The sequence below is a fragment of the Pristiophorus japonicus genome, chromosome 5 (assembly GCF_044704955.1).
Source record: "Pristiophorus japonicus isolate sPriJap1 chromosome 5, sPriJap1.hap1, whole genome shotgun sequence".
Lineage (NCBI taxonomy): Eukaryota > Metazoa > Chordata > Chondrichthyes > Pristiophoridae > Pristiophorus > Pristiophorus japonicus.
In genome coordinates, this window is record NC_091981.1 from 44,642,600 (window position 1) to 44,930,957 (window position 288,358).

General features: G+C 45.7%; 3 protein-coding genes and 1 long non-coding RNA gene across 9 annotated transcripts; 2 read left to right on the plus strand and 2 right to left on the minus strand.

The window, feature by feature from the left end:
• Positions 1 to 24,466: 24,466 nt before the first annotated feature.
• On the minus strand, positions 24,467 to 218,780 carry LOC139263792 (uncharacterized protein C7orf57-like). Of its 5 annotated transcripts, none has more exons than XM_070879845.1 (10): positions 218,381 to 218,780; positions 191,094 to 191,146; positions 137,377 to 137,571; positions 118,951 to 119,050; positions 113,324 to 113,474; positions 106,527 to 106,624; positions 84,066 to 84,199; positions 78,191 to 78,356; positions 25,909 to 25,962; positions 25,741 to 25,795 (listed from the first exon to the last, which is right to left on the minus strand). In XM_070879845.1, the coding sequence occupies exons 1-9, from the start codon at positions 218,488 to 218,490 to the stop codon at positions 25,914 to 25,916; spliced, it is 1,056 nt and encodes a 351-aa protein (XP_070735946.1). In that variant the 5' UTR covers positions 218,491 to 218,780; the 3' UTR covers positions 25,741 to 25,795; positions 25,909 to 25,913. The 5 variants fall into 5 exon arrangements, with proteins under 5 accessions (XP_070735947.1, XP_070735949.1, XP_070735946.1 ...); XM_070879844.1 differs by having other exon boundaries at positions 113,318 to 113,474; XM_070879847.1 differs by having other exon boundaries at positions 25,748 to 25,795; positions 113,318 to 113,474; positions 218,334 to 218,385.
• Positions 40,683 to 166,558, plus strand: LOC139263793 (uncharacterized). Of its 2 annotated transcripts, none has more exons than XR_011593208.1 (3): positions 40,683 to 40,786; positions 40,936 to 41,162; positions 166,214 to 166,558. It is a non-coding gene; the product is annotated as an uncharacterized lncRNA (long non-coding RNA). The 2 variants fall into 2 exon arrangements; XR_011593207.1 differs by having other exon boundaries at positions 40,683 to 40,782.
• A 9,668-nt stretch (positions 218,781 to 228,448) lies between the features above and the next one.
• On the minus strand, positions 228,449 to 255,211 carry LOC139263794 (proteasome subunit alpha type-2). Its single transcript, XM_070879849.1, has 8 exons — positions 255,124 to 255,211; positions 249,579 to 249,655; positions 248,219 to 248,351; positions 244,615 to 244,737; positions 234,877 to 234,958; positions 230,450 to 230,523; positions 229,844 to 229,901; positions 228,449 to 229,731 (listed from the first exon to the last, which is right to left on the minus strand). Exons 1-8 carry the CDS (start codon positions 255,162 to 255,164, stop codon positions 229,615 to 229,617), a joined length of 705 nt encoding a protein of 234 aa, XP_070735950.1. The 5' UTR covers positions 255,165 to 255,211; the 3' UTR covers positions 228,449 to 229,614.
• Positions 255,212 to 255,446: 235 nt separating this feature from the next.
• Positions 255,447 to 278,517, plus strand: mrpl32 (mitochondrial ribosomal protein L32). The gene is made up of 3 exons (XM_070879850.1): positions 255,447 to 255,622; positions 276,729 to 276,916; positions 278,059 to 278,517. The coding sequence occupies exons 1-3, from the start codon at positions 255,538 to 255,540 to the stop codon at positions 278,314 to 278,316; spliced, it is 531 nt and encodes a 176-aa protein (XP_070735951.1). The 5' UTR covers positions 255,447 to 255,537; the 3' UTR covers positions 278,317 to 278,517.
• The last annotated feature ends 9,841 nt before the right edge of the window (positions 278,518 to 288,358 follow it).

Consider the following 288,358-nt stretch of genomic DNA (forward strand, 5'->3'; position numbering starts at 1 on the left):
CCTTAAATTCGTCTTGTAGGACCTCATCCCTTTTTTTACCTATATCGTTGGTACCAATGTGCACCACGACAACTGGCTGTTCACCCTCCCTTTTCAGAATGTCCTGCACCCGCTCCGAGGCATCCTTGACCCTTGCACCAGGGAGGCAACATACCATCCTGGAGTCTCGGTTGCGGCCGCAGAAACGCCTATCTATTCCCCTTACAATTGAATCTCCTATCACTATCGCTCTCCCACTCTTTTTCCTGTCCTCCTTTGCAGCAGAGCCAGCCACGGTGCCATGAACTTGGCTGCTGCTACCCTCCCTTGATGACTCATCCCCCTCAACAGTACTCAAAGCGGTGTATCTGTTTTGCAGGGGGATGACCACAGGGGACCCCTGCACTACCTTCCTTGCACTGCTCTTCCTGCTGGCCTTCCATTCCCTATCTGGCTGTGGACCCTTTACCTGCGGTAAGACCAACTCGCTACACATGCTACTCACGTCATTCTCAGCATCATGGATGCTCCAGAGTGAATCCATCCTCAGCTCCAATTCCACAACGCGGACGGTCAGGAGGAGCATATCACGTGTCCGAGCTCTCCTGCCATGACTTAACCCTTAGATACATTTAAATTGGCAACAATGCTACAAGTTACTCACTGATATAGAAGAGAAAAAAGAAAAACTACTCACCAATCACCAGCCAATCACTTACCCCCTTGGCTGTGATGTCACCTTTCTATTTCTTTCTACTTCTTTCTTGCCTTCCCCCTGTAGCTGCACAAGCTGGGCCTCTCGCCGAACTCGCGCTGCTCCTGGTCTCACTGGCCTTTTGTAGGCCTCTCCGATCCCCGGAACTTCCGCCTCTCGCCGAACTCGCGCTGCTCCTGGTCTCACTGGCCTTTTGTAGGCCTCTCCGATCCCCGGAACTCCCGCCTCTCGCCGAACTCGCACTGCTCCTGGTCTCACTGGCCTTTTGTAGGCCTCTCCGATCCCCGGAACTCCCGCCTCTCGCCGAACTCGCGCTGCTCCTGGTCTCACTGGCCTTTTGTAGGCCTCTCCGATCCCCGGAACTCCCGCCTCTCGCCGAACTCACGCTGCTCCTGGTCTCTGCCCATCAGATATTGCCCGTCAGCCTGCTTGCACGCCAGCTTAACCTGGTGTTCTTCGGACCAGTGCTGACTTGAGCGCTAAGTCTGAAGTTTGCATCGGTGACATTAAGTCGGCGTTGCACACCAACTGACTTAACCACACCGCCATTTTCTTTCAGGGCACTGCAGTTACCGGCAGCAGAAATGGGGCAGCCAATATGGCGGCCACCGCCACGACCGCCTCCAGCTGGCGCAAGAGTGGCGGCCGCCATTTCTTCATGCATTGCTGGCGCTACCAGGTGGCAGTAAGGACATCAATTTCTTGCCCTTGTAGACATCACACTTGCAAAACCTGTCCGGGTCTCCTGCACTTGTTCTTGCAGCTCCAGGATTGCCTTCTTTGTGGATGGCCCCCGAGGCTCAGCGTTTGCATGCAGCTGAGCGGAGCTAGGAGCGTCTCCACTGCTGTCCCTGTCTCCACCATTTGCTCGTGCCCACTTGTGACATGTGATGGACCATGTGACAATACTACTCTATCTCGCGAGGGACCCACCGAGCTGTGCAGGGTGTGCTTCTATCTCGTGATGGTGCGCCCTCAGAGACCGGAGGTTCCTCTGAGGAGTCATCTTCCTCTTGCTCCTGGACAATGGGGTGGGCTCTTGATGGACCTGTTGGAGAGTAAAGAGATGAGTTAGATATGTTATATGTAGATTGTGTACAGATACCATTATGCACACGATGACCATTCAACAACTGCTGACATCAGTCCCCATGTGAGTGACTTATGTATGCCATGTAGCTGTAAGATATGTCATTCAGTCACCTGGTTGCTGAGACTCATCTCCCACCTCTCTCCATCTCCCACCATCTCCCAGTCTGTCCCTTGAGCAGCTAAACTATGTTATAGTTACCAGTTCCTCAGTTTCCCTGCGTGCTCATGATCGTCCCGGTGATCTAACGGGTTTGGAGAGCACATTTCTGATGACCTTCCTCTCACAATTGCAGCCTGCTGTCCCTCATCGTCTGTGTCTTTTATCACTGCCTTTTCTCAGGTGGTGTTTCCATGGCTACCTGTCACTCATCGAAATCCTTCCTTTATCGATCGATGATCTTTCTTCTTTGTGAGCACACATTTTGCACCTCAGAACCTGGCTTATTGTCTAGTCAAGCTCTCCCTTGGACCTCACTGTGTTCAGTATTGATCTTTACATACCCACAAAGCTTTAGTATTGTTTGAGTATTGTTCCCATTGTGTTTGGGTTTCTCTATCGATTAACGTTATTCATTTTAAACAGGAGTCTCCAATGTTCATACATCTTACAGCTTTTGTGTTTTAAGCATTTTATACAGAATGTTTAAAAAGGTTAATCACAGAGTTCAATTCCGTGGGCCTTACTCCCAACAGCTCTATCACAGCCTCCTCTGCTGTTGTGAGGATAGCCATTGATGGGATTCCACCTCCAGTTCTCTCCCTCTCCATCTCACTGTGGGCTCTCTTTTCCTGCAAGGAGGGTGTATTGTATGCACCAGTGAGTATGCTGAGTTGAGTTGTGAGTGGCTTAGCCAGTCATCAGAAGACTCAATAAACCCCAGCCAGTTGGGTTCCAGGGATTCACAATGAGGCAGGTGGTTGTGAGCCTGGTGGATGAACTGATAATGTGCAGTGTGATTGATAACCTTTGCTATTAAACCAACTAGTCCTTAACAGCAATGTGTTGCTATGAATTCTTAAGCAAAGAACCCATAATGCAAACACATTACAAAATGGCAACGAGGATGGGAGTTTCTTCATGAAGAAATTTTTGGTGGAATTTCCTTTTATGAGAAGGCAAATGCAAATCGAGCATCGCAAGGAGATATACTGCCCGCGTGATTCCCGAATGAGAGTCTGGTAGTACCATTTTTTTTTTGTGAGTACTGAACAGTGTTGAACTGATAAAAAGAGCTTGTGGAAAGCCATTTTGAGTCATTGAAAAGCAATTAAATATTATTGAAAGTGATTAACGGCTATTAAGCTAAGAAGGCAATATGGATGTGACAACGAGTTATGTCAATAATTTGGGAGCCTTCGACAAGAATAAGAACATAAGAATTAGGAGCAGGAGTAGGCCATTCGGCCCCTCGAGCCTGCTCCGCCATTCAATGAGATCATGCCTGAGCTTCTACCTCAACTCCACTTTCCTGCACTATTGTCATATCCTTTGATTCCCTTAATATCCAAAAATCTAGCGATCTCTGTCTTGAATATACTTAAAGACTGAGCCTCCACAACCCTCTGGGACAGAGAATTCCAAAGAGTCACCACCCTCTGAGTAACGAAGTTTCTCCTCATCTCAGTCCTAAATAGCCGACCCCTTATTCTGAGACTGTGACCCCTGGTTCTAGATTCCTCAGCCAGAGGAAACATCCTTCCTACATCTACCCTGTCAAGCCCTGTAAGAATTTTGTATGTTTCAATGAATTCACCTCTCATTCTTCTAAACTCTAGCGATTATATAGGGCTCAAGTTTCAGCCTGAGATGCTCCTTTTTTTTGGAGCAACTAGTTTAGAATGGAGCATCTTAGAAATTGCAATTCTCGGCATTTAGTTTGCTTCAGTTTCAGTGAGTTAGAATAATTTCATTTTAGAACAGTTTTTTTTTCAAAAGGGGGCGTGTCCAGCCACTTACACCTGTTTTGCAAGTTTAGGCAGTGAAAACTTACTCCAAACTAACTAAGAATGGAGTAAGTGTAGATTTTTGTAAGCTTAGAAAAACCTTTCCGACACTTTATAAATTAGGCGTAGGGAACGAGAGATGGGGCGGGGGAGGGAAGTTTACAAGCATTAAACACTTCACTTTTACAAATAAAGGGCCATCATCAATAATAAATGATAAATAAATCAATAAATCAACCAATAAATCAATTTTTAAAAGTTTTAAATAAAAAATTATTTAAAAAATCAAACAAAAATAATTAAAAATATAAAAAAAGAATAAAAAAAATCAATCAATAAATAAAAAATTATATTTCTACTCACCTACTGCAGCACTGGGAGCCTTCCAACAGCCTGCTGGGACGGGCCCCCCGCAGGAGATGCCGGTCAGGCGGGCCCCGCCGCCCAGGACTTCGGGTGAGCCCCACCGCCGCCGCCGCCGCCACTTCGGGCGGGGCCCACACTCAGCAGATGATCGCCGCCGCCGAGGACTTCGAGCGGGGCCCGCCCCCAGGAGATACCGGCCCGCCCCCAGCGAGATGCCGGGCGAGCGGGTCCCGCTGCCGATGAGGTAAAAGGCTGTCAGGCCACTTGGCCCGGGATAGGGGCGACGTCCCTTCGGCCAGGGATAGGGTCGTTGCCCGGAGACAGGACGCGTTGGGAGGGCCAGGAGCTACTGCGCACGCATGCAGCTGCCGGCACTGTTTTTGGCGCAAGCTGTAGCTCCGCCCCCAGCAGCTCCTGCTGCGCCACGCCGAGCTGGAAACAGGCCTACAGATATCGGAGAATCGCGAGGCAAGTATTCGACACAATTTCTGTTCTACAAATTTGGCGGGCCTCTCCGGTGTGCGCCGTTCTAGCGGGAGTCTGAAACTTGAGCCCTATAGGCCGAGTCTACTCAATCTATTCTCATAGAACAATTCCACCATCCCAGGAATCAATCTGGTGAACCTTCGTTGCACTCTCTCAATAGCAAGTATATCCTTTCTTGGGTAAGCAGATCAAAACTGTACACAATATTCCAGGTACGGTCTCACCAGGGTCCTATTTAATTGCAGTAAGACATCTTTACTCTTATCCTCAAATCCTCTTGTAATAAAGGCCAACATTTGCTTTATTAATTGCTTGCTGTACTTGCATGTTAACTTTCAGCAATTCATGTACAAGGACACCCAGGTCCCTCTTTCCCAATCTCTCAACATTTGAAAAATACTCTGCTTTTCTATTTTTCCTACCAAAGTGGATAACTTCCCTAAAGGCCCCTTTATTAACTCTTTCTCATTGCACAATACTAGATCTAAAATAGCCTGCTCTCTCATTGGCTCCTGAACATACTGATCTAGAAAACCATCTTCTATATAATCCATGAATTTGTCGTCCACAGTATTACTGCAAATTTGGTTTGCCCAGTCTATATGTAGATTAAAGTACCCCATGATTATTATATTACCTTTGTTGCATGCACTTCTGTGCCCTACATTACCACTACTGTTTGGGAGACTCTAAACAAATCCCACCAATGTTCTCTGCCCCTTGCTGTTTCTTAGCTGCACCCAAACGGAGTCCACTTCTTGATTTTCCGAGCCAAGATCTTTTCTCTTTAATGTCTTTATCCCATCCTTTATTATCGGGCTACCCCGCCTCCTTTTTCATTTTGCCTATCTCTTCTAAAAGTTAAGTATCCTGGAATATTTAGTTCCCAACTGTGGTCACTTTGCAACCACGTATCCGTAATGGCTATTAGATCAAACCTATTAATTTCTATCTGCACTATTAATTCAACTGTTTTGTTATGAATGCTTCAATATTCTGATATATTGGGGCCGAAATTGGTGAGGGTCCCTGGTCACCCAAGTGCCGCCCGAAGGACCGCCGAGGTACCGGATGGTACTTTGGGTGGGGTTTTCATCGAAAAAGTCCTTTAAAGGTCAGCGGGCAGCAAAAGAGGGACTTACGCCGCCAATCTGGGCGGCAGCCGGCGGGAGCTCCCAATTTCAGCGGCAAAGGCACTTACAGCCCAGGTGTCGCCAAGGATCGAGTCGGGCCCATGGAGATTCAAAGACCTGAAAAGGAAAAGCATAAAAAAAAACATCGGATGACATTTAGGGGACCCCATCCAGGTAAGTCCCTGTAAAGAAAAAAATTATAAAATGTTTACTTACCTTTTTTTCAGATCTTCATACTCACCGTTGGGGACAGACCAGCCTCCAGCCAGTGGTCCACCCCCGTTCTGGCGCCGACTACCGCCCACATCAATATGGCATCTCAGCAGGCGAGAGCCCACTTTCGCCACTCGGCCATCCATTGATGTGTCTCCCCTCCCGCCCGTTCCAGCCCAAATCGAAAGTGCCACTAGGCGCAACTCGAGAAGGAATGTCGGCAGCAGTGGGCGGTAAGGCCATCAATTACGGGCCCAGTGCCTTTTGCTTTGACTTTTTTCTATTTTTCCCTGATGTCACCTTAGTCGGACCTTAGTCCTTAGTCGGACGTTCTGCACCTGGGCAGGACCGGAACCAATGTCCTAGGGGGAGTGTTTGCTAGTGCTGTTGGGGAGGGGTTAAACTAATATGGCAGGGAGATGGGAACCTATGCAGGGAGACAGAGGAAAGTAGAATGGTGGCAGAAGAAAAAGATAGAAAGAGGAAAAGTAAAAGTGGAGGGCAGAGAAACCCAAGGCAAAAAGCAAAAGGAGCCACATTACAGCAAAATTCTAAAGGGGCAAAGGGTGTTAAAAAGATAAGCCTGAAGGCTCTGTGCCTCAATGTGAGGAGTATTCGCAATAAGGTGGACGAATTAACTGTGCAGATAGCAGTTAACAGATATGATGTAATTGGCATCACGGAGACATGGCTCCAGGGTGACCAAGGCTAGAAACTCAACATCCAGGGGTATTCAACATTTAGGAAGGATAGATAGAAAGGAAAAGGAGATGGGTTGGCATTGCTGATTAAAGAGGCAATTAATGCAATATTAAGGAAGGACATTAGCTTGGATGATGTGGAATCGGTATGGGTGGAGCTACGGAATACCAAAGGGCAGAAAACGCTAGTGTGTACAAACCACCAAACTGTAGTAGTGAGGTTGGGGACAGCATCAAACAAGAAATTAGGGTTGCGTGCAATAAAGGTACAGCAGTTATTATGGGCGACTTTAATCTACATATTGATTGGGCTAACCAAACTGGTAGCAATGCGGTGGAGGAGGATTTCCTGGAGTGTATTAGGAATGGTTTTCTAGACCAGTATGTCGAGGAGCCAACTAGAGGGCTGGCCATCCTAGACTGGGTGATGTGTAATGAGAAAGGACTAATTAGCAAGCTTGTTGTGTGAGGCCCCTTGGAGAAGAGTGACCAAAATATGGCAGATTTCTTTATTAAGATGGAGAGTGACACAGTTAATTCAGAGACGAGGGTCCTGAACTTAAGGAAAGGTAACTTCGATGGTGTGAGACATGAATTGGCTAGAATAGACTGGCGAGTGATACTTAAAGAGTTGATGGTGGATAGGCAATGGCAAACATTTAAAGATCACATGGATGAACTTCAACAATTGTACATCCCTAAAATAAAACAGGGAAGGTGGCTCAACCGTGGCTAACAAGGGAAATTAAGGATAATGTTAAATCCAAGGAAGAGGCATATAAATTGGCCAGAAAAAGTAGCAAACCTGAGGACTGGGAGAAATTTAGAATTCAGCAGAGGAGGACAAAGGGTTTAATTAGGAGGGGGAAATAGAGTATGAGAGGAAGCTTGCTGGGAACATAAAAACTGACTGCAAAAGCTTCTATAAATATGTGAAGAGAAAAAGATTTGCAAAGACAAACGTAGGTCCCTTGCAGTCAGATTCAGGTGAATTTATAATGGGGAACAAAGAAATGGCGGACCAGTTAAACAAATATTTTGGTTCTGTCTTCACGAAGGAAGACATAAATAGCCTTCCGGAAATACTAAGGGACTGAGGGTCTAGTGAGAAAGAGGAACTGAAGGAAATCCTTATTAGGCGGGAAATTGTGTTAGGGAAATTAATGGGATTGAAGGCCGATAAATCCCCGGGGCCTGATAGTCTGCATCCCAGAGTACTTAAGGAAGTAGCCCTAGAAATAATGGATGCATTGGTGATCATTTTCCAACAGTCTATCGACTCTGGATCGGTTCCTATGGACTGGAGGGTAGCTAATGTAACACCATTTTTAAGAAGGGAGGGAGAAGGGAGAGTAATTATAGACCAGTTAGCCTGACATCAGTAGTGGGGAAAATGTTAGAATCAATTATTAAAGATGAAATAGCAGCACATTTGGAAAGCAGTGACGGGATCGGTCTAAGTCAGCATGGATTTATGAAAGGGAAATCCTGCTTGACAAATCTTCTAGAATTTTTTGAGGATGTATGGTAGAGTGGACAAGGGAGAACCGGTGGATGTGGTATATTTGGACTTTCAAAAGGCTTTTGACAAGGTCCCACACAAGAGACTGGTGTGCAAAATTAAAGCACATGGTATTGGGGATAATGTACTTTCGTGGATAGAGAACTGGTTGGCAGACAGAAAGCAGAGAGTCGGGATAAACGGGTCCTTTTCAGAATGGCAGGCAGTGACTAGTGGAGCGCCGCAGGGCTCAGTGCTGGGACCCCAGCTATTTACAATATACATTAATGATTTGGATGAGGGAATTGAGTGTAATATCTCCAAGTTTGCAGATGACACTAAGCTGGGGTGGTGGTGTGAGCTGTGAGGAGGACACTAAAAGGCTACAGGGTGACTTGGACAGGTTAGTTGAGTGGGCAAACGAGTGGCAGATGCAGTATAATGTGGATAAAAGTGAGGTTATCCACTTTGGTGGCAAAAACACGAAGGTAGAATATTATCTGAATAGCGGCAGATTAGGAAAAGGGGAGGTGCAACGAGATCTGGGTGTCATGGTACATCAGTCATTGAAAGTTGGCATGCAGGTACAGCAAACGGTGAAGAAGGCAAATGGTATGTTGGCCTTCATAGCAAGGGGATTTGAGTATAGGAGCAGGGAAGTCTGACTGCAGTTGTACAGGGCCTTAGTGAGGCCTCACCTGGAATATTGTGTTCCGTTTTGGTCTTCTAATCTGAGGAAGGATGTTCTTGCTATTGAGGGAGTGCAGCGAAGGTTCACCAGATTGATTCCCGTGATGACAGGACTGATAGATGAGGAGAGACTGGATCGACTGGGCCTATATTCACTGGAGTTTAGAAGGATGAGAGGGGATCTCATAGAAACATATAAAATTCTGACGGGACTGGACAGGTTAGATGCAGAAAGTATGTTCCCGATGTTGGGGAAGTCCAGAACCAGGGGACATAGTCTAAGGATAAGGGGTAAGCCATTTAGGACTGAGATGAGGAGAAACCTCTTCACTCAGAGAGTTGTTAATCTGTGGAATCCCTACTGCAGAGAGTTGTTGATGCCAGTTCATTGGATATATTCAAGAGGGAGTTAGATATGGCCCTTACGGCTGAAGGGATCAAGGGGTATGGAGAGAAAGCAGGAAAGGGGTACTGAGGTGAATGATCAGCCATGATATTGAATGGTGGTGCAGGCTCGAAGGGCCAAATGGTCTACTCCTGCACCTATTTTCTATGTTTTCTATATTTCTAATGCCCTATGACCTTTGTTACTCTCTCTGTCCTTTCCTGACCCACACTGTTTATTTTTATCCAAAACTCTGCTCTGCTCTAGAGCCTTGACATTTCTCTTGCTGCTTTTAAATGTACTCTTTCCAAAATCCTCTCACATACCCTTCATTAGTTTAAAGCCCTGTCTACTGGCCTAGTTCGATTCGCCAGGACACTGGTCCTAACGGAACAGCTCATCTTTACCCAGTACTGGTGCCAGTGCCCCATGAAGCAAAAGCCCTGCCTCCCACACCACTCTTTGAGCCACGCATTTGACTTTCTAATTTGCTTATCCCTATACCAATTAGCACGTGGCTCAGTTTACAATCCAGAGATTATTACTTTTGAAGTTCTGCTTTTTAATTTGGACCCCAGCTGCTTAAACTCTTTCAGCAGTTTAGATCCTACAGTGAAAGACTGTAAATGTTTTTTAGAGCTAATGATGTCGATGAAGTCCCAGCAAGTGTGGCAAATTCACAAATAAGGAATCAAGCAGTGCATGAGAAGATGAAAGCTATTCGGTCAGTCATGATTGCTGCAGAGAATTATGGTATCTTCATGAATTTGTTAACCACGAGAAAGGTTAAAGATGCTTCATTCTCGGACATACTACAGATATTGGAGAATCATTTTGATCCACAGCTTTTAGAAATAGCGGAGAGCTATAAGTTCGCAATGAGAAACCAAAGACCTGATGAAATCATCAGTGAAAAAGAAAATTATCTGTACACTGGAATTTTGGAGGATTCCTAGATAGGGTTCTTTGAGATAAATTTGTATGTGGATTAATGGATGAACGCATCCAATCAAAATTGTTAGATAAGTATGATCTCTCTTTTGAGAAAGCTTGCAAGATAGCCACCTCCATGGAGATGGCAGAGAAAAATATTAAGGAATTTCACCCATTACCGGGCTGTAGAAACACAGAAGTGAGTAAACCCTTGTCAAAGGGAGAGTTATGAAACCAACGAGAATAGATGTCATAGGTGTAATGGCAACCATACCGCACAACCGTGTCGCTTCAAGCGGACAAGATGCTACCGGTGCCAAGTAAGGGGACACATTGCAGCCGCATGTAAATCCAAGGACGGGCCCAACAATAACCAAAGACTTCACTGGGAAAGCGATCAAAACATGTAGCTTTTGGTGTATGTGCAGTGAACGGCAAGGCAGTACATTCCTTGTCAGGATTTCCGAATGTTACTACTGATTAATAATCGATGGATTGATATGGCAATAGATATGGCATTATTGAACTGATTGCTCAATAATGAGTCAGGATGTGTATTACAAGAATTTCAGGGGCATACCATTAAAGGCGAACTCAGCAGAGCTGAAAACATATTCAGGGGAAAAACTGTAGACGCTTGGACTAATGGAGTGTATGGTACAATACCAGGTGAAACAAGCAAGATTACCTATTATTTTAGTGAAATATGTCAATCGGCTGACAATTATGGGCAAAGATTGGCTAAAAGTGCTTTGTTTGGATTGGTATAGCATCTGTAGTACTGAAATGGTTAAGTCTCGGCTAGGCACTCTGCTGGGGAAATATGCTAAGATGTTTGAGGACTCATACAAAGGCATCAAGGGATACAATGCACATATTCGGATTAGGTCGGATGTCAAATCTATTTTTTGTAGACCAAGGCTGGTACCATATGCATTAAAATCACAGGTTGAGCATGAGCTCGATAAGTTGGAGCAAAACTTATAGTTTTGGTGAAAACTGATGGGAGTGACTGGGTCACCCTGTTAGTTGTAATTCCGAAGGCAAACAAAATGGTATGGCTCAGTGGGGATTATAAACTTATCCTGAAATGAGCAGTTGATGATGAACTGTACCCTTTACAGACATCACAGGACCTGTATGCAGAACTGGCGGGAGCCAAATTCTTCACAAAACTGGATCTCTCCCACGCTGTTGCTCAACTCAACATTGATAGGATAGTCAGCAGTATCTAACAGTCAACACTCACAAAGGTTTATATTCATACACTAAGTTGCCCTATGGTATCAAGTCCTCACCAAAGATATTTCAGGCTACCAGGGATCAGATCTTACAGGGAATGAATCACTGTTTGTGCAATCAAGATGATGTGTTGATAGACACCAGCATAGAGAGGCAAAATCTGGAAATCTTAGATGGTTCAGATAGTTCAATTACCATAATTTGAAGCTGAAGAGAAGTAAATGTGCATTCATATAGTGTGAGGTGGTTTATCTAGGATTGAAATCAAGATGATTAAAATGGTCTGTTTGGGATGCCAATTCACACTATTAACCGGTCACAAACCGTTACTAGCTATCCTAGGCCCAAAGGCAGAAATTCCATCTGTGGTGGCTTCCAGGATGCAAAGATGGGCTATTTTATTGTCTTAGTACAATAACAAAATTGAGCATCACATGTCGAAGCAGAATGCTATGGTGGATGCCCTTTCAAGATTGCCTAATGAAGATTCTGAAATTGGCCGCGAACAGTAAATCGTCACTCTAGATGTCGTTGATAAGGACTTTCTGGTCACCGTCTCTGTTATTGCAGGATACATACAGAAAGATGCCACATTATAGCAGTCCTTTGAGCACACCCTGCAAGGGTAGTTTGAAGATCAGATGCATTTAGATGAGGGGATAAAGCCCTTTTATTATCATCGGCAAGAATTATTATGTGAGCAGGGATGTCTAAAATGGGGCCTGACGGTAGTCATTCCCAGTGCAGTATGGGCCAAAATCTTGACGGAACTTCACGGTGAGCATACTGGCATCGTAGGCATGAAAGCGATGGCCCGAAGTTTTGTTTATTGGTCTGGGTTGGATAAAGATTTAGAAGTATCAGTAACTAAGTGTACTATCTGTCAAGACTGCAGGGCCATGCCAACTAAAACACCACTATAAACATGAACTTGGCCAATGAGACCATTCCAAAGAATACATATTGATTTTTGCGAGCGGGGCAGTGATCATTTTCTAGTTCTAATCAATAGCCATTCGCAATGGCTGGAGGTACGGCATATGGGGTAATCTATGACTACAGAGTGTACATTGGATAAATTGCAGGACATTTTTGCATGCCATGGCCTGCCCAAAGAAATGGTGTCAGATAATGGGCCGCAATTTTGGTCTATGCAATTTGCGAACTTTGCCAGACACAACGGTATTAAACACATATTGGTAGCACCATATCATCTTGCTTCAAATGGTGCAGCTGAAAGGTCAGTCAGGATTGTCAAGGAATCTTTGCGGAAACAAATTCTACAGACTGAATCATTGGTAAGCATGAAGCATAGGTTAGTGAATTTTCTTTACAAGTACAGAACTACGCCTCATTCTAAACAGGGTACACACCTGCTGAATTATTGATGAAGCATAGGCTGAGGATGCGTCTCAGTTTATTGCAATCAAACTTGTCTGATAAGGTAGAGAAGGCACAATTGGTACAGAAACACCATTATTATTCTAGTACTAAAGAGCGGTGCCTTCAGAAGGATGATCAGGTCAGGGTTCTCAGTATATCGAAAAGGGCAAGTCCACACAAATGGGACACTTATACAATTATTCGAATATGTGGCACCAAGCAGTACTTGGTCAAAATTGGTGAATACTTCAGGAAGCTTCATGTGGATCAAATGTTTCTAGCGAGTGATACACCTTCGATACCACGAGTAGATAATTATGAGCCTGACTTGGATGATGAAAAGTGAGTACGCAGGTCCAAGTACTTCAACGGACACAATGGTCACAACGTCCATATCCGCACCAACTCAGATGCAGCCGGCTGCAGACTGGATCAGCGGGTATAGGACAATCTCGCACAGACTCTGCATCTTCCAGGAGGGAAGGTGGAGTTGAGGTTCAGTTGAGAACATCAACGAGGAAACGCAAACCAACTAGACAGAATATTGATAACTGGGAATATTAAGATCTTAGGAACAAAACTAACACTAAGACGGATGTAAGGGTACCAAGGAAACTCAAAAGGACACAAGCAGAGAGAGGTCAGGAATCCTGGGCTACACGCCCTGAAAACCAGAATTTCCCCAAGATGGTCTCCGGTGTCAAAGAAGGAGGTTGGAGCAGGAGGAAGCTAAAAGCTTACGGAAGGCACTCAGGCTCAGCAGTCGAATTTGTAAAGTTGTAATCAACTGCTAAAACAAAGGGAAGCAGTGTAATGTATGCAGCTGTGAGTATTCTCACAGGTTTGTTGAGTTGTGAGTGGCTTAGCCAGTCATGTGATGTTCACAAGACTAAATAAAACCTCAGCCAGTTGAGTTCAGAGGATCCACGATGAGGCAGGTGCTTCTGAGCCTGGTGTATGAACTGATGATATGTAGTGTGATTGTTAAACCTTTGCGAATAAACCAACTAGTTCTTAATAGCAATGTGTTGCTATGAATTCTTAAGCAAAGAACCCATGAAGCAAATACATTACAGAATGACAGAATAGGTTAAGTTAGAATGCTGGAATGAGTGTAAGGAATCTGTAGAGGGTGACTATGATGGAGTGGGATGGCAATTCCGAGTGGCCTCCTTTTGTGTTGTTAGTTGGTATGATTGCACTCGGATGAGGGTATGTGTGAGGGGTGGATACTAAGATGAGGATGTGATAATGTAGATAGAGAGGGATGGGTGGAGGTACAAGGTATGTTGGTGTAAGGATGTGCGAGAGTAGGGTTGGGAAGGCAGAGTGATGGGGATATGGGGATGTGATGAGACACACAGCAGGATGAAGGTGAGTGTGGCTTTGTACTCACGTTTCCTGATCTAACAAGATCATTGATACGTTTGCAACACTGCACTGACCTCCTCTGCAAGTTGGAGCCATGGGTTCTGCTGGGGAGGTCTCTTCCAGCCATCAGCAGGGCCTGGCAGGGCGGCCCCAGCCAACACTTCTGGCCCAGCATGTTGTACTGAAATGACATGGTCTAATCCAATACTAACGTTTGTAGAATTATCTAATAAAGTTTTTGTCATTATTTTGTATTGTTATTATCACTGCTTCAGATGCTATTTGCTTACCCATTGGTGAAGAATGTACATAATACATACATAAGAGATATTAACTTAAAGGTCTGGTCCCAGTTCTTGTAGGTAGTAAGCTATCTGAGCACCAGAATAGGCGCTGGACATTAAGATCTTAAGAATCAGCGAAGTTCTATTCAATATCTGTCGATTCAATGCTAGATGTCACACATCAGATCAGCTGACATTTGTCGTCCGCTATGTTCTACTGACTGGTCCTGAGGAAAGGTTCTTAAAGTTCTTGCCGATAATTGATCATACTGGACAAGAAATAGCAGAAATAAAACTGGCTTTTCTGGGTGAAAACAGTATCGACATACAAAATTATCACGGAAAATCTTATGATAATGCTTCAAATATGAGTGGGAAATACATGGGTGTCCAAACTGTCATCAAAGAGCAATGCTCATATGTGACGTTTATACCATGTGCAGCGCACTCACTCAACCTTGTGGGGAAAAACAGTGCCGAATGCAGCCCAGTGATCATCAGTTTTTTGACATTGTGGAAAAGTTGTACACTTTTCTCTCTGCATCGACGTATCGCTGGCAACTGCTTTATGATAAACTAAAGCATTTAGGACTGTCTGTCATCAAACAGCTTTCTGCTACTCGATGGTCAGCAAGGTATGAAGCAGTGTCAGCCCTGCTCAAAGGTCTGCGAAGTGTTGGAATCCCTGGCAACTGATGTGGAACAGAAAGTTGAATGCTGAAATGAAGCTCAGTCGATCCTTGACAAACTGGGCGACCTGGATTCAGCTATTCTCATTGTTATTTGGAACACAGTCTTGAAGCGCTTTCACCTGACCAATCTCTCGCTTAAGAGACCGGTTTGAATCTGAACGTCATGGTGTCCATACTCGAGTCCCTTGTCGATTTTGTCAAGACCCAGTGGACAGAGTTTGAAGATCTAGGGATTAAATTGTGTGGCCACAACAAGTACAATTCAGCTCAGAGGCGCATCCGGGTATGCAACCGCCACTATGACGTTGGAGATGCTGAAAACACTGTGCTGTCACCCAAGGAGAAATTCAACACTCAAGTGTTCCTTGTCATCATTGATCAACTAATCAGTAGCTTGAAACATCGCCTTGAAGCGTACAATGAAATCAACGGTAAGTTTGGATTACTGTCCAAGCTAGCCACTCTCTCGACTCATGAGATCAAGTAAATCTTGCCTGCTCCTATCTTAAAGATCGAGAACTTATGATTGAAAGTGAATTCATCTAGTTTTCTAGCTTGGTGGCATCCTCAACAGAGCTTCAAACCTCAATTTGTATCAAACAAACTAAGTCAGCAGAACTGAGAATGTACCAATTCCTCCATACACATGCCCTCACCCAAACCTTTTCGAACATTGAAATAGCTCTTCGGAGATAACTATCAATGATGGTATCAAATTGCAGTGGTCAGCAGTCCTTCTCGAAACTAAAACACATCAAGGATGAGGTCAGGAACCGAATGGGACAAGATCGACGTAATAGTCTTTCAATCATGAGCATCAAGAGCAAAGATCTGAGAGGACCTGACTTCTTGAAAATCATTGAAGAGTTTAGCCAACAAAAATCTAGGAAAAGACCAATGTAATGTTATACTTGTGGTTGTCTCTGGAGAAAATGGAATGCAAATGGCAAATGATGGTCTTCCAAAAAAATTGCACTGTCTTGTTCTAAATTGTTGTAATTGTCGATTTAGTTTCAAAATGTAAGCATTTAAAAAATTTTAAGCATTGTTGTTTACTGTTTATACAGGGTTTCATCAAGGTATCAGTTTGATTGTTTGGAAACATAATAAAATATTAATGAGTGTCATCATAGTATCAATGAGAACATAACCTGAGATGTAGACCTGACCTGACCTTGACCTGATGCATACTCAGTTTAGTGCCCCCCAGTGACTTAGCTCACTAATGTAATTTACTACAGGATGTGAATGGGAGTAGGGGGCCCATGGCTGGGGTACCGCCCAGGTCCCGAGGCATCCTTAATCCGTCCCTGTCCCTGTGTACTCTGACTCTCTCTAAAAACATATGGAGGGAGTCATTGGAGAACCTGGGGACAGCCCTCTGCCTCAGTGCAGTCACTTTTGCTGGTCTGGGCAGCAGTGGAATTGTGCAGTGCAGTGACTGCACTCCTAGATGAACCTTCAAATGCAATGTGACCATGGCTCCTTTAAATATCCCGGCTGAAAACACGTCATCGATGATATCACCAGACCTCGCACCAGTTAATTGGGCCAGACAACGTGCAGGGCGAGCTTAATAGGCTCTATTAACTTAAGACATTTTGTGGAGCGGGATAGAACCAGTAACGGGCTCGCAATCTGCCATGGCAGCCACCCGCACCAGACCCGCCCAGGTAGGGAAAATTCTGGCCTAAGAATTTTGGAAACCTTGCCGATCACCTTTGTTTCAGGTCGAAGAATCATGTCATAATGACCCAAGCACAAACTAAGATTAGCGAATGGAATTTCTGCCAAAGTTTTCCTGATCTCCCACCATAACATCAGTGGAATATCAGCAGAAACGACACAAACAGAAGGTTTGGGAGAACCTTCTGCAGAAGTTCCACCCTGAGCTCCATATGAAAATCAAGGCAACAATTATTTTTGCTGCACACAAAAGGAAAGTTATGGAAAGAACTCTACTAATAAACAAGAAACTACCTAGTGAGCACAGAAATAAGAGGATAGAGCAGATGAATGCATGGCTGGAAAGTTGGTGCAGGAGGGAGGGCTTTAAATTCCTGAGGCATTGGGACCATTTCTGGGGGAGGTGAGACCTATACAAGCCAGACGGGTTGCACCTCAACAGAGCTCGGACCAATATCCTTGCGGGGGGTTTGCTAGTGCTTTGGGGTGGGTTTAAACTAGCTTGGCAGGGGGATGGGAACTTAAGAATAGAATCAGTAGGAAGGGAAGAAAAACTGGAATTGGAAAACAAAAGTATAGAAAGTAAAGTAAAAGGCCAGAGAAAACAAGGGCTAGACAGTAGTCGACAAGGAGGTTTACCTGTACTAAATGGTATATACTTCAATGCAAGGAGTATAGCGAACAAAGCAGATGAGCTGAGAGCACAGCTAGACACTTGGGACTATGATACTATAGCTATTACAGAGATATGGCTGAAAGAGGGGCAGGTATGGCAGCTCAACATTCCTGGTTACAGGATTTTTAGACGGGATAGAGAGGGGGATAAAAAGGGAGGAGGGGTGTCGTGGTATTGATTAAAGAAACTATTACGGCTGTGAGGAGGGATGATATGTTGGAGGGATCAGCAAACGAGGCCATATGGGTCGAATTGAAAAACAAAAAAGGGGTGATCACACTGCTGGGAGTGTGCTATAGACATCGAAACAGTGAGGGGAAGATAGAAGAGCAAATATGTAGGCAAATTTCTGAGAAGTGCAAAACTGTAGGGCAGTAACAGTAGGGGATTTCAACTACCCTAATATTAACTGGGATAAAATTAGTGTGAAGGGTATAGAGGGTGCGGAATTCCTAAAATGCATTCAGGAGAACTTTTTTAGGGGAAAAGCAAATTTTGCTAAGCTGAGACGGGATTTAGCCATAGTGGACTGGAAACAGCAACTTGAAGGTAAATCAGTGTCAGAGCAGTGGGAGACATTCAAGGAGGAGATCCGGAGGGTTCAGACCAAATATGTGCCCTTAAAGAAAAAGGGTAGGATTAACAAATCTAGAGCCCCCTGAATGTCTAGGGACATACAGGGTAGGATAAATAAAAAAGAGAGGCTTATTACAGATACCATGGGCTAAATACTGCAGAATCTCTAGAAAGTGCAGGGGTGCAATTAAAAAGGAAATTAGGAAAGCAAAGAGAAGCATGAAAAATTCTTGGCAAGCAAAATCAAGGAAAACCCAAAGATGTTTTATAAATATATTAAGAGTAAGAGGATAAATAAAGGGTAGGGCCTATTAGAGACCTTAAAGGTAATCTGTGTATGGAGGCGGGAGACATCGGTAGGGTTTTTAATGAGTACTTTGCAGAATGGCAGGCAGTGGAATAGTGGAGTACCGCAGGGCTCAGTGCTGGGACCTCAGCTCTTTACAATATACATTAATGATTTAGAAGAAGGAATTGAGTGTAATATCTCCAAGTTTGCAGATGACACTAAACTGGGTGGTGGTGTGAGCTGTGAGGAGGACGCTAAAAGGCTGCAGAGTGACTTGGATAGGTTAGGTGAGTGGGCAAATGCATGGCAGATGCAGTATAATGTGGATAAATGTGAGGTTATCCACTTTGGGGGCAAAAAAGAATACTATCTGAATGGCGGCAGATTAGGAAAGGGGGAGGTGCAACGAGACCTGGGGGTCATGGTTCATCGGTCATTGAAAGTTGGCATGCAGGTACAGCAGGCGGTGAAGAAGGCAAATGGTATGTTGGCCTTCATAGCTAGGGGATTTCAGTACAGGAGCAGGGAGGTCTTACTGCAGTTGTACAGGGCCTTGATGAGGCCTCACCTGGAATATTGTGTTCAGTTTTGGTCTCCTAATCTGAGGAAAGACATTCTTGCTATTGAGGGAGTGCAGCGAAGGTTCACCAAACTAATTCCCGGGATGGCGGGACTGACATATGAGGAGAGACTGGATCAACTGGGCCTTTATACACTGGAGTTTAGAAGGATGCGAGAGGATCTCATAGAAACTTATAAGATTCTGACAGGACTGGACAGGTTAGATGCGGGAAGAATGTTCCCGATGATGTGGAAGTCCAGAACCAGGGGACACAGTCTTAGGATAAGGGGTAGGCCATTTAGGACTGAGATGAGGAGAAACTTCTTCACTCAGAGAGTTGTTAACCTGTGGAATTCCCTGCTGCAGAGAGTTGTTGATGCCAGTTCACTGGATATATTCAAGAGGGAGTTAGATATGGCCCTTACGGCTAAAGGGATCAAGGGGTATGGAGAGAAAGCAGGACAGAGGTACTGAGGTGAATGATCAGCCATGATCTTATTGTATGATGGTGCAGGCTCGAAGGGCCGAATGGCCTAATCCTGCACCTATTTTCTATGTTCTATGTTTCTATCTCTTTTCACAGAGGGGCGAAGCAGACACTGCTTTCCGGGAAGAGGTGTGTGAAATATTAGATGAAATAAACATGAGAGAGATAGTATTAAGAGGTTTAGCAGCTTTGAAAGTGGATAAATCCCCATGCCTGGATGAAATGTATCGCAGGCTGTTAAGCGAAGCAAAAGAGGAAATAGCAGAGGCCCTGACCATCATTTTCCAATCCTCTCTGGCTTCAGGTTGGTGCCGGAGGACTGGAGGACTGCTAATGTGGTACCTTTGTTTAAAAAGGGAGAAAGGGATAGACCGAGTAATTACAGGCCAGTCAGCCTAACCTCAGTGGTGGGAAAATTATTGGAAAGAATTCTAAGGGACAGGATAAATCTTCATTTCGAAAGACACAGATTAATCAAGGATATATTGAGGGAAGGTCGTGTCCAACAAACTTGATTGAATTTTTTGAGGAGATAACAAGGGAGGCAGATGAGGGGAATGCATTTGATATAGTGTATATGGATTTTAGCAATGCTTTTGATAGGGTTCCACATGGCAGACTGGTCACGAAAGTAAAAGCCCATGGGATCCAGGGCAAAGTGGCAAGTTGGATCCAAAATTGGCTCAGAGGCAGGAAGTAGAGGGTGATGGTTGATGGGTGCTTTTAAAAACATAGAAACATAGAAAATAGGTGCAGGATTAGGCCATTCGGCCCTTCGAGCCTGCACCACCATTCAATAAGATCATGGCTGATCATTCACCTCAGTATCCCTTTCCTGCTTTCTCTCCATACCTCTTGATCCCTTTAGCCGTAAGGGCCATATCTAACTCCCTCTTGAATATATCCAACGAACTGGCATCAACAACTCTCTGCGGTAGGGAATTCCACAGGTTAACAACTCTCTGAGTGAAGAAGTTTCTCCTCATCTCAGTCCTAAATGGCTTACCCCTTATCCTTAGACTATGTCCCCTGGTTCTGAACTTCCCCAACATCGGGAACATTGTTCCTACCTGTCCAGTCCCGTCAGAATTTTATATGTTTCTATGAGATCCCCTCTCATCCCTCTAAACTCCAGTGAATACAGGCCCAGTCGATCCAGTCTCTCTTCATATGTCAGTACTGCCATCCCGGGAATCAGTCTGGTGAACCTTGGCTGCACTCCCTCAATAGCAAGACCGTCTTTCCTCAGATTAGGAGACCAAAACTGAACACAATATTCCAGGTGAGGCCTCACTTAGGCCCTGTACAACTGCAGTAAGACCTCCCTGTTCCTATTTTGTGACTGGAAAACTGTTTCCAGTGAGGTTCTTCAGGGCTCAGTACTAGGTACCTTGCTTTTTGTGGTGTACACCAATGATTTAGACTTGAATATAGGGGGTATGATTAAGAAGTTTTCAGATGATACTAAAATTGGCCGTGTAGTGGATAATGAAGAAGAAAGCTGTAGACTGCAGGAAGATATCAATAAACTAGTCAGGTGGGCAGAACAGTGGCAAATGGAATTCAAATCGGAGAAGTGTGAGGTAATGCATTTGAGGAGGGCTAACAAGGAAAGGGAATACACATTAAATGAAAAGTGTAGAGGAACAAAGGGACCTTGGAGTACAGGTCCACAGATCCCTGAAGGTAGCAGGCCAGGTAGATAAGGTGGCTAAGAAGGCATACGGAATGCTTTCCTTTGTTAACCGAGGCATAGAATACAAAAGCAGTGGGGTTATGCTTGAACTGTATAAAACATTAGTTAGGCCACAGCTAGCGTACTGCATATTACAGGAAAGATGTGATTGCACGAGAGAGGGTACAGAGGATAATTACGAGGATGTAGTAGAATCTTAGCTATGAGGACAGATTGGACAGGCTGGGTTTGTTTTCCTTGCAACAGAGGAGGCTGAGGGGAGAACTTATTGAGGTGTACAAAATTATGGAGGAGCCTAGATAAAGTGGATAGAAAGAACCTATGTCCCTTAGCAGAGTGAACAAAAATCAGGGGGCATAGATTTAAAGTAATTGGTAGAATATTTAGAGGGGATTTGAGGGGAAGTTTCTTCACCCAGAGGGTTGTAGGGTCTGGAACTCACTGCCTAAAAGGGTGGTAGAAGCAGAAACACTTACTACATTTAAAAAGTACTTGGATGTGCACTTGAAGTGCCATAACCTACAGGGCTACAGACCAAGAGCTGGAAAGTAGGATTAGGCTGGATAGCTCTTTGTTGGCCGGCATGGACATGATGGGCCGAAATGTCCTCCTTCCGTGCTGTAACTTTCTAGGGGGCCAATTTTCAGCACCTCGCTGCTCGCTGTTGCTGACATTCCTCCTGAAGATCCGCTCAGTGCCAATTTTTTAGGGTGGCCTGGAGCGGGTGGGAGGAGAGAGCCGCCAGGAACCACCCACTGGAGTCAGCTGACGGCCGAGTGGCGCAACTGACCTCCCACCCGCCGAGCTCCCAGATTCCTGTGGGTGGGGGTCAGCGGCAGAACGGGGGTGGACCGCTGGCTAGGGGTTGGTCTGTTCCGGACGGTGAATATGAAGAAACTGAAAAAAAGGTAAGTGAACATTTTAATACTTTTTTTCAATAGTGACTTACTTGTATGGGATCCCCTGAAGGTCTTCGGATACTTAAAAAAATTTTTGCTGTTGGTTTTTTTATCATGTCTTCGACCCTCTGTGGGCCCCGACTCCATCCTCAGTGGCACTTGGGCGGCGAGCATCTCTGCCACCGAGAATGCGACCTCCCGCCCGCTGCTGCCCAGATTGGCAGCATTTGTCTTCTATTTTCTGCCCGCTGACCTTCCAAGGACCTTCTTCCTGAATATCCCACCCAAAGTACGTCTGGTACCACGGCGGCCAGCGGCGGCACTTTGGCCGGCACTTGGGCAGGCGGAGGCCTTGCTGAAAATCGGCCCCTAGGATTCCATTTAACACCTCATCTTACCAAAGGTAAATTTCTATTTGGTTCAAATATTTTAATCACGCTTCCTATAACTTATTGAGATAATAGAGAACATGGATGGAAAATATACAAACTACTGATGTAGAGTTAGACATTCAAGATTACCCAATAATATATTATGATCCATTATTACTACAAGTTTAGTGTGGTGCAAAGCATTGTTGACAAATCAGGTGCTAAGGCCCAAGCTAACTCTAAAGCAGAGTGAGAAGCTTCCTCCAAGGAGTCTTATTTCACTTCTCTCCAGTGTAGGGATGCGTCCTGACTCCAGATTCTGGCTGCAGTTACTTGTAATTGCAGCGTCAGTGAGAAGCTCAAGTCCTTCACACCAATGTTATAGTTGTACTGTAAATGCACCCTGAGATAGTTAGCAAAGCATAAACAAAAATGTCAAATTTAAACAAAGCATAAAAAGGCCCCAAAATTGCATAGCTGTTCCATTGAACCACCCCCATAGATACAGCGAGAGTCTAACAGAGTGGAATAAATTAGCCTTAAGTGTGAGTTTCCTGTAGGACCTTGTTGTGGTAGAGCCTCTGCCTACCCCAACTTGGTCATTGATGTAAGGCGGGGGGATGGGCAGTGTCTCCCTAAATCAGGAGTTGCTGCTACTCCGCCTTCAGTCGGGACCCAGTGTACCATTGGCATAGGTATGCCTAACCTCAGCAAGAATACCCGACCAATACTGGAAGAATTGGGGCTCACCTGGGGATTCAGGCCAGAATTGGAGCCTGGACCCCTGAAAATCAAGCAGGTGGAATTTATTTTTGACACTTTAATGTAGCCTCCTTGACCGGCCATCTTATGGCAGGGTTCTCAGCAGAGGTTGATGTAGATGCGCCTGAAATTGTCAAAGGCCTGCTCTTGGAGACCATTTTCCACTGACCCTGAAAACTTTGGTGGGATTAGCTACTGAGTCCACAGGTGGACATGATCTGTAACTGTTGAAATTGTGCCCCTCACGATTTTCTATGCTAAAGTGTAGTACAATTGTACACATCCAATTCCACATCTTGTGACAGACACATTTCATGCTCTATGATGGACACAGATTGCATAATGAATAGCAGAATATATGTGAGCTATTTTCAATGAAATTAATGTCCTTTATTCACTATAATTATGTATACAGTAATATGTGGGATTGGATGGTTACTAAGAATATTGTGGTACGTGCAGGCTTTCTTGCTGGCATGATTGCAATACTGACTATTGACATACAAGAGCAATGCACTGTATGAAACTGTTTGATTTTGCTTAGAAAAACAACACTAAGTCAACCACACTGACCATTTTCCACTTCCAATTACACCATTAAAACAACATTTAGAATGAAAATTATGTCACAAATTTCCGTGTAAAAATGTATCAACCTCAGTAGGTTTACATTATAGATTAAAAAAACAGGATAAAATGTGTTATTTATAATGGACCAAATTTACTGGTTAACAAAAAAATCCTCGAATCACAAGCAAGCTTTCCATAGAAATTAGTTCTTTATCTAGTCGGTGAAAATGTTATCTCACCGCATGCAGCGGGTTGGGGTCCGATCACTGGGGAGGTTAACAGGTTTGCTTGGTGGGCTGGAGGGAAACACTACTGCTCTTCCTGGCCTACAAGCAGTGCTGGAAAAGCACTTACTTATTCCAAACTGCAGTCGCCTCCTTCCCGAGACGTAGAAACCCAGCTGGTCAGGGTTAAAGCTGAAACAGAGAAAAAATCTGAGGCATGCAGCCTCATTAAAATATTTAAATGAGCACCCCATATCCTAGGGGCAGGTTGGTCGCCCATCCCGCCTCCGTTAAAACTGGAAGTGGGCTGGTTCGTGGGTTGTGTTCGGGTTTGAGAATTTTTCCATTTTACTTCTCACCACATCTGAACCCACCTGTTTCTAGGGGTTAAAATTCCCCCAATATTACAGAAAGAGTAAAATAGGTCACTACATGTCCTTGAAGAGTGTTTAAATGCAGGTATTGCAATTCACAAGTAGATTTTATATTAAGGTAAAACCCAACAGTCAGATAGGGAACAACATTTTATCTCATTAGTAAATAAAATGGGGTAAAAGATGATAGTAACAAGGCAACAGCCCTTTATTTTGTAACAGTTTTAAATACAGAATGGTAAATATTTTTATAATGTCAGGAGTCTAGTATAAGTGACATATTACAGAGTGTTTTATGTTTCTCTATTAATAATATTCAGCCTAATAAGCACACCACATGGATATGATATTTATATAGGTCTCAACATATAACATCTATATCAGTGAAAATCAACTAGGTAACACATGGCAGCAAAATTATGAGCATGTTAGATTGAGTGTGATTCACTTTCTATAAATATAGCTCAGAAAGAAATTTATGAAATAAATTATTTTAAAAAGGGCGTATATGGGGAAAATGATTGTGGAAGCTTCCTTGGTATTTTAATGTTTAGTTGTGCAGGTATATTGCAGCTGTATTATCTGAGTCACTTGCTATGCAGTCATTTTACATCAATATGGTAAGTGAGTAATGCAGAGATTGTTAAGGACAGCCCAGTGTAGATGTTTTTGTTCAGTTGCTGGCAGTTAGTTTTAATATGGTATGGTGTGTGTAGCATGAGGTATTATGTAATATTTTCTCATTAACTGGAGGAAAAGTGTGTGATGAAGATGGTTGGTTTCTATGTTTTCATTATTTTCTTTTCCCCTTTAAACTAAATCTGTGCGTTACCATGGTCTCTAAAACAGTAATTGTTGCAGTGTAAAATATGATCCAGTGGTTTACAAAGGTCAAAATAGTTCAGCGAAAAAGGAGCATTAGAGTTTTATAAATACCAGACCTGTGTAGATTATTGAGCGATTACTGTATACACACCAATGCTTTAAATTTGTCTTTTAATATAAAAGGAATATTACCTACAAAACTTTCATTGATTTTAAAGGACAGGGATTTCTGGTCTTTAACATGACTTTTCATTAAAATACAATGGAATACTAATATTTCTAATCAGCTGAATTGTGTAGGATACTCTAATCCTTGTAATAATGGTTCTTCCATACTGTGTAAATAGTCGATGATATTTGTACTCAAATCAATCTTTTACATATTACAGCTCAGTGGTGCTTAATTGCATATATAGCCAAATTAACAAAGGTCTAATCAATAAGAATTAAGTTGTCTCTTTTAGTGGTAAAGCAACTGAAATTAAGTTGTTGTAATGCAAGGGATAAATATTAATCATTATATAATTACATTTCATTCTTAGAGCTGAGAACTAGTCACTGTTTTCTTGCAGATGTCCACTTTTAATTAGGATGATTTTTTTAGTCCTGCGATGATTAATATCTTCATATTGTGTGAGCATTCACATCTTGACTGCAGGAGTCAATTCAAGCTGGCATGTCTCTGATCCTGAGATTATAAATGGAAAAGAGAGGGTATTACATTATTCTATGCAGCACATAGCATGGTAATATCGCAGTTAGAATCAGTGATTGGTTAAAACAAAGTTGCATCATTGTTACCCTTTTTATTTACACTTTTGGAAAACCCCATTTGTCATTTTTTCCTGGACTGTCCTGCATAAAATAACAACAACAATAAGCCAGGTTTGTTTCAACCGATAGGAAAATAATAGTTTTGGCAATGACCACAGCTCTGTAATGTTAACACATTTTTTTCATTGAAAAGTGTCTATTGACTAAACATTTTCCGTTAATTTTTGAAACAGAAACTGCCTACAGCATTGAAGAAAAACTGGTAGTCAATGAAAACCAATAGTTTATTTTACAAATCTTCAAATAAAATATATGCTCCTTTAACATATTAAAAGAACATTTTAGAATAATAGATTTCAAAAATGTTATAATGTTATATTGGGTTGATTTTCCTGTCCAATGCACCTGAGGAATGCTCAGTTTCCAGATGTAAAGGAGAGTAAAAGGGGACGGGGACTTGTGACGCCAAGTCTTCGCCCCATATGTTGCCTTGAGATGGAGTATGCAATCAACAGACATGGTAATGAGGTTGAAGGGGCATGACTAACCACCTGTCGTTAGAACAGGGCCAATTTTGAGGGCACTGAGAAAAAGTGGGCTTTATGCACTGCAACCTTTATAGTTGGAGATCAGAGAGTGACAGACAGCTAAGATCAGAGGACCAAAAAAAGATACGTCCCATTTTCTTTCAGGGGCAGTAGAACAGAAATTAGTGTTGGAAATTGTTATATATGCAAACTTGTATTTACCTTGTACAGCCACCAGATGGCTCATTCCCTGGAGTCCCAAGGGATCCCATAATCTCTTGGGAGCACAGGTACTTAAGGAGGCCTCACATGCTGGAGAGGCACTCTGGAGACCTGCAATAAAAGACTAAGGTCTCACTTTACTTTGAGCTCACAGTATCCAGTCAGACTCTTTATTCGTACATAACAACTGGCGAGATACAGATAATGAACCCAACGATGCAGAGAGTAGTGGGCATCCTGGAGAAATTCTCGGAGGGAGATGATTGAGAAACCTTCGTGGAGCGACTCGACCAATACTTCGTGGCGAACGAGCTGGAAGGAGAAGCGAACGATGCCAAACGAAGGGCCTCACCGTCTGCGGGGCACCAACGTATGGCTTCATGAAAAATCTGCTTGCTCCAGCGAAACCCACAGAGAGATCATACGATGATTTGTCCGAGAGCATTTGAACCCAAAGGAAAGCCTTCTGATGGTGAGGTACCGGTTCTACACCTACAAAAGGTCTGAAGGCCAGGAAGTGGCGAGTTATGTCATCGAGCTAAGACGCCTTGCAGGACATTGCAAATTTGAAGGACATTTGGAGCACATGCTCAGAGACTTTTTCGTACTTGGCATTGGCCATGAAATGATACTTCGCAAACTTTTGACTGTAGAGACCCCAACCTTGAGAAAGGCCATAGCGATAGCCCAGGCGTTCATTGCCACCAGTGACAATACTAAGCAAATCTCTCAGCACACGAGTGCTGCCACAAGTACTGTGAACAAAGTGATGTTGTTTTCAAATTGCAAAGTACAGGGCAGGCCCCACATGCCTGCAGCTGCACGTTCATAGATGTCTCAGAATCCACCATCAATGGTAATGAATGCAAGACCATTAACACCTTGTTGGCGCTGCGGGGGTGATCATCGTTTCCATTCATGCCGCTTCAAAGGGTACGTTTGCAAGGGCTGTGGAACAATGGGACGCTTCCAACGTATGTGCAGGCGAGCTGCTAATCCTGTTAATCCTGCAAAGCACCATGTTGCAGAGGAGGACAGATCCACGGCGGATCACGACGAACCAAAGCCTCAGACCGAGGAGGCAGAGGTATATGGGGTGCATACATTTACCACTAAGTGTCCCCTGATAATGCTGAAGGTTGAACTAAATAGACTCCCGGTGTCAATGGAGTTGGACACGGGCGCGAGCCAGTCCATTATGAGCAAAAAAACTTTCAAACAATTGTGGTGCAGCAAGGCCTCAAGGCTTGACTCCAATTCACACAATACTGAGAACTTACACAAAGGAACTGATTCCCGTAATCGGCAGTGCTACTGTAAACATCTCCTACGATGGAGCGGTGCACAAGCTACCACTCTGGGTGGTACCGGGCGATTGTCCCACGCTGCTTGGCAGGAGCTGACTGGGAAAGATACGCTGGAACTGGGACGATGTCCGAGCGCTCTCGACTGCTGACGACACTTCGTGTGCCCAAGTCTTAAACAAATTCCTTTTGCTGTTCGAACCAGGCATTGGGAAGTTCCAAGGAGCAAACGTGCAGATCCACCTAATTCCAGGGGTGCGACTCATCCATCACAAGGCGAGAGCGAGAGCATGAAGAGAAAAAGGATAGAGATCGAGCTAGACCGGCTGCAACGAGAGGGCATCATTTCACCAATCGAATTCAACGAATGGTCCAGTCTGATCGTTTCTGTCCTCAAGGGAGATGGCATCGTCAGAATCTGTGGTGATTACAAAGTAACTATCAATTGTTTCTTCCTGCAGGACCAATACTCATTACCAAAGGCCGACGACCTTTTTGCTACGCTGGCGGGAGGAAAGACGTTCATGAAGCTGGACGTGACCTCGGCGTACATGACGCAGGAGCTGGAGGAATCATCGAAGGCTCTCACCTGCATCAACACGCACAAAGGTCTCTTCATTTATAACAGATATCTGTTTGGAATTCGATCAGCAGCAGCGATATTCCAGAGAAACATGGAAACCTTACTGAAGTCGATCCCGCGCACAGTGGTCTTCCAGGTCAACATCTTGGTTACAGATCGGGACGCAAGTGAACATCTGCAGAACCTGGAGGAGGTTCTTAGTCGACTCAACCATGTGGGGCACAGGTTGAAATGCTCGAAGTGCGTTTTCCTGGCGCCTGAAGTGGAGTTCCTGGGGAGAAACATTGTGGCAGGCGGTATCAGTCCCACCGATTCGAAGACCGAGGCAATCGAGAACGCACCGAGGCCACATAACGTTCCAGAGCTGCGGTCGTTTCGAGGACTCGTGAACTATTTTGGTAACTTCTTACTGGGTCTCAGCACACGGTTAGAACCACTGCACACCTTACTGCGTAAAGGAGAGGAATGGGTATGGGGCAAAAGTCAAGAAAATGCCTTTGTAAAAGCGAGAAAATTGTTATGCTCAAACAAATTGCTTGTGTCATATGATCCATGTAAGACATTTGGTACTAGCATGTGATGCGTTATCATATGGTGTCGGGTGTGTATTGCAACAAGCTGCTGATTTTGGGAAATTGCAACTGGTTGTTTATGCATCCAGGAGTCTGTCTAAGGCTGAGAGAGCCTGCAGCATGATTGAAAAAGAAGCATTAGCATGTGTCTATGGGGTAAAGAAAATGCATCAATACCTGTTTGGGCTAAAATTTGAATTGGAAACTGACCATAAGCCACTGATAGCTCCATTTTCCGAGAGTAAGGGGATAAATACCAATGCATCGGCCCGCATCCAGAGATGGGCACTCACATTGTCTGCATACAACTACGCCATCCGCCACAAACCAGGCACAGAAAACTGTGCCGATGCTCTCAGTGGGCTGCCATTGCCCACCACGGGTGGAAATGGCACAGCCCGCAGATTTAGTCATGGTTATGGAAGCATTCAAGAGTGAGCAATCACCCGTCACAGCCCGACAGATTAGAACCTGGATGAGCCAGGACCCTTTACTGTCCCTAGTTAAAAACTGTCTGCTTCACGGGAGCTGGTCCAGTATCCCAGTGGAAATGCAGGATGAGATAAAGTCGTTCCAGCGGTGCAAAGATGAAATGTCTATACAGGCAGACTGCCTTCTGTGGGGAAATCGGGTAGTGGTTCCCAAGAAGAGTAGACACCTTCATCAGTGACCTCCACAGTACCCACCCAGGCATCGTAATGATGAAAGCGATAGCCAGTTCCCACATGTGGTGGCCCAGTATCGATGTGGACTTAGAGTCCTGCATGCACAGATGCAACACATGCTCGCAGTTAAATAATGCACCCACGGAGGTGCCTCTAAGTTTATGGTCTTGGCCCTCCAAACCGTGGTCTAGGGTCCATGTCAGCTATGCAGGCCCGTTCATGGGTAAAATGTTCTTTGTGGTTGTAGATGCATACTCCAAATGGATTGAATATGAGATAATGTCGGCAAGCATGTTTGCTGCCACCACTGAAAGCCTGCGGGCCATATTTGCCACGCACGGCCTGCCCGATGTCTTGGTGAGCGACAATGGGCCATGTTTTACCAGTGCCGAGTTCAAAGAATTCATGACCCGCAACGGGATCAAACATGTCACATCTGCCCCATTCAAACCAGTATCCAATGGTCAGGCAGAGAGAGCAGTGCAAAGTATCAAGCAGGGCTTGAAGAGGGTAACTGAAGGCTCACTGCAGACTCGCCTATGCCGAGTCTTGCTTAGTTACCGCACGAGACCCCACTCGCTCACTGGGATTCCACCTGCTGAACTGCTCATGAAAAGGGCACTTAAGACAAGGCTCTCGTTAGTTCACCCTGATCCACATGAACAGGTAGAGAGCAGGCGGCTTCAACAAAGTACATATCATGATAGCGCAAATGTATCACGTGAAATTGAAATCAATGATCCCGTATTTGTATTGAATTATGGACAAGGTCCCAAGTGGCTTCAGGCACTGATGTGGCCAAAGAGGGGAGCAGGGTGTTTCGGGTCAAACTTTCAAATGGACTAATTCACCGGAAACACTTGGACCAAATCAAACTCAGATTCATGGACTATTCTGAGCAACCCACCTTGGACCTTACCTTCTTTGACCCCCCAACATACACACCAGTGATAACCAACACCGCGGTTGGCCAAGAAGCAGAACCCATCATCCGCAGCAGCCCAGCAGGACTCACCACAGCGAGGGTCCAACAGACGGTTCACCAATACCACCATTTGCACCGAGACGATCAACCAGGGAAAGAAGCGCCTCAGATTGTCTCACCTTGTAAATAGTTACACTGTTGACTTTGGGGCGGGGGGGGGGGTGGTGGCGAGTGTTGTTGTATATGCAAACTTGTATTTACCTTGTACAGCCACCAAAGGGCTCATCCCCTGGAGTCCCTAAGGGATCCCATAATCTCTTGGGAGCACAGGTACTTAAAGAGGCGTCACAGGCTGGAGAGGCACACTGGAGACCTGCAATAAAAGACTAAGCTCGCAGTATCCAGTCAGACTCTTCATTCATGACAGAAACATTCTAGCTGCTGCGTTTAGACAGTAACCAGAAGAACATAAGAAATAGGAGCAGGAGTAGACCATTTGGCCCCTCGGGCCTGCTCCACCATTCAGTGTGATCATGGCTAATCTGATCCTGGCCTCAGCTCCACTTCCCCACCCGCTCTCCATAACCCTTGACTCCCTTATCTTTCAAGGCTCTGAAGCTGGCAGCCATTACTAAGCACAAGGCCATACCACGGAGCAGACCTATGTCTGCAGTTTATTAAGCCTAAGCTAATGACCTGAACCCAAAAATACAGGCAGATTTAGGTCAGATCATGAGAAATGCACTTCAGATTCAATCCATCTGACTGGTGTCCAGGTGTGGGGGAGGCAGGAAAATCGTCCCTTACATGTACACAGTTAACTTAATAATATTTAAGTGATCAGCAGCAGAAGAAATTAGCATATCAGTCATACTGATCTTTAGATTATCTGCTCAATCCCACCAATTGACTACCAGGTAAATAAATGGAGGTCTTTTTGGTGTTCTCTAGCTCCTCACTTGTGCAATCAACAGAATGGCTATAGAGCCAACCTGTCCAGTTAACTGTGCCCAACCATATTATTTGATTCAGTGTCCCTGAGGAGCTGCCATGATACTTCTCATTGACTGCTTTGATTTCAGTGTGCTGCGTCAATTCTAAATTGAGGGCTACAGAAAAGGCTGTCCTCGTCTTATGATTTCCGCAAGCTTGCTGTACCCGCGGAAGTGACCTCCACTCCTGATCCCACTGCAGTATTCGGAGACGGGGGGAAGGTAACCTCATTAGCATGCAAGTGGCAAGTGCTGGACCACTATAGGTCCATCATGGACATCCAACAGAGAAAGGAGAGGGGGGCGGGAAAAGTGATACAGGCCAGCCACCAGTGCAAGGCCAAGGAAATTACTGGTGTAGCAATTTATTCCTCCAGCTCTGCCCTCTCAGATCGCAGAGGTCATATTTGGAACAGACAGAAGCTCTGATCCAACCGGTTTCTGCGCAAATTAGCATCCCAGGCCAGCATCTTAAGTTCGATAATCCAATTAAGTTTACATAATTTCAGACCATTGTTTTCTCAATGCCTAACTGTTTTCTTTATGCATTGCGGTAAATTAGCTTCTGTTTAAAGAAAGCACTTTTTCTACACTGTTCCAATGTTGCCTTGTGTGCATTTACCCTTCCCTGTTTCATGTATGTATTTTCCCGGTTTTGTTCTCTGTAACCCAGCATCAAAAACAGCACAGGATGGTGGCCTGGACCATGCTACAGCCGACATCGTTGAGCTGACCCGAGAGTCGGCAGGCAAAAAAAGATGGCAGCCCGGGGCACTGGCACCTTCCCTTTTAAGGAGCACCCCGGAGCAGATGTTGGCTAGCTTCACGACCCACGAAGCTGGTGTTGACATCCACTCATGCCAGCCTCGCGGCAATTTTCCCCGCAGGGCTTTAAGGGGTCAGCGTGGGACAGTGAGGGGTTGCCATCGCCAGTTGCGCAGTGGCACGGCACTGCTTTTGCAGTGCCTCCGCAAACTCCCGGGGAATTTCCCGGGAAGCAGTAGCGCCTCCCCTCCCCCTGGGTGCTATAAAAAGTGGCAATTTCACTTCCAACAGTACTGCACTGGAATGTCAGTCTAGATTGTTGTGCTCAAGACTCTGGAGTGGGACTATGAACCCACAACCTTCTGATTCAGAGGTGTGGGTGCTACCAACTGAGCCACGGATGACACTGTATATAAGTTAGTCTTGCCCAAAGTTGGGAAATTTGATGAGGGACTAGATTAACATAATTATGCAATGTAAATTGTGTTCTTGTATGTTATGTATGGAGAAAGAGTCAGACTGAACATTGTGAGCTCAAAGTAAAGTGTGACCTTAGTCTTTTATAGCAAGTCTCCAGAGTGCCTTTCCAACCTGTGAGGCTGTGCTCCCAAGGGATTGTGGGATCCTTTCGGGCTCCAGGGGATGAGCCCTCTGGTGGTTGTACAGAGTAAATACAAGTTTACAGATATAACAACACTCTCCCCCAAAATCAATAGTGTAACTATTTACAATGTGAGTCGATCTGGTGCCCTTCTTGCCCTGGTTGATCATATCGGTGTGAAAGCTGGTATTGTTGGATCATTTGTTGGGCCCTCGCTGGGCTGCTGTGCAGCTGGCTTTGCTGGGCTGCCTGCTGTGTTGAGTCCTGCTGGGCTGCTGTGGATGATGGGTTCTGATTCGGGGTCAACCGTGGTGCCGGTTGCCACTGGTATGTATGTTGGGGGATCAAAGAAGGTAGGGTCCAAGGTGGGTTGCTCAGGATAGTCTGTGAATCTGAGTTTGATTTGGTCCAAGTGTTTCCGGTGAATGAGTCCATTTGAAAGTTTGACCCGAAACACCCTGTTCCCCTCTTTGGCCACGACAGTGCCGGGATGCCACTTGGGACCTTGTCCATAATTCAATACAAATACAGGATCATTGATTTCAATCTCACGTGACACAATTGCGCTATCATGGTAATGCACTTTGTTGAAGCCACCTGCTCTCTACCTGTTCATGTAGATCAGGGTGAACTAACGAGAGCCTTGTCTTAAGTGCTCTTTTCATGAGCAGTTCAGCAGGTGGGATCCCAGTGAGTGAGTGGGGTCTCGTGCGGTAGCTAAGCAGGACTCGGGATAGGCGGGTCTGCAATGAGCCTTCAGTTACCCTCTTCAAGCCTTGCTTGATGGTTTGCACTGCTCTCTCTGCCTGACCATTGGACGCTGGTTTAAACTGGCAAGATGTGACATGGTTGATCCCGTTACAGGATCATGTATTCTTTGAACTCAGCACTGGTAAAACATGGCCCATTGTCGCTCACCAGGATATCGGGTAGGCCGTGTGTGGCAAACATGGCCCGCAGGCTTTCAGTCATGGCAGCGGATGTGCTAGCTGACATTATCTCACATTCTATCCACTTGGAGTACGCGTCTACAAACACAAGGAACATTTAACCCAAGAACGGGCCTGCATAGTCAACGTGTACCCTAGACCACGGTTTGGAGGGCCAAGACCAATCAACTTAGTGACGCCTCCCTGGGTACATTGCTTAACTGCAAGCATGTATTACATCTGTGAACGCAGGACTCTAAGTCCGCATCGATACCGGGCCACCACACGTGGGATCTGGCTATCGCTTTCATCATTACGATGCCTGGGTGGGTACTGTAGAGGTCATTGATGAAGATGTCTCTGCCCTTCTTGGGAACCACTACATGATTGCCCCACAGAAGGCAGTCTACCTGTATAGACATTTCATCTTTGCGCCGCTGGAACGGCTTTATCTCTTCTTGCATTTCCACTGGGACATTGGACCAGCTCCCGTGAAGCACACAGCTTTTAACCAGGGATAATAAGGGGTCCTGACTTGTCCAGGTTTTGATCTGCCGGCAGTGATGGGTGATTGCTCACTCTCAAATGCTTCCATAACCATGGCTAGATCTGCGGGCTGTAATAAATAAAAAGACCTTTGTGCGTGTTAATGCATGTGAGGCCCTTCGATGATTCCTCCAGTTCCTGCATCATGTAGGCTGAAGTCAAACCCATCTTCGTGAACGTCTTTCCTCCTGCCAAAGAAGTCATCGGCCTTTGGTCGTGGGTCTTGGTCCTGCAGGGAGAAATGATTAATAGTTACTTTGTAATCGCCACAGATTCTGACGGTGCCGCCTCTCTTGAGGACAGGCATGATCAGGCTGGCCCACTCGTTGAACTTGATCGGTGAAATGGTGCCCTCTCCTTGGAGCCAGTCTAGTTCGAACTCTACCCTTTCTCTCATCATGTACGGAACTGCTCTCACCTTGTGATGGATGGGTCGTGCCCCCAGTATTAGGTGGATCTGCACTTTTGCTCCTTGGAATTTCCCGATGCCTGGTTCGAACAGCGAAGTAAATTTATTTAAGACCTGGGCACATGACGTGTCGTCAGCAGGCAATAGCGCTCGGATGTCGTCCCAGTTCCAGCGTATCTTTCCCAGCCAGCTCCTGCCGAGCAGCGTGGGACCATCGCCCGGTACCACCCAGAGTGGTAGCTTGTGCACCGCTCCATCGTAGGAGATTTTTACAGTAGCACTGCCGATTCTGGGAATCAGTTCTTTCGTGTAAGTTCTTAGTTTCCTACGAATTGGAGTTAAGACTGGCCTTGAGGCCTTGTTGCACCACAATATTTCGAAAGTCTTTTTGCCCATGATGGATTGGCTCGTGCCCATGTCCAGTTCCACTGACACCAGGAGTCCATTTAGTTCAACATTCAGCATTATCAGGGGATAATTTGTGGTGAATGTGTGCACCCCATGTACCTCTGTCTTCTCGGTCTGAGGCTCTGGTTCGTCGTGATCCTCCGTGGATCTGTACTCCTCTGCAATGTGGTGGTTTGCAGGTTTAACAGGATTAGCAGCTCGCCTGCACATACACTGGACATGACCCATTGTTCCACAGCCCTTGCAAACATACCCTTTGAATCGGCATGAATGGAAATGATATTCACCCCCGCAGCGCCAACAAGGTGTTAATGGCCTTGCATTCATCATCCTTGATGGTGGATTCTGAGACATCTACAGATGTGCAGCTGCAGGCATGTGGGGCCTGCCCTGTACTCTGCAATTCGAAAACAACATCACTTTGTTCACAGTACTTGTAACAGCACTTGTGTGCGGAGAGATTTGCTTAGTATTGTCGCCGGTGGCAATGAACGTCTGGGCTGTCGCTACGGCTTTACTCAAGGTTGGGGTCTCTACAGTCAAAAGTTTGCGAAGTATGGTTTTATGGCCAATGCCAAGTCGGAAAAAGTCTCTGAGCATGTGCTCCAAATGTCCTTCTAATTCGCAATGTCCTGCAAGGCGTCTTAACTCGGCGACATAACTCACCCCTTCCTAGCCTTCAGACCTTTTATAGGTGTAGAACCGGTACCTCGCCATCAGAACGCTTTCCTTTGGGTTCAAATGCTCTCGGACCAGTGTGCACAAATCATCATATGATTTCTCCATGGGTTTCGCTGGAGGGAACAGATTCTTCACGAGGCCATACGTTGGTGCCCCACAGACGGTGAGGAGGATCACCCTTCGTTTGGCAGCGTTCCCTTCCCTATCTAGCTCGTTGGCCACGAAGTATTGGTCGAGTCGCTCCACAAAAGTTTCCCAATCATCTCCCTCCAAGAATTTCTCCAGGATGCCCACTGTTCTCTGCATCTTTGGGTTCGCTATCTGTATCGCGTCACCAGTTTTGATGTATGGAGAAAGAGTCAGAGTGAACACTGTGAGCTTAAAGTAAAGTGTGACCGTAGTCTTTTATTACAGGTTTCCAGAGTGCCTCTCCAACCTGTGAGGCCTCCTTAAGTACCTGTGTTCCCAAGGGATTGTTGGATCCCTTGGGACTCCAGGGGATGAGCCCTCTGGTGGCTGTACAGAGTAAATAGAAGTTTACATATATAACATTGTACATCTGTGGTGTGGCCTTATTTCTTGCCCAAGTCTGAAAATGAGATGCACGATAAATCAACTGCACAAGGTACTGGGTCCAATTTTCTGCCCCACTTCTGCTATGAGAGACATCCCTTACTTCAAACTTAATCTCAGAAAATTGTGCTTCTATAGAATTAACATGCTTCGTGGCCCCTGCTTTCTTGTAATAAGTGTTATGTTATGTGGTATTATATTTTATGTTATATTTTATTATATATTTTCTATTAAATGTTGTTATGTCAAGGTGCAGTAGAGTTGGGGAGCATTATTCAGCGTCTGGGGTTTGTGCAGATTGCAGGCTTCTACTATCTGATGGATCAGCTGACTTTTCACCTGCCTGTCAAATTTTTATGTCCTACAGTCACCTATCTCTTAGTTCAGATCATTGAGAATGTTGAGGTGCAGGGGCAGGGGCCCCATGGCAGGGGCAGTCATGCAATGGACATGCAACATATTGTCTTCACTCAGGATGACAGCAGGTCCACATCATCAGCACTCCTTCAACCAATCCCTGCCCAGGTGCCAGAAATCCAGCTAGGCCAACCAACCCCAGAAACCTTTGAGGTGTTGCAGTCTTCATCTGGGCCCTCTCAGGTCTGAAGTCCTAGTGCTTACTGACTACAAGCATCTGAAGAGCCCTCATCTGAACCACAGCATCTCTACAACTCCAATGCTGAAGCTGCTGGAGGGGTACCTTGTAGAAGTGGTAGAGTAGCTGAGAGATCACTTTAAAAAGATACTATGGAATCACATCTGGGTGATAAATAGTTTATAGGTATTTGTATAAGCCGGTAAAATTCTAAACCATTTTGAAATCTGTGTGCGCAGAGTGTTCCTGTAGTAACTGGTGACCCTGCAATGTCAGATGACAAGTACATTGACATCGGTCTTTGGGTGGAATTAGCTTATTGGAAGATGGAGGACTGGGAGAGATTTTGGACATGAGTGTTAATACAGGGGAGCAACTGAAGTGCTGTGCTGTCAAAGAGCTCCGACTGCAGGTTGATGGTAATACCATACAGTTTCTTCGGCATCCTCAATGTCATCTGTGCTGCCTTCATCATCCTCTTCCATGTGTTGTCCCCATTGAAAAGCAAAGTTATGCGGCATGCTGCAAACCACTACAAAACAGGACACACTCCCTGAACTACATTGGAGGAAGCCACCAGACCTGTCCATTCAGCGGAATCATTGCATGAGTACTCCAATGGCCCTCTCAATGAGGGCTCTAGTCAACCTGTGGATCTAGTTGCAGTGGAGTTGAGCCAGTGACCATGAGTTTCTGAGAGGAGTCATGAGCAAAGTATGCAGAGTATAACTCTTGTCCCCAAACAGCCAGACACTCAGTTGCTGTGCAAAGTATAGTGAGATGGATGAATTGGCAGAATATAAAAGCATCATGGCAGCTGCACAAATGCAGGCTCAGATTTGCATGATGTGTTGCTAGTGATCACACACCAGTTGCACGTTAATGGAATGGAGCCCTTGCAATTCATGGTGGTGGCATGCTCGTCTGCAGGAGCCTGCATGGCGATACATGTGAGATCAATGGCACACTGGGATTAGTAGAAGCATGCAACCTGCACAAATCTCAGAGCTCCATCCTGCTATTTCCTTTTGTCCTTGGGGAACGTGATGAAATTATAGCATCAGTCACCCACTTAATGCAAGGATGAATTGAAGACGGATGGATCTTGCAACCTATAAAGAGCCAGAGGCAAAGAAGTTGAGGGCTGTAGTAATCTTGACTGTAACAGACAATACTACGCTGGCAATGGGTTGTAGGTTTCATTCTAGGCGGTAACGATAGAGAGATGGCAGAAATATTAAATAATTATTTTGCTTCAGTATTTACCAAGGAGATAGAATAGGTGGACATGACATTGGATGATGAGACTAGTAATGAGATAAGTGCATTTAAAATAAAAATAGGGGATATGTTAAGTAAACTAATCAAACTCAAAGAGGATAAAACCCCTGGTCTGGATGGATTGCATCCACACATTTTAAAAGAATCTAGGGTAGAGATAGCAGAAGCATTACTACACATATTTAATAATTCATTAGAAAAAGGTGTAGTGCCAGAGGACTAGCGGATAGCTAATGTAATACCTATATTTAAAAAGGAGGATAGAATATGTCCAAGGAATTATAGGCCAATCATAGAAACATAGAAAATAGGTGCAGGAGGAGGCCATTCGACCTTTCGAGCCTGCACCGCCATTCAATAAGATCATGGCTGATCATTCCCTCAGTACCCCTTTCCTGCTTTCTCTCCATACCCCTTGATCCCTTAACCCAATCAGCTTAACATCGGTGGTAGGAAAAATAATGGAATTCCTACTAAAGGAGAAAATAGAAGAACATCAAGGGCCTGAACTTGTTGGAAACCAAGGCCCATCCAAGTGTCGTCCAATCGACAGCCGATGGCCACCGAGAGACCGGGTGGTACTTTGCCAGAAAGATCCCTCTAAAAAAGATGGCAGTACCGCCTGGCAGCCAAATAACAGCTTACGCCAACAATCTGGATGGCAGTGGACGGGAGCTCCCAACGTCGGCGGCAAATGCGTTCGTCGCCAAAGTGCCGCCGAGGATTTAGTCGGGCCCAAGGAGGGGGGAAATGCTGAAAAATAAAAATATTCACAATAAAAAAAAATAACACCTTCAGTGGCCCCCATACAGGTAAAACCATGAAAGAAATAAAGTTAAAAAATGTTCAGTAACCTTTTTTTGCAGGTCTTCTTACTTACCGTCGGGGTTAGACCTGCCTCCACGCAACGGTCCTTCCCCCTGCTGTCGCCGACTCCCACCCGCACCAATATGGCAGCCCGGCGGGCGGGAGGTCACTTATGCAACTTGGCCACCAGAGGCCGTCAGTGGGCGGTTCTTGCCGGTACTCCGTCCCGCCAGATGCAGACCTGGAGGAATCTGTCACCGAGGGGAGAGCGGCTAAAAAAAACCTGGCGGCAGCCGGCGGTAATGCCACCAATTTCGGCCCACTAGAAACCAAAAATATAATAATAGTCAGCATGAATTTCAAAAGGGAAAGCCTTGCTTGACCAACCTCATTGCATTTTTTGAAGAGGTAACAGAGAGAGTAGACAATGGTAATGCAGTAAATGGAATTTATCTAGATTTTCAAAAGGCCTTCGATAAGGTACCCCATAATAGACTGATGAACAAGGTCAAAGAATGCGGAGTCAGGGGACAAGTAGCAGATTGAATAGCTAGCTGGCTTCAAGACAGAAAGCAGAGAGTAGGGGTAAAGGGTAGCTATTCACAGTGGCAGAAGGTGGGAAGTGGTGTTCCACAAGGATCAGTGCTGGGACCGCTGTTGTTCACAATTTATATTAACGATTTAGACTTTGGAATTAAAAACACAATTTCTAAATAGGGGGTATAGTCAATACTGAGGAGGACTGCAACAAATTACATGAGGACATTAATAAACTTGCAGAATGGGCATATAATTGGCAAATGAAGATCAACACAGATAAATGTGAGGTATTACATTTTGGAAGGAAGAATAGGAAGGTCACTTATTACTTGCAGGGTGCAAGTCTAGGTGGGGCAGAAGAACAAAGGGATCTCGGAGTACAAATACACAAATCACTCAAAGTTGCAACACAGGATAGCAAAGCCATAAAAAAAGAAAACAAAGTATTAGAGTTTATTTCTAGAGATATAGAATTGAAAAGTAGGGAAGTTAAAATAAACCTGTGTCGAACCTTGGTTCGACCACACTTACGAGTACTGCGTACAGTTCTTATTATAAAAAGTATATAGAGGCACAGGAGAAGGTGCAGAGAAGATTTACAAGGATGATACCAGAAAAGCGAGGGTATACATATCAGGAAAGGATGATCAGGCTGGGTCTGTTTTCTTTTGAAAAAAGAAGGCTGAAGGGTGAACTAATAGAAGTCTTTAAAATTATGAAAGGTTTTGATAGAGTGGATAGAGAGAGAATGTTTCCATTTGTGGGGAGGTGATGGACTGTGGTGCTTCTTGACAGATTGGAGCCACTGTAGCTGTCTTACCGTTTCCTGCCACTGGGTGGCGTTTTCCGATTAGATACAGACAGCCAGAAAGACAGGCAGAAGCACAGCATGGAGCTGCCTCCATTTTAGTTAGAACAATCTTTTTTTGTTAATCGGAAATGAAACTTCTGTGTTTGTGAACCTTCCTACAGTTATGCAAGTAACTTCTCCTTATCCAATTGTTTTGGAATTATTGCATTTTATCTTTGATGTACAGTAAGAGATGTAACTTCTCTTTATTGCTGCTTTATTTGATTGTTCCTGTTGTATTCCAAGAATTCTAGATTTATCTTTATTCTTTGCCAACAGCTTACACTGCATTTATTAAAGGATTTGGATTCTGAAGCTCTGACCTTTAGCCATATTTCTTGGTGTAGTATTGAAGCTAGCTGGAGAATCAGAGTTATCGCTTGCCATACGCTACATTCTGACAGAACCAGTACCAGAGGAAGAGCATAACTTGAAGCCATCAATATAAGATAGTCACCAAGAAATCTAATCTGGAATTCAGAAGAAACTTCTTTATCCAAAGAGTGGTGAGAATGTGAAACTCGTTACCACAGGGAGTGGTTGAAGCGAATAGTATAGATGCATTTAAGGGGAGGCTTGACAAGCATATGAGGGAGAAAGGAATAGAGGGTTATGCTCATTGATTTAGATGAGGAAAGACGGGAGGAGGCTCGAGCGGAGCATAAGCGCCGGCATGAACTCGTTGGGCCAAATGGCCTGTTTCTGTGTCATATATCTTATGTAATCCCATGCCAGATGTGAGAAGGTAGAAATTCTGATTGGCAAAATTCACATACAAATGCCGAACATCCACAGACTACAGTTTAGTGTGCACTATATTTACGCAGGCATTAAGTATAGCTTAATTTCTCCTTTAAAATATGAATGGAAAACACCAAAGGCAGTTTTAGCTTATTGTGTTTCTCCATTTGTAGTTACAATTTTAAGGATATAAGAATTAAATTTATACTTAGAGATCGGATATCCTCTTTTGCTCTCATTTTTTTAAATTGAAAGGTGAATGTAACTTAATTTGTAGATGGGTTATGGCAAGCAACCATGGCCAACAAATGAAGAAGAGAAAATATCAAGCACTAAGAAATGGCTTACAGATTCAAGGAAAAGCAGAAAGCCAGTGGATTGGAAGAGCTATAAAAAGCAACAAAGGGATACAAAGAAAGTAATAAGAGGTGCAAAAACAGAGTATGATAAAAAAAAACTTGCAAGCATTATCAAAGCTAATAGTAAAACATTTTTATAAATATATTAAGAGAAACAGAATGTGGAATGGGAAATGTGGGCCCATTAAAGACAGATGCAGGGGATACTAAGGAATGAATAAGAAGGAAATGGCAGACTGTTAAATGAATACTTTCTATCCATTTTCACAATAGAGGAAGAGGTCAAAATACCAACATAACAAAGGAACCTAAAAATAAGTCAAGAGGCGGAAATTATTATAAGTAAGAAAATGGTAATGAAGAAAATAGTGGAATTTAAAATAGACAAATATTCAGGATCGGATGATTTCAACTCTAGGTGGGGAGGTTGCATTTGCAATTTATCATCAGGGGCAATAACTGAGAATTTGAACAAGTATGAGCTGATCAAAGAGAGTCAGTATGGAAGTGTAGCTCATGTCTGATTAATCTAGTGAATTATTTTTGAAGAGATCAGTAACATAGTAGACAGGGGAGAGTCTATTGAAATTGTCTATGTGGACTTCACGAAGGCTTTTGATAAGGTTATGCACAAGAGATTATTCACAAAAATAAAAGCACACTGAATTGGAGCTAACCTAGTGATGTGAATTGGTAATTATTTGGGAGGTAGGAGACAGAGAGTTGGGGATAAAGCAAATGTATTCTGATTGGCTAGATGTGACAAGTGCTATTCCCTTGGGATCCGTACTGGTGTCTCAGCTTTTCACCATATATATCAATGACTTGGATGAAGGACTACAGAGTTATATGTCCAAATTTTAAGATGAAATTAAATTAGGAGGCACAGTGTGGATGGGGGTTGGAAGTTACAAAGGAACCTAGATAGATTAAGTGAGTAGGCAAAATTATGGCAGATAGAATTCAATTTGGGGAAGGTAATGTCATCCACTTTGGATTCAAAAAGCACAAAGTGGAATATGTTCTAAATGGCAGGAGATTAGTAACTGTGGAGGACTAAAGGGACTGTACAGGTGAAAAAAGTGATCAAAAGGCATAATTTTTCCAAGGAAGCTGGAATACACAGGGGTGGAAGTTATAGTACAAATGTACAGAGCCTTGGTCAGACCCTATCTGGAGTACTATGTTCTGTTTTGGGCACTGAATCTTATTGGCCATGGAGGGGATACAATGCAGATTCACCAGAATGATACCAGACCTTAAAGGCATTTGACAAGGTGCCACATAAAAGGTTACTGCACAAAATAAAAGTTCACGGGGTTGGGGGTAATATATTAGCATGGATAGAGGATTGGCTAACTGACAGAGAACAGAGAGTCGGGATAAATGGTTCATTCTCAGGTTGGCAATCAGTAACTAGTGGGGTGTCGCAGGGCTCAGTGCTGGGACCCGAACTATTTACAATCTATATTAACGACTTGGAAGAAGGGACTGAGTGTAACGTAGCCAAATTTGCTGACGATACAAAGCTGGGAGAAAAAGCAATGTGTGAGGAGGACACAAAAAATTTGCAAAAGAACATAGACAGGCTAAGTGAGTGGGCAAAAATTTGGCAGATGGAGTATAATGTTGGAAAGTGTGAGGTCATAATATTTGGCAGAAAAAAATCAAAGAGCAAGTTATTGTTTAAATGGAGAAAGATTGCAAAGTGCCGCAGTACAGCGGGACCTGGAGTTACTTGTGCCTGAAACACAAAAGGATAGTATGCAGGTACAGCAAGTGATCAGGAAGGCCAATGGTATCTTGGCCTTTATTGCAAAGGGATGGAGTATAAAAGCAGGGAAGTCTTGCCACAGTTATATAAGGTATTGGTGAAGCCACATGTGGAATACTGCGTGCAGTTTTGGTTTCCATATTTACGAAAGGATATACTTGCTTTGGAGGCAGTTCAGAGAAGGTTCACTAGGTTGATTCTGAGGATGAGGGGGTTGACTTATGAGGAAAGGTTGAGTAGGTTGGGATTCTACTCATTAGAATTCAGAAGAATGAGAGGTGATCTTATCGAAACGTTTAAGATTATGAGGGCGCTTGACAAGGTGGATGCAGAGAGGATGTTTCCACTGATGGGGGAGACTAGAACTAGAGGGCACAATCTTAGAATAAGGGGCTGCCCATTTAAAACAAAGATGAGGAGAAATTTCTTCTCTCAGAGGGTTGTAAATCTGTGGAATTCGCTGCCTCAGAGAGCTGTGGAAGTTGGGACAGTGAATAAATTTAAGGCAGAAATAGACTGTTTCTTAAACGATAAGGGGTTATGCGGAGTGGGCGGGGAAGTGGAGCTGAGTCCATGATCAGATCAGCCATGATCTTATTGAATGGCGGAGCAGGCTTGAGGGGCCTTATGGCCTACTCCTGTTCCTATTTCTTATGTTCTTATTAAAAGGTTAAATGATGAGGACAGGTTGCATAAACTTGGCTTGTATTCTCCTGAATTTAGAAGGTTGAGGGGTGATCTAATTGAGATGTTTAAAATGATAAAAGGTTTTGATAGGGTAACATACAGAGAAACTATTTCTTCTGGTGGGGAAATCCAGAACAAAGGGCACAATCTTAAAATTAGAGTTAGTCCATTTAAGAGTGAAATCAGGAATCAATTTTTCACACAAAGAGTAGTGGAAATTTGGAATTTCCTCCCCCAAAGACTGGATGTTGGATCAATTAAAATTTTCAAGACTGAGATCAACATATTCTTTATTAGGTAAGCGTATCAAGAGCTATGGAACAAAGGCGGATAAATAGATTTGAGGTACAGATCAGCCATGATCTATTTGAATAGCAGAATGGGTTTGATGGGTTCAATGGCCTACTCTTACTTCTATGTTCCTATGTTTTAGCTTAGATGCAATATTCCAGAAATCAATCTTAAAGTTCATTCCATTCTCATTAAAGGGAGATAGGGGGCTAAATTGGGTTGTGCAGCGCCCATTTTGTAGGCGCTACGCAGCCACCTAACACTCAAAAATGGGGTCCGAGATGCGCGCACATAATTCCAAAGGGAAGTGGGCAGGACGCCACCTTTGTAAAGGGGTTTGCGCAAGTGCACTTAACGACCACTGGCAGCTTGCAGAGCTGGCAGATCATGACATGATGCCAGCGCTGCCATTTTCCAACAACACACTCCAGCCAACCCTCTGTCATAACCTCGCACAGCTAAACACAAGGTTAAATGGAATGAAGGACCCCCTACCACTGCAATTTAAAGGGATCATGCACTACTTACAGTTTAGTTGCTGGATTATTTCTTCTGGCTGCTGGTGCAATTGTATGTGTTTTGGAGCTTTTCTAAAATTGGATAAAGTTTGAATAGTCTACAGGGAGTGGTCCGGCTGGTGCTGAAGTACTTTTTGTTCAATTAAAAACTTGTGCTGAAACAAGTTGCTTCCAGACATGGGTGGCCTGGTAGGGATTCCTGTGGGAATTGAACATAACTGGGAGAATGAAGAGAGGCCCCACAGTGCAGGACACACTGCGAGAAGAGGGAGGAGGAGGGGCAGAAGGGCTCTCATTTAGAAGGAGGAGGAGGGAGCAACTGTCTTACCACAACTTCAGCAAGGATCAATAACAATAATTTGTATTTATATAGTGCCTTTAATGTAGTAAAACGTCCCAAGGCACTACACAGGAGGACAAAAAAATGAACACCGTGCCACAAAAGGAGAAATTAGGTCAGATGACCAAAAGCTTGGTCAAAGAGATAGGTTTTAAGAAGCATCTTAAAGGAGGAAAGAGGTGGAGAGGTTTAGGCAGAGAATTCCAGAGCTTAGGGCCTAGGCAACAGAAGGCTCAACACCAATGGTTGAGAAATTATAATCAGGGATGCTCAAGAGGGCAGAATTAGAGGAGTGCTGATTTCTTGCGAGGGGGCGGTTGTGGGGCTGAAGGTGATTACAGAGATAGGAAGGGGCGAGGCCATGAAGGGATTTGAAAACAAGGATCAGAATTTTAAGGATGAGATTCTGAAGGAAAAGGTGTATTGGTTATGAAGTGAATAGTGACAGTGTTGTGACTTCCAGATTTCGTTGAGTCCAATGATGTCACTTGCCACACGTGCACCGAGGTACCCGAAAAATCAACCAGGTTTAGGGGAGGAGAGGGAAAATGTGGCGTGGGTGTAAAGGGGTAGGGTTGGAAGAACATGATCCGTCTTACTATCTGGATCACATTCTCGCTTTCATCTCCCCCGCTTTAGATGGATCACATTCTTCCACCATCCCCACTTCCGGCTTCCTCATATATCGTACTGCGCATGCGCAATCGAATCAAGCGCGCATGCACAAAAAGTGGCAAAAGGACACAAAAATGTTCATGCAGATAATCACATCAAATAATTCATCATCACTACCAGTAACCTCAACAACGCCTCCCCATTCACCAACAGTCCCACACTCCTTTTCCTCTATCACTGACCATCACATTGTCCTTTTTCCAACACAAAAATAAAAACCACCAGAAAATGCACATTCCAATCCAATTGGGCAGAGGAAACGTTTCAAGAATACCCTCAAAGCCCCCTTGATTAAGTGCAACATCCCCACCGACACTTGGGAGTCCCTGGCCAAAGACCGCCCTAAGTGGCGGAAGAGCATCCAGGGGGGGACGCTGAGCACTTCTCGTCTCATCGCCGAGAGCATGCAGAAAACAAGCGCAGGCAGCGCGGCAAACCAGACTCCCCATCCACCCTTTCCTCCAACGACTGTCTGTCCCACCTGTGACAGAGACTGTAGTTCCCGTATTGGACTGTTCAGTCACCTGAGAACTCACTTTTAGAGTGGAAGCAAATCTTCCTCGATTTCGAGAGACTGCCTATGATGATGATGATGATGATGATACTAATGGTGTAGTTATCAGAATATGCCATTTGTAGATCAATTCACACACCTTGCCAATTCATGTCAGATCACTAAACTTTCTGCACTGCATTGATGATCTTGGAGCAACAGTTCTTGTATTGACCTCCACCGCTACTTCTTCCGACTGCCTCCTGAGCATATGTTTGGAGGGCCTCCCGACTGCCTGTGGACACAGGATGTCTGTCCTTCTCTCCACTTCTTGCACCAAGACCTCTGGTGCACTTTCAGAAAACCAAGGTGCTCGCTCTCTCGCATGTTCAGCCATTCCTCAAAATATCACAGACCAGATTCGCTTTTCAAAAAACTCCCACCACTTCTTGCAGCCACAAAGCCCCGCCCCTCTCCGAGTTTAATGTGCTGTCTGCAATTTAATGAACGGGCGCAGGTTAATCGTGTACCATGTGCAGGTCATTCGGGTGCAGGACATTCTAAAAAGGGAGGGAGAACAGCCAGTTGTCGTGGTGCACATTGGTACCAACGACATAGGTAAAAAAAGGGATGAGGTCCTACGAAACGAATTTAAGGAGCTAGGAGCTAAATTAAAAAGTAGGACCTCAAAAGTAGTAATCTCGGGATTGCTACCAGTGCCACGTGCTAGTCAGAGTAGGAATCGCAGGATAGCGCAGATGAATACGTGGCTTCAGCAGTGGTGCAGCAGGGAGGGATTCAAATTCCTGGGGCATTGGAACCGGTTCTGGGGGAGGTGGGACCAGTACAAACCGGACGGTCTGCACCTGGGCAGGACCGGAACCAATGTCCTCGGGGGAGTGTTTGTTAGTGCTGTTGGGGAGGAGTTAAATTAATATGGCAGGGGGATGGGAACCAATGCAGGGAGACAGAGGGAAACAAAAAGGAGACAAAAGCAAAAGACAGAAAGGAGATGAGGAAAAATGGAGGGCAGAGAAACCCAAGGCAAAGAATAAAAAGGGCCATTGTACAGCAAAATTCTAAAAGGACAAAAGGTGTTAAAAAAACAAGCCTGAAGGCTTTGTGTCTTAATGCAAGGAGTATCCGTAATAAGGTGGATGAATTAACTGTGCAAATAGATGTTAACAAATATGATGTGATTGGGATTACGGAGACGTGGCTCCAGGATGATCAGGGCTGGGAACTCAACATCCAGGGGTATTCAACATTCAGGAAGGATAGAATAAAAGGAAAAGGAGGTGGGGTAGCATTGCTGGTTAAAGAGGAGATTAATGCAATAGTTAGGAAGGACATTAGCTTGGATGATATGGAATCTATATGGGTAGAGCTGCAGAACACCAAAGGGCAAAAAACGTTAGTGGGAGTTGTGTACAGACCTCCAAACAGTAGTAGTGATGTTGGGGAGGGCATCAAACAGGAAATTAGGGGTGCATGCAATAAGGGTGCAGCAGTTATAATGGGTGACTTTAATATGCACATAGATTGGGCTAACCAAACTGGAAGCAATACGGTGGAGGAGGATTTCCTGGAGTGCATAAGGGATGGTTTTCTAGACCAATATGTCGAGGAACCAACTAGGGGGGGAGGCCATCTTAGACTGGGTGTTGTGTACTGAGCGAGGATTAATTAGCAATCTCGTTGTGCGAGGCCCCTTGGGGAAGAGTGACCATAATATGGTGGAATTCTGCATTAGGATGGAGAATGAAATAGTTAATTCAGAGACCATGGTCCAGAACTTAAAGAAGGGTAACTTTGAAGGTATGAGGTGTGAATTGGCTAGGATTGATTGGCGAAGGATACTTAAGGATGGGCAATAGCATACATTTAGAAACCGCATGGATGAACTACAACAATTATACATTCCTGTCTGGTGTAAAAATAAAAAAGGGAAGGTGGCTCAACCGTGGCTATCAAGGGAAATCAGGGATAATATTAAAGCCAAGGAAGTGGCATACAAATTGGCCAGAAATAGCAGCGAACCCGGAGTCTGGGAGAAATTTAGAACTCAGCAGAGGAGGACAAAGGGTTTGATTAGGGCAGGGAAAATGGAGTACGAGAAGAAGCTTGCAGGGAACATTAAGACGGATTGCAAAAGTTTCTATAGATATGTAAAGAGAAAAAGGTTAGTAAAGACAAAAGTAGGTCCCCTGCAGTCAGAATCAGGGGAAGTCATAACGGGGAACAAAGAAATGGCGGACCACTTGAACAAGTACTTTGGTTCGGTATTCACGAAGGAGGACACCAACAACCTTCCGGATATAAAAGGGGTCAGGGGGTCTAGTAAGGAGGAGGAACTGAGGGAAATCCTTATTAGTCGGGAAATTGTGTTGGGGAAATTGATGGGATTGAAGGCCAATAAATCCCCAGGGCCTGATGGTCTGCATCCCAGAGTACTTAAGGAGGTGGCCTTGAAAATAGCGGATGCATTGACAGTCATTTTCCAACATTCCATTGACTCTGGATCAGTTCCTATCGAGTGGAGGGTAGCCAATGTAACCCCACTTTTTAAAAAAGGAGGGAGAGAGAAAACAGGGAATTATAGACCTGACATCGGTAGTGGGTAAGATGATGGAATCAATTATTAAGGATGTCATAGCAGCGCATTTGGAAAGAGGTGACATGATAGGTCCAGGTTAGCATGGATTTGTGAAAGGGAAATCATGCTTGACAAATCTTCTGGAATTTTTTGAGGATGTTTCCAGTAGAGTGGACAAGGGAGAACCAGTTGATGTGGTATATTTGGACTTTCAGAAGGCTTTCGACAAGGTCCCACACAAGAGATTAATGTGCAAAGTTAAAGCACATGGGATTGGGGGTAGTGTGCTGACATGGATTGAGAACTGGTTGTCAGACAGGAAGCAAAGAGTAGGTGTAAATGGGTACTTTTCAGAATGGCAGGCAGTGACTAGTGGGGTACCGCAAGGTTCTGTGCTGGGGTCCCAGCTGTTTACACTGTACATTAATGATTTAGATGAGGGGATTAAATGTAGTATCTCCAAATTTGCGGATGACACTAAGTTAGGTGGCAGTGTGAGCTGCGAGGAGGATGCTATGAGGCTGCCGAGCGACTTGGATAGGTTAGGTGAGTGGGCAAATGCATGGCAGATGAAGTATAATGTGGATAAATGTGAGGTTATCCACTTTGGTGGTAAAAACAGAGAGACAGACTATTATCTGAATGGTGACAGATTAGGAAAAGGGGAGGTGCAACGAGACCTGGGTGTCATGGTATATCAGTCATTGAAGGTTGGCATGCAGGTACAGCAGGCGGTTGAGAAAGCAAATGGCATGTTGGCCTTCATAGCGAGGGGATTTGAGTACAGGGGCAGGGAGGTGCTGCTACAGTTGTACAGGGCCTTGGTGAGGCCACACCTGGATAATTGTGTACAGTTTTGGTCTCCTAACCTGAGGAAGGACATTCTTGCTATTGAGGGAGTGCAGCGAAGGTTCACCAGACTGATTCCTGGGATGGCGGGACGTACCCCTCAAGAAAGACTGGATCAACTGGGCTTGTATTCACTGAAGTTCAGAAGAATGAGAGGGGAGCTCATAGAAACGTTTAAAATTCTGATGGGTTTAGACAGGTTAGATGCAGGAAGAATGTTCCCAATGTTGGGGAAGTCCAGAACCAGGGGTCACAGTCTAAGGATAAGGGGTAAGCCATTTAGGACCAAGATGAGGAGAAACTTCTTCACCCAGAGAGTGGTGAACCTGTGGAATTCTCTACCACAGAAAGTTGTTGAGGCCAATTCACTAAATATATTCAAAAAGGAGTTCGATGTAGTCCTTACTATTAGGGGGATCAAGGGGTATGGCGAGAAAGCAGGAATGGGGTACTGAAGTTGCATGTTCAGCCATGAACTCATTGAATGGCGGTGCAAGCTCGAAGGGCCGAATGGCCTACTCCTGCACCTATTTTCTATGTTTCTATGTTTCTATGATCCCCACTCCATGTTGGGGGGTGCTAAGTCTTTAATACTCTTATGAATGACACCACGAGGACTAGTATTGTACTTGAGCTGTTGTGACCCGAGTCCTATTTATTGTAACTCCAGAGTGAGGCACAAGCATGGTGGGCAGCCTTTTATACTGGGCCCTGCACACCTATGCAGGTGACCCTCAGGTCTCCCACCATAGTGCTCTCTGGTAGCATACCTTATGTGAGTATACAGTTAGTATACATGGTCTATACACATGACATCACTTCCCCCAAGTCTTTAATGCAAATTGACTCGTATATTGACGGTGATTTGGGCTTTGCTCTTCCTGGTTAACCATTGGAGGGTTACTTCTAGCTTGGGTGGGTTGGTAGTGAGATTTGTTGCCAGTGGAGGTTCCCGGTGATTTCTGGTTGTGAGTCCATGACTACTCCATTCTCCCCCCCACACAGAGATCATGCTAATGGCCCATTACATGCAAGTTGCATTCAAGTTCATCACATGGGTTTTACATTTACATCTTGGTACATTTGTTGGGTGGATTACAGTTGCATTTCTTTTTGTGTGGTACATTTACATGATCAGTACAGGTATACAAGGACAGTCTAGTTCCAGCACGGCCGGATGAGATCCGGGTCGTCTGGTGGTGGCGCAGCGCCCCACGCTCGTGGGTCTGTGGACGAAGTGAACTCATTTTGCTCGAGTTGCCGGAGCTCAGGGCTCTTGCCGTTACTCCTAGTGTCGGGCAGGCCCAAAGACAGCTGATGTGTCTGTGACCTCCCTGTCCTTTTTGTGTGCACAGTGTTGCTGCTGCTCCCTGGGAAGCGGTCTGAGCGAGTGAGCGTTTTGTCTAAGCGATAGTGGAGCTGCCTTGTCTTGTCTAGCAATTCGCAGGGGACTGCTGATTCGCTTTCCTTGAGGGCACTGTTGTGAGCACTCTCTAGTTTGGGAACCTGGCTGGTCCAGGTCCTGTTCGGAGGAGCCGTTGCGGGTGACTCTTTGCTCTTGGGCATTGCCGTGGTGGCGAGTGGCTTTGTGGGCTGCGCGCCTTTTCCACCCGGGTGGTGGGCAACAGTAGCTGACTGCGAGCATAGGCACAGTTTACTGTTTCTGGCCCGTGGCGGTTCATGTCATCGGGTGCCTGCAATGTTAAACTGATCTGAGGCAGGGTATCGCTACCGTTGCCTCTGCTCTCTGGGGCTTGTTTACTCTGCGGCTTGTCTACTTCTGTCAGCTGTGGGGACCTTTATGATACATCGTTCTGGTCCCGAGGACGCAGGCTACAGCATTGTGTAGCCCACTGGACCTGTATACGACGTTAGATGTTTGCCCTCTACATTGGCAGATTGCAATTTGCACCCGACATCACTCAACAACATTTTGCTCGTTACAGCTGGACTTTTACATCGGTTACCAATTTCAAGCAGTCCATTCAAAAATGGCGGGTTGCTGGCATCCTTTAAAATGGCCTTACTACTTTTACCCAAATCCTTGCGTGGAATCACATGTCGTTGCTCCATTAGCGTTGCACCTCGTGGTTTGGACGCCATCTTTTCCCTTCCATGATGCTGACTGCCGCGATCTTCTTTCCCAGGGATTCTGCCACTGAAGCTGGGAAGGCGCCCTCGAATTCAATCTTCCTCCCCAAAAGTCCTGCCATTGAAACCAGGAAGGTGCATTGGGGTCGTCTCAGCCGGATCATCGCCAAGCAGTCGTGATGAGCGGTCTGTGCCTCGTGGGGTTGCATGGATTTGCTCTCCGGTGCCTGGTCCAACCGAAGGTGGGGGCTTGCTCTGCCTCTGAGCACGAGGGCCGTCGATCGCTGTAGGGATGAAGTCTTCCCAGTTCCAATGAATCTTCCCCATCCATCTTCTTCGAAGTAGTGTTGGTCCATCACCTGAAACAATCCACAATGGTAAATTGTGCACCGCGCCATCATGGGATACACTAATATCCACACGACCAACAACTGTTATCCGTTCCTTGGTGTAGGTGCGCTTTGCCTGAACCGGGACCACCTTGGGTCATTCAGCTTGATTGTTCCATAGCTTCTCAAAGGCTTCCTGGCTCATTACTGACTGACTCGCCCCCGCGTCCACTTCCATGAAGACTGGAACGTCATTTACCTTGACTTCCATTATCACTGGAGGACAATCTGTGGTGTAGGTATATACTCCATGCACTTCGTCCTGGGACTGAGCTGCCTCTCTAGCCATCTCCTTGTAATCTGCGCTGGATTCACAGCCATCTGCTGACTCCTCTTCCACGTGGTGAGTCACAGCTCTTTTGCACATTCACTGGAGGTGGCCCTTTGTGCTGTAGCCTTTGCACACATAGTCTCTGAACTGATACTGATGAGCCCTACGATGACCTCCGCAACGCCAGCATGGTGCTACTCGACTTACGTTTGCATCCCTCGGCGGACTCTGAGTTAAAGGACTCGGGGGCCTGCACGCTCTGTCCTGGACAGATTCATGTTCTGCCTGTGAAAGGCGCCATTCTATCTACAGTACTTGCCGGGTTTGAGTCCTGAGAGTGAGTGATCATCTGCTTGGAGCTGCAGCTTGAGGTCATGAATGCCTGGCTGATGCTGATGGCCTTCTGCAGAGTGACGGTGGTTTCGGCAGACAGTAGCCTGTGAAGAAGGGCCTCATGACTGATGCCAATTACGAAGACATCCCGCAACACATCGGCGAGGGATGTGCCGAATTCACACGTCCTGCCAGCCTCCTGAGGTCGGCAGCGTACTTCGCCATTTCCTGGCCCTTGGGGCGGCGGTGTGTATAAAATCGATGCCTGGCCATGAGGATGCTCTCCTTCGGTTTGAGTTGGTCCCGAATTAGCACTTTCAGCTCCTCGTATGGTCGTTGTTTTCTCTGGTGCAAGCAAGTCCCTGACGGGGCCGTAGACCGCGGGCCCACAACTGGTCAACAGAATAGCTCTGCGCTTATCTTCCAGCGTGGCCAGATCATCGCCTACCAGGTCGTTTGTTACAAAATATTGGTCGAGCCGCTCCGTAAAGGCTTCCCAATCTTCGCCCTCTGAGAACTTTTCTAATGCACCAACATTAGTCATTTTTGCATGAAAGTTTGTAATCTCGTCGCCAGTTAATACTCTTATGAATGACTCCACGAGGTCTAGTATTGTACTTGAGCTGTTGTGACCTGAGTCCCATTTATTGTAACTCCAGAGTGAGGCACAAGCATGGTGGGCAGCCTTTTATACTGGGCCCTGCACACCTATGCAGGTGACCCTCAGGTCTCCCACCACAGTGTCCTCTGGTGGCACACCTTATGTGACTATACAGTTAGTACACAATGGTCTACATACATGACAGGGGAATAGCGAATTTAACCCTCATAGGCCTTAGAGAATATTTCAAGTTTGTTAAATTTGATATACATAAAATAACAAATGCTTCATCAGCATGTGCCTTAGATACAGAAAAGTCTTGTGATAGTTGAAATTGGTTATTTTGGTACATAATCTTAAATATTATGGTTTTGTAATGCATAACTTTAATATATAATTAGCCTGCTGCAAACACAAAATACTTAAGAGAGTTATCAAACAGCCTTTTGATTTAGCTTGAGGCACAAGATAGGACTATTCTTCTTTTCATTATTTGATTTAGCATAAGATCCGTGGGTAGAACAAAATAATAGCAGATTTAAATATTCAAGAGATCCAAACTGTAGACACAGAATATGAAATTGCTTCATATGCAGACGATATGTCATTTAGAAAAAAGACAAGTAATTTGTCCCCAAGGTTATGTGAGAAGTAAAAGGAATACAAAATCTAACAGGGCATAATATATATGAGAGGGGAATGAAATCAGAAGTTTCCTCAGTTATTATGCAGACTTGCATACCACTGGGCACAGATAGAAATTTTAGGGGTAATTTTGTGCTCATAGTGCTGAACGTCTCATGCCACGATAGCATATGAGAATATTGGGTGTGGAGCAGAGCATGTGTGCAGATCAGCCCATCTCCTGTTAATTCAAATAGAAAATCAAGCAGGCTGCATAATACACACAATATCCTCAACACCCAATATTGCAATATGCATTCTTACGATGCGCTGTTCTGTGCTGGAGTGCAAAAGTGATAATAGATCCTAAGATATTGACATTCAGATCTTTGTAGGATCCAAGTTTAATGTTAAAACGAATATAGGACCTATTGTCAAAAGAAATCAACACATGTAAATTGCAGATGATCTAGAGTTTCTAAGGGGTCGAAATTAATTATCGCCGTTGTTGACGGGGTGACACTGCCTGAACAGTGATTTTACCACCAGCTGGTAATCACTGTCTCAATTTGCCAAATTCAGTATTTTTCCCCAAAGATGAGAGTGCAGTGCTAAAAGAGGCATTGCACACTCGTCCTTGGGCACCAATGGAGCGGTAGCTCCAGAGGCCTACTCAATTTTCCGGCGGTAGGCTGCTGGCATCCTAGCGAATAAAAATGGAAAAAAAAAAGTTTGTGAAAATTTATTTGACCCATAAATAAATATATGGTAACAAAAATTTAAACTTAACAACTTACCTTACTCTCTGGACGATACCACCCCAGGATCCCTATATACCGACAGCTTTCCCAGTCGGGAAAAGCACCTGCCAGTAAAGCCGCCAATCCTACGTAATGCCGTGGCGCCAAGGGGGCGTTGCACGCTCAATGATGTCACCACTTGGGTGGCAGCAGAATACACACCGTTACCCCTAGGCGCCGCCCCTACTGCTTAACTACATTTTTTGGGAGGCGAGGAACCCGCTCTGCTGCATCGGTAAGTCCTTAGCCACCCATTAGCCACCCCTCTTTGGCACTAATGGGTGGCGCTACTGTTATGTATTTAACCCTTGTAACCTGCATCACACCTGACCACCAGCATCCCTTGGGAGCACAGTATATAAGCAGACCACCCACGAGGTACCTGCACTCTGGAATCTTAATAAAGGAGCTAAGGTCACACTTGCTCATTACACACAGTACTCAGTCTCACCATTTATTGAGTGTAACAATTGGCGACGAGGTAACGAACAACTGCGCGAAAATGCAAAGAACAGTCGGCATCCTGGAGAAGTTCTCAGAAGGGGAAGATTGGGCGGCCTTTGTGGTGAGACTCGGCCAATACTTTGTGGCCAATGAGCTAGAAGGGGACGATAACGCCACCAAACGAAGGGCGATCCTCTTAACTGTCTGTGGGGTAACAACCTATGGCCTCATGAAGATTCTCCTGGCCCCGGCAAAACCAACAGAGAAATCCTACGAAGAATTGTGTACGCTGGTCTGCGAGCACCTAAATCCTAAGGAAAGCGTTTAGATGGTGAGATATCGGTTCTATACGTGTCAACGATCGGAGGGCCAGGAAGTGGCGAGCTATGTCGCCGAACTAAGGCGCCTTGCAGGACATTGTGAGTTTGAGGGATTCCTAGATCAAATGCTCAGAGACTTTTTTGTACTGGGCATTGGACATGAGACAATCCTTCGCAAACTGTTGACTGTAGAAACTCTGAATTTAAGTAAAGCCATAATGATAGCCCAGGCATTTATGTCCACCAGCGACAACACCAAGCAGATTTTGCAGAACAAAGAAATTTCGGCCAGTACTGTGCATAAAGTAACGTCGGTTTTGAGCAGAAATGTACATGGCAGAACGTACACGCCGGCTGCTGTGGCCCGACCTTAATTGACCCAGAGTCCGCCATCATCTGTTAATGCGAGGCAGTTAACACCCTGTTGGCACTGGGGAGGTGATCATCAGCCCCATCAATGCCGCTTTAAGCACTATGCGTGCAATGGTTGCAGAATAATGGGACACCTCCAACGAATGTGCAGGTGAACTGCAAACCCTGCAAACTACCACATTGCAGAGGAAGATCAATCCACAGTGGATCAGACTGAATTGGAAACTCATACTGAGGAGGGAGAAGTGTACAGGGTACACACGTTCACGACGAAATGCCCAGCAATAATGTTGAAAGTTGAACTGAACGGCATTCCAGTATCTATGGAGTTGGACATGGGGGCAAGTCAGTCCATAATGAGTAAAAAGGCCTTTGACAGGCTGTGGGGAAAGAAGGCACAAAGGCCCAAGCTCAGCCCCATTCACACCAAACTAAGGACTTACAACAAGGAACTAGTCCCTGTAATTGGCAGTGCTGAAGTCAGAGTCTACTGTGATGGAGCAGTACACAAACTCCCGCTGTGGATTGTGCTAGGGGATGGCCCCACATTGTTTGGCAGAAGCTGGCTGGGGAAAATCCATTGGAACTGGGACGACATCTGAGCGCTTTCGTCCGTCAACGATGCCTCATTTACCCAAGTTCTAAGCAAGTTCCCATCGTTATTCGAGCCAGGCATTGGAAGCTTCTCGGGGGCGAAAGTGCAGATCCATTTGGTTCCTGATACGTGACCAATCCATCACATGAGCGGTGCCGTACACGATGCGTGAAAAAGTGGAAATCGAACTGGACAGGCTGCAACGTGAAGGCATCATCGCGTCGGTGGAATTCAAGGACTGGGCCAGTCCGATTGTCCCAGTACTCAAGGAGGACGGTACAGTTAGAATTTTCGAGGACTATAAAGTAATGATTAACCGTTTTTCGCTGCAGGACCAATACCCGCTACCCAAGGCAGACGATCTATTTGCGACCCTGGTTGGAGGGAAGACGTTTACCAAGCTGGACCTGACCTTGGCCTACATGACACAGGAGCTGGAGGAGTCTTCGACAGGCCTCACCTTCATCAACACGCACAGAGATCTGTTTATCTATAACCGGTGCCCGTTCGGGATTCGGTCGGCCGCAGCGATCTTCCAGCGGAACATGGATAGCCTGCTAAAGTCGGTTCCTTGCACTGTGGTCTTCTAGGATGGTTACAGGTTGAGACACCATGGAGCAATTGAAGAATCTGGAGGAGGTTTTTAGTCGGTTGGATCGCGTGGGGCTCAGGTTGAAACGCTCGAAGTGTGTTTTCCTGACACAGGACGTCGAATTCTTAGAAAGGAGAATTGCAGCAGACGGCATCAGACCCACCGACGCCAAGACGGTGGCCATCAAGAACGCGCTGCGACCACAGAACGTGACGGTCATTTCTGGAACTCCTTAACTATTTTGGTAATTTCCTACCTGGGTTAAGCACCCTGCTAGGACCCCTACATGCTCCACTGTGCAAAGGAGATGACTGGGTATGGGGGAATTCACAAGGCTGTCTTTAAGAAAGCCAGAAATTTATTGTGTTTGAACAAACTGCTTGTCCTGTATAACCCAAGTAAACAATTAGTGTTAGCTTGCGATGCGTCATCATATAGGGTTACAACAGGCTAATGAATCAGGGATTTTGCAACCGGTTGCTTATGCATCCAGGAGTTTGTCCAACACCGAAAGGGCCTACGGTATGGTTGAAAATGAGGCTCTGGCGTGTGCTTACGGGGTAAAAAAAATGCATCAGTACTTATTTGGCCTCAAGTTCAAGCTTGAAACTGACCACAAGCTGCTCATATCGCTATTCTTGGAGAGCAAGGGATTAATACCAATGCCTCTGACCGCATCCAAAGATGGGTGCTCACGCTGTCGGCATACAACTATGTAATCCGCCTGAGACCGGGCACAGAGAACTGCACAGATGCTCTCAGTCGGCTACCATTGCCCACTACCGGGGTGGAAATGGAACAGCCAGCGGACTTGCTCATGATCATTGAGGCATTTGAGAACAGGAAGGTCCCCTGTTACGACGTGCCAGATCAGGACCTGGACCAGCCAGCATCCTTTACTGTCCTTGGTAAAAAAAACTCTGTCCTCCATTGGAGCTGGTCCAGTGTCCCAGTGGAGATGCAGGAAGCAATTAAGCTGTTCCACAGATGCAAAGACGAGTTGTCCCTGCAGGCGGACTGTCTTTTGTGGGGCAATCGCATGGTCTTGCCCAAGAAAGGCAGAGACACATTTATTTGTGGACTGCACAATACCCACCCAGGCATCGTAATGATGAAAGCCATAGCCAGATCTCACTTTTGGTGGCCTGGCATCGACTCAGATTTAGAGTCATGAGTGTGTCAATGCAACACTTGCTCTCAGTTGAGCAATGCACCCAAAGAGGCACCGCTAAGATGGTGGTCATGGCCATCCAAACCGTGGTCGAAGATCCATGTAGACTATGCGGGCGCATTCCTAGGTAAAATGTTTTGGTTGTCGTGGACGCTAACTCAAAATGGATTGAATGTGCAATAATGTCTGTAAGCACATCCACGGCCACTACTGAAAGCCTAAGAGCCATGTTTGCCACGCACGACTTGCATGATGTCCTAGTCAGCGACAATGGGCCGTGCTTCACCAGTGCTGAATTCAAGGAATTCATGACCCGTAATGGGATCAAACATATCACATCTGCCCCGTTCAAGCCCGCATCCAACGGGCAGTTCAGACCATCAAGCAAAGCTTGAAACATGTGTCGGAAGGCTCCCTGCAGACCCGGTTGTCCCGGGTGCTGCTCAGCTACCGCACCAGACCCCACTCACTCACTGGGATTCCCCCAGCTGGGCTCCTCATGAAAAGGGAGTTTAAAACAAGGCTCTCTCTTGTCCACGCTGATCTCCATGATTACATGGAGGACAAGCGGCATCAACAAAGTGTGTACCATGACCGCGCAAATTTGTCAAGCGATATTGAGATCAATGATCCTGTGTTTGTGCTCAGTTATGGACATGGTCACAAATGGCTCGCTGGCACGGTCACAGCCAAAGAGGGGAGTAGAGTGTTTCAGGTCAAACTGACCAACGGATAAACGCACACAAAACATTTGGACCAAATCAAATTGCGGTTCACCAAACAGCTATGAAAAACCTGAAGAGGACGCCACCAACTTTGACCTTCCAACACACAAGTGGCAACTGACATCATAGTTGATGACCAAACCGAACTCATCAGCCCAGTGAAGAACAGACCAACCCACCCACACCAGCATTTGTACCGAGACGATCGACGAGGGAGCGCAAAGCCCCAGATCGTCTCACCTTGTAAACAAGTGTACTGTTGACTTCATGGGGGAGTGATGTTATGTATTTAACCCTTGTAACCTGCATCACACCTGACCACCAGAGGGCCCACCTGTTGGAGTCCCAAAGGATCCCAGCATCCCTTGGGAGCACAGGATATAAGCAGGTCACCCATGAGATACTTGCATTCTGTAATCTTAATAAAGGAGCTAAGGTCACACTTGCTCATTACACACAGTACTCACCATTTATTATGAGTGTAACAGTTACAAACCTAATAGTCTCAACAGATCCAATTAAAATCACCTTTGTGATCTGTTCATGTTTTTGAATCATAGATATAGATTGGGCTAACCAAACTGGTAGCAATACGGTGGAGGAGGATTTCCTGGAGTATATTAGGGATGGTTTTCTAGACCAATATATCGAGGAATCAACTAGAGGGCTGGCCATCCAAGACTGGGTGATGTGTAATGAGAAAGGGCTAATTCGCAATCTTGTTGTGCAAGGCCCCTTGGGGAAGAGTGACCATAATATGGTAGAATTCTTTATTAAGATGGAGAGTGACACAGTTAATTCAGAGACTAGGGTTCTGAACTTAAGGAAAGGGAACTTCGATGGGATGAGACGTGAATTGGCTAGAATAGACTGGCGAATGATACTTAAAGGGTTGACGGTGGGTAGGCAATGGCAGACATTTAAAGATCACTTGGAAGAACTTCAACATTTGTACATGCCTGTCTGGAGTAAAAATAAAACGGGAAAGGTGGCTCAACCGTGGCTAACAAGGGAAATTAGGGATAGTGTTAAATTCAAGGAAGAGGCATATAAATTGGCTAGAAAAAGCAGCAAACCTGAGGACTGGGAGAAATTTAGAATTCAGCAGAGGAGGACAAAGGGTTTAATCAGGAGGGGGAAAATAGAGTATGAGAGGAAGATTGCTAGGAACATAAAAACTGACTGCAAAAGCTTCTATAGATATGTGAAGAGAAAAAGATTGGTGAAGACAAACGTAGGTCCCTTGCAGTCAGATTCAGGTGAATTTATAATGGGGAACAAAGAAATGGCAGACCAATTGAACAAATACTTTGGTTCTGTCTTCACGAAGGAAGACACAAATAACCTTCCGGAAGTACTAGGGGACCGAGAATCTAGCGAGAAGGAGGAACTGAAGGAAATCTTTATTAGTCAGGAAATTGTGTTAGGGAAATTGATGGGATTGAAGGCCGATAAATCCCTAGGGCCTGATAGTCTGCATCCCAGAGTACTTAAGGAAGTGGCCCTAGAAATAGTGGATGCATTGGTGATCATTTTCCAACAATCTATCGAATCTGGATCAGTTCCTATGGACTGGAGGGTAGCGAATGTAACACCACTTTTTAAAAAAGGAGGGAGAGAGAAAGCGGGGAACCGGTTAGCCTGACATCGGTAGTGGGGAAAATGTTGGAATCAATTATTAAAGATGAAATAGCAGCACATTTAGAAAGCAGTGACAGGATCAGTCCAAGTCAGCATGGATTGATGAAAGGAAAATCATGCTTGACAAATCTTCTAGAATTTTTTGAGGATGTAACTAGTAGAGTGGACAAGGGAAAACCAGTGGATGTGGTGTATTTGGACTTTCAAAAGGCTTTTGACAAGGTCCCACACAAGAGATTGGTGTGCAAAATTAAAGCACATGATATTGGGGGTAATGTAATGACGTGGTTAGAGAACTGGCTGGCAGACAGGAAGCAGAGAGTCGGGATAAACGGGTCCTTTTCAGAATGGCAGACAGTGACTAGTGGGGTGCCGCAGGGCTCTGTGCTGGGACCCCAGCTATTTACAATATACATCAGTGATTTAGATGAAGGAATTGAGTGTAGTATCTCCAAGTTTGCAGATGACACTAAGCTGGTTGGAGGTGTGAGCTGTGACGAGGATGCTAAGAGGCTAAAGGGTGAATTGGACAGGTTAGGTGAGTGGGCAAATGCATGGTAGATGCAGTATAATGTGGATAAATGTGAGGTTATCCACTTTGGTGGCAAAAACATGAAGGCAGAATATTATCTGAATGGCGGCAGATTAGGAAAAGGGGAGGTGCAACGAGACCTGGATGTCATGGTACATCAGTCATTGAAAGCTGGCATGCAGGTACAGCAGGCAGTGAAGAAGGCAAATTACATGTTGGCCTTCATAGCTAGGGGATTTGAGTATAGGAGCAGGGAGGGCTTACTGCAGTTGTACAGGGCCTTGGTGAGGCCTCACCTGGAATATTGCGTTCAGTTTTGGTCTCCTAATTTGAGGAAGGACGTTCTTGCTATTGAGGGAGTGCAGCGAAGGTTCACCAGACTGATTCCCGGGGTGGTAGGACTGACATATGAGGAGAGACTGGATCGACTGGGTCTGTATTCACTGGAGTTTAGAAGAATGAGAGGGAATCTCATAGAAACATATAAAATTCTGATGGGACTGGACAGGTTAGATGCAGGAAGAATGTTCCCGATGTTGGGGAAGTCCAGAACCAGGGGTCACAGTCTAAGGATAAGGGGTGAGCCATTTAGGACCGAGATGAGGAGAAACTTCTTCACTCAGGGAATTGTGAACCTGTGGAATTCTCTACCGCAGAAAGTTGTTGATGCCAGATCGTTTGATATATTCAAGAGGGAGTTGGATATGGCCCTTACGGCTAAAAGGATCAAGGGGTGTGGAGAGGAAGCAGGAAAGGGGTATTGAGGTGAATAATCAGCCGTGATCTTATTGAATGGTGGTGCAGGCTTGAGGGCCGATTGTCCTATTCCTGCACCTATTTTCTATATAAGAACCTTGATACTTTATCCTTTTATATCTGGAATTTTAAGTAGGCCAAAGCCTTGGGATTTTCGAAGCAGATTCTCTGTGATTCCTTGAGGAAGCGATTGCCTCTATAGCCTGGTATGCAAAGTTAGAGGTAGATGCTTCTCCTGGACAGCAAGATGATAGGATGATAGCACAAATTTAAGACGATTACAAAAGTTAGAAATAAATTTTTTACAGAGAACGTGTTTAGAATGTGGGATTCTCTGTCACAGGCCATTACTGCTGAATCAGAGTTCATAAATTCTTTTAAAAGGAAATTAGATATTTCTTGAGAAAGTTTGATATTAAAATGTATGGGGAGCAAGCAGGAGAAGAGTAGGTGGCTCATGGGGAGAAAAACACTTGATGGTCCAAATTCGTTTTAGATTCTAATTAGTGGAAGCTAAGTTCCGCCCAAGTACTGTCCAAAGGACCACTGAGATCCTGACGGTACTGTGAGCGGAAGTTTCATGAAAAAATCTGGGAAAGACCGCCCGGCAACAAAAATGGGAGTTACACACTGAATCTGGGTGGCAGCGGGTGGTAGTTCCCATTCTCGGCAGCAAATGCAATCCTCGGCAAAGTACCACCGAGGATTGAGTCAGACCCAGGGAGGGGAGAACTGATGAAACGAAAAATTTTCAAAAAATTTGGGGTGCCATAGGGATCGGTGCTGGGGCCTCAACTATTTACAATCTATATTAATGACTTGGATGAAGGGACCGAGTGTAATGTCGCCAAATTTGCTGATGATACAAAGGTGGGTGGGAAAGCAAATTGTGAGGAGGATACAAAAAATCTGCAAAGGGATATAGACAGGCTGAGTGGTCAAAAATATGGCAGATGGAGTATAATGTGGGGAAAATGTGAGGTTATCTACTTTGGCAGTAAAAATAGAAAAGCAAATTATAATTTAAATGGAAAAAAATTGTAAAGTGCTGCAGTACAGAGGAACCTGGGGGTCCTTGTATATGAAACACAAAAAGTTAGTATACAGGTACAGCAAGTAATCAGGAAGGCAAATGGAATGTTGGTCTTTATTGCAAGGGGGATAGAGTATAAAAGCAGAGAAGTCCTGCTCCAACTGTACAGGGTATTGGTGAAGCCACACCTAGAGTACTGCGTACAGTTTTGGTCTCTGTATTTAAGGAAGGATATACTTGTATTGGAGGCTGTTCAGACAAGGTTTACTTGGTTAATTCCGGAGATGAGGGGGTTGACTTATGAAGATAGGTTGAGCAGGTTGGGCCTATACTCATTGGAGTTCAGAAGAATGAGAGGTGATCTTATCGAAGCATATAAGATAATGAGGAGGCTCGACAAGGTGGATGCAGGGAGGATGTTTCCACTCATAGGAGAAATTAAAACTAGGAAACTAAAAATAAGGGGCCGCCCATTTAAAACTGAGATGAGGAGGAATTTTTTCTCTCAGAGGTTTGTAAATCTATGGATTTCTCTGCCCCAAGGAGCTGTGGAGGTGGGTCATTGAACATATTTAAGACGGAGATAGACAGATCTTTGAGCAATAAGAGAATAAAGGGTTATAGGAAGCGGGCAGCGAAGGGAGTTGAGTCCATGATCAGATCAGCCATGATGTTATTAAATGGCGGAGCAAGCTCGAGGGGCCTAATGGCCTACTCTTGCTGCTATTTCTTATGTTCTTATGTCCGTATGTCCTCAGAATCGAGCCAAGATGAGCCCCGCCACCAACAACACCAGCCACACCAGCAGCAGCAGCAGTTAGGTCCACTGGGCCACCAGGGAGGGTTTCAGCCAGACCAGCGGCCTGGCACCCAAGGGGTGCCTGACTGCCTGTTGGCGGCCCAGCCACACCTGGAGGCATAATTGTCGGTCAGGCCTGGCAGTCGGCCGACAAAAAAAAGATGGCAGACCCGGCAGTAGGTCCTCCCCTTTAATGTCAGCCGCACCGCCATTTTGCAAGTACTCCAAGCACAATGCACTGGCAGAAAAAGCTGCCGGTGGCACCGAGCAGCAGCAGCAAGATTTATTCGGCGGAATTTCGCCATTGGAGGGTGGAGGGAGAACATCGGCGGTGCGCGCTCTGATGACACACTTAGGACGGATTGGCAGCAGAGGAGCGGCAGTGGGGGGAGCGGATCACCGCTGGGATACCAAAGGAGCAGAATTTTCAAAATGGCAGCCATTCCACGAAAAATCAGCGGCCATTGCACTCCGCAGCATGGCCGCCGATTTCCGGCGGTAACAGACCTTAAGGGAAGGAGCAATTACGGCCCCTTTGTATGTAGGTCACGTTTTGCTTCATAGAAAGTGAGGATTTTGTATGAAAGTGGATTTTTGCAACGGGTACAAGAAAACATTATCATTATCAGTGGAGGGCCTGAATCATAATACAAAGATAATTTTATTGTTAATACAGATTGAGCGTCCGAAATCTGGAGTTCTGAAATTCGGAATGTTCTGGAATCTGGACACCGAGTCGATCCATGGTGGGATCGTTCGGAATCCGGAAAATATTCCGAAATCCGGACCCGTCGCCGGAATCCCCCTCTCCGCCGCCGGACTGCGCCCGCCTCCAGACCTCGCCCGCCTTCTTCCACCTCGGGACCTACCTCGCCCGCCTCGGGACTTCTCCGGACCTCAGCCGCCTTGGGTCCTACCTTGGCATCTCGTCGGACATCACCCACCTCGGGTCCTAATTCGGTCGCCTTGGGACCTCGCCGGACCTCGCCCACCTCGGGACCTCTCCCCTGTTTGCCGCCACTCGAATCCCACCCCTCTTACCTCAGGCGTTTCCGGTTTCGTGACGTCAGAAAAACGTTCCGAACTCCGGAACTAACCGAAATCAGGAACTGCCTCAGTCGCGAGGTTTCTGGATTTCGGACGCTCCGCCTGTAATTCTTATTTTTATTCAGAAACACTGATGAAAAATAACAACTGGTTTTGGTGGTGTAAAGAAGGAAAACAAGTTAGCTCTATAGAAACCGCCAATTGAAAGTAAGTGTCTTAGATTGTCACATTTTAAACTCAATATTGTAGCATTCTCTTTTATTCATTAGCATGAAGCCTGTTTCCTGTAGCATCTTCCTCAACATCGCCCCCCCACTCCCGCCCCTTTAAGGTTCAGTCAAATGGGCAGAGACAGAACAATTTGAGGTAAAACCCTTTGGGCTGGATTTTTGTTTTTTTGTTGCCTGTTTTCGCCCTAGAGGGACGGTAATTGCGGTGAAAAGTATTTCCGGGCAGGTGGCCAGCTTCCAGCGCCCCACCGGGACATGCGGTGCCGGATTTGCGGGGGCCGTGTAGCAGTACCGCCCTGGAGAGGCAAGCCGGTGTGCAATGTCCCCGGTTGCGACACTGCCTTGAAATTTGTTTCACTCCCGATCCGTAGCACCCTATAGCACACCCTAGTGGGACCGCCTGGGAAAGCTGGCGGTCCGGGCTGTACCGGCCGCAGTGAGGGAACAATGTCTACCCGAGGAAAGTGTGATTGTTTTTATTTTGCGATTCATGTTGATGTGGCGGCAGTAAAGTAATGGGCATGCTTTTCGTGTTTTTCTTTCCCTTTTTATTGCCATGGAAGCCTCTCTTAGGGCGCTCTGAAGCCGGCTGTTTAGCTCGAGATTTTCAATTGCTCAGTCGATCTAGCACCCTAAAAAAGGTGTCGACCCCCTCCCTTAGCGCTCTGCTCCCCACTCAGCGCCCAGCTGGGGAATTTTGCGGTTGGAGACGCAAACCATTTCCCGGAGCAAAATTTATCAGGCCGCCTGGATTAACGCCGTAACAGAGGCGTGACCAAATTTCCAACACCTACAGTTATATGGGTATAATTACTATCAAACACTTTGAAAACATGATCATGCAAAACTTAAAGAGGCATTAAAGAATATTGTCATTGGATGAAAAGTCAGAAACTCACCCCCAGGGATTCAATCCTTCAACCAAAATTGAAAGACAGCCTATTTACTTCAAAATCTAAACTACACTGGAAACTATGGGGACGCAATTGAGGGGGGTAAATTGCCCTTTTGAAAAAGGTCTGTTACGACCTCTAAGAGGCCTCCGCTCTTCGCTCCAACCCCTTGTCGGCTGCATGCCGACCCCTTACCACCCGGCGGCGACACCTTTTCCATCCCGAGCATGGCCGCTGCCGGTCGGCCGAACACCTCCCTGGTGGCCCAGTGGGCTCCATGGAGGCCTCACGAGGCCTCGCAGCGTCCCTCCCCTTTAAGTGACGGGGAGGGACATTTCAACGCATCAGCATGACATGGCATGTCCACGTCGTGTTGACATCATCGCCGCGGTGATGGATCCCACCCCGATACTGCCTCCAGCAGCACCCCAAAGTGCTTGGAGGCAGTGTCTGAGTTCCAGGTTTTCCCACCGGCTAATTCGAAGTGCCCTCCCCAATTTCTCACTGAAGACAATTTCGGCTCCTGACCGTGTTGGGCATAAAAGTATTTTGGACTGTTTTTCTTGGGTAAGTACACACCAGTTACCATCATCCATTAAGACGCCACTTTATCTTAACTAACTTGTGACAATAAATTGAAACACAAAATCAACATGTAACGACAATAATCACAGTTAAACACCGAAAAAAGGTAATGGGTCCTTTATTCTTATGCTATTGTACAATAATACTGCTGCTACTGGTACTGTTCAATCAAAAAATTGACTGAAAAAAGAAACAGGAAGACCACAAGCACAGAGTAGAGAGTAGGCAAGTTCTGAATAATTAGAACTAGCGTCAATTCCCCAAACCAACATGTCAGGAGGAAGGCCTGAGAGAAAACTGTATGATGGTCGAACCACTGAGCCAAAGGAGTAATCAGAGAACAGTAACAGCTGAAAAAAGAGATTGCTATAACTGTTCAGCTTGGAACATTTGGAATGGGTATCCAAAGTGAAGCTTTGTAGAAGCTTTTACTTGTAACTCTGGTAAGGATCTACTCCCTGTTTGGTCTTTTAGAACACATTGCACAATTAAAATGTTATGATCTATGAAAAGAAAAAACAATACCAATGTAGATATCATGCATCAGGTCCTATAGTAACTGTTGTGTTCCTAACACAGATGAGACTGCACACAGGGAGGTTAAAGTAACAGTGACCTCAGTCTTTATTAAGACACTCCAGAGTGAGGAACAGGCCTTGGGGGCTGGCTTATATACAGTGCTCCCAAGGGATGCTGGGTTCCCTTGGGACTTCAGGGGATAAGCTCCCTAGTGGCGGAACATGGGAGTGCATGCTTTACAGATACTCAACATTACTCCCCCTCCCAAAGTCAAAGTGAAAATTGTTTACAAGGTGAGGCGGTCAGGAGCTTTTCTTTCCCTGGTGGACCGCCTCGGTACAAATGTCTGTTCTGGTGTGTTGGCTGTGCCCTCACTGGGCTGGCGTGTTGTTGGCCCTGCAGGGCTGCTGGATGAGCCTGGCCTTGCTGGGTTGTTGGGTGTGATGGGTTCGATTTCCTGGTCCGGTGTGGTGTCGTTGATCCTTTGGGTGTGTGTTGTGGGATCGAAAAAGTGCCTGCTGTGGGTTGTTCAGGGCAGTCTGTGAACCGCAGCCTCATTTGGTCCAGGTGCTTTCTGCAAATTTGTCCATTGTCTAGTTTGACTACAAACACCCTACTCCCTTCTTTAGCTATCACCGTGCCCGCGATCCACTTGGGACCATGTCCATAGTTTAGCACATACACAGGGTCATTCAGATCAATTTCCCGTGACACAGTGGCGCGACCATCATTTACATTTTGTTGCTGCCGTCTGCTCTCTACCTGATCATGCAGGTTGGGGTGAACCAGCGAGAGTCGGTTTTAAGTGTCCTTTTCATGAGTAGCTCAGCCGGGGGCACCCCTGTGAGCGAGTGGGGTCTCGTGCGGTAGCTGAGCAGTACTCGGGACAGGCGGGTTTGGAGTGAGCCTTCTATGACTTGTTTAAAGCTCTGTTTGATTGTTTGTACTGCCCGCTCTGCCTGTCCATTGGAAGCTGATTTAAACGGGGCCGAGGTGACATGTTTGATCCCATTGCGGGTCATGAATTCTTTAAATTCGGTACTGGGGAAACATGGCCCGTTGTCACTGACCAGTATGTCAGGCAGGCCATGGGTGGCAAACATGGCCCTCAGGCTTTCAATGGTGGTGGTGGCGGTGCTTCCCGACATTATTTCACATTCAATCCATTTTGAAAAAGCATCCACCACCACCAGGAACATTTTACCGAGAAACGGGTCAGCATAGTCGACATGGATCCTCGACCATGGTCTGGAGGGCCATGGCCACAAACTTAGTGGTGCCTCTCTGGGCACGTTGCTCAACTGAGCACACGCGCTGCATTGCTGTACACAGGACTCTAAGTCAGAGTCGATACCGGGCCACCACACGTGGGATCTGGCTATCGATTTCATCATTACTATACCCGGGTCTGAGCTATGGAGATCCGAGATGAACGTCTCCCTGCTCTTTTTGGGTAGCACTACGCGGTTACCCCACAACAGGCAGTCTGCCTGAATGGACAGCTCATACTTTTGCCGCTGGAACGGCTTGATTAGCTCTTGCATTTCAATGGGGGTGCTGGCCCAGCTCCCATGCAGTACACAGTTTTTTACTAGGACAGCAGAGGAGCTTGGCTGGTCCAAGTCCTAATCTGGCGGGCCGTGACAGGTGATTTATCATTTTCAAATGCTTGCATGACCATCAACAAGTTTGCAGGCTGCGCCATTTCCACCCCCATGGTGGACAATGGTAGCCGACTGAGAGCATCCGCACAGTTCTCGGTGCCTGGCCTGTGGCAGATAGTATAGTTATACGCTGATAGCGCGAGTGCCCACCTTTGTATGCGGGCTGAGGCATTAGTATTTATCCCCTTGTTTTTAGCGAACAGGGATATGAGGGGCTTGTGATCGGTTTCCAGCTCAAATTTGAGGGCAAACAGGTACTGATGCATTTTCTTTACCCTGAACACAAACGCTAATGCCTCTTTCTCAATCATGCTGTAGGCCCTCTCGGCCTTAGACAAGCTCCTGGAGGCATAGGCGACAGGTTGCAACTTCCCCGCAATGTTAGCTTGTTGTAATACACACCCGACTCCATACGATGACGCATCACATGCTAGCACAAGTCTTTTACACGGGTTATACAATACAAGCAGCTTGTTGGAGCATAAAATGTTTCTGGCTTTCTCAAAAGCAATTACTTGGTTTTTTTTCCCCATACCCAATGATCACCTTTACGTAATAACACATGTAAGGGCTCTAAGAGCGTGCTTAACCCCAGTAGGAAGTTACCAAAATAGTTGAGGAGTCCCAGGAACGACCGCAGCTCCGTGACGTTCTGTGGCCTGGACGCGTTCCTGATAGCCTCTGTCTTGGCGTCTGTGGGCTGAATGCCGCCCGCCGTGATCTTTCTCCTCAAAAACTCCACTTCTGTTGCCACGAAGTCGCATTTCGCCCTCTTCAGCCGCAGCCCTACATGATCCAGTTGATGGAGGACCTCCTCCAGCTTTTGTAGGTGCTCGACGGTGTCCCGACCCGTGACCAATATGTCATCCTGAAATACCACTGTGCATGGTACCGACTTGAGTAGGCTCTCCATGTTTCTTTGGAAGATCGCTGCAGCCGACCGAATTCCAAACGGGCATCTGTTGTAGATGAACAGTCCCTTGTGCATGTTGATGCAGGTGAGGCACTTCAAAGACTCCTCCAGCTCCTGCGTCATGTAGGCTGAAGTCAGGTCGAGCTTGGTGAACGTGTCTTGCCTCCTGCCAGCGTCAGAAGTAGGTCGTCTGCCTTAGGTAGCGGGTATTGGTCCTGTAGTGAGAAACGATTAATAAGTTACTTTATAATTGCCGCAAATCCTGACCGTGCCGTCACTTTTGAGTACTGGAACAATCGGGCTGGCCCACTCGCTGAATTCCACTGGGGAGATGATGCCCTCGCGTTGCAGCCTGTCCAGCTTGATTTCCACTCTCTCCCTCATCATGTGAGGTACCACTCATGCCTTGTAGTGAATGGGTTGTGCCTCTGGGACCAAGTGAATCCGCACCTTCGCCCCGGAAAAGTTTCCAATGCCTGGCTCAAAAAGGGAAGGAAATTTGTGAAGAAGCTGGGTACATGAGGCCTCATTGACATATGATAGCGCTTGGATGTCATCCCAGTTCCAGCGGATTTTGCTCAGTCAGCTCCTTCCAAGCAGTGTGGGGCCATCGCCCGGGTCAATCCAGAGTGGCAGTTCATGCACCGTGCCCTCGTAGGTGACCTTGACCATGGCGCTGCCCAGGACAATGATAAGCTCTTTGGTGTACGTTCTCAGCTTTGTGTGGAGGGCCTCAGGGCTGGTCTGAGTGCCTTGTTGCACCACAGTCTCTCAAACATCGTTTTACTCATGATGGACTAGCGCTAGTGTCCAGTTCCATGGCTACGGGTAAGCCATTCAATTTTACATTTAGTATTATAGGTGAACATTTCGTCGAAAATGTGTGCACCCCATGTACTTCAGCATCTGCTTCCTCTCTCTGAGGGTTGAAATTTCTTTGATCCACAATGGACTGATCTTCCTCTGCCACGTGGTGGTTAGCAGGTCTTGCAGAGCTTGCAGCTCGTCTGCAAGCTCATTGGAGGTGCCCCATTGTTCCACAGCTCTTGCAAACATACCCTTTGAAGTGGCATGAATAAGCTGAATGGAAACCTCCACAATGCCAACAAGGTGTCAATTGCCTTGCGTTCATCCTTTGTTGCGGACGTTGAGTCATCTGGCTCATCTGAGGCCTGCTGGCAGTTGCAAACTCGTGGTTTCTGCCCTGTACATTTCTGCTCACAAACACAGTTCTAGTTAATTTATGAACATTGCTAGCACTTGTGTGCTGAGAGATTTGTTTGGTGTTAAAACTGGTGGACATAAAAGCCTGTGCTATCGCAATGGCCTTACTGAGGGTCGGTGTCTACAGTCAAAAGTTTTCGTAGGATGGTCTCGTGGCCAATGCCCAGTACAAAAAAGTCTCTGAACATTTGCTCCAGGTAGCCATCAAACTCATATTGTCCTGCAAGTCGCCTTAGCTCGGCGACATAGCTCACCACTTCCTGACCTTCAGATCGCTGGCACGTGTAGAACCGATACCTCGCCATCAGCACGCTCTCCCTCGGGTTAAGATGCTCCCGAACCAGTTTACACAGCTCCTCATACGACTTATCTGTGGGTTTCACCGGAGCCAGAAGATTCTTCATGAGGCTGTAGGTCAGTGCCCCGCAGACTGTGAGGAGGACCGCTCTCCTTTTTGCAGCGCTTCCTGCTCCATCCAGCTCGTTGGCTATAAAGTACTGGACTAGCCGTTCGACATAGGTGTCCCAGTCCTCACCCTCCGAGAACTTCTCAGGATGCCCACAGTTTGTTGCATCTTTGCGTTGGATTCATATACTCGTTGCCAGTTGTTGTGTTCCTAACACAGATGAGACTGCACACAGGGAGGTTACAGTAACAGTGACCTCAGTCTTTATTAAGACACTCCAGAGTGAGGAACAGGCCTTAGGGGCCGGCTTATATAAGTGCTCCCAAGGGATGCTGGGATCCCTTGGGACTTCAGGGGATGCACTCCCTGGTGGTGGAACATGGGAGTGCATGCTTTACAGATACATAACAGTAACACTCAATAAATATATGTTAACCTTCTTGCTGACATAATCATGACAGTTGTAAGAGATACTGTTATTATTTACTTCTTTTCATTAATGGACCTCGACCATTCAGAGCTAAAGAATACACAGTCACAACATACTGCACCATAAACAGAAAGCATAAGCTGTCTGTTAGCAAGCAACATCACAGAGATAGAAGCATGTGAATATATTTATTGTGCTGAAAGATCACCACAAAGCACAAACCAATGAAGGAGAAGGATAGAAAAGAATAAGGTGAGGAGGAAGCTATCTTACATATCTGGTAGCAATGCTTTCAGGAATTTTTAAATGGGGATACCAACTGATGGCGTACAGGCTATGACTTGTATCAAGACAAAGACAGGACTAACTGAAGAGATGACGAAGTTGGCAAAACAAATGGAGAGAGAAGTTACACTGGAGGAGGTAGAATAGGCAGTAAGGCAAATCAAGAGACAAATTTCTTCTCTAGCCACATCCTTAATTGTTGCCATAATTTTGTCGAAGGAAATGTACATAACACTTTGGTTTGCCCCCTGGTGGCAAGTCTTACATATTGGTGAGATATCATCCCCACAAAGTGTTATGCACATTAAGTGGATTCCAACATCTGTTTTTAAAGGACCAAATTTATAGGCCGGAAATTACTGCTGCAATATTAGTGGACAAATGCTTAATGCGGTGAACAACTTGAATTTATATAGCACCTAACATAGTAAAACATCCCAAGGTGTTTCATATGAGCCTAATAAGACAGAAATTGACACCGAGACAAAGAAGGAGACATGAGGACTGGTGAACAAAAACGTGGTCAAAGAAGGTGGTTTTACGAGGGTCTTAAAGGAGGAGAGAGAGGTAGAGAGGTTTCGGGAGAGAATTATAGAGCTTAGGGCTTAGGTGGCCGAAGGTACGACTGCCAATTCTGGTCAAGAGGCCAGAGATGGAGGAACACACAGTTGGTGGAGGGTTGTATGGCATTCTTTTCTGTCCAGTACTTTAACACAGGTTTATGTTATGTTCAGAATAACTCCACAAGACTGTATTATAAGCTCAAACTGTTGTGACTTTGGTCCCTTTAATGTGACTCCAGAGTGAGGAAGCAGCATGGGAGATTACCTTTTATACCTGCTTGCCCAGGATGCACAGGTGATCCTTAGGTCTCCCATAGGTGTGCCCCCTGGTGGCAAGTCTTACATATTGGTGAGATATCATCCCCCCAAAGTGTTATGTACAAGTTATTTACAAGTTGAGGCGATCTGGCGCTCTGCGTTCCCGGGTCGATCGCCTGAGTTGAAGTCCTGGCATGGGTGAGTTGGTCGGATCATTGCTGCTCGGCCACGCGGCTGCTTTGATCGGACTGTCGGGCATGGTGGGTTCATCCTCGTGGTTGACAGCGAGGTTGATTGGATTAGTGGATCACTGGGGGCCAGGTCCTTTCACAGTGGTTCTTGGTTATCTGTAGTTCGCACTTTGGTCTGGTCCAAATGCTTTCTGCGTTTGCCCATTACATGGTTTCACAACAAACACTCCATTCCCCTCTTTGGCTAATACAGTGCTAGCAGCCCATCTGGGGCCATGAACATGGTCTACATCATTTATTCTGATGTCCCATGGAGGAGCCGTGCGATCATGGTACATTCTCTGCTGATAGCATACAGAAGGCTCGGTTCTGAGTGATTCTGTCCGGTGACTGCGTAGCACCCGGGATAGCCGGGTCTGTAGGGAGTCTACCGTGACACGTGTGGTGCTTGGCTTTATGATTTGGGCTGCCCGCTCCGGACTATTGTCGCTGACCCTAAGGTCTGGCAAGTCAAGGATGGCCGATATGGCCTTGAGACTTTCAGTAGTGGCGGGAGGCCGTGTGGTCCCCATGGATCCTGGCCATGGTATGGAGGCCCCGGACCACTGACTGTGTGTAGTCTCCCTGCCTTTCTTTGCAACGTTGCAGGGTTGCCCCACAGGGGGAATCTGATGGGATGAGCATTTCATCTTTGCGATGGATAAGCTGCAACATCCCGTTTAGCGGTTCGCCGTTAGTAGGCGGTAACGTGGGATCCTGGCTGGTCCAGGTCCTAAACTGGGGAGCCGTTACGGTTGACCCCTCGTTTTCTAGCACTTCCATAACAACGAGCAGGTCTGCGGGTTGCGCTGTTTCCACCCAGGTGGTGGGCAACGGTGGCCAATTGATGTAATCAGCGCCGTTCTCAGTGCCTGGCCTGTGGCGGATCGTGTTACAGTGCACAGACACTGTCAGACATATTCAAAACAAAACATTGATAATAGTGCCTCTGGTCTCCAAAAACTGTGAGATTGGCAGCTTGTCTGACTCAAGCAAATATTGGGAACCTCTTTCGTACATCTCTTTTGTCCCATGAACGCAGGCTACTGCCTTGGTTAACTTATTGGATACATGTACAACCGGTTGGGGCTCGCCCGCTACTTTGGCTTGCTGTACAACACGCCCGACCCTGTGTGATAACACATCACTTGCTCCTAATACTTTGTCAGATACATATACGAACGGTTGGTGTTCGCCCGCTACTTTGGCTTGTTGTAAGGTACCCCCGACCCCATATGATAATACATCATTAGCCGTGAAAGAGCGCTCACATGGGTTACACAGTGCAAACAACTTATTAGAACGTAGTGGGTTCCTGGCCTTCTCAGCAGCCGCCCCTTTACCTTTGCCCCAAACCCAGTCGTCTTCCTTGCTGGATAACTCATGTCTCTGTTTCGTTGCGACGACATCCCGTGGTCTGGACGCTCTCTCGTCCCGTGGTCTGGACGCACTTTCGTCCCATAGTCTGGACACACTCTCATCCCGTGGTCTGGATGCTCTTTCGTTCCGTGGTCTGGACACACTCTCGACCGTGTCCGTGATGCCGACTGCCGCAATCTTCCTCCCCAGGGATTTTGCCTCTAGCGTCAGGAAGACGCATTCTGATCATTTCGGCCGGAGTCCCACTCTGCTTGGTCGACCCGGAGCCTCTTCCATCGTCGCGAAGAGGTCGTTGGCTTTGGGTGGTGGGTACCGCGCCTGTACCGCTGCTCAGTTGATCTTTACCTCCTCGTGGTCGTGATGAGCGGCCTGTGCCTTGGGGATCTGCAAATGGATCTGCACTTCGATGCCTGGTTCAGCTGAAGGTGGGGGCTTGCTCAGCCTTTGAGCAAGGGAGACATTGTTCGCCGGAGAAGGTACACAGAAATCTTCCCAGTTCCATCGAATCTTCCCCATCCACCTTCTACCAAGCAGCGTTGGCCCATCACCTGAAACAATCCACAGTGGTAAATCGTGTACCGCTCCCTCATGGGATACTCTTATTACCGTATTACCAATAACTGGTATCAGTTCCTTGGTGTAGGTGCGCAGCTTTGCCTGAATCGGGATCAGTTTGGGTCGGTGTACTCTGTTGCCCCACAGCCTCTCGAATGCCTTCTGGCTCATTATTGATTGACTCGGCCCCGTGTTCAATTCCATGGAGACTGGAGTGCCGTTGATTTTAACTTTTAACATTATCAGAGGACTTTTCGTAGTGAAGGTGTGTATCCCATATACTTCCTCTTCATCCTCAGGTCGAGTTGCCTCCCCTCATTCAGCGTGATCCTCGCTGGATCAGTTGTCCTGTCCTGACTCTGCCATATGGTGAGTCACAGGTCATTTGCACATTCGCTGGAGGTGCCCCATTGTTCCACAGTCCTTGCACACATAGTGCTTGAATTGACATTGATAGGCTCTATGACTGCCCCCACAGCGCCAACATGGTGTTAATGGATACGCATTCACGCCCCACAGCGGATTCTGAGTCACCCTAGGTCAGGCCTCTGCGGTCGTGTAGGCACTGCCATGTACAGTTCTGCCTGCTGAAAGCATTATTTTATGCACAGTACTTGCCGGTGAACTTCGATTCTGTGAAGATATCTGTTTCGTGTTGTCACTCGTGGATATGAAAGCCTGGGCTATCGTGATGGCCTTGCTCAGATCTAGGGGTTCGGCAGACAGCAGTTTGCGAAGAATGACCTTGTGGCCGATTCCAAGCACAAAAATGTCCCGCAATGTTCCCCCCAAAGATCCGGCAAATTCGCACTGTCCCGCAAGGTGTCTTAGGTCAGCGACAAAGTTCGGCACGTTCTGGCCCTCGGAGTGATGGTGCGTGTAAAAGCGATACCTGACATTAAGATGCTCTCCTTCGGCTTGAAGTGTTCCTGAACCAGCGTGCACAGCTCTGTGTAAGTCTTGTCCATTGGTTTGTCCGGTGCCAGCAGATTTTTGAGGAAGCCATATATCGAAGACCCACATACGGTGAGGAGAATCACCCTGAGCTTGACCACCGTCTCAGGCTTGTCCAGTTTGTTGGCCACAAAGTTGGTCGAGATGCTCAACGAAGGCTTCCCAATCACCACCCTCAACAAATCTCTCAAAAATACCAACTGCAGCCATTACCGCGTGAAAGTTCGTGATCCGTTACTCGTCGCCAATTGTTATGTTCAGAATAATTCCACAAGACTGTATTGTAAGCTCAAACTGTTGTGATCTTGGTCTCTTTAATGTGACTCCAGAGTAAGGAAGCAGCATGGTAGATTACCTTTTATACCTGCTTACCCAGGGTGCACAGGTAACCCTTAGGTCTCCCACAGGTGTGCCCCCTGATGGCAAGTATTACATATTGGTGAGGTTTACATACATACATAAGAGTTTAATTTTCAATTAAATTTTAATGCAGATGTTACTTTAAATTAGTTAGCGCTTTTTCTCAATTAATGGATGACATATGAACATGTTAAGCATTTATCCACTGCTATCAGTAACAGTTATTTCTATGTTTAAGTCCTTAGTTTCAGATAGCCTAGAGGACAAAGGAAGGCTGAAAGAAGTAGATATTGATGATAAGGAGACAGAATGGTGGTCAAGTTTAAATTACTAAAGAATTGCATGTGTAGTGCAACCAAAAATGGATTTTTGCCTGTATTTAATTTTTAACTTGAATCTTGTATTACAGAAACAGCTTGTAAGTGGTTCAACACCAGTCAAACACAGTATTTCTCAAAGAAATTTAATCAGGTCTGATACCAGACAAGTAGGCTGCAGTAGCCTTCAGAATGTGATGCCTAAGGTATAAATTAGCTAAGATTACTGGAGCCATTGCGATCAATCATAGGCTTCTTTCCCATTGTCAATGATTGGCTATCTAGTAATTTGCCATTAACAACAGTAATGCCTGTATATATTTATATAAAAATTATCAATAAAAGTTTGGTAGTGAAAGACCAAAGAAATTATGAGGTCTAGACATCAATGCTGATTTCAAGTGCATATTCTAACTAAGAAAGGATGTGGTGTATATCCTTAAAATACGGGGTGACGTGTCCTGGTATACATAAGCCCTCGCTATTTATTTTGCTAAAGTATGATGGGGTGGAAGTTTGGTCGCGCCTCAGTTGGGGAGGTGTCCCGGGTGGAGCGGTAAATTTTGAGTTGGCAAATGGCTTGCGTCTGCCGCTGCAAAATTCATCAACTGGGCCCGGAGTTTGGAGCGGGGCGCTAAGGGAAGCGTTGCGCGCCTCTTTTAGGGCGCTAGGCCGGCTGAGCAAGAGAAAATCTCGAGCTAAACAGCTGGCCTCGGAGCGCCATAAGAGAGGCCTGGGGGGGGGAAAAAACCTGCAAAAACACCAAAAACATTCCCAGTACATAGCTCACGCCACCACAACTTAAATCGCAAAAAAAATGTTTTAAAAACAATCACACTCACCGGAGGTCAGCATTACTTACCTCACTGCGGTCACTACAGCTTTCACAGGCATTCCCACCAGGGCACGCTATGGGTCGGGCGACAACCAAAAATTGAACCAGTGTCACAACCAGGGACGTTGCACAACGGCTCGCCTCGGCTCCGCACCCCGTCGATACCGGCACCGAATGTCCCGGTGGGGTGCTGGAAGCTGGCCGCCCCGGTGCAAATGCTTTCCGCCGCCATTGCTGCCCCTCCGGGGCGCTAAGAGGGGTGGTAGAAGATTGAATTTCCACCCCTATAATCCTTAACAATGTGCGCTGTTTATGTATCTTTAATTAATATGGAGTTCACAAAAATCATGCTCTTACAAAATAGCTCCCCAAGACAGTGCTGCAGGGATGGTACTCAGCATTACAGAATAACAAGAGCAGCTATTCTAAAAAAAATCAATGAGAATGTTTGAGGCTGGTATAAAACTGACTTACTTGTTCAGAATAAATGATGTTTTAGCCTTGGAATCACACGCAGGGTCTCTGAAGGTTACGTTTTGGCCTGCTTTAGTGGCAATAGCTTTTCTTCCCCGTGACTTTGCATTTCTAAGAAGCTCTTTTTTTTCTAACTTCTCCTGGAACTCGCCGAGAGGAACCAGGTCTGCAGATAGAATTTTCATTAGTTTATAGTATTTCCAATTATGATCGCTTCTCCATCACGTACATGTGCAACACATATACGCACAGCATTTTGCAACTGAGATTTTTTTAATTCATAAATTAATTGGCACAAAAATTTATGTGGTATTGGCACAAGGTGGAATGCTGGCCAAGATACCGAGAGAGCTCCCTGCTTTTCTTTGAATTGTGCTATTATCTTTAATAACCACCCCAACAGACATATGGGGCCTCCGTTTATTATCACCTTCTGTACTGTACTGAAGTGTCAGCCTAGAGTCCTGGGGTGGGGCTTGAACAAGCGCTCTCACTTCTGACTCAGAGAAGAGAGTACTAGGAAGAAGAGACAGGAGGGATTGCTTGGTGCGTACATGATACTGCAGACAAGTGTCAGTGCAGCCCAGCACCCATGCATGTCTGCTGAAGTCAGGGTTGTGCTGCATGAGATGCTTGTGAAGATGGTTGGCCTGTGTCATTTGACAGCATGATCTCATAAGTCATCCTGCTGCATACCCCCAAGAGGGTGTAACCAAGTTTTAGGCCACAACTGATCATTCCTTTCTCTGCACGGGTGTGAGCTCTATACTGCATGCAGTAGGTGTCCTTACAGCAGAAAGTACAGCTCAGCCTCTGCCCCTCTGCTAACCCAGAACCTGAGACGGTAGCTTCCCATGGTTATTCCCAGGCAGGTTTACCAGGGCCTGCAGAAGTGGTTGGTGGCATCTTAATTACTGTGATACTGCTACCTCCTGACCACCCTAGTGTGTCTTCTTTCATGCAAAACCAGGTAAAGTATGACATGCTGTGATTGAGGTGTTACTGAAGCTCCTTACAGAGAATGGTTGATCAGGCATTTACATCTCAGTGATGCTACCAGAGATTTTCTGATATTTTCCACCAGCAGTCTACCAAAGCGAGGTACAGTATTTTACTTCTATGCTGATGCAGTGGTGCGGGTACCAGCGGAAGGACACGGAGCATCTCGTAGATTGCATGACCTGCCTGTCATCCCTCTGCAGCTTCATCTCTTCCTTTGAACATGTCAGCTTGGATTATCCCTAATAGCCAACCTATTGGTGCTGATGGAAAGCTTGGGGCAAAACAACTGAAACAATGTTCTTGAAAGTCTGAGTACCAGCTAGAAAAATAAACAAAAAGAAATACAAAGAGAACCTTCCAAAGGTCTGAAAACCTACCTTTAAAATCTGTGGCTTTTTAAAGGACTTCCTGCCTGCGCGTCTACTAGTGGCCTCCATGGGTGCGCTAGAGGCACAGCCAGAGGCTGGAAAATGGTGCTGCGCCGTTCCCTTCCATCTTTTTTGTAATATAATGAGGTGCTCACCTGCTTGAGATGGCAGCTGTCGTTGCCAGCAAATTCCCTTCTACCCCCAACAAGATTGGCAGCCCCAGAAACTGGCACTAAATTGATGATACCCATTTTCTAACCAATAAGACTCCATTTTGGACACAAACTAGGCAGTGAAAAGACTGTAATCAACCTCTCTGAGTTTCTCATCAGAGATGTGGTAACAGTGAAGAATGCGCTTCACTATCTATTTTGAGAGATTTTGCCACCCATTTTGTGAGACGGAAAGATCATCCTGCTTCCTGTTTGGTCAGAACCAAGGCTGTTGATAATTGTCTGGCAAAGTAGACAATTAGGTCACCTCAGATCTGGAGGATTTCATGGCCTATTCTGATGTGGTTCTTCTACTCATGACGTTGAACTGCTAGGAAGCCGAGTAAGTCTGCTTTCATAATCTTTACCCTAGCTAAATGTTGTGCTGGAAATATCCCACCATGATTTAGGCACTAATGGGCAAGCTGCATTGTTTCATGACAGACTGACTGAGAATGAGTTCCATTTTGCTTCTTGATGTATTGGACAAGTACTGAGATATCTGTTCAGAGACACACTGACTTGCCAAAAACAGTTGTAAAATCTCAATAAATGTTACTCAAAGTCAGCTTTGAGTTTGATGACAGGTGGATTTGTCCACCGTTCACCATCCTTGAGTCCAGTTGCTTTGCATATGGATGCCTCATCATATCTTGATTTGATCCTAGATGAGACTTCTCTTAGTTTGACAATGAAGCTGAGTTCCAGAAGCGTGACAAATAGCTGCATGACAGTTGCCCAAACAGTATTTCATAAGCCAATCATCTATGTACAATTAGACATTCAATTGCAGCCATGTGAGATGAGCTGCAACAGATAGATATTTTATGATCACCCTAGAGACTGAGGAGCGACCAAAGAGAATCACTGTATTGCTAGCTGCCAGTACTTGCAATGACAAGACTAAATGGCCAAGGGTAAGTAACCATCTTTGAATGTCATCGACAGCCAGCAAAATTTTGGGTGCATTTCCTGAATGACTTGAGGCACTATTACCATCTTAAGCCTTCCTGTTTTGAGGAATTTGTTCAGTGCTCTGAGATTTCAGATGAGACGGTTACCTCCTGATCTTTTGGGAAGTGTGAAGTATCAATCCTTTTTGTGAACTTGAGGAACATGCTTGATTAATATGTTAGAAATCAGGGGTTCAAAATGTATAAAACTGACATGAAGAATAAGAATGCTGGGTTTTAAATTGTGTTTTGAACTGGAGACGAAGTGTATTCTTAGAATGTTAGTAGATGCTTAGAAATGTTAATGTTTTGGTATCCTGCTGAGATGTTATAGCATTCTGCACAATGACAACTATTATCTGTAGTTTTCAAGTTAAAACTTCAGCTTTATTTATGCATCTTTAAGACAATTTGTTATAGAAAGACTTAGAATGGATGGAAGTTGTGAGAGTTAACGTAAACATGTTGCTATGTCGTAAAGGAGATAATGACTCTGGGGTGAGCAGTTTTCTGGTTTGGCCTCATGGCATCAAAGGAGAGAATAGAGACAAGAGATAAGATATGTATTTCAAAGAACGAAAGAGAAAGACATGTGGCCAAGAAAATCAGGAGACATCTTTAGATTCTTGATTCAGAATCGAGACAAAGAACTAGAAGCCTTATTGGATATTAAGTTTTTAGGGAAACCTCTACAGGCCAAAAGGTCTAGTCAATATCCCAGCTCAGGCCCACTCCTAAAAAGAGAATAAAAGTAACCTAATCAAGATTGACCGCACAAAGTGAAACAGAAGTTGAGCTGGTTGAACACTATTCAAGTGATCCCATGCTTTACCGAAGGAAGCTCTAGACAAATAGAAAGAGACTGCAAGGCAGAGAACTGCTCACATGCGCCAGCCGTTTGTCCGATCAAAATCGATATCAACTATCTGTTACGGTCGTATAGTTTTGCTGTATAACTAATGTGTTATATTCCATCTTAAACTCTGATTAAACACAATATATCCACCAGATTAGTTTACATTTGATCCTGATTATTAAAGTGGCTAGAAATAGCCTTAAACTTGGTTATTTCCAGCAACATATATAAGGAAATACTGCCAATCTCAGCTGCCAGTATATCTATCTGAAAATGTAGATAGTACTCCAGGCTGATGGTCTCCCAGACCAAAGCATAATTTAATCCTTTTCCAGTTGGCCGTAAAGTATAGCAAATGGCCTCTAACCCCGGTCTTGAATTTTAAAAGTATGCTCCATCATGGAGCAGATTCTCAATGAAAGGAATAGGCTTCCGAGTCCAAATGGCTTTTTGTCATTACAGATATTTCTATACAACAGGCAAAGTTCGAGAAAATGAATTCCACAGATTGAAGAATGTGAAGCTATACCACTGTATTCTGTGAAATCTTTTTCAACAGATACTGAATGTTGACATGCTTCTGCAGCAGATCGTATGCTTCTTGCATGAACATGGAGGTCTGGTTTATAAGATAACAATTCTTATGGGTGCTGTGGTCATAATGTGGGGGAATGACAGTCCAGACACAATTTTGTAATTTTATAGAGGATAAATGGAATAGGCCATCCTCATCCTGAAATGATGACAATAAACATGTAACTGTTCCTAGGTGCCTGTCTATGCTATTCTTGAACTGGCCTCCGTGAAATCCATTAGTGTCACTGTTGATTTTCTATTTGATTGTTTTCTCCATTCCTGTGAAGGGCTGCCTTAATTCCATACTTCACTTTTCTGTCATATATCAATTTTAGGATATATTATTTAACCCTCCTTTGCCTGTATATTAGTCCTGGTCTGCTTCCAAGCCCCTGCCATATCATTTTATTATTCAACACTAGGAAATCTGTGAGGGGATGGAATAGGAAAGCATAAGAACATAAGAACATAAGAAATAGGAGCAGGATTAGGCCATATGGCCTCTTGAGCCTGCTCCGCCATTTAATGCGATCATGTCTGATCCGATCATGGACGCAGGTCCACAGGTCCACTTCCCTGCCCGCTCCCCATAACCCCTTATTCCCTTATCATTTAAGAAACTGTCTATTTCTGTCTTAAATGTATTCAATGTCCCAACTTCCACAGCTTTCTGAGGCAGCGAATTCCACAGATTTACAACCCTCTGAGAGAATTTTTTTTTCCACATCTCAGTTTTAAATGGGCAGCCTCTTATTCTAAGATTATGCCCTCTAGTTCTAGTCTCCTTTATCAGTGGAAACATCCTCTCTGCATCCACCTTGTCAAGCCCCTTCCGTTCCGATAAGATCACCTCTCATTTTTCTGAATTCCAATAAGTAGAGACCCAACCTACTCAACCTTTCCTCATAAGTCAACCCCCTCATCTCCAGAATCAACCTAGTGAACCTTCTCTGAACTGCCTCCAAAGCAAGTATATCCTTTCGTAAATATGGAAACCAAAACTGCATGCAGCATTCCAGGTGTGGCCTCACCAATATCCTGTATAACTGTAGCAAGACTTCCCAGCTTTAATACTCTATTCCCTTTGCAATAAAGGCCAAGATTCCATTGGCCTTCCTGATCACTTGCTGTACCTGCATACTAACCTTTTGTGTTTTATGCACAAGTACCCCCAGGTCCCGCTGTACTGCAGCACTTTGCAATCTTTCTCCATTTAAATAATAACTTGCTCTTTGATTTTTTTCTGCCAAAGTGCATGACATCACACTTTCCAACATTATACTCCATCTGCCAAATTTTTGCCCACTCACTTAGCCTGTCTATGTCCTTTTGCAGATTATTTTGTCCTCCTCACACATTGCTTTTCCTCCCATCTTTGTATTGTCAGCAAACTTGGCTATGTTACACTCAGTCCCTTCTTCCAAGTTGTTAATATAGATTGTAAATAGTTGGGGTTCCAGCACTGATCTATGCGGCACCCCACTAGTTACTGATTGCCAACCCAAGAATGAACCATTTATCCCGACTCTCTGTTTTCTGTTAGTTAGCCAATCCTCTATCCATGCTAATATATTACCCCCAACCCCGTGAACTTTTATCTTGTGCAGTAACCTTTTATGTGGCACCTTGTCAAATGCCTTCTGGAAGTCCAAATACACCACATCCACTGGTTCCCCTTTATCCACCCTGTTCGATACATCTTCAAAGAATTCCAGCAAATTTGTCAAACATGACTTCCCCTTCATAAATCCATACTGACACTGCCTGACCGAATTTTGCTTTTCCAAATGTCCTGCTACAGCTAAAGCCCTTGGCCTTCACTTATTGCCTCCCCTGTGTGATGATTCAGTGTGAAATCATATCTTACCACAGCATCATAGAAATACTTAGAGGTCTGAAAATCATTACCTCCAGGATCTTTAATGTTTACATTTGGTTGTATCTTCTTCTTCCACCCTTTTTGCTGTTGGATCCAGTCTTCAGCATATCCATTAGTCATTAATTTGGTGAAGTTTATGGGTTCATTCTTTTGTGGTAAAGGCCTAAATAAAAGGGTTAGTAATTATTATGTTCCAGGATATTCACATTTTAAAGCCATTTCATATTTGTTGTGTTTTATTTTATTTACAAGCATTTACAAAATTGTGCTCCTCAAACTGAGTTTCGCACACCAGCAGCGTTCATCGAGAATTCAGCCATGTGATCCCCACAACTCTGTCCATTAAAACTCATGGATTGCAAATCACTGGGGGTAAGATATATGGGGTGTATATGTTGCGGGGGGGGGGGGGTGATGGCGAGGGGGTAGCGCGGGGCAGGTGGAAAGATGAGTGTTTGAATTATTGATATGTGCTCCCATCAGGTGAGGCTCCACAACAGGAGAGCATTTTATAATATTGCCTCTAAAAGACATTACTGTTCATATTTAAACATCTCAACATTCAAAACCATAATCATGACAAGTGGACCATGTAAATTTAGTTTACAGTGGGTTGAAATTACTGGCTGAAGAGGGCACAACTTGAGTGGATCGCCTGCAAAAGGTACAGCAGTTTATGATGAAACCTGTAGGTTTACGTCCCAGTAACATTCTGTCCTAAATTACAATGTCAGGGAGTGGGAGGTGAGGGACAATTCTTGTTCCTACACCCTGCAATGTCCACAGCCAGCTATGAGGGCATGTCTGGGGTTATCTTTGAAATTCTGGGCAAAATGCCCTCCTTCGGCCCTGTGGAAGCCACATATGCTGAGAACATGTTTGGGGTCTGCTGTGAACCTACTAAAGTCCCCAAATAACTTGCAGAGCGATGGGAATTGATCCCAGAGAAAATCTCTATTGGCTCCCATGCAAGTTGCTAGTCCTGCTCCTGCTTTCCGGTGGACACACTGGGCAGGCATCTCTGTTGCACTTCTACAGGCATGGGCCTCCTGCTTCATAGGAGCAGGAGTAGGCCTTCCAGTCCCCCTCACCTGTTCTGCCATACAATTAGATCATGCCTGATCTATATCTCAACTCCATTTTCCCACTTTTGCTCCATATCTCTTCATACCTTTATCCAACAAAAGTCTATCAATCTCAGTCCTGAAAATTTCAAATTGATGCAACATCCTCAGCCTTTTGGGGGCGGGGGGAAGAGTTCCATACTTGTACTACCCTCTCTGTGAAAATGTGCTTCTTGATTTCACTCCTAAATAGCCTAGTTCTAATTTTAAGATTACGCCCCCTTGTTCTGGATTCCTCTACCAGAGGAAATATATTCTCTGTACCTACACTATTGAATCCCTTTATCATTTTAACGACCTTGGGGGCAAAATTCTCCTGTTGTGCACCTCCCGTTAACGCCTCCAGGGGATGCTAATGGTGTGCAAAACTGTTTTTGTCTGGGGGGGGGGGGGGGGGAGGCTCCCGAAAAATTGAGCGGGAGTTAGCGGAGGCGTGATTACAGTAGCGCAGTGCCCATTGGTAGCACCCTGGGCCGCTGGACTTCTGGTGATGACGTCAATCGTCATATGCGGCAACCCCTTTTCACCCCACAGCGGCCTGTTTCCACCGCACGTCGGATATTGGGCAGCGCCCCATGAAGCTGCTGCGGGCGATGCCCCCATCAGCCTCGCAGGTCATGAACCAGGCCGCACACCGATTGCGGGGCGAAACTTAAGGGGGAGGTGCACTACACCGCATGCCGCCATCTTTTTTTTTAACCCACTTACTGCTCGGGCCGTTGTCCGGTGCTTTCTCAGGGTCTGGCCTGCGATCGTGCGGTCCGGCACCCCAAATCCATGGTGGCCCAATGGAGGCCATCAAAGGGCCTGCAGAGCTCACAGCGTACCTCCCCTTTAATGGAAGGGAAGGGGCGTAGCGCCCCCGAGCCTGCCCAGATAGGAAGTGGAGCGCGCAACATTGTGCTCCACCTTCTGTGAGGGGCAGTAACCCCAATTTTGCTTCCAGGGCGGGACATCTGTGCCGGGCGCAGAATATCCGGCCTCGGAAAGGTTACTGTCCTCAGAGCAATAGCTAATTTCGGCCTCCTTGATTAGATCATTCCACAATCTTCTAAACTCAAGGAAATTCAAACCAAATTTATGCAACCTGTCTTCATAATTTAACCCTTAAGTTCTGATATTCTGGTGAATCGGCACTACACCCCTTCCAAGGCCAATGTATTTTTCCTCAAGTTCAGTGTCAAAAACTGAACAGACTGATTAGTAAAATGACCCCATTCCCACAATTTGGGACAGGATCAATGTTTTAATCAGTAGGTAGCCTTGTCACACGTCAGCATACTTCTATTAGTGAAGCAGGAATCCTAGAATTTCAGCCCGAACATGTGCAGAACCATGAAACAAATTGAAATAAAACATTATTAAATAATGTCACTCATGCAGTGTCTTTTGTGTTTGGCAAGATAATTTAAATTGTTTTCTAATTCTTCTTTTTTGTTTTTTTGGGTTCCGATTCTCTACCATCCGCCTAGTGAGTTTCAGCTTCTCGCTGGGGGAGCAGGATCACAGATATCTTTCATAACCCATGGAAAGGGTTTTTCCCATTCATTATCTAGTTGGTATGCCAGTGGCCTGGGAGATTTGACATTTCCCTCTATTCTGCTGGGAAGTGCCAGGGCTTGATGCACCTTTGAAACTGCTGAAATCAGTAACTAATGTATTAGGGATCATACATGCACTCCTGGCTGGCCTCCCACATTCTACCCTCCGTCAACCTGAGGTGATCTAAAACTCGGCTGCTCATGTCCTAACTTGCACCATCACCTCTGTGCTCGCAGACCTACATTGGCTCGCAGGAAAGCAACGCCTCGATTTCAAAATTCTCATCCTTGTTTTCAAATCCTTCCATGGCCCCGCCCTTCCCTATCTCTGTAATCACCTTCAGTCCCACAATCCACCTCCCCTGAGATAGCTGCACTCCTCTAATTCTGCTCTCTTGAGCTTCCCTGGTTATAATCTCTCAACCATTGGTGGCTGTGCATTCTATTGCCTAGGCCCTAATCTCTATAATTCCCTGCCTAAATCTCTCCACCTCGCTACCGCTCTTTCCCCCTATAAGACGCTTCTTAAAAGCTATCTCTTTGACCAAGCTTTTGTGGAGCTCTTTGGGACATAAGAACTTAAAAAATAGGAACAGGAGTAGACCATTTGGCCCCTCGAGTCTGTTCCGCCATTCAATAAGATCATGGCTGATCTGATCATGGACTCAGCTCCACTTTCCCTGCCCTCTCCCCATAACCCTTTATTCCCTTATCACTCAAAGCTCTGTCTATCTCCGCCTTAAATAGATTCTCTGAGGCAGAGAATTCCATAGATTTACAACCGTCTGAGAGAAGAAATTTCTCCTCATCTCAGTTTTAATTGGGCGGACTCTTATTCTAAGACTATGTCCCCTAGTAATAGTTTCCCCTATGAGTGGAAATATCCTCTCTGCATCCAGCTTGTCGAGCCCCCTCATAATCTTATACGTTTCGATAAGATCACCTCTCATTCTTCTGAACTCCAATGTGTATAAGCCCTACCTACTCAACCTATCCTCATAAGTCAACCCCCTCATTTTCAGAATCAACCTAGTGAACCTTCTCTGACTTGCCTCCAAAGCAAGTATATCCTTCCTTAAATACGGAGACCAAAACTGGATGCAGTACTCCAAGTATGGCCTCACCAATACCCTGTATAGTTGTAGCAGGATTTCTCTGCTTTTATACTCCATCTCCTTTGCAATAAGGACCAACATTCCATTTGCCTTCCTGATTACTTGCTGTACCTGCATACTAACTTTTTGTGTTTCATGCACAAGGACCCCCAGGTCTCCCTATACTGGAGAACTTTGCAATCTTTCTCCATTTAAATTACAATTTGCTGTTCTATTATTTCTGTCAAAGTGGATAACCTCATATTTTCCCACATTATACTCCATCTGCCAAATTTTTGCCCACTCACTTAGCCTGTCTATATCTCTTTGCAGATTTTTTGTGTCCTCCTCACAATTTGCCTTCCCAGCCATCTTTGTCAGCATACTTGGCTACATTACACTCGGTCCCTTCATCCAAGTCATTAATATAGATTGTAAATAGTTGAGGACCCAGCACCGATCCCTGCGGCACCCCACTAGTCACTGTTTGCCAACTGGAAAATGACCCATTTATCCCGACTCTCTGTTTTCTGTTAGTTAGCCAATCCTCTATCCATGCTAATATATTACCCCCAACCCCGTGAACTTTTATCTTGTGCAGTAACCTTTTATGTGGCACCGAATCGAATGCCTTCTGGAAATCCAAATACACCACATCCACTGGTTCCCCCTTATCCACCCTGCTCATTATATCTTCAAAGAACTCCAGCAAATTTGTCAAACATGATTTCCCTTTCATAAAACCATGATGACTCTGCTTGATTGAATCATGCTTTTTCAAATGTCCTGCTACTGCTTCCTTAATACTGGACTCCAGCATTTTCCCAACGAACATTTTACATTTTACTAAGTTAAAGATACTATATAATACAAGATGTTGTTGTTGTGTGTACTAAAAAGAAAAAAGTTGTATTTATATAGTGCCATATTATGTCTCTCAGAAACATCCCAAAATTTTTCATGTGCATTACTTTCAAATTGCAGTCACTGATGTTGTAGCCAATTGCAGCAGTTATTTGCATGTAAGGAAATCCTTCAAAAACCATTGGAATGAACCACCAGCTAATCTGTTATTTGATGTGTTAGTAGAGTGAGCAGTTCCAGGATGACCTCGATAACAGGCTGATGTCTCACGGACCGCTCATCAGCAACACCACACAGAAGTGGACAAAGCTCAAACAGATGGTGACAGACTCAGCAAAGACAACTCTTGGACTTAAAAAGAAGGTACACCAAGACTGGTTCGATGAAAACAACGTTAAGATCTGCAAGACGCTGGATGAAAAGAAAAAAAGCATACCTAAAATGGCAAAATGACCCTTCCTCAATTTTCAAGAGAGACCGCTACAGACACATGCAGAGCAAAGCACAAAGAGACCTTCGCCAGATGCAAGATAAATGGTGCCAGATGAAAGCAGAGGAAGTGGAACATTATGCTGAAACTCACAATACCAAGATGTTCTTCAGCGCCATCAAGTCAGTCTATGGACCATCAAAACCCAGCACTACTCCACTCCTTTCAGCAGATGGCAGCACTTTGATCAAAGACAGGACTGGCATAAATGAGAGGTGGAGAGAACACTTCAGTAATCTTCTTAATCGACCTACAACAGTGAACGAAGAAGCACTTGACTCCATACCCCAGCAACCTATCAAAGAAGATCTTGATCTTCCTCCCAGCATGGACGAAATAAAGAAAGCCATCAACCAGATGAGTACTGGAAAGGCTCCAGGAAAGGATGGAATCCCTGCTGAAATCTACAAGGCAGTAGGCCCAGCAACTCTCGAGGCCCTTCATGACATAATAACTAGCATCTAGGAAGATGAAGACATGCCACAGGATTTCCGTGACGCTATGATAGTTTCCCTCTACAAGAACAAGGGCAACAAAGCAGACTGTGGCAACTAGAGGGGAATATCGCTTCTGTCCATTGCTGGGAAGATCATTGCCCGCATAGTATTGAACCGACTCATAGCTAGTGTCTCAGAAGTAAATCTTCCAGAAACACAATGTGGCTTTCGACCTGGTCGGAGCGCAGCGGACATAATCTTTGCACTCAGACAAGTGCAGGAGAAGTGCATTGAGCAGAACATGGACCTGTACGCTGTATTTATTGACCTCACCAAGGCCTTTGATACTGTCAACAGAGCAGCGTTGTGGTCAATCTTGACGAAACTTGGGTGCCCAAGGAAGTTTGTCCACATCATTGAGCTGTTTCATGACAATATGACAGGTGAAGTGCTCTCAGACAGCACAACCATGGCCCCATTTGCCATCTCAAATGGAGTGAAACAAGGTTGTGTACTCGCTCCAGTTCAGTTCAACCTATTCTTTACCTGCATCTTGAATTATGCCATAAAAGACTTGGAGTTTGGGGTCTACCTGAAATATCAATTAGATGGTTCACTGTTCGACCTCCGCCGCCTTGCTGCAAAGACCAAAGTACGGAAACGACTCATCCTAGAGGCACTCTTTGCTGACGACTGTGCCCTTATGGAACACAAGGAGAGTGACCTACAATTCATACTCAGCAAATTTGCTGAGGTAACAGAATTATTTGGCCTAACCATCAGCCTTAGTAAAACCGAGGTTCTCTATCAGCCTGCCCCTGGCACCACAGCACCTGCTCCCACAGTCTTCATCGGCAGTATACAACTAAAGTCAGTGGACAGCTTCAAGTACCTTGGCAGCACCATATCAAGTGATGGGTCCTTGGACAAGGAGATTGATGCAAGGATCTGTAAAGCCAGCCAGGCACTTGGTCGCTTGCGCATCAAGGTGTTGAGTCACCACCACATCCGACTGTCAACTAAACTGTTGGTGTATAGAGCAGTCGTTCTCTCATCTCTCCTTTATGGATGTGAGACCTGGACACCCTACAGGTGTCACATCAAAAGGTTGGAAGCTTTCCATATGCGCAGTCTCAGATCTATACCCCACATATGCTGGCAAGACCGGGTGTCAAACCTTGAGGTTCTGGAGAGAGCACAATCAACTAGCATCGAGGTGATGATCATGCGAGCCCAGTTCCGGTGGGCTGGACATATCATCTGCATGAATGAGTCAAGGATCCCTCGTCAGCTTCTTCACGGCGAGCTCTGTGAAGGTCGAAGACACCAGGGGCGCCCCCGCAAACGCTACAAAGATTGCATCAAGGCTAACCTCCAGTACTGTGGCATCCGACCAAAGGACCTCGAGAATACAGCAGCTAATAAAATCCAGTGGCAAACCCTCACGAGGACTGCCTGCCAGACCTTCGAAGAAAGCCAATGTCAACGCCTGCGGGACACTAGAGATAGACGACATCAGGTGGCAATACTGTCAGCATCAAGCACATCGAACTTCCCTTGTCCGACGTGCAAGAGACTATGTGCATCCAGAATTGGCCTATACAGCCAATTGAAGACACATGCCATTGATGATTAGCACAACAACGTCTTTGTTGGATATGACAGACTACCAAGAGAGGGAGGATTATTGACATGTGCCAGGAAAGCACATTGTTCTTCTTCAAAATAGTGCAATTGGAGTTCTGGAACGCAGTAACAAACCAGACATCTAATTTTCTCACTGTGTGTTAGTACTACCACACATGCTGTGTTCACTAATGGGGTAGTGATCTGAGAGTAATTCCATGAGCAGCGAGCTATGCTCACAAGAAGCGCAGGTCAAACATAGAATTACAACATTGTACCCCTGCAAGCATGGCTCTCTGTTGGGAGCTCAAGATAAGTATTTGTGCTTTAGCATTAAGTAAGCAGTGCTGCATTTTTACCCACCCTCCTAAACTTTTTGCTAGGAATAAATGGGTCTGGAAATCTGTGGCTCTTCCAGTGGAAGGGTGCAAATTAACCTAGGTACTGCCAATGCTGGCTTCCAGCCTTCCCCGGTAGTTTTCACAGGGCCTTGTAGTGGGTGACGCCCTGCCCCAGACAAGGTAGTGACGTAGGAGGGAGCATTACCATGGGCGGGGATTCCTGGGCTGAGATTTCCCATGTCTGTGTCCTGATGGCGCTTCAGCGAACTGGTACACTGAGTGGAAGCAGACATACTTGCCCATTGAGTAGCAGACCACTTGAGATGTGCATTGGCACCCCAAAGAAAAACATTTTAAAAGTACATTTTGGCCCCTTACAAAGAGGTCACTTGTGTCTTCTTTCAGAAGGATCCAACATCTTCTGATGACCTGGCACCACTCACCACATTTTGTAGCCTTACTGGGGCAGGCAGGCACCCAAGATGCGCCATTAGTGGCCAGGTGGCTGCATATTATATTTAAATTAAGCAACAGCGTCTACCCCCCGACCTTGCAAACTTTGGCAGGGTCAGCTTTGGAAGCCATGGGTAGGTGCATCCTGGCACACCAGGATATTGTGCCTGCGGATTTTCGAGCCTAATGTTTCTATATCGTTCGTCAGTGCAAGACCCACTTTTTAAAATTTTGCTTGCTAATTGGTTGTTCAAGCAGCACGTAATATGGAACATACAAATAAAGAAGAAAGACTTGCATTTATATAGCGCCTTTCATGACCACCGGATATCTCAAAGCGCTTTACAGCCAATGAAGCACTTTTGGAGTGTAGTCACTGTTGTAATGTGGGAAACAGGCAGCCAATTTGCGCACAGCAAGCTCCTACAAACAGCAATGTGATAATGACCAGATAATCTGTTTTGTATACTGATTGAGGTATAAATATTGGCCAGGACACTGAGGATAACTCCCCTGCTCTTTTTTGAAATAGTGCCATGGGATCTTTTACGTCCACCTGAGAGAGCAGACGGGGCCTCAGTTTAATTTCGCATGCAAAATAAAGAGAGGGAAAGAAAGATGGCTTTAAGAGAGGGAGATAAAAGAGACAGAAAGAAAAAGTAAAAACATTTTTATTTTAATTTTTATTTAAAAAAATCTTCAACTATAATTAAAATCTAAAAGAATGAGACTCCACACTTGTTAAAGTACATTTTCAGTGCCAGAGAGGTTGCTTGGTAGTAATTAAGACTTTTCACGGCATTAATAATTCACTTGAATGGACAAGTTCAGCAATAGACGGGTGCTGATAGCCTCACCGTTATTCCTATCACAAAATCTGGGCCATTGTTATTGAAAGAGACACATGTGCTTGCCAAAGAAGGGAAAATGCAAAGCAAATCCCAGGGAAAAGATGAGGAGGTTTGAAAGCTTCCTGCTGCACACCAGCCAGTGCCCATCTACCAAAGTAACATTTTCCCTTGAAGCAAATCCTCAGGACTTACTTATGATTCCACTGGCTGCCGACCACTACATCTTGCAGGCCAAAATGATCCTGTCTGTCCCAGGAATGGCATGTTCTATTTCAGCTGTGGAGTTCTGAAAGCATTGATGTGGTTGTTCATTTATAGGTGCTGCCAAGGGACTTCATAGGTACCCATGTGCTCATGTGGCCTTGATTTTAACCCCTCCCGCCCAGCGAAAATAGTGCAAGGGAGGAGTTAAAATTAGGCCAAGTTGGCTTACTGGCCTCAGGTTGTTCCATAGCCCCCTAGCACCATCTTATCTTCGCTACAGGCAGGCCAGGACCTACTTTACGTAATCTTAACCACGGCTGGAATTTCCTTGCGGCCTCTACCCAAGAAGCAGGAAACCTACCTGCTCCTGGGCTGCGGCTTCTTCTGCAGCGTTCCCCGCCTGAAAGGGAGTCAAGCCTGTCAATCAGCTGGCTTTCGGGCGAGGAACCTGCTAAAAAAAACATGCACGCTGTGAAGTTAAAATTCCACAGCCTTGGCTCGATCAGAAATCCTCCTGCCCCCACTTGGAAATCCTGCCCCGGTAAATATCAAGGTCATTGTTACAATCTTTAAACATAACATAAGAACATAAGAATTAGGAACAGGAGTAGGCCATTTGGCCCCTTGAACCTGCCCTGCCATTCAATAAGATCATGGCTGATCTGATCTTGGCCTCAACGCGACTTCCCTGCCCACTCCCTCGACTCCCTTAAACTCACTGAATTTCTCCAGAAAGAGTGACTGGAATTTTAATCAGGAGTGGGAGGTGTAGAAAGTGGTCGGGAAATCTGTTCTCCCAACGCCAGGCCTGATTATCATTTTAAACCGATGTTTCCCACCTGCAGCCAGCCAGATGAAGAGGCTGGCTGGCTGCGGGTGGGTAGGCTTAGGGCACCAGGCCACAGAGAGGGATCAAATGGGGGGTGGTCAGGGATCAGATGGCAATTGGGGCAGGAAGATCATCGGGTGGGGGCAATTGGGACTGGAGGATCAGAGCCAGAAGAGCATTGGGGAGTGGGGCGGGTGGAAGAGCAGATGCAGGAGGAGCACTGGGATGGGGTGGATCGGGGCCGGAGGCGCATCAGGTGCAGTGGGGGGGGGGGGGGGACAGGGCAAATGAGCATCGGGTCGGGGGAGCATCGGGGGAAATTGGATGCCTGAGGGTGGAGGGGGAAATTGGAGGCCTGAGGGTGGATGGGGCGGAGGTCAGGGCAGTGATTGGAGGCCTCATTGGTGTAATCGGAGGGGGAGGTCGGGGTGTGGAGATCGGAGGCCTTATAGGGGGATCGACAGCCTGGTGGGGAGGTCGGGACTGATCAGAAGCCTCATGGGATGGGGAGAACGAGGGGAGATCGGCAGCCTCGTGGCGGGGGGGGCAATCAGAGGCTTCGGGAGGTGGAGGGGTGGTGTGTCCTATCACAGGATTGGTTGAGGTAGAGACACTGGATTCAGCAGTGGGCAGAATAGCCTGTTGCTGTGCTATAAATTCTGTGAAATATCCTTGCCTTCCTTTGGGTGAGTGGCTGGATGCCCGCCCCTGTCTCGCATCCGTTAAAACCAGAAGTGGGAGGGTTGGAGATAGATTGGAGTCAGGATTCCGTTTTTTGACACTTTAACCTCCTACCCGACCCAAATCCACACGTTTTTTGGGGGTTAAAATCCCCCCTGTGGGTGTATGTGTGGACTGGTCACTACTTCAAGTTAAATAAGTGATACACTGTTGAAATAACCATGTCAATCCCCATGTACTCACATTCTTTTTTATAGGCTTGCAGCTGATCTGTCTAAAAAGGCATACATATACACACACCAAAAAACATCTGGGTATGAGCCACTAGGTGTATTGGGTAATTTAAATTTTCTTTAGTTTTAGATTTGGTTACCTATTTTTATTGACGATGTAAAAACGTTTGAAACAAACTTTAACTGACAATCAAGGGATTTGAGCCAAGAGATCATGATACAATTAAACTGGAAGAAGGAGCAACATTTAGTTAGGTCTGGCCAGATTTAAGACAATTTTCTTCCTCTCCTTTTATTAGGTCTGTCTACTTCAGGTCCCTTTCAGTAGTAGAGACAGCGAGCAAGTAAGCTGCTCCCATGTTTTCTGCCAATGCAATTGTAACTGAGTTTAAAAGATGCATTGGAACAGTCCAGACTCGATCTGCCATGTATGTAACCACAATGTAACACCACTGTTTTATTGTATACACTCAACCTAGATGCACACCTTGACCACAAGGGGTGAACTTGTGGGAGACACTCCTTACCTGATCACACAGGTATAAAAAGGGAGGTCCCACGCAGGGTCATCGTCTTTGGAGTCCTGTGACTAAAGAGTTAAGGTCACAGAGTGACCTTGTCCCCAGAATGTACCTCGTGTGGTTTCATACTGTAGAGTAAGGACTTTACATTGGCGACGAGAAACGGGAATTCACGACCCACGAGAATGGCCACCGGTAGCACAGAGGAACGGTACTGTGTTGGGGAAGACGGGGACGATTTTGTCGAGAGGCTTCAGCAAAGCTTCGTTATGAAAGAATGGCTGGGGGATGCAGCGGCCGACAAGCGAAGGGCTCATCTTTTGACCAGCTGCGGACCAAAGACTTACGCGCTCATGAAGAATTTACTAGCACCCGAAAAGCCGGCGGACAAAACCTTTGAAGAACTTAGCAAATTGATCGGGGAGCACCTCAAACTGGCGAGTAGCATACATATGGCCCGACACAGATTCTACACCCACCGACGTCATGAAGGACAGACCATACCGGACTTCGTAGCGGACCTCCGGTGTTTAGCCAGCCTCTGTAAGTTCAGACGCCTGCAGGGGGAGCTGCTAAGGGACTTCTTTATCGAGGGCATCGGTCATGCGGGAATGTTCCACAAATTAATTGAGACCAAGGATTTGACCTTGGAAGCGGCGGCGTTGATAGCTCAAACTTTCATGGCGGGGGAGGAAGAGACGAAAATAATATACGTGCGCAATTCTGCCTCTAACGCGGCAATGGATCAGGGAATCAACATCATCAATGCGACTCAGAGCCCCACAGGCAGGCAGGGGCAGTCTGACACTCCCCAGGCAGCAATAGATCCCAGAGTAGGACTTCAACAGAGATAATGGCAGGCTGAACGGACATTCACGACATCACAGTGGACAATGCGGCCCGGGATGGGGCCATTGACACCCACTAATAGGGTACTTAAGAGCAGTCAAAGGGACAGTCAGTGCAGAATGTCTGGCCACAGTCTCTTTGTTCCCAACAATGGAAACTTTAACTCATGCTGGAGGTGTGGGGGAAAACAATCAGCTAGATCTTGCAGATTTCAACAGTTTGTCTGCAGGAACTGCAATCTCAGTGGCCACTTAGCTCGAATGTGCAGGAAGTCTGCAACCAGACTAATATATGAAGCGGGTGGACCAGAAGAGGGTTCTTTGAGGCAGGATGACTTTTGGGGCAAATCGATGGACGCCAAGGTTCAGCGGGTTCATGTGGCGAATATTCACAGTTCATACACCAAAACGCCACCAATGATGATGAGGATTTTATTAAACAGTATCCCAGTACGCATGGAGCTGGACACTGGGGCCAGCCAGTCACTCATGGGTGTTCAGCAATTTGAGAAACTATGGCCACTTAAAGCCAGTACACCCAAATTAGCACGTATTGAGACACAACTACGGACTTGTACTAAAGAAATCATTCCGGTGCTAGGCAGTGCAATGTTGGCTGTCACACGCAATGGGTTAGTGAATCGGCTGCCGTTCTGGATTGTCCTGGGCAATGGTCCCGCACTGTTGGGGAGGAGCTGGTTAGCCGAGATGAACTGGAAATAGGGGGGATGTTCACGCAATGTCATCTGTGGAGCGAAGTTTGTGCTTACATGTCCTACAACAATTCGATTCACTATTCCAACCTGGCGTCGGGACTTTCAAAGGCACTAAAGTAGTGATACACATCACCCCGGACGCCAGGGGCACCATAAAGCCAGAGTGGTGCCGTGTGTGATGCGGGAAAAGATCGAGAGCGAATTGGACCGGCTGTCGAGAGAGGGCATCATCTCGCCTGTTGAATTCAGTAACTGGGCGAGTTCCATTGTTCCCATCCGAAAAGCGGATGGCTCTGTCAGGATCTGTGACGACTACAAGGCCACCATCAATCGGGTGTCCCTACAAGATCAATACCCGCTCCCGAGAGCGGAGGACCTCTTCGCCACACTGGCAGGCGGCAAGCTGTTCACCAAGTTGGACCTCACTTCAGCCTATATGACCCAGGAACTGGCCGACGAATCTAAACTACTGACCACCATCACCACTCACAAGGGACTGTTCGTTTATAACAGGTGCCTGTTTAGCATTCGATCAGCGGCCGCGATTTTTCAAAGAAACATGGAAAGCGTGCTTAAATCCATTCCTGGAACGATCGTATTTCAGGACGACATCCTCATTACGGGTCGAGACACCGAGGAACACCTCCACAACCTGGAGGAGGTGCTACGCCGACTGGACCGGGTAGGCCTGCGACTTGAGAAGTCTAAATGTGTGTTCTTCGCTCCTGAGGTTGAGTTTCTGGCAGGAAGGTTGCTGCAGATGGAATTCAGCCCACCGAATCCAAAACAGAGGCGATTCTCGAGCACCCAGGCCTTGCAACATATTGGAGTTGCGTTCATTCCTGGGACTGTTGAACTATTTCGGGAACTTTCTGCCGAACTTGAGCACGTTGTTGGAGCCGCTACATGTGCTCCTGCGTAAGGGTTGCGATTGGTTTTGGGGGGACTGGCAGGAACGGACTTTTGATCGGGCGCGAAACCTACTTTGTTCAAACAAGTTGTTGACCCTGTACGACCCCTGTAAAAAATTGGATCTGACATGTGATGCATCGTCCTATGGGGTTGGGTGCGTGTTGCAGCAGGGCAATGCTGAGGGTCAACTACAACCTGTGCCTTATGCCTCCAGGTTGCACCCTCAAGCAGAACGGGGATATGGGTTGGTCGAGAAGGAAGCGTTTGCATGTGTCTATGGTGTAAAAAAAAATGCATCAGTACCTCTTTGGTAGGAAGTTTGAATTAGAGATGGACCACAAGCCATTAACATCCCTGTTGTCAGACAGCAAGGCTATCAATGCCAACGCATCAGCTCGCATACAGCGATGGGCTCTCACACTGGCTGCTTATGACTACTCCATCTGGCACCGGCCCGGCACTGAAAATTGCGCTGACGCGCTCAGCAGGCTTCCACTGGCCACCACTGAGGAGGCAGCGGAGCAAAGCGCCGAGATGGTCATGGCCGTCAATGCCTTTGACAGCGCAGACTCCCCCATCACAGCCCGCCAGATCAAAATCTGGACAAATAGAGATCCCCTCCTATCCCTGATTAAGAAATGTGCCCTGACTGGGGATTGGGCGCCCGCACACGGAGCATGCCCTGAGGAGGTCAGATCGTTCCACAGACGGATGGATGAGCTCTCCATCCAAGAAGACTGCCTACTATGGGGAGCCGGGTAGTTATGCCCCAGAAGGGCAGGGAGGCATTCATCATGGAACTCCGCAGTGAGCACCCAGGCATTGTGCTGATGAAGGCCATTGCCCGGTCACACATTTGGTGGCCTGGAATTGAGTCAGACCTGGAACACTGTGTTCGCAGGTGCATGACGTGTGCCCAGCTGGGTAATGCCCCCAGGGAGGCCCCGCTCAGCCCATGGCCCTGGCCCATCAGGCCATGGTCACGCATTCATGTTGACTACGTGGGCCCGTTCATGGGAAAGATATTTCTTATTGTGGTAGATGCGTACTCGAAATGGATCGAGTGCATCATTCTGAATTCATGCATGTCATCCACCACTGTGGAAAGCCTCCCTGCGATCTTTGCAACCCATGGCTTGCCAGACATACTGGTTAGTGATAATGGCCCATGTTTCACAAGCTACGAATTCCGAGAGTTTATGTCGGGCAATGGCATCAACCACGTCAGGACTAAACCATTCAAGCCGGCCTCCAATGGCCAGGCGGAACGTATGGTCCAAATCATTAAGCAAGGTATGCTCAGGATTCAAGGACCCTCCCTACAATGCTGCCTATCACGTCACCTGTTGGCCTATAGATCCCGACCGCTCTCGCTCACCGGAGTCCCGCCTGCAGAGCTACTAATGAAACGGACACTCAAAACTCGGTTGTCCCTCATTCATCCAGTCCTGACCGAATTAGTTGAGGGCAAACGCAAGTAACAAATCGAGTACCATGACCGTAATTCGAGGGGGAGATGTATAGAAATAAATGATCCTGTATTCATCCTCAATCACGCCATGGGGCCCAAATGGCTTGAGGGCATTGTAATTGACAAAGAGGGGAATAGGGTCATCGTGGTAAAACTCAACAATGGTCAGATATGCCGTAAGCATCTGGACCAAGTAAAAAAAAGGTTCAGCATCGACACAGAGGAACCTGAAGAAGACCATGAGATGGAGATCACAACACTGCCAGTGAACGAACAACAAGAGCAATCAGAAGAATGCACAATCCCTGCGGTCAGGCTGGAATCACCACAGGTGACAGACACTCATGTCACTGTCCAACAACCAGAGCCCTAACTGCGGCGCTCCACGAGGGAGCGTAGACCACCTGAAAGACTAAACCTATGATCCCAATAAGACTTTGGGGGGGGGGGGGGGGGCGGGGGTGGTGATGTCTTGCATGTAACCACAATGTAACACCACTGAACTTGTGGGAGACACTCCTTACCTGATCACACAGGTATAAAAAGGGAGGTCCCACGCAGGGTTAGCGTCTTTGGAGTCCTGTGAATAAAGAGTTAAGGTCGCAGAGTGACCATGTCCCCAGAATGTATCTCGTGTGGTTTCATACTGTAGAGTAAGGACTTTACAGGATCCCTCTTGGTTTACCCTCTGGGAAACGCATGACCTAAGATCCATTTAACATGATAACACAGTTGAGATTTAGAACTCAACATGCAGGGCATCATGTGCAAGTCCTAACACTCTGTCATACAATGTGTTGATGCACCATCACATCCTCCAGTGCATTAGTCAAAGAAAATACATATTTAAAACACAGCACTGTAGCACGAATAAATGTGGCATCTGTTGTGTTCATATTCTGATTGTTACACGAACCCTCACTAGACAGGCCTGAGAGAGCTATTCACACACTGCTGTAAACATGCTGGTTCATGCTGGTTTTGGGACACCATTTTGGGACTTGCTATAAAGGACACAGTTAAGTTACTTTACTCCTGTTTCAGTTAGTCTGTTTATTTAGTACACAACATAATTTGGGGTAAAGGATGAATCAAATTAATCTCCCTATCCCTACCCCCGCCCCCCCCCCCCACTCCAACCTTTCCTCTCCATATCTGGGGACCCTCCAATTCTGTGGGCGAGATGGATAAAAAGTTTTTCTATGTACATCAAGGCGAATGGGTTAGATGGCGACAATGTAACATCAGCTCACCGCCGTGCATTACTTATCCTCTGCCTTGGCACCAAAGGCCAATGCATCTTTGGCCAAATTGAAGACACGGAGTCCAACGACAAAGTGGTAAGCGCCCTTGAAAAATATTTTGGGCCAAGGAAAGGTGTCATGATGGAGAGATAAAAATTTCATCAAAGGGGACAAGGGAACGGTGAACCAATCAAACAGTATATCATTTCATTAACTGAGCTGGCCGCTACATGTAACTTTGGAGCACTCACAGAGGAAATCATAATGGATCAAATTATTGAGAAAACAACGATTCCCCACATTCGGGAATGCTTGCTAATGGAGGTTGACAAATTGACATTGGACAAACAACTAATTTGGAACATCCAAATCGAATCAGCACTTTCCGATTCAAAAGCGATCAGATCCCCTGCTTCCCCGGTGTAGCAGACTTCAGCTACAGCCCATGTTCAAGGCGTTCATCCAAAGCGGAAATCACAGGAGAGACCCAGGGCTAGTAATAAGCCACCCACTACGGATCGCGGGCCTAACTTCCACTGCTTTAATTGTGGGGACAAATCACATTCAGCAAAGAGTCCTAACTGCCCTGCATGTGGGAAGAAATGCTCTGCATGTGGTAAGGTGAACCATTTTGCTAGTGTCTGTCGCTCATCGCAGCATATTTGACATGTGGACAACCCCGATAGTGATGAACCTTGTATGGTTTACACTGTTAGTGACATTTCGCAAATCGGTTCAGGCAAATTCAAGGACTGTGAGGTAAACATTGACGGCACACCCATCTGCCTCCTCATTGACCTTGGAGCCAAAGTCTCCATATTGAGCTGTGTACAAAACCCACTTCACGCACTGTCAACTGCAGCCCGCAACTTCCATTCTACATCCGTACTCTGACTCCAAAATTGAGGTACTTGGGGTCATATCTGTCCCAATATACTACAAGACTACAAGGACATAACATTGGAGAACTTTTCCTTTCATGTCGCGAAGGGACAAAGCCTTATGGGTTTTGACCTTTTTGACAAGCTTGGGTTCAAAGTTTACGACCCAACCGGCACACCTGTGTACACGGTAGACTTTAACAAGCAGTATCCCTCAATCTTCACAGGGTTTGGAGTGACAACAAAATTCTGCCATCGTCCCCCAAACCGGTTACGCAACGACTTCGCCGTCTCCCATTCGCGTTCACGACCAAGTATCCGTAGAATTAATGCGACTAGAATCTCAGGGAATCATTGAGAGCATCGATTCCTCACCCTGGATCTCGAACTTAGCCATTGCTTGATGTAAAAATGGGGAGATCCGCCTATACATCGACCAGAAAGAGGTCAACAAGGCCATCATCCCCGGCAAGTACCTTCTTCCTACCATTGACGAACTGTCTTCAGAATTCCATGGCTCAATAGTTTTTACGAAACTTGACATGCGCCGCAGTTACCTGCAAATACCCCGAGCAGAAGACAGCAAATCGTTCACGGCATTCATGATGCATGATGGTCTGTATTAGTACTGACGCATGCCCTTCTGCACCAAGTACATTTCAGAAGATTGTCACTACTATGCTAGTAGCCATAGTGGGAGCCCTCAATCTGCTTGACGATATCATCGTCCATGGACGGACAATGAAAGAACATGACCAGCGACTTCACGCAGTTATGGCTAGACTTGCTACACATAACATTATACTTAATGCTGATAAGTGTACATTTGCTGCTGGAGAAATAAACTTCTTGGGCTACAGAGTCACAGCACAAGGTGTCAAGTGACACCATTGACGCGATCCAGCAAATGCAGGAGGCTACCAACGTCAAAGAACTTTCATCATTCCTCGGCACTTGCAACTTCTATCTGAAGTTCGTCTCGCACTATGCGTACATTGCCAAACCACTTTGCAAGTTGCTGCACAAGGACGTCCCTTGGGAATGGATAAATTCCCAGGCTCAGGCATTCACCGCTCTTAAGGAGAAAATCACATCCCCTCCTATCCTCGTGCACTTTATACGAATGCCACTATGTATGTCACCACAGATGCATCAGGCACTGCCATGGGTGCTGTGCTCTCGCAATGGATTGACGGCCTGGAATGCCCAGTAGCCTTCGCCTCTCGCACGCTCTCGTCTGCAGAATGTAAATACTCTACAGGGGAACGCAAAGCACTCGCTTGCATCTACGCATGTGAATGCTGGCACGTCTATCTTTATGGCAGGAAATTTACCCTCTGTACGGATCACCAAGTGCTAACTACGCGACTCGCTACAACTGGATCTGGGCACAGACCACTACGAATCAGCTGCTGATCAGATCACCTTCATCAGTATAACTTTAATGTGCAGTACATCACTGGTAGTCGCAACCACGTAGCTGACATGCTCAGTCGCTCAACACCTGCTTTCGGATACTGACTTGTTCACAGATGACGACACATATATCACATCCGTCATCACTCAGTCCATCAGAAACCTTGTCTCCTGCGACAAATTCAAAACCGAATCACAGAGTGATGCTACGCTCCAGCACATGTGCCACTTCCTCCAGACTGAGTGGCCTAAGCAAATTCCGGAAGAGTTGAAAACCTTCCACAGACTTTGTGATGAATTTTCTGTTTGGAACGATGGCTGCCTAGCTCGTGGTGATAGAGCAGTAATTCCTAAGTCGCTTCAACAGCGCGGTCTCTCATTGGCATACGATGGACACCCTGGAATTGTCCGCATGAAGCAGAGATGTCGCAATTCAGTAGTCTGAGTGAAAAGGCCACAAATATCTAACCAGCGCCAATGAAGCCCATTCTATGGCCACAAAGACCATGGCAACAACTTCAGTTGGATATTTTCGGTCCAGTTGAAGCAGCTCCACAGCACCAGAAGTTCCTTGTTGTAGTACATGACCTGCATTCCAAATGGCCAAAAATCGCTACAACAAGTTCAGTGACCTCATCAACGATCGTATGTTCATGAAGGGGGGCCTCTCAGAGGTCATAATCACTGACAATGGACCACAGTTTGTATCCGACCAGTTTGCGGATTTCTTCACTCGTCATGCTATCGAGCATCGCCTTACTGCTGAGTACAATTCTCAAAGTAACAGAGGTGTTGAGTGATTTAACCACATTATCAAGGAGGGTTTGAAAGCCAACCTCGCAACAGGCCAAACATTTGGCGAAGCAGTTCAAACCATTCTCCGCACATACCATTTGACAAAGCACTCACTAACGGAGGAAGACACCCGCTGAGCTCTTGATTGGGCGGAATCTTCGCTGGCTGCTGGTCATTCTCAAACTCCCAGCCAAACCTAGCACGAAGATAACCACACTCGCATCCCAGATTTCGGAACGCCAACGAAAAGCAAAGTCATACATTGACTCAAAATGACGCACTCAAAAGCCCCAACTGAAGAACAGAGACTGGGTCAGAGTTAAGCACCCAAACCCGAGTCATAAGCTCGCATTGTCACTTTTACCTCCAAAACAGATCGGGCGAAAGTTCACACCGACGAGCTCAATGATGGAACGCTCGTAGAACGCTCCTAACTCACAGGCCAACAGACCAGCAGGATGGAACAGAGGCACCGTTCTGTTTCCTAACCGAAAACCTCGATCAAACACCACTAGCTCCACGCTGGTCTCAGCGTATCAGAACATGGCCTGGCTATCTCAAGGACTTTGTCTGTTCATAGACTGTATTTTTCAAAAGGGTGGAAATATGTTGTGTTCATGCTCTATTTGTTAGTTACACAAACCCTCACTAGACAGGCATGAGGGAGCTATTCAGACACTGCTGTAAACATACTGGTTTGGGGACACCTTTTTAGGAGTTACTATAAAGGACACAGTTAAGTTACCTTACTCCTGTTTCAGTTAGTCTGTTTATTTACGTACACAACAGCATCCCTGTACATGGACTGCCTGATAATTACTGGGTGCAGTGTTGAAGCATTTGGCCACTCAGCTCTGCACTGAAGACACATGTAAGGCCAACATAGAAGGCATTGAAGCTTCACAGATTCTGTTTCAAAGTACGGTCCATCACATAGGCTCCTTTCCTATCACAGATGGTAGCCCTGTAGATTATCTCACTGGCCGAGTGCCTTATGACCAGCAGTCACTTAAATGAACCACAAGCAGTACAAAGACATTATTATATAAATGCATTAGATGACAGACTTATTTTCTTTTACAGATAAAGTAGCATTAGTGTTTTTTTTAAGTCTTCCGGTTCTGCACTGTTCTTTAGTTGTCAGCATTATAGTTCTGATTTCGCGAGTCAGACAAAAGCAGGTTTACCTGCAATGGCAGCTCAGAGGTGGGTCACATTGAGTTTTGCAATGGGAGTCCCATACCTTAATTTGAATAGGCTACTGACACACGAAAAGTTTTATCAGAGCGTTGGCCTGTGTTAAACTTTTAACCCCCCCAACATGTCCAATATACATCTGGGAGTTAAAAGTTTAACAGCATATGGCATACTTGGCTGGGAAGCTCAACATCTGGCAAGGTAATAGTTCTTAAAGAGTTACAGGTCTCCACAAAAGGGTGATGGTGGCCGATAACAACAACAACTTGTATTTATAAAGCACGCCCCAAGATGCTTTACAGAATCGTTATCAAACAAAATTTGATACTGAGCCACATAAGGAGATATTAGGACAGGTGACCAAAAGCTTAGTCAAAGAGGTAGATTTAAAGGAGGAGAGAGAAGTAGAGAGGAGGAGAGGTTTAGCGAGGGAATTTCAGAGCTTAGGGCCTAGGCAGCTTAACGCAAAGCCGTCAATGGTGGACCGATGAAAATCAGGGATGTGCAAGAGGCAAGAACTGGAGGTGCGCAGAGATCTCAAAGGGTTGTAGGGCTGGTGGAGGTTTCAGAGATAGGGAGAGGGCGAGGCCATTGTGGGATTTTGAAAACAAGGCTGAGAATTTTAAAGTCGCAGCGTTGCCGGACAGAAAATCAATATATGTCAGTGAGCATAGGGGTGATGGATGAATGGGACTTGGTGCGAGTTAGGATATGGGCATCAGAGTTTTGGATGAGTGGACTAATTGTGCCCAGTGGCACAGGGGAAACATGTGGGCAACATTGCTCCCTTTGATGCTGAAGAGTTAGAGATGCAACTGCAGGAGATGTATTAAAGGAGGGAGATCCTATCTGGAGCTGAAGGCCAGCTTCCAGTAAAAATACAGGTGCAAGCTGTATGGAAGATGCTCCTCATTTTTTCACCTATTTCGGGCACCCCATGAACTTGGCATGTGCCCAATATTCTGACCAGCGCCTATTGCCAGCAAGAACATAAGAACATAAGAATTAGGAGCAGGAGTAGGCCATATGTTCCTTTGAGCTTGCTCCACCATTCTATAAGAGCATGGCTGATCTTCGACCTCAACTCCACTTTCCCACCCGATCTCCATATGCCTTATTATAGAATCATGGAATGGTTACAACATTGATGAAGGCCATTCGGCCCATCGAGCCCGTGCCGGCTCTCTGCAAGAGCACCTCAGCTAGTCCCACTTCTCCGCCCATTTCCCATAGCCCTGCAAATATTTTTCTTTCAGATACTTATCCAACTCACTTTTGAAAGCCGTGATTGAGTCTGCCTCCACCACCCATTCCAGATCCTAACCACTTGTGTAAAAAGGTGTTTTCTTATATCGCCTTTGGTTCTTTTGCCAATCACCTTAAATCTGTGTCCTCTGGTTCTCAATCCTTCTGCCAATGGGAACAGTTTCTCTCTATCTACAATGTCCAGACCTCTCATGATTTTGAACACTTCTATTAAATCTCCTTTCAATCTTCTCTGCTCTAAAATTTCCCTATAGTTCCCTTGATTCCCTTAAAGTCCAAAAATCTATGGTCCTATAAATCAGAGCTAATATTAAAACAAATTACTTAAGGAAATGTCAAATGTAACAGTAAAACTAATGTATTTTCTAACCAACAAAAAAGCATCAATTAATAATAGAAAATATTAAGTACTGCTTAAAAATAAATCCTTCTGGATCTGCAAAATTACAACTTACATTGCTGGAAATTTATTTTCCAAGTAGTCCCCTTGCGCTGTTTTCTTAGTAAATACTTTGTCTCTTTGCTTCTTGTCTGTAATTTCTGGCAATTTCAGCTATAGTGTACAAATAGGCATATTTTTTATTAGAATGAAGTAGGCAGCTTGCAGTATATCAGTACATTTATGAACAATAGTGACAAAGAAAAAATATTTGGAGATGATTATTGGCAATTCACTGAAAATATCCAATCAGGGTGAAGCTTATCGACAAGGTTAATCAAGTATTACAATGCATTTGAAGGCCATTTAAAGTTGAAACAAGTGAATCCTAACATTATATAGATCATTCTTACCACTCCCAATGCAGAACTTTGCAAATCAGGAGTGCATATTGGAATTTGGGGTATATGTCTAATTTATAGTCCCACGATATTCCATTACTGAAGGAAAATCATGGAGATTGTGAATGGGTTGTGTGTCTGAATTCCTGATATGCACACCCGATGCATGAAGCTCTGCGGCTCAAAGGAATGAAGAGAGACTTATAGAGGTGAACTTATTTTTACTGGTTAGCAGATCTATAGGCAATAAGATACAATTCTGAGTGAGAATCCATAATGTAGATGTAAACAGTTTATTTAATTTGGACCTTAAATCTAGAACTCGCCCCGTTTGGGGCGCTAACCTTGAAAAGTTTGAAAAGTTAGCACCAGGTGGCAACGATTTCAAACTTTTTAAAAGATTGCCGTTGGCACTCCAAGAAGAAAGTGGAGTGCTAAATCAAGCGCTCCACTTCCTTCTTGGAGTGCAATGGTAGTATGTGGGGCGGTGAGTTCAGCAGAATGAGGAGAGGAAATATATACTAAATGGTAAAACTTTAAAAGGAATGGAAGAACAGAGAGGATTAGGGGCTCAGATAAACAAATATTTAAACGTGGAAGGCCAAGTTGATAAAGGTGTAAAAAGCACATGGAAGGGCTCCTTCCCTCCCTTAAAGGGAAGGGCCATCGCTGCAGGCTCTGCAAAATAAAAACAACTTACCTGGACGACAGCAGCCATGATCCCGCGCAATCAGCCCAGCACTCAAGCTGAGTGACGGGCTGAGCGATTGTGTGCAGGAACCCATGAAAAAAGCTAGAAGAAAAAAGGTATGTTTTTTTTTAAACTTACCTCGGCCACCTCGCCTTTAAGCATTGTCCCCGAAGTGGCTGGCCGCCTGATGCACATCTCCTACAGCTGTCGCCCTGCATTGCTGCAGGGGGCGGAAGGCAATTTCGGGTCCGAGGTGCTACTGGGACGATGTGAATGCCGATGACATCATGATCTCCAGGCAAAGGAGAACAAGGCACAACGCCTTGGCGCCACTGCATAACTCCCGCCGAATATGGCAGCAGTCGATGTCATCGCAAAGCCATTTGGGGGCGCTAACGGGAGGCGCAAAGGCACCCAATTTTCCCCCCAAAGCTATCAAAATCCAGTAGGAATCATAAAATCATACCATAGATGGAAGTCGTTTGACCCATTGTGCATGTCCCAGCACTCTGAAAGAGCTAACTGGTTAGACTCATCTCCCTGCTCTTTCCCCATACTACTTTACAATTTTTATAAAATATCTATACAATTCTCTTTTAAAAAGCATTATTAATTCTGCTTCCACCACTGTTTCCACTATTGCATTCCATATAGCATTGCCGCTTGCTTTTTGTATTCTATTGATAAAATCTAGGATTCCATGTGCTTTTTACACCTTTATCAACTTGGCCTTCCACGTTTAAATATTTGTTTATCTGAGCCCCTAATCCTCTCTGTTCTTCCATTCCTTTTAAAGTTTTACCATTTAGTATATATTTCCTCTCCTCATTCTTCTTCTCAGTTAGTATCATCTCACATTTCTCCGCATCTGACGTTTACTTGTCCACTCTAATAACCCCTATCTGTCCCCCTGCAGTCAATTAATTTTCTTCACAATTAACCATTGCCCCTATTTTTGTTTCATCTGAAAATTTTGATATTGTGTCCTCTACACCCAAGTCCAGGTCATTCATATATATTGAGAAGGGCAGAGGGCCCAACATTGATCCATGAGGGCACCATTGTTTACAGCCCTCCAATCTCAGAACCATTCATTAACAATTACTGTTTATTTTCTGTCTGTTAACCAATTTCTTATCCATGCTGCGATATTCCCTTTAACCTTATCAACAAGTCTCCTGTGCCTAACAAATGGGATTAAAAATTATTGTGCTAAGTATATACAAAGATAAACTGTATGGAATATAATAGTTCCATTGCAACTGGGATTATGAAAATGCCTTTTAGAGAAAGACACTGGCCAATGTTGAAAAATAGAGATGTGTGGAGAATTGATAATCTCAATTTACCCTACAGCTTTGGCATATGAAAAGGATTTTTACAGAACATTCCCTTAGGCGATTACATCAATAGAGGGAGTTTCATGGCATGGAATTTTATATATTATCTTAGGAATAGCTCATTTGGTCAAATGGCTTTTTCATTCCTTACAAGTGTGTGACTTGGAACGGTACCTGGAGGTGATGGTGTTCCCATGCACCTGCTGCCCGTGTCCTTCTAGGTGGTGAAGGCCACGGGTTTGGGAGGTGTTGGCAAAGAACCCTTGGCGAGTTTCTACAGTGCATCCTATCAGTAGTATACGTTGCAGCATCAGTGCGCCAGTGATAGAGGGCATAGATGTTTGAGGTGGTTAGACTGCCGATCAAGTGGGCTGCTTTGAATTGGAGGGTGTCAAGCTTCTTGAGTGTTATTGCAGCTGCACCTATCTAGGCAAGTGGAGAGTATTCCATCACACTCTTGACTTGTGCCTTGTATGTGGTGGAGAGGCTTCGGGAGTCAGGAGGTGATGTCATGTGGAGGTGGTTCGACTCTCTCTTGTTGGAGATTCACGGGGGGAGAAATTGGGGTACTTTGCACCTCCCGTTAGTGCCCCCAGAGGACGCTAATAGGGCACTAATGAGTTTTTCGCCCAGGTGTGGCGAGAACAGCACCTCCCGCTAAATTTGGGCAGAGGTTTTGTGGTGGCCTAACACATAGTGTCCCGCTCGGCTGCACCAGGTGATACTGACGTCATTGCCGAGCACATCGTCCTGTTACCGCCCCAGAAGATAAGTTGGCTCTCGCCCCGTTTTATCACCTGGCACTGATAACGACAGCTTTAGCTATCACGTTTCAGGTGGAAGTCAGCTGGAGGAGCGCTATTTAAAGGCACCAGCATTGGGTAAAGTTTTAGTCGACCAATAATGGTTGCTGCTTACTTCCATATAGGCAGGCAGGCATTTTGACAGATTTCACCAATTTCCAGTTGAAGGAGTGTTCTGCCGGTTAAAGATTCGTGACTTTCATTGAGGGCAGATTTGAAAGTCCCACATTTATATCGTTTCATGGGGTCTGTGTTGGCACTCAATCTCTCGCTCTGACATCACCATCGGAGGCAGAGAGGAAGACAGCAAAATGTGGCCAGAGGGAGGAGGGCTAACAGGGCTGTGAACAGGAGACCTCACCCTCCCAGGGTATTCCGGCCGCAGTCCTCCTACATCAATTTCACTGAGGAACAGTGTGTTTGAAGGCTGCGCTTCAGCAAGGACGTGGTCACAGAGCTCTGTCACCTCCTGCAACCAGACCTCAAATCTCAGACCAGGGTGAGGATGGCTCACTCAGCAGCAATCAAGGTCACCATCACGCTCAATTTCTACACCAGCAGATCCTTCCAGCATGCAACAGGAGACATCTCCAACATATCAATTTGCCGTCCATTGCTGCATCCGCGAGGTCACAGAGGCTCTCTACAGAAAGAGAAGGGACTACATTTCCTTCCCCATGACCATAGAGAAGCAGCTGGAGTGTGCATGTGGCTTTGCCAGGATAGCAGGCTTCCCCATGGTGCAGGGTGCCATTGGCTGCACCCACGTCGCTTTGCGGGCACCACATAACAATCCTGAGGTATTCCGTAACTGCAAAGACTACCACTCACTGAATGTGAAGTTGGTGTGCGACCACACACGCCAAATCCTCACAGTCAATGCCCGCTATCCTGGCAGCAACCACTATGCATTCATCTCGCGCCAGACCGGTGTGCCAGCTCTCTTCCAGGCATGACATCAAGCTCGTGGCTGGCTGATCGGAGACAATGGCTATCCGCTCTCCACCTGGCTCATGATTCCCCTCCGCAACCCCAACACCAGGAACATCATTGAGCAGACCATCAGAGTGCTCAAGCAATGGTTCCACTGCCTTGACCGCTCGGGAGAAGTCCTCCAGTACTCAGCTGAGCGGGTGTCACTTTTCATCGTCGTCTGCTGCATGCTGCACAACTTGGCCAACATCATCAAAACTTTCTTATCTTTTGAACATCTCGCCTTATTCCACCCCTCTCACTTCTCATTCAAAATTCTCATTCTCTATTACCACCCAAATATGATAAAAACTTTATCATGGATATCCTCACTGCTTTCCTCCCTCAGCCTATGCACAGACGACTTCTCATCCTCGATGACTTCAACCTCCATCTCAATTGATCATGCTCTCTCTCCTCTGAGTTCACTACCTTCCTTTCCTCCCTTAATCTCTCCCTCCATGTAAATTCCTCAACCCATATTCATGGCCACCCCCTTGACTTTGTAATTTCTTGTGGTCTTGCTATTCCAACTCTATGAATTAAAGATAAAGCCATCTCTGACCATTTCCATGTATCGCTCTCGACCCACATCCCCCTTCCCCAATCCAAACCTACTTCCTTCTGCATCCACCCCTGGAAAAAACTCCCGACAAATTCTCTTACAACTGTACTTATCAATTCAAAACTGTCCAACCTTTGGCCCTATTTTAACAATGACATTTCTGCAGCCATGATCTGCTTAACCACACCCTCACCATCACCTTTGATGCCCTTGTCTCTATTAAAAAGATTACTCTTTCCCACACTGGCTCCTCCCTCTGGTACTGCATTCATCTTCGCTCCCTCAAGTCAAAAGGGCACAGACTTGAATGAATGTGGTGGACAACTGGTTTAGTCATTCACCGCCACATCTGGCTCGAACACGTAAAACATTATCGGTTCCTACTCTTGTCTACAAAAACTGCTCACTATTCCAGGTTCATTCTGGATTGCAAAAATAATCCCTGGCTACTATTCTCTACTGCTAACCATCTCCTTAAACCCCTTTCCCCTGTCTCCACCACACTCACCTCCAACAACAAGTGTGAGGAGCTCATGGACTTCTTTGTCTCAAAGATTGAAACCATCTGATCAGCTGCCTCTGTGAGTTCCCTTCCTTCACCTAGCCCACTGGGCCAAACTTCCTCTGAGGCTCCCACCTGCCCTAGCCCTAAACTCATATCTTTTTCTAGTTTCTCTTTGATCTGCCCTCTTGATCTCTCCAAACTCATCTGGCGGCTGCAATCAGAGAAGATCAGGGAATCAGATGTGGAGGGGGGAGAGGGGATCAAAGTGAGAGGGGGAGGAGAACGTAATGACGGGGAGGGTGGGGGGGAGAGAGAGAAGAGGGGATCAAAGAGGGGGGAGGGAAAGAGTGGAAAGTGGATCGAAGGGGAGAGAGAGGAATGGGGAGCCAAGGGGTAGCCTTGGGGACTTTTCAAATTTGAATCTAATTGCCGATGTTGATGGCACAATGAGCAGGCGGGAGTTCCGGGCCATGGGTGCCGGTGGGCCAGAACATTTGCAGAGGAAATGATATTGGGAGGCCAAAGCTTTGACTGCCAACCTTAATTGAATGATGGGCATCGGTGAGTTTAGCACAGATATTCTAGGTCTGTAACCTGGGCTCGAAAGAACAAGAGAATAACAACTCAAAGTGGCGCTTCGGCAGTGCTGTTTTTCCAGCCTCACTATCTTATGCAGCCGTAACTGAAACCCAACAAGAGTTTGTAATCCCAGTCAGATGCACAATATCAGGAGAGGGGATCAAAGGGTGGGGGAGAGGAGCTCGGACAGGGAGGAGCCTGGAGAGGGAGCTCGGGGGCGGGGGAGGGAGGGGGGGAAGCATAGTAGGAACCAGACTGTAGCAGTTCAAGAAGACTACCATCCTCTCAAAGGCAACTATGGATGGGCAATAAATTAATTATTTTTTAAAAATTAGAGCGTTTTCTCTGTTGGTCCTATAATATGCATAATAATACATTTGTGTATTATTTGTCGGACTCGACTATTGCAATGTTCTCCTGGCCACCCTCAATAAACTTTGAGCTCATCCAAAACTCTGCAGGGGTTCCGTATCATGGGTGCCGGTGGGTATCTTAACATGCAGCTAGTCCCATTCATCCATCACCCCTGTGCTTGCTAAGCTATGCGGCCGCGCAGCCTGTTAAAGGGACTGCGCACCCAAAATAAATTAGGTGGTACACTGTACACCAATGCTTTTATTTTAAAATTCTCATCCTCGTATTAAAATCCCTCCATGGCCTCAACTCTTCTTATCTGAACTCGGCAGTGTGAGTGCTCCTAACCCGGGAGGGTGAGCCATGCCTGTCTCTAAAAGCAGTAGTGTTAGCACTGTAAGCTCTGCAGCTGGCTGTCACAATGAATGGATCAAATTACACTTTGCAAAGATCTTGATAACTCGGACAGGCAGGATCTAATTACACATTCCAGACCAACTGCTGGGTGTATCTTGTCCTCCAAGGGGACCAATCAAAACTTTGGTGTTACAAATAGTTACAGCTGATATTTACCACTTTCCCAATTGTTAATGATATGAGCAGTGGGAAAGTATATGTTAGTAAAATTATTATGGTGCTGGCTAAATACTTGGTTACCTTTACTTTTATTTTATTTTCCTTCTCATTGTCTTCTGCCTCCTTTTCCAATGCAGTCTTATCGGGGTCATGAAGTAATCTTTGAGGCTTCCTATCAGAAGGGCTCGGAATGAACTCCTCGTGAACCATGTACTCTGGCAAATACCATTTAGGGACTCTGTAATTAAAGTGACATTCAATTTGTTGATATGATTGCTTTAAAAATGGATGCTTATATATATATATATATATATATAAAACAAAACATTTAGGTTTTCTATAAAATGCACATCTACATTTTTGACTATAATTCCAGGGGGTAGATAATTGCATAACATTTTAATATCCATTGTTATACAATTTGACAAATATCTGCTCCCTTTAACCTTGCCACTTTAGCATGACACCAATGGCTTAAATTTGCTCTGTTTTAAAGCTTGCACGCATTCAAAGCGTGCATTAAGTGACAGTAATTTTGTGCATAAGCATTAAGGACCATCTTTAAATGTAGGAGGATTAATTCATAAAGCTTTAATAAACTCATTTGGGATGCTAGTCTTTATAAATGGGGGTAGAGAGTACAAAAGAAACGAGGTAATTCTGAATCTATGCAAATCGATTTGGGGCCCTTACTTTAGGAAAAATGAGAAGGCTGTGGAAAGAGTGCAGAAGAGATTCACTCCTATATCAGGAATGAGAGACTACAGTTATGAATATAAATAAGGAAAATCTATTTCCATTGATCAATGAGTTGGTAACAACAGGACATAAATTTAAGATCATCACAAGAGAATGAAGAGAGAGAATAGGAGATTTTTTTTATGCAGAGTGTTATTAGGATATTGATTACTCCACTTAAAAAAAATGGTGGGAACAGAATCTAAAACAGCTTTTATGATGAAATGGGATAAATATGTGAAAAAATAAAACTTTAAAATGGTATAGCAAGAGGGCAGGGCAATGGGAAAAATGGCTTTCAGAGAGCTAACACAGACACAATGGGAAAAATGGCTCTCTTCTGCAGTGCAAAATTCTATAGGTTAACATATCTTTCCTGACAAAGTGTTCTAATAACAGGTCTGTAGTTACAAAAGGGGGTCAATTTTTCAATAAGCCCTCACAAAAGGCTTACACAACTCTTTTGTTCCCACTGGATTTTATAGAGTCAGCTTCATTTACACAGTGTGGGCAAGCTCCCAGCCCATATTAAGCCTGACCAGAAGTGGGGAGGAACTTGCATGTAAGCAGCATTTAAATGAAAAGGATTGATGGCTTAATTTAAGGGGTTGTAGCCACTTAAAATTAAGTGACTGCATATTGAAATAAAAATGTTGGCAGCATTTATATAGGATAATAATTTTTAGGCATATTCAGTCTTTGCAAAGATTGCTTAAGTAACGGAAATACTCAGCAAAACCCAGCAGCTAGCATAATAAAGGTGGAGAAAGAAAACCGTATTTTGGCCAAGTGTTGGAGCTTGTAACATTTGAACCCCGTGTTTGATGGCTGGCGAAGTGCAGATGGTGCAGAATGAGGTGGCAGTGAGGATGTTGGCCCCACTGCCACTCGAGGTCAGCACTGCAACATGTCTAGGAAGGAGCCTTGGGGTGCAGCTAACTGTTCCTGCCACTAGTCATGTAGCCCAATGGTGCATATGAGCTTGCAAGTATCCTTGGGGTAGATGGCATAGCTCTGCATCTGACTGTCTAGTAACTCAGATAGTGTAGCTAGTTCTGTATAGTCATTGCCGGGCAGGTGTTTCACTGCTTGTACAAAGCAAACTAGATTGACCATGGTCTTTTTGCATCTTACAATTCCAATGTTCCTATGTTCCATTGGTGCTTCTGTTTATAAAAGGAGATTCATTATCAGGGAACCTACTGTCCCAATATTATATCCTAAAAAATGGCACAGTCAGAACTCTTGGCACAAAGCCTCATGACCAAATAATTGGAACAGAAAATAAACAAAAATAGGTTTCAAAATGTTGCTACCAATCATATCATAGGGCTCTTTAAATGCATAGGAGCATAGAAATAGGAATAGGACAATTCACCCCTCGGACCTTTTCCACCATTCAAAGCGATCATGGCTTGGTTAAATAAATCTATGAATCTCAGATTTTAAATTAACAATTGACCTAGTAGCAACCCACATTTGAGGAAGCGAATTCCAAACTTCTTCTACCCTTTGCATGCAAAAGTGTTTACTAACTTCACTCCTGAAAGATCTGTCTCTAATTTTTAGGCTATGCCCCCTAGTCCTCGACTCCCCAACCAATGGAAATAGTTTCTCTCTATCTACCCTATCTGTTCCCCATATTATCTTGAAAACTTCAATCAAATCACCCCTTAACCTTTTAAATTCCAGGGAATACCACCCTAGTTTGTGTAATCTCTCCTCATAATTTAACCCTTGAAGTCCAGATATCATTCTGGTAAATCTATGCTGCAATCCCTCAAAGGCCAATATATCCTTCCTAGGTGTGGTCTAACTAGGGCTTTATATAGCTGTGACTTAACTTCTACTCCCTTGTATTCTAGCCCACTGGATATAAAGGCCAGCATTCCATTAGCCTTTTTGATTATTTTCTGTACCTGTCCATGACATTTTAATGATCTATGTATATGGATCCCTAAGTCTCTTTAGACCTCCACTGTTTCTAGCTTTTCACCATTTAGAAAATACTCTTATCTGTCCTTTTTAGGTCCAAAGTGGATGACTTCATATTTTCCTACATTGAAATCTATTTGCCACAGTTCTGCTCATTCACTTAATCCATTAATATCTCTTTATAATGTTATGCTTCCATCTACTCTGCTTACAATGCTGTATATATTTGTGTCATCGGCAAACTTGCATATGTGGCTCTCTATCCCATCATCTAAGTCATTAATAAATATGGTAAATAGTGGAGGCCTCAACACAGATCCCTGTGAAACACTATTAGTCACATCCTGCCAATTAGAGTACCTGCTCATTATCTCTACTCACTGACTCCTGTCGCTCAGCCAATTTCATAAGCACGTCAATAATTTGCCTTCAATTCTATGGGCTTCAACTTTAGCCAACAGTCTCTTATGAGGGACGTTTTTGAATGCCTTCTGGAAGTCCTTATCATCATCATCATCATAGGCAGTCCCTCGGAATCAAGGAAGACTTGCTTCCACTCTTAGAATGAGTCCAATACGAGAGCCACAGTCCCTGCCACAGGTTTGCCGCATATAAATATGCAAGTTTGCCACATATAAAGTCCATATAAATAACATCCATAAACATTCCTCTGTCCGCTACTTTAGTCAGCTTTTCAAAAATTTCAATCAGGTTTGTCAGGCATGACCTACCCTTAACAAATCCATGCTGGCTCTCTCTGATCAGCTGAAAATTTTCAAGGTGTTCAGTCATTCTATCCTTAATTATAGACACTCATAATTTCCCGGTCTATAATTCACTGGTTTCTCTCTCTCACCTTTTTTTAAATAGCGGAGTGCCATGTGCAATTTTCCAATCTAAAGGCCTGGTTCCTGAATGGAATTAACTTTGGAAGATTATAATTAGGGCATCTGCAATGTTCTCACCTACTTCCACTAAAACCTTGGGATGGGAACCATCTGGTCCTGGGAATTTGTCATTCTTTAGTGCCGTTATTTTCTTCACGCACTTTAGAAACAGTGCACCCTATTTACAATATACATTAATGATTTGGACAAAGGAATTGAATGTAATATCTCCAAGTTTGCAGATGACACTAAGCTGGGTGGCAGTGTGAGCTGTGAGGAGGATGCTAAGAGGCTGCAGGGTGACTTGGACAGATTAGGTGAGTGGGCAAATGCATGGCCGATGCAGTATAATGTGGATAAATGTGAGGTTATCCACTTTGGTGGCAAAAACAGGGAGGCAGAATATTATTTGAATGGTGACAGATTAGGAAAAGGGGAGGTGAAACGAGACCTGGGTGTCATGGTACGTCAGTCATTAAAAGTTGGCATGCAGGTACAGCAGGCGGTGAAGAAGACAAATGCATGTTGGCCTTCATAGCGAGAGGATTTGAGTATAGGAGCAGGGAGGTCTTACTGCAGTTGTACAGGGCCTTGGTGAGGCCACACCTTAAATATTGTGTAGAGTTTTGGTCTCCTAATCTGAGGAAGGATGTTCTTGCTATTGAGGGAGTGCAGCGAAGGTTCACCAGACTGATTCCTGGGATGGCAGGACTGACATATGAAGAAAAGACTGGATCAACTAGGCTTATATTCACTGGAATTTAGAAGAATGAGAGGGGATCTCATAGAAACATATAAAATTCTGACGGGATTGGACAGGTTAAATGCAGGAAGAATGTTCCCGATGTTGGGGAAGTCCAGAACCAGGGGTCACAGTCTAAGGATAAGGGGTAAGCCATTTAGGACTGAGATGAGGAGAAACTTCTTCACTCAGAGAGTTGTTAACCTGTGTAATTCTCTACCACAGAAAGTTGTTGAGGCCAGTTCATTAGATATATTCAAAAGGGAGTTAGATGTGGCCCTTACGGCTAAAGGGATCAAGGGGTTTGGAGAGAAAGCAGGAATGGGATACTGAAGTTGCATGATCAGCCATGATCATATTGAATGGTGGTGCAGGCTCAAAGGGCTGACTGGCCTACTCCTGCACCTATTTTCTATGTTTCTATGTTTCTAGCAGCCCTGGATGCCCACTTTATACGGGCCGGTAGATGATTATGGCAACATAGCATTCAAATACTGGAAATTGCATAATAATGATTGAGGGCTGATTTTAATGGAATTAACTGCAAACTGCTAGCCGCTTCTGACATCAGTACAAAATTGAGTGGGGCACTAAATGGGTGAAAGTCTGGAGTAGCAGATCTCTGCCCACTTTTCCAATCAGTTACACCCACTTTATGTCCATTAATCGAGCATCATGGAGTGGAAAACTTACATAAGGGTCTCTACCAGAAACATTAAATTATCATTTTCATGAAGGAGCTGCACATTACCAGCATTTTCTGGTTTAAATTTCACATTTTCAACATGTAGCTCTTTCCTTTTCAGCTGTTTATTATTCTTTCCGATTTCTCATTTTTAATTTATTGTTTTTCTCCTTTAAGTTTCTCCTCTTTGATATTAAATACCATTCACATCTAAAAAAGGCAGGTGGGTAACCATACTGATTGCTGATGCCACAATGGGGTGTCCAAGAACAACTTAGAATGGCTCATCCACTATGTTATCATATATTTGAAGGTGCATTTATTAAAAATGGTACATTTTAACACAACTGTCTGAAATAAAGCAGTTAATATTCATGTCATGTATGTAGACCATGTATCCTAACTGTATAGTCACATAAGGTGTGCCACCAGAGGGCACTGTGGTGGGAGACCTGAGGGTCACCTGCATAGATGTGAAGGGCCTAGTGTAAAAGGCTGCCCATTGGAGTTACAAAGATGGGGCTAAGGTCACAACAGCTCAAGTACAATACTAGAACTCGTGGAGTCATTCATGGGAGTATTAAAGACATAACAATTCACTCAATAAAGAACTAATACTTATCCTAAAATTTTCCCACCCAAAATAGGCCAAAAATGTTGCTTAACTCCCAAAATGTCCACAAGTCAATATCAAGGATTGTACAAGTAGAAATACATGTATACTTACTCCTTGTTCTTGGAAGATGGTGCATGCATGAACCATTCTGGTTGTGAGCATGGAACTGGAGATGACTTCCTTGGAGGAGGTGAATGATGCTTCAGCAGATCTAGTTGTTTGTGAGAATACAAAAGATTTTTAGTTCATTTAAAGGCCAAAAAATTCATTTAAAAGATTAGAGATTATTTTTAATTCGAAACTGAAATTGGATCTTGCACCTAAGCATATTGAATCATCTGGGTACAATGACTGCAGGAAAATCAGCTGAGCAGGACCACACACCCATAAGGAAGCAAGTCCAATTTTTCATCCACTTAATTAATGAAAAGAAAATTGGGCAGGTTTCCTCCCTGCCTGATGTTCCTCTTTTCGCAAACCAATAAGGTCAGGAGCAGAAACATTAAAATCTGTCCCGTAATGTTCTGTTACTAATTAAGTACTTGACCTTTTGTCCTTGCCAATGTTTTCCTTTCCTTTCCTGGGATGTGGTTTCGTGGGTGCTGGTCACCCTCCAGTACCTTGCCGAAATGTCCATTGTTGATGTGTGAGTCGCAACAGAGGGCTGGCATGTTTACTAACTGCAGGGGGCATCACCCAACATCCACACATGCACACTTCCAGTGGGGAGGGGATCACTGGACAGCATGCACTCACCCGTTCCACTGACCAATACTTTAATCCAAACTCTTACTTTAAATAATGCCGGTAAGCAGAGTACATACAATTAATGAGAAGATGTGAACCTCCTTCATTCTTAGACAGGAAGATGGAATTAGAACTCTGGCACTATAAAACATGCTGCTGAGTAAAACGAAGGTGCCAATGAGGGGAAAAACTGACTGGGTTCAGCAAGAAATATATCCATTGCAACTACCTGCAATTTGGGCTATTTCCCACTCAACTACCCCACACTTTTTACCATTTCCTCCACAATTGCCCTGCAACTTTTCTGGCTCTAACTCATTTTGCTCTGATTATAAACTATGTTTACTCTTTGTAATTCTGGAATGAAATTGTATTGCATGATATTTAGGTACACTTTCTTCTGTGACTAAAGTTAAAGAAAAAAGCCTTCACTACAGTAGTAAATTACATTTTCTTTATGAGGAAAATAGAGAAAGCTATATTGTAATATCTATAAATATGGCCTATTCTGCAATGTTTTTACTTCATCAAAATTACAAAATGCCATTTGTGCCAGTATTAGTTGCTAAACTTGAGGTATCTACTGTAATCCCATTTCGCTGTTCAATTTCCCATAATTTATTATATTCTTTTTTAAGCAGCACCCCAACTGATGCCCTTGGTTACCTCAATGAAGGTTGATGATTGAACTTAGGACCTTTCTGATCCATATGGCAATCAAAGCACTGAAGTTCATTTCTAGAGGGAAGTTACATTCAACTTATAGAACCAGCATCCAATTAGGGCAAACCAATTTAGCAAAAGAGGCGTCAAAACAGGTGGTAGGTTCCTTATTTGCATATTCAAAGGGACTAATGCCTGTTTCAGCTGCATGCCCTGGATAACTTTTTTGATGCCTATACCAATAGGCTGGGCGGACCACTTAAAGCTCAGAATGTTCGCGCGCCTGCAGCCCATCATATTGGATGCTTTGATGCCTGATTTATCCCTGTAAAATGGGTGCAGCACTTCCAATTTCTAAGCCAAAATATCTTAAGACCAGAAAGGACTATAGGAGAGATTATCCTGATTCCACCCCCATCCAGGCTCGGGAACAACAGAATTTTACTTTCCAGGTGATTAATATGTCATGGGGATACCTCTGGCACCAGCCTGCTCCTTGCCAGGACACAGCACCAGCAAAGGTGGCAAGTAATTGAGTGCAGCTGCAAGCCTATGAGGTATGAAGCTATATATTAGGCTTCCAATATCAGGGCCTTCTGACTGCTAGTAGAGAGATCAGCAGTCCAAAGACCCTGACTGCGACAAGAAAATTCTGAGGGGTATGGAAATTAAGTTATCCTTATTTTCCAGTCTTTGGCCTGCTGCCACACCCCCATTGGGGCTCCGAGTTAAAGTTCCTTCAGATATGTGAGGCAGGAGGCTGAGAACTTCTCCTCCTATCTCAATAGCATGGTTGCCTACATTACAACAGTGACTACACCTAAAAAAAGTACTTCATTGACTATAAAGCACTTTGGGATGTCCTGAGATCGTGAAAGGCACTATTTAAATGCAAGGCTTTTCTTTTTTTTAATAAGTTTAAGCCTACTACAGGTGCAGGCCGAGCTCCATCCACTCATTGAAATGATCATGCTCTTTGTGGGAAGGATGGCTTTAAGATGACATGCCTAGCGATGGAAGCTTGGAACCAAACCAAACCTCCGTGTGAGATTTAGTAGTCTCATACTTGAACCATGCAGGTCTGCAGTACAAATGCAGTATTAATAATTGACCATCAAGTGTAATGGAAACAGAAGAGGCAGACCTGTCCCTGGGGAGTCAGGATTCTACCTATTCGGCTCCAGAAAACTCTGCAAGACAAAGCCCAGTGGGTAAGGAGGTCCTAACTGAAAAGGCAGCAGGTAGCAACTCTGGTAAGTTGGTCAGTTTTATCTGGCTATACTCCAGTCATGGCCCTGTACACACTTAGGGGACCCCAAGCCTTGACCTAAGTTCTCTGGACTTGGGTAAGTGGTATGTATCCCTACAGGGAGAGCGTGTGCACTGAATATTGGGAAAACAGTGGAGGCTATTTTCCTCGATACTTTAGATGCTAAAGAGCCTCAGAGGTGGCCAAGATGAGGTCTTAAGCTGAAACGCCAGTTTAGCCTGCATTTAATGCAAGATGTCATCTTGATAAAGGAGTTGAAGATTGTGCCTGGAACAGCCGCCCGGAGGATCGTTGATGTTACTTACGTATGTAAACTTTGTAATAGTGTAAGACTTGTCACCGGGGGCGCACCTGTTGGAGACCCAAGGGTCACTGCACACCTCGTACAAGCAAGTATAAAAGGTTGTCTGCCATGCTGCTTCTTCACTCTGGGGTTTGATTAAAGAGACCAAGGTCACATCAGTTTGAGCTTACAGCATACAGTCTTGTGGAGTTATTCTGAACATAACAATTGGCGACGAGTAACAGATCACGAACTTTCATGCGGTTATGGCTGCCGTTGGTATTCATGAGAGATATGTTGAGGGTGATGATTGGGAAGCCTTCGTTGAGCATCTTGACCAGTACTTTGTGGCCAACGAGCTGGATACAGACAGTAACGCGGTCAAGCACAGGGCGATTCTCCTCACCGTTTGTGGGTCCACGATATATGGCCTCATGAAAAATCTGCTAGCACCGACGAAACCAACGGACATGACATATGCAGAGTTCTGTACGCTGGTTCAAGAAAACCTCAAGCCGAAGGAGAGCATCTTAATGGCCAGGTATTGCTTTTATATGCACCATCGCTACGAGGGCCAGGACGTGTCGAGCTATGTTGCCGACATACAACACCTTGCGGGATCGTGCGAATTTGCCAGATTTTGGGGGAAACATTGCGGGACTTTTTCGTGCTTGGGATCAGCCACGAGGTCATTCTTCGCAAACTGCTGTCTGTCGAATCCCTAGATCTGAGCAAGGCCATCACGATAGCCTAGGCTTTCATGTCCACGAACGATAACACTAAGCAGATATCTTCTCAGCATCGAAGCTCACTCACAAGTATTGTGCATAAAATAACGCCTTCAGCGGGCAGAACCGTACATGTCAGGGCCTACACGCCTGCAGAGGCCAGACCTAGGATGACTTAAGAGTCCGCCGTGGGGCGTGAATGCGAATCCATTAACACCATGTTGGCGCTGCGGGGGCAGTCATAGAGCCCATCAATGTTGATTCAAGCACTATGTGTGCAAAAGCTGTGGAAAAATGGGGCACCTCCAGCGAATGTGCAAATGTGCTGCAACTCACCACGTGGCAAAATCAGCAGAAGATGACCGATCCGGCGCTGATCAACTGAACGTGTAAGAGAGGCAACTCAACCCGAGGCTGAAGAGGAAGTGTATGGGGTACACACCTTCACCACCAAAAGCCCTCTGATAAAGTTGAAAGTCAAATTAAATGGCATTCCAGTTTCCATGGAACTGGACACGGGGCGAGTCAGTCTTTTATGAGCCAGAAGGCTTTTGAGAAACTGTGGGGCAACAAGGCACTAAGGTCAAAACTAAGCCCGATTCATACAAAGCTGTGCATTTATACCAAAGAGTTCATACCAGTCATTGGCAGTACGGCAGTGAAGGTATTGTACGATGGACCTGTGCATGATTTATCACTATGGATTATATCAGGTGATGGCCCAACGCTGTTCGGCAGAAGCTGGCTAGGAAATATCCGATGGAACTGGGGCGACATCAAAGCACTGTCTTCGGTAGATGATGCCTCGTGCGCTCAAGTGCTAAACAAATTTCCGTCGCTATTTGTGCAGATCCATCTAGTCCTTGATGCACAGCCCGTTCATCACAAGGCCCGAGCGGTTCCATATATGATGCGGGAGAAAGTCGAGATCGAACTGGACAGACTTCAATGAGAGGGAATTATATCGCCAGTCGAGTTCAACTAGTGGACCAGTCCAATTCTTCCGGTGTTGAAAAGCGATGGCACGGTCAGAATCTGCGGTGACTACAAAGTAACGATCAACCGAGTCTCATTACAGGACCAGTACCCACTACCCAAAGCGGAGGATCTGTTCACAACGTTAGCAGGGGGGAAGTATGTTCACCAAGCTGGATCTAACCTCTGCTTACATGACATAGGAGCTGGCTGAATCTTCAAGAAGACTGATGTGCATCAAAACGCAAAAAGGACTGTTCGTATACCACAGATGCCCTTTTGGGATTCGCTCGGCTGCTGCCATCTTCCAGAGGAACATGGAGAGTCTGCTGAAATCGGTTCCACGCACCGTTGTGTTCCAAGATGACATCCTGATCACTGGTCGTGACACCACCGAACACTTGCACAACCTGGAAGAGGTTCTAAAGTGACTGGACAGAGTGGGACTCAAGCTGAAACGCTCCAAGTATGTTTTCCTGGCGCCAGAGGTCGAATTTTTGGAAAGATTGCGGCAGATGGCATCAGACCCACGGACTCTAAGACGAAGGTCATCAAGAATGTACCCAGACCACAGAATGTGAGGGAGCTGTGTTCGTTCCTGGGACTCCTCAACTATTTTGGAAACTTTCTACCCGGGTTGAGCACTTTGCTGGAACCTTTGCATTTATTGCTACGTAAGGGTGACGACGGTTTGGGGTAAATCTCAAGAGACAGCCTTCGATAAGGCCAGAAACCTGCTATGTTCTAACAATTTACTTGTATTGTATGACCCGTATAAACGTTTAGTACTAGCTTGTAATGCACCTTCGTACGGGGTTGGTTGTGTGTTACAGCAAACCAATATGTCAGGCAAACTGCAACCGGTTGCATATGCATCCAGAAGTCTATCTAAGGCTGAAAGAGACTACAGTATGGTTGAGAAAGAAGCATTAGCATGCGTATACGGGGTTAAGAAAATGCATCAATACTATTTGGACTCCGGTTCGAGCTCGAAACCGACCACAAACCGCTCACTTTGCTGTTTTCAGAAAGCAAAGGTATTCACACCAATGCTTCGTCCCGCATCCAAAAATGGCCACTTTATCTGCCACAGACCAGGCACTGAGAACTGTGCTGATGCTCTCAGTCGGCTACCGTTGCCCACAACCGGGGTGGAAATGGCACAACCCGCAGACTTGCTTCTTGTAATGGATGCTTTTGAGAGCGAGGGGTCACCCGTCACGGCTCGCCAGATCAGGACCTGGACTAGCCAGGACACTGTGCTATCACTAGTAAAAAAATTGCATCCTTAATGGGAGCTGGTCGGCTGTTCCCAGGGAAATGCAAGACGAAATTAAGCCGTTTTACCGACGCAAGGATGAAATGTCCATCCAATCGGATTGTCTTCTATGGGGGAATCGCGTGATTTTGCCAAAAAAAGGCAGGGAAATGTTTATACGCGACCTGCACAGTACCCACCCAGGCATAGTCATGATGAAGGCTATCACCAGGTCACACATTTGGTGGCCCGGCATTGACTCAGAATTGGAGTCATGCGTACATAAATGTAACACTTGCTCACAGTTGAGCAATGCACCAAGGGAGGCCCCACTGAGTCTGTGATCATGGCCCTCCAAACCATGGTCCAGGATCCACGTAGATTTCGCTGGCCCCTTTCTAGGAAAGATGTTCCTAGTAGCAGTGGACGCTTACTCTAAATGGATTGAATGTGTAATAATGTCATCATGTATGTCCACTGCCACCATTGAAAGCCTCCGGACTATGTTCGCCACATGGTTTGCCCGACGTTCTAGTTAGAGACAATGGACCATGTTTTACCAGCTCGGAATTCAACGAGTTCATGACCCGCAATGGCATCAAACATGTCAGGTCTGCCCCGTTTAAGCCTGCATCCAATGGTCAATTGGAACGGACAGTCCAAACTATCAAGCAGAGCTTGAAATGCATGACGGACGGTTCTCTGCAGACCCGGTTATCTTGGGTTCTGCTCAGCTACTGGACGCGACCCCACTCGCTTATCGGGGTTCCTCTGGCAGAATTGTTAATGAAGAGAGCACTCAAAACCAGGCTCTCTTTAGTCCACCCGGATCTCAATGATCATGTAGAAACCCGGTTTCACCGGCATAACATGTACCACGATCGCGCGACTGTATCGTGTGACATTAAGGTTAATGACCATGTATTTGTTCTTAATTACAGTCATGATCCCAAATGGGTTGCTGGCACTGTTTTAGCCAAGGAAGGGAATAGAGTGTTTATTGTTAAACTTCTGAATGGACAAACATGCAGAAAGCATTTGGATCAGACCAAACTACGATTCATTGAAGACCAAGAACAGTATGAAGAGGACATTACCATCATTGATCCACCAACACACACCCAATCAGCAGTCGACCTCGCTGTCAATCATGAGGATGAACCCACCATGCCCAACAGTCCAATCAGACCAGCTGTGCTGCACTGTAGCAATGATCCGATTAATTCATCCATGCCAGGCTTCAACTCAGGCGATCAACTCAGGAACGTAGAGCCCCTGATCGCCTCAACTTGTAAATAACTAGTATCTAAGACTTTGTGGGGGGTTGGGCGGGGGGGAATTGTGTTATGTATGTAAACTTTGTAATAGTGTAAGACTTGCCACCAGGGGGTGCACCTGTTGGAGACCCAAGGGTCACTTGCACACCTCGTGCAAGCAAGTATAAAAGGTTGTCTGCCATGCTGCTTCTTCATTCTGGAGTTTGATTAAAGAGACTAAGGTCACATCAGTTTGAGCTTACAGCATACAATCTTTTGGAGTTATTCTGAACATAACAGTTAAAGGGCTGCTTGCCACTTAAATTGCCTGCTAGTGCTCATTAAAGAGGTTGCACAGCATTTTGGTGGATAGCGCTTGACCTAACGCCCTCGTCGAACAGCGACCAGCTGATTGGGAGTAAGCAAGTAGCTGTAGAGGATTTTCCATGCTACTTAAAGGTAAATCGCCTTTTACTGTTCACTTGCTGCTGGAGGTTTCAAGAGGACTTTTGAAACACATTGGGAGACTTTCTGGGACACGTTGTCAAGACTTCACCAACATTCTATCAACATTTATTTCAGAAATTCTCTGAGGACTTCACCTAAAACGAGTAAGTGATGTGCTATTCTAATTTATTGGACACCTTATAGAAGTCACCAGTAGAAAGGGAGTGCTTGGCTATCGGCACCTTGTTAGCGGTCAACCTTGGTCTGCAGCACGAATGGGAGGAGGACATGAGGCCAAGCAGAGCAGCACCAGCTGCTGCAGGAGAAAGGGACAGGAGGACATGGTGGACACCTTCTCCCTGCGGGTACAGAACATCCCTCTTCCTCTGGGCCTCTTCCACCAGGAGCTTCAGTGCTGTGTCCGAGAACCTGTGCAATCATTTGGTCCCTGAGCCATCCTGAAACATGCCATTGTGTGTCTGTCAGCACACTCCACACCTTCAGTGGAAGTGGGTGAGTGGAGCCCACATATATGCTCCACAAAAATTACATCTAATCAACGCTTGAGTGCTAAACCTGCAGGTGCCTGTTTTAGCACCTTCAGGCAAATTATGGTAATCAGCAATTTGTGCACAAATTGCGTGCTAAAATCAGACTTTCAAACAGGCGTGTCTTATTAGTAGAGCACCCATTTAGTGCCTGTTTTTATCCTTTCACCAAAATAACTCCCAGTAGGTCTATAGGTGGGTGGAGAATTCTCAGTAGCTGGATTTAAAGACTCTTGAGCACAGTGATGGATTTCCATGCATTTCAGATACCCAGCTGAACAAAAACAATAAGCTGAATGACTTTTACTTGTTCCATATTTTCTCATTCTTTACAACAGTGACTACACTTCAAAAGTACTTCATTGGCTGTAAAGCACTTTGAGACGTTCCGTGGTTGTGAAAGTCGCTATATAAATACGAGTCTTCTTCTTCTTTCTCTATTTCATCAGAAACCCCAGTTCTGTTACAGATGTGTAATATTGCAATGTGTTCCAGTTCAACGGTTATTCCATATGTATGTATGCATACAGTAGGAACCCATTTAACTGACTGGTTAGTTTAAGTGACTGGACCTCCCAGCATCCCATATTGTATAATGACTTCATGATACTGAATCTCTGCTGAGTTAATATCATTTGATACAGTATAACACTTGGTTTAATACACAATCACTTATCAAAATGTCTCACTTATCTGAATGGGACTGTTTCTGAAACTGTTCAGATAAGTGGCATCTCACTGTATCTGTGTTTTTTTTCGTGCGTGTGTGTGTGTGTGTGTGAGATTTTCATCCAGAAATCATACCCGAATACTTAAAGGGTTCAAAAATATATTCTTGTATTAAAGAATCAAAGATTCTTATTTGTTGCATCAATCTGCATAGATCATTTCCATTAATATTACTTTAGGTTCAGCTTCATTAGTCCCACAGTGCAGCCAAATCTAAATACCTCTCTCCCATCCACAACTCTGTAATTACAACAGAGCCTTATAAACATCACAGACTTATATAATAGGGTTGATTATCTGCGTCGTCTCCCACAGTGAGGCACCTAGTGCACCATGAGCGCAGATCAGAAAATCATGGGCATGCTGGCTATACATTTACAAATAGCACTTACAGTGGGCCAGGTACCTTGCCCAGGGCAAGGACTTGGAAAATCTACCCTAACATATATATAAAATCATCCAGATGGCCAAATTTGGAAATTGAATTTCTCCAATTCAATAAACAGATCATCTACAACAGACTAAAAGGACTGGTTTGCCAGATTTTCCCCTTCCATCTGACAGATTGCAACTTCACTGTCTGAAGGGACTACAGCATTCTCTTTAGCATATAAATCAGGATCATACGCCATTGTCACGCAGACTATTTTGGAGCTGTAATTATGACCCTTCCCTCACCCCTTGCTTTATGGATAATTAATGGAATGAGAAAGAACAGCATAAAACAGCATCACTGTTTAAGGAATAGAAAAGTAATGCACTATTATTCCTTAAACCTCTGTGTTTCGTGCGGGTGCCCTTTTCTTTTGTATTCTTTGCGGGAATTAAAAATTAACCTAACTATGGAAGATCAATTCTGCCACCTGCTGGTTGAGAAACATTGCTGTGGTTGTATCACACTCCTGCATTGGTGGTCTGGCCCTGTTATTTCTTTCTCCTTGTTAAATGCTGATTCATTACAGTCGTTTCTGTGGTCCAACCTGTAATGCCAAACCTCCACGGTTTCTTTCTGGAGTTTAGACTTAGGTCTGTCTTTGTGTTTTTGCTAGAATTCACCAGCTGGGTTTGTCTGTTCAAAATAAACTCACTTATCCTGTATATGAGGATGAAAATGCTAGCAGGCAATTCAGCCATTTTGCCTTGCCACTGAGACTCCTCAGATCAAACTACTGCTCAGATTAACACTTTAGACAGCCAACAAAGTAAGCAATAATTTGGGTAAGTATTTCCATTAAATGACCATATAGTTTGGAATTCCCCCCCCAAAATTGCTATGTTTGAATATTTTAGCCCATAGGCCAAAGTCAGAGAGGCCTAGAAATTCCCTACCTTACCACCGACTATTAGTGCATATTTCTGAGAAGACCATTTGCTCACAGTCCTGGGGGGGCACATGGAGATGAAACAGAGGCAGCAAAGGGGACACGCTGTTCACAGAGGGAAGAGGAAGAGGCAGAAGGAAGGATGCAACCCACCATTTCTGGCTGGGCTATCCGGGATCAAATTATCTGCCAGCGGGACCAGTGACCACAACCTCAATTCCCCTTTTAACATCTGTTCCTCTACTGAGAAGTGTATGTCCACAGATCCCTGAAAGTAGCAGGCCAGGTAGATAAGGTGGTTAAGAAGGCATACGGAATGCTTTCCTTTATTAGCCGAGGCATAGAATACAAGAGCAAGGGAGACTATGCTTGAACTGTATAAAATACTGGTTAGGTCACAGCTGGAGTACTGCGTGCTGTTCTGGTCACCGCATTACAGGAAGGACATGATTGCACTGAAGAGGGTACAGAGGAGATTTACGAGGATGTTGCAGGAAGTGGAGAATCTAAGCTATGAGGATAGATTAGATAGGCTGGATTTGTTTTCATTGGAACAGAGGAGGTTGAGGGGAGACCTCATTGAGGTGTATTAAATTATGAGGGGCCTAGATATAATGGATAGAAGGGGCCTATTTCCCTTAGCAGAGGAGTCAACAACCAGGAGACATAAATTTGAAGTAACTGTAGAAGGCTGAGAGGGGATTTGAGGGGAAATTTTTTCACGCAGAGGGTTGTGGGAGTCTGGAACTCACCGCCTGAAAGGGTGGTAGAGGCAGAAACCCTCACCACATTTAAAAAGTACTTGGATGTGCACCTGAAGTGCCATAACCTGCAGGGTTATGGGCCTAGAGCTGGAAAGTGAGAATAGGCTGGCTAGCCTTTTGTTGGCCGGCATGGACATGATGGGCCGAAATGGCCTCCTTCTGTGCTGTAAACTTCTATGATTCTATGACACCTTACCTTCCTTCTCTTACTGATTATCACAGTGTCCTCTTCGCCGCCACAATGCTGAAATAAAAGCCATCACAAAGCAAACTTTCCAATCCAACTTTATCCATATATGCATCCAATATGACATCACAAAATCAACTAATGACTTTTGTGCATTTCTTTAGTGACTGTCTTGCATGTGCCTTTGCTTATCCTAGTGATTCCACACATTGCCACCTCAGTGGCTGCAGCATAGCTGCTGAAAGGCTGCTGACTTTCAGTGGGGTCACTGCAGATGGCTTTGCAGGACAACTTCAAAGAGCTGGGAGTGTGAAATTGAGTGATGGTGTTGCTTCTTCTTCTTCATTCACCTCTCCCTCTTCTTGGTCAACCACTGGCTGGGCAGGCTGGATTTCTTGGGTGTCTGAAATGAGGAAGGCACAAGGGTAGAGTTGTGGTGAGGGGAGGACAGGAAAGTAAAAGGTGCATGCTTACACCATGTGCAGCTTGTAAATCAGAAGAGATTGTGGAATGAGGTTGAAGTGGGATGTGAGAAGGAGGATAACGTATGAGGATATCAGCATCTTGTATAATTTCAGCCCCGACACTGGCCAATGGCTCACCCTTGCCTCTGCCAAGAATGGCCAACATCGTCTCCTCTAAAGGGTTTGATAGAGATTGTTGGTAGATGAGTGATGGGGGAGGGTGGTTGTGCATTGAGCAGTGTGAGGGACTAGTGTGCAGTTGGCAGGAGACGGCTTTTGTAGATGTATTCAGACCTTGATCTTGACCACTGGTGTGAGGTCATTAAACTTCTTTGGGCTCTGGAGCCAGGTCCAGGGGGCGGCACTGCTGGCAGTGATGGCCTTGGGGATCTAATCCCACATCCTTCATTTTAGAGGGCCCCTTGGCCCCCTGTGGGTAAGGGACCTCTCTTCCATTTTTGACCCCTTGCACAAAGGAGTGCTGTGTGCGAGACCCTGGATACCCTTCCCCTGGCCTGTTGAGCCATTTATGTTAGTGTTGAAGCACTTTTCCCATTTTTCACATGCAGAAAGCAATTTAGCTTTAAGAGCTGAAGACTTCCTAGTTTGGAATTATTGGCCTGGAAATCCCGGCCTCCCCGGGTCCATACTGAGTGTGTACGGACCCGGAAAGGCATTGCAAAAGCCAGTTTTCAGCACGCAATACGCATGCGCTGAAAAACGGCTTTTCCGATCTGTCAAGCTCCAGCTTGACAGATCTAATGCCAGGGCAAGAGTGCGGTATTTACCCAGTGGATGTCCTGAAAACTCTTGCACCTGATAAAAGCAGGTGCATAGCCTACTTTTACAGGCGTAAGAGTTTTAAAACATACATAAACATCATAAAATAAAATTTAAAAAACACATTTTATTGTTAAAAGCCCTGTCCACTACGATAAGTTTATTTTCAATCATAATTTTAAAAACTTTTTTAAAAATTGGGAAAATATATATTTTTTTATAAAACATTAATAACTTTAATTTAAATTAATCTTAACTATGTAGTGTATTTTTTCTATTTTTTGTTAGTGTTTTGGTGTATGGGGACTGTTTCTCAATAATAATAATGGGAACTCCTACTTACGGAGTTCCCATTATTATGAATGAGAAAATACTGTACCTTGATTGGCTGCCCAGATCCATGTGACTGCAGCTCCAACTTACGGACGTCCTGTCGTGCACGCGCTCCGACGTGCAGTGAGTGAAGGCATCAGGACCGGGATCTCTCGTGGGCGCAGCAGGAACAGGTAAGTGGGCATCATTTTTTCCCTTTTTCAGTCGTTCGTCCCGCGGGTTTCTAGGCCAAAATTAATGTTTATTTTCAGAAGGCAGCTTGAGCTCTAAGGGCTGGAGACTGCCTTTTTCTAAATTATTTTTTTTTCAGAAGGCAGTTCCCCTTTAAATGCTCGAGACTGCTTTCTAAAATTACAGCCTTGCTTTAAGAAAAGGCAGCCTCGCTCCAGCGACGCTACTGCTTTGCGACATTGGCCTCCTGCTGAGAGCACAACCTAAAGCAACTGGTTGGTTGCTCAGTTAGTGCGCTCCACTCATTCAAATCAGCAGGTAGCATCAAAGTAACGGCACTGCTGTAATCTTTTTACGGGCACAAGCAAATCTCACCCCGTTGTGGCACCGCCCATTTTCGGGCTTTATTAAAGATCTACCCAGACTTTTTATGCACAACCATCATGGAAGCAGCACAGAAGCAATTTATGCCCAAGATCAGAGAAAAGGACTGCAAGTTTAGGGTATGAGGGCCCTATAAGGCAAACATTATGATGGACAAGTCTCCAGATGTTCGTGAGGAGGACTTTGCAGTGTCAACTGGGCTGAGTGTGCTGTTGTCTTGTCCAAAGCCAATCGAAGCCGGTAGTCCATCCGGTTTTATTCTTATTGTTGTTTCTTGTAGCAGTTTGTTTCATTGAGTGGCTTGCTATGCCATTTTAGAGGGCAGTTCTGAGTCAACCACATTGCTGTGGATCTGGAGTCACATGTAGGACAGACCAGGTAAGGATGGTAGATTTCCTTTCCTAAAGGACATTGGTGCACCAGATGGATTTTTACGACAATCTGGTAGTTTCATGGGGCTAGATTTTACACTTTTTTTGCATGCATAATGCCCACTTAACGTCCATTTTACCGCTCAAATAAAGTCTAACGCCCAGATATCGCTCATTTAGCCACAAAATGGAAACTGATGCCCATTTTTCAGACATTTATCGCCGAGCATTACTTTCCCCATGTGCGTAACACTGGGAAAAAGTAAAACTGCCCGCCCACTTTTTTGGGGTGGAATCTTCAGAATGGGCGTAATGAACTCCCATAATATCGGCCAGCGTTACTTTCCGCAAGTAATTAATGTCGAGATTCAATAATACCGCCCGACCACTTTTTTTTGTCGTAAAAATCACATTTGCCGAAACTAACGCCCAGGAGATCGCCCAGCGTCACTTTCACCACCTTGCACACATCTCGCCCACAATATCGCTCACCCAAAACGCCACTCAGTAAAAGTGAAACTGTTCTGAATGAATCACAGCGGTGTGGGCGCCATTTTTAAAATCGCAGGTCGCTTCATTCAAATGGCTGCTTCAACTTCAGGGGAATTTGGATTGATTCTGGAGTTATTCTCAGGTGAAGTGACCATCTCAACAGACATATTTTCAGAATCTGGACTATTGGGGGTTTACGCTAGGTGTATTTTAGTGAGGAAATTATTGCTTCTGATCAATCGCTATTATACTTTCATTGCAATGGGGCCCTGCCATTTTTCAGCCTGCATCAATTAATACGCAGATGCTGCAGAGTGCAAATGCCTCAATGTCTAATGCACATCATTATGCGCCCAATTTAAGACGTGCCAGAATGAGGAGGAGGTCCAGACCATACACACCCCGCACTTACAGGGAGAAGAGGTCTTACCTCGATATGTCCGAGCACACCTGCCTTCAGAGACTGCGCTTTCACAAGGTGGTGATCAATGCAATATGCGAGCTCATCAGGCCACATATGGAGCCTGCCATCAGGACATCAGTGTCGGTCGAGGTCAAGGTCACCACGGCACTGTCTTTCTACGCGGCCGGTTCCTTTCGAGCCTCCGCGGTCGAGATTTCCCCTCTGTCTCACCATGCCACCCATCGCTGCATTAGACAGGTCACAGAGGCCCTGTATGCGCGTAGGATGTACTTTATCAGCTTCCCCATGACCACAGAAGCTCAGACTGACAGGGCTGGAGCATTCTACCACACTGCTAAGTTCCCCAGGGTGCAGGGAGCAATACAGTGCACTTACATCACCATGCGGGCACCATCTCAGGACCCAGAGCTTTTTCATAACAGAAAAGGATTTCACTCCCTGAAGGTCCAACTAGTTGTCGACCACAACCAGATCATTATGGCAGTGAATGCCAAATGTCCGGGCAGCTTCGATGAGGCTTACATCCTGCGTGAGAGCACTGTCTCTGACATGTTTAAGAGTCAGCCACAAGGTCAACGCTGGATGCTTGGTGACAACCGATATGGCCTAGCCACCTGGCTGATGACCCCCCTGTGTGAAACCCACACCAAGGACGAGAAGCAATACAACCAGAGCCACAGAGACACACGCAATGTGGTCCAAAAAACAATAACTGTGCTTAAGCAGCGCTTTAGATGCCTGGACCACTCAGGAGGGGAGCTACAATACAACCCTGAGCAAGTAGCTAAATTCGTGGTCGTGCGCTCCATGCTGCACAACCTGGCTATCAGGAGGGGACATGAATTGCCAGAAGGGACTGATGGTCCACCTCAGGAGAGAGAGGAAGAGGAGGACGAGAGGCTGGATGATGACCTAGGGCCAGACAATCAGGCTGACTATGCAACCATGCCCACGTCCCCCTCCAGACCGCGGGAAAGGGCTCGGGGTGGCTACATAGCTGCAAGACTCTTACAGGAGCTGATAACTGAACGATTTGCCTGAAAGAACGTTGCTGTGAGTGACAATGCTAACACACTGCTGTGTGTGTGCAGCTCAGATTTCAATAGTGGGCATCACCTTGGTGCCAGTTAAAGTTTAAGTTGATTGAAGTTAAGTTTTATTTAACCCTTTCATGTTAAGGAATCACCAGTGTGTAACACTCTCGCTATCTGAGACAATGCGCAACAAGGTTTTGTTGAATAAAAAAAATGTTCTACCAACATTGGTCTGAAGTCATATGTATCACGGCCAAAAACACCCCACCCCCACCCACAGCCTACTTTTTCCACCATTGACATTGATCAAATGGTCAACATGTCCAGCAACACAGATTACAAATGCAAAGCAGGAGGGTGGCCCCCTCCCCCCATACATTACAACAAATTGCTTACACCCAAATGGAGATATAACACAGCTATCACCTGAGGACATGCACCTCACTTTCTTTTCCCCCTCCCCTTCTTCTCCCTACCTCTACCCCTTTCTCTCCTTGCTCCACGCCACCTGGCCGAAGAGCTCCTCAGGAGATGTCTCATTAGGGGGGAATGAAGGCAGAGGCGGTGGTTGAATGGGTATGGGAGTGGGGGGGTGCCGAGGGGGGAACATTCTCGGATCCAGAAGCAGAATCTTGGTCCTGTCGTTCGCAGTGGTGGTGTGGAACTTAGAGGTGGATTGCTGCGCTCCGGGACCACTGGGAGGCCTGTGCCAGCAGTGTTCCTGGCTATCGCCTCCAGGGCCTCCGCTCTCCGCAGGACATACACAGTCATGGTGGCCAGCTGTCGGAATATGCCCCCCAATGCATCGCGAAGCTGGTCTCCAATGTCTACAGTTCTCCTGGACAACTGTACCATCTCTCCGCTCTCATGTGGAGCTCGTGGATCAGACTTGCCGCGTCCATGAAACTTCCGCGGGGTCGGCGCCGTCCTGGGGACAAATGGGGTGCCCTGTGGCAAGGTGCTTGGGGCCAATACCTCCAGAGCGGAGGTGGGAATGACTGGATGAGCACTAGGTGGCCTTAGGGTGGAATGGCTTCTGGAGCGTGGCGATGCAGATTCCTCGAAGTCCGCGCTCTCATCCGTAGAGAACAGACCCAGCGAGAATCAGAGCTCCTCAGCACCAGATGTAGGATCGTCCGGTGAGTCCAGCCCCACGCACCCACCTTCTGGCCTCTGTGATCTTGCCTGGGGCCGCGCTGCAAAACACAAATGAGGTTATTAGAGGAGAATTGGGTGCTAGGGTCACAAGGTGATTCCAGCGTTACACACAGCATATGCACGACAAAAGCACCACCGCTATCAAAATCATCACAGTTATCACATTTCATGACCATCAACACATTCTGCATTGCAATGATTTTCATTAGGCCAGCATTATTTATCGGACAATTATCATATATGATTGTTCGGATATGAGTGGGTGTGGCATCCACTGACTTTACATCACGCAATGGTGTAAACTTTACTCACGTCGCATCACTTCAGGGTCTGCAGCTGCCTGTGTGGCCGTCCGGGGGTGCTTCCCCACGAGTGTGAGCACCCGCTCCTCCATCTCAGTGATGTCGCTGAGAACTGGTGGCCCCCCCACCTGTTCACCTCTGCATGGACCTCATCGTCGATAGCTTCTTCTGTAAAAGGTGACAGGACGACATGGCATGAGATCATTGTGTGATATCATTGCTAGGTACTGTCACAGAGACTGATACAGCACATAACTGACAGATGTAATCACGATTATTGCGATAATTATCATTCTTTACCTAAAGACGTGCACCATGACCGCAGGCTTTGACTACAACATTCCCGATAAAAGTGAAAGATCTCATATCTGCTGATAGTTACAAATCAAATTATATAAATACATAAGTACATGTAAATAAATGTAATACTTACTATTGCAGATCTGACAAGGTCGTTCCATCGTTTGCGGCATTGGTTGCCCTCCCGCACCTAGTTAGTCGCTGATGAGACCACCTTTGCTATCTCGGACCATATCTTCTGGTAGGCCTTTGGGGTGGGCTTCCCACGCCCTCCCTGTGTCAAATCACCTCAGCGTAACTCAACCTTCTGCAGGAGGGAGACATTTGGCTCATCCGGCAACCTCCTCGCTCTTTTGCACCCTCCAATATACTCCTCTCCCAGCTCACTGCTCTCGCCAGCGTCAGTCTCCACAGCGTGCTATGTCACCTCCTCCTCCTCTCCCTCCATTATAGGTGAAAAATTCGGGCAAATATCTGGCTGCTAACAGCTAATTTTTGTTTCCCTATTTGCTCTAAAGCTCTAAACTCTCCCTCCTTCCTCCCAAAGCAGCCACACCACACCCACACACGCCTTCACTCCCTCTCTATCTATCTCCTCTTCTGCGCATGTCATGATGACACTTGACTTCCTGAATCGTGGGAATCGAGCGTTGCCATGCAGTTGCTAAGGATGGCGACACTTTACAGCAGAAGGTCAGAGAGATTTAACGCTACCGCCCATTTCATATTGCTCATGGTAACGCCCAATTTCAAAAATGGAGACTAGGGGTTTTGATAATGGGCGACAAGCCGGCGATCTGAAAAACCATTTTTACCACCCGCGTCAGAAATACCGCCCATTTTTGGGCGATCTGCACAAAAGTGTAAAATCTAGCCCATGGTCTCCATTACTGATATCAGATTTTTATTTCAGATTTATTCAATTAACTGAATTCCCCAGCTGCCATGGTGGGATTTGAACTTGCATCTCTGGATCATTAGTCTCGTAACATTACCACTATGCTACCGTTCCCAAAATGAGAATTAATGGGAGTAATGTTTGGAGTATGTACTGGTGGCAGGGAGCTTCAATTATCTGCAATTATCTTATATATGGAGTAAACAATTACCTTAATCAAGCATCAGATAAACTGACTTGTCCTCTTACCCGCTCTGCCTCCTTGTTTGGCTAATTTTACATAGTCTGAGTCTGTGTCCCTAATCCACAATCTACGGCTATCAAAGGTGATCTCCTTGTGAGGCTCTGCAAGGTCACTCAAGCCTGGGATCTGGGAAGTTGGCGGAAGTTGTATCTGGCTCTTTTCTGTTTTGTTTGGTTTCCGAGGAATGTGGTAAAACCAGTCTGTAAAAAGCAAAGAACGTTAGAACATTGTGTTGTCAGGATTCTTCTCTAGCTGGCTCGCTACAAATTTCAAACAACTTGAAAAATAGCTTTCTTAAATTGTTATCCTAATAATTATTCTTCTGCTTTTGGTGATGTTTTGTTAGTTTTGCAACAAACAATCTTATTAATGTGTCAGCTGTGGCTCAGTTGGTAATACAATCGCCTGAGCCAGAAGGTTGCGGGTTCAAACCACACTCCAGAGACTTGAGCATAAAATCTAGGCTGACACTCCAGTGCAGTACTGAAGGAGTGCTGCACTGTCGGAGATGCCGTCTTCGGATAAGATGTTAAACCAAGGATCCGTCTGCCCTCTAAGGTGGATGTAAAAGATCCCATGGTACTATTCGAATAGCAGCAGGGGAGTTTTAGCCGGTGTTCTGGCCAATGTTTAGCCCTCAATCAACATCACTAAAATAGATTATCTGGTCATTATCACATTGCTGTTTGTGGGATCTTTCTGTGCGTACATCAGTGGCTACGTTTCCTACATTACAACAGTGACTAAACTTCAAAAGTATGTTATTGGATCTAAAGCGCTTTGGGGCATCCTGAGGTAATAAAAGGCGCTCTATAAATGCAAGACTTTCCTTTCTTCTTTATTTTAAAAACTATTTCCATAAAATCTGCTGTGGGAAACTGCTCATTATACTTGGTATCAGCTTTATTAAAGACAAGAATTAAAATCTCAGTAAGATGACTCTTATTTATCTATTGATTTATAATCAATAGATAAATAACTAAATTATTTATCTATTGATTATAAATCTGTAATAACCACTCAATTTTATTCTGAAATTTTATTTTAATAATCCTTAAAATGTGTAATATAAAAGACAATTAACAAAAACAAACTTTTTTTGAAAAATCCTGGCCATATCAGTTTTATTAAAATGCTCTTCAAACACATGAAAGTACAAAACTATTAAATATATCACTTAGATGGGCGGGATTTAAAACCAGAGTACAAAATCTACATTTGGCTTTCAATGCTATGCAAATAAATTGTATTTTGTGAAACAGGTTACCTCCAGACCTATCAACGCATACACACTCAATTACATTTCTACTAGGCATTGTGCTAGATTTTCCAACCACTCACAGTCAATGAAAAAAATTAGTATCTTCACACAAAATAATACTCTCCAAAACTGTATCATGATTATTTCCATAATCAACTACATCTCTTCTTCAAATTCTGGTTAAACCATTGGAATTTGAAGTAGGGATTGTTACAAAACCTCAGCACTTTTATCCCAGTTTTGCTGGTTGAGCACAATTACTCCTTTATCCATTTTCCTCATAAGATATAAGGGAATAGAAATTTACCTTGGCCCAAAACGGGCTGCACCTTCTGTTTTTTGTAGTTTTTCTCCGCTGCATGGGTAGCGGCACAGGTATCGTCGATATTCAGCACTTGGACGTATTTTTTTGCTCAGGGCAGATGGAGTCGCATCTGGCGGATGTGCCCTTTCAGCGGCTCAGCTGCCCCGATCACACATCAGCGCTGCGCTAATGACATTAGGTCCACTAGGCCACAAGTGAGGGTTTCGGCCGGGCCACGGGCCTGGCACCCAAGAGGGGGTGCTAGGCTGCCTGTTGGCGACTTGGCCAAACCCGGCAGTCGGCCGACAATAAAAAATAAAATGACGTCGCAGGCAGCGCCACCTCCCCTTTAAGGGCGGCCGCGCCGCCAACCAACAAGGAGTGTACTGACACAAAAAGCTGTTGGGGGCACCGGCCGATGGCGGCGCTGCTCCTGCGGGGCAATTCTGCAAAAGAAATATTTCCCGTGGGGCAATTTCGGGAAGCAGTCGCTGCCGGTCGGTAAGAGGTTGGTGTTCGCCAGGAAAATGAGCGGATCAGTTCCCTACACCGCTCCACCCCTGATGAAGAGCAATTTGCAAAATGGTGACCCCTCCGCAGAGTCGGCGGTCATTCCACGCCGCCCCGAGCCGCCGCTTTTAGGCGGCCAGAGGCCTTTTCAGAAGGGGCAATTTCGGTCCTCAAGACGTTTTTCTTTTAACTCCCTTACCCCTTATGAAAAGGGAATATATCCATGAAAATAGTTCCACTGAAATCTTCACATATAGTACTTCTCTTCCATATAAATTAGGGTTCCACATTATGTTCTATGGTAACACTAACATCCACTGACCAGTGGATCAGCAGCACCCTACTCCCAGATCCAACTGATCTACATGTGGAAAGATGCATGAGCAATATAAATAAATTTGTCCTTCCTAGTTTGATTGGAAACTCACTGTAAAAATAGCTTAAATTTGATGAACTTGTGCTTGCCGAGTTACATTAGCTCCCAGCCCAACAATTCCTCTTTTAAAATTCTCATCCTTCTGTTCAAATCCCCGATGGCCTTGCCCCTATCTCTATAACCATTCTCCCTCCCCCTCCAGCCCTAGAATCCTTCGAGATGCGTGGAGAGGCAGTCGGGTCTTCGGCGAGAGGCCTATAAAAGGCACAGCAGGGAGTCTGGAGAGCAGTGTTGAGGAGGTGCGTGGAGAGGCCCAGCTTGTGCAGCAACAGGGAGAAGGCAAAAAAGAAGTAGAAAGAAATAGAAAGGTGACGTCACAGCCAAGGGGGTAAGTGATTGGCTGGTGATTGGTGAGTAGTTTTTCTTTTTTCTCTTCTATAACAGTGAGTAAACTTTAGCATTGTTGTTGCCAATTTAAGTGTATCTAAGGATTAAGTCATGGCAGGAGAGCTCGGTCATGTGATATGCTCCTCCTGTACCATGTGGGAACTCAGGGACACTTCCAGTGTCCCTGACGACTACGTGTGCGGGAAGTGTATCCGCCTCCAGCTCCTGACGGTCCGCATTGCGGAATTGGAGCTGAGGGTGAATTCACTCTGGAGCATCCATGATGCTAAGAATGACGTGAGTAGCACATGTAGCGAGTTGGTCTTACCGCAGGTGAAGGGTTCACAGCCAGATAGGGAATGGAAGGCCAGCAGGAAGAGCAGTGCAAGGAAGGTAGTGCAGGGGTCCCCTGTGGTCATCCCCCTGCAAAGCAGATACACCGCTTTGAGTACTGTTGAGGGGGATGACTCATCAGGGGAGGGCAGCAGCAGCCAAGTTCATGGCACCGTGGCTGGCTCTGCTGCAAAGGAGGACAGGAAAAAGAGTGGGAGAGCGATAGTGATAGGAGATTCAATTGTAAGGGGAATAGATAGGCGTTTCTGCGGCCGCAACCGAGACTCCAGGATGGGATGTTGCCTCCCTGGTGCAAGGGTCAAGGAGCGGGTGCAGGACATTCTGAAAAGGGAGGGTGAACAGCCAGTTGTCGTGGTGCACATTTGTACCAAGGATATAGGCAAAAAAAGGGATGAGAAGAATTTAAGGAGCTAAATTAAAAAGCAGGACCTCAAAAGTAGTAATCTCGGGATTGCTACCAGTGTCACGTGCTAGTGAGAGTAGAAATCGCAGGATAGCTCAGATGAATACGTGGCTTGAGCAGTGGTGCAGCAGGGAGGGATTCAAATTCCTGGGGAATTGGAACCGGTTCTGGGGAGGTGGGACCAGTACAAACCGGACTTCTGCACCTGGGCAGTACCGGAACCAATGCTCTAGGGGGAGTGTTTGCTAGTGCTGTTGGGGAGGAGTTAAACTAATATGGTAGGGGGATGGGAACCAATGCAGGGAATCAGAGGGAAACAAAATGGAGAAAGAAGCAAAAGACAGAAAGGAGATGAGTAAAAGTGGAGGGCAGAGAAACCCAAGGCAAAAAACAAAAAGGGCCACTGTACAGCAAAATTCTAAAGGGTCAAAGTGCAATAAAAAGGCAAGCCTGAAAGCTCGGTGCCTCAATGCAAGGAGTATTCGGAACCCAGGAGAGGGCTCTGAGCTAGTTAGAGTGGGTGAGAGCTCAGATGAACAGAACCCCAAGAAAGAATGCAAAAGGCAGGAGGCAACAGAGCAGAGTAGCACTGGGGTAAGTGTAAACCACAAGGAGATAGAAAGGGACAATATGTATGAATATAAAGGGGCTGCAGGAGGGGTCAAAACTAAAAATCATGGTTTAAAAACTAGTATTAAAACACTCTACCTAAACGCACGCAGCATTCGAAATAAAGTAAATGAGTTGACGGCACAAATCATTACAAATGGGTATGATTTGGTGGCCATTACAGAAACGTGGTTGCAGGGTGGCCAAGACTGGGAATTAAACATACAGGGGTATCTGACAATTCGGAAAGATAGACAAGAAGGGAAAGGAGGTGGGGTAGTTCTGTTAATAAAGGATGATATCAGGGCAGTTGTGAGAGACAATATTGGCTCTAATGAACAAAATGTTGAATCATTGTGGGTGGAGATTAGAGATAGTAAGGGGAAAAGTCACTGGTGGGCGTGGTTTATAGGCCCCCAAATAATAACTTCATGGTGGGGCGGGCAATAATCAAGGGAATAATGGAGGCATGTGAAAAAGGAACGGCAGTAATCATGGGGGATTTTAACCTACATATCGATTGGTCAAATCAAATCGCACGGGGTAGCCTTGAGGAGGAATTCATAGAATGCATACGGGATTGTTTCTTAGAACAGTATGTTACAGAACCTACAAGGGAGCAAGCTATTTTAGATCTGGTCCTGTGTAATGAGACAGGAATAATAAATGAGCTCCTAATAAAAGATCCTCTCGGAATGAGTGATCACAGTATGGTTGAATTTGTAATACAGATTGAGGGTGAGGAAGTAGTGTCTCAAACGAGCGTACTATGCTTAAACAAAGGGGACTACAGTGGGATGAGGGCAGAGTTGGCTAAAGTAGACTGGGAACACAGACTAAACCATAGCACAATTGAGGAACAGTGGAGGACTTTTAAGGAGCTCTTTCATAGTGCTCAACAAAAATATATTCCAGTGAAAAAGAAGGGCGGTAAGAAAAGGGATAACCAGTCGTAGATAACCAAGGAAATAAAGGAGAGTATCAAATTAAAAAACAATGCGTATAAGTTGGCCAAGGTTAGTGGGAAACTAGAAGATTGGGAACATTTTAAACGACAACAAAGAATGACTAAGAAAGCAATTAAGAAAGGAAAGATAGATTACGAAAGTAAACTTGCGCAAAACATAAAAACAGATAGTAAAAGCTTTTACCGATGTATAAAACGGAAAAGAGTGACTAAAGTAAATGTTGGTCCCTTAGAAGATGAGAAGGAGGATTTAATAATGGGAAATGTGGAAATGGCTGAGACCTTAAACAATTATTTTGCTTCGGTCTTCACAGTGGGAGACACAAAAACCATGCCAAAAATTGCTGGTCACGGGAATGTGGGAAGGGAGGACCTTGAGATAATCACTATCACTAGGGGGGTAGTGCTGGACAGGCTAATGGGACTCAAGGTAGACAAGTCCCCTGGTCCTGATGAAATGCATCCCAGGGTATTAAAAGAGATGGCGGAAGTTATAGCAGATGCATTCGTTATAATCAAAATTCTCTGGACTCTGGGGAGGTACCAGCGGATTGGAAAGCAGCTAATGTAACGCCTCTGTTTAAAAAAGGGGACAGACAAAAGGCAGGTAACTATAGACCGGTTAGTTTAATATCTGTAGTGGGGAAAATGCGTGAAGCTATCATTAAGGAAGAAATAGCGGGACATCTAGATAGGTATCGTGCAATCAAGCAGACGCAACATGGATTCATGAAGGGGAAATCATGTTTAACTAATTTACTGGAATTCTTTGAGGATATAACGAGCATGGTGGATAGAGGTGTACCAATGGATGTGATGTATTTAGATTTCCAAAAGGCATTCAATAAGGTGCCACACAAAAGGTTACTGCAGAAGATAAAGGTACGCGGAGTCAGAGGAAATGTATTAGCATGGATCGAGAATTGGTTGGCTAACAGAAAGCAGAGAGTCGGGATAAATGGGTCCTTTTCGGGTTGGAAATCGGTGGTAAGTGGTGTGCCACAGGGATCGGTGCTGGGACCACAACTGTTTACAATACACATAGATGACCTGGAAGTGGGGACGGAGTGTAGTGTAACAAAATTTGCAGATGATACAAAGATTAGTGGGAAAGCGGGTTGTGTAGAGGACACAGAGAGGCTGCAAAGAGATTTAGATAGGTTAAGCGAATGGGCTAATGTTTGGCAGTTGGAATACAATGTCGGAAAATGTGAGGTCATCCACCTTGGAAAAAAAAACAGTAAAAGGGAATATTATTTGAATGGGGAGAAATTACAACATGTTGCGGTGCAGAGGGACCTGGGGGTCCTTGTGCATGGAACTCTTTTCGAGTTTATCTGTAAAACAAAACATTAAACCGTGCCACGCGAACTGGGTGACACACCAGACATTTACAAGGCCCTTTTTTTCCTTTTTTTTTGTGTTTTTCTTTTTTTTGTTTTTTTTTTTGGGGCACTAAAATCACAATTTTTCCCCAGTGCCCCCTATAAAAGGGAAGGGGGACACTAAAAGCACTGGCAATTAAAACAAATTAAACTTTAAAACGTAAAATCAAATTAAAATTTGGTTGCCGGGCGTGATGATGCACTCCAGTCCCTCCGGTGCCCACCTCTCGCGGAAGGCCGCGAGCGTACCGGTGGACACCGCGTGCTCCATCTCCAAGGACACCCTGGACCGGATGTAAGAGCGGAAGAGAGGCAGGCAGTCAGGTTGAACGACCCCCTCGACCGCCCGCTGCCTGGACCGGCTGATGGCACCCTTGGCCGTGCCCAGGAGCAGTCCTACGAGGAGGCCTTCGGACCTACCCGCTCCCCTCCGCACAGGGTGCCCAAAGGGTGCAGAGACCCAGACGCAGGAAAGGCTCCACGCAAACGGCATATAACTGGCCGGACATGGGGCATCCCTGGCGCACCCCTCTCCTAAAGCGAAGGGGCGCTGTCAAGGACCCGTTAACCTTAATCAGACACTCCGCGGCGACGTACAAAAGTCGGATCCGGGCAACGAAATGCGTCCCGAACCCGAAAGCGCGCAGAGTTCCGAGCAGATAGTCGTGATCCACCCTGTCGAACGCCTTCTCTTGGTCGAGGGATAGGAAGGCGACCGACAGACCAGCCTCCTGGGAACAATGGATGAGGTCCCGGACCAGATGGATGTTATCGTGGATTGTCCGGCCCGGGACCGTGTAGGACTGGTCAGGGTGGATCATGTGGTCCAGCACGGCACCAATCCTTGTGCATGAAACTCTTTTTGGAGTTCACCTGCAGAACATAAAACATTAAACGGTGCCACCCGACCTGGGTGACACTCCAGACATTTACAAGGCCCTTTTTTTTTTTTCCCCCTTTTTTTTTTGTGTTTTTCTTTTTTTGGTTTTTTTTTTTGGGCACTAAAATCACAATTTTCCCCAGTGCCCCCTATAAAAGGGAAGGGGGACACTAAAAGCACCGGCAATTAAAACAAATTAAACTTAAAAACGTAAAATCAAATTAAAATTTGGTTGCCGGGCGTGATTATGCACTCCAGTCCCTCCGGTGCCCACCTCTCGCGGAAGGCCGCGAGCGTACCGGTGGACACCGCGTGCTCCATCTCCAAGGACACCCTGGACCGGATGTAAGAGCGGAAGAGAGGCAGGCAGTCAGGTTGAACGACCCCCTCGACCGCCCGCTGCCTGGACCGGCTGATGGCACCCTTGGCCGTGCCCAGGAGCAGTCCTACGAGGAGGCCTTCGGACCTACCCGCTCCCCTCCGCACAGGGTGCCCAAAGATCAGGAGAGTGGGACTGAAGTGCAGCCAGAATTTCAGGAGCAGCCCCTTCAAATAATGGAACAGGGGCTGCAACCTCGTGCACTCGATAAAAACATGGAACACGGACTCCTCCAGACCGCAGAAATTGCAGGCGGCCTGGGAGTCCGTGAACCGGCTTAAAAATTTGTTGCACGGCACTGCTCCGTGCACCACCCTCCAGGCCAAGTCCCCGATGAATAGTGGGAGGACCCCTGCGTAGAGTGCCCTCCATCGGGGAACCCCGCCTCCTCCGGACGGCAAGATGGTACGCCATGGCGTGTCCGGATGGCCGGCGAGGATGGCAAAGTTGAGGGTGTGCAGGAGCAGCCCGTACAGGAAACCCATCCGCGCGGAACTGAAAGGCACGGAGGGGATTTCCCCGAGGCGGCTCAAATTGTGAGGCGCCGGCCCCCGAGGGAGGTTCCGGGGTTTGGCGCCGATGAGGAATTCCGTCCGGACGGGGGTCAGTTCGGACAGGATCTCCCCACGTGCTTGAGCCTCCTCGATGCACCTAACGGAGTCAGGGCCCAAAGCTGTTTTTAGCGACTCGATGGCATCGGCCGCGTGGCGGATGTTGGCAGAGTTTAGGCGCCGCGCCAGCGTGTCTGGCGCCATCCAGCCCGCTCCTCCGCCATCGAGCAGGTCCCTGACCCTGGTCACCTCACCAGCCACAGCCCTCTCTTCCGACCGCCACATGAAACCTCGGCCGTGGAGGTACGGATTCCCGAGCAACGGCTCCTGCAGGACGGCCGCCACTCCAGCCGGCGGAGAGCTGCGCTTGGTGGAGACTTTGTTCCAGACCCTGATGAGTTCCCTGTAAAAGACAGGCAGCTCCCGGAGGGCGGTCCTGGCACCCCCCAAGTTCACAAACAGGAGCTGCGTGTCATAATTGACGTCGCGCTGCTGGCGGAAGAAATACCTCGCCAGAGCACACCACCTAGGAGGGGGCCCGACGTAAAGGTATCTCTGCAGGGTCTGAAGACGGAAAGTCGCGAGCTGGGCGCTGACGCACACCAACGACTGACCGGCCTCCTCAAGCGGGAGACTCAAGACCGCGGCAGAGACCCAGTGCTTCCTGTTGTTCCAGAAGTCCACCAGCTTCTTCTGTATCTTGGCGACAAACGCAGGGGGAGGGGTCAAAGTGACCAGCCGGTACCACAGCATTGCGGCCACCAGCTGGTTTATGACGAGCGCTCGACCCCTGTAGGACAGCACTCGGAGCAGTCCTGTCCAGCGCCCTAGGCGAGCGGCGACCTTGGCCTCCAGCTCCTGCCAGTTCGCCGGCCAGGCTCCCTCGTCGGGGCTAAGGTAGACTCCCAGATAGAGGAGATGGGTCGTGCTCCAGGCAAAAGGCCTGAGCTCCTCCGGCAGGGAGTCCACCCGCCACTGACCCACCAGGAGTCCGGAACATTTCTCCCAGTTGATCCTGGCGGAGGACGCGGCCGAGTAAATCTCCTGGCACTCACGCATCCTCCGCAGGTCAGCGGGATCCTCTACCGCGAGGAGCACGTCATCGGCGTAAGCCGAGAGGACGACCTGCACGCCCGGCCCTTGCAGAGCCAGTCCCGTCAACCTCGTCCGCAAGAGGCGCAGGAAAGGCTCCACGCAAACGGCGTATAACTGGCCGGACATGGGGCATCCCTGGCGCACCCCTCTCCTAAAGCGAAGGGGCGCCGTCAAGGACCCGTTAACCTTAATCAGACACTCCGCGGCGACGTACAAAAGTCGGATCCGGGCGACGAAATGCGTCCCGGACCCGAAAGCGCGCAGAGTTCCGAGCAGATAGTCGTGATCCACCCTGTCGAACGCCTTCTCTTGGTCGAAGGATAGGAAGGCGACCGACAGACCAGCCTCCTGGGAACAATGGATGAGGTCCCGGACCAGATGGATGTTATCGTGGATTGTCCGGCCCGGGACCGTGTAGGACTGGTCAGGGTGGATCATGTGGTCCAGCACGGCACCAATCCTTGTGCATGAAACTCTTTTGAGTTTATCTGTGAAAACATAAAACATTAAACGGTGCCACCCGACCTGGGTGACACTCCAGACATTTACAAGGCCCATTTTTTTTTTCCCCCTTTTTTGTGGTTTTTTTTTGTGTTTTTTCTTTTTTTTTTGTTTTTTTTTTGGGCACTAAAATCACAATTTTTCACCAGTGCCCCCTATAAAAGGGAAGGGGACACTAAAAGCACCGGCAATTAAAACAAATTAACTTTAAAACGTAAAATCAAATTAAAATTTGGTTGCCGGGCGTGATGATGCACTCCAGTCCCTCCGGTGCCCACCTCTCGCGGAAGGCCGCGAGCGTACCGGTGGACACCGCGTGCTCCATCTCCAAGGACACCCTGGACCGGATGTAAGAGCGGAAGAGAGGCAGGCAGTCAGGTTGAACGACCCCCTCGACCGCCCGCTGCCTGGACCGGCTGATGGCACCCTTGGCCGTGCCCAGGAGCAGTCCTACGAGGAGGCCTTCGGACCAACCCGCTCCCCTCCGCACAGGGTGCCCAAAGATCAGGAGAGTGGGACTGAAGTGCAGCCAGAATTTCAGGAGCAGCCCCTTCAAATAATGGAACAGGGGCTGCAACCTCGTGCACTCAATAAAAACATGGAACACGGACTCCTCCAGACCGCAGAAATTGCAGGCGGCCTGGGAGTCCGTGAACCGGCTTAAAAATTTGTTGCACGGCACTGCTCCGTGCACCACCCTCCAGGCCAAGTCCCCGATGAATAGTGGGAGGACCCCCGCGTAGAGTGCCCTCCATCGGGGACCCCCGCCTCCTCCGGACGGCAAGATGGTACGCCATGGCGTGTCCGGACGGCCGGCGAGGATGGCAAAGTTGAGGGTGTGCATGAGCAGCCCGTACAGGAAACCCCTCCGCGCGGAACTGAAAGGCACGGAGGGGATTTCCCCGAGGCGGCTCAAGTTGTGAGGCGCCGGCCCCCGAGGGAGGTTCCGGGGTTTGGCGCCGATGAGGAATTCCGTCCGGACGGGGGTCAGTTCGGACGGGATCTCCCCACGTGCTTGAGCCTCCTCGATGCACCTAACGGAGTCAGGGCCCAGAGCTGTTTTTAGCGACTCGATGGCATCGGCCGCGTGGCGGACGTTGGCAGAGTTTAGGCGCCGCGCCAGCGTGTCTGGCGCCATCCAGCCCGCTCCTCCGCCATCGAGCAGGTCCCTGACCCTGGTCACCTCACCAGCCACAGCCCTCTCTTCCGACCGCCACATGAAGCCTCGGCCGTGGAGGTACGGATTCCCGAGCAGCGGCTCCTGCAGGACGGCCGCCACTCCAGCCGGTGGAGAGCTGCGCTTGGTGGAGACTTTGTTCCAGACCCTGATGAGTTCCCTGTAAAAGACAGGCAGCTCCCGGAGGGCGGTCCTGGCACCCCCCAAGTTCACAAACAGGAGCTGCGTGTCATAATTGAGGTCGAGCTGCTGGCGGAAGAAATACCTCGCCAGAGCGCACCACCTAGGAGGGGGCTCGACGTAAAGGTATCTCTGCAGGGTCTGAAGACGGAAAGTCGCGAGCTGGGCGCTGACGCACACCAACGACTGACCGCCCTCCTCAAGCGGGAGACTCAAAACCGCGGCAGAGACCCAGTGCTTCCTGTTGTTCCAGAAGAAGTCCACCAGCTTCTTCTGTATCTTGGCGACAAACGCAGGGGGAGGGGTCAAAGTGACCAGCCGGTACCACAGCATTGCGGCCACCAGCTGGTTTATGACTAGCGCTCGACCCCTGTAGGACAGCACTCGGAGCAGTCCTGTCCAGCGCCCTAGGCGAGCGGCGACCTTGGCCTCCAGCTCCTGCCAGTTCGCCGGCCAGGTTCCCTCGTCGGGGCTAAGGTAGACTCCCAGATAGAGGAGATGGGTCGTGCTCCAGGCAAAAGGCCTGAGCTCCTCCGGCAGGGAGTCCACCCGCCACTGACCCACCAGGAGTCCGGAACATTTCTCCCAGTTGATCCTGGCGGAGGACGCGGCCGAGTAAATCTCCTGGCACTCACGCATCCTCCGCAGGTCAGCGGGATCCTCTACCGCGAGGAGCACGTCATCGGCGTAAGCCGAGAGGACGACCTCCACGCCTGGCCCTTGCAGAGCCAGTCCCGTCAACCTCGTCCGCAAGAGGCGCAGGAAAGGCTCCACGCAAACGGCGTATAACTGGCCGGACATGGGGCATCCCTGGCGCACCCCTCTCCTAAAGCGAAGGGGCGCCGTCAAGGACCCGTTAACCTTAATCAGACACTCCGCGGCGGCGTACAAAAGTCGGATCCGGGCGACGAAATGCGTCCCGAACCCGAAAGCGCGCAGAGTTCCGAGCAGATAGTCGTGATCCACCCTGTCGAACGCCTTCTCTTGGTCGAGGGATAGGAAGGCGACCGACAGACCAGCCTCCTGGGAACAATGGATGAGGTCCCGGACCAGATGGATGTTATCGTGGATTGTCCGGCCCGGGACCGTGTAGGACTGGTCAGGGTGGATCATGTGGTCCAGCACGGCACCAATCCTTGTGCATGAAACTCTTTTTGGAGTTCACCTGCAAAAACATAAAACATGTATCCGTGCCACCCGACCTGGATGACACACACAAGACATTTACAAGGCCCCTTTTTTATTTATTTTTTTGTGTTTTTTTTTTGGGGCACTAAAATCAAATTTTTCCTTTTTCCAGTGCCCCCTATAAAAGGAGAGGGGGACACTAAAAGCACCGGCAATTAAAACAAATTAACTTTAAAACGTAAAATCAAATTAAAATTTGGTTGCCGGGCGTGATGATGCACTCCAGTCCCTCCGGTGCCCACCTCTCGCGGAAGGCCGCGAGCGTACCGGTGGACACCGCGTGCTCCATCTCCAAGGACACCCTGGACCGGATGTAAGAGCGGAAGAGAGGCAGGCAGTCAGGTTGAACGACCCCCTCGACCGCCCGCTGCCTGGACCGGCTGATGGCACCCTTGGCCGTGCCCAGGAGCAGTCCTACGAGGAGGCCTTCGGACCAACCCGCTCCCCTCCGCACAGGGTGCCCAAAGATCAGGAGAGTGGGACTGAAGTGCAGCCAGAATTTCAGGAGCAGCCCCTTCAAATAATGGAACAGGGGCTGCAACCTCGTGCACTCAATAAAAACATGGAACACGGACTCCTCCAGACCGCAGAAATTGCAGGCGGCCTGGGAGTCCGTGAACCGGCTTAAAAATTTGTTGCACGGCACTGCTCCGTGCACCACCCTCCAGGCCAAGTCCCCGATGAATAGTGGGAGGACCCCCGCGTAGAGTGCCCTCCATCGGGGACCCCCGCCTCCTCCGGACGGCAAGATGGTACGCCATGGCGTGTCCGGACGGCCGGCGAGGATGGCAAAGTTGAGGGTGTGCATGAGCAGCCCGTACAGGAAACCCCTCCGCGCGGAACTGAAAGGCACGGAGGGGATTTCCCCGAGGCGGCTCAAGTTGTGAGGCGCCGGCCCCCGAGGGAGGTTCCGGGGTTTGGCGCCGATGAGGAATTCCGTCCGGACGGGGGTCAGTTCGGACGGGATCTCCCCACGTGCTTGAGCCTCCTCGATGCACCTAACGGAGTCAGGGCCCAGAGCTGTTTTTAGCGACTCGATGGCATCGGCCGCGTGGCGGACGTTGGCAGAGTTTAGGCGCCGCGCCAGCGTGTCTGGCGCCATCCAGCCCGCTCCTCCGCCATCGAGCAGGTCCCTGACCCTGGTCACCTCACCAGCCACAGCCCTCTCTTCCGACCGCCACATGAAGCCTCGGCCGTGGAGGTACGGATTCCCGAGCAGCGGCTCCTGCAGGACGGCCGCCACTCCAGCCGGTGGAGAGCTGCGCTTGGTGGAGACTTTGTTCCAGACCCTGATGAGTTCCCTGTAAAAGACAGGCAGCTCCCGGAGGGCGGTCCTGGCACCCCCCAAGTTCACAAACAGGAGCTGCGTGTCATAATTGAGGTCGAGCTGCTGGCGGAAGAAATACCTCGCCAGAGCGCACCACCTAGGAGGGGGCTCGACGTAAAGGTATCTCTGCAGGGTCTGAAGACGGAAAGTCGCGAGCTGGGCGCTGACGCACACCAACGACTGACCGCCCTCCTCAAGCGGGAGACTCAAAACCGCGGCAGAGACCCAGTGCTTCCTGTTGTTCCAGAAGAAGTCCACCAGCTTCTTCTGTATCTTGGCGACAAACGCAGGGGGAGGGGTCAAAGTGACCAGCCGGTACCACAGCATTGCGGCCACCAGCTGGTTTATGACTAGCGCTCGACCCCTGTAGGACAGCACTCGGAGCAGTCCTGTCCAGCGCCATAGGCGAGCGGCGACCTTGGCCTCCAGCTCCTGCCAGTTCGCCGGCCAGGTTCCCTCGTCGGGGCTAAGGTAGACTCCCAGATAGAGGAGATGGGTCGTGCTCCAGGCAAAAGGCCTGAGCTCCTCCGGCAGGGAGTCCACCCGCCACTGACCCACCAGGAGTCCGGAACATTTCTCCCAGTTGATCCTGGCGGAGGACGCGGCCGAGTAAATCTCCTGGCACTCACGCATCCTCCGCAGGTCAGCGGGATCCTCTACCGCGAGGAGCACGTCATCGGCGTAAGCCGAGAGGACGACCTCCACGCCTGGCCCTTGCAGAGCCAGTCCCGTCAACCTCGTCCGCAAGAGGCGCAGGAAAGGCTCCACGCAAACGGCGTATAACTGGCCGGACATGGGGCATCCCTGGCGCACCCCTCTCCTAAAGCGAAGGGGCGCCGTCAAGGACCCGTTAACCTTAATCAGACACTCCGCGGCGGCGTACAAAAGTCGGATCCGGGCGACGAAATGCGTCCCGAACCCGAAAGCGCGCAGAGTTCCGAGCAGATAGTCGTGATCCACCCTGTCGAACGCCTTCTCTTGGTCGAGGGATAGGAAGGCGACCGACAGACCAGCCTCCGGACCAGATGGATGTTATCGTGGATGAGGTCCCGGACCAGATGGATGTTATCGTGGATTGTCCGGCCCGGGACCGTGTAGGACTGGTCAGGGTGGATCATGTGGTCCAGCACGGCACCAATCCTTGTGCATGAAACTCTTTTTGGAGTTCACCTGCAAAAACATAAAACATGTATCCGTGCCACCCGACCTGGATGACACACACAAGACATTTACAAGGCCCCTTTTTTATTTATTTTTTTGTGTTTTTTTTTTGGGGCACTAAAATCAAATTTTTCCTTTTTCCAGTGCCCCCTATAAAAGGAGAGGGGGACACTAAAAGCACCGGCAATTAAAACAAATTAAACTTTAAAACGTAAAATCAAATTAAAATTTGGTTGCCGGGCGTGATGATGCACTCCAGTCCCTCCGGTGCCCACCTCTCGCGGAAGGCCGCGAGCGTACCGGTGGACACCGCGTGCTCCATCTCCAAGGACACCCTGGATCGGATGTAAGAGCGGAAGAGAGGCAGGCAGTCAGGTTGAACGACCCCCTCGACCGCCCGCTGCCTGGACCGGCTGATGGCACCCTTGGCCGTGCCCAGGAGCAGTCCTACGAGGAGGCCCTCGGACCTACCCGCTCCCCTCCGCACAGGGTGCCCAAAGATCAGGAGAGTGGGACTGAAGTGCAGCCAGAATTTCAGGAGCAGCCCCTTCAAATAGTGGAACAGGGGCTGCAACCTTGTGCATTCAATAAAAACATGGAACACGGACTCCTCCAGACCGCAGAAATTGCAGGCGGCCTGGGAGTCCGTGAACCGGCTTAAAAATTTGTTGCACGGCACTGCTCCGTGCACCACCCTCCAGGCCAAGTCCCCGATGAATAGTGGGAGGACCCCTGCGTAGAGTGCCCTCCATCGGGGACCCCCGCCTCCTCCGGACGGCAAGATGGTACGCCATGGCGTGTCCGGACGGCCGGCGAGGATGGCAAAGTTGAGGGTGTGCAGGAGCAGCCCGTACAGGAAACCCCTCCGCGCGGAACTGAAAGGCACGGAGGGGATTTCCCCGAGGCGGCTCAAGTTGTGAGGCGCCGGCCCCCGAGGGAGGTTCCGGGGTTTGGCGCCGATGAGGAATTCCGTCCGGACGGGGGTCAGTTCGGACGGGATCTCCCCACGTGCTTGAGCCTCCTCGATACACCTAACGGAGTCAGGGCCCAGAGCTGTTTTTAGCGACTCGATGGCATCGGCCGCGCGGCGGACGTTGGCAGAATTTAGGCGCCGCGCCAGCGTGACTGGCGCCATCCAGCCCGCTCCTCCGCCATCGAGCAGGTCCCTGACCCTGGTCACCTCACCAGCCACAGCCCTCTCTTCCGACCGCCACATGAAGCCTCGGCCGTGGAGGTACGGATTCCCGAGCAGCGGTTCCTGCAGGACGGCCGCCACTCCAGCCGGCGGAGAGCTGCGCTTGGTGGAGACTTTGTTCCAGACCCTGATGAGTTCCCTGTAAAAGACAGGCAGCTCCCGGAGGGCGGTCCTGGCACCCCCCAAGTTCACAAACAGGAGCTGCGTGTCATAATTGAGGTCGAGCTGCTGGCGGAAGAAATACCTCGCCAGAGCACACCACCTAGGAGGGGGCTCGACGTAAAGGTATCTCTGCAGGGTCTGAAGACGGAAAGTCGCGAGCTGGGCGCTGACGCACACCAACGACTGACCGCCCTCCTCAAGCGGGAGACTCAAGACCGCGACAGAGACCCAGTGCTTCCTGTTGTTCCAGAAGAAGTCCACCAGCTTCTTCTGTATCTTGGCGACAAACGCAGGGGGAGGGGTCAAAGTGACCAGCCGGTACCACAGCATTGCGGCCACCAGCTGGTTTATGACTAGCGCTCGACCCCTGTAGGACAGCACTCGGAGCAGTCCTGTCCAGCGCCCTAGGCGAGCGGCGACCTTGGCCTCCAGCTCCTGCCAGTTCGCCGGCCAGGCTTCCTCGTCGGGGCTAAGGTAGACTCCCAGATAGAGGAGATGGGTCGTGCTCCAGGCAAAAGGCCTGAGCTCCTCCGGCAGGGAGTCCACCCGCCACTGACCCACCAGGAGTCCGGAACATTTCTCCCAGTTGATCCTGGCGGAGGACGCGGCCGAGTAAATCTCCTGGCACTCACGCATCCTCCGCAGGTCAGCGGGATCCTCTACCGCGAGGAGCACGTCATCGGCGTAAGCCGAGAGGACGACCTCCACGCCCGGCCCTTGCAGAGCCAGTCCCGTCAACCTCGTCCGCAAGAGGCGCAGGAAAGGCTCCACGCAAACGGCGTATAACTGGCCGGACATGGGGCATCCCTGGCGCACCCCTCTCCTAAAGCGAAGGGGCGCCGTCAAGGACCCGTTAACCTTAATCAGACACTCCGCGGCGACGTACAAAAGTCGGATCCGGGCGACGAAATGCGTCCCGGACCCGAAAGCGCGCAGAGTTCCGAGCAGATAGTCGTGATCCACCCTGTCGAACGCCTTCTCTTGGTCGAAGGATAGGAAGGCGACCGACAGACCAGCCTCCTGGGAACAATGGATGAGGTCCCGGACCAGATGGATGTTATCGTGGATTGTCCGGCCCGGGACCGTGTAGGACTGGTCAGGGTGGATCATGTGGTCCAGCACGGCACCAATCCTTGTGCATGAATCCCAAAAAGTTAGTTTGCAGGTGCAGCATGTAATCAGGAAGGCGAATGGAATGTTGGCCTTCATTGTGAGAGGGATGGAGTACAAAAGCAGGGAGGTCCTGCTGCAACTGTACAGGGTATTGGTGAGGCCGCACCTGGAGTACTGCATGCAGTTTTGGTCACCTTACTTAAGGAAGGATATACTAGCTTTGGAGGGGGTACAGAGACGATTCACTCGGCTGATTCTGGAGATGAGGGGCTTACATTATAATGATAGATTGAGTAGACTGAGTCTTTACTCGTTGGGAGTTCCGAAGGATGAGGGGTGATCTTATAGAAAGATTTAAAATAATGAAAGGGATAGACAAGATAGAGGCAGAGAGGTTGTTTCCACTGGTCGGGGAGACTAGAACTAGGGGGCACAGCCTCAAAATACGGGGGAGCCAATTTAAAACCGAGTTGAGAAGGAATTTCTTCTCCCAAAAGGTTGTGAATCTGTGGAATTCTCTGCCCAAGGAAGCAGTTGAGGCTAGCTCATTGAATGTATTCAAATCACAGATAGATAGATTTTTAACCAATAAGGGAATAAAGGGTTCTGGGGAGTGGGCGGGTAAGTGGAGCTGAGTCCATGGCCAGATCAGCCATGATCTTGTTGAATGGCGGAGCAGGCTCGAGGGGCTAGATGGCCTACTCCTGTTCCTAATTCTTATGTTCTTATGTTCTATGAGATCTCCATACTCCTCCAATTCTGGGCTCTTGTGAATTCCCGATTTCCTTCTCCCCACCATTGGCGGCCATGCCTTCAGTTGTTTAGGCCCCAAGTTCTCAAATATGCTCCCTAAACCGAGATAAACAACTACAAGTGAAACTTTTAAGAATTCAAAACTCTTGTGAAATATGATGCTGTCCCTTCACATTAAACAAGCAAAACTCCAGGATATTAATCCAACCTAAACTTATCAGTGTATTAACCCATTGTGCTGCAAGGCTGCTTCTAGACGTAAAGGCCCCAAGTTTCGTCCCGCAGCGAAAACGGCGCACCTCCGAGCTGGGCGCCTGTTTTTCGCGCCAAAAACTGAGCTTAAAAAAAACTCCGATATTCTCGAGCTCCTTGGAGCTCGATGTCTGCTTGGCGCGGCGCGCTCTTCGCAGCAGGGGGCGGAGCCTAACACTCGCGCCGATTTTCTAAGTAGCAAGGGGCGGGTACAATTTAAATTAGCCTTCGTGGTGCCGGCAACCCTGCACGTGCGCGTTGGAGCGTGCGCGCATGCGCAGTCTCAAACAAACATTGGCACTTGGCCATTTTTAAAAGGACTGGAGAAAAAGTGAAGATTTGTTTCTTGGACCCCTGCAAAGGCTTGTACTTTAATTTTTGTGATAGTTCTGTGTGTGAGGGAGTGCTTTTAGCAGCACTGCTGAATAAATCATCTGCTGAAATCAATGAGTTCAGCTTTTCACTGCTAAACTTGCAGAACCGGTGCTGCATTGTTGCATGCAAATTAAGGACTGTGTGTTTGGAGAAATAAGAGTGCCAATTCAACTTTGCAATGGATCAACGTCCACCAAGAACAAAGAATTTCTTGCATGAGGAAGTGGAGATATTAGTCAACGTAATTGAGCAGAGATGGCAGGAGCTAGATACCAGCAACAGAAATTAAGAAACGCTGGAACCAAGTTGCAGAAGATTACTGCGCAGTAGTGCATACCAGGAGATCTGGAAGCCAGTGTAAAAAGAAATGGCACGACCTTGGTCAAGTCGTTAGTGTAAGTAATATTTCCCATTTTTAATTTAATCGTAATTGTAACTTGGCTATCTGTGTGTCCCACCTTGCAGACTGACACACTCTTTGCAGAAGAAATTGACCCACAACAAAAGGGAGGCAACTCGGACAGGAGGAGGCATGCCCTCTCTGCATCCACTGACACCCTTGAAACAAAGGGTAGCTGCTATGATGAGTCGTACATGGAGAAAAGCAATCGGTACAGCACAAGCTGGGCCCGCATGCGAGGAAGAGGGTAAGTCCTGAAAATGCATCATGGCCCTTTAAATCAACCTGCTGCCTGGCCTGCTATGTGTGAGAGTACTCATGCCACCCATCCGGCCCCCTCCCTTGCTGTTAAGCATTTGACTGTTCTGATGTATTTTTCAGAACATGATGAAGATAATGATGATGATGACGATGCTGCTGCTGCCAACCCTGAGGATCCTGAGGGTACAGAACAAGAACCAGTACAACCAGCTGCGGACAATCCAGACTGGATGATGGCAGTGATGAGTGAAACGTCTGCAGGGGAGAGCTTCCAATTTAATGTTTATGAGCCCCCATCAAGGGGCATCACAGTTTCAACCCCTAGCATAGGTCTTGGTTCCACCTTCCATGGTTTCGCTTCCGATGTTGCGGGTCCCAGTGGTGCTGCTGGTATAATGCAGCATTTACAGTCAGTGCACTACCGTCCCAGCCTGCGGCTCCCTCTCGCATAGGTTCTGCTTCCACCTATTATGGTTTTGATTCCGACGGTTCAGGTCCCAGTGTTGCTGCTGATATCATGGAGCAGTTTACAGCCATTCTTCCAGCATCCCAGCCCACGGCTCGCATTCGAGTGCTGTCGTCTGGAACACCGAGCGTCCTACCGTTCCAGCCCGAGCATCTCTCTCTAGTACTGCCGTCTGCAACACAGAGCATCCCACCATTCCAGCCCGAGCCTCTCCCTCCAGTTCAGCCGTCTGGAACACAGAGCATCCCACAGTCCCAGCCCGCACCTCCCTGTGCAGTGGTGCCGCTTGCAACACCGAGCGTCCCACCGTCCGTGCCCGCGTCTCCCAGTGTAGTGGTGCCACAAGGCAGACCCAGGCAGAGGAGAAGGAGATTGGAGACACGCTCTCCTGAGATGCAGCGTGCAACAGATGCGACTCAGGTTGTGGCATTGGGTATGGAGACCAATGAGCTTACCCGATCAGTCATCGGTGGCGTCAGTGCAGTAGGTGAAGAGTTGACGGTCCTGACGGGAGAAATAGCAGTAATGACACGGGAACTTAGGGAGGGAATGTCCGAGGGAGTGCAATCGATGGCACAGGCCGTCAGGGAGCGCATGCAGATTACGGCACAGGCCATCAGGGAGGGCATACAAGTGTCGGCACAGGCCTTCAGGGAGGGCCTGGTTGAGGTAGCTGCTGCAATAAGGGCACACAGCCCAGCCAATCAAATGACACCCCCATGAGGAAGTGAACATTCACTGAGATATGGATGAGACATGGTTGCAGCCTTTCGTTGCTGCTTTTGTTCTTGTTCTTGATGTAGCTGTAGTAGCGTTTTTCAAATTGAAATTGTTTTGTAACTTTACAACTTATAAGGGATCTTATGGTTTAAGTGATCTTATAGTGTAAATGCTCTCACATTTTTTTGTACCTTATTTAATTTTGCACCTAAAAAGTGATCCTGAAGTTTAAGTGTTCTTCAGAGTGTAAGATTTTTCACAATGAAACTGTTTTGTAAGTTTTGTAACTTTACAACTTATAAGGGATCTTATGGTTTTTAAGTGATCTTATAGTGTAAATGCTCTCACATTCTGTAAATTATTTAATTTTGCATCTAAAAAGTGATCTTGAAGTGTAAATGATCTTAGAGTGTAAAATTTTTCACATAGAAAGTGTTTTGTAACTTTACAAGTTTATAAGTGATCTTAAAGTTTTTAAGTGATCTTCAAGAGTCATATTAAAAAGTATAGTTTGATACAACAAATATTTTATTAGAGTGACGTTAACTTTTCAATAAAATATTTTTTCATTAAAACTGTTTCATGTTCCATTAACACAACACAACGTAGGAATAACTGCAAAGAATAAACATGTCCATACGCAAAATTGGTCACAGAGCCCTCAGGCATCAGTAGTTGAAGCGTTCACGGATGAGCTGCTGGCGCAAGTCTCGAGCAATCGTTAAAGGGGCACGATGGACGGCCCTCCTCCGACCTCGTGCTTCGGCATCAGGCACTTGCATGCTTTCCTGATTGTCGTTATCATCCACATCCTGGTCTTCCGTAATACTATCATCATGCACTGGACCCTCACGTCGGTCTTCGGGTTCCACTACTAGCTCCTTCTGCCTCATGATGGCTAAGTTATGAAGCATGCAGCACACGACAGTGAAGTGACCAACAATCTGAGGAGAGTATAGCAACTGTCCTCCGGAATGGTCCAAGCATTGGAATCGCTGTTTCAATATGCCAATGGTCCTCTCAATGATGCTGTGCGTCGCAATGTGCGCCATGTTGTATTGACGGTCAGTTTCTGTCCGTGTCATGCATAGGGGCGTCATGAGCCAGGTGGTCAGGCCGTACCCTTTGTCTCTCAGAAGCCAGCTCTGCCCTTCTGGCTGCTGCTCAAACATGTCAGATAGAACGCTGTTGCGTAGGATGAATGCATCGTGAGTGCTGCCAGGGTATCTCGCATCGACTGACATGATGCGCTGCTTGTCGTCACACACGAGCTGCACATTGATAGAGTGGAAACCTTTCCTATTTCGGTACTGCTCAGATTCCTCCACAGGTGCTCGCAAGGCTATGTGGGTACAATCAATGCAGCCCTGTACCTTTGGGAAGCCAGCAATCCTGAAGAAGCCCACAGCCCTCTCGTGGATCGCTTGTGCAGTCATTGGGAAATTGATTAAGTCATTCCTTCGCGCATAAAGTGCAGCCGTGACCTGGTAAACGCAGGCATGTATTGCACGTTGAGAGATGGCACACACATCTCCAGTTGCAGCCTGAAACGATCCCGAGGCATAGAAAGAAAGTGCAGCTGTTACCTTCACTTCAACAGACAAGGCAGTTATCCTTCTGCTTCTGGGCTGCAAATCTGCTCTCACCATATCACAGATCTGAGTGGCAACTTCTCTGCGAAAACGCAGCCTTTTCACACAATCAGTCTCGCTCATGTCCAGGTACGAGCGCCTGGTTCGATATTGTCGACGTGGGTAAGGTCTCCTGCCCATCAACCTACGGTCTACGACGTTCCTGGTGCAGTGAGCTCTAATCAATTCTCTCCTATGCAGTGAATTGATGGCAAACCTTTGCATAATACATGGTGTTGACAATGCAGCACCCATTCTGCAAATTTAAATATAAAACTGTCGATGTGGCTGCCTCTCCCTGTCCAAATGGCCTCAGTCCCCCTCACAGCTCGAAGGCTACTGCTGTATCTTCGGCTGCCGGCCAGCCACTAATGCCGCCCCTAAAGCGTGGCCGAATGGCCTCAAGCACCATAAAGAGCTGCGTGTGTCAGGTGTTGATTCTTCGGCTGCCGGCCAGCCACTGACGCTGCTGATATCCTATGGCCGAATGGCCTCACGTCCGTCCGCTGCTGATTCTTTGGCTGCCGGCCAGCCACTGATGCCGCTGCTATCTCATGGCCGAATGGCCTTACGTCGGTCCGCTGCTGATTCTTCGGCTGGCTGCCGGCCAGCTACTGACGCCTCTGCTATCTCATGGCCGAATGGCCTCAAGTCCGTCCAGGTGTTGCTTCTTCGCGGCCAGCCACGAAGAGAATGAAGGCCTGCCTCAAGCACCACAGCTCAGCTCGAAGCTTGCTGCCGCTGCCGTCGAGACACTGACGCCACACCCCTGCCTGTCTCCAACCTGAAAGGCCTGCCTGAAGCACAGCAGCTCGAAGGCTGCTGTTATTTCACACAGGTAGAAACATGGTTTATTTAATCTTTTCTTTGCTTATAAATTTTTATTCAGGTTGGATTTATTTGTATAATATTTGTATAAGTATAACTAAGGATTGATTGTAGAATTTAATGACTTCCCTTCCCCCCCACCTCATTCCCTACGCCTAATTTGTAACCTACGCCTGATTTTCTAAAGTGTAGACAAGGTTTTTTCGAGCGTACAAAAATCTTCACTTACTCCATTCAAAGTTAGTTTGGAGTAAGTTTTCACTGACGAAACTTTGAAAACAGGCGTAAGTGGCCGGACACGCCCCCTTTTGAAAAAAAATTCTGTTCCAAAGTGAAACTGTTCTAACTGACTAGAATTGGAGCAAACTAAATGGCGAGAATTCCAATTTCTAAGATACTCCATTCTACACCAGTTGCTCCTAAAAATCAGGAGCAAATCATGGCGAAACTTGGGGCCCATGAATTGTACAATGTACTTTCTGCTGAGGTACATATTTTGATTTTCACTCCAATTTACTTGTTTAAATAACAGCTGATCTACCTGTTGTAAGTTGCACAACATAAAAGGAGCGGAGGTATGGCAGCATGGAGGTGTGGCAGGGAGCAGCGGAGCTGGTGCAGGAGGGCGACTGCAACGAAGTGTGATGTCATCAAGACGCAGCAGGGGCAGATACAGCAGGAGCGGCGAGAGACTGTGGAGGAATGTGATCGGTGCCCAGGAGAGGCATGAGTTCAGGGCCCAGAAGAGCCCAGGGCCCAGGGGCAGCACGGGCCAGCCCACACCGCAATATGTGTGCGCACTAGGTCCATGCAACAGAGCAGTTCTCTAGTCATCTTGGATAACCCTTGCCACTGGACCAAGACCTAGCTCTGTCAAGCCCGTGTGGTGGCTGGTGTGCAAGAGCCACCACACGTTAAAAAAATCCACGCACAGGCATATTCCACCCTTCAGGATGTAGTTCAGGACCTGGAATATTAGGTCCTTCATTGAAACACCTGTGAACTCATCGTTTTTTGGCGTGGAAGCAAGTCATCCTCATTTATGATGATGATGAAGTTGCACAACATGAACAATCTTTTTAAAGTTTCCTCTACATCACTTGAACACACATGAGAGGAGACCATAGAGGGCTCTCTATACTAATCCAGCTAAATAATATATTTTTTTAAATGCTTGTATTATCTGATAACTTTTGAAAATATTCCAGTCCTAAGGGATTTGTCATGACCTAACAATCTGAAGAGTCAAAATACGGTACTTGCTGTTTGCTCATCTGCAGTCTGCGATGTTTGTAGCTTCACATACTTCAGTTGTTAATAATCTTTGCAGGGATGTAAATATCCCAAAATCAACCATACAGCAGCATAGAGGTCCGAAATTGCCCTCTGAGAAAGGCACTAAAGAGTTTTCATGGCAGCAAGAGCCCCCCCAGGAATTGTCCCCGGGGCTCAGCATGCAAAAAGGACGAGGCACGTGGTGCATGCCGACCCCTTTGCGCCCCTCAGGAGAAATTGCCCCCCGGGACACAAGGTTGGTGCGGGGCGATTCCACCAACAGCTTCACAGGGTGAGAAGCTGTGGTGGCCGGGGTGCCCGGTCACCCTTAAAGGGGAGTCGGCCCAACAATGGCAGCCGCTCGTGCGGCTGGGCCGCCAGCATGCAGCCCGGTACCCCCTCTTGGGCGCTGGCCCGGCCAACATCCTTCCTGGTGGCCCAGTGGGCGCCACTAAAGAATTCGCAGTGGCCCTCCCCTTTAAAACGGGAAGGATGTTGTGGGACATCAGCGTGACGCAGCACGTCAGCGCCGCACTGTTGTGCTCAGCACAGCGCCGAGAGGTACGTCCCACGACCGCCCCATATATTTCTTTTGCTGCAAGACCCCAATTCCGCGCGATTTAGCTGCCCATCTCGCCGGGCGCTAAATTTTCTTTTAATTCGAATTATGCGAACCAAACCGGACGAGGGGCAATTTCACCCCCTAGGTGTTTTGAAAAGCAGCACTTCTCATTTATAGCGTAATTGAGGCATTTGCTGTTTACTGACATTTGTTTTGTCACGCTGGTGTAATTAATTCATAATCCCAATAAAGAGAATAATCATGTAAAGGCATGATTAAGGAGCAGTATTAGTCAAAACTTGAGTCTACTACAGATGTCTTTCTCTGCTGCTTATTGCAGCATATAAATCAATGAGTTAATACAGTATTTTGCAAACAGAAACAAATCAATCCAAGAATTAGGAAATTAAGGCAATGTGAAGAAAAAAATGACTTGATTGAAATGTAATGATGTGAGAGACACATAAATTCTAAAGTGACAGCGGGTTTTTTATTGAAGCACAGTGCAGACTGCAGACCAATGTCAAATGTTATCTTATAGTGCCTCTAGTGGAGGTCCAATTTATATGTAAAATGAATCAGCAGTGCACTTAGCCAGAAAAGCACAGGCCTGGATTTTAGCTCGGGGTGGAAGCGCGTTCCATGTGGCGGTGGGGAGTGGTGGTGGGGAGTAGTGTGAGGGGGCTGTTTTGAGATTGGCAAACCAGGAAAATGCATATCAGGAAATGTGCGGAATAGGCTGGAGGCCTGTCAGGCGGGGAAGCCTACAGCACATGGCCACAGCCGAGCTGGGCTGGGAGCAGATAGTTCTACTGTGGGGGTAGGAGCGAACACGGTGGGGGTGTCCCGATTGCGCGTGGCAGGGGTCTCGATCACATGGATGTATCCCGATCGCGGGGAGGGGGGCGCCCTGATCACCAGGGGCGCTCCGATGACCGGGGGCATCCTGATTGTGGGGTGGAGTTGGGTTCCAATCATGGGGGTGAGGGGGTGGTTCTGATCACAGGGAATGAATTTGATCATGTTGGGGGGGATCTGATGGTGATGGGGGGGTCCGATGGTGGTCGGGGGGGGGGGGAGGTTCCAATGGTTGTCCAAGAGGGTGCATATGGTGGTCCGGGGGTGGGTGTTCCGATGGTGGTTGCCGGTCCGATTGAGGGAGGGGGGGAGAATCCGATGGTGGTCGGGGATTGGCCGATGGTGGGGGGACGGGGTTTACTGGGTAGCTTGTTGGGTCTGAGGAAACACTCCTGCTCCTCCTGGCCTACAAGAGTGCTTGCTGTAAGGGCACTTACCTCAGATTTAGCCCTGCTGACATGTGTTAAATATAACATGACTGTTAAAATGCTACCACACAGCCTTATTATAATAATTAAATAACCAACTGCCCCAAGAGTGGAACGTCGTCCGCCCCTTGTCCTGCCTCCATTAAAGTATCGCATATCTCTTACACATTGAGAGTCAAAGTCCTTACTCTTCAATTACGCCATGCAAGTGACAAATTATGCTGTATTTATGTGTATAAAATCTGCCAGTAGCAGCATAAAATTTTAGCTGTATTGCCAAAATTTCTCTCAGGAATCTTGTCAAAATAGATAAAATTGCCAGATCATCTGGAACAATGCATTAGTTACCTTATGATTACAGGTGGGCATAATGTTCTGACTGATGCCAGAAAAATCACTGGGATCTAGAATGATCCCATAGTTAGGAAGTTGATTAGGGAAGCCAGTTTTAGATTGTTAGGACTTCAAGTAGTTTACTCCAGCTCCGACCTAAAAGAAAACTTACACTGATAGTGTCTTATCACATCTCAAAGCATTTTGAACGCAATTAATAACTTTGAAGTGCAGTGACTATTGTTAAGTGGGTAAAAGCACAGCATCTATTTTGTGTGCAGCAAGATCCCACAAACAGTGAGACGAACTGCCAATCAATTACATCACAAGGGTAATAGAAAGTCTAGGAGGACCTCACAAATCATCACCCTGAAACCTTAACTTTGTTTCTCTCTCCACAGATGCTACCTGACTTGCTGACTATTTCCAGCATTTTCTGTTTTTACTTAAAATTAAATAATGTTGAATAAACTAGCAAATTTATGGCTGTTCTATTCAATTTTAAAAGCAATGGGGCAGCAGAGATGATTTGGACATGCTCGAAGAAGCTGCGTGCTGAAGGTGCAAACTATATTTTCTAGGATGATCTGAGCACATTCACAGCCCAGAAAATTTAATTTTTGTCATTTTTCAGCGCTTTGAAAGGTGTGAGAAAGACATTTCTTCATTAGCTATTCTGAGCTGTTGTCTTCCAATTCCACAGCAACTCCTACAGATTAATCTGCTTTGACAGACTTCGCACCATTAAAATTAAGTTAATATTTAACAGACTTTTCTCACTAGAAAACAAAAGTGATTCCAGCAGTAATAAGGAAAATAACAACCTATTACCATTTTTCTCACCAGTTTATTCAAAATTACTATTTTCTTAGCATTAACATTCAGAGAAAAATATACACCTATGTTTCTATATAAAATGAAACTGACCACATTGGAGTTTTTTTTCACAAAAACCTCTGTTGAAATGTTGGATCTGATTTTATGCTGTACCATCCTGATCTTCTAAAATTCTGAATTTCATTTTCTGGAAACTATCATTACATATAAACCCAACTACTGGGCAAAAGTGAGAAAACCCAGCAAAAAGGAGCTTACCTTGCAAAATGTGCTCATGCCAAGTAAATTATGAACTTTCTTTGAAGCTATCGCTTTAAGCTCTTGCTAAATATTCACATAAAACTATGCATACCAATCTCAAATTTCCATTTACCTTATCTCCCAGGAAGAGAAACCAATTAGATGTGACTGTGAGAGCTTTGGTTTACTTTAATTATTATATAAACATAGTAGGATTTTTACCCATTCTATTCTGAGGAACATGCTAGAGCTACATCCATGACTAGGAATAGATTATATTTAACCTAAACAGAGCAAAAAAAACTTTTGGGGATACATTTCTTCAAAGCTTCTCCAGCTCCATCGCCATAATATTGGCAGATATCCCATCTACCTGAGTAAACAGGGTTTCTGTCAAACTTCTGCCGAAGTTACAGTGGTGGCACAGGAGAAGCCCTGAGGAAATTCTCAGCAGCTTATCATGTGTCTCATAAGATTTTCAAAGCATTTAATATACAATGAATAACTTTGAACTAGTATGTAGGTAAACACATGAATCTGGGGCCCAGAAGAGGCTAGGGCCCAGGGGCAGCACGGGCCAGCCCACACTGCGATATGTATGCGCACTTGGTCTGTGCAGCAGAGCAGGTCTCCAGTTAGTCTTGGGTAATCCTTGCCACTGGACCAAGACCTAGCTCTGTCAAGCCCATGTGGTGGCTGGTGTGCAATGGCCATCGCACGTTAAAAAAATCCAAGCACAGGCATCTTCCACCCTTCACGATGTAGTTCGGGATCTGGAATATTAGGTCCTTCATTGAAACACCTGTGAATCATCCCTTTTTGGCATGGGAGCAAGTAATCCTCGCTTCGAGGAACTGCCTATGATGATGAGGTAAACACAGTAGCTATTTTGTACATAGCAAGATGTCACAGAGAGCAGAGAGATGAATAACCAATTAATCTGTTCGAGTGACCTGGGCAATATTTATCCCTCAACCAACATCACTAAAACAGGTTATCTGGTCACAATGCGGTTTGTGTTAGTTTATTGTGTGCAAATTGCCTGCTACAACAATGACTATTCTTCAAAAGTTAATTAATTGCTTGTAAAGTGCTTTGGGACATCCTGAGGTTGTGAAAGGTGCTGTACAAATCCAAGTCTTTCTTTCTCTCTTTTAGTGGTGCTGGCTGAGGGGAAAATATTTGTCAGGACTTCAGGAGAACTTCCTATTCATTTCTGAACAGTGCCGTGGATCTTTATGTCCAGCTGAACCATTGGAATAGGCAGGCAGGGCATTAGATAAACATCTCATCCAAAGTATAACACCTCTGACAGTGCAGAACTCCCTCAATGCTGTGCTGGAATGTGAGCCAAGATTGCATGCTCAAGTTCTGCAGTTCAACTTGAACACACAGCGTCTGAATCAGATATGACAGTGCTACAAACTGAGCCAAGTTGGCACTACAATAAATTATATCTACTTAAGCATGAAAGACTATTAGGCTTGAAATTCTAGAGACTACCAATAAATTGTTACACTGTTTGTCATGTATCTTACATTATTATATATAACTGTATCCTAACATGTTACACATGACTGTATTAAGATATGACCTGTAACCACCAGCATACCTTACCACCAGGGGTGCACTTGCAAGAGACAGGTATACAAGGACAGGTCTCAGGCAAGTGCAGTTTTCCAGAGCTGTGAAATAAAGGTGCAGGTCCAGAGTGACCTTGACTTCACTACATGCCTCATATGAATCTGTACTGAGGGGACAGGACTTTACAGTGGCGACGGGTTACGGAATTACAGAATCCACAGAATGGCGAACAACGGATCAGATGAAAAGTACAATGCGAGCAATCAACTACAAACTGAGAGAAGCTCAAGAGAGATCAACCAGACGCAGCTCATTCTTTGGGAACTCTTTGAACAATGGAACAGGTCTGTGCTGGAGGTGTGGGGGTGGGCACTCATCAAGGAGATGTCGATTTCAGCAGGCTGTTTGCAGAAATTGTGAATAGACAGGGCATTTGGCCCGCATGTGCAAAAAAACGGCAGCTCGGCTGGTATACGAATCAGATGGGTCAGAAAGCGGACCAGAAGATGGTGGGGACAGTACCCGGGACACCGGTGTACAGTGGGTCAACACGATCAATGGCCGCTGCTCCTACAACAGGACGCCTCCTATAATGATGAAGGTCCTACTCAAAGGGATATCTGTCAACATGGAGCTGGATACGGGAGCGAGTCAATCTCTCATGGGCGCTCAACAATTTGAACAACTGTGGCCGCATAAAAGAGACAGACCAAAACTCACAAGGGTCGACACCACACTAAGGACCTATACCAAAGAAATCGTACCAGTCCTCGGCAGCACCATGCTCTCTGTCACACACAAAGGGATAGTGAACCGACTTCCCCTGTGGATTGTCCCCGGAGACCCCCCAACACTGCTGGGGAGAAGCTGGCTGGCAAAACTAAACTGGAAATGGGATGATGTCCATGCCATGTCATTAGAGGAACGGACCTCCTGCTCAACAGTTATAAAGCGATTTGAGCATCTCTTTCAGCCAGGTGTGGGCACTTTCAAAGGGGCCAAAATCAAAATCTACATCACACATGATGCTAGACCGGTCCATCACAAGGCTAGAGCTGTAACCTATGTGATGAGGGAAAAGATTAACACGAACTAGACAGGCTTCTGCGGGAAGGCATTATATCACCTGTGGAATTTAGCGACTGGGCAAGTCCCATCGGCCCAGTCATGAAGCCTGATGGATCCGTACGAATCTGTGGGGACTACAAATCTACCATAAACAGAGTCTCTCTACAGGACCAGAACCCGCTGCCCAGAGCGGAGGACTTATTTGCCACATTAGCTGGAAGTAAACTTTTCTCAAAATTAGACCTCACATCTGCGTATATGACGCAAGAATTGACCGAGGAATCCAAGCTACTCACCACCATCAACACACAGAGGCCTTTTCATGTACAATCGATGCCCATTCGGCATCAGGTCGGCAGCTGCCATATTCCAGCGCAACATGGAGAGTCTGCTCAAGTCCATCCCAGGGACGGTTGTATTTCAAGACGACATACTTATCACGGGCAGGGACACCGACTCTCATCTCCGTAATTTGGAGGAAGTACTAAAGCAGTTGGATCGGGTAGGCCTACGAGTCAAGAAATCCAAGTGCCTGTTTCTCGCACCCGAGGTTGAATTTTTGGGCAGAAGGATTGCCGCTGATGGAATCCGCCCAACAGAGTCCAAAACAGAAGCAATTCGCCTGGCACCCACGCCCCGGAATGTCTCAGAACTGCGCGTCTTTCTCGGGCTACTCAATTACTTTGGGAACTTTATGCAGAACTTAAGAACGCTGCTGGAGCCTCTCCACGTGCTACTCAGGAAGGGGTGCGATTGGTTTTGGGGGGACGCCCAGGAACGCGCCTTCAATAAGGCACGCAACCTTCTGTGTTCCAACAGTGTTTTGACTTTCTTTGACTCAGGTAAAAAGCTAGTTCTCACATGCGATGAGTCAGCGTATGGGGTCGGGTGTGTTTTGCATCATGTCAATAGTGTGGGCAAATTACAACCCATAGCTTATGCCTTCAGGTCACTTTCGCGGGCGGAGCGCGAGTACGGAATGGTAGAGAAGGAGGCGCTCACGTGCGTGTACGGTGTCAAAAAGATGCACCAATACCTTTTCGGGGCCAAGTTCGCGTTAGAAACCGACCACAAGCCCCTCACGTCCCTCCTATCTGAGAGTAAGGCAATAAACGCCAACGCCTCGGTGCGAATTCAACAGTGGGCATTCATGCTGGCGTCCTACGACTATACTATAAGACACAGACCAGGCACAGACAACTGTGCCGATGTGCTCAGCAGGCTACCCTTGACGACCACGGAAGGGTCTGACGAACAGGACTGTGAGATAGTCATGGCAATCAATGCCTTTGAGTCTACAGGTTCGTCCATGACGGCTCGCCAAATCAGAGCCTGGACGGCCAGCGACCCCACGTTATCCTTAGTAAAAAGATGTGTCCTAACCGGTGACTGGGCAGAGGCCCGCGATGCCCGCTCCGAGGAATTAAAACCCTTTCACAGGCGCATGCATGAGCTATCACTACAAGCAGACTGCCTGATGTGGGCCAGCCGAGTAGTCATGCCTCTACGAGGCAGAGAGGCATTTGTCCGGGAGCTCCACCGTGAGCACTCGGGGATCGTTCTCATGAAGGCCATAGCCAGATCCCACGTCTGGTGGCCTGGTATTGACGCGGACTTGGAGCTCTGCGTCCGAAGGTACACCATTTGTGCCCAACTCAGCAATGCCCCCAGGGAGGCTCCACTGAGCCCCTGGCCCTGGCCTACCAAACCGTGGTCGCGAGTGCACGTAGACTATGCGGGCCCATTCATGGGCAAAATGTTCCTCGTAGTTGCAGCACCCCAGATGTGATATTCGGTCCCGCCCCCTGCAGCATCACCAAGCATCAACAACGGCAGCTGCAGGAGGCACTGTCACCTCTGTTGGATGCTTGGGAGTGATATTTAAAGGCAGTGGAGGTCAGGTCAAATGAATTTCTCTCCCCATTCTGGTGCCCCTTGATTTCTTTTGACTCCACGATTGCTCAGCCCTGTACTCTCAGAGTGCTTGGGGCTGTTATGCACATAGCACAGGTCCCGTGGCCCCACAGAGACAGTATGAAGATTCATTGGCCCTTCCCTTTAAGAGAGGGAACGAGCCTGTAAAGACAGCAGCGCTGCACTGAACATTGCTCAGCGCTCTGCTGCCCCTCTCACACACTTTAGCGCTGTAAGGGAAGTGGTAGCGCTTGATTTAACACTCCACTTCCCTCTTGGAGCGCTAAAGCAGAAGTTTCCGGGAGCAAAAAATCTTTCTCGCCTGGCGATACTTTTGTGCTCCTTCAAAAAGATATCACCCCAAACAGGGTGCTTCGCAATTTCTAGCCCGAAGTATTTCAACTTTAAAGAATTCTAAATCATATTCAAGGCATATCATAACTGTGAAACTGTTTCAATTATACAGAGGGATTAAAAAATGCACTAAAAATGGATTAAAAATATATAGTGTGCTCCAAGTTTCATTATTGCATCCTCTGGAGAATCAAAAACACCTGGGTGGTAATGGGCAATACTGCAATCTGGAGTCCAGAGGAGTCATTTTACAAGTATGCACCAGCAATGGGAAGCTGGACTTAGCAGATCCCACAAAGAGCACTGAGATAAATGACCAATTAATCTATTTCTGGTGGTGTTGGTTGAGGGAATAATATTGCCTAGGACATCAGGAGAACTTACTACTTATTTATCATGGGATCTATAATGTCCATCTGAGTAACTGAAATAGGCAGATGGAGCCACAGTTCAAGATCTCAGCCAAAGAACAGCATCTCTGACAATGCAACAATCCCGCAGTATGGCACTGGAATATCAGCCTAGATTATGTGCTCGTTCTATTGTGGTTAAAAATTAGAGGTTAAAAAATTATTGGCAGGATGCAGCTGAATTTCTGTTATGTGCTGCCAATGGGGAAGGGCCCTTATGAGCACTGCAGATTTGGTAAATTACCCCTCAGTAGTGATATGCTATAAAAATAGCACAAATCTGCAAGTGGAGTCTTATAGAGATAGATCAGAGTTCAAATCACTTTCAGAAATGTATAAAAACCATTGGGAAATACAGTAGCTGGGCAGGAAGTTGAAACAATTCTAAGGAAGAGGAAAGGCAGGAGATATCTGTGTACTGGCTACAATCATCACGTGGCAGCCCAAGAGACTAGAATACAGCAGAGACTCAGTTATATTAAAAAACAATGAGACAAATGGTAAACAAAATAAGGGGTGATTAGAAGACAGCTAGATAGATCACAACAAAATCAGAAGAAGAGAGAAATACTGCTAGGAATATTTAAACAGAGTTCAGGGAGCATTGAACATAAGAACATAAGAAATAGGAACAGGAGTAGGCCATTCGGCCCCTTTGAGCCTGCTATGCCATTCAATAAGTTCATGGCTGATCTACCTCAACTCCACCTTCCCAAACAATCACCGTATCCCTTTGATTCCCTTTGTATCCAAAAATCGATCTCTGTCTTGAACATGCTCAACGACTGAACATCCACAGCTCTCGGGGGTAGAGAATTCCAAAGAGTCACAACACTTTGAATGAAGACATTTCTCCTCATCTCAGTCCTAAATGGCCAACCCCTTATTCTGAGACTGAGACTGCTAGTTCTAGACTCCCTAGCCAGCAGAAATCTTCTCCCAGAATCTTCCCTGTCAAGCCCTTTAAGAATTTTATAAGTTTTAATGAGATCACTTCTCATTCTTCTAAACTCTGGGAAATATAAGCCTAATTTACTCACTCTCTCCACATAGGTCAATCCCCTCACCCCAAGAATCAGTCTAGTGAACCTTCATTGCACTGCCTCTATGGCAAGTATATCCTTCCTTAGGTAATGAGGCCAAAACTGTAGACAGTACTCCATGTGTGGTCTCACCAAGGCCCTATATAAAATTGTGCAAAAGCAAAAATACTGCAGATGCTGGAATCTGAAATAAAAACAAAAAGTGCTGGAAATCTCAGCAGGTCAGGCAGCATCTGTGGAGAGAAACAGAGTTAACGTTTCAGGTCTATGACCCTTCATCAGAATTGGCAAAAGTTAAAAATGTAACAGATTCTTAAGGAAGTGCTGGTGCACTGAAAGGGGGAGGGGAGGATTGTAGTATATAATTGTAGTAAGACTTCTTTACTCTTATACGACAATCCCTTTGTATTAAAGGCTAACATATCATTTGCTTTCCTAATTGCTTGCGGTACCTGCATGTTAACTTCCTGTGATTCGCATACAAGGACACCTAGGTTCCTCTGAATACCAACATTTCCCAATCTTTCACAATTATAAAAACATTTTGCTTTTCTATTTTTCCTACCAAAGTGGATAACTTCAAAGTGGCAAATTGGAACACAGCCTATTTCAAACAGAAGGCAGATGGTCAAAATAGAAAACTACCAGAGGAATCGGAGAATAAATTAGGGCGATATGGACACAGCCAGTAAAGATAAGAACATAGCTGAGAGGTACAAGCACAGCTGGAGCACTTCTGTAATGAAGTCATAAATGAGTAATATAGCTATTTCAGATGAGTGAAGTAAAATCTAAAATACAGCACGAATGGAAAAATGATTTTTGTTTATGGATGGGCAAACTAGGTATTTTGCCAGTTAGACTATGCCCAAACCACACTAAAGCAACGAGTTTAACCCTCGTTATCTCTGGAGTTCCTCAGGTCAACTTAATTTATATAGTGTGGGTAAGGTCTGACCCGATTTTGGACATGGCACTGGAAGCTGACTAGAGGGTGAGGGGAACAGGAAACTGCATACAAGTCGCCAATAAAATGCAGCTTACAAAGATTGATGCGTAAATTTAAAGGGATACAGCCACTCTTAAAGTTATGTGGCTACATATAAAGGAAAAGATGTTGGTAGCCGTTGCGTAAAGTGCAAATGACAAGGCTGAAGCGTTTACAACTATCTTCAAACAGAAGTGCCAAGTGGATGATCCATATCGGCCTCCCCCTGAGGTCCCCCACCATCACAGAAGCCAGCTTTCAGCCAATTCGATTCACTCCATGTGCTATCAAGAAGCGGCTGAGCGCACTGGATACAACAAAGGCTATGGGCCCCGACAGCATCCCAGCTGTCGTGCTGAACATTTGTGCTCCAGAACTAGCCACGCCTCTAGTCTAGCTGTTCCAGTACAGCTACAATATTGGCATCTACCCGACATTACAGGAGAGATGTGATTGCACTAGAGAGGGTACAGAGGAGATTTACGGGGTTGTTGCCTGGACTGGAGAATTTTAGCTATGAGGAAAGATTGGATAGGCTGGGTTTATTTTCTTTGGAACAGAAGAGGCTGAGGGGAGACCTTATTGAGGTGTATAAAATTATAAGGGGCCTAGAAAGAGTGGATAGGAAGGACCTATTTCCCTTAGCAGAGGAGTCAACAACCAGGGGACATAGATTTAAAGTAATTGGTAGGAGGTTTGGAGGGGATTTGAGGGGAAATTTCTTCACCCAGAGGCTGGTGTAGCTCTGGAACTCACTGCCTGAAAGGGTGGTAGAGGCAGAAACCCTCACCACATTTAAAAAGTACTTTGATGTGCACTTGAAGTGCTGTCACCTACAGGGCTATGGGCCAAGAGCTGGAAAGTGCGATAAGGCTGAATAGCTCTTTGTCGGCTGACATGGACACGATGGGCCGAAATGGACTCCTTCCGTGCTGTAAATTTCTACGGTTCAATGATTTTAATGTGGAAAACTGCCCAGGTATGTCCTGTCCATAAAAAGCAGGAAAAATCCAATCCAGCCAATTACCACCCCATCAGTCTACTTTCATTCATCAGCAAAGTGAAGGTGTCATTGACAGTGCTATCAAGCAGCACTTGCTCACCAGTAGAAACATAGAAACATAGAAACATAAAAAATAGGTGCAGGAGTAGGCCATTCGGCCCTTCGAGCCTGCACCGCCATTCAATGAGTTCATGGCTGAACATGAAACTTCAGTACCCCATTCCTGCTTTCTCGCCATACCCCTTGATCTCCCTAGTAGTAAAGACTACATCTAACTCCTTTTTGAATATATTTAGTGAATTGGCCTCAACTACTTCCTGTGGTAGAGAATTCCACAGGTTCACCACTCTCTGGGTGAAGAAGTTTCACCTCATCTCGGTCCTAAATGGCTTACCCCTTATCCTTAGACTGTGACCCCTGGTTCTGGATTTCCCCAACATTGGGAACATTCTTCCTGCATCTAACCTGTCTAAACCCATCAGAATTTTAAACGTTTCTATGAGATCCCCTCTCATTCTTCTGAACTCCAGTGAATACAAGCCCAGGTGATCCAGTCTTTCTTGATATGTCAGTCCCGCCATCCCGGGAATCAGTCTGGTGAACCTTTGCTGCACTCCCTCAATAGCAAGGATGTCCTTTCTCAAGTTAGGAGACCAAAACTGTACACAATACTCCAGGTGTAGCCTCACCAAGGCCCTGTACAACTGTAGTAACACCTCCCTGCCCCTGTAATCAAATCCCCTCGCTAGGAAGGCCAACATGCCATTTGCTTTCTTAACCGTCTGCTGTACCTGCATGCCAACCTTTAATGACTGATGTACCATGACACCCAGGTCTCGTTGCACCTTCCCTTTTCCTAATCTGTCACCATTCAGATAATAGTCTGTCTCTCTGTTTTTACCACCAAAGTGGATAACCTCACATTTATCCACATTATACTTCATCTGCCATGCATTTGCCCACTCACCTAACCTATACAGGTCACTCTGCAGCCTCATAGCATCCTCCTCGCAGCTCACACTGCCACCCAACTTAGTGTCATCCCCTCGTCTAAATCATTAATGTACAATGTAAACAGCTGGGGCCCCAGCACAGAACCTTGCGGTATCCCACTAGTCACTGCCTGCCATTCTGAAAAGTACCCATTTACTCCTACTCTTTGCTTCCTGTCTGACAACCAGTTCTCAATCCACATCAGCACACTACCCCCAATCCCATGTGCTTTAACTTTGCACATTAATCTCTTGTGTGGGACCTTGTCGAAAGCCTTCTGAAAGTCCAAATACACCACATCAACTGGTTCCCCCTTGTCCACTCTACTGGAAACATCCTCAAAAAATTTCAGAAGATTTGTCAAGCATGATTTCCCTTTCACAAATCCATGCTGACTTGGACCTATCATGACACCTCTTTCCAAATGCACTGCTATGAAATCCTTAATAATTGATTCCATCATTTTACCCACTACCGATGTCAGGCTGACCGGTGTCTATAATTCCCTGTTTTCTCTCTCCCTCCTTTTTTAAAAAGTGGGGTTACATTGGCTACCCTCCACTCCATGGGAGCTGATCCAGAGTCTATGGAATGTTGGAAAATGACTGTCAATGCATCCGCTATTTCCAAGGCCACCTCCTTAAGTACTCTGGGATGCAGTCCATCAGGCCCTGGGGATTTATCGGCCTTCAATCCCATCAATTTCCCCAACACAATTTCCCGACGAATAAGGATTTCCCTTAGTTCCTCCTTCTTACTAGGCCCTCTGACCCCTTTTATATCCGGAAGGTTGTTTGTGTCCTCCTTAGTGAATACCGAACCAAAGTATTTGTTCAATTGGCATTTCTTTGTTCCCAGTTATGACTTCCCCTGATTCTGACTGCAGGGGACCTACGTTTGTCTTTACTAACCTTTTTCTCTTTACATAGCTATAGAAGCTTTTGCAGTCCGTCTTAATGTTCCCTGCAAGCTTCCTCTCGTACTCTATTTTCCCTGCCCTAATCAAACCCTTTGTCCTCCTCTGCTGAGTTCTAAATTTCTCCCAGTCCCCAGGTTCGCTGCTATTTCTGGCCAATTTGTATGCCACTTCCTTGACTTTAATACTATCCCTGATTTCTCTTGATAGCCACAGTTGAGCCACCTTCCCTTTTTTATTTTTACGCCAGACAGGGATGTACAATTGTTGTAATTCATCCATGCGGTCTCTAAATGTCTACCATTGTCCATCCACTGTCAACCCCTTAAGTATCATTCGCCAATCTATCCTAGCCAATTCACACCTCATACCTTCAAAGTTACCCTTCTTTAAGTTCTGGACCATGGTCTCTGAATTAACTGTTTCATTCTCCATCCTAATGTAGAATTCCACCATATTATGGTCACTCTTCCCCAAGGGGCCTTGCACAAAGAGATTGCTAATTAATCCTCTCTCATTACACAACACCCAGTCTAAGATGGCCTCCCCCCTAGTTGGTTCCTCGACATATTGGTCGAGAAAACAATCCCTTATGCACTCCAGGAAATCCTCCTGCAGTAACCTGCTCACCATTGCTCAGTTTGGGTACTGCCCCTCTCATTCACTTTAGCGCTCTCAGGGCTAGAAATTACGAAGCACCCCATTTGGGGCGCTAACTTTTCAGGGAGCGCAAAATTATTGTCAAGCGAAAAATAATTTTTGCTCCTGGGAACTTCCAGTTTAGTCCTCCAAGAGGGAAGTGGAGCGCTTAATCAAGTGCTATCACTTCGCTTAGCACTTCTCCAGCAGAGCGCTGAACAATGTTCCGTGCAGCACTGCCTTAAAGGGAAGAGCCAATGTTGGTTTGGAGCTATCCTCATGCTATCTCTGTGGGGCCATGGGACCTGCGCCACATGCATAACAGCCCCAAGCGGGGCTGAAGAATCACAGCATCAAAACAAATCAGGAGGCACCAGACTGAGAGGAGAAATACATTTTGCACAACCTGACCTCCACTGCTTTTAAATATTGCTCCCCAAGCGACCAAGCAAGGTGACAACGCCTCTTGCAGCTGCCGTTGTTGACGCCCAACAATGCTGCAGGGGTAAGAGCGAATATCACTATCTATGGGGCGCAAGAGAGTGAGGCAGTAAGTGTTAGCACCAGCACAAAACTGCCAGGGAGGTTTGCGGGCATTGGTAAATTTGCCACGACCGGTCGGTAACCCCTTAATGCTCCGTTACCACCCCACGCAAGCACTAATGGGAAGCGCAAACCAGACCAATTTCTCCCCGCAAGGGAAGTGACAGCACTTGATTTAGCGCTCCACTTCCACCTTGGAGCGCTAAAGCGGAAGTTCCCGGGAGCAAAATTTATTTTGCGCTCTCTGAAAAGTTAGCGCCCCAAACGGGGCTCTTCGCAATTTCTAGCCCATCGTGTTTGCGCTAGCTGTTGAGGCCTGTCTTGGCAAAGAAAATGGCTGGGCGACAGCACTGCCGATGTCTGAGTTTGCTAACGATATGGAGATTATACAGATTGTAACATCAGTCAGTGTGCAATGCTCACTTGTCGCCGGATCTGCCATTTTGGAGTGCGCCGCTCAACTTACCGGTGTTAATTACGAGCAGCTGACCAAGCGTTCACAAGCAGGAAGGAGCCTCCAGCAGCATTATTCAAAGGTATCATCAGCAACAACTTGCTGCTGATATATTTGTTCAGCTTGACTGGCTCTGAGTGGAACTAACTGGATCACTCTTCAAAAGAGCTGGCATAGACTCGTTAGGTTGGATGGCTTCCTTCTATGCTATACTATTCTATGATTCTGTCTGCAACTCTCGCAGCTTTCTAAACTTCTTTCAAAGTCCTAAGGTGACAGGGAGTGTGGAGAATGCCTTTATTCTCATTTAAAGGCTTCTGCTCACAACACACACACAGTCATAGGAGCACCACTGGCAGTCCACCTCATGCTCGAGTATCTTCGAGAGAAGGAGCAGAGGCAACAAGGAAGAGGAGAACAGGATGGAGGAGGGCCAGGAGAGCTCTCAACAGGAGGCCTTACCCATGTAGAGTCTTCAGAGAGCACAGGGTACAAATTAGGTTTTTTTTGGTTTTGGTTCTGAGCTGGTGACTACACTTGAGGGACAAAAATGCAGCGGTGACAGCAACTGAGGGGCGGAAGTTAGGGATGGAAGTGGAGTAACCGCCGCGATGAGGTCATCATGGCGCCGCATCGCCACGGCTCTCCACTTCACTTAAAGGGGAGAGCCTCCGTGTTTTTAAAACTTTGCGTCACCGGACCACCAGGGAGGGTTTCGGCCAGGCAAGAGGGGGCGGGTCGACAGTCTCTCCTGGACTTGTCCATCATTTCCAGCCTGGAAATTATGGGTTCTAAGTTCTGCGCAAAGCCCCGCCAAATGTTGGAGCCAGACTCCTCCATGCTCCTTTATATTGTCAAGAGGCTCTCTGGCAGGCTTCCCATTGCACCGAGCAATTCGGTGTGCATGCCCATCTGAAGGCCGCCCCATCAAGATCCTCATCTGAGTCGTGAGCAGCAGAACTCAGGTGTGAACTCGCCGTTCAGGGAGCTGGCCCTCGAGCTACCCTTTCCCCCTGGCCTTGCTGCAGCCCACTCATGCCCAATGCCTCACCATGTTCAGATCCCGCCTTTATACTACCCTCTAGATTCCACACACTGCCAGTTTCTGAGCTGGTGTCTGTCAGTGTGATTTGCTGCCTTCTTCTCCTTCACTCTGCTCCATTGCTTCGGGGATAGACTGTGCGGCTGGCAGATCTGGGTCAATTGAAAGCAGAAAGGCACAAGAGTCGAGTTATGATGAGGGGAGCGGGGAAGAAAGCAAGATATTCATGCATACAGCATCAGCAGCTTGTCAGTGAGAAGTGATTGTGGGATGAGGGGTGAGGGGGAAGTGGGATGTGGGAAGAAGGATTAGGAATGGGCATAAGGGTTGTATTATGGCTTGGGCGCCTCCCATCTCCCGTTGCTCTTGGCAATTGTAGCCATCATGGCCTGCAGGAGAAAGGGAACTGCGTCAGTGAATGTAGTGCAATGTGTTTCAGTGATGTACCAGTCATAGTTGAATAGCTATCAGTGTGTGCAAGGTGTGAGATGTGAGTGTTGCAGCAGTGGTAATGTTGTGAGGGTGAAGTGAAACTATGATTGTGAGGTCTGAGTGGTGATAGATATAGATTCTTGGTAGGTGAGTGAAGGGGGTGTGGTGCATTGAGCAGTGTGTGAGGCTTGTGGTGCAGATGGTGGGATATGGCATTTGCTGAAGCCTTCACTCACCTTGACCTGCTGTGTGAGGTCATTAAACTTCTTGCAACACTGTATCCATGTTCTGGGGACCACACGGTTGGCTGTCATGTATCCAGATATCTCTTGCCAGAGCCTTCTCCAAGTATGGGCCGATGATTTCCTGCCAGTCTGCGAGAACACAACAGCTCGCCTCCTCTCCATGGCCACCACCAGTTCCTCTAGAGCCACATCTGAGAACCTTCACGTTCTTTCACTCTGCTGGTGCTCAGCAGTATCTTGAAACTTCAGGTGTGAACCCAATTTGAGCTCCAACTACCATAACTTTGAGGTGCTGCTGCATCAAAGCACCTTTCCTTTAAATAGTGGAGAAAGCCTCAACCAATCATTACTTGCAATTAAACTCCACCCGATATTGGCCCATCTTTTGAGTGGTAAACCAATCAGCAGCGCGTTTAGCGCTGAGATCAGCACTATAATCATGTAAATGAGCACTCAGCATGAATTTTGCGTGCTACCTGGACCACTTTAACCTGGCACAGCTAAATAGTGCTGGGTCATAACACCGCCCGTTTTCGGACCATATCCAATTTCTAGGCCTAAGACTCTGGTGAAGTGATGGAGCACACATCAACCCCCTGTTTGATGGTAAGTGAAGTGAAGATAGTACAGAATGAGGAGGTGGCGACTGCTTGCCATTAAAGGGCATTCATCCTATTTAGAAGGATTGCAGCATGTCTGGATGGAGGTCAAGGAACCATTACTACCTTCTATGCTAGCCCTATGCCGCATGTTACCTGCAACTGTCCTTGCAACAGATGGTACCTGGCTATCTGTTGACCCAGAGTTTGTGCAGCAAATTCTGTATAGTCACTGCCAGGTAGGAGCATCTCTGCCTGTAAATGTGAGTGGGCTGGTAGTGACAGGTGGATACAATTTGGCTCTGGTGCAATCTGACCTGCAGCGCATCTCTGAATTGCTCCAGCTCTTCTTCCTCCAAAAAAACATAAAGTGAATTCCCATTGGCCCTACAGACGCGTACAAGGTGCGCACGCACCCATAAGAACCCACAAGTTCTGGGTTTAGGCATGTGAAGATACCTTGACAGATTGTACGCATCTGGAAGTAGAAACATAGAAACATAGAAATTTACAGCGCAGAAGGAGGCCATTTCGGTCCATCATGTCCACGCCAGCCGACAAAGAGCCACATGGCCCTTGGTCAGCAGCCCTAAAGGTTACATATAAACCTATGAACAATGACGGAAAGGCAAGAAGCACCTAGCCCAACCAGTCCACCTCACACAACTGCGACACCCCTTATACTGAAACATTCTACACACCACCCCAACCGGAACCATGTGATCTCCTGGGAGAGGTACAAACCAGATAAAAACTCAGGTCAATTTAGGGAGAAAAAATTTGGAAAAATTCCTCTCCGACCTTTCCAGGCGATCGAAACTAGTCCAGGAGATCACCCTGGCCGTATTTTATTCCCTGCAGTAATTACCATTATATCTGCGCCGTCCAACAAAAGGTCATCCAGTCTAATCCCAATTACCAGCTCTAGGTCCGTAACCCTGCAGGTTACTGCACTTCAAGTGCCCATCCAACCATTTCTTAAAAGTGATGAGGGATTCTGCATCCACCACTCTTCCAGGCAGCAAGTTCCAGAGCCCCACAACCCTCTGCGTAAAGAAGCCCCCCCTCAAATCCCATCTAAACCTTCCACCAACCACCTTAAAACTAAAGTAAAGGGCCTCTGCGGGCGGAGAGTTGGGCTATTTGCCCAACTTCTGCTAAGCAAATGCCCTAAAAAAATTCTTATGACTGATAAAAGCAGGCGTAAGACTTTTAAAGGACAGAAAAAGACATTTAAAAAATAATTTAAACATTTAAAATCCTGTTAAATAAGGTACATTTATTTTTAGACCCATTTAAAAATGTTGTTTTAAATAATTAATTAAATTCTATTTTGATTAATTTTAAATATGTGATATATTAAGTGCTGGTGTGTTTTTGGGGGTAAAAATAAAATGGGGAAGGTGGCTCAACAGGAAGCTTGCTGGGAACATAAAAACTGACTGCAAAAGCTTCTATAGTTATGTAAAGAGAAAAAGATTAGTGAAGACAAACGTAGGTCCCTTGCAGTCAGAATCAGGTGAATTTATAATGAGAAACAAAGAAATGGCATACCAATTGAACAAATACTTTGGTTCTGTCTTCACACATATAACCTTCCCGAAATACGAGAGGACCGAGGGTCTAGCGAGAAGGAGGAACTGAAGGAAATCATTATTAGTCAGGAAATTGTGTTCGGGAAATTGATGGGATTGAAGGCCGATAAATCTCCAGTGCCTGATAGTCTGCACCCCAGAGTACTTAAGGAAGTGGCCCTAGAAGTAGTGGATGCATTGGTGATCATTTTCCAACAGTCTATCGACTCTGGATCAGTTCCTATGGACTGGAGGGTAGCTAATGTAACACCACTTTTTAAAAAAGGAGGGAGAGAGAAAATGGGGAATTATAGACTGGCTAGCCTGACATCAGTAGTGAGGAAAATGTTGGAATCAATTATTAAATATGAAATAGCAGCACATTTGGAAAGCAGTGACAGAATCGGTTCAAGTCAGCATGGATTTATAAAAGGGAAATCATGCTTGACAAATTTTCTAGAATTTTTGAGGATGTAACTAGTAGAGTGGACAAGGGAGAACCAGTGGATATGATGTATTTGGACTTTCAAAAGGCTTTTGACAAGGTCCCACACAAGAGATTGGTGTGCAAAATTAATGCACATGGTATTGGGGGTAATGTACTTACGTGGATAGAGAACTGGTTGGCAGACAGGAAGCAGAGAGTAGGGATAAACGGGTGACAGATTAGGAAAAGGGGAGGTGCAACGAGACCTGGGTGTCATGGTACATCAGTCATTGAAGTTTGGCATGCAGGTACAGCAGGTGGTGAAGAAGGCAAATGGCATGTTGGCCTTCATAGCTAGGGGATTTGAGTATAGCAGCAGGGAGGTCTTAATGCAATTGTACAGGACCTTGGTGAGGCCTCACCTGGAATATTGTGTTCAGTTTTGATCTCCTAATCTGAGGAAGGATGTTCTTGCTATTGAGGGAGTGCAGCGAAGGTTCACCAGACTGATTCCCAGGATGGCAGGACTGACATATGAGGAGAGACTGGATCGACTGGGCCTGTATTCACTGGAGTTTAGAAGAATGAGAGGAGATCTCATAGAAACATATAAAATTCTGACAGGACTAGACAGGTTAGATGCAGGAAGAATGTTCCCGATGTTGGGGAAGCCCAGAACCAGGGGTCACAGTCTAAGGATAAGGGGTAAGCCATTTAGGACCGAGATGAGGAGAAACTTCTTCATTCAGAGAGTTGTTAACCTGTGTAATTCTCTACTGCAGAGAGTTGTTGATGCCAGTTCGTTAGATATATTCAAGAGCAAGTTAGATATGGCCCTGATGGCTAAAGGGATCAAGGGGTATAGAGAGAAAGTAGAAAAAGGGTAATGAGGTGAATGATCAGCCATGATCTTATTGAATGGTGGTGCAGGCTTGAAGGGCCGAATGGCCTACTCCTGCACCTATTTTCTGTGTTTTTATGTTTCTATGTATTCCCAATCATACTTATAGTGATTCCGTATATACGGAACTCACCACAAGTATGAATGGGAATAACCTTACTTTGAGTGGTTGGGCCGACCCACATGATCCCAGGGCCGTGTAAGAAGCGCCTACATCCCTGGAATATGTGGGCCTCTATGCAAGCATTCGCATAGAGGCCCAGGACCACAAGTCTCCAAACCTCCCGGACCACCAGGTAAATTTTTAGAAATTTTTCAGGTCGGAGGCGCAATTTCTGGGCCATTATCACAAAAAATTGGCACTGCCAAAACACTTGGCACAAAGAGGGTCATTTCCTCACATACTGTTAGACCAACGGAAAAAGATTTACGCAATGGTCAAAATAAGAGAGTTTATTTATAGGAGTGTTTCCTGGGGCAGCTTATTTGCATGCCCATTGTTGTAGTGATTGGCATAAATCCTTTGAACAATGGGTGGATTCTGCTGGAGTACATGAAGAATACATCAAAAAAATAGCACTAGACTGCGGAACAACCAAGGATGGAAGGAGCAATGCTAGGCTCACTCACTTGACTCTCAGATAATTTCACTTATGAATCTTTTTCTGTCTACAACAGACAAGAGACACTGGAACAAGCAGCCAAATGGTTTTATTATTGTATTTTTTGTAGCACTTTGACACAACTCAGTGGCTTGCTGGGCCATTTCAGAGAGCAGTTAAGAATCAACTCTGCAGTGGGTATAATGTTGGTTTCTAACCAAGGTATGTGTTATCGTTTCTAACTGTAGAAACAATATGCAAGATTAAAGATTGAATAGCAGATCACTATTGTTGTCAGATCCAGACCTCATTACAGCCTTCGTCCAAACATGGACAAAAGAGCTGAATTCCAGAGGTGAGTTGAGACTGAATGCTCTTCACATCAAGGCAGCATTTAACTGAGTGTGGCACCAAGGAGTCCTTGTAAAACTGAACACAACAGGAATCATGGGGTAAACTGCACTGGCTAGAGTCATACCTAGCTCATCCTTCTAAACTCTAGTGAATACAGGCTCAGCCCCGGGACATCTTACATCGAAACATAGAAAATAGGTGCAGGAGTAGGCCATTCGGCCCTTCAAGCCTGCACCACCATTCAATAAGATCATGACTGATCGTTCACCTCAGTACCCCTTTCCAGTTTTCTCTCCATACCCCTTGATCCCTTTAGCCGTAAGGGTCATATCTAACTCTCTCTTGAATATATCCAATGAACCAACAACTCTCTGCATTAGGGAATTCCACAGGTTAACAACGCTCTGAGTGAAGAAGTTTCTCCTCATCTCAGTCCTAAATGGCTTACTCCTTATCCTTAGACTATGTCTCCTGGTTCTGGACTTCCCCAACATCAGGAACATTCTTCCTGCATCTAACCTGTCCAGTCCCGTCAGAATTTTATATGTTTCTATGAGATCCCCTCTCATCCTTCTAAACTCTAGTGAATACAGGCCCAGTCGACCCAGTCTCTCTCATATGTCAGTCCTGCCATCCCGGGAATCAATCTGGTGAACCTTCGCTGCATTCGCTCAATAGCAAGAACGTCCTTCCTCAGATTAGGAAATAAAAACTGAACACAATATTCCAGGTGAGGCCTCACCAAGGCCCTGTACAACTGCAGTAAGACCTCCCTGCTCCTATACTCAAATCCCCTAGCTATCTTAGGCAATGTTCCCTGTAATTTTATTTGGCACCGCACGGCCCCTTCAAAATACCGCACATGCGCAATTTCTGCATTAAAAAGCCGGCTGTGCGAGATCCCTGGAGTGCTGAGCGGCTATATGGTCATGCGGCCATGCAGCTTACAGGGAGCATTGGTCCCGGACTCAACCATCTTCAGCTGCTTCATCAATGACCTTCCCTCCATCATAAGGTCAGAAGTGGGATGTTTGCTGATGATTGCACAGTGTTCAGTTCCATTCGCAATTACTCAGATAATGAAGCAGTCCATGCCTGCATACAGACTTGGGCTGATAAATGGCAAGTAACTTTCGTGCCACACATGTGCCAGGCAATGACCATCTCCAACTAGAGAGTGTCCTACTACCTCCCCTTGACTTTCAATTACATTGCCATAATCGAATCTTGCACCATCAAAATCCTGGGGGTCATGATTGACAAAAAAAAAGGCTTGCATTTATATAGTGCCTTTCATGACCTCAGGACATCCCCAAGTGCTTTACAGCTAATGAAGTATTTTTGAAGTGTAATCACTGTTGTAATGTAGGAAACGCACCAGCCAATTGCGCTCAGCAAGGTCCCACAAACAGCAATGCGAAAATGACCAAATAATCTGTTTTTTTGTGATGTTGATCGAGGGATAAATGTTGGCCAGGATATCAGGGATACTCCCCTGCTATTCTTTGAAATAGTTCCGTGGGATCTTTTACCTCAGTTTAATGTCTCATCTGAAAGACGGCACCTCCGACAGTGGAGCACTTTCTCAGTACTGCACTGGAGTGTCAGCCTCGATTTTGTTCTCTTTCTGGAGTGGGATTTGAATCCACAACCTTCTGACTCAAACCAATTGAGCCAGAGCTGACACTTAACTGGACAAGCTACATAAATACTGTGGCTACAGAGTGAGTCACTCCACAAACCCTTTCCACCACCTACAAGGCACAAGTCAGGAGTGTGATGGAATACTCTCCACTTATGTGGATGAGTGCAGCTCCAATTCAAGAAACTCGACACCATGCAGGACAAAGCAGTCCACTTGATCGGCACCCCAACCACCACCTTAAACATTCACTCGCTCCAGCATCGCGCAGTGTGGCTACAGTGTGTACCATCTACAAGACGCACTGGTGCAACTCGCCAAGGCTTCTTCGACAGCACCTCCCAAACACATGACCTCTACCATCTGGAAGGACAAGGGCAACAGGCACATGGGAACATTTCCATCCCCAACTTCCCCTCCAGTCACATATCATTCTGACTCGGAAATATGTTGCCAAGTTCCTTCATCGTTGCTGGGTCAAAATCTTGGAAATCCCTAACAGCATTGTGGGAGTGCTTTCATCACACAGACTGTAGCAGTTCAAGAAGTCAGCTCACCAACACCTTCTCAAGGGCAATTAGGGATGCCCAATAAATGCTGGCCTTGCCAGCAACGCCCACATTCTGTGAATTAATTATATACATATATATATATTTTTTTAAGTAATTTGTCTCTCGCCTGTTACATGAGAATGGAGAAGACAGGCCCCTGTGAGCTCTATTAACAAGGTAGCTTATTGCATGGTGGTCAACTGCCTTCCCTGCCAACAAATTACCTTGTTGGATGTTCATGCTAATTTGAGCTTTCAAATGCATAAAAGTGGTGTAATAGGTTGTTTCAGAAACCATGATAATTAGTTTGGTTCAAACTACAATGCTTAATTTTGTGATGGGTCGAAAAAATTATCTTTGGAATTGGCCTTTGTCAATCAGGAAAAAATTGAACTTAGCACAGATGCCAGGCAAGTTCAAAATGGAGAATGAAATAGCCACAACAAAAAATAGACTGCAATATGGATTTTTGCATGCGTGAACTTGCAATCTTTCAAGTTACGCCTTGACAGATCATCTGCACTGCCTTGGAAATCACTATTGCTATCGCAGAGTTGGGTTATTTTGCCCACCAACTACATCCGAAAATTGTACGCTTAATGAAATCAGGCTCAAGAGTCTGTTTTACATCTTAAAAGATTTAGGGGGCGAAATTGCCCCGCGTCGCGTTTGAAGATGATAACTTTCTGAGGCCGGGACATTTATCGCCCGGCTGAGAAGTTCCGCCGCCGACGCGGAATTCGGCCCTCCCCCCCAATGGGGGCGGAACGCTATTGAAGGTGCTCTGCGTATGTGGAGGGGACCCCCTCAGGCGGTAGCACAGTGCTGAGTCCAGCACCGCGCTCCATCCAGCACCGCACTCCATAGCCCAGCACCCTGCCGGCAACATCTGCGCTACACGCATGCTCTTCATAACGGTGACACAGCAGAACGCCCCTCCTCTTCAATTAAGGGGAAGGGTTGCTACACACTCTGCAATCCCTTTGGCACCCACCAGGGACGCCCTCAACCGGGCCAACAACCCGGCACCCAAAGCAGAGTGCCGGGCTGCAGGATGGTGGCCTGGTCGAAGTGAGGTAAATATGGTGGCCCACAGCGCAAACAGCGTCTCCTTTAAGGGGTGCGGCGGCGGATGTCTGCCATATTTGCGACCCACAAAGTTGGCAGTGACATTGGCCGGCGCCATCCTCGCCGCAAGGGGTCGGCACGGAACAGTGAGGGTGATGATGTCATCACCATATGTGCGCTGGCCCGGGACGCGGCACTAGCAACACAATGCTCCCCAAACCTCCGGGGAAAGTGCTATCGGCCCCTTCCCTCCGGGCAATAACCTCTGCGCTCCATTAGCGCACCCCGGATATGCTAATGGGGCTATAAAAAAGGGCAATTTCGCCCCCCCATAGACTCCCGTCGTGTCATTAGAAAAACACCTGAAGATATGCTTTGCTACAAGGTTTGCAGTGATTGTTGTATCACATTTTTCACAACCATTTGTTTTCTCTTAAATACTATACATATGTCGACACCTATAACAAAGAATTTAAATCTCAGTATTTTAGAAGTAGAAACATAGAAAAATAGGTGCAGGAGTAGGCCATTCGGCCCTTTGAGCCTGCACCGCCATTCAATAAGATCATGGCTGATCATTCCTTCAGTACCCCTTTCCTGCTTTCTCTCCATACCCCTTGATCCCTTTAATCGTAAGAGCCATATCTAACTCCCTCTTGAATATATCCAGTGAACTGGCATCAACAACTCTCTGCGGCAGGGAATTCCACAAGTTAACAACTCTCTGAGTGAAGAAGTTTCTCCTCATCTCAGTCCTAAATGGCCTACCCTTTATCCTAAGACTGTGTCCCCTGGTTCTGGACTTCCCCAATATCGGGAACATTCTTCCCGCATCTAACCTGTCCAGTCCCGTCAGAATCTTATATGTTTCTATGAGATCCCCTCTCATCCTTCTAAACTCCAGTGAATAAAGGCCCAGTTGATCCAGTCTCTCCTCATATGACAGCCCAGCCATCCCTGGAATCAGTCTGGTGAACCTTCGCTGCACTCCCTCAATAGTAAGAACATCCTTCCTCAGACTAGGAGACCAAAACTGAACACAATATTCCAGGTGAGGCCTCACTAAGGCCCTGTACAATTGCATTAAGACCTCCCTGCTGCTATACTCAAATCCCCTAGCTATGAAGGCCAACATGCCATTTGCCTTCTTTACCGCCTGCTGTACCTGCGTGCCCACTTTCAGTGACTGATGAACCATGACACCCAGGTCTCGTTGCACCTCCTCTTACTTTTATGCATGTGAAAGCTCAAATTAGCATGAACATCCAACAAGGTAATTTGTTGGCAGGGAAGGCAGTTGAGCACCATGCAATAAGCTACCTTGTAGAAGTAATTTCACTTTGTCTCAGCAATCTGTTTACAGAGAATCCAGGTGCTCAGTACAGTGATCAGAAGTAATTAGAAACTGTTAAGAAGCCAGGTTGTTAGATCTCTGTGCTTAGTTTAATACTTCTCCTTAATCACTGCCCAAGCTAGGAGAAATATTGACCTTCAAATTAACTGTATATTGACTGGGGCAAGAAAGAGAATACAAACGTAAAACTGGACTTTTTTATTTATTCAGAAGAAAAACAAACATGACCTTTCAACTTTGGTTACCTTCTACCTTTATTCTTTGCAATGTTTAATATCTTTAGTTTTCAATTGCTTGGTAGAAACCTTATAAAGTGCAAGTGTCTGAACCGCATGTATGTTTTTGTGGAGGAAACCTTTTTTGTCCGTCAATTAAAGTTCAAACGGTTGTGTCTTTCAATTATATATATATATATATAGTGTGACATGGTACACCGTAAACTCTAACAGTTGTTAAAGATTTTTAAAGTTATTTTTGCAAGTATCATGTGAACATGTTATTTAGCATACTTTATTTTACTTTCAGTTAGATTCTGAAAATTAAATTGATTGCTCATGAAAAAATAGCCTTTAGAAATACAGAGACCGCGGCAGGTCTAGTGCGGCCGGTGTCCGTAGCCGGTCCTGATCGCACTGCTGGCTCCATCCCACTGTATAAAATGAACTTACCTTAATGGGGCTTATTAAGCCCGCCCAGCGCGTTACCCGGCCCAATTAAATGAAGTGGGTTTGGTGACCTCATTCATGACACATTTTAAGCTGGGATCCTTAAAAGGACCATGGCCACATTAAATTTTAAGTTTAATTTAACATAGTGGGTGTTGAATCTTTACTGTACAATAATATGATAAAAGTTATATATAAGTGACAAAGAAATATTTAAATATCATTAAGTAATATCATGCCATCTACAAATATGATCAGGAACATAATTTTAAAAGTACATTAATTGGGAAGTTATTGGTGCTTTAAGTCACAAATCTATAGACTTGTGTATCAGTAACTGGTACAAATAAAAGATGTATGTGTATAGGTAATACATAAAATTAAACAGATTTTAAATGTAATTGTAATGGGGTGGATTTACAATCTTATGCAAGTTCAGCGGAAGAGCTGCGGAATCTCTGACAAAGTCTAAGTGGTGCTTACAATGTGTTTCTGGGATTTCTGCAGCTCTTCCGTCGAAGTTAACAAAGGTCAAGTTATGGAACCGCCACAGAAATTCATCCTAAAGGCTCAGATTGAAAAATTAATTGAGTCATAGTCAAGGACTAAAAGCAAATTGAACCAGTGGAATGAGTGACAAGAATGAAATTGTTATAGTTGATGGCTTGATTTAATGTGTAACTGGACAATCACAGTATACTGTGAGGAAAAACCTGACCAGGAACGACACAAAATATATTTAAATGGTTTTATAGAGCAGATCAATTCACTGAAATTACTGTTGAGTTGGAAAAGCAACAGCCGAGAATGGCCAGTGAAAAATGTATTTCCCTCACCATCCAGGTTAGCACTTACATCCCTTCAAGAATTTCTGAATTAACATTTACCAGTCTAAATAAGGTCTGAATAATATATTTTAATCCTGAAAATTAATATTGAATATATGGCTGAGAAGCTCTTTCTGAAGTTCTACAACATTACTTGTAGTAGATATAAAACATTGTTAGATATTTACTGAGTATCAAAACAGGAAGCTGTATACATAGGGACTAATAAATTGTGAGTTTGGATGAAAAAAAAACAAAATGCTGATATATGAAATACGTCCAAGTAACAGTTTAACTAAAAGTTTTTAAAATGTAATTTCAATGAAAGAGCATGAAAGAAGTCTCTGTGGGTAGAGCTTAGTTTTGACAGCTTTTGTTTGCATCTCTCCCCTTGCGCATTGGCTGTACGCTGCACTCCTGGCGTTCGTGATGTCATACACTGCACAGGACTCTGCGCACAGAAGAGCAAGTCTCTGTTCTGGGCCTCGCACGAGATAATTACGTATTCTTTTTGTAGGTCGGTGACGTACTCCGTCGTTACGCTGCCGACCGCAATTTTTGGGCCATTATATCAGGACCGAACAATCGCAATCTTTTTTCACTAAATGCCATTATACAGCTTATTTAAGAGCCATCGCCAATTCAAGTACATAGCAGCAACCAAGTACTCTACAAATGGCATAACTTTGAATCACTCCTTTTTATCGACATCACTATAAGGTCACAGATTCAAAGCAGGCAAATTGAAAAGAAAAGGAGGCTGTATCAAGCAATCTATTCTGTGCTTTAAATTAAGGATGTGCTTATTGGTACTGCAAAAATGGCTGACATACTCCACCCTTTGTCTATGATTGGTCCCCTTGGAGGATAAGCCACACCATGAAGTTTCACATGAATATGTAACTGAAACCGCCCATGCCAAGGTCTAACTTTGCAAATTGTAACTCAATCCACTTTGACTTCTTGAAGCGATACAGAGTTCCTCAGAAGATAAGAGCCAGCCAAAGTGCCTTACCCCTGCGCAAGTGCATCCTTCCACCGCCCCCCACCCCCCCAACCTTGGATAGGGCAGGCATTGTATATGGATTGTTAACAGGTTTATTGGGTATGAAATGGCCCAGTGTCGTGACTTCTGGATATCATCCACGCCAACAATGTCCCTTGTAGGGGGTTTGAAGAAAGTGATCCGTCTTCCCCAAGTTCCACCTCTCCCCTCCGATCCGCCCTCACCTGTGTCTCTCTCCCACCCCGCATCCACCAGTCTCTCTCGCTTCCAACCCACTCTCGGCCCCCCGCCGCGTCTCTGCCCGCCGTTGCCACTCTCGGCTCCCCGCCACCGCTCTCGGCTGCCCTCGGGCGCTCACCGGCCCTCTCGGAACCCCGCCACCGCTCTCTGTTGCTCACGGGCCCTCTCGGCCTCCCAGCCGCCGCTCTCGGTTGCCCATAGGCCCTCTCGACCACCCGGCCGCCGCTCTCAGCCTCCCCGCCACCGCTCTTGGTAACCCACGGGCCCTCTCGGCCCCCCTGCCGCTGCTCTCAGCCGCCCATGAGCCGCCTCGGTCCCCCGGCTGCCACTCTCGGCCGCCGCTCTCGTCCCCCCATGAGAGGTCAGAGTCGGGTGGGGAGGGGGAGAGCCAGAGCTGGGGCCAGGACATGCTTCTTGGTACCATGTGGAGGGAATGATTCGAGGAAGGGGTGGGGGGGGGGGGGGGGGGCTTGACAGAGACGAGTCTGTCAAAAAAAGTGCAGTACGGGTATGGGGGTGAGGCTTGTCTGTCAAAAAAAGTGCAGTACAAATATATACACTGTTAAATTAACATGTTTGGAACAACAGAAAAAGACTTACCACAGTCACTGTATTGGCTGGAGGCAGACATCTCTTTGTCTCTTGTAAGTAGCCTTAGAGAACAAAAGCAGGAGTATTATTTTTTGTGGGGGAGTGTGGGTTGCTTTGTAAGGTTTGCAGAGTTTATGTTGAGAAGTGCCTCAGCTATTTAATTACAATAGTCTGTTTTTATCATGTTCCATTTTTCAGACTGACAAATGTTAAAGTGACAAGAACGCAAAGTTCAAAATTACTCGGTGTACTTTCAAAACTCTGGTGATGCTTATGGAAAAAACCCTTTTTGCAATTTCTGCCAGCATTTGGTTTGATAACAGAGAATTCTTTTACAAAGATTATTGTTGGTATTTGCTCTAGAGTTTGCCATAAACTTTGTGAAACTGTTAAGATAATATTGGCTCTTTGCCAATATCATTTCAGGCTTCAAGCTCCCAGCACATTGGATAATTGCTTTTTAAAATCCAAGTAAGTTCATCTTCAATAATTGTATATAGAGAATGGGCTGCTTGAGTAGTTTTAGTAAGAATACAGTGCTTGGCATGCATTGAAACGTTAATTATCAATAACAAGATATAAAGTTAACACTGCAGTTAAGCATTCATATCTGCTTGGTTTGTTAATGCTCTTCCAGGATGGCTAATTGAATACCAGAGTCTGCTCTCCACAACAGCAAAGGAATCTGGCTCGTTCTTACTCCTTTATGACTGGAGCAACATTTTCATCACTTTAGCCAAACCTCCATATTTGTGTCAAGTTGCACAATCGGTCAGATACGGTTGCAACTTCAAGTCTGTTGCAGGTATCTACTCGGATTCAGAGATCTCAGTCACTGACTTAAATAGTCTGATTGCATGCTTTTTTATGGAAGTTGACTCCCAGCGCCTGTATCTGTTAGTGAGCCAGCAGGACATGGGAGTGGAACACAAAACTCCTTTGTGATCTGGACAGGGTCTCCACATCTTACGCACATGTACTCCTTTAATTTCTCCGAAGGTGGTCTATGTTAATACTAGCTGGGGCATCGTTTGGTTTAGTATGCAAGGTAATTTACATCATGGTTGACAAAGCATATGGGCTAGAAATTCATCTACTTACTGCCATTCCGTAGTGCCATAAAATGGCGATAAAATGACGGCCATCGTTCTTTCACCAACTGGTGGCAGTTCCCGCGATGGCCATCCTATTTCTCTTCTCCTTTGCATTGCCGGTAACCGGCAGCACCCTGGGAAAAAATGGCGGTGTGGTGACATCAATCGGCATGCAATGCCAACTTAATGTCACCAACACGAACTACGACTAGTGCTGAACTCAGCGCTGGGTCCTAATGCAAGCAGGCTGACAGTGGCGATGTCTGCAGCTCTTAAAGGGACACACACATCATTCGGGTAAGTTTGAATGTCAGGGTTTGGACTGCTTTTTAAAATTTTATTGAAGTGGCGGCTTGCTGCAATAGATGTGAAAAGTTTTTTAAGTGTGTAGAGAGTGCTGTTGGACGTTTGAAAGAGCTCGGATGGTAAATGAAGGCCTCTGAGAAGACAGAACTTTCTGCAAATACTCAGCAGGTCAAGCAACAGCCTTGGAGAGAAAAACGTCTCAGATCGGCTTGCTGCCTGACCAACTGAGTATTTCCAGCATTTTATGCTGTCATTTAACATTTACAGGATCCGGTTGCAGAGGGAACAGGAAGACACAAAGGAGGAGGAAGCCGAAGAGGAGGAATCAGATGGAAGGATACATCCCAGACAGCTCCTTTGTGGCCGGGATATCCGTGATGGAATCATCTGCTTGCGGTCCCACTGGCTGGGCAGGCTGTCTCTTCTTGTTGACCCACTGGCTGGGCAGGCTACATTTCATCGATGTGTGAAATGAGGAAGGCATAAGGGTGGAGTTTTGCTGATGGGTGGGTGGGAAAGCAAGAGGTGCATGCTAGAAGGAAGATAGCGTAAAAGGATATCTTTATATCTGTTGTGTCTTTAAATGCTCTGATAATGACTCCACGAGGCAATGTATTGCACTTGAACTGTAGTGACCTTAGTCCATTTAATATAACTCCAGAGTGATATTAGGCCTGGCACACCTGTACAGGTAACCTACAAGTCTCCCACTGCAGTGCTCTCTGGTGGCGCACCTTAGTGACCATACAGCTGGTGTACAAGTTTCCCATAGTAGTGCCCTCTGGTGGCACATCATATGTAATAGTACAAGCAGTAAACATGTCTAGATGCATGACATCACTCTCCCCCATGTCCTTAGTGCAAATCGCCTTCATACATTGACTGTGCTCTGGGCTTAGCTCTATCTGGTTGACGCTTAGAGGGTCGTTTCCATCTTGGGTGAGTAGGTGGTGTTGGTGGTTTCTGTTTGTGCATCCATGACCACTCCATTCTCTCCCCCCCCACCCACATATAGATTATGGCTGGTGGCTTATTACATTCATATACATTCAAGTCCAGAAAAAAAAAATTTGCATTTACATTTGTGGTACAGTTGTGAGGCAAGTACATTTGACTGGTGAGATACATTCTTGATACGTACTTGGAATCAGTACTGGTGTCAGCACCAGTGCATGAGGACAAGCTATTTCCAGAACTGCTGGATGGTGTCCAGGTAGTCTGGTGGCGGCGCGGTGCCAAGTGCTGGCAGTGGGGATCCGGTTGGCTCAAGTTGCCTGCTCTCAGGGCCTTTGCCATTGCTCCTAGCGTCGGGCAGCTTCACAGATGCCTGTGACCTCCCTGTCCTTTTCTTATGCCCCGGGTTGCTGCTGCTCCCTGAGGAGCAGTTGTCTAGCAGTGCACAGGGAACTGCTGACTCGCTTGCCTGAGCGTTATTTGGTTTGGGATCCTGGTTGGTCCTGGTCTCATTTGGGAGAACCATTGCAGGTGACCCTTCGTTCCTGGGTGTAGCCTTGGTGGCGATAGGGTCTGGAGGCTGCGCCTTAGCGCAGTTTGCTCTTTCAGGCTCGTGGTGGTTGGTGTCATCGGATGCCTGAGAGGTGGAGCCGATCAGGGGCAGGGTATCGATACCGGTGCCATTGCCCTCCTAAGATCACTTGCTCTGCAGCTTGTCTATATTAGCTGCTTGTGGCCACACTCCGTGGTGCATCACTCTGGTCCCAGGGATGCAGGCTACAGCATTGGGTAGCCCGCTGGACTTGTGTGCTCCCGATGGGTGTTTGCTCGCTACATTATCTGAATACAGTTGAAATCCTACATCGCACAATGTTTCATTACTTACTGTAGATAAACTGTAGTTCCGATCGCAATCGCACGACTTTTCTTTGCTTATTACATGTAGAAAACTCTGATCATCAATTACAAGCTTTACATTTAACTCACAGATGCTATTACATTGATTGAGAATGTGGAACTGTCCCTTTAAGTGTGGTGGGTTGTTGGCCTCCTTTAAGAGAGTCTTGCTATCTTTACCCCAATCATCATCTTTGCTGGGTGCCACGTGTTGCTCCATCAGTGCTGCACCTCGTGGTCTGGCCGCCGCCATCTTTTTCTTCAGTGCTTCACCTTGTGGTTTGCGTGCCAGCTTTCTTCCATCCACGATGTCGACTGCTGTGATCCTCTTCTCCCCGGGTTCTGCCACCGAGGCTGGGAAGTCGCCTTTGGATCCGATTTTCTTCCTCCGGAGTCCTACCACTGCAGCCTGGAAGGTGCGTTCGGGTCGTCTCAGCTGGATCACCTCCACGCAGTCGTGCTGAGCGGTCTGTGTCTCAGGTGCTGTGCTAATCTGCTCTCTGGTGCCGGATCCAACCTCAGGTGGGGGCTTCCTTTGCCTCTGAGCACGGGGGACGTCGATCGCTGGAAGGATGAAATCTTCCCAGCTCCAATGGATCTTCTTCATCCACCTTCTTCCGAGTAGTGTTGGTCCATCACCTGCAACAATCCACAGTGGTAACTTGTGCACAGCGCCATCATGGAGTATCTTTACATCCGCACTTCCAACGACTGGGATAAGTTCATTGGTGTAGGTGCGCAGCTTTGCCTGAACCGGGACCAACTTGGGTCGTTCAGCTTGATTGTCCCATAGCCTCTCAAAGGCTTCTTGATTCATTACTGACTGGCTCGCCCCCGTGTCCATTTCCATGAAGACTGGAACGCCGTTTATCTCGACTTCCATCCTCAACAGGGAACATTCTGTGATGCAGGTAAACATACCTCATCATGGGGCTGAGCTGCCTCTCTGACCACTTCTTCATACTCCGTGCTGGATTCATGGCCATCTACAGACTCTTCATCAATACAGTGAGTCATTTTTCTTTTACACGTTCGCTGGAGGTGGCCCTTTGTGCTGTAGCCTTTACACACATAGTCCTTAAAACGGCACTGGAGCCCTGTGATTCATTCCGCAACACCAGCATGGTGCTAACCGATTAGCCCTCCTCGGCGGTCTCCGAGTTAAGGGACTCGGGGGCCTGTTCTCTCTCCCCTGAGGAGATTCACGTTCTACCGTCCAGCCTCTAAAAGGCGCCAGTCTGTGTACAGTACTTGCCGGGTTTGAGTCCTGAGGATGAGTCGCAGGTCGAGGTCATGAATACCTGGCTCATGGTGATGGCCTTCTGCAGTGTGACTGTGGTATCCGCAGATAGTAGCCTGTGAAAAAGGCCCTTGTGGCTGATTCCAATGACAAAGATATCCTGCAGCGCTTCGGTGAGGTGTTCGCCAAAATCACACAGTGCTGCTAGCCTCCTGAGGTCTGCAGCATATTTCGCGATTTCCTGGCCTTCGGGCCGTCGGTGGGTGGCTGTGAGGATGCTCTCTTTGGGCTTGAGTTGTTCTCGGATCAGCGTTACAAGCTCTTCATACGTCTTGGTCGTTGTCTTCGCTGGTGCCAGCAAGTCCCTGACAAGGCCATAGACGGTGGGCCCACAACTGGTTAACAGGATAGCTCTGTGCTTATCAGTGTGGCCGGATTGTTGCCTACTAGGTCGTTTGCTGTGAAGAAATGGTCGAGCCTCTCCACAAAGGCGTCCCAATCATCACCATCGGCGAACTGCTGCAACGTACCAAAGGTAGCCATTTTCGTGTGAAGGTCCGTAATCTCGTCACCAATTGTGTCTTTAAATGCTCTGATAATGACTCCACGAGGCAATGTATTGCTCTTGAACTGTAGTGACCGTCGTCCATTTAATATAACTCCAGAGGATTGAGAATGTGGGAAAATGTATAGAGACATTGAAGTTGAGAATGTGGGAAAATGTATAGAGACAGTGAAATTGAACAAAGGATTCATGGAGGAATAGCCTTAAGAATGTCAGACTGCAAATGTTACAACATTGGCACAAATAACAGACTGGCTCAAGGTCTTGCTAAGTCACACCAGTAAACTTGAAACAATAAAAGGGTGAGAAAGGCTCTGAAAGGCTCTTTGTGTAAAAACAATTGCTGACACATAACTTCAGCCCATACCTAATTGGGCCAGGAGGGCCAGATGTCGGCTCATGAGTGGACAAAGGGAAGGAGGGATCATAAGGGGATAGGCTGAACTGAATGTCACTCAAATTGTATCATGTACTGAAAATGTATAACGGTTGCGCCCCTACATTGTAACAGGACTTGTCCGTAGGGAGTGGGTGCACTCTAAAAGGAGAGCATTCCTTCATTCTGATAAGTCCCGGCCGGTGAAACAATTAATAAAGTCTGCTTTGTTATAAGCGGCAACGGTGTTCGACTCAGTGAATTCGCTGAACCAGATTGAGGGAAAAGAATCCGTATTAACAGGTTCACACATACCTGGCACACCTGTACAGGTAACCTACAAGTCTCTCACTGCAGTGCCCTCTGGTGGCACACCTTAGTGACCATACAGCTGGTGTACAAGTTTCCCATAGTAGCGCCCTCTGGTGGCACATCATATGTAATAGTACAACCAGTAAACATATCTAGATACAGGACAGTATCCTTTTAGCCCCGCCACTGGCCAAGGGCTTAACTATGCTCCTGCCAAGAATGGCCTGCACCATTTCCTCCAAGGGGGTGAGGTGAGGCTAGGAATGGGAGATATGCCTCATGATTAGTACATATTGTTGGTAGGTACGTGATTGGGATTCGTGCATTGAGCAGTGTGTGAGATTAGTGGTGCAGTTGGTAGGAGATGGCTTTTGAAGATGCATTCACTGAACTTGACCAGTGGTGAGATCATGAAGCTTCTTTGGGCTTTGGAGCCATGTTGGGGGGGTTGACACTGCTGGTAGTGACTGCCTTAGTGATGTACTCCCACAACTTTCTTTCTGGAGGACCTCCTGGCCCCTGTGGGTAGAGGACCGCTCTTGCAGTGTTGACCCATTGCACAAAGCTGGAGTGATGTGTATGAGACCCTCAATGCCCCTTCCCTGGCTTGCTGAGCCATTTGTGGATGTGCTGAGGCAGTTTTCCCATTTTTGAGGTTAGGAAGGTAACTCAGCTTTAACACCTGCATATTCACATTTGAAACTTCTTTTAAATATTGAATATTTCTTAAAGTGCTGAAAAATGTATTGATTCACTGCATTTTACTTTGTATTGCTTCAGTGTGCATGGCCCCTTTTAATAAAATAAAGAACACACATCCCACTAGCCTACTTCATGAAATCTTATCCTAATGTAAAGACGATAGGACTGGTAACTGGGAGAGAGACTAACAACCAGCACAGAGGTTGCTTCTTCCCCAGTCTTTCTGCTGTCTGTTCATTTTCAAAAATCAGAGAAGAAAAAAAATTGTCGATACCAAGGTGCTAGATATCTCCTGAATGACCAGACATTGCTAACGAATAGACATTATTTGAGAACTCTTCAAAACAGTACTTAAAACATCTCACGACTGCTTGGGACTGTATGGAGCAGTAAACCACTTTTAGGCTCTTCTGCTGAAAATGTATTTTAAGAGAGCTCACGTCTGGCTCCAATTCATAGGAAAATGGCCACAGAATCCTGGACCGTGGCATGTGAATGCAGCCAAGAATTATATTGTAGGCTCACGTAGCTATGAACCATGTTCTACTCACAGTGAGAGTTCTGCGCAAGCATAGGATTAGAATTATGTAGGATATGCAGCACAGAAACAGGCCATTCGGCCCCACCAGTCCATGCCAGCGTTTATGCTCCACTCGAGCCTCCTCCCGTCTTTCCTCATCTAACTATCAGCATAACCCGATATTCCCCTCTCCCTCATATGCTTGTCTAGCCTCCCCTTAAATGCACCTACTCTATTCGCTTCAACCACTCCCTGTGGTAGCGAGTTTCACATTCTCACCATTCTTTGGGTAAAGAGGTTTCTTGTGAATTCCCCATTTGATTTCTTGGTGACTATCTTATATTGACGGCCTCTAGTTTTGCTCTTCCCTACAAGTGGAAACACACTGTATCTACTCTATCAAAACCTTTTATAATTTCAAAGACCTCTATTATGTAATATTTAAATTTGCTGACCCCAGAAAACATCTCAGGATCAGCAGCGCACGCTTTGGTGGGTGTACATGGCTGCCTGCTTCATTCCACCAGCACATTGGCTTTGCAGAAAGCCCAATTCTTTACAACCAGCTTCTGGTTTGACACTACAAGATAAATGTTGCAAGGCTGTGCTACAGCACGGAGCCTTGCCGGACAATACAGATTGCAGAATCAATTGTTAATCAGTTTGCTGATTCAGTGTTCCAATCCTTTGATGCACACTCCCATCAAGCAAGTTCACATCACAAAGTTACTTTTATAGGGAACCGAATGATTGCGGCCAACGACCGGAAGCTGCGCAAAAGCGTACTGCGCATTAATCTGGAACTGGAAGCGTCTGTTTTTTTTCCAAGGTTCCTGCTCCTCTCTGGCATTTTTTCATCGAACTGACTTATCGGTAAAAGTGCACAAAGACAACACACATCTTGAACTGATCTCCTGGGAACAGCTAGGATTAATTAATGTGATTCCATGAATGGTGGGTAATGGGCCATAGGCAGCATTCCCCATTCAGGGTACTAATGTTTACACGCATGACAGAGCTCCAGTTTCCCGGCAGCAAATTTTTAATGTTAAGATGAGTGTGGCTGTAGGGGAGGTACAGCAAGAGGAATGGGAGAGAGAGAGAAATGGAGGTACAGAGACAAGAATGTGAGAGATAGGGAGAGATGGGGGTACAGCGAGAGAGCTAGAAGATGAGACGCAGGGGAGGGGGAAAGAAATCGAGACCAGTGGAAGGGGAGAGAGGGTTGAAGATGCGAAAGGAAGAGATTGATGCGGCCGTTGGGAGAGATGGAGGGAGGAACAGACACTGAGAGCAAGAGATAGTGAGATACAGGGAGAAGTGGAAGGGAGAGATAGAGATGAGAGAAAGAAACTGAGAGGTAGTGGGGAAAAGACAGAGAGACAGGGGAGAGCGATTGACAGAAATGTGAGGGAGAGAGAATGGAAGGAGGGGGCAGAAGAGAGAAACCAGTGGTGGGGAGCAAGACCAAAGGCATGTGAGAAAAAGAAAAGGGAGAGAGACAAAGCGGTGGAAGGAAAGAGAAGAGAAGGAGAAGGGAGGAGACTGATATAGATGGATGGGGGGACAGGAAAGAGGAGGGCGTTCAAGTTTATCGTCTGCACCAGATGGTTTTCTTGAGTCCAGTGATAAAAGTCATTCCTGTAAGTAAGCCCACATGCCCAGTTATCTGAAGTGACTTTATATGCCAATATCCATCAAAGTAGCATTGCCCAAGGACAATCAGAGCACTCTTCTTGTTGTAATTTGCTAATTGGATATGACAGCAGCCCTCCCATATATTTGGATAATAGAGGAATAATCCAGAGGTTCACGTAGACAGGCCGGTAAACAGCAGAGGGGAAGGAAAAAACCTTGTAACAGTCAGCAGCTATGCAGTGAGTAGGCGGGCAGTGGAGGGTTATACCTGTAAGGGTGCCAGTGTTCCCATCAGGAAGAACATGTTTCAGCTGAAGGGAAGATAAACATTTTCACATCACCAATCGCAACAATGTTCACTGGTGTTGTGTTCCTAACACAGATGAGACTGCACACATGGAGGTTAAAGTAACAGTGACCTCAGTCTTTATTAAGACACTCCAGAGTGAGGAACAGGCCTTGGGAGCCGGCTTATATACAGTGCTCCCCAGGGATGCTGGGGAGCACTGTATCTTCAGGGGATGCATTCCCTGGTGGCGGAACATGGGAGTGCATGCTTTACAGATACACAACATCACTCCCCTCCCCAAAGTCAAAGTGAAAACTATTTACAAGGTGAGGCGGTCGTGAGCCTTTCTTTCCCTGGTGGACTGCTTCGGTACAAATGTCTGTTCTGGTGTGTTGGCTGTGCCCTCGCTGGACTGGCGTGTTATTGGCCCTGCAGGGCTGCTGGGTGAACCTAGTTTTGCTGGGCTGTTAGGCGTGATGGGTTCGATTTTCTGGTCCGGGGTGGTGTCGTTGATCCTTTGGGTGTGTGTTGTGGGCTCGAAAAAAGTGGTGTCTGCTGTGGGTTGTTCAGGACAGTCTGTGAACTGCAGCCTCGTTTGATTCAGGTGCTTTTTGCAAATTTGTCCATTGTCCAGTTTGACTACAAACACCATATTCCCTTCTTTAGCTATCACCGTGCCCGCGATCCACTTGGGACCATGTCCATAGTTTAGTACATACACAGGGTCATTCAGATCAATTTCCCGTGACACAGTGGCGCGACCATAGTTTACATTTTGTTGCTGCCGCCTGCTCTCTACCTGATCATGCAGGTTGGGGTGAACCAGCGAGAGTCTGGTTTTAAATGTCCTTTTTATCAGCTGGGGGCACCCCTGTGAGCGAGTGGGGTCTCGTGCGGTAGCTGAGCAGTACTCGGGACAGGCGGGTTTGGAGTGAGCTTTCTGTGACTCGTTTAAGGCTCTGTTTGATTGTTTGTACTGCCCGCTCTGCCTGCCCATTGGAGGCTGGTTTAAACGGGGCCGAGGTGACATGTTTGATCCCATTGCGGGTCATGAATTCTTTAAATTCGACACTGGTGAAACATAGCCCGTTGTCAGTGACCAGTATGTCAGGCAGGCCGTGGGTGGCAAACATGGCCCTCAGGCTTTCAATAGTGGCGGTGGCGGTGCTTCCCGACATTATTTCACAATCAATCCATTTTGAAAAGACATCCACCACCACCAGGAACATTTTACCGAGAAACGGGCCCGCATAGTCGACATGGATCCTTGACCATGGTCTGGAGGGCCAGGACCACAAACTTAGTGGTGCCTCTCTGGGTGCGTTGCTCAACTGAGCACACACGCTGCATTACCGTACACAGGACTCTAAGTCAGAGTCGATACCGGGCCACCACGCGTGGGATCTGGCTATCGCTTTCATCATTACTATACCCGGGTGGTGCTGTGGAGATCCGAGATGAACGTCTCCCTGCCCGTTTTGGGTAGCACTACGCGGTTACCCCACAACAGGCAGTCTGCCTGAATGGACAGCTCTTCCTTTCGCCGCTGGAACAGCTTGATTAGCTCTTGCATTTCAACTGGGATGCTGGCCCAGCTCCCATGCAGTACACAGTTTTTTACATGGGACAGCAGAGGATCTTAACTGGTCCAAGTCCTAATCTGGCAGGCTGTGACAGGTGATTTATCATTTTCAAATGCATCCATGACCATCAACAAGTTTGCAGGCTGCACCATTTCCACCCCCGTGGTGGGCAATGGTAGCCGACTGAGAGCATCCGCACAGTTCTCGGTGCCTGGCCTGTGGCGGATGGTATAGTTATACGTTGATAACGCGAGTGCCCACCTTTGTATGCGGGCTGAGGCATTAGTATTTATCCCCTTGTTTTCAGCAAACAGGGATATGAGGGGTCGGTTTCCAGCTCAAATTTGAGGCCAAACAGGTACTGATGCATTTTCTTTACCCCGAACACACACACACTAATGCCTCTTTCTCAATCATGCTGTAGGCCCTCTCGGCCTTAGACAAGCTCCTGCAGGCATAGGCGACAGGTTGCAACTTCCCCGCAATGTTAGCATGTTGTAATACACACCCGACTCTGTACGACAACGTGTCACATGCTAGCACAAGCCTTTTACATGGGTTATGCAATACAAGCAGCTTGTTGGAGCATAAAATGTTTCTGGCTTTCTCAAAAGCAATTACTTTTTTTTCCCCCCATACCCAGTTCTCACCTTTACGCAATAACACATGTAGATGCTCTAAGAGGGTGCTTAACCCCGGTAGGAAGTTACCAAAATAGTTGAGGAGTCCCAGGAACGACCGCAGCTCCATGAAGTTCTGTGGCCTGGGTGCGTTCCTGATAGCCTCTGTCTTGGCGTCTGTGGGCTGAATGCCGTCCGCAGCGATCTTTCTCCCCAAAAACTCCACTTCTTTCTGTTGCCATGAAGATGCATTTCGACCTCTTCAGCCGCAACCCCAAGCGATCCAGTCGCTGGAGGACCTCCTCCAGGTTTTGTAGGTGCTCGACGGTGTCCCAAACCATGACCAATATGTCGTCCTGAAAAACCACCATGTTTGGTACCGACTTGATTGGCTCTCCATGTTTCTCTGGAAGATCGCTGCAGCCGACCCTTATTCCAAACGGGCATCTGTTGTAGATGAACAGTCTCTTGTGCATGTTGATGCAGGTGAGGCCCTTCGAAGACTCCTCCAGCTCCTGCGTCATGTAGGCCGAAGTCAGGCAAGCTTGGTCTTGCCTCCTGCCAGCATCGCAAATAGGTCGTCTGCCTTAGGTAGCGGGTATTGGTCCTGTAGCGAGAAACAATTACTAGTTACTTTATAATCACTGCAAATCCTGACTGTGCCATCACTTTTGAGTACTGGAACAATTGGGCTGATCCACTCGCTGAATTCCACTGGGGAGATGATGCCCTGTCCAGCTTGATTTCCACTCTCTCCCTCATCATGTGAGGTACCACTCACGCCTTGTGGTGAATGGGTTGTGTCTCTGGGACCAAGTGGATCTGCACCTTCGCCCTGGAAAAGTTTCCAATGCCTGGCTCAAAAAGGGAAGGAAATTTGTTAAGAACCTGGGTACATGAGGCCTCATCGACATGTGATAGCGCTCGGATGTCATCCCAGTTCCAGCGGATTTTGCCCAGCCAGCTCCTTCCATGCAGTGTGGGGCAATCGCCCAGCACAATCCAGAGTGGCAGTTCATGCACCGTGCCCTTGTAGGTGACCTTCACCATGGCACTGCCAAGGACAGTGATAAGCTCTTTGGTGTACGTTCTCAGTTTCATGTGGATGGGGCTCAGGGCTGGTCTGAGTGTCTTGTTGCACCACAGTCTCTCAAACATCGTTTTACTCATGATGGATTGGCTAGCACCAGTGTCCAGTTCCATGGCTACGGGTAAGCCATTCAATTTTGCAGTTAGCATTATAGGTGGACATTTCGTCGAAAATGTATGCACCCCGTGTACTTCAGCATCTGCCTCCTCTCTCTGAGGCTCGAAATTGCTTTGATCCACTATGGACCGATCTTCCTCTGCCACGTGGTGGTTAGCAGGTTTTTCAGAGCTTGAAGCTCGTCTGCAAGCTCGTTGGAGATGCCCCATTGTTCTACAGCTCTTGCAAACATACCCTTTGAAGCGGCATGAATAGGCTGAATGGAAGCATCCACAACGCCAACAAGGTGCCAATTGCCTTGCATCCATCCTTTGTTGCGGACTCTGAGTCATCTGGGTCACCTGAGGCCTGCTGGCAGTTGCAGACTCGTGGTTTCTGCCCTGTACATTTCTGCTCGCAACACAGTTCCAGCTAATTTATGAACATTGCTAGCACTTGTGTGCTGAGATTTGTTTGGTGTAATCACTGGTAGACATAAACGCCTGTGCTATCACAATGACCTTACTGAGTGTCGGTGTCTCTACAGTCAAAAGTTCTCGTAGGATGGTTTCGTGGCCAATGCCCAGTACAAAAAAGTCTCTGAGCATTTGCTCCAGGTAGCCATCAAACTCACATTGTCCTGCAGCTCGCCACTTCCTGACCTTTAGATCGCTGGTACGTATAGAACTGATACTTCGCCATCAGCACGCTCTCCCTCGGGTTAAAATGCTCCAGAACCAGTGTACACAGTTCCTTATATGACTTATCTGTGGGTTTCACCGGAGCCAGAAGATTCTTCATGAGGCTATATGTCGGTGCCCCGCAGACCGTGAGGAGGATCGCTCTCCTTTTTGCAGCACTTCCTTCTCCGTCTAGCTCGTTGACTACAAAGTACTGGTCTAGCCGTTCGACATAGGCTTCCCAGTCCTCACCCTCGAAGAACTTCTCCAGGATGCCCACAGTTTGCTGCATCTTTGCGTTGGATTCGTATACTCATCGGCAGTTGTTGTGTTCCTAACACAGATGAGACTGCACACAGGGAGGTTAAAGTAACAGTGACCTCAGTCTTTATTAAGACACTCCAGAGTGAGGACCAGGCCTTAGGGGCCGGTTTATATACAGTGCTCCCAAGGGATGCTGTGGTACCTTGGGACTTCAGGGGATGCGCTCCCTGGTGGCGGAACATGGGAGTGCATGCTTTACTGATACACAACAACTGGGATGATCCTGTCTCCATGGGAGGTTGATTTTTTTCCCCAAAACATACCTTTGGTTGGCAGCTGCAGAGACAGATGAAGGGTGCTGATAACAGGTAGGACTTTTAAAATGTTTTTGGTAAAGCATTTTCAGATGCAGTAATATAGTTTTTGTAAAGAGTTGTGATCTGTTAGAGATTAAATAAAGCCACTAATGTGGTTCATAAACCAAAAAAAAGCAACATGATTTTTTACCAAATCTCATGATTTTTAAGAGTTTATCTTATGATTTATGAGATGGTGGGGTTGGCATTACTGATGACCTTGGAAAAAGTTAGTGATGTAACATGTTTTAAGCGAGTACAGAGATGGATAAAGAACAAAAGGAAACCACTGTCCCTTGACATTCAATAGTATTACCATTGCCAAATTGCCCACCATTAACTGGACCAGCACATAACTAGTGTGGCTACAAGAGCAGGTCAGAGGCTGAGTATTCTGTGGTGAGTGTCTAAAAGTGATATTTACTCACTTTTACAGTGGAAGCAAGTCCGCCTCGATTTCGAGGGACTGCCTATGATGATGATGATGGTGAGTGTCGCATCTCCTGACTCCCCAAAGCCTTTCCACCATTAACAAGGCATAAGTCAGGAGTGTGATGGAATACTCTCCACTTGCCTGGATAAGTGCAGCTCCAACAACACTCAAGAAGCTCAACACCATCCAGGACAAAGCAACCCGATTCAAGATGGCTCCTGGGGTGGAAGCTCTTTTCTGACCTGCTCAACTGTATCCGTGGTCATCCATGACCATCCTTTGCCCTTCTTCCCCAAATCTCTTTTCTTCCACTGCTTAAGTTATCCTATCTCTGATAGAAAAGCCTTTTCAGCCCAAACTAAAAGTTTAAAGCTACAAGTTCAAAGCCTGCGGAGCCCACTGCCCATCCCCTGGTGTGCCTTTGTTTCATTGTCTCTTTGCAACGGCTCAATCTCTGAAGAAACTCGATTTCCTTCACTCGTGAACAGGACTTTGTTGCTCTACAGACTAGACAGTTTGACTCATCGGTTGTGGCTTTGCCCTGCTTTCAGTCGCTTTAAGTCTTTGCTCCGCATTCTTTTGTCAAATTGGTTTCCAATCTCCTGGACTTCGGGGGCCATCGCTAGACTACGTTTCTGCTTTGAACTACACTGGATTACACCGCTACTTTTCTGCACTGGATTATACTGCAAGACCACCTGCTGTTTCTCCATCTCTGCTGCTAAAGGTTATTTTTCCTTTTAACTGGGGCCGTGTCTCTGCTGAACTGGTTCTATTGGTTTTTCAGCTCAGCTGGCTTCTGCTGGTTCACTCGTTCTACCGGCTTTCAACCTTGCTGGTCATTGGCTGCTGCATACGGCAATCTACAAACTTGTGTCAACGCCATCATCATCTTTCTGCACCACTACCGACTCTCCTTCCTACAGCACATCTTCAAACTCTCTACACTTCAAATAGCTTCTGGACTCGCCTGCTTTGGAGAGCGATTCGTCAATGCTCCGTGTTGACCCCACCCTGTTCATGTCAGCTTTGTCCTTCCATGGGACCTCTGACTTTGACCCTGGTCTCCCTACTATTGTATCCCATTAACTACTACATTTAAACAGGCCTATGTAACCTGAGCTTTTCCCCTGTCCATTTGCGTACGCACTTTGGCTGCTGCTCCAGACCCGAGCCATTCAATAGTTTTCCACTGTTTCCCCCTCTTTCCTTTTCTCTTTATCCCTCCCTGACCGTTCTCTCCTATTGTCATGCCTCCTTTCGTCTCTCCTTTCTCAGATACTCTGCCCTCCCAAATCCCTACCACAATCCTTCATTACTCTTCAACCTTCCTACTCTCCTGCTGCCATCCCAGGCTTGACTCCCTCCTTGACAAGTCTACAGCTTCCCTTTGTGCCACTCTTGGCATCCTACGAAGGGTCCCCAACTGTCACATCCTACTCTCTCGCCAACATTCTCATTCAGCACGCCCACTGGGGGCTAATTTTTCCAATCTCCTCCCCGTACAACTCACCACCCCCAGCGCTGACCCCGTGGATGCTGGCAGTGGGTCAGCCATCACCGACCCTCTCCACATCTCCCTCCAGGATGTTCGTTCACTTGCGAACTAGGCCCTTGCCATCCATGAGCTTATCGTGGATGATGGCGTCGACATCATGGCCCTGACGTAAACTTGGTTGAGGGACAATGATGCCTTACCCTTAAATGAAGACTCCCCACCTGGCAATACCTTCCACTCAGACCGCCATGGTGGCGGTGTGGCTCTCATCAGCAAATCACACCTTGGTCTGTCCCCCTACTCCACCTTTGAGCAGCTCACCTTATTCCACCCCTCTCAACCCTCATTTAAAATTCTCGTTCTCTACTGCCAACTAAGTACCATAAAAATGTTATTACCGAGACAGCTTCACTACTTTCCTCTCTGCACCGAACGACTTCTCATCCTCAGTGATTTCAACCTCCATCTCAACAACAACTTGTATTTATATAGCACCTTTAACGTAGTGAACATCCCAAGGCGCTTCACAGGAGTAGTATGAGACAAAAAATTTGACATCAAGCCATATAAGAAGAAATTAGGGCAGGTGACCAAAAGCTTGGAGGAGCAATGAGTAGTAGAGAGGCAGACCGGTTTAGGCAGGGAATTCTAGAACTTAGAGCCTAGGCAACGGAAGACACGGCCACCAATTGTTGACCGATTATCATCAGGGATGCTCAAAAGGGCAGAATTAGAGGAGCGCAGACATCTCGGGGGGATGTGGGCCTGGAGGAGATTACATCATGCTCTCTCTCCTCTGAGTTCACAAGCCGCCGAGAAACATAGAAACATAGAAAATAGGTGCAGGAGTAGGCCATTCGGCCCTTCGAGCCTGCACCGCCATTCAATGAGTTCATGGCTGAACATGAAACTTCAGTACCCCATTCCTGCTTTCCCGCCATACTCCTTGATCCCCCTAGTAGTAAGGACTACATCTATCTATAGACAAGTTTGCAGTCAGTTTTTATGTTCCCGGCAAGCTTCCTCTCATACTCTATTTTTCCCCTCCCAATTAAATCCTTTGTCCTCCTCTGCTGAATTCTAAATTTCTCCCAGTCCTCAGGTTTGTTGCTTTTTCTGACCAATTTATATGCCTCTTCCTTGGATTTAGCACTATCCTTAATTTCCATTATTAGCCACGGTTGAGCTACCTTCCCCTTTTTATTTTTACTTCAAACAGGGATGTAGAATTGTTGAAGTTCATCCATGTGATTTTTAAATGTTTGCCATTGCCTATCCACCGTCAACCCTTTAAGTATCATTCGCCAGTCTATTCTAGTCAATTCACGTCTCATACCATCGAAGTTACCTTTGCTTAAGTTCAGGACCCTAGTCTCTGAATTAACTGTGTCACTCTCCATCTTAATAAAGAATTCCACCATATTATGGTCACTCTTCCCCAAGGGGCCTCACACAACAAGATTGCTAATTAGTCTTTGCTCATTACACATCACCCAGTCTAGGATGGCCAGCCCTCTAGTTGGTTCCTCGACATATTGGTCCAGAAAGCCATCCCTAATACACTCCAGGAAATCCTCCACCGTATTGCTACCAGTTTGGTTGGCCCAATCTATATGTAAATTAAAGTCACCCATGATAACTGCTGTACCTTTATTGCTCACATCCCTAATTTCTTGTTTGATGCTGTCCTCATCCTCACTACTACTGTTTGGTGATCTGTACACAACTCACACTAGCGTTTTCTGCCCTTTGGTATTCCGCAGCTCCACCCATACAGATTCCACATCGTCCAAGCTAATGTCCTTCCTTACTATTACGTTAATTTCCTCTTTAACCAGCAACGCTACTCCACCTCCTTTTCATTTCTGTCTATCCTTCCTGAATGTTGAATACCCCTGGATGTTGAGTTCCCAGCCTGGTCAACCCTGGAGCCATGTCTCCGTGATGCCAATTATATCATATTCGTTAATTGCTGCCTGCGCAGTTAATTCATCCACCTTATTACGAATACTCCTCGTATTGAGGCACAGAGCCTTCAGGCTTGTCTTTTTAACACACTTTGCCCCTTTAGAATTTTGCTGTAATGTGGCCCTTTTTGATTTTTGCCTTGGGTTTCTCTGCCCTCCACTTTTATTTTTCTTCTTTCTATCTTTTGCTTCTGCCCTCCATTCTACTTTCCTCTGTCTCTCCCTGTACAGGTTCCCATCCCCCTGCAATATTAGTTTAACCCCTCCCCAACAGCACTAGCAAACACTCCCCAAGGACATTGGTTCCGGTCCTGCCCAGGTGCAGACTGTCCGATTTGCACCGGTCCCACGTCCCCCAGAATCGGTTCCAATGTCTGAGGAATTTGAATCCCTCCCTTCTGCACCACTCTTCATCTGAGCTATCCTGCAATTCCTACTCTGACTAGCACTTGGCACTGGTAGCAATCCTGAGATTACTACCTTTGAGGTCCTACTTTTTAATTTAACTCCTAGCTCCCTAAATTCAGCTTGTAGGACCTCATCCTTTTTTTTAAACCTATATCATTGGTACCTATATGCATCACGACAACTGGCTGTTCACCCTCACCGTCCAAAATGTCCTGCAGCCGCTACGAGACATCCTTGACCCTTGCACCAGGGAGGCAACATACAATCCTGGAGTCTCGATTGCAGCCGCAGAAACGTCTATCTATTCCCCTTACAATAGAATCCCCTACCACTATAGCTCTCCCACTCTTTTTCCTGCCCTCCTGTGCAGCAGAGCCACCCACGGTGCCATGAACTTGGCTGCTGCTGCCCTCCCCTATGAGTCATCCCCCCCCAACAGTACCCAAAACGGTGTTTCTGTTTTGGAGGGGGATGACCACAGGGGACCCCTGCACTACCCTCTTTCCACTGCTCTTCCTGCTGGTCACCCATTCCCTATCTGTCTGTGTAACCTTTACCTGCGGTATGACCAACTCACTAAACATGCTATTCACGGCACCCTCAGCATCGCGGATGCTCCAGAGTGAATCCACCCGCAGCTCCAGTGCCGCACTGCGGTCTGTAGGAGCTGCAGCAGGATACACTTCCCGCACATGTAGTCATCAGGGACACTGGAAACGCTCTGAGTTCCCATATAGCACAGGAGGAGCATGACACGTACCTCCCATGGGGCTCAATTTTCCACATGGGTGATTTTTGGTGCAGTTGAAGAGGCACGTCCGATTTTTTAGTGGCCCAAAATGCGCCCCCAAAAAATCCAAGTTTCACCGAAATTGACTTCAAATTTGGAACGGCGCAGATTGGCCTTAAGCCTTGTGGGTGGAGCTTAAGGCCTGCGCCAAAAACTGGATGTTGCTCGGATAACGAGGGACACTCAGAAGGGCTGAGGTTGGAAAAAGGGTTGAGGCTGGGCTGGAAACTGAAACCGCTGCCATCCCGGGCCGAAAGGACCCCGCACCGGCCCGCCTGTGTATTATTTGACTTATCATGAGCAACCCACAGGATTTGTAACATATAGGGCCCAAGTTTCCACAGGATACAAAACGGGCACCTCTCTGAACTGGGCGCCTGTTTTTCGCGCTTAAAACGGCGCCAGAAAAAAAACGCGCTATTCTCGAGCGCTTTGCAGCTCCTTGTTTGTTTGGCGCGGCGCCGATTTTGTAAGTGGGAGGGGGCGGGTACTATTTAAATTAGTTTTTTTCCTGCCGGCAACGCTGCGCGTGCGCGTTGGAGCATTCGCGCACACGCAGTGTGAAGGAAACATTGGCACTCGGCCATTTTTGTAGTTCTTTGTAGCTGTTTAATCTTTGAACATTTTTTAATAAAAGCACATTGCCATCAGCACATCAGCACTGAGGCTACCCTTCTCACTGTCTCCTTCCCCTCCCCACCCTCCACGGCAACAAATGGCGGTTTCCTCCCCCTTCCTCCCCTCCACGGCGGCAACAAACCGCTGTCTCCTTCCCCTCCCTCCCCTCCACGGCAACAAACCGCTGTCTCCTTCCCCTCCCTTCCCTCCGCGGCGGCAACAAACCGCTGTCTCCTTCCCCTCCACGGCAACAAACGGCGGTTTCCTTCCCCAGCCCCCGCGGGAACGAACGATGGCTGAAGCACTTTCACACAGGTAGGAAGATGGTTTATTTAATCTTTTCTTTGCTTATAAATGTTTATTCAGGTTGGATTTATTTGTATAATATTTGTAGAAGTATAAATAAGGATTGATTGTAGAATTTAATGACTTCCCTTCCCCCCCCCCCCGGACGCTTAATTTGTAACCTGCGCCTGATTTTTTAATGTGTAGAACAGGTTTTTTCAGTTCTACAAAAATCTTCACTTGCTCCATTCTACTTTAGTTTGGAGTACGTTTTCACTGTGGAAACTTTGAAATCAGGCGTCAGTGGCCGGACACGCCCCCTTTTGAAGAAACAATTCTGTTCCAAAGTAGAACTGTTCTACCTCACTAGAACGGCAAAAAAAAAAATGTGGAGAATTGCGATTTCTAAAATAGTCCGTTCTCCACCAATTGCTCCTAAAAATCAGGCGCAAATCATGTGGAAACTTGGGCCCTTAAACTTCTCTTTTTTTTCCCCCGCCCCTCCTTATTTTCTCTCCTCCTCTTCTGGAGGCTCTGGCTCACTTAGTATGAATGCATGGACACCATCCAATCTCCAGTGCCTTAATCTCAGCCAAAGCAGTAATGCGTGCCGGTGTGAAGTCCTTTCGGCCTGGGATGGCAGCGGTACGGGGTCCTTTCGGCCCAGGATATGTGCGAGCCAATGCGGGGTCCTTTTGGCCCGAGATAGGTGCGAGCCGGTGCGGGGTCCTTTCCGCCCTTGGAAAAAACTCTCTCCCAACAACACTTATCAACTCCCAACTGTCCAGCCTTTGGCCCTACATTCACCATGACATTTCTGCAGCTACCGATCTGCTTAATTATACCCTCACCACCACCTTTGATGCCCTAGTCCCTGATAAAACAATTACTCTCTCTCACCCTGGCCGTTCCCCTTGGTACAGCCTGATCTTTGCTCTCTTAAGTCCAACTGACGCAGACTTGAACGGATATGGCGGACAACTGGTTTAGCCATTCACCGCCAGATCTAGCTGGATCACATGAAGCATTATCAGGTCCTGCTCTCGTCTGCCAAAATTGGTCACTATTCCAGAATCATTTTGGAATGTAAAGTTAAAACCCAGCTTCTATTCTCCACTGCTAACCGTCTTTTTAAACCCCTCTCCCCAGTCTCCACCCTCACCTCCGACAATAAGTGTGAAGAACTCATGGACTTCTTTGTCTCTAAGATTGAGACCATCCTTTCAGCCGCCTCTACCTTTTCCTTTCCTTCCCCTAGACCACCAGGCCAAACTTCCTCTAAGGATCACCCCTGCCCTCGCCTTGACCACACATCTATCTCCAGTTGCTCTCCGATCTCCGCTCAAGTCCTTTCCGAGCTCATCCTGTTCATGAGTCCCACTTCCTGCTCCGTTGACCCTATACCCACTAAACTGCTGACCACCCAACTTCCTTTTCTGGCTCTCATGTTAGCTGACATTTCTCTCTCCTCAGTACTGTCCCGCTTTCCCTTAAATCTGCCATCATCACCCCTCTCCTCAAAAAAACAATGCTCGACCCCACTGTCCTTGCAAACTACCACCCCATCTCCAACCTCCCTTTCCTCTCCAAAGTCCTTGAACATATTGTCGCATCCCAAATCTGTGCCCAACTTTCCCACAATTCTATGGTTGAATCCCTCTAATCCGGTTTCCGCGCCTGCCATAGTACCGAAACGGCTCTCATCAAAGTCACAAATGACATCCTTTGTGACTGACAAAGGCAAACTATCCCTCCTCGTCCTTCTTGACTTCTCTGCAGCCTTTGACACGGTTGACCACTCTATCCTTCTCCAACGCTTCTCAACTGTCGTTCAGCTGGGTGGACTGCACTCGCCTGGTTCCATTCTTATCTTTCTAATTGTAGCCAGAGAATCACCTGCAATGGCTTCTCTTCTCGCCTCGCATCTATACCTCTGGTGTCCCCCAAGGATCTATCCTTGGCCCCCTCCTGTTTCTCATCTATATGTTGCCCCTTGGCGACATCATCTGAAAATACAGCATCAGTTTCCACATGTACACTCAGCTCTACCTTTTCTCTCGACCCCTCCACGGTCTCCAAATTTTTAGACTGCTTGTCCGACATCCAGTTCTGGATGAGCAGAAAAGTTCTCCAATTGAACATTGTGAAGACCGAAGTCATTGTTTTCGGTCCCTATCACAAACTCTGTTCCCTAGCCACTGACTCCATCCCCCTCCCCCAACTTCTGTGTGAGGCTGAACTCGGCTGTTCACAACCTTGGTGTCATATTTGACCCTAAAATGAGCTTTCGACCACATATCCGCAGCATAACTAAGACCACCTATTTCCACATCCGTAACATCACCCATCTCCGCCCTTGCCTCAGATCATCCGCTGGTGAAGCCCTCATCCATGCCTTTGTTACCTCTAGACTTGATTATTCCAACACAATCCTGGCTGGCCTCCCAACTTCTACCCTACGTAAACTAGAGGTGAACCAAAACTTGGTGCCCGTATCCTAACTCGCACCAAGTCCGGCTCACCCATCATCCCTGTGCTCACTGACCTACATTGGCTTCTGGTTAAGCAACTCCTAAATTTCAAAATTCTCATCCTTGTTTTCAAATCTCTCTATGGCCTCGCCCTCCCTATCTCTGTAATCTCCTCCAGCCCAACAACCCCCGAGATGTCTGCGCTCCTCTAATTGTGCCCTCTTGAGCATCCCTGATTATAATCGCTCAACTATTGGTGGCTGTGCCTTCTGTTGCGCAGGCCCTAAGCCCTGGAATTCCATCCCTGAACCCCTCCGCCTCTCTTTCCTCCTTGAAGATGCTCTTTGTAACCTACCTCTTTGACCAAGCTTTTGGTCACCTGCCCTAATTTCTCCTTGTGTAGCTCGGTGTCAAATTTTTTATCTCATAGTGAAGTACCTTGGGACATTTCACTACGTTAAAGATGCTATATAACTATAAGTTGTTGTTGTGTATATGCAGTTAATGTATTTCTCTATTGTATATGTTTCTTGCAAGAACAATAGAGTGGTGATATTGGGTGACTTTAATTACCCAAATATCAATTGGGATAATGTTGGAGTAAAGGGAAAGGAGGGGCAAGAATTTCTGAAATGTGTTCAGAACTTCCTTGACCAGTATGTTCTCAGCCCAACTAGAAAGGAGGCATTGCTGGATCTGGTGCTGGGGGATGAGGTGGGCCAAGTGGACCAAGTGTCTGTGGGAGAACACTTGGGAAAGAGTGTTCATTGCATCCCAAGATTTAGATTAGTAATGGAGAAGAGCAAGGAACAATCTAAAGTGGAACTTCTAAATTGGAAGAAGACTAACTTCAATGGGATGAGAGGGGAACTAGCCAGGGTAAAATGGAACCAAAGATTGACAGGAAAAACTGTAACGAAACAATGGGTGATCTTTAAGGAGGAGATGTTTCAGGTACATGCTAGGTACATTCCAACAAGAGGGAACGGTAGGGGAACCAAAGCCAGGGCTCCTTAGATGACGAGGGAGATAGAGAATATGATGAAACAGAAAAAGAGGGTACATCATGCATGTCAGGTGAATTCTTCAAGTGAGAACCAGGCCAAATACAATAAGTTGAAAGGGGAAGTGAAGAGCAGAATAAGACTGGCGAAGAGAGAATATGAGAATAGAATGAAAGGGAACTCAAAAATCTTCTACCGGCATGTAAATAGTAAGTGGGTAATAAGAGGTGGGTGGGGCCTATTAGAGACAAAGAAGGTGATATGTGCTTAGAGGCGCAGTACAAGGCTAGAATACTTAATGAGTACTTTGTATCGGTATTTACAAAGGATGAGGATGTTGACAAAATATGCGGAGATGGTAGAGGTAATGGATGGGGTGAAAATTGATAGGCAGGATGTACTGGAAAGGCTGAATATGCTTAGAATGGATAAGTCGCCTGGTCCAGATGGCTTGCATCCCAGGTTGCTAAGGGAAGTGAGGATGGAGATAGCAGAAGATCTTCCAATCTTCCTTAGATGCGGGGGAGGTGCCAGAGGATTGGAAAGTGGCAAATGTGACACCCTTGTTCAAGAAAGGGTGAAAGGACAATCCCAGTTACTATGGTCAGTTTAACATCAGTGGTGGGTAAGGTTTTAGAAACAATAATCAGGGAAAAAAATTAACAGGCACTTGGAGAGGTTTAAGTCAATTAAGGAGAGCTAGCATGGATTTGTGAAAGGCAGATCGTGTTTGACTAATCAGATTGAATTTTTTGATGAAGTAACAGAGAAGGTTGATGAAGAGAGTGCAGTGGATGTTGTCTATATGGATTTTAAGAAAGCATTTGACAAAGTTGAGGTTCATAGAATAGGAGGGTCAGTGTCAGCATGGATAAGAAATTGGCTTGACAGAAAACAGCGAGTTGTGGTAAATGGTTGTTTTTCAGACTGGAGGATGGTAGACAGTGGTGTTCCCCAAGGGTCAGTGTTAGGACCACTGCCTTTTCTGATATATATGACTTGGATATTGGAATACAGAGCAAAATTTCAAAATTTGCCGATAAGACCAAACTTGGAGATGTGACAAACAGTGAGGATGATATCGACTGCAACTGGAGTACGAGAAGAAGCTTGCAGGGAACATTAAGGCAGATTGCAAAAGTTTCTATAGGTATGTAAAGAGAAAAAGGTTAGTAAAGACAAACGTAGGTCCCCTGCAGTCAGAATCAGGGGAAGTCATAACGGGGAACAAAGAAATGGCAGACCAATTGAACAAGTACTTTGGTTCAGTATTCACTAAGGAGGACACAAACAACCTTCCGGATATAAAAGTGGTCAGAGGGTCTATTAAGGAGGAGGAACTGAGGGAAATCTTTATTAGTCGGGAAATTGTGTTGGGGAAATTGATGGGATTGAAGGCCGATAAATCCCCAGGGCCTGATGGACTGCATCCCAGAGTACTTAAGGAGGTGGCCTTGGAAATAGCGGATGCATTGACAGTCATTTTCCAACATTCCATTGACTCTGGATCAGTTCCTATCGAGTGGAGGGTAGCCAATGTAACCCCACTTTTTAAAAAAGGAGGGAGAGAGAAAGCAGGGAATTATAGACCGGTCAGCCTGACCTCAGTAGTGGGTAAAATGATGGAATCAATTATTAAGGATGTCATAGCAGCGCATTTGGAAAATGGTGACATGATAGGTCCAAGTCAGCATGGATTTGTGAAAGGGAGATCATGCTTGACAAATCTTCTGGAATTTTTTGAGGATGTTTCCAATAAAGTGGACAAAGGAGTACCAGTTGATGTGGTATATTTGGACTTTCAGAAGGCTTTCGACAAGGTCTCACACAGGAGATTAATGTGCAAAGTTAAAGCACATGGGATTGGGGGTAGTGTGCTGACGTGGATTGAGAACTGGTTGTCAGACAGGAAGCAAAGAGTAGGAGTAAATGGGTACTTTTCGGAATGGCAGGCAGTGACTAGTGGGGTACCGCAGGGTTCTGTGCTGGGGCCCCAGCTGTTTACATTGTACATTAATGATTTAGACGAGGGGATTAAATGTAGTATCTCCAAATTTGCGGATGACACTAAGTTGGGTGGCAGTGTGAGCTGCGAGGAGGATGCTATGAGGCTACAGAGTGACTTGGATAGGTTAGGTGAGTGGGCAAATGCGTGGCAGATGAAGTATAATGTGGATAAATGTGAGGTTATCCACTTTGGTGGTAAAAACAGAGAGACAGACTATTATCTGAATGGTGACAGATTAGGAAAAGGGAAGGTGCAACGAGACCTGGGTGTCATGGTACATCAGTCATTGAAGGTTGGCATGCAGGTACAGCAGGCGGTTAAGAAAGCAAATGGCATGTTGGCCTTCATAGCGAGGGGATTTGAGTACAGGGGCAGGGAGGTGTTGCTACAGTTGTACAGGGCCTTGGTGAGGCCACACCTGGAGTATTGTGTACAGTTTTGGTCTCCTAACTTGAGGAAGGACATTCTTGCTATTGAGGGAGTGCAGCGAAGATTCACCAGACTAATTCCCGGGATGGTGGGACTGACCTATCAAGAAAGACTGGATCAACTGGGCTTGTATTCACTGGAGTTCAGAAGAGTGAGAGGGGACCTCATAGAAACATTTAAAATTCTGACGGGTTTGGACAGGTTGGATGCAGGAAGAATGTTCCCAATGTTGGGGAAGTCCAGAACCAGGGGTCACAGTCTAAGGATAAGGGGTAAGCCATTTAGGACCGAGATAAGGAGAAACTTCTTCACCCAGAGAGTGGTGAACCTGTGGAATTCTCTACCACAGGAAGTAGTTGAGGCCAATTCACTAAATATATTCAAAAGGGAGTTAGATGAAATCCTTACTACTCGGGGGATCAAGGGGTATGGCGTGAAAGCAGGAAGTGGGTACTGAAGTTTCCTGTTCAGCCATGAACTCATTGAATGGCGGTGCAGGCTAGAAGGGCTGAATGGCCTGCTCCTGCACCTATTTTCTATGTTTCTATGTTTCTAACAGGACATAGATAGGCTATCAGAATGGGCAGACAAGTGGCAGATGGAATTTAATAGAGAGAAATGTGAGATGGTGCATTTTGGCAGAAAGGATAGAGAGAGGCAATATAGATTCATTGCACAGTTTTAAAGAGTATGCAGGGACAGAGGGACATGAGGTTCCATGTGCATAGATCTTTGAAGGTGGCAGGACATACTGAGAGAGCATATGGAATCTTGGGTTTCCTAAATAGAGGTATTGAGTACAAAAACAGGGAAGTTATGCTGAACCTTTATAAAGCTCTGGTTAGACCACAACTAGAGTACTGCATCCAGTTCTGATCACCACACTTTCGGAAGGATGTGAAGGTCCTTCAGATGGTGCAGGGGAGATTTACCAGAATGGTTCCAGGAATGAGAGATTTTAGCTACACAGTTAGGTATGGCAAGCTGGGGTTGTTCTCCTTGGAGCAAAGGAGGTTGAGGGGAGATTTGATAAAAGGTGTACAAGATTATTGTTATATATTTAAACCTGTAAATACCTTGTTTAACCACCAGAGGGCTCATCACCTGGAGTCCCAAGGGATCCCACAATCCCTTGGGAGAACCTGCACATAAGGAGGCCTCACAGGCTGGAGTGGCACTCTGGAGATCTGTCAGAAAGGACTATGGTCACACATTACTTTGAGCTTACAGTATCTGGTCAGATTCTTTATTCAAGAAATAACAATTATGACGGGTTTGGATAAGGTAGACAGAGAAAGGCTATTCCCATTAGCTGATGGTACAAGGAATAGGAGACACAGATTTAAGGTTTTAGGCAAGATATACAGGGGGGACAGAAGAACTTTTTTACGGCAGCGAGTTGCAATGACCTGGAACTCGCTGCGACGAAGGTGGTGGAAACCAAGATTATCAATGATGTCAAAAAGAAATTGGATAGGCACTTGAGGGAAATAAAATTGTACGGCTATGGGGATAGAGCGGGCGGGGGGGGGGGGGGGGGGAACTGGACTGACTGGATCGCTCTACAGAGAGCCGGCATGGACTCGATGGGCCGAATGGCCTCCTTCTGTGCCGCAATGACCGTTGTATACGCGGTTTATTTCTCCCTATTGTATATATTTCTTACCGTTGAATAAACACTTTAGTTGTCTATTGTATATATTTCTTATCGTAGTGTACACGGTTTATTTCTCTATATTATATATATATTTCTTACCGTTGTATTCGCGAGTTTATTGCTCCATATTATATGTGTATTTCTTACCGTTGTATTGCTGTATATTGGGTAAATTGCTGTTACTCACTCTCTCTGGAGACGCCGGCAGTTGGGCTCGCGCTGCTCTCCGTGTACAATTCAAGCGCCGCGTGTCCATGGAAACGGCCTCCACGCGCTCCGGGGACTGGCTCGCTTCGCTGCGCTTTTTAAATCCGCTTCTTTCCCTTCCGCTCGCGCTCTCCTTTTTACTCTAAAATGCTCCGACTTGATTTTCCTTCCGGTTGCTCACTACAATATGACAGGCCTGTTGCAGCGGTTTGGATTGGGTCACACTGACTTTGGAGTTTAAAACCCCAAATTCTTTCCTGGCATGGTGCAATTTGGTGAACCCGGGAACTCAACGTGTTCAGGCTCGGTTTCAGTCAATTCTGATTTGCAATTTTTTCCCCCGCCTCAATCACACGCAAATTGTCATTTTAGCACGGCTTAAAAAGCAGGGCACGTCATCAAATCGCTAACAATAAATGGGGCTAGTTATGGCAACTCACTTAGCAACGGGGGTGGATTAAGTTGACATCAACAAGTTGATGTTGATCTGCTCAGCCAAACTGGTTCTGTTGGGAGGTAACTTGTGTCGGTGCAGCGCAAACTTGTGTTCGTTCAATCATTTGTTTCAATTTGCTTACTTTCCAAAAAGGTGCAACATCTAACCATGCCAGCAACGCAAAGAAAGAAAATAAGTGAAGTAAAATACAATGGGCCGGATTTTGCGGTAGAAGTAATGGTGAGACTAACATTGTTCACCATTATTTACGTGAAAATCGGACAGCAACTTCATCCGCAGTTAAACATGGAAATCAGGAAATTGCTATCCGAGTTGCTCCATTCCTTCAAAAGCTGCGCGACAACAGCATCTCGCTGTCTCACCATTCAAAGACACTGAACGTGAAACATAGAAATATAGAAATTAGGTGCAGGAGCAGGCCATTCGGCCCTTCGAGCCTGCACTACCATTCGATAAGATCATGGCTAATCATTCAGCCTCAGTACCCCTTTCCTGCTTTCTCTCCATACCCCTTGATCCCTTTGGCCGCAAGGGCCATATCTAACTCCCTTTTGAATATATCCAACAAACTGGCCTCAACATCTTTCTGCGGTAAAGAATTCCACAGGTTAACCATTCTCTGAGTGAAGAAGTGTCTCCTCATCTCGATCCTAAATGGCTACCCCTTATCCTTAGACTGTGATCCCTGGTTCTGCAACTCCCCAGCAATGGAACATTCTTCCTGCCACTAACTTGTCCAATTCAGTCAGAATTTTATATGTTTCTACGAGATCCCTTCTCTTCTTCTAAATGCCAATGGATACAAGCCCAGTTGATCCAATCTCTCCTCATATGTCAGTCCTGTCATCCCAGGAATCAATCTGGTGGACCTTCGCTGTACTCCCTCAATAGCAAGAACATCCTTCCTCAGATTCGGAGATCAAAATTGAACACAATATTCCAGGTGTAGCCTCACCAAGGCTCTATACAACTGCAGTAAGACCTCCCTGCTCCTGTACTCAAATCATCTAGCTATGAAGGCCAACATGCTATTTGCCTTCTTCATCGCCTGCTGTACCTGCATGACAAACTTCAATGACTGATGTACCATAACACCCAGTCTCGTTGCACCTCCCCCTTTTCCTAACCTGTCACCATTCAGATAATATTCTGTCTTCCTGTTTTTGCCACCAGTGGTTAATCTCACATTTATCCACATTATACTGCATCTGCCATGCATTTGCCCACTCACCTAACCTGTCCAAGTCACCCTGCAGCCTCTTAACATCTTCTTCACAGCTCACACCACCACCCAGCTTAATGTCATCTGCAAACTTGGAGATATTACATTCTATTCTTTCATCTAAATCAATTGATGTATATTGTAAATAGCTGGGGTCCCAGCAGTGAACCCTGCAACAACCCACTGGTCACTGCCTGCCATTCTGAAAAGGACTTGTTTATTCCAACTCTCTGCTTCCTGTCTGCCAACCAGTTCTCTATCCACATCAATACATTACCCCCAATACCATATGCTTTAATTTTGCACACTAATCTCTTATGTGGGACCTTGTCAAAAGCCTTTTGAAAGTCCAAATACACCACATACACTGGTTCTCCCTTGTCCACTCTACTAGTTAAATCCTCAAAAAATTCTAGAAGATTTGTCAAGCATGATTTCCCGTTCATAAATCCATGCTGACTTGGACCGATCCTGTCACTGCTTTCCAAATGCGCTGCTGCTATTTCATCTTTAATAATTGATTCCAACATTTTCCCCACCACCGATGTCAGGCTAACCGGTCTATAATTCCCTGTTTTCTCTCTCCCTCCTTTTTAAAAAAGTGATGTTACATTAGCTACCCTCCAGTCCATAGGAACTAATCCAGAGTCAATAAAATGTTGGAAAATGATCACCAATGCATCTACTATTTCTAGGGCCACTTCCTTAAGTACTCTGGGATGCAGACCATCAGGGCCTGGGGATTTATCAGCCTTCAATTTCCCTAACACAATTTCTTGACTAAAGGATTTCCTTCAGTTCCTCCTTTTCACTCGACCCTCGTACCCCTAGTATTTCCAGAAGGTTATTTGTGTCTTCCTTAGTGAAAATAGATCCGAAATATTTGTTCAATTGGTCTGCCACCACTTTGTTCCCCATTATAAATTCACATGATTCTGACTGCAAAGGACCTACGTTGGTATTCACTAATCTTTTTCTCCTCACATATCTATAGACGCTTTTGCAGTCAGTTTTTATGTCCCCAGCAAGCTTCCTCTCATACTTTATTTTCCCCCTCCTAATTAGAGCCTTTGTCCTCCTAAAATTAATTCTGAATTTCTCCCAGTCCTCAGGTTTGCTGCTTTTTCTGGCCAATTTATATACCTCTTCCTTGGATTTAACACTATCCCTAATTTCCCTTGTTAGCCACGGTTGAGCTACCTTCCCCCCCCCCCCTTTTTTTTTAAAACTCTAGACAGGGATGTACAATTTTTGCAGTTCATCCATGTAATCTATAAATGTCTGCCATTGCCTAGCCACTATCAACCCTTTAAGTATCATTTGCCAGTCTATCCTAGCCAATTCACGCCTCATATCATCGAAGTTACCTTTCCTTAAAGTTCAGGACCCTAGTCTCTGAATTAAAACTGTCGCTCTCCACCTTAATTAAGAATTCTACCATATTATGGTCACTCTTCCCCAGGGGGCCTTGCACAACAAGATTGCTAATTAGCCCTCTCTCATTGCACAACACCCAGTCTAGGATGGCTAGCTTTCTAGTTGGTCCCTCGACATATTGGTCCAGAAAGTGATCCCTAATACACTCCAAGAAATCCTCCTCCACCGCATTGCTACCAGTTTGGTTCGCCCAATCTATATGTAGATTAAAGTCGTCCATGATAACTGCTGTACCTTTATTGCACGCATCCCAAATTTCTTGTTTGATGCTGTCCCCAACCTCACTACTACTGTTTGGTGGTCTGTACACAATTCCCACTAGAGTTTTCTGCCCTTTAGTATTCCGCAGCTCTACCCATACAGATTCCACATCATCCAAGCTAATGTCCTTTCTTACTATTGCGTAAATTTCCTCCTCAACCAGCAATGCTACCCCACCTCCTTTTTCTTTCTGTCTATCCTTCCTGAATGTTGAATACCCCTGGCTGTTTGAGTTCCCAGCCTTGGTAATCCTGGAGCCATGTCTCCGTAATCCCAATTATATCATAATCGTTAATAGCTGCCTGCGCAGTTAATTCGTCCACCTTATTACGAATACTTCTCGCATTGAAGCACAGAGCCTTCAGGCTTGTCTTTAGAACACTCTTTGTCCCTTTAGAATTTTGCTGTAATGTGGCCCTTTTTGATTTTTGCCTTGGGTTTCTCTGCCCTCCACTTTTACTATTCTCCTATCTTTTGCTTCTGCCCCCATTTTATTTCCTTCTGTCTCCCTGCATAGGTTCCCATCCCCCTGTCATATTAGTTGCTGTACTTACCTGATACATATGGATTCATTTCGGCAGAAAAGTTAGGGCTTGTTCATTACAATGCAATTACCTTTTTAAGAGCAAGGTATGTATGAATTACTGCCAAATAACCTCTCTGGCATTGAAAATGAGCTTTTACAAGTGTGGTGTCATTCCTTCAGATTTATATTTATTGTTGGAGATTTAAATTGTGTTTACTCTTCCTGCTTCAGACTCTGCGTTAGCCATTAACAATCCTTCAGTCTGGTTGGTTAAGATGTGCCCTGAAAACTGCGGCCTCTCCGGGTGCGTACAATGTGCACACGCACTCCGAGGCCTCGCAAATGCCAGTTCTCGGCGTGCGATGCGCATGTGCCGAGAATCAGCTTTTGCAATCCCAGATCACATGCACCCAGATAGGACATTCACAGGCGGTGATTTGGGCTATTTGCCCAACTCTTGCCCAACGAATGTCCTTCAAACTTTTACCAATGTAAGAGTTTTAAAACATAGAAAAATTAAATGTTTACATTTTTATATTAAAAACCCATCTATGAAGGCAAGTTTACTTTAAACACTTAAAACATTTTTTTTATTTAAAAAAAAATATTTCTCAAACATTAAATTAATAGAAATTGCATTAAAAGAAAATGAAGTGTTTTTTAAATTTATGTTGGTGTTTTATTTGATTTTAGGGGGTATCCTCATTGTTAATAATGGGAGCTAGGAGCTCCCATTGCTATGAGAATACTACATTGTGATTGGTAGTCCAGACCCACGTCTTCCAGCAATATGCAAATGTTCCTGGAAGATATGGGCCTGTACGCTGGACTGCGCAGCTAGGCCTTGGAGCGCAAGTCTACGATCCTCTGGGATCACTAGGTATTTTCGTTAAAAAAAATTTCAGTCAGAGGCATCCGCCCACAGGAAGCCTCAGACTTCAATTTTTGGGCTATACAGTTGTTTTCCTTCTTCACTCAGGTCGCAGATGCTCTGTAGAGGGTGCGGTGTCTTTCGTAATGTTGGCCAACAGGTACCTCCTGTACAAAAGCCTGTAGAAAATCTGAGAAAGTGCAAATATAACTAACGATGGTAACTGCAAAATCTAGCCCATCAAATCGATATCCGTGCACCCTAGAGATTCTGAGCTCCACAACTTCATTCAATTTCTGTCCGGTCAGCAGTATTGTTTTCCATATCTAGTGACTTAAATTATGTCTGTTGTATACTTAAACATATTTTGTGCAGTAACACCACCATTTTCCTTTGGGTAGTTGAATTTCCTTTGGGAAGTAAATACAGGGGATTCCTTGTCAATATTTGCCAGGAGTTCCCCACAAATGTTTGAAAGCCTTGGCTGTAAATAGGACACTATAGAAAAGGAGCCGCAATTCTTAAAATACTTTGGATCATTCAACATTTTGGGCTCAACCAGAAATTAGTTCATTATCTTTTTAGGTAATATTTAATCACACTATATCTGCCTCTTTTAGTTCAGATAGTGAACTGATCTTATCCCATATAGACTTAAGATATCCAAATTATATAGAAACATAGAAAATGGGTGCAGGAGAAGGCCATTCGGCCCTTCGAGCCTGCACCACCATTCAATATGATCATGGCTGATCATACAACTTCAGTACCCCATTCCTGCTTTCGCTCCATACGCCTTGATCCATTTAGCCGTAATGACCATATCTAACTCCCTTTTGAATATATCTAACAAACTAGCCTCAACAACTTATTGTGCTAGAGAATTCCACAGCTTCATAATTCTCAGTGAAGACGTTTCTCTTCATCTTAGTCCTAAATGGCTTACCCCTTATCCTTAGACTGTGACCCCCTGGTTCTGGACTTCCCCAACATAGTGAACATTCTTCCTGCATCTAACCTGTCCAATCACTTCAGAATTTTATGTTTCTATGATATCCCCTCTCATTCTTCTAAATTCCAGTGAATAAAAGCCTAGTCTATCCAGTCTTTCTTCATATGTCAGTCCTGCCATCCCAGGCATCAGTCTGATGAACTTTCACTGCACTCCCTCAATAGCAAGAATGTCCTTCCTCAGATTAGGAGACCAAAACTGTACACAATATTCAAGGTGTGGCCACACCAAGGCCCTGTACAACTGCAGTATGACCTCCCTGCTCCTATACTCAAATCCTCTCGCTATGAAGGCCAACATGCCATTTGCCTTCTTCACCGCCTGATATATATGCATGCCAACTGATGTACCATGACACCCAGGTCTCGTTACACCTCCCCTTTTCCTAATATCACTGTTCAGATAATATTCTGCCACCAAAGTGGATAACCTAACATTTATCTACATTATACTGCATCTACCATGTATTTGCCCACTCACCTAACCTGTCCAAGTCACCCTGTAGTCTCTTAGCGTCCTCCTCACAGCTCACACCACCACCCAGCTTTGTGTCATCGGCAAACTTGGGATATATTACATTCAATTCCTTCGTCTAAATCATTAATGTATATTGTAAATAGCTGGGGTCCCAGCACTGAACCTTGTGATACCCCACTAGTCACTGCCTGCCATTCTGAAAAAGACCAGTTTATTCCTACTCTTTGCTTCCTGTCTGCCAACCAGTTCTCTATCCACATCAATGCATTACCCCCAATACCATGTGCGTTAATTTTTCACACCAATCTCGTGTGGGGAACCTGGTCAAAAGCCTTTTGAAAGTCCAAATACACATCCACTGGTTTTCCCTTGTCCACTCTACTAGTTACATCCTCAAAAAATTGTAGAAGATTTGTCAAGCATGATTTCCCTTTCATAAATTCATGCTGACTTGGACCGATCCGGTCACTGCTTTCCAAATGCGCTGCTATTACATCTTTAATAATTGATTCCAACATTTTCCCCACTACCGATGTCAGGCTAACCGGTCTATAATTCCCAGTTTTCTCTCTCCCTTTTTAAAAAAAGTGCAGTTACATTAGCTGCCCTCTAATCCATAGGAACTGATCCAGAGTCTATAGAATGTTGGAAAATTACCACCAATGCATCCACTATTTTTAAGGCCACTTCCTTAAGTACACTGGGATACAGACTATTAAGCCCTGGGGATTTATCGGCCTTCAATTTCCCCAACACAATTTCCTGGCTAATAAAGGATTTCCTTCAGTTCCTCCTGCTCGCTAGATCCTCGGTCCCTTATTATTTCTGGAAGATAATTAGTGTCTTCCTTAATAAAGACAGAACCAAAGTATTTGTTCAATTGGTCTGCCATTTCTTTGTTCCCCATTATAAATTTACCTGATTCTGACTGCAAGGGACCTACATTTGTCTTTAATATTTTTCTCTTCACATATCTATAGAAGCTTTTGCAGTCAGTTTTTATATTCCCTGCAAGCTTCTGCTCATACTCTATTTTCCCCCTCCTAATTAAACCCTTTGTCCTTCTCTGCTGAATTCTAAATTTCTCCCAGTCCTCAGCTTTGCTGCTTTTTCTGGCCAATTTATATGCCTCTTCCTTGGATTTAGCACTATCCCTAATTTCCCTTGTTAGCCACGGTTGAGCCACCTTCCCCGTTTTATTTTTACGCGAGACAGGGATGTGCATTACCCAGAAGACTTGCAAATTGTGAGTGATCAGTTACAGATCAAGTCAATAGTGCAGGGGAGAAGACAAAGCTATACAAGTTGCATTTATATAGCACCTTCCATGTTCTCAGAACATTCCAGTGTTTCACAACCAATAAAGTACTTTTGAAGTGTAGTCAGTGTTGTAATGCAGGCAAACACAACTTGTATTTATATCGCGCCTTTAACGCAGGCGCTTCACAGGAGTATTAAGTGATAGTAAATTTGGCACAGAACCACGCAAGTAGAAATTAGGGCAGGCTTGGTCAAAGAGGTAGGTTTTAAGGAGCATCTTGAAGGAGAGGGAGGTGGAGGGGTTTAGGGAGGTAATTCCAGAGCTTAGGGCCTAGGCAACAGAAGGCACAGCCACAACTGCTTGAGAATATAAGGAAAGATATGGTCTGGTCGAGGACTGTCAACATGGGTTTGTAAAGTGCATGCTTAATTAATTCAATTCTTTGATGTTACTGAGCATGCAAACTAAGGAAATGCAGTGCTTGCAGTACAGTTGAACTTCCAAAAAGCATTTGATAAAGTGCCATAAGATATTTGTTGAAGATTAAGGTCCATGGTATTAAAGTAATGGCAATGATAAGACAGATGGCTAGAGGGTAAAATGCTGGTTATAGGATTAAATGGCTGTTTCTTAGACATCAAAGGTATAACTAATGGTGTGCCGCAGGGTTCAGTGGTGAGGCTTTGCTAGTTTTCTATTTTCATAAAATACTTGGATGTGGACAGAGGGATTATCAACATTTTTTGACAATACAAAATTAGGTGCATAACATGGAGTGTATAAGTACTTTGAGGAAGCAGGATAATGTTGCAAATAGTTTGTGTAACTGAACAAATTAGCTCACCTCACATCAAGTGAGTCAGCAAGCTGCTCAAACTTGAAAAACAAAGTTTGCATTCAGCACACAAGGTTAAGGGGATATATTAACACAAGTGTTCAAAATTATGAAAGGCTAATTAGTAAAGCAGGCTATGAATCATTAGCAAGGAGGTATGAACTTACTACAGTTGAAATATTTTATTTTCCCCCACAAGTATTGACTATGGAATGCTTTACCACAATGGCCACTAGACCACAGGGAACATTGAACATAACAGGAGGAGTAGGCCATTTGGCCCCTCGAGCCTGCTCCGCCATTCAGTAAGATCATGGCTGATCTTATCATGGACTCAGCTCCACTTCTCTGCCCACTCCCCATAACCCTTTACTCCCTTAATCGCTCAAAAATCTGTATCTCCGCCTTAAATATATTTAATGACCCAGCCTCCTTAGCTCTCTGTGGCAGAGAATTCCACAGATTTGCAACCCTAAGAAAGTTCTCATTTCAGTTTTAAATGAGCAGCCCCTTATTCGAAGTCTAAGTCCCCTAATTTTAGTTTCCAGAGTGGAAATATCCTCTCTGCATACACCTCGTCAAGCCCCCTCATTATCTTGTATGTTTCAACAAGATCACCTCTCATTCTTCTGAACTCCAATGTGTCAACCTAACTTCATAAGTCAACCCCCCTCATTTCCAGAATCAGCCGAGTGAACTTTCTCTGAACAGCCTCCAATGCAAGTAGATCCTTCCTTAAATAGAGGCCAAAACTGTACGCAGTACTCCAAGTGTAGCCTCACCAATATCCTGCATCGTTGTACAGGACTTCTCTGCTTTTATACTCTATCCTGCCCCCCCCCCCCCCCTTGCAATAAAGGCCAATATTCCATTTGCCTTCCTGATTACTCGCTGTACCTGCATACTAACTTTTTGAGGGATAGATTGGAGGGGTGTCATCAGACTCTGTAGTCAGCTTCTACAAGGCATAGAAATCAAGCCACCCAAAACCAGCTCAGCAGAACAATCTAATAGGCCACCTTCTGGATTTTAGGGCTAGTTGAAATGATTGGAATCCCAGATAGCTCGAGAGGAATTTACTGTAAATGAGATACAGGTGGAAGAAGAATTGATGTCTTAAATGCCTTAGAATAAATGAAGTAATGACAAACTGTTGGTTTGCTGAGGGGTGATGAGTACAGAGTGGAGTTCTGATCAGGATTACTCAGGGTTCTCTGCAGTTTACACTACTTATTAACTAGTTGATCTCCTGCACCAGGATAAAAGTTGTTTATTAAATGCTCTCTTCCTTTTAAGTGTCTCTACTCTCCAGCTCTGCTCTGTATGGTTCACACACTTTCACTATAGTCATGTTTGTCTCAGGCTTTGTCCTCATTTTCTCTCCTGTCTAAAAAGGGACCATCTCCCCATATTTCCTAAATTTAATGATTTTACTGTGATTTGGTTACAATTGCTCTGACACTGATTGTAAATACTGATCTATTTTTTTGGCCAATATGCACACTTACCTACAAATGCTTGACCTTGCTGCTGGAATTGGAGTGGTGAGAGGGGGTAACTCCTAGCAAACTACATCAAATAATACAGCTTATACGAGATCTAGAAATTCAGAAACAGATCGGAAAACATGGACCTTTCTGGACTGAGAAAAATGGAAATATTCAGGCAATTTAATTAATTTTTATACATGCTTATCTTTACAAATACTTGTTGAAAATGAGACATTCTCACTCCTGTCTCGATCACTATCCATCTCAGATCCCACATACCAGTCAGTTTTCTCAAGTGATAATCTCTCAATGTTAAGGAAAGAAAAGAGTTTTCATTTATATAGTGACTTTCACGACCTCAGGACATCCCAAAGCACTTTACAGTCAATGAAGTACTTTTGAAATGTAGAAACGCAGCAGCCAATTTGAACAAATTGCTCCACAAATAGCGATGACATTTTTAAAAATATAAGTGTGATATTAGTTGAGGGATATATTGACCAGGACACTGGAGAGAACTCCAAATAGTGCCATGGGATCTTTTACATCCAACCAAAAGGTCAGACAGGACTTGATGTAAAATCTCATTTGAAACACGGCATCTTGAACAGTGCAGCACCTAGTCAGTGGGTAAAATGTCAAGGATTTTGGATGATATAGATAGAAGAATGACTTAAGCGGTGTGTTTAAACTGTAAACACCAGCATGGACCAGTTAGGCTGAATGGCATGTTTCTGTGCCTTCTATGTAATTCTATGTATTAGAATTAGAGGAACAATACAAAATTTAAGGTTCCTAGGAATTCTGCCTACCTCTCCACAGAAGCAGTGTAGAATAGGCTCCGGGCAGAAACTAACTAGCAATCTCTTCCGCAATCTCTTCTGCAGAGCTTATAAATATATTGTACAGTTTTCTCCTCCCTTTCACTTTTTTTAGAAAAACCTTGTGGAATAAAAAAAAAACCTAGGAGTGGTGCTAATTAACCCATGACAGGATAAAGCAAGTGCCAGAAGACATGCAATTAAAAGCAACAGCCTCACGTAGAAAGATTATGCAACTCTGTGGGAAAGAGACAATAAAAATGTATAAATTGTTTCACTCATTGACATCATGTAAAAAAATAACAGAGGTTCACAAATTTGCTTTCATTTCTAAAACGAGATTTATCAGATGCTTGCACTCGTTCAACATAGTTTTACATTGTACTGACCATTTAACCATTGCCAAAACTTAAGAGCGGAATAAAAAGGTTTTTAAATTGTAATCATCAGTAGTTGACCAATATTTCTTTCAAATTAAAAAAAAAACTTTATTTAAATGAATGTTAGACTATGGTAGCCAGATAGTCTTTGACTTCTGCTGGAGTGAGTCTGCGAAATCCTGCCTCATCACAAATTCCAACCTCTATGTTATCTTCCGTCATCTGGCCTTCAAAGCTCTCCTGTTTGGGAAGAAAACATTTCAGGCCAGTCAGCATCATACTACTTGCTTTACAAAAACTAACTTCCGATAAACCTTTCAATAATTTTTGAGTAACAGGTGAAGCAGCTGACCTTTAGTGTTAAGATCGCTGTATGAATGGCATCTTCAAGTTCTAGATCTTCATTGTACCTTCAAACACAAAAAAAAAATCAAAAATGTTTCTCTCTCTCTCCTGGAAGAATTGCTTCTATTTAACTACAAAACTTAACAGGAATAAAAGGGTTTTAAAATATTGTCCATGCACAATACATCCTCAAGCATTTATTACAGAAAGACATTGAAATAATTACTCTAATAAGCATCACATCTCATACCAGAAATTCATGAAAACCAACTGACAAATTCCTACATTTACTTAAGAGTGCTAGGCAAGAACAGAACACTGAGCGAGGCATGCACATTTACCCCTTCCTGAAAGCAGTTGGAAACTCAAGTATAAGCTCAATTTAAAGTCCGTACAAAACACTGAAAAGGACAAACGGTTAGTGATAACATGCAAAATATTCAGCTTGAAATGACCGACCTACCAATCCTGAGAAAATGTAATGTCTCCACTATAACAGTGATTACGATTTTTGCATTTGGCATTGAGGAAATCCAACCCCACGCCCGCCCCCCCCCCCCATGCATTTTTTATTTTGAGACATTTCAAATATAAGCTGGGATTGCTATTCTACCTCTTTTCGAGGAAGGTTTTCCCATTTACGTAATTCTTCCCCATAGCTGTTGCTTTCCACGCAAAATAGGCACCCTATTGGAAAAGGAAAAATTTTTTAAAAATCAGAAATTTGGTAACAGAACCATACCTTCATCAACTAGAAAAAAAAACATAGCACATCTTATCCAGTTAGCATTAAGGATACATTAAATAAATGCATACTCCAATCTCCCTTGCCTCAAAAAAAGAAATGAAATGCTACCAAGAGGAAACCAAGAAAAAAAGCCAGATCTCAGAGTAGAGGTGATGAACATCGATTGGGAAATGTTATCAGTAAATTTCAGTATAGTGAAAATTCCAGCCATTTTAAAAGCAACAACATAGTAGAGAAAGGGAAAGAAAGATTGGATTGAGGGAGAGCAGAGACAAAGGAAAAGTAGGAAAAAAAAATGTACAATTAAATTCTGTTTTTAGATCTCAGGAACAATTTACTATCTAAAGGAATGAGACTCAACCTCTGATTCAATGGAAACTGTGAAGTGGCATTGCAGGAAAATAAATCTCAGCATTAAAATGGTCCTTTCGCTATTAAGTACCAGCCCTAACGTTTTGTGGCATGTTTAATTGGTAATTTTTGCACAAGTATAGCAATTTCTTGAAACTCACGGGGAAGTGGACGGTGAGCTGTCATTTTCGTGAAGTGGCGCAAATCACAGGGCATCTCTTTCTCACTACAAATTGATGGATGATTTACACACCAATACTGGCAAGTGCAGTAAACTCGCCATTACTTTGACAGCAAATCCTGCCCCATTATGTGGGAAGAACTTAAATAAAGCTTTACAAAATTGAGAGAGGGGAAGAAAATGAAAACACACCCCACTACAAAATTGAAATATTTTTGGAGTTTAAAAAAAAACTAGCCAGCAAACAATTCAATTTTTCAGTTCAGGAAACATTCTCTAGTGCTAGCTAAGTTTTTGCAGTCTCACTTGCACTCCCAAACAACATACTGGGAAAGTTGCACGTCAAAGGAATAAATAGAATTCAAGCAAATATTTCGTGCAAGTGCTACACGCCACATACGCATCTGACCAATTTACCACTTTCCACAGGTTTTTTTTAAATTCGTTCCCGGGATGTGGGCATCGCTGGCAAGGCCAGCATTTATTGTCCATCCCTAATTGCCCTAACTTTGTGGCGTGTTTAATTGGTAATTAATGCACAAATGCAGCAATTTCTGGAAACTCACAGGGAGGTTGATGGTGAGCTGCCATTTTCATGAGATGAACAGCGGAGCTGCGCAAATCATGCAGCAATTTGTGCCGCTTCACAACTCTCGGTCTCTCTTCCTTGCCACAAATGGCTGAAACATAGAAACATAGAAGATAGGTGCAGGAGTAGGCCATTCGGCCCTTCGGGCCTGCACCACCATTCAATAAGATCATGGCTGATCATTCCCTCAGTACCCCTTTCCTGCTTTCTCTCCATACCCCTTGATCCCTTTAGCCGTAAAGGCCATATCTAACTCCCTCTTGAATATATCCAATGAACTGGCGTCAACAACTCTGCGGTAGGGAATTCCACAGATTAACAACTTTGAGTGAAGAAGTTTCTCCTCATCTCGGTCCTAAATGGCCTACCCCTTATCCTAAGACTGTGTCCCCTGATTCTGGACTTTCTCAACATCGGGAACATGCTTCCCGCATCTAACCTGTCCAGTCCCGTCAGAATCTTACAGGTTTCTATGAGATCTCCTCTCATCCTTCTAAATTCCAGTGTATAAAGGCCCAGTTGATCCAGTCTCTCCTCATATGTCAGTCCAGCCATCCCTGGAATTAGTCTGGTGAACCTTCGCTGCACTCCCTCAATAGCAAGAATGTCCTTCCTCAGATTAGGAGACCAAAACTGAACACAATATTCCAGGTGAGGTCTCACCAAGGCCCTGTACAACTGCAGTAAGACCTCCCTGCTCCTATACTCAAATCCCCTAGTTATGAAGGCCAACATACCATTTGCCTTCTTCACCACCTGTTGTACCTGCATGCCAACTTTCAATGACTGATGAACCATGACACCCAGGTCTCGTTGCACCTCCCCTTTTCATAAACTGCTGCCATTCAGATAATATTCTACCTTCGTGTTTTTGCCCCCAAAGTGGATAACCTCACATTTATCCACATTATACTGCATCTGCCATGCATTTGCCCACTCACCTAATCTGTCCAAGTCACTCTGCTGCCTCTTCGCATCCTCCTCACGGCTCACACCACTACCCAGTTTAGTGTCATTTGCAAACTTGGAGATATTATACTCAATTTCTTCATCTAAATCATTAATGTATATTGTAAAGAGCTGGGGTCCCAGCACTGAGCCCTGCAGCACTCCACTAGTCACTGCCTGCCATTCTGAAAAGGACCCGTTTATTCCGACTCTCTGCTTCCTGTCTGCCAACCAGTTCTCTATTCATGTCAGTACATTACCCCCAATACCATGTGCTTTGATTTTGCACACCAATCTCTTGTGTGGGATCTTGTCAAAAGCCTTTTGTAAGTCCAAATACACCACATCCACTGGTTCTCCCTTGTCCACTCTGCTAGCTACATCCTCAAAAAATTCTAGAAGATTTGTCAAGCATGATTTCCCTTTCATAATCCATGCTGACTTGGACCAATCCTGTCACTGCTTTCCAAATGCACTGCTATTTCATCCTTAATGATTGATCGCAACATTTTCCCCACTACTGATGTCAGGCTAACCGGTCTACAATTACCTGTTTTCTCTCTCCCTCCTTTTTAAAAAGTGGTGTTACATTAGCTACCCTCCAGTCCATGGGAACTGATCCAGAGTCAATGGACTGTTGGAAAATGATCATCAATGCATCTACTATTTCTAGGGCCACTTCCTTAAGTACTCTGGGATGCAGACAATCAGGCCCCAAGGATTTATCGACCTTCAATCCCATCAATTTTCTGAACACAATTTCCCATCTATTAAAGGATATCCTTCAGTTCCTCCTCCTCACTAGACCCTCGGTTCCCTAGGACATCCAGAAGATTATTTGTGTCTTCCTTCGTGAAGGCAGAGCTAAAGTATTTGTTCAATTGATCTGCCATTTCTTTGTTTCCCATTATAAATTCACCTGAATCCGACTGCAAGGGACCTACGTTTGTCTTCACTAATCTTTCTCTCTTCACATATCTATAGAAGCTTTTGCAGTCAGTTTTTATGTTCCCGGCAAGCTTCCTCTCCTACTCTTATTTTCCCCCTCTTAATTAAACCCTTAGTCCTCCTCTGCTGAATTCTAAATTTCTCCAAGTTCTCAGGTTTGCAGATTTTTCTGGCCAATATATATGCCTCTTCCTTGGATTTAACACTATCCTTAATTTCCCTTGTTAGCCACAGTTGAGCCATCTTCCCAGTTTTATTTTTACTCCAGACAGGGATGTACAATTGTTGAAGTTCATCCATGTGATCTTTAAATGTTTGCCATTGCCTATCCACCATCAACCCTTTAAGTATCATTTGCCAGTCTATTCTAGCCAATTCACACCTCATACCGTTGAAGTTACCTTTCCTTAAGTTCAGGACCTAGTTTCTGAATTAACTGTCACTCTTCCATCGTAATAAAGAATTCTACCATATTATGGTCACTCTTCCCCAAGGGGCCTCACACAACAAGATTGCTTATTAGTCCCTTCTCATTACACATCACCCAGTCTAGGATGGCCAACTCTCTAGTTGGTTCCTTGACATATTGGTCTGGAAAACCATCCCTAATACACTCCAGGAAATTGACCTCCACCATAATTGCTACCAGTTTGGTTAGCCCAATCAATATGTAGATTAAAGTCGCCCATGATAACTGCTGTACCTTTATTGCACACATCCCTTATTTCTTGTTTGATGCTGTCCCCAACCTCACTACTACTGTTTGGTGGTCTGTACACAACTCCCACTAGCGTTTTCTGCCCTTTGGTATTCCGCAGCTCCACCCAAGCTAATGTTCCTCCTTACTATTGCATTAATTTCCTCTTTAACCAGCAATGCCACCCGCCTCCTTTTCCTTTCTGTCTATCCTTCCTAAATGATGAATACCTCTGGATGTTGAGTTCCTAACCTTGGATGGATGTTTTACACACTAATAATGGCAAGCTCAGTAAACATGCTGTTACTTTGCCAGCAAATTCTGCCCCATTGTGTGAGACGACCAAATATAGCTTTACAAAATTGGGAGGGGAAGAGACGGAAAACACACCAATACAAAACTGAATTTTGAGCTTTAAAAATAAAAGCTAGTCAGTCAACAATTCAATGTCTTTGGTTCTGAAAGTGTTTTAAAATGATTGGCAGCGATATAAAGCTTATTTTATATCCAGAAAGCAGAACCAGAAAAAACAATAGCTTGACGATTAGAGCTAAACACTGCCTTCCTGAAGTACTTACAGATGGATCCGATTGGAACAAATATGGTCGTCCCTCATCCCAACCAGCAATTAGCAGTGACACTCCAAATGGACGAACACCACTGAAGAAAAACAAAAACAGAATGAGCACTAATTCTCGCCCTGCTGGCAGACCATGTAGCCAATATAACCAGAGCATTTTAAAGAGATCAAACTGGCAGGCAAGCAAAATGTTTTAAAAGTGAAGCTTGCTCCAATAAGCTGAAGATATTAGAATGGGACATTTATATAGCACTTGATCACATCTCAGAATATCCCAGAACACACCACATCCAATGAATTACTTTGTGAAGTGCAGTCTTGCTCTGTTCAGACTTTGAATTTTTATATATATTTTTAAATCACATTTGATATGACCCATTAGATATTCTGTATTTGCAGACTACAAGATTGTGAATGTATAGTTCATATTTTATGCTTTGCATATTCTTGATGGCCACAACAGATGATAGGAAATGCAGTCTTTCTCTCTACTTATTTTCTCAAACATTTAAGGGGAGATTATCTGTCTGATCATTTAAAAATCTGTTGAAATATGATAAACATTTGATCATAAACAAATTAAATCACTGAAACAAGTAAAAATGTACGATATATACATAGGGATACCGTTGGAGAAATTTTACTTGGGGTCTGGACAGAATGTTAACACAATGAACCCAAAGGCAGACGGCCTCGGGTATGAATCTAATACTCAATTATGCACAGATCTGCACAATTATTTGTACAAGGACAAAAATAAGTTAAAGCATAGTACATTTTCAGCCTTGTTTCACCAGAGCATCTATGGATAGAGACTCGAAAAAGTTAATTATATTAGAAGTTCTCATTCAATTCTTTTTCCAAATAGGGGGAGAAAAAAAAAATCAACTTGAGTGATTAAAACTAAGGGGGGAAAAAAAATGCACTTGATTAAGAAGGGAATAGCAAAGCCTGATGGCGATTTCAGATGGTTCATTACCCAACACTGCATTGACCCTTAGCACAGAAAATAGAAGAGGAAAACGCATTCAATACAGAGAACAAGGACACAAACATTTGGGAACAAACTGTAAACAGAATCTGACAAATGAAAACTGTATCGAGAGTTCTCTCGGGGAGATAAGGAAGCCAGTATTTTTTTTTTTTTTTTTTTTAAATAGAGTTACTTCACACGTCATAGGGACTATGGCAAAGTTCACATCACTGAACATGATTGACATGTTGAGAAATGGACAGGTGGGAAAGAACCACTCAGAGCTAGTCTGATAAGAGTCAACAAATCAATGTAACTTCACTGATAGCAGTAGACGACCAATCAATGATTTTGTAGGAGGGTAGCACCCCTCGAAAACTGTATAAATTGTAATTGAAACCTCTTGTACTTTGAAGGTACCATGTTTGAATTTTCCCTTGCATTTGCTCAAAATAAACTAGTTGTACCGAAGGTTTCGTTCGATGGATTCCGTGGTCATTATACGGGCGGGGATGTCGATTCCTTATATCGGGGAGTCCACCTTTAAGGAGAGGAGTCTTTTTTCTACCCCAACAATTGACGCTGTGAGCAGGGTGCAGACCCTCCGACCTGGATGATGTGGCAGCGAGTCTGTTTTTTGTACCACCTGCAGCTGTAGCATTGACAGGGAAGGAAGTAATCTGTATAAAAAACTAGAAGGGGGTAATCTGTAGAACAGTTATAGCGAACCAAACAAAAGCCGAGGTAGGAGATAAGTGTATATCCTGAAGCGTGACGGTGACACGGTAATTGGTCGTGCACAGCGGCGCAAACAAAGGAGGAATACAACTTAAAGGGGTCTAGAAAAATGACTAAGAAATATGTGTATTGCCTGAACAAGGAGGAATACAACCTTGGGGGGGGGGGAAAGAGGACCCCAAGATGTTTAGGAAAAACTGGCCAGTGGGATAAAATGAAGACCAAGAATTCTCCGAGATATGGACCAGAAGGGTCCCGGATATAAATGCTAGCAGGAAAGACGAAAAATAAAACCGACACTGTCTTTAAGTGAAAGTGTTGTGTGGAAGCTTTCTTGACTGTAGAATAAGTTGCTGAAAAAAACATGGTATAAGCTGTATTAAATGCACAAAGGACAGCTTGTTTATCAAAATATAAAAGATGCAACCTTGAAGCTAGACTGCTAAAAGGAAAACAAATTGAACGTCTAATTTGGGGAAAAAAAAGTTTTGTGATCGTCTTATGTAGTTTAAATTAACAATTTCTCGGAGACACAAGCCCTCTGTATATAAAAACTAATTGGGAGAGAGATAAAAGACGATAATTTTAAATTACGAGAAAGTTTCACTGCAGTAAGGAGCTTTAAATTTCAGGTTTGAAAACCTTTTTAAAATGGATGCCATATTCTGATATCGGGAAAGGTTCAAAAAAAATAATTACGCAAAGTCACGTAATGACGTCAGGCCTTCTTATGAACCTGCAAAGGAGTTAACTCTTTCCACTGACAGCTGTTTTATTTAGTTCACCAAACAAAACAAAGCCAGAAGACTCACCTGACAGAGGAAATGGTGGGATAGTCAGAAGAATAATAAAACGGAGCAAGCCTATGTAATAATACTCGCCTGCTACAGAGGACAGATAAAAGAAATAGATACTCAAAAAACAAATTCAAGAGCTAGAAGCTAAAATAAATAAGCTGGAAGAGATAAAAGACGGAACCGGACCGAATGCAGTGCGCAGCCGTAACAGGATCACCTACGGCACCAGCAATAGAGCCACTGTACCCCTCGGTGGGCAAGTGTAGTCCACAAACCCAACCTAACAGTAAACCAGACCGGGATAAGTTGACCGTTGGAGTGCAGAGTAGATTGGCCACCAGCATATGATAATGGCTACCTACCAGCGGCGCCTATACGCACCACTACGATTCCCACCAACGGATGCAGACCAGTCCATTCAGGTGGTACCCTTCAGCCCACAGGAGACAAATACTATTGAATGAATTACCAACCCCTAAAGCAAATACATAATTCTGGCAAAAGGTGGAAGAGATGCTAGACGCCCATAACCTAACCTTAGCAGACATTCATAATCTGGTAAAAGCCAAAACAGGTCCGGTAAATTGGCACAAAGCGACACAAGAGGTACAAAATGAGGAATGGCAGAATAGGGGAAGAGCTGATCTGCAAAAGTGTAAAAATTGGAATTCCTCAAGCACGGGATGTTTAAAGATGGGCTAGGAGAAGCCCATCAAAAGATAAGTTAGGATTTAAGGTAGGGGATGACTACGATGAAACCTTGGAATGGGCAGAACAGGATCGTGGTAAACCTGGACACTTGTCCAAGGATTGCTGGAATAAGGGAGGAGGCGCAGGAAGGCGAGGCCCCTCAACAGGCAAAGGAGGGAGTACCCTTTTGCAGTATGTGGATGATTGCCTCCAGTACAGAACAACACGTACTAGCTTTAACTCATCATCATTAGACGGTCCCTCGAACGAGGATGACTTGCTTCTACGAGAGCTCACAGATGTTTCAATGAAGGACCCGATGTTCAAGTTCTGAACTCCAGTTGAGGGGGGTGGAAGATGCCTGTGCATGAATTATTTTTAATGTGTAGTGACAGTTGCACATCAGCCACCACACGGGCTTGACAGAGCTAGGCCTTTATCCAGTGGCAAGGGTTGAACCAGGACGACTGGAGACCTGCTCTGCTGCATGGACCGAGTGCGCACACATATACAGTATGGGCAGGTCTGTACTGCCCCTGGGCCCTCGGCTCTTCTGGGCCCTGCACCCTCATTCACCGCACCTCCGCCATGTTCCAGGATCCGGTGCTCCAGCTCTATTTATAGCCCCGACCTGCGGTGGTGTTCTCACACAGGTCGGGACGGTCCAACTCCAGCTCTAAAGGGGAATAGTTAGGAGGCAGCAGACTCCTTGAAGTAAAAATTTCTGCTATTGGTCCATCAGCCACTCTGCCTATGTGTTGTAAAGCTTTAACTACAGTGCTAGCAGCTCTACAGAGTGCGGGATTAAAAATAAATCCTCGTAAGGTGCAGGTGGGAAGGAGCGAAGTAACTTATCTAGGATACATAATATTACAAAGGAAGAGATAGATGCCAGAGGACAGAAAAGAAGCAATCCTATCAATGCTCAGGCCAGGAACCATGAAAGGGGTCAGGCAAGTACCAGGGCTATTCAACTACTGCAGAAATGCCGAGATGGCCCAACCTATACAGAACCTGGTCAAAGGTTGGGGGGAGGGGGGGGGGGGGGGGGGGGGCGGAAAGAGAGGGGGAAACCCTCCCAAGAGCCTGTAAACGGGGGCCCTGATCAGGAAATTGCTGATTAAAACAAGCTCTCAAGTGCTCCAGCCCTGTGACTACCTGACCAGAATAGGCCCTTCCACATCTATACCCACCACAGTAAAGATTACATGGGGACAGGCATAAGCCAGTAGCATAGTAATGTCGGGACACGTACCCAGCATACCTTAGTAGAATTGCTTAACACAGGAAGGCTAAAATCGGTATCCGACGCGCGAAGGTCTAGGTGGGAAGCAATGCTCTTATCCCCCCCCAATGGGACGGTAACAATAAAAGATCACTAACAACCCTGCAAGGTGGATTACGCAGGGAGATGAGCATCAGTGTAGCCCAACAGGAGAAGACAAGCTTGAGGAAGCAGACATGGATCTATACGCAGATGGGTCTCGGTGCTATATCAACGGGACATCACGGATAGGATGGGCAGTGGTAGATAGCAGCGGACAGGTTAGAAGGGAAGGACAGCTAGAAGGGGGCTTATCAGCGTGAGTGGCTGAATTGGTGGCTCTCACCGAGGCTGGCAAAAGGAAAAGGAGTAAACATCTATACAGACAGTCGGTATGCTTTTGGGGTAGTGCATGATTATATGATAGCCTGGAGGAGACGGGGCATAAAACAAGAGGATATTGTTGAGAAATTAGTGGAAGCCTCCCTCCTACCCCAGGAGGTGCGATGGGCAGACGAGGCAGCCAAGCGAGTGGCAGAGGCAGGTACACTGGCCAGGAAGACCCAGATCAGAGCATGTACAATTGGGCCTGAGGAAGTAAACATGCTTAAGGTACAGGGAGAAGCCACTCCAGGAAAAGGAGAGGTAGAAGCAGAGAGGAGCCCAACCAGGGACCGGCAGGGTATGGAGGAAAGATGCAAATTTATACCACGGGTATGTCCTTACAGGTAGAAGCAACATGATAAGCTCAATGTCCAGATGCTGGTGGTGGAAGGGAATGGGTAGAGATATAAAGAACCACTGAAGAAGGTGCCTGACATGCTCAAAATACAACCCAGGGGGGAAAGTAAGGTCAGAATGGGACATCAACCCCGACAGAAAGGACCCTGGAAAGACTTAGATATATTTTACTGGACTGTTACCCAGCAACAAGGGGAAGACATACTGCCTAGTTGACTTTAGCGATCCATTGGGCATAAAGGCGAGGACTTCATGCAAAAGAAATTATAGATCAATACTACAACATGTGGACATCCACTAATGAGTTAGATATGGTGACAGTGGACAAGACAGAGCTGCAAGAGTATTGGAGGAAAAGTGGAGGCAGCTGAGGCACACACAGTGAAGGCTGCAATATTCATGTATTGCTGTCAAACTGTAGGAGACCAGGACAGGTTTACAGCTATCTGTCCAATCCACAAGCTTACAGTATAGAGGATTTTTAAAGTGGCATGGGGTGGGGGGGACTGCAGCAGGAGGAAGATAAAAGGGGAGAGTCGAATAATCTGAAAATACAAATTTACAGCAGCAAAATAAGATGGCAAGAACATGAAGTGCAACTGGCGAGAGAAGGCCAGGTAAGCACACAAAAATGGTAGATTTTTGCCTGCATCTTAAAAAAGTTATTGACTATTTTCTGCCGGACCTAATTTATTATATCACATTTCACTTTCAATGCCCATTTATAACCAATATTGTAAAGAAATATAATTTATATATTACATAGGATAGACAGCACATATAGACCATCCAGCATATATGCTCCACTCAAGCACCCTCCTGCCTTTCCTCATCTAAGCCTATCAGCATAACCCTCGATTCCCTTCTCCCTCATATGCTTATCTAGCCTCCCCTTAAATACTATTCGCTTCAACCACTCCCTGTGGTAGCGAATTCCACATTCTCAGCACTAAAGCAGCTTCCTCTGAATTCCCTATTGGTTTTCTTGGTGACTACCTTATAGCGATGGCCTCTAGTTATGCTCTTTCCCATCAGTGGAAACATTCTCCCTGTATCCACTCTATCAAAACCTTTCATAATTTTAAAGACCTCTACTGGGTCACCCCTCAGCCTTCTTTTTTTTTCAAGAGAAAAGGGACCAAGTCTGTTCATCCTTTCCTGATATGTATACCCTTGCATTTCTGGTATCACCCTTGTAAATCTTCTTTGCACCCTCTCCAGCAACTCTGTATCCTCTTTATAATATGGCAACCAGAATTGTACTCCGTACTCTTACGTGGGGTCTAACCAAGGTGCGACATTGCCTATCTACCATCAACCCTTTAAGTATCATTTGCCAGTCTATCAATGGATCAGTGCTGGTACCACTGTTCACAATTTATATTAACGATTTAGACTCTGGAATCAAAAACACAATTTCTAAATTTGTGGATGACACCAAATTGGGGGGATAGTCAATACTGAGGAGGACTACAACAAATTGCAGGAGAACATTAATAAACTTGCAGAATGGGCATATAATTGGCAAATGAAGTTCAACACCGATAAATGTGAAGTATTACATTTTGGTAGGAAGAATAATGGGGTCACTTACTACTTGGAAAGTCTAGGTGGGATAGAGGAACAAAGGGATCGTGGTATACAAACACACATCACTAAAAGTTGTGACACAGGTTAGCAAGGCCATTAAAAAGCAAACCAAGCACTCGGGTATATTTCTAGACGTATAGAATTGAAAAGTAGGGAAGTTGCGCAAAATGGCAAACATTTAAGGATCACATGGATGAGCTTCAACAATTGTACATCCCTGTTTGGAGTAAAAATAAAACGGGGAAGGTGGCTCAACCGTGGCTAACAAGGAAAATTAAGGATAGTGTTAAATCAAAGAATTATATAAATTGGCCAGAAAAAGCAGCAAACCTGAGGACTGGGAAAAATTTTGAATTCAGCTGAGGAGGACAAAGGATTTAATTAGGAGGGGGGAAATAGAGTACGAGAGGAAGCTTGCCGGGAACATAAAAACTGACTGCAAAAGCTTCTATAGATATGTGAAGAGAAAAAGATGATTAGTGAAGACAAACATAGGTCCCTTGCAGTCAGATTCAGGTAAATTTATAATGGGGAACAAAGAAATGGCAGATCTGTTAAACAAATACTTTGGTCCTGTCTTCACGAAGCAATACACAAATAACCTTCTGGAAGTACTAGGGGACCGAGGGTCTAGTGAGAAGGAGGAACTGAAGGATATCCTTATTAGGCGGGAAATTGATGGGATTGAAGGCCGATAAATCCCCGGGGCCTGATGGGCTGTATCCCAGAGTACTTAAGGAAGTGGCCCTAGAAATAGTGGATGCATTGGTGATCATTTTCCAACAGTCTATCGACTCGATCAGTCCCTATGGACTGGAGGGTAGCTAATGCAACACCACTTTTTTAAAAAAGGAGAGAGAGAGAAAACAGGTAATTATAGACCGGTTAGCCTGATATCAGTAGCGGGGAAAATGTTGGAATCAATTATTAAAGATGAAATAGCAGCGCATTTGGAAAGCAGTGACAGGATCAGTCGAAGTCAGCATGGATTTATGAAAGGGAAATCATACTTGACAAATCTTCTGGAATTTTTTGAGGATGTAACTAATAGAGTGGACAAGGGAGAACCAGTGGATGTGGTGTATTTGGACTTTCAAAAGGCTTTTGACAAGGTCCCACACAAGAGATTGGTGTGCAAAATTAAAAGTACATTGTATTGGGGGTAATGTACTGACGTGGAGAGAGAACTGGTTGGCAGACAGGAAGCAGAGAGTCGGGATAAACGGGTCCTTTTCAGAATGGCAGGCAGTGACTAGTGGAGTGCCGCAGAGCTCAATGCTGGGACCCCAGCTATTTACAATATACATAATGATTTAGATGAAGGAATCAAGTGTAATATCTCCAAGTTTGCAGATGACACTAAACTGGGTGGCAGTGTGAGCTGTGAGGAGGACGCTAAAAGGCTGCAAGGTGACTTGGACAGGTTAGGTGAGTGGGCAAAACGCGTGGCAGATGTAGTATAATGTGGATAAATGTGAGGTTATCCACTTTGGGGACAAAAACACGAAGGCAGAATATTATTTGAATGGCGGCAGATTAGGAAAAGGGGAGGTGCAACGAGACCTGGGTGTCATGTTACATCAGTCGCTGAAAGTTGGCATGCAGGTACAGCAGGCAGTGAAGGCGGCAAATGGTATGTTGGCCTTCATAGCTAGGGGATTTGAGTATAGGAGCAGGGAGGTCTTACTGTAGTTGTACAGGGCCTTGGTGAGGCCTCACCTGGAATATTGTGTTCAGTTTTGGTCTCCTAATCTGAGGAAGGACGTTCTTGCTATTGACGGAATGCAGCAAAGATTCACCAGACTGATTCCCGGGATGGCTGGACTGACATGGAGAGACTGGATCAACTGGGCCTATATTCACTGGAGTTTAGAAGAATGAGAGGGGATCTCAGAAACATATAAAATTCTGAAGGGACTGGACAGGTTAGATGCAGAAAGAATGTTTCCAATGTTGGGGAAGTCCAGAACCAGGGGTGACAGTCTAAATCCTTAGATTTAAGGGGCAAGCCATTTAGGACTGAGATAAGGAGAAACTTCTTCACTTCGAGTTGTTAACCTGTGGAATTCCTGACCAAAGAGTTGTTGATGCCAGTTCGTTGGATATATTCAAGAGGGAGTTGGATATGGCCCTTACGGCTAAAGGGATCAAGGGGTATGGAGAGAAAGCAGGAAAGGGGTACTGAGGTGAAGGATCAGCCATGATCTTATTGAATGGTGGTGCAGGCTCGAAGAGCCGAATAGCATACTCCTGCACCTATTTTCTGTGTTTCTATGGAACACCACTACCCACCTTCTGCCACTGAACAGCCACTTTTTACCCATACTCTCTGCTTTCTGTCTTGAAGCCAGCTAGCTATTCATTCTGCTACTTGTCCCCTAACTCCCTTGTTCATCATTCTATTATGGGGTACCTTATCGAAGGCCTTTTGAAAGTCTAGATAAATTACATCTACTGTATTACCATTGTCTGCTCCGTTACCTCTTTTTTCCTCTATTATTTTGAACCCTCAAGAATTCACAGCTACCTTTAAGTGGGCAATGTAATCTAATCCTCCACCACAAAACTGCAACTTCAGTCACAGCAGAGTGTAACAGACTTATTTAATAGCAATTCTATTGCAAAATACCTCACCCTGAATGTTTCTGCCAGGAAAAATACTTTGTATTTGGAACGAGGTTATGTCATTGCTGCTTCTGCTGACAAAGTAACAGCAGGGTTTCACTTCATTGTTGCCACTCTTAATCTAATCACTGAGGCATATCACTGTGTCCCATGAAGGCTACTGATTTTGAATATCTTTCTCTGAACAGCAAGCGCCGATTACACTTCAGGGAACTGACCCGAAGAAGTTAGTAAGACCAGTGTGGATCTTGTATCTGTGGTGACCAATTTATATTACAACCTGTGTTGAGTATATGAAGCAGCTTCTCACTGACTTACCCAGACTGTGTATATTCCTGCATGACAGAGGCCACTCTCTGTACCAGCTGGGCCGTGGGGATGGGCTCTTGATACACAAGGAAGTACTGCTGTGCCAACTTACGGGCCCGGCGAATCAGCACCCTGTGGATAATATAGAACTCAATCAGCAAATTAAAGCAACCTGTATAGATCTATTGTTGTTCTGTTCCACTTGAAGCTGCTGTCTCAAGTTATGCATCATCCTGAAAGTTGAAGCCTAAACCATGATCGCCAGAGTGGATCCTATATGGTTGTTACACCGGCAATCTTGGTGTCTCTGCATTATGAACCACTAGATCTTTTCTCTTGAATAACTTGACAAATCATCTGTCATTACCCTTGGCAGAATGTAGCACAGTGCAGAATACATCACCATATGGCCTCCCATCAAAACTTTGACTTATCTAGTTTCTACTCAAATCACTTTTGTAATTGACTGCTTGCTATCTCCTCCACCGACCCCACCCCCCGCCCCACTACCATTAACTCAGAGTTGCCCAGGATCCTGCCGTCTCTCCCATCCTGTTCTGTCTTCCCATCAGTGACCTCGCCTGTTCATCTACACTCTCGCCGATGATTCCACTCTGTATTCATTGATATCCTCCAGACTGCACAGCCTCTGGACACAAGCTCCAGTCATTGTGATGGCTGAATCTCAATCATATTTTATTACAACCATGGACATTGTTCTTCCTCCTTCCTATATCTTCACTGTGATGCATTAAAGTCTCATTGCAGTCTCCAACTCATTCTTTCTAGTCCCTCAAAACTATCAAATTCCTCAAGTCCCTTAGTCTTTCCTTCTTTGTACAATTTTCAAGATTTTAAAATTCCAAAGCTTGGCATCACCTAATCATTACTTCCTCATTTACTTCAACTTCTCTTACTATTTTCAACATTGGTTTTGTCCCATACAGTAGCCCTTCAACTTGCTTTTTGTAAAGAGTCTGCTGCATACAGCAGTCTGTGGTGAGACAAAATTTACCAGTAGCTTTCACGCCAACAAATCAGGATTCCACATGCAATCTAGCAAATAAGACACTGTTGGACTTCCTGGTTATTTTATAAGAGGTTTGTTTAATGTTTTCAGAGTGCATATGCTCTGGACCATTCTCTCAAAACATTTAACATTTAATAGAAATGGAGCTCTCCAATGATAGATGATTTGCATTCTGGCAGTGCCTCTTTACAGCGGCTAATATCAAACTGGCAGCGTAGTGTGTACGGCATGGGTGAAATAAATGAAATCTAATAAATGTGACTTAATTCAAAAGACTGTGGGCTTGAAATCCATCAAAAACTGCTACCACTGGCTGCCGCCAAAATAACGGCATGACTCCGCTAGGAGGCGGAAGATTCATGAAAAAAGGGGAAAAATACACATTGCACGAGGATTTGCGGCGGAAACCGCGATCCTTGTCAATTTAGTCCAAGGCCGATTGCCGCTGTAAGTTGGGCTGGGGGCGGGGGGAGGGGAGGGAGGAACACACAATATTTTCCCAAAACACAAAAAAATTGCAAGACATTCACAAGACCCTTTTCTAGAGAATTACAGCAAAAGAATTTAATAAAAACTTTAACTTTCCTTTTTGCAGGGTTTCAAACCTACCACCGTTCCAAGGGCTGTTCAGACAGGTTTTTCCTTGGCGTTTCCCCCTCCCCCATCTACGGGTCACCGCTGTGATCAAACTCGGGCAGAAGCACTTTTTCCAGTCTTGCACGGCGGTGGTCCACTCCCCAGCGGTATTTCAAAACCGTTGGCGGAAGACTTCAGTGAATTTCAGTGACTTCAGAGAATATCAGGTCACAGCCATCAAGAATTGATAGATGAGGGACATCAAATAGTTTAAAGGGGAAAAGCAGCAAGTGAAATCAGTGGACCGATCACTGACGAAGGTTTGCACATTTTGACTAGTTTCTTTAACCGCTCCTTTAAGCTGCAGCAGGCACCCAATACTAGCAACAGCAGTCATTCCCTTCCACCAACTGGCAGACTGCAGACGCCGGGGGGAAACGTTGTCTGGGGCCCGGATAAAAGAATTTAAACAAGGCTGACCAGGGAAACTCAGGCAGATGCAGTGTCCCACCATGCTTCTACCAACACTGCCAGAAAAGATGATTCCAGCTATTGTTTTCATTTAGGTAATTTTTTGAACTGTTCCCTCTACTACAAAGATAAAGCTAACTGGCCTCTAATTTCCAGATCCAACCCTAATGTTCTCTCAGATCCAACCCGTCATCAAACCTGCTGACAAGGGCAGCGCTGTTGTTGTTTGACACACCGACCTCTACTTTACAGAAGCTGAATGCCAACTCTCTGACATCATCTCCTACCTCCCCCGAGACCATGACCCTCACTGCTGATCATCAAGCCATGGTTTCCAAAATCGACACTGGCCTCATCTGCTCTGCAGATCTTCCCACTACGGCCTCCAACCTGATAGTTCCCCCAACCCCGCACAACCCACTTCCAACTCTTCACCAAGATCCACAAATAGGTCTACTCTGGACGACCCATAGTGCCAGCTTGTTCTTGCACCATGGAACAATTTGTTCCTATTTTGACTATTTTTTCTCCCCTTGTCCAGTCTCTTTCCTCCCCCCCCCCCCCCTCCCCACCACCCCGCCGCCACCAGGACGGCCTTTAGGACGCTCCACTTCTTCCTTGAACAGAGGTCCAACCAGTCTCCATTCACCCTCCTCCACCTGGCTGAACGTTAAAGTGGAGATAGACAGATTTTTGAATGATAAGGGAGTGAAGGGTTATGGGGAGCAGGCAGGGAAGTGGAACTGAGCCCAAGATCAGATCAACCATGATCTTATTAAATGGCAGAGTAGGCTCGAGGGGCCAAATGGCCTACTCATATTTCTTACGTTCCTACATTGAACAACTTCTCCTTTGACCCCACTCACTCTTAAATGCCTTCTGACATGGCCTAGCAAGCTACTCAGTTGTATGAAACCGCTGGGAAAACACTTCATGGACTGCAGCGGCTCACCACCACCTTCTCAAGGGCAATTAAAGGATGGGCAATCAGTGCTGCCTTTGCAAGCGATGCCCACATCCCGTGAATGAATAAAGAAAACACTAATGACAAATCACAAAATCATCCTTCCTTTGACAGTTCCTGGAGTTAATTCTTTTTAAATTACACATCCTTAACTATCTGGCTAGTACAAAAAAAAATTCCTTTCTAGCCCAGTTGTTTTTTTTTTTAAAAAAGCTCTTCTCACAAGACATGCACATGTAGAGTAATGAATAGCCTAAATCACCTCCATCAACAGGACTCGGAGGGTACAATTCAGTAGTTAAACATACTTCTGCAGATGTCAACTCATTATTGTCTCACTAAAATAAATCAAGAGTATCATTGGGCTGCATGGTAGTAGTGGCACATCAGTGACATTAAAATAAAAGTATTGCCGATTCAATCACATCACTGAAAGTCAACTGCTAGTGACAGAAAACGTTAGCTGGGGGAAAATGGAAAAATGCCTGAAGCTGAGGAATCCCAAATTTCCTGACCACTATCTACAAACAGGAAACCAAGAACAATAAAGTTCATGCATTTGTCTCACCTACCTGTAATCGGGGCCCATTCCACTATACACCATGCCTATGTGCTTTGTGATTGGCTCCACTTTGTGTACACTTTGTTCATCATAAAGAATAGATTTCTGTTTCTTCTCTGTTGCCAAAACAACACCATTGGAAGCTGGAAATGTTTCAAAAATATATTTATTTAGACACAACTGTAGAAGTGATACACGCACATCTACTATATCAATTTATGACATGCTAATGTTGTTAAGGAGTCAAGTCGATCTACATATTCCAAAAGAACAAATTAACTCACATTTAGCAACTTCCATGACCTCATGACACCTCAAAGTGCTTCAGAGAATTATTTTTGAAGTGCAGTCTCTGATGTTAATTAGCTGATCTCAACCACGATAGTGATATGGGTACCAGTTAATTTCAGCACCCCAGCAGCTAATTTGCACACACTGACTAGCAATGTTAGATGTGGTTTTTTTTGTGATGTTGGTTAAGGAATTAATGTGCCATAGCATCTTTTACCACCAATTGAACTTCCTCATTTGAAAGATCTCCGACAATGCAGCGATGCCTCAGCATGACATCCCTCAGTCTAGATTATACAGTCACCCTGGCATGGGGTTTGAACCCACAACTGTATGACTGAGAGGAGACAGTGCTACCACGCAGCCATTTAAGGTTTTGAAATGCTTCACTGATTGCAGTGATAAGGATGTAGCTACATTTTCACACATGGGGCTCCACATCTCAATCAGGCCATCATGTAAAACCAGCATTTTCCCCACAAGGATTTTTTTTTTGTAATTATTGAAGGGAAAAAAGATTAGCATCAGTAAGTTGCTAGTAATTACACACAGCTCTATTGCTCCCCTTTTCTTCTGAAGGTTTGGGCTTGTGCTAGATGTGGCTTCACGGGTGTACGAGCACCCAAAAAAAGGTGCTCTGTAAGTTTTACCAACAGTTTCTTTGGCAACACCTCCCAAACCCACAACCTCCACCACCTAGAAGGACAAAAACAGCAGGTGCATGGGAGCATCATCTCCAAGTCGCATACTATCCTAAGTTGGACACAGATCGTCATTCCATCACTCTCACCGAGTCAAATTCCCGGTACTCCCTACCCAGCAGCATTGTGGGAGCACCTTTACCACATGAACTGCAGCGCTTCAAGGCGGCGGCCCACACTACCATTTCAAGGGCAACTAGAGATATGCAATAAATGCTGGCCTAGTTCGCAATGCCTATATCCTGAGAATAAATAGAATAGCTATCTTCTCATTTAAGAAAGACATTCAAACAAAAATAGGAAAAGCAAATTCCTTTTCAGAAGGTGCCAACCTTGAAAGCAGTTAAAAGTGCATGGTGATAGTATTGCTGTCCTTACCTTTGATTCCCACTGCTGGAGCTCCTGCAGCTACAGCTGCCAAAGCATACTCAATCTGAACGAGTTTGCCCGAAGGGCTGCAAGATAAAATATAAAACAGTATTTATGAACCTGAAATTAATGGATCTTCTGCTGGGTAATTCTCCACCCTAGATGTCCTATTTTAAATTTATAATTTTTAGAATCTTACATGGTCACACCAGAAACGATCTCAGATCCAACTTTGTCTCCAGTCACTTTGCAATTCTTGTATTAATGCAAAGCACAAACACAAACTGCTTCACAGTAATGCAAATTGAGCAATGCAACCATGTTGTGTTCCTCAGTGTGGACATTCCACACCATGGCCAGAATAATTCACCAGTAGATATAAATATAACTGGTAAAATCAATTATCAACTGCACATGTAAACAGAGGTATAATGTCTGTGCCCTATAGTTTTTTTCTCAGCAATTTCCTCCACCATGGGCAGCAAGAACCTCCCCTGACCTCTTTACACAGTCATTCTTCTATGTGAATCTTGAATGAGAACTGGCAGGTTATTCAACTGCAGGCAGCAGCTAAGCCTGATTGTGTCCTCACCTAAAGTTCACTTCCAATAGGGGTCACTGAATAATGGCCAGGACCCAGTCCCCAACCACTCGAATCCAGGAGTGCTGAAGCCAATTGAAAGAAAACTACTGCTACCCCAGCTATCATACTTAGAATCAGATCTTGTATATTCTTAGTTCATTGGATAACCTTAACTGAGCTACACAGGAAAGCCATAAATACTTCCTATATGGACAGTTGAAAACACCCAGCAATGCACATACACCTGATTACTAGTATGGAGATGTAATAAGTGAATCAAAAATAGTGAGTTCTGTTGTAACTGAATTGCCAATATACATGAAAGCTCAGCAGGAAATGCATTCACAAAGACTGCCATTTACATAGCGCCTTTTATGACCTCTGGACATCCCAAAGCAATTTACAGCCAAATTAAGTACTTTTGAAGTGTAGTCACTTTGGTTAGGTAGGAAACACGGCAGCCAATTTGCACACAGCAAGGTCCCACAAACAATAATGTGATAATGACCAAATAGTCTGTTTTAATGATGTTGGTTGAAGGATAAATATTGGCCAGGACACAGGCAAAGATACATTAAAATTCAAAATAAATTACATCTCAGTTTGGAGTAATATAGTATTGTACCCAACTGGCATCAGTTATTACCTCCTGAAATATCACTGTATACTCCATAAATGTATCTGTAAACAATGTGCTTATTTTACATCCGATCATGGACTCAGGTCCACTCCCCATAACCCCTTATCAGTTAAGAAGCTGTTTATCTCAGTCTTAAATTTAATCAATGTCCCAGCTTCCACAGCTCTCGGAGGCAGCGAATTCCACAGATTTACAACCCTCAGAATAAATTCATCTCAGTTTTAAATGGGCGGACCCTTATTCTAAGATTATGCCCCCTAGTTCTAGTCTCCCCAAATCAGTGGAAACATCCTCTCTGCATCCACCGTGTCATTCACCCTCAATCTTATACATTTCGATAAGATCACCTCTCATTCTTCTGAATTCCAATGAGTAGAGGCCTAACCTCAATAAAAGTTATTATTTAAATGGAGAAAGATTGCAAAGTGCCACTGTAGCAGGACCTGGGGGTACTTGTACATGTAACACAAAAGGTTAGTATGCAGGTTCAGCAAGTGATCAGGAAGGCTAATGGTATCTTGGCCTTTATTGCAAAGGGGATGGAGTATAAAAGCAGGGAAGTATTGCTACAGCTATACAAGGTTTTGGTGAGGCCACACCTGGAATACAGTGTGCAGTTTTGGTTTCCAGATTTACAAAAAGGATATACTTGCTTTGGAGGCAGTTCAGAGAAGGTTCACTAGGTTGATTCCAGGGATGAGGGGGTTGACTTGAGGAAAGGTTGAGTAGGTTGGGCCTCTACTCATTGGAGTTCAGATGAATGAGAGGCGATCTTATCGAAATGTATAAGATTATGAGGGGGCTTGAAAAGGTGGATGCAGAGAGGATGTTTCCACTGATGGGAGACTAGAACTAGAGGGTATGATCTTAGAATAAGGGGCTGTCCATTTAAAACAGATGAAGAAAAATTTCTTCTGAGGGTTGTAAATCTGCAGAATTCACTGCCTCCGAGAGCAGTGGAAGCTGGGACATTGAATAAATTTAAAACAGAAATAAACAGTTTCTTAAACGATAAGGGGTTATGGGGAGCGGGCGGGGAAGTGGAGCAGAGTCCATGATCAGACCAGCCATGATCTTATTGAATGGCGGAGCAGGCTCGAGGGGCCATATTGCCTACTCCTGTTCCTATTTATGTTCTTATATAATCTTTTCTCAGAAGTCAACCCCCTCATCTCCAGAATCAACCTAGTGAACTGCCTCCAAAGCAAGAATATCCTTTCGTAAATACAGAAACCAAAACTGTTCGCAGTATCCCAGGTGCGGCCTCACCAATATACTGTATAACCGTCCCAAGACTTCCCTGCTTTTATACTCCATCCCCTTTGCAATAAAGGCCAAGATTCCATTGGCCTTCCTGATCACTTGCAGAATAACCTTTTGTGTTTCATGCACAAGTACCCCCAACTCCCACCCTACTGCAGCACTTTGCAATTTTTCTCCATTTAAGTAATAACTTGCTCTTTTATTTTTTTTCTGCCAAAGTGCATGACCTTACTTTCCAACATTATACTCCATCTGCCAAATTTTTGCCACTCACTCAGCCTGTCTATGTCCTTTTGCAGATTTTGTGTGTCCTCACACATTGCTTTTCCTCCCATCTTTGTATTGTCAGCAAACTTGGCTATGTTACATTCAGTCTTTTCTTCCACGTCATTAATATAGATTGTAAATAGTTGGGGTCCCAGCACTGATCCCTGCAGCACCCCACTAGTTACTGATTGCCAACCCGAGAATGAACCATTTATCCCGACTCTCTGGCTACCTAACAGAAAACAATCCTCTATCCATGCTAATATATTACCCCCAATCCCATGAACTTTTATCTTGTACAGTAACCTTTTATGTGGCACCTTGTCAAATGCCTTCTGGAAGTCCAAATGCACTGCATCCACTGGTTGCCCTTTATCAACCTTGTTCGTTACATCCTCAAAGAATTCCAGCAAATTTGTCAAACATGACTTCCCCTTCATAAATCTATGCTGACTCTGCCTGATCAAATTATGCTGTTCCAAATGTCCAGCTACTGCTTCTTTAATAATGGACTCCAACATTTTCCCAACCACAGATGTTAGGCTAACTGGTCTATAGTTCCCTGCTTTTTGTCTGCCTCCTTTTTTAAATAGGAGTGTTATATTTGCAATTTTCCAATCTGCTGGGTCCTCCCCAGAATCCAGAGAATTTTGGTAAATTACAACCAATGCATCCACTATCCCTGCTGCTACTTCTCTTAAGACCCTAGGATGCAAGCTATCAGGTCCAGGGGATTTATCCACCTTTAGTTCCATTACCTTACCGAGTACCACCTCCTTAGTGATTGTGTTAAGTTCCTCTCCCTCCCCCCCCCCATCATCCCATAGCCCCTTGACAATATCCCAACAGTGGATAGTTAATGTCCTCTACCGTAAAGACTGATACAAAATATTTGTTCAGAGTTTCTGCCATCTCCATATCCCCCATCACTAATTTCTCAGTCTCGTCCTCCAAGGGACCAACATTTACTTTAGTTTTATATAAAAAAAGGAAAAAAAAGAGTGGCTATAGAAACTCTTGCTATCTTTTTATATTTCATGCTAGTTTACTTTCATAGTCTATCTTCCCTTTCTTAATCATTTTTTTTTAAACAAACACTTTGCTGGCTTTTAAAAGCTTCCCAATCGTCTGTCCTCCCACTAGCTTTGGCCACTTAGTATGTCCTTGTTTTTAAATTGGATACCGTCCTTTATTTCTTTAATTAGTCACAGATGGCTATATTTTCTTTTACACCCTTTTTTCCTCACTGGAATATGTTTTTCCTCAGTAACAAAATTCAACTTAGCAAGTTGTAAACTAATTTTGCTTCTCCTAATTCAAAGGCAGTTTTCAGTTTATAAAAAAGTTATAGCAGGCTAAAAGTAACATGCAATATTGGAAGAAGAGAAATATGTTGGGTAATCATTTGCAGCAGCACACCCCAAAAAATTATGCTTGAGTAATAAGTTTTGAGGTTAGAATCTATAGAGAGCCTATTCTCTAATAAACAGATCTTGTATTAATAAAACAAATCACTTACTGAATTGAGCAAAGTTTTATAATTATTCTAACTTTCATGTGTAAATGAGATCACAATGCCACATTTGGAGATGGAGCCATTCACTTTCACACAATAGGTTTGAGTTCTGGGGAAAGTGGGGTTTTTTGAAGAAACATTTGTAGCAACATATTTAAATTAAAACAAATTATTGTAATTTTAACAAATTCCATACACTTTAAATTTGATATGCTTTTTTTCACATTTTCATTGAGAAAAAGTATGAACACATAGCACAAGGTTGTAATTGAAGTTTATCTATTATTGATAAGACCAGAGCGCATTCATCCTTTCTCAGTGCAATCCCAGAACTGTGTTCAAGTTTTATCCACAAGCACCAGCGTGAATCAACAATTGGGATATCCATCACTCAAAGACTTTGAGACCCACCTTCAAGCCAAAGGGATGTAATACAGCACGGGGCATGCAAAACATTAGCAATTCCTTTAATATAGCAAAACTTCTCAAGGCCCTTCATAGCAGGAGGAATTGCAGAATGCAGGGCTGAAGATTCCAGCATCGATGGCAAAGTCAGTCAAGGTCCAAAGAACAGTAAATTGGGAGGTTGGGCTAGAGGATAGTGTAGCAGTGTGATCAGCCATTTACCCATCTGCTGTTTTTCTTTTGAGCTCATTACAGGTTATTCAACCCATTGCTCTCTCTGCTATGAGAATTTATCGTTTCCTTTAACACATCACCCTGACTTGGGAAGATACATCGCCGCCTCCTTCATCGTCACTGGGTCAAGATGCTGCGATTCCCTTCCTGGCACCATCATAAGAGGGCTCAAGGAGAAAACCGAAAGTTGCCTTCTCTGGGCATCAACGCGGCCTCGCCAACTCTGTCCAAAGATTCCCCCTACCCCTGCCAGAACGTTTATGTGACTACACTGCCTGCGGACCAGTGCTTCCAACGCCGGGCACATACCGAAAGCGAAACCAAGTCTCTCCACGGTTCGCTCCTAGGCCTTGCGGGGGATCTTGTCCAACCCATTGGGGCGGGGGCCGGGAGGGGGGGGAAAAGAGGAGATACGGACCGGCAGAGGCAGAACACGGAGAAGTCTGCAGTGAAACAGAGACCGGAGGCCCTCGGAGGCGCCTGCCAACCTAGCGGAGAAGGGCAGCAGTGACTCTGCAACTTGCAACGCCTGGAATTATCCTCAAACCTGAACAAACTGAGGGCCAGCGAACAGCGGCGACGGCTACCGCCGGCTCGGGAATGCTCTTATCCGGCGAGTAAGTGAGGGGCTGAGCGCCCCGTTTACCTGAACGTGGTGAGCGAGAAGCTGTACCCTCGATCCGCCATTGCTTTCCCCGCTCACGCTCTGGAATGCTGGGAGCGGTAGTTCAGCTCGCCACCCGACGTCACGTCCTGTCCTTGCCGCCGCCGCCTTTCTTCGCTTGAGCCCGCGCGGGCGTGCACTACAACCACCGGCATGCACGGCTCCAGAATCCTTGCGACACTCGCGCGCAAGGGATGCTGGGAGTTGTAGTGCGACTGTGCCACACGGAGCCTGCCGCTAGCACAGCACATCTGGGCGGGTTTCGGTGACCACGTCACGTGTCGAAGTTGCCACCCTATCAGCGTGCGAGGTGATTGTCGCGCGTGCGCCGGAGGGTTGTAGTCTGGCGGCGCCCGGTTGTTGCTGAGTTCTGACCTTCCGCGGCGTCTCCTCGCAATGGCATTACTGCAGCGGTTGCTGCACTCATGGCCGGCACTGGAACGCACTCTGATGCAGGCGCTCGGGCTTCAACCACGTTTAGGTGAGAGTGTGAGGGTAATAACAGGTGGCATAGGGAGGATGTCAGAGACTAGGCCGCGGAAGGGGGGCACACTTGTCTATTCATTAATCTAGACGTCTCATCCATCTGTCCATCCAGAGGGCATGGTGAGTTGCATTGCTGTGCTGAATTCAATTTTGCTCTGAATGGACTTTGCTCATCTGCCATTTACAGATGAATGACTGTCATTGAAGAGTTTGATAATATATATGGATACGGTCAGCTTGCCCAATGATATTTTTAATCTGGTTGTTTGTGGCACACACATTCCTCTTGACACAAACATGCCAATATCCACAGCAATGCAGTTGATATCACTTATCTCTATAACCATTCAACTGAAGAAGAGTTTCTGAAATTGTCTATTGTCCTGTCCCTTACCCTGAAAGAGCGTGAAGGCTGAGGACATTGACTTTCCCTGGGTGTGAGTCATACATAGCTTGAACATCACTAGTCTGTGCTACCTACAATTACAGAACACATCAGACAGGAGGCTTACAGTTCATAAAAATAAGAGTTATTATAAATCAAAATAGTTATGTGGCTGGCTTAAACCATTACTGAAATAATGGTTTACTTGTTGGTGATGTCATTAGGATAACAAAATTGTATTTAAGATTTTTAACATTGCTTGCATAATAACTTTCCAATTATATAACCATATATTGCTCATCTTTCCCAAAAGTCCTTATTTGAATCGCTCCAATCAGGCTTCTGCCCTTGCCACAGTAATGAAACTGCACTGACCAAGGTTACAAATGACATCCTCATTGACTGCGACAAAGGTAATCTATCCCTTCTCATCCTTCTGGACCTGTCTGCAGTCTTTGACACGGTTGACCACAAACTTCTGCTCCAACCCCTCTCCACCGTCATCCAGCTGGATGGGACTGCACTCGCCTGTTTTCATTCCTATCTTTCCAGCCGTAACCATAGAATCACTTGCAATGGATTCTCTTCCTGATCCCGCACTACCTCTGGTGTCCCCCAAAGATCTATCCTTGGCCCCCTCCTATTTCTCATCTACATGCTGCCCCTCGGTGACACCATCCGGCAACACAGTGTAAGTTTTCATGTGGACGCTGATACCCAGCTTTACCTCTCCTTCACATCTCTCGAACCTGCCACCATCTCTATACTATCAGACTGCTTGTCTGACATTCAGCACTGGATGAGTAGAAATTTCCTCCAATCAAGTATTGGGACAACCTGCAGTTCACGCCACAAACTCTATTCCCTTTCCACCAATTCGATCTCTCTCCCTGGCAACTGTCTAAGGCTAACCAAGTCTGTTCACAACCTTGGTGTCATATTTGATCATGAATCGAGCTTTCTACCTCATATCTGTTCTGTCACTAAGACTGCCCATTTCCACCATCATAATATCGCCCATCTCTGTCCTTACCTCAACTTATCTGCTGTTGAAACTCATCAATGTCTTTATTACCTCTAGACTTGACTATTCCAATGTATTCGTGGCTGGCCTCCCTAGTTCTACCCTTCATAAACTTTAAGTCATCCAAAACTCTGCCTGTGTGCTAACTCACGCTAGGTCCCACTTGCCCATTTCCCCTGTGCTTGCTGACCTACATTGGCTCCCAGTTAAGCAGCACCTCGATTTTAAAATTCTCATCCTTGTTTTCAAATCTCTCCATGGCCTTGCCCCTCATCTCTGTAATCTCCTCCAGCCCTATAATCCCATTAGACCTCTGCGCTCCACCTATTCGGTACTTTTGAACACCCAAATTTTAAATGCTCCACATTGGCAGTCATGCCTTTAGTTGCCTAGGTCCTAAGCTCTGGAATTCCAGCCCCAAATTTCTCTGCCTCTTTACTTCTCTTTCCTCCTTTAAGACTCTCCTTAAAACCTACCTCTTAGACCAAGCTTTTGGTTATCTGCCATAACATCTCCTTATATGACTCGGTGTCAATTTTTTTTTGGTAACGGTCCTGTGAAGTGCCTTGGGGCATTTTATTATGCTAAAGGTGCTATATAAATATAAGTTGTTGTTGTAAAAGGTAGGTCATGCCTGACTAACTGATATTTAATCTTTTGAACACACGAACATAAGAAATAGGAGCAGGAGTAGATCATACGGCCCCTTGAGCCTGTTCCACCATTCAATAATATCATGGCTGATATGATCTTGGCCTCAACTCCACTTTCCTGCCTGTTCTCCGTAACCCTCGACTCCCCTATAGTTCAAGAATCTGTCTATCTCAGCCTTGAATATATTCAATGACTCCGCTTCCACAGCTCTCCTGGGGTAGAGAATTCCAAAGATTCATGACCCTCTGAGAGAAGAAATTCCTCCTCATCTCTGTCTTAAATGGGTGACCCCTTATTCTGAAACTATGCCCACTAGTTCTAGATTCCCCCTCGAGGGGAAGCATCCTCTCAGCATCTATCCTGTCAAGCCCCCTCAGAATCTTATATGTTTCAATAAGATCATCTCTCATTCTTCTAAACTCCAATGAGTACAGGCCCAATCTGCTCAACCTTTCCTCATAAGACAACCCCTTCATCCCAGAAATCAACCGAGTGAACCTTCTCTTAACTTCCTCCAATGCAAGTATATCTCTCCTTAAATAAGGAGACCAAAACTATACGCAGTACTCTAAGTGTGGTCTCATAAACTAAGTTGCTACAACTAAGAAGCAAGACTTCTGCACTTTTATACTCCATCCCCCTTGGAATAAAGGCCAAGAGGTGAGTAAAGTAGTGGGCAGGGGAATATCTATGGATGTTGTTTATATGGACTTCCAGAAGGCATTTGATAAAGTCCCTCATAGGCTGTTAGCTAAAGTTGAAGCTCATGGAATTAAAGGCAAATTATTGATGTGGTTAGGAAATTGGCTGAGCGGCAGGAGACAGAGTGGGGATAATGGGCAGGTGATGTAATTGGCAGGATGTAATAGTGGTGTCCAAGGATCTGTGTTGGGGCCCCAACTATTCACCGTATTTATTAACAACTTGGATAGGATAGAGAGCCACATATGCAAGTTTTCTGATGACACAAAGATAAGTGGCATTGTAAGCAGAGTAGATCATAGAAACTCACAGCACAGAAAAGGCCATTCAACCCATCAGCTTTGTGCTGGTTCTTTGAAAGAGCAGTCGTGCTTAGATCCATATCTCCGCTTTTTGTCCGTAACCCTATAGTTCCAGATCCTGACAACTGAGTAAATAAATATCTCCTCATCTCCCCTCTAGATCTATTGCCATTGGTTTTGAATCGATGACCTCTAGTTATTGACCCACTCGCCAGAGGGAATAATTTGTCTCTATCAAAACCTCTCATCTTGAAAACCTTTTAACCTTTGTTCTAAGGAGAACAGTCCAAACTTTTCCAACCTCCTCATAACTGAAGCCCCTCATCCCTGGTAACATCCGGGTACTCTTTATCTTTTCTAAGACCTTTGCATCTTTCCTGAAGTGTGGCGGTCAGAATTGTCCACAATTGAAGCCCAACCAGTGATTTATAAAATTCTGGCATGATCTATTTGCTTTTATATTCTATTCCTCTATTAATAAACCCAAATAGCCCATATGCTTTTTAATCGACCTTATCAACTTACCCTGCCACTAGTAAGAATTTATGTTTATGGGCACTAAGGTCTCTCTGCTCATCTACAGTTTTCAAAATCGTGCCATTTATTGTGCACTGTCTTTCCATATTAGTGCTCCCAAAGTGCATCACTTCACACTCCTCTACATTGAACTCTGTCTGCTATGCTTCTGCCCATTTCACCATCCTGAAGCCTATAACTATCCTCATCACTATCTACTACTTTACCAAGTTTCATATCATCGACAAACTTTATAAAGCTGCTCCCTACATCCGAGTCTGGGTTGTTTATAAAAATTGAAAAGAGTAATGGACCCAAAACTGACTCATGGGGAACACCACTTCAAACTACCTCCCAGTCTGAAAAACATCCATCTATCCACCACCACACTGAGCCTGTCACTGAGCCAATGTTGTATTTATACCGTCACTGTCCCCTTAATTCCATGGGCTTCCATCTTCTTAATAAGCCTCCTGTGTGGCACTTTGTCGAATGCTTTCCGAAAGTCCATACGTTGATCAATCTTCTCTAGTACCTCATCAAGGAATTCAATCAAATTCAGACACGATTTGACTTTAACAAATCCATGCTGGCTATCCTTGATTAACCCATGCCTTTCCAAATGAAAGTTTATTTTGTCCCTGATAATGATTTCCAAAAACTTCCCCACTACCAACATTGGGCTGACTGGCCTGTAGTTTCCTGGTTTATCCCACTCCTCTTTCTTGAATAGTGGTATAACATTAGCTACCTTCCAGTCCTCCTGCACTACTCCTGTAGCCAATGAGGACTGAAAGATTGTGACCAGTGCCCTGCAACTTCTAGCTTTGCTTCTCTCAGCAACTTCTCTCAGCAGCTTTTCTCAGCAATAGGATGCATTCCATCTGCACCAGGTGATACCAACTTTCAGTAATGCTAACCTTTTTAGCATGTCTTCTCTATCTATTACTATCCTGTCCATAACTTCCCTCCCCTCTTTCAGTATAAGCTTCAAATCATCCACTTCCTTTGTTAAGACAGATGCAACGTACTCATTTAATACTTTAGCCATGTCCTTGGCCTCTACATGAAGAGGTCCCTTTGGGTCCTTAATAGACCCAATATTTTCCCCAGCTAACCTTTTACACTTCAATATGTTTATAAATTGTTTTAGGGTTCAATTTAATGTTGCTTGCTTATCTTTTCTCGTAACCTCTCTTTGCCTCCCATAGTAACATTTTTAATTCCCTCTGGTTATTAACTGAATCTTACTCCTGACATTTGTCATAAGCCTCCTTTTCCGATTTTATTTTAACTTTTATTTCCTTTGTCATCCAGGGCGCATCAGCTTTGGATGCCCTACCTTTACCCTTCAAAGGAATATGTCTAGTTTCTACCTGTACACTCTTCCCTGAATGCCCTCCATTGCTCCGTTACTTCTTCACCCTGCAATTGCCTTTTCCAATCTACCTTCTTAAATCACTGAACTCAGCACTTTCGCAGTTGAGCATTTTAATTATTTTCTGGTCTCTTTCCCTAATTACTTTAAACCGAATTATGTTGTGGTCACTGTTAGCTAGATGATCACCTACTTTTAACACACCCCATTTGTCCTACTTCATTTCCCAGAACCAGATCCAACACTGCTTCCTTCCTAATACAAAAGCAAAATACTGCGCATGCTAGAATCTGAAATAAAAACAGAAAATGCTGGAAATCTCAGTGGGTTAGGCCTGCTTAGATTTACAGCATTTTCTGTTTTTATTACTGCTTCCTTCCTTGATGGACTAGAGACATATTGATTGATAACTTTCTACTGTACACGTACCAGAAATTTTTCTCCTTCCCTACCCTTAGCACTATGCTTTTCCCAGTCTATATTAGGGTAATTAAAGTCTCCTAATATTACTACTCTATTTTTGTTACGCTCATTTGAAATTTTCTGACAAATTTGCTCATCTAGCTCCATCTCACTGTTTGGAGATCTATATTGGAGATGGAAGCATAAAATTACAGAGAGATATTAATAGTTTGGAATGGGCAAAACTGCAGCATATGGATTTCAATGAAGGCATGTGTGAGATTTGGACCAAAAAAGGAAAGATCAGAGTAGTTTCTAAATGGTGAAATGCTAGAAGTCCAAAATGGAAGTCCAAAGAGACTTATGGGTCCATGTATATAGATCGTTAAAACTTTATGGGCAGGTACAGAAACTAATTAAAAAGACTACTGGAATGCTGTCCTTTATATCCAGAGGACTAGAATATAAGGGGATAGAAGCCATGCTACAGCTATACCAAGCCCTGGCTAGACCACACCTGGACAACGCTGTTCAGTTCTGGGCACCACACCTTAGGAAGGATATATTTTTTTGTATTCGTTCCTGGGATGTGGGCATTGCTGGCAAGGCCAGCATTTATTGCCCATCCCTAATTGCCCTTGAGAAAGTGGTGGTGAGCCACCGCCTTGAACCGCTGCAGTCCATGTGGTGAAGGTACTCCCACAGTGCTGTTAGGGAGGGAGTTCCAGGATTTTGATCCAGCGGCGATGAAGGAACGGCGATATATTTCCAAGTCAAGATGGTGTGTGACTTGGAAGTGGTGGTATTCCCATGCGCCTGCTGCCGTTCTCCTTCTAGGTGGTTTAGGTCGCGAATTTGGGAGGTGCTGTCGAAGAAATCTTGGTGACTTGCTGCAATGCATCTTGTACTGTGGCTGCAGTGTGTACTATCTACATCAGTGATGAAGGGAGTGAATGTTTAAGGTGGTGGTCGGGCTGCCAATCAAGCGGGCTGCTTTGTCCTGGATGGTGTTGAGCTTCTTGAATGTTGTTGGAGCTGCACTCATCCAAGCAAGTGGAGAGTCTTCCATCACACTCCCGACTTGTGCCTTGTAGATGGTGGAAAGGTTTTGGGGAGTCAGGAAGTGAGACACTCGCCGCAGAATACCCAGCCTCTGATCTGCTTTTGTTGCCACAATGTTTATGTAGCTAGTCCAGTTAAGTTTCTGGTCAATAGTCAGCATGGATTTATGAAGGGGAAGTCATGTTTGCCAAATTTGCTGGAGTTCTTTGAGGATGTAACGAGCAGGGTGGATAAAGGGGAACCAGTGGATGTGGACTTCCAGAAGGCATTTGACAAGGTGCCACATAAAAGGTTACTGCACAAGATAAAAGTTCACGGGGTTGGGGGTAATATATTAGCATGGATAGAGGATTGGCTAACTAACAAAGAACAGAGTCGAGATAAATGGTTCATTCTCTGGTTGGCAACCAATAACTAGTGGGGTGACACAGGGATTAGTGATGGGACCACAGCTATTTACAATCTATATTAACGTCTTGGAAGAAGGGACTGAGTGTAACGTAGCCAAGTTTGCTGACGATACAAAGCTGGGAGGAAAAGCAATGTGTGAGGAGATCACAAAAAATCTGCAAAAGGACATAGACAGGCAAACATTTGGCAGATGGAGTATAATGTTGGAAAGTGTGAGGTCATGCACTATGGCAGAAAAAAATCAAAGAGCAAGTTATTATTTATGTTACGAAAGATTGCAAAGTGCCACAGTACAGCGGGACCTGGAGCTACTTGTGCATGAAACACAAAAGGATAGTATGCAGGTACAGCAAGTGATCAGGAAGGCCAATGGAATCTTGGCCTTTATTGCAAAGGGGATAGAGTATAAAAGCAGGGCAGTCTTGCTACAACTGTATAAGGTATTGGTGAGGCCACACCTGGAATACTGCGTGCAGTTTTGGTTTCCATATTTACAAAAGGATATACTTGCTTTGGAGGCAATTCAGAGAAGGTTCATTAGATTGATTCTGGGGTTGAAGGGGTTGACTTATGAGGAAAGGTTGAGTAGGTTGGGCCTCTACTCATTGGAATTCAGAAGAATGAGAGGTGATCTTATCGAAACGTAGAAGATTATGAAGGGGCTTGACAAAGTGGATGCAGAGAGGATGTTTCCACTGATGGGAGAGACTAGAACTAGAGGGCATGATCTTAGAATAAGGGGTCGCCCATTTAAAACAGAGATGAGGAGAAATTTCTTCTGAGGGTTGTAAATCTGGAATTCGCTGCCTCAAAGAACTGTGGAAGCTGGGACATTGAATAAATTTAAGACAGAAATAGACAGTTTCTTAAACGATAATTGGTTATGGGGAGCGGGCGGGGAAGTGGAGCTGCGTCCATGATCAGATCAGCCATGATCTTATTGAATGGCGGAGCAGGCTCGAGGGGCCGTATGGCCTACTCCTGTTCCTATTTCTGATGGTGACCCCCAGGATGTTGATGGTGCGGGGCTCGGCGATGGTAATGCCGTTGAATGTCAAGAGGCAGTGGGTAGACTCTCGCTTGTTGGAGATTGTCATTGCCTGGCATTTGTGTGGCGCGAATGTAACTTGTCACTTATCAGCCCAAGCCAGAATGTTATCCAGATCTTGCTGTATGCGGGCGTGGACTTTGCCATTATCTGAGAAGTTGCGAATGGCACTGAACACTCTGCAATTATAAGCAAACATCCCCACTTCTGACGTTATGATGGAGGGAAGGTCATTGATGAAGCAGCTGAAGATGGTTGGACCTTGGACACTGTCCTGAGGAACTGCTGCAGTGATGTCCTGCGGCTGTGATGATTGACCTCCAACTACCACAGCCATCTTCCTTTGTGCTAGGTATGACTCCAGCCAGTGGAGAGTTTTCCCCCCGATTCCCATTGACTTCAGTTTTACTCGGGCTCCTTTCTGCCACACTCGATCAGATGTTGCCTTGGTGCTACACTCGGTCAAATATATTGACCTTAGAGGGAATGCAGCACAGATTTGCCAGTGTGATACCAGTTTTCTAGATTTAGGGGAACTGATGGGGTAGATAGAGGAAACTTTCCACTGGTTGGGGAGTCTAGGACGAGGGGACATAGCATAAAAATTAGAGCCAGACCTTTCACGAGTGAAATTAGGAAACACTTCTACACACAAAGGGGCGGGGGGGGGGTAGAAGTTTGGAACTCTATTCCGCAAATGCCAGTTAATACTACGTCAATTGTTAATTTTAAACCTGAGATTGATAGATTTTTGCTAACCAAAGGTATTAAGGGATATAGGCCAAAGGTGGGTATATGGAATTAGGTCACAGATCAGCCGTGATCTCAGTGAATGGTGGAACAGGCTTGAGCGACTAAATGGCCTCCTCCTGTTCCTATGTAACCAGCTGTACTTTGCCCTTGTGTTATACTGGTGGAAATGCTCTCCCCAAACAACACAGATTTGAAAGTACAAATTTATAATCTAATTGTCTAGATTTTCTTTCACAGTTCATGTTGATGTAGTTGCATAAACATTTCAGCTGAACACTATTACTGCGCACCTCTTGTATTTCATACAAGATATAAAACAGTTTCTTATAAGCTTCAAAAAAATGTCCGAATATGAAAATATACAGAATCAGAGTTGGATTTCCCAATCAGCCAATGGTGTGTAGCATTGATTTTCCTAATTAGCCTATGAGAAATGCTATAGGTTTTCCCATTCAGCCAATCACATGCAAAGGAAAGCAATTTCCCAAGAGGCATTATTGGCACGCTTTCAGAACATAGAGGTGGAAAATATATATGCCCTTGAGTTTCGTATACATATCTGTGATTAGAGCTTTACCACAATGCCCTATTATTTGGTGCATAGATTCACACCAGAATGGTGGTGGAACTAAACACATCAGGGGTGTTCAAGATGCAGTTTAATTGCAGTCCAGGTGAGTTCCAATACTAGAGGGAGAGGCCAAATGGTGACTTCCAATCTTTGATTTTTCATTAATGCTCCAACTCTGTTCTGTGAATGCAAGTTGTGAAGCTCTGGACATTATAGGCTATTTTTGTACACTATTCCTGTTCAGACCATATGTAATCAGGTTGATTTTTTGCAATTCTGTTAGTAACAACTTTTGTTTTTTATTTATTATGTTGTTAGTTTGCAAGAGGCTGCACCCAGGCTCTCCCATGAGTCCCTCCATGTGCTTATGGAGGGAGTCACAGCACGCAGGGAGATTCTCTTCCCTTCCAATGGGCGGAAGAGACCTCCCCAGGAGACCAATGCACCTTGGTTACACATTGCACAGGAGGGCACAAGCAGGGATGTTGTTGGGAGGACCAGGCTGCAGTAGCGCAAATCTTTCAATGCGATCACAAAACGTTACTGCAAATCCACACTCTGCCTCATTCTGCTGTGCCACCCATCACATCTCTATTACTCTGCCTACCCTACCCTACTCCTGTATATCCTTACTTACACAAACTTACCTTGCACCTCCACCCATCCTTCTCTACGTTATCACTTCCCCATCTTACTAGCCACCCCTCACACACACTCTCATCCTAGTCCAATCATGCCAACTAACAATACACTAGAGTAGTCACTTGTATGTTTTAGCCAATTGTTCATGTGAAGTTTCTGTTAATGTGCTGTCAAAGATTGAAATCTTTATTTTCAACACTTTGCATTCTTGGGAAGATTTATGTGCACCTTTGGAAGTAACATAGTGAGCTGCAGTGAATGGTGAGACATAACAGCACCCCCTGCAATGCTGATAAGTATGAAAGGAATGGCTTGGGCATTGTAGGGATGCTTTATGTTGTTGGTGTGGGGTGGTGTCAACCTGTCGCATCATGTGGCAACCAGGGTGTACTGTGTCAAGTGAAGTAAGTGTGGCCATGTGAGGCCGTCCCGGGCAGCAATGTGGTTGGGTGATTATGCCCTCTGTCCTGTGCAGCATCAAGTGACTGCGAAGTAGGTTGGTGTGGTTGCTGGTGTTGGGGTTGATCGTGGTGGGATTCTGAGGACCAAGGTGAGAGAGTATAAAGTGCATCGATGCTGATGGAATAGAGGGCAGGTGAAGTAGAGATGACGGAAGCGATCTGTCAATGGTGGGAGAGGTAATGAGGTCAGACTGGATGGAGACTTGTGTAAAGACTTGCAGCATTCTGAAACTGTAGTGGAAATGCAGTTTGGAGAAGTTAGCACCTAAGGGAACATTTCTCAGTCAGCTGGGAGCTTTGACTTGACATTTGAAGCTGTCAACTCATCAGCTGATTCAATGGCCAGTGACCTCCTGCTTCAGTTTCACAAATGAGGTCTAGGCACAGCGCGAAACCTGTGGGAGCCCTGTGAAAGTTAAAAAGCTGGGGGGAAAAGCATTGTTATGTGGCTGTAAACAAGCCACTAAGGATTTGAATTGGGTCCCCCACGCTGCCTGTTGGCTCTGCTCAGCATTGGCAGACCTGACATCGGGAAATGCCGCTGTGTGTGTTTTGACAACGGATTCCTGACCCGCTGTCAATCATTGTAAATTTCACAGCTGACCTACCACCAATCGCTCCGCTGAGCGCTGGTCTTAGTCTGGGGTCTGGAGCATAGCCGCTAAGTTAGGTTGAACCTTCTCTGTCCCTTTAAGCCTGCTGATTTAGGTACTCCCCCTGGGAGGTGCTCTAAATAGTTGCATCTTGAGATCAATGAGAGGCAAATTATTTATTTTGACTGGCAGCTTCTTTTAGATCTTGGACTTTTACTTTTGGGGAGAGGCAAGGCTGACAAGGCCTAGAAAAATCAGCAGAGGTGGTTGAAGAATGACCGAAGCCTTAGATGCAAGATATATAAAATATATATAATAAGAATATATAATTTAAAATTGAGATGAGGGAAATTTCTTCTCTGAGGGTTGCAAATCTGTGGAATTCTCTGTCCCAGAGAGCTGTGGAGGCTGGGTCATTGAATATATTTAAGGCGGCGATAGACAGATTTTTGAGCGATAGGGGAGTAAAGGGTTATGGGGAACAGGCAGGGAAGTGGAGCTGAGTCCATGATCAGATCAGCCATGATGTTATTGAATGGCGGAGCAGGCTCGAGGGGCCAAATGGCCTACTCCTGCTCCTATTTCTTATAAGAGAAAATGCTGGAAATACTCAGCAGGTCAGGTAGTATCTGTGGAAATACAAACAGTTAATGTTTCGGTTCGATGACTGTTATATAAACTACCTGTTCTATACTATCCCGGGTGAGAAGGTAAGAGGTTTGCTCACTTAGATGCACAAGGGACACCATAACTGGCTGCTGGAAGGTGTGAGAGAACAGCCCATGGTGATTCTTTGGATTATTCCCCTATCTGTGGGGAAATTCTTGCCTCCCACATGGCACGTGGTCACAGTGGCACGATCGAGATCAGAAAATCAGCATCTGGATAACCACGACGAGTGCCTCCTGGCACCCTGCGGTGTCGGGCTCTGTGAGCAATCCCTCACGAAAGCATTTTAAACTAGAACTCAGTACTCTGTACCAAGCTAGTAAGTTAAAGAATCACAAACGAGGAAGAGAGAAGTGATGTGCTGCCGTAGTCTGTTTGGGGGTCGGATTGTTTATAGCTCGTGGAATTATCTAACACGACCAATTTGTTGCACAAAGCGGAACACTGCTAATCAGGACCATTCTGCCACCTAAACAACAGGCCAGTTGTTCCCAGTTGCTTCAAGTTGCAATGCTCTACACCAGCAGCAGGGGCCGCCATATACATGTTCCATGCGACAATTCTCAAGAGGGCTTGTGTAAACCCATGTCTGTGTATGGTGTGCAGGAGTCAGGCGCTGCGGTCACGGACACTGCTGTTTTGAGAGGAGCTGTGGTATAGTTTTCCAACCAGCATGCTGATTCAGAAAACATTGCAATAAAGAGATTCTTTATGTTGCTCTCTGTTCGTTATATAATCTGCTAAGTTGCATACTGACAACATTTGTCGAAATGTAAATAAAGCAGAAAAATCTCGAGGCAGACACATGTTCACCTCAACAGCAGATTCCCTCACTGCTGACCGTTCCGTTCACTCCTGATACTGACCGTAAAGGTTCCCCTCGCTGACCGTCGCCCTCGCTGCCCACGCTGCCCGTCGCCCTCGCTGACCGTCGCCCTCGCTGCCCACGCTGACCGTCACCCTCGCTGACCGGCTGCCTCGCTGCCCACGCTGCCCGTCGCCCACGCTGCCCGTCGCCCTCGCTGACCGTCTCCCTCGCTGCCTACGCTGACCGTCTCCCTCGCTGCCTACGCTGACCGTCTCCCTCGCTGCCCACGCTGACCGTCTCCCTCGCTGCCCACGCTGCCCGTCGCCCTCGCTGACCGTCTCCCTCGCTGCCCACGCTGACCGTCGCCCTCGCTGACCGTCTCCCTCGCTGACCGTCGCCGTCGCTGCCCACGCTGACCGTCGCCCACGCTGACCGTCGCCCTCACTGCCCACGCTGACCATCGCCCTCGCTGACCGGTGCCCACGCTGACCGTCGCCCTCGCTGCCCACGCTGACCGTCGCCCTCGCTGCCCACGCTGACCATCGCCCATGCTGACCGTTGCCCTCGCTGCCCACGCTGACTGGTGCCCACGCTGACCGTCGCCCTCGCTCCCCACACTCCTGTTGGCGGAGTGCTCTCCACCTCTTGAACCGCTCTTCGAGAAGTCCTGCTTCTTGAGGGTACTTTAATTCTTGATTATTGTAAATGAAAGTTTATTCTATATTCGGCCTGGATACCAAATATGGATAAAAGTTCTGTTTCCCAGCACTTGCATTGCTTATCTTGGATGAGCTAATATATTTACCAAAAAGTGTCAATAAATAAATGATTGTATAACTGAAAGATGCCTTTGAACTGTGTGAGCACGAGATCAATATTACAAAGCTGCAAGAAGCAGAGCCTTCGGTGCTGGTAATAGTTGCCACTGCAGGCTAAAACTACCCTTTGTGCAAAGCCGATGCACCCCAGGCCAGAATTTGCTCTTTGCACTTAATCTATGAGGGCAAATTCCACCCTGTGTGTGTGTGCTTTTGTTCATTTGAACTATATACCCACTGGAGTAAATAATAAGAAAGAACTTGCATTTATATAACACATTTCACAACCTCGAAACATTTCGAAGCGCTTTACAGCCAACAAAGTACTTTTCTGTTGCAGTCGCTTTTGTAATGTAGGAAACGCGACGACCAATTGCAAACAGCAAGCTCCCACAAACAGCAATGAGATGATGACCAAATAATCTGTTTTGTTAGTGATTATGCTTGAGGGATAAATATTAGCCAGGACACTAGAGAGAACTCAGAATAGTGCCATGGGATCTTTTATGCCCACCTGAGAGGGCAGTCAGGGTCTCAGTTTCACATCTCATCCAAAAGACGGCACCTCCGATAGTGCAGGACTCTGTCAATCTGTCATTCTAGATTATGTGGTCAAGTCTCTGGATGGTGCTTGAATGCACAGTATTCTGATTTGGGCCGGAATATTGCCCACTGAGACAAGGCTGATACTTTAAAACTACAATGGCATAGAGATATGCACTATTAAAACTGAAAATATAGGAGTTTTGTGCCAATGTGTTACTTGCCTCTGGGAAAATTCACATAGCTAAAATAATGTGTCCCAAATATGTGTGCAGAATTTTAAAATAGTGCAGAAAGAGTTCTAATCAGGATACTCCAAAAAGTATGGTTCATCTGATCGCTGTTTATTAATGTTGGTAGAATTTCTAATGTTGCGTCCTGCAACAGCAATCTACCAAGTAACCAATTCCGATTCGAATGGTACCTAGGAGTAGAGGGGCATTTCTGTATTTTACCTGTACAGTGAGCTGAGTTTGCTGCAGCGGCTTGTTCTGCCCGTCTGATTTCCAAGCATTTATATAGCGCCTCTCATGACCTCAATGTCCCAAAGCACTTCGCAGCCGATTAAGTACTTTGGACTGCAGTCACTGTTGTAATGTAGGAAATGCGACAGTCAATTTGCTCACAGCAAGCTCTGTCAAACTACAATGTGATAATGACAAGATCATCTAGGTGCTGGCTGAGGGATAAATATTAGAATTCTCCTGTTTTTCGTTGAATAGTGCCTCGGAATCTTTTGCGTCCATCAGAGAGGGCAGACAGCGCCTCGGTTTAACATCTCATTTGAAAGACAGTGTAGCACTCCCTCAATACTGCACTGAAGTGTCAGCCTGGATTTTGTGCTCAAGTCTCTGGAATGAGACTTGAACCCACAACCAGGGAGGTGGATAGATGTACCCAGTTGAAAGAAGTTCCTCAAACACTCGAGGTTAATTGCTATTGTATTTCCACTGATGTTATTTCATCTCTGCCACACTGTCAACCCCAGTTAATATTTCCAATGCTTTCCCTGTTGATCTGTGCTAACTACTTGAATTTTTTTTTAAATTGCTAAAAAAGGACAGTTAAATTTCATCACTTGTTTAGTTTGGGAGCTGATAGTGAGATTCCCTCTTCAGAGTATTTCTTAACCGGTTCTAACCATAGAGTACGTGGCTATGGTCTTTGTGTTTCATGAACTCCAGCTGTTTCTGGTGAGATTTTACTGTATCTGGTCAAGGATAATTGGACCACGGTTAGAGCCTAAGGTTGATATCTTGAGTGCTTGATTATAGGGGAACTAGCCATATGTCATACTTGCTAATCCTCCTCTTCCACCCCTGACCATGGCTAAGAAAAATGGTCAGTTCTTGTCTCGTAATCACCAGTAATCTGTGAGTGGTTTATAAATACTGATGTCAGCAGTAAGACAGGCTCCCATTTAGAAACCATCCACACACTATGTGTGCTAACCCCCCTTGAACTGCTATCTGTCACTACTCTTAATATTCACTGTATGGAGGCACACCACACCCCCCCATTTTGCTGACTGAACTTCAAATGGGAAAGTTTTGAATAGTTTTAGGGAAGCTTGTGTACTGTTCAAAGGGAAGTCAGTATGTTTCGTGTGGATATTTTTATTCTGGTATAAAGTACAGACATTGACAGTTGGAAGAATTAATAGTTGTGGGGAGGGGGAGAGAGAGAAAGAGAAGTGGTGATGGTTGCTTCAGCATGCTAGGGTGTTGTGGACTCTTCTCAAAATGTTTCTACAGATTATGACCACGGTGTAAATGTTTTGGTGGAGGAAATTGCTGCTGTTAAATCTGTTGTATGTGTCATTCTTGTTTTATGGTTATTGATTTAGGACCATTTTGTAGCATTCTGAATAGTTGCTGAATCTCATCCTCATAGGCAGTCCCTCGGAATCGAGGAGGACTTGCTTCCACTCCCAAAGTGAGTCCTTTGATGGCTGAATAGTTCAGCCACAGACCCTGTTACAGGTGGGACAGACATTCTTTGAGAGAAGGGGTGATTGGGGCTGGTTTTCCGCACGCTCTTTCCGCTGCCTACACTTGTCCTCTTCAGGCTCTTTGCGTTGAGACTCGAAGAGCTCAACGCCCTCCCGCATGCACTTTCTCCACCTCGGGCAGTCTTGGGCCAGGGTCTCCCAGGTGTCAGTGGTGATGTCGCACTTTATCAGGGAGGCTTTGAGGGTGTCCTTGTAACGTTTCCGCTGCCCACCTTTGGCTCGTTTACCATGAAGGAGCTCCGCATAAAGTATTTGCTTAGGGAGTCTCGTATCTGGCATGCGAACTTTGTGGCCTGCCCAGAGAAACTGATCGAGTGTGGTCAGTGCTTCAATACTGGGGATGTTAGCCTGGATGAGGACACTGATGTTGGTGCGTCTATCCTCCCTGGGGATTTGCAGGATCTTGCAGAGACATCGTTGGTGATATATCTCCAGCGAATCTACCCATTATCTTGTTTACAGGTTTCCCTCTACTGTGTTTACAGAGGAATTTTTATTTTTAATAAGTCCTTGGTAAATCAGTGTTACCCGATCAGTACATCACTGCGAGCAATGTCTTTCATTTCACTCTTAAAATTTTCCCTACTTTTTTGTCATTAATGTCTTGTTTTTCTCTTTTTGTAATGTTTGCTGCTGTTGCTTCCCTTCCTGTTCCCTTTTCTTTATTGGTACATTTTTGTTCCTAAGGCTTTACAACAATTGTCTAGTCTCATCTATTGCTAATGGTTTGCTTGTGTCATGCTACAAGAATCTAGTAAAGAAAGGCTTGCATTTGCATAGCGCCACTCACGTCCTCAGGGTGTCCATAAGCGCTTTGCAGCCAATGGATAACTATTGAAGCCTGCAAGGTAACACAACCCAGAGAGAGGAAAATGACTGGCTGATGTTTTTTTGGTCATGCTAGTTGAAGGTTAAATGTTGGCCATGACACCGGGGGAACGCCCCTGCTCTGAGTAGTGCCATGAGACCTTTTACATGCACCTGAACTGGCAGACGGGGCCTCGGTTTAATGTCTCAATCCAAATGGATGGCAACTCTGACAATGCAACATGTAAGTTAGGTGTTGCATTAAATGACTTCTGCAGTCCTTCATTCCGGATATCCTTGTGGGATTTTGAATTTCCTACCTATCACTCTCTGAGATATTGTTCAGTGTATCGGGCATTTTACTGTTTGATTTTCTTCTCTCTTTCATTTCCCCCCCCCCCGGCCCCCCACACCCACACCCAATCAATGCAACTACAAAATCAGCAATCCCGGAGATGCTCTCAGTGAGGAGCACCAAGTCCTATCACAGGCAGGGTTATAATGTATTACACTTGAACCTCTCTGGTCCAGCACGCTTCGGACCTGACCGGTGTCGGACCAGAAAATGTTCCGGGCCACAGGAGGTCACGCCGACCCTAAACTTACCGGGTACTGCTGACAATGCTGCTGCCGGCCATGTTCTGCGCAGAAGCCAACTGCGCAGCATTTCGGCGCTCAGAATCACCGTTTTTTTTTCAACGGCCTGCTCTTCCCATTCCTTGCCCGGCCCGTTTATCTCCATGAACAGCGCAGAACCCTCCACGAACAGCGCGAGTCGCGACCCCACCAGGATGTTTCCAGACTAAAGAGTCCTGGCCTGGAGAGATACAACCTGTACTAGCCATGCTATTGCTCCGATGAATCAATCAGCCCATGCTTCTGCGAATGGCACTGATGTGCATGGTGGATTAGGCTGCTTTTTGACTGAAGGAGGTCCGCCCTTTCCCCTCCCATGTGTTTAAGTTGAAGCATGATTTGAAATGAAGTCCAGGCTATGTATTCGTATGGCAAGAGGACAGCATTGGCATTTTCTTTCATACATACTTATGGCAACGTTTTTGATACTGATTTTCCCATACAGAGTATTCTAATTGCAAATGTCAGGAGTTTTCCAATAAAATGAGGAGCGACATGTCCTTCTGCTCCTTGTGACGTTACATTGCCAAGGTGATGCATGGTTCTCCTTAAAATGCATGCTCGGTCCACTGTGTGAATTAAGGACAGATACAGGCCAGTCACCTTAAAATAGGTGACTGGCCTGTATCTGTCTTTAATTCACACAGTGGACAGAGGTAAAATGGGACTGGGATCAGTCACTGCCGATTGCTGTGCATTGCTGGTAAAAGTCTGTCATTGTTCTCCTGGCATACAGGAAAGTGATAGTGATAAGCCTGGTCAGTTTGAAGCCAGGGAACAAAGGCCTAAGGGAGTTGTACATTGTACTGCTTCAGAACACAGGAAGGGCTGGGGTGTTAATTGACTCAATTTTTCCTGACCTGTTGAATCCCTGAAACACGCTTCCTGTATGCTTGACTCTTTGTCACAATGCCCGTCCGCTGAGATTGTGCAGCCCCTTTGGTTTCCTGCTGCTGAAGATCTTGATATAATCTTTGTAAAATTCACGGACCCTTTTGATCCATTTGACCTTGGGAGAGCAAAACAACTTGAGCTGCAAGATGATCATATTAACGAGCATTTCTGCTGCTGCAGAATTAATGCTCCACCTACATATAAAGTAAGGAAGGTGAAATAAAGATAACCTGCATTAATCTGACACTTGCAATAAAGATAGAAATAAGTGCATTTATATAGCACCTTTCACGACCTCAGGATGTCCCAAAGTGCTTTGCAGCCAATGAAATACTTTTGAAGTGTAGTCACTGTTGTAATGTAGGAAATGCGGCAGCCAATGTGTGCACAGCAAGATCCCACAAACAGCAATGTGATAATGATCAGATAATGTGTATTTATTGATGTTGGTTCAAGGATAAATATTGACCAGGACATCAGAGAGAACTCCCCTGCTTTTCTTCAAAGTAGTGCCATGGGATCTTTTATGTCCATCCGAGAGGATACACAGGGCCTCGGTTTAACATCTCATCCGAAAGAGGGCAGCTCTGACAGTGCAGCAATCTCTCAGTACTGCACTGAAGCTTCTCATGGACTTTGGCAATGGGGCTGCCATTCTTGGTCACTGTCACCAGAGGGCCTCAGTGAACTATATAAACGTAAGGGACTTTTCTAGTGGCAGGAACAGGTACTGCGCCATTGCAATTTACTGAACAGGACCTGCAGTCTTTGATGCTGATGTTTGTTGCAGTCTGACTCTGCTGCAATCAGGGTTACTTTGCAGCAAATGGAATTGTTACCTTCTTTCATACTTTACTGCAGTATGTTGTCTTTGAGTATGTTCCTTTACGGTTTCTATTTACTCCAAAACCTATTGCTTTATCTTTCCCTGTTTTTCTGTCTCTCGCAGGGAACGTCTTTTTAAAAATAAAAATAAAAAGATAACCAGCTTGTTTTTACTCTCTCTTTCCCCTCATGCTTTTTCAAGGTGAGGGAATTAATGTTGCAAATGGAAGACTTCCACTTATTATATCCGACACATTCCAGTCAGGTACTGCGAACGCTAGATGCAACAACAGTAATACATTTAATATTTAATACGTAGGAAAACGTCCCAAGTGGCTTCACAGTTACATTATTAGACAAAATTTGACAGCGAGCCTAATGAGGAGATATTAGGTCACAGAGGTAGGTTTTACGGTGAAGAGGGAGGCGAAGAAGTTTAGGGAGGGAATTCCAAAGCTTACAGCCAAGACTGCTGAACCAACAGCCGCCAATGGTGGGGTAATGGAAATCTAGGATGCACAAGCGGCCGGAATTGGGGGAACGCAGAGATCTCGGAGGGTTGTAGGGCTAGAAGAGGCTACAGAGATGAGGAGGGGTGAGGTCATGGAGGGCTTTGAAATCGAGGCATTGCTGGACTGGGAGCCCATGTATGTCAGCGAGCACAGGAGGCTTTGTTTAAACCCAGTTCCCAGTGATGGAAGAGTTGTACTGCACAGCCCAGTCACCTACTCTTGCCGCTACTGCTTTGCAGAACTTTTAACACGGAACAAAATCTGCCCGGAGGCACGGAGCTCTCCGGGCACGGAGCTCTCTGGGCTCGCCAATCCAGCAACACAAAACTATATGGGTAGCCGATCCAATTTCTGTTTCTGTTTCCGACAAAATGTTTCCTATTTCCCCTTTTCTTTCCTTTTCATGGTTGGCAGCAGAAGTTTCCAGACAATCGCAGGCCTCAACAGAATTGTGCTGTGTTTTACATAGCACTGAAAAGGCTAATTCAAGTGAGGTTTACAAAGCTAACGCAACCACAAGCTATTTTTAAAGTACATTTATTTTTCTCACTCTAATACTACAGTTCATCCCCACTCCCACCGCCCCCCCTTACCTTCTGATTTCTGACCTGCTTGAGAGTGTCTACCTCGGGTGTCCAAACTGCAGCCTCCAAGCACGGGCCACCTGGCTCCAGAATCGTATACTTCTTGCTGTTTGCTTTGTCCTGTTTGCATTTTGTGGACTTGGAGAGTTGTGAAGGGCTGATCTTAAATCTGGCCTCATTGGTGCATAAATCCTAAATCAAGTGTCAGCAACTTGAGACATATGGAAATTAACAGCAGGCATGAATTGAAACTTTATATATGGCCCCCAACACATCACAGTATGCACCAAAGTGGGCCATGAAGACCTAATAACGCGGAGGTCGTGAGGGGCGGAGGTCGTAAGCGGCGAGGGGCGGAGGTCTGGACCGGCGAGGTAGGAAGCGGAGAGGACGGACGAGGCATGGAGGAGCGGAGGGGTCGGAGCCTGGAGGTGGAGCAGCATGGGCCACTAGCGAGGCTGTGCGGTCGTGAGGCTCACATTGCATGCTATGAATTCCATGTAGAGAGAGGTCCTGTGGAAGGAGGAAGGAAGGAGGACAGTAGGAGCATGTTTGAGTTTGTGTGTCTTTATTAGCACATGCGGCGGAGCCTGGTCTCCAGTCGTCTTGGATCCCTTTGCCACTGGACCAAGACCGTGCTCCGTCAAGCCCATGTGGCAGCTGGTGTGCAACAGCCACCCCACGTTAAAAGAATTCACGCACAGGCATCTTCCACCGTTTGAAATGAGTTAATCAGTCACCTGAGTACTCATTTTTAGTGTGGAAGCTAATCATCCTCGACCCTGAGGAACTGCCTATAATGATGGTGAATAACGTGTCCTCCTGTATTTTCCTAAATTACAATAGTGACTGCACTTCAAAAGTACTTAATTGGCTGGAAAGTGCTTTGGGACTGCCTGAGGGCATGAAAGGCGCTATACAAATGCAACTCTTTCCTGCTATCTTTCTTCCCCTCCCTCCCTTCCCCCTTCCTCCCTACTTTCTTTCCCTCCTTCTTTCCATCCCTCCTTCCCCAGTGATCAGTGTATAACCTTTACTGCTCTGTCAATGAAACACGGTTTGTTCACTGCTCCCCTTTCTCTGCTCTCAGCTCCTGCATTGGCGATACAAGCTCCAGCAGTCTTCCCTCAGTCTAAGCCTGAAGTCTGTGCGAATGACCAGAGTGACCGCCCCGGCTTCCTAGACAGTATCTTCTGGATGGCAGTACCCAAGAAACGGCGCAGCATTGAGATCAACCGCTGTAGAAGGAGGGACGTTAGGAAACTAGAAAAAGTTAAGGTACTTGTATAGAGTAAGCGCAAGTGCAACTCTACAATTTTGTGGGATGGACATCGAGAATTGTTGCTACATTGTCCCAATGTTTTATTCAGACTCAGTTGAGTCCTGCACTTGCCTCCTTCCCCTCTAAAATGTGCTCCAAAGTACCTAATATATGTTTGCAAGTGACTTGTTTTACTCTGCTGATATACACTCATAGAATCATACAGCACAGAAAGAGCCCATCGTGCCTATGCCGGCTCTGAAAGAGCTATCCAATTAGTCCCGCTCCCATGTTCTTTCCCCATAGCCCTACAAATTTTTCCTTTTCAAGTGTATATCCTTTACGAAAGTTACTATTTAATCTGATTCCACTACCCTTTCAGGCAGTGAATTCCAGATCTTCACAACTCGTTGCATAAGGACTAGAATTCTCCTCTAAGACTAGAAATTTAAGTCACCATTTGAGAGGTTGAAAGGAGCATCTTATATATGAGTCATTGTGTTGGACGGTACAGTGCCTCCCTCTGGGGTGTATGCTCACCTGTTCCTGTCCTACTCACCTCTTGCAGCTCACAGGCTCCCGCTCTCCCCTCTCAACTTTCAGCAGGCAGTGCGACCAACAGTCAGCTTGTATTAAAGATAGATCTCCCTCTCTGTATTTATATGTGGGGATTGATCCTGTTTTCTTTTAGCTGTAAAATCAGTGCAGGACTGTGTTAATGCATTTGTCTTGTGCATGAGTATATACCGTTTATAAAAATAAGCTGCTGTATGTGTTGCCCTGCATGGTTTCCGGATCAAGACAGCATGTGAGCAACCTGCAGTCCGACCTCTGCTTGAGAGTTGCCTGAAGGTGATCTTCAGGAGGATCTCACAAAAAAGGGATCACAGGCTCTCAGTATTGGACTGATTTTAACTGCAGTGAACTCTACAACTGGACTTCTCCGCCATTAATATAACTCGTGGGAGGGGGGGGTGGGGTAAACCATCCTTGTTGGAGTTGCATGTTTCTATCAGCTACTTCTAAACTATTTCTCAGTAGTTGCACACCTTTATTTAAATAGTGCGGCAATTTTGTTTTTTAAATTTAAACTTCAAGGTAGAGCAAATTTACTCTGTTTTGTTTTCCTTTCTCACATTGGAATTTCTTTTCGTTTCAGAACAACATAGAGGTCTGTCAAGAGTGCGGGCACTTGAAACTGAAGCACGTGCTGTGCGCCTTCTGCTATCAAAAGGTTACACATGAGACGGCCCTTGTACGAGCGCAGATTCAGGCGCAGGAAGGAGGGCCACGTAACACACCCCCCGTAGAGACGGTGGTACTTTATGAGGGTGAAAAAGCTACAGAAGCTGACGAGGGGAAGAGGATCATTGAAAGGAACCGAAAGCGTCCATCGTGGTTTACCGTAGACTCATGACATGGGCACTGCATAAGAGAGGAAGACAGTGCTGATCTGAGAACTTCTATTTACATAATAACACAGGCTTAGTTAAAATGTGCCACTGTAGCAAGAAACATAATTCGACAATGTTCCCTTTTTGTTGACCCAGCAAGTGTTTTTCAGAAATTCATTCCGATCGAGAGAGATGTGCACTGTAATAAACCCTTTTCTACTCAATATGCTGCGTGAGTGTTTTTTTTCAATAGTGCATTTTCATTTTTGACAAACCCAGGGGGAAACTTAAGTATTTTTCCTCAGTATTTCTCTGTTCTATGCAGAAATTTAGAAATAAGCACTCCAGTTAAATTCAAGAAGTCTTTTCACTAAATGCAGGCCTTGTAATGGGTGGCACAATAAGGCACCTTATGGCTCGGCTTTTTCCTTTAGTTTTTAAAACATTTCCCAATACTGAATAAGCTTTTTTTTAATATTTAGAGAAATAACTTCTATTGTAATGGTTGTTTTTAACAATATTGAGTCATTGGCCATTCTTGTCTTTAAATTTCTTCATGGCCTCTCCTCGCTCTATCTCTGTAATCTCCTCCATTCCTATATCTTGCATCTTTCCCCCCGACCAACACTCTGCTCCACTGACACTGGCCTTTCCTGTATTCCCCTCCTCCCCTTGTCCCACCACTGGTCACAGAGCCTTCGGATTTCCCTCCCTAAACTTCTGTGCCTCTCCACCTCTCTCCTTTAGAATCCTTTGCAAAACCCATCCTTCAACTAAACCCTTGGAATAAAAACAGAAAATGTTGGAAATACTCAGCAAGTCAGGCAGCATCTGTGGAAAGAGAAACAGAGTTCACGTTTCAGTTCCATGACCTTTCGTTAGATCTGGAGATGTAACAGATTTTAAACCAGTATAGGGACCGGGAAAGGGGGGGTGGCGGGTGGCGGGAAGGAGAGGAGGAAAGAGCGAAAAGGAAGGTCTCTGATAGGCAGGAGTGATTAAATGACAAACGGTGTGATTGTGCAAAGCAAAGGGAGATGGTAATGGGACAAGTAAAGAAACAAAAGGTGGGTCTAGAGAATAAATGGGTATAGCAGATTCATCAACAGCTGCCATCTGAAAAAATAGGGGCAAAGGTTATGGTCTGAAATTGTTGAATCGATGTTGAGTCTACAAGGCTGTAAAGTGCCTGATAAAAAATAAGGTGCTGTGCCTCGAGCTTGCGTTGAACAGTGTAGGAGGCCGAGGTCAGAGTGGGAGTGGAGCGGAGAATTAAAGTGACAGATGACCTGAAGCTCGGTCATGCTTGTGAACTGAACAGAGGTGTTCCACAAAGCAATCACCCAATCTGCGTTTGGTCTCCCCAATATAGACAAGACTGCATCGTGAGCAGCGAATACAATATACTAATTTGCAAGAAGTACAAGCAAATCGTTGTTCCACCTGGAAGGAATGTTTGGGGCCGTGGACAGTGGGAAGGACAGGTTTTGCATTTCCTGCGCTTGTACAAGAAGGTGCTGTGGGAAGGGGATAGAGGTGGTCTTGGAGGGAGCGGTCCCTTTGGAATGCTGAAAGGGGAGGGGAAGATGTGTTTGGTGGTGGGATCACACTGGAGATGGCAGAGGATCCGTTGAGTGTGGTGGCTGGTGGGGTGAAAGGTGAAGGCAGGGGGAGCTTTCTTGGTTTTAGGAGGGAGGGGAAGGGGTGAGATCAGAAATGTGGAAAATGGAACAGACACAGTCGAGGGCCATGTCAACCATGGTAGAGTGGAATCCTCAGTTGAGCAAAAAGGAAAGACGTATTGGAAGCACTAGTATGGAAGATGGTGTCATCAGAACAGATGAAACTGGGAGAATGGAATGGAGTCCTATAGGAAGCGGGGTGGGAGGAAGTGTACATCAGGTAGCTATGGCAGTCAGTGGTCTTATAGTGGATGTTTGTCAGTAGCCTATCCCCAGAAATGGAGACAGAGAAGTTGAGGAAGGAAATGGAAGAGTCAGAGATGGACCATGTGAAGGTGAGGGGTGGAAATTGGAAGCAAAGTGAATTACATTTTCCAGTTCAGGGCAAGAGCAGGAAACGGCACCAATACAGTCATCACTGTACTGGAAAAAGAAGTGAGAGAGGGGACCTGAGTAAGACTGGAACAAAGGATGTTCCATATATCCCACGAAAGGGAAAGCATAGCTAGGACCCATGCGGGTACCCGTAGCAACACCTTTTATTTGAAAGAAGTGAGTGGAGAAGTTGTTCAATGTCAGCACAAGTTCTGCCAGGATGGTGGTGGTGGATGGGGGACTGTTTGGGCCTCTGTTCCAGGAAGAAGCGGGGCACCCTTGGGTTGTCCTAGTGGGGGATGGAGGTGTAGAGGGATTGAACGTCCATGGTGAGTTAGTTGGGGCTAGAAAACTGGAAACTGGCAGAGGGCATCGGAAGAGTCACGCATGTAGGTGGGGAGATTGGACAAGAGGAGAGAAAATAATCGAAATAGGAACAAATCAATTCCGTGGGGCAAGAGCAGGCTGAAACGATGGGTCTACCAGGGTCTGCCTACTCTTAACCACCCCCCCCCCCCCCCAATCCCTTGCTCCATGGCTCGGCGTCTATTTCTGAAACACTTTGAGACGGTCTTTACGTTAAAAGGTTTTATATTGATGCATGTTGCTATTACTGTTAATCCTCCTCCTCCTCAAAATGACCTTTTTCCCCTTGATCAAGACAGTGGAATCAGTCTGATATCCATCAGCTCTGTTTTCCAAAAGCTACTTTTTAACTATAATGCTGCTTTCTGTAGCAGACATGAAACTAAAGGTTGAATGGATTAATTCTGATCAAAATATGTTCTTTTAAGGCTTCATGTTGTCTAGGGGATATATAGTTTATAAAAATGGGTTTGCTATTCAGACTGATTCGAAACATCGTTATTATTGTCAAAATTTAAGATGTGCCATTATGCAATGTGCATTTTTTTTAAGCTGATGACTTTTTTCTATTTTGTGCGACCTTTTAGCAGTCAGTATGAGATGATTCAAGCTCCAGCAATGCTGAGCTAATACCAGAAAAAGTGACTCACTGAGGTATTCTTGCTCTGCATCAATATTAAAACAAAGCAAAGCACCTCAGTTGTTCAGTTGAATAGCCGACAAAGGAGATTCAAAGGTCTGAACTTTATATAGTCTATCTTCATTTTTCTCTTCCTCCACCCTCTTACATAAAGACTTTTTTGATAAAGTCATGCTTTTTTTCCAAAGAGGGAGCGGAATAGAAGGATGATGAAGTGAGAAATCTACTTGGCCCTTAAGCTTTATGGTCACACAATTTGAGATGCTGAGTTATTTGGTCCGAGATACTTGGTGTTTCAAAGTAGATCCGAAAGACAGTTCACTGGAGATAATGGTACGTGCTCAAATTGGCAGGAGGTGACTAATGGTATCCATGTTGGGGCCGCAACTATTCACAGTATTTATTAATGACTTAGATGATGGCATAACAAGTCACATTATCCAAATTTGCCAATGGCACAAAGTTAGATGGAATTGTAGGCTGTGTAGATGAAAGAATAACATTACAAAGGGATATTGATAAATTAAGTGAATGGGCAAAATTGTGGCTAATGGATCTCAATGTAGGCAAATGTGAGGTCATCCACTTTGGACCTAAAAAGGATAGAACAGGGTACTTTCTAAATGATAGGCTAAAAACAATGCAGATCCAAAGAGACTTGGGGGTCCAGGTGCATAGATCATTAATATGTCATGAACAGGTAAAAAAGAAAGATAGGTACAAAGGCTAATGTGATGCTGGCCTTTATATCTAGAGAACTAGAGTACAAGGGGGTAGAAGTTATGCTGCAGCTATACAAACCCCTGGTCAGACCACACCTGGAGTACTGTGAGCAGTTCTGGGCACCACACCTTAGGAAGGATATATTGGCCTTGGAGGGAGTGCAGCATAGGTTTGCGAGAATGATACCCGGACTTCAAGGGTTAAGTTATGAGGAGAGATTACATAAATTAGGGTTGTATTCCTGAGAATTTAGAAGGTTAAGGAGTGATTTGATCAAAGTTTTCAAGATATTAAAGGAAACAGATAGAGAGAAACTATTTCCATAGATTGGGGATTCTAGAACTAGTGGACATAGTCTAAAAATTCGAGCCAGACCTTTAAGCAGCGATATTAGGAAACACTTCTACACACAAAGGGCTGGATTTTCCGGTCCTGTCCGCCTCTGTTTGTGCCCTGGAGGGGCGGCAGTGGTGGCTGTGAGCTCTTCGTGGCAGGCGGTTAGCTTCCAACACCCCGCAGAGGTTTTCGGGGCCGGTCTCGTAGGGGCACAGAGCATTACCATCCAGAAGAGGCGAGCCAGTGTGCAACACCCCTGGTTCTTTGTGATAGAAGTTTGGAACACTCTTCCGCAAACGGCAATTAATGCTAAATCTATTAATTTTAAATCGGACATTGATAGCTTTCTGTTAACCAAAGGTATTAAGTGATACGAGCCAAAGGTGGGTATATGGAATTAGGTCTTAGATCAGCCATGATCTCATTGAATTGTAGAGCAGGCTTGAGGGGCTGAATGGTCTACTTATGTTCCTATGTTCCTAGATGTTGTAACATTGCCTTAGAAAGATCTCTTGTTGCTGCAATCATCTGTCTTTTCCTACCTTGTTGAAGAGACCTGACTTCTTGCCCTGAACTGTTTTATTAAAGAAAAATAGTAATTTTCCTTTTCAGAGCCTCCTGTACCATCCTTGCCCCAAGAGAACAAGCAGTTGACCAACGCTCAGCAAAAGTCAGCTTCCCCTGTCCCACAGTTTTTCCCCTGTCCTTGTCAGCTGTGGCTCAGTGGGTAGCATGCTCGGCTCTGAGTCAGAAGGTTGTGGGTTCAAGTCCCACCCCAGAGACTTGAGCATATAATCCAGGCTGATGCTCAATGTGCAGTACTGTGAGGGGTGCTGAACTGTTGGAGGTGCCGTCTTTCTGATGAATGATTAAAACAAGGCCACATCTGCCCTCTCTGGTGGACATAAAAGACTCCACGGCACTTGAAGAGCAGGGGAGTTCTCCCCGGTGTCCTGGCCAATATTTATCCCTCAACCAACACTTAAAACAGATGATCTGGTTATTTATTTCATTGCTGTTTGTGGAACCTTGCTGGCTACAAATAGGCTGCCCCATTTCCTACATTACAACAGTGACTATACTTCAAAAAGTACTTCATTGGTTGGAAAGCGCTTTGGGACATCTCAAGGCCATGAAAGGCGCTATAAAGAAGCAAGTTCTTTCATTCCACCCTATAAATTATCAGCTCGGCATCGTCCCACATCAGCAATGACTAAGATAAGGAACTCAACGTGTGGGGAATCAACAAGGTGCATTTCTGTATCACTCCTCAGCTTATTTCTTGCGAGATTATTGTGTGGAGGAAATGGTAGACCATGAGAAGGAGAGAAAAGGTTGGGACAGAGCACAGGAATAAACCTGCATCCTGCCACTCCATTGTGCCTCTTGTGACTCCACAGCAATGTAGCCTCATGCTGCTAAAATTCATCCTAGTAACCTGCGTTTTATTAGCCAAATTGAATTATTCTGTGATATTCCTGGCTTAATAATTTCCAGTGCCTGCAAACCTCTACAGGGACCAGAAAGGAGAAACGGGAAAACATTTCAAAAGGAAACAAAATACCAAGGTAAAGAATTGAATCATATCATGCACAAGTTTCTCCACGGTTTCTCTTTTCCTAAATTTAGTTTGGACCCCCAAGTCCATTCTGTGTTATGCAGCACGTATACCAGTATTGAGGTTGCACAAAACATATCTGTGCGGCAACTGTTTCCCTGTACTGAGTTTGCAGTGTCTTATCAGGGCAGGCAACGGACAACCCCATAGTGAGTGAGGGCAAGTGCAGGGGCAGGCAACTCAAACCATTCTTGTACACCTTCTATAAGCTATCTCAACAAATGTATTGGTAGAAATGCAAGTCTCCTGGTTGGCTTCAGTCTGGATTGTTACATTGAGCCATGCAGGTTTATAGGGAGGGAAGAGAAAAGGATAAACCAAGCAACGATAGGCCAGTCAGCCTAGCATCAGTAGTGGGTAAGCTCTCGAGGCAATAATGTGGAAGAAAATTAATACTCACTCGGCAAGAATTGGGTTAATTAAGGACGGCCAGCAAGTTATGTTTACCAAAATCTTTGAGAAAATAACAGTCAAATGATAAAGTGGATGTTGTTTATATGGGTTTTCCAAAGGTGTCTGGTAAGATGCATATAGGTAGCTGATTTGATTAAATTAAGGTACCTGGTGTGAAAGTGGCAGTATGTATAGGAAGTTGCTTAAAGATAGTGAGCAGAGTGTAGTGATTGATAGATGTATTTTGGATCAGAGGAATGCAAACAGAGGTGCTCCCCCAGTGGTAAGTGTTGTAACTATTGCCCTTCTCTCGGTATCTCTCACTCTAACTCTTTTTTTGTATAGTGTATGATCTGGACTTGGGTATGGGACATAATTTCAAAATTTACAGACAATAGAAATAGTGGGGGAACAAGTCAGCACCTTAGCACCTCTTAATAGCGCGAGCAGATGGCTGATGCAGTATTGCCGGGACGAGGCAAATCCAGTGACATACGGAAATCTGCCCCACCCCGGTATGAGGTACCGCCAGGGGACTTCAACACCAAGCATATTGTGACATCAGTGAGTGTGCAACGCTCACTGGCTGCCCGATCTAGAAAATTCATTGTCACCACTTACTTTAGCGTCTCAACCAGACCGGGAGAACTGGCATGCAGTCCCAGGAAGCTGGCTCCAGTTATGTTATTTAATCATTCCCAGCTGTCAGTGCAGGTTCTAGTTTCAGTGGTTTGTTGTTGATTCCCCTTTTATAGGGGGCACTTGGAGAAAAAAAAATATGATTTTAGTGCCCAAAAAAACTTCAAAAACACAAAAACACAAAAAAACCCCAAAGAAAACCACAAAAAAGGGCCTTGTAAATGTTTGGTGTGCCCCCCAGATCGGGGGGACACGATTTAAGGATTAATGTTTTAGTTTCCTCCCAAAAGAGTTCTGTGGACCAATGGTGGAGCAGTTGGAGGCATGGCCTATTCAGCTGGAGCTCTGTTGCTGTGAGAGAAGGAACTCCCTGTTGTTGCTCCTGCCGGAAAGCCTAGAGAGAACCCTGAGACCAGCCCAGGAAGAGGAGGAAGGGGCTTTCTACATTCCAATCCATCCAGAGGGAGAGGAGGAGAGCGGAAAATTCAACAACCTTTAATACTGCTGCAGAGAGTTGGAGAGAGGGGAAAAAAGATCAGTGGTTTGTTGTGAGTTTCACCCACTAGAGCAGTTCCTATGTATCGTTTCAAGCTTCCTTTGTATCAGCAGTCTTCTGGCAACTACAAAGTAGCTACATTTATACTACTAAGTAGCTACATTTATTGTTCAAAGATTCAAACTGCTACACTTGGCAACATTAATTGGGGTTGTACTGGCATGACATCCTATCTTCCAGGCTCTATAGTGGAGGGAGCGTAGGAGTGAGAAATACGGGAGCATGTGCGCAGAGGGACATTAGGGCTCGCATCAGGATAACATAAACCCCAGATCCCTTTTGCCCACCACATACCCATCATACCTGTGTCATGCAATATCACAGCATCCTGAGCACAAAGGTGAAATGAGGGAGACCACAAAATATTGCAAACTCCATTAATAAAGTTATGCGTAAACATATCACACATATCTCATTCATTCTAATAACTACCCTTGTGCCTGTCATAGTTGAATAGCTGTCATTGTGTGCAAGGCGTGAGATGTGGGTGTGAGCGTTAGTAGGTAGAGATTCTTGGTGGGTGAGTGCTGGGGGTGTGGGTCTTTTGGCAGTGTGTGAAGACTGTGGTACAGATGGTGGTATGTAGCATTTGTTGAAGCATTCAATCACCCTGACCACCTGACTGAGGTGGATCTGCCATGAGCACACCTGTTTCAGTCCTTGGCTCCTTCTTCTTGTTGTGTTTCTCCTTGCTGAAGCAGCTGCACAACCAGCATTGCTGAGACTGATGTGTTGCAGTAGCAATCAACCTCCCCTTTAAGTACTGAGTAAAGCCTGTGGTAATGATCAGTTGTGATTAGATTGCACATGATATTGGGTCTACCCTTTAAATGTAACGTCAATGAGCTAGGCCTTTAAGACTTGAATTAGCGCTCCAATCATTTCTTTGAGCAGTGAGAATGAATTTTGCGTGCAGTCTAAAGCATTAGCATTTGGCGCTAATTCTCAAACTTTTCTAATGATAACATCCATTCCTGGGCTATAATGAATTTCTAGCCCAATGTGCTTAACTGTGAGGAGGACTGTATGTGATTTCAAGTAGACATAAGTTAGTAAAATGAGCAGATAAAATTTCAAGGGGAGAAATGTGAGATGATACATTTTGGGAAGAATAAGGTGACTAAATATACACTAAATTGTAGAGCCTTGAGGGTTTAGATACACATTACTTTATTCAAGACATAACATTTCTCACTTTTTAAAGAGTCAGACTAGATAATGCAAGCTCAAAGTAAGTTGTGACCATTGTCCTTTGTTACAGAGTTCAGAGTGCCTCTCCAGCCTGTGAGGCCTCCTTATATACAGGTGCTCCCAAGGGATTGTGGGATCCCTTGGGACTCCAGGGGATAAGCCCTCTGGTGGTTAGACATGGTATTTACAGGTTTACATACATAACAACACTCCCACCCCCCCACACCCCCCACACCCCCAAAGTCAATAGTGTAACTATTTACAATATGAGTCGATCTGGGGCCTTCCTTTCCCTGGTTGATCGTTTTGGTGAGTCGTTTGTTGGGCCCTTGCTGGGCAGCTGCACAGTTGGCCTTGCTGAACTGCTGGGGGTGGTGAGTCCTGCTGGGCTGCTGCAGGTGATGGGTTCTGCTTCGTGGTCAACCACTGGGTCGGTTGCCACTTGTGTGTGTGTTGGGGGGTCGAAAAAGGTCGAGTCTATTGTGGATTGTTCTGGATAGTTTGTAAATCTGAGTTTGGTTTGGTCCAAATGTTTCTTGCAGGTGAGTCCATTTGAGAGTTTGACCACAAACACCATACTCCCCTCTTTGGCCAAAACAGTGCCAGGAGGCCACTTAGGACCTTGTCCATAGTTCAACACAAATACAGGATAATTTATCTCAATTTCGCGTGACACATTTGCACGATCATGATATGTATTCTGTTGAAACCACCTGCTCTCTACCTGTTCGTGTAGATCAGGGTGTACTAACGAGCATCTTGTCTTAAGTGCCCTTTTCATGAGCAGTTCAGCGGGAGGGACCCCAGTGAGCGAGTGGGGTCTTGTGTGGTAACTAAGCAGGACTCGGGATAAGCGAGTCTGCAGTGAGCCTTCAATTACCCTTTTCAAGCTCTGCTTGATTGTTTGAATTGTTCGTTTTGCCTGACCATTGGACACTGGTTTAAATGGAGCAGATGTGACATGTTTGATCCCATTGCGGGTCATGAACTCCTTGAACTCGGCACTGGTAAAGCACGGCCCATTGTCGCTTACAAGGACATCAGGCAGGCCGTGCGTGGCAAACATGGCCCGTAGGCTTTCAATGGTGGAAGCGGACGTGCTTGCCAAAATTTTCACACATTCAATCCATTTGGAGAACGCATCTACAACCACTAAGAACATTTTTCCCAAGAATGGGCAAACCCTGGACCACGGTTTGGAGGGCCAGGACCATAAACTTAGTGGCGCCTCCCTGGGTGCATTGCTTAACTGCGAACATGTATTACATTTGTGCACGCAGGACTATAAGTCTGCATCGATACCAGGCCACCACACATGGGATCTGGCTATCGCTTTCACATTACAATGCCTGGTTGGGTACTGTGGAGGGCACTAATGAAAGTGTCCCTGCCCTTTTTTGGCACCACTACCTGATTACCCCATAGGAAGCAGTCTGCCTGTATAGACATTTCATCTTTGCACCGCTGGTACAGCTTTATTTCCACCTGCATCTCCAACGGGACACTAGACCAAATCCCGTGGAGCACACAGTTTTTTTACTAAGGA

Bases quoted from the DNA above. Each gene is read 5' to 3' on its own strand.
- LOC139263792 (XM_070879844.1), bottom strand. From the start codon at position 218,490: ATGGACACGCGGCGCTTGAATTGTACACGGAGAGCAGCGCGAGCCCAA. The intron at 113,475-118,950 runs GTAAGTATACAT...CTTTAATTACAG, and splicing joins CCATCTTCCAAGAACAAGGA to AGTCCCTAAATGGTATTTGC. The intron at 84,200-106,526 runs GTAAGTTGTAAT...CCTTTTATTTAG, and splicing joins GAAAATAAATTTCCAGCAAT to GCCTTTACCACAAAAGAATG.
- LOC139263794 (XM_070879849.1), bottom strand. From the start codon at position 255,164: ATGGCGGATCGAGGGTACAGCTTCTCGCTCACCACGTTCAG. The intron at 249,656-255,123 runs GTAAACGGGGCG...TTTATCTTGCAG, and splicing joins TTCTCGCTCACCACGTTCAG to CCCTTCGGGCAAACTCGTTC. The intron at 229,732-229,843 runs GTCAGCTGCTTC...CTTCCCAAACAG, and splicing joins CAGCGATCTTAACACTAAAG to GAGAGCTTTGAAGGCCAGAT.
- mrpl32 (XM_070879850.1), top strand. From the start codon at position 255,538: ATGGCATTACTGCAGCGGTTGCTGCACTCATGGCCGGCACTGGAACGC. The intron at 255,623-276,728 runs GTGAGAGTGTGA...CTCTGCTCTCAG, and splicing joins CGGGCTTCAACCACGTTTAG to CTCCTGCATTGGCGATACAA. The intron at 276,917-278,058 runs GTACTTGTATAG...TTTTCGTTTCAG, and splicing joins GGAAACTAGAAAAAGTTAAG to AACAACATAGAGGTCTGTCA.